General features: G+C 37.5%; 1 protein-coding gene across 1 annotated transcript; it reads right to left on the reverse strand.

Moving 5' to 3' along the window:
* Positions 7,791-167,457, reverse strand: ANGPT1 (angiopoietin 1). The gene is made up of 9 exons (XM_021388672.1): positions 166,727-167,457; positions 90,632-90,787; positions 87,478-87,599; positions 76,766-76,998; positions 60,314-60,441; positions 54,836-54,937; positions 42,503-42,669; positions 20,436-20,566; positions 7,791-9,516 (listed from the first exon to the last, which is right to left on the reverse strand). Exons 1-9 carry the CDS (start codon positions 167,021-167,023, stop codon positions 9,356-9,358), a joined length of 1,497 nt encoding a protein of 498 aa, XP_021244347.1. The 5' UTR covers positions 167,024-167,457; the 3' UTR covers positions 7,791-9,355.

Consider the following 288,358-nt stretch of genomic DNA (forward strand, 5'->3'; position numbering starts at 1 on the left):
AAGCATGTACTGCATGTACTTAAACAGAAACTTAGTTTTGATCATCCATACTGGACATCCTAACCATTTTTATTAGTCCCTCTAGTTTCCCCTTTTTTTCAGATCTTTCCCTGCATGATCACTTGATTCTGACAATGAGCTGAACATTGGAAAAGTTTCCATTTGAACCATAGGTGGCAGCAGACAGCAAAAACTTTGGAATTAGGGCTCCTCAGCATCTCTGAGTGAACCGTGCTTGCTTCGTCATAGGATGGGTTCTCTATCACTCTCCCCCTATGCTCTGCGGCTATTTTAACTATACATTTTACATGTCTGGATTATAATTAATTGTAATGAAAATAGAAGCTTTTTTTTCTTTTTTTTTCCTTGTGTGCTTACTTGTGCAAAATATTATCCTGAATATGTTAGTATTGCCATATAACTCTTCTTCAATTTCCTGCCCTATCCGTTGACTTGCAGCAGTATCATTTAATCTACTTTAGATTATATCTAACTGAGGCAGTTTTGCTGATCTGGTTTTGGGCTGTGGGGAGTCCCACAGTTTCCTGATCCACTAGTTTTGCTATGGAAAAGAAGCAGTGACAGGCTCCTGCCTAAGACTCTGTTAATAAAACCATAAATCCATGTTACAAAGATAAATTCTCAATCTTTTTATTTTACCCTGTCGGGAACTTAAAAATGCTTTTGCTTACAAGGCTATTTTTACAGCTCTAAGTCCAGTGTATTTATTATTGTCTTTTCCTATAGCCTTGAGAGATTCAAACAAACTCCAGAGCTTTAGTAACCCACTTAAAGTGAATGAATATATTGGTCTTCTCTAAGTGAAACTAAACATATTGCCACCTACATGTTATATGTTTCCTCCTGTGAAAAACCCAGCATTTAGTGGAATAGCCTTTGGCTAGTGAGGTTATACTTCTTAAAAATAATAACATGTATTTTGTATCGTCTTTGGCTTGTGATCAGGAAATCTGAATGTCAGCGCTGCTGCTCCACATGGGTTGCTTTACTGTGTGCACACTTAGGGCTGTATAGAGGCATCACCTTCTGAAAAAGTGCCATCACAGTAGCTCCCAAACCATGCTTCTCTCCAGTCTTGAGACAGGAACCTTTTCTAGAATTGAGTAGGTGAAAAATAGGTGGTGTTGGAGGACTCCCTCATTGCCTGGGTGAAGGTGGAGATAGCACTCATGTGGCCTTCAGCCAGAAAATGTTGTAAGGCTGCTTGTCAATGTGCAGTGATGGGAAAGGATTTAGAAATCCAGGACTAGCAATGACCTTGCTCCAAGGAGTTCTTTTGTTTTATTATTTATTTTTTTTCACTGGGGAGAGATTCCCTGGATTCCCTGGAAGGACTGCAATGATAAACCCTTCAGAAAGGACAGCAACGATGACTCGCAGTGTGACACTCACTCTGCATGAAGTCAGAGCAGAAGATTGGAGACAAGAACCACTGTATGAGTCCAGGAGAAGAATTTTGCCTGGGGCTTTTACAGAACAAACAGTACTGAGCAAAACTTTTGAAAGCGTTTAGATAATCATCTGTGGTAGATGAAAGATGAACTCCAAAGCAGAAGCCTTTACATGAAAAATAATTTAATTAAATTAAATGTTTGCTTCAAAAGAACAAGAGTAAAACATACTTCCAGGAGTTCTGCTCCATTACTCAAAAGAAAATAAACAAGTGGTTCAACAATGCAGCTGAATGAGATCAGGTCTGAGACTTGTAGTTTCCTTGAGAGCAGACAATGGTTCTAAATATAAGCATGAAAGGACTGCAAAAAGATGGAGTTCCACATCTTTTAGTGGAAGAATAAATATTATTCAACTCTAATTTATCTTCTGGTGCATTCTTGCCTCATGGAAAAAGCATGAGTTGTTTCTCAGAGAGCATATTACCAAAAATACCTACAAGAATGGACTGCTTTCTAAACCTTGCTTTAGATTTTACCATATGTAAATTTATCTTCACTGCATTGTAAATATTAAAAAAAAAGCAATAAATAAAATGGCCACACAGTTCCTTTTAGGCTTTGGAAAATTAGTTGGATATTAATTTTCCTCTGATAAATACAGAAAAGTAATCTAAATCTAAAAGAAAGTTTTTTCTAACTACCAGACACAAAGACACAGTTTCTTCAGGTGTCATACACATTGTCATTATTATTCATACTTTTTCAAACAAATAACACTACATCTGGCAATGTATCCTAGAAAAAGCTGACAGCAATCTTATCTGCTTGAACTCAGAGATAATTTTTTTGCATGAAAATATATATTTCCCTGCCTAATTCTTTGTCATTTTCCATGTTTTCCTGTACATTCTTTCTTGGTATTTCTTCACATTCTTTTTGTCAGAATTACTTACTTTGTTTCCTTGGACTTACTCTCAACTTCCTAATCATATTCCTTCACATTCTTTGCTGTATTAACCTATAATAGCCATTTTCTCACTCTTCAGTTCTTTCTTATATGTCTGTGTATCAAGAGTCTCCAATTTTGTTTTCCTTGCTTCAGAATGACTTCCCTCCTTTTCCTAAAGGACTGAAGCATGTGCCTGTAAGTCACTTTCTCTTCTGGGCTCCTATTAAGGCTGCTGGAGATTTGACCTGGCAAAACATCCACTTTCCATTCAAAGAGAAAAAGATTATAATGGGGCCCACTGTGTGCATATGTATCTATTTTCCCTTCACAGCCTTAAAGAGCAAATAACTATCAAGGACTTCCATCCCCATCGTTCATGTTCTGGTTGTGAACAAGAGTGCCCACAGGTCCTTTGTCTTCTGATAAATGTGTGGCTACTTCCAGTTTAAAATGAGATTTAGCAACACCATTAAAGTGAAAGAGAGGTCAGGAACAAGAGAGAAAGGAACTGGGCAGTAACATTTTGGGTCTCAGGATTCTCTCTACCAAAGCAGAGGACTAGGTCTTCATGTATTTTAATATATCAGTGTGAATTTGAACGTATTTACAGTATGTATCTGTTCTTTAACTGAACACACTGATGCAGAAAACTGCACAGGCTATATATATGAAAACAAGATCTGTTCCCAACTGAAATTTAGCCAGTAGAAGAATGAATCGTCTCATTTCACAAAAATTTGGACAGACACAGGTGTTATTTCCTAATACGTCCTTAAAATTTACAAAACAGAAAACAATGTTTTTCTAAAGGAACTTTTCCACTTTTAAGGGATTTGCTATGGAGCTATCTTGACACAAATATAAGCAGCTTGTCTTCCCAAAGATGGATACTAATGTGCTCCCCGTGCAAAATACGAAGTGCACATAGGGGTTTTGGATGCTCTAAAGAAGGGAGTTCCTTCATTGTTTCACAGATGTGGCAGGAGCCACATGAAATATAGAGCTGCTACGTCTTATGATTAATCCTTTCCCCTCCAACTCTTCCCTGACAGTCTGTATTTTCCCTTTCTTCACTGCAGTACCTGTCTTCTCTCTTTCCCTTTCTTACTCATCTACCCTACATATGCTATCTCTTAATCTCCTCTTCCTACTGGCATATTTTTGGTGTTTCTGGATAATTGTGTTTTTGGGGGGAGTATAGAGATTACAGTTCTAGATGTATTTTTTGGCAAAGATCATTTTGATATACAGATTGTGTCAAAATTTCTCAAGACATATGGATTTGTGTATTTGTATGAACACTACAGCTCAGAGTTGAACAACACTGACACTGTCATCTGTATTCAGGGTGTCAGGTGAAACGGGCAGAGAAGTTTCACAGAAAATAAATCCCCTTGCATTCCAGTTTGTCTTCAGATATCAGAGGGGCTGGGGGTGGCTGAGCTTAGGTTCTGAGTGATCCTCAATTCGGCATTATGTCTGGTCATGCTCAATATGTGAACTATGATGATTACAGGTTCACAAATAGTACACTGCCCCATTAGTCTAGTTGCGGTAGAATGGGCTCTCACGACTGACCTTAAGGAATCCGGCTGCACCCAATGAGAACACTTAGGGCTAGATTAGTGCATAGGGCAGTTTATTAAAGAAACAGATTACATTTTCTTTTGGACTTCTGGTGATACACGCACAGTCTGAAAAGCAAGCAAAGTTAATCAGGAACATGAATAACATTGCCAGCCACAAACATGTTAAATAACTCTACAGTGATATTCAAGTTCCCCAAGGAAAGCACCCAGTATAACTGGGTGAGTGAATCTTACCTAACTGACATCCCTTTGAGATGGGAAGAGAGGCTCACCCCATCAACTGGTCCCAGAAGTCTGTGATGTCCTCCTGACTTGTCTGCAATGTTACATTCCTCAAAAATCCTTCCCCCTTAAGCCACTTTTATACTATTTTCTTTCTTTGAGGTGGAGCTTGAGTGGCTCTAGTTAAGAATACCTTTGTTTTGAAAAGTTTACTCAGAGAACATGTTTTTGAAAGAAAGGTGGAAAACTACTGGCACAGAACTGGCTTAGAAAAACAAGATAGTTTATCAGTTGCAATAGTAAGGCATGGTCAGAGTTGTGGTTTGAGCTGCAGTTCTGCAAAGAAAAGTTGTTGTTATTGTAGCTGGAAGGGTTTTTTAAGGAACTGTATTTTCAGAACTTTTGTACCATAAATGTAAATTACTTGCTTGCTTAATAGGCCAGTACTGGATGCTAGGGCACTTAGAAAAATGTGAATTTAAATTACACATCCAGATTTAGAGGAAATTGAAAACTAAGAATCTATGTGTGATGGAAAATACATCTATTGATTTGTGAAAAATATGTATATTCCTATTTCACAAAAGAAGATCTTTAACTGTGATGGGTTGTCGTGATTTTGGCTGAAATTATTTTAATTTTGTTAGAGCTTATCCAGAGGTGGGCCACAAAAATGAACCAAGGGAGGGAGCACTTCCCCTGTAAGGACAATCTGAGAGAGCTGGGGCTGTTCAGCCTGAAGAAGAGAAGGCTCTGAGGAGACATGATAGCATCCTTTCAATATCTAAATGAGGGTTATAAGAAAGAAGGGAACAGACTCTTTAGCAGAGTCTGCTGTGATAGGACAAGGGGCAATGTTTTCAAGCTAAAACAGGGGAAAATTAGACTGGATATAAAGGAAAAATATTTTACAATAAGAGTGGTGAAGCACTGTAATGGGTTGCCCAGTGATATGGTGGGTTCCCTGTTCCTGGAGATATTCAAGGCCAGGCTGAGCCAGGCTCTGAGCACCTGTTCTAGCCTTACATGTCCCTGTTCATCGCAGGGTGATTGTGCTAGATGACACTTAAATGTCCCTTCCAACTCAAACAATTCTATGATTCTATGACAATTTAATTTGTAGTGGTTTGTATATAGTCATGTTTTGGATTTAGGAGAAAAGCAATGTTGATAACACACTGATATTTCAGTTGTTGCTGGGCAGTGCTTACACTAAATCAAGGATTTTTCAGCTTTTCAAACTGTCCTATCATCAGGGAGGCTGGGCCTGCACAAGAATATGGGAGAGGATTGGACCAGAAAGCAGGCCCAAACTGGCCAAGGGGATATTTTGTACTGTATGGCATCATGTGAAACAATAAAACTGCAGGGAGTTGGTCAAAGTGGCTGCTACTGCTTGAGGACTGGCTGGGCATTGGTCAGTGGGTGGTGAGCAGTTGTGCATTACAGGTTTTGTATATGATGATGATGATTATTATTATTATTATTATTGATTCCTTTTCTGTCCATTAAGCTCTGGTTATCTTAAAAACTGATCTGTCTTACCTTTTTTCTGATTCTCTCCCCCATTCCACCTGGGGAGGAAGTGAGTGAACTGCTGCACGGTGCTGGGCTGCCTGTTCAGCTAAACCACAAGTGTGAACAGTGACTTTATTATTACCATTGGCATTGACTGTTTTAGTCTCTTCCATGACAAATGCAATTTTAAATAAAGAAATGGACTTCAGGAGGGACAATTTTGACCACTTCAAGGATCGACTTGGAGGTGTCCCATTGGTTAAAGCACTGGAAAGTAATTGGAAGGCCCAGGAGAGGTGGTTGACATTCAAGAATCAGTTCTGGGCTCCTCATTTCAAGAAAGACAGGGAACTTCTTGAGAGCCCAGTGGAGGGACTCTAAGATTCTATGGAGTCTGGGGCACTTCTCTTATGAGGAAAGGCTGAGAGACTTGGGACTGTTCAGCCTGGAGAAGACTGAGAAGGTTCCTCATCAATGCCAAGTGATAGAACAAGGGGCAATGGGTGCAAAAAATGTGTTTTTATAAATGTATTTCCTCAAAGTTTTTAAAACTATTATAATAAGCTAGTTTGGTCCGAATGAATGAAATTCACAAGCTGATTTAATAAAAAGATATTTGAGAAAATGGGGAAAAATTCACTAAAAAGTCATCAAAATTGACCCCTGCAGTGTTAAAAGGCATACAAATGGAGCAAGAAGCATTGCTGGTGAAGAGATCAATGGAAATTTGTCAAAGGGATGACAAAAGAACATATCAAAAGGCAAAAGAAATACACATCACAGTTCTATTTGTATCTTTGCATGTGAAATTCAAAAAACATCTTATTTTAAAGATAGAGTCGTATGATCTGAACTTAAATTGAGAGAAATACAGTCCCATTATTTTAATTGAGAAAATTGAATCAAGACTGAAATATGTATTTGAATCTGATAGTGTATACTTATATCTGGATAAACTCTACTTAGACTCTCTTCCTATGCTTTTAATAAATTTTTAATGTCTGTTAGAGGGAGAGATAGTGGCTTGCAAAATGTTGTTAGCCTGTCACAGAAAGGCATGCTCAAAAAAAATGAAATCACAGTCTGCAATTTTAAGAAATGTTTTATTATAAAGGATAGGAAATCAAATCCACTTTTTTTCTTTTTTCAAACCAAGATAAATAAACAGTAAATATCATGCTTCTGATTTTGATTGAGTTTTGCTTTTTGCAATACATTCTGCAAAAACTGCATTCCAAACTTGGAGACTTGGAAAAATATATCTGTTGAGAACGCAGTGGAAGATGGACCTCAGTCTTTGCACATAAATGAAGAACATTTAATAAAACTGCTGGAAACTGAGACAAAACAGCTCTGTGAAGAAATTGCTGAGCAAGGAGTAGTTTGGTAACTTATTCATCAGAAAACAGCAAATTAACCCTTGTGCAGGTCTATTTCAAATATATATATAAATATATACAAATACACAAAAACAAAGATCTTCCCACTTTAAAAAAGTAAATATCAAGTTGTAGCAAAACCAGAGAACCCTGTGGGCCTTGTGATCTTTAAGAAGGGATGATTAAAAAATCCAAGCCCTTTTTTCTCCATTCCACAAAAATAAACTGCTAAAGGAAATAAAAGCAGTTACTCTGTTAACATATTTGATCATCATTGTGCCCAATTTCAGTAACAGTTCAATGAACAAACAGCTTAACCAACAGACAAGCAACAAATTTACCACATTCAGATTATAAGCATGATCTTGCTCTTATTTTAATCAATAAAAATGTTACTTTTGATTTCAATGGGAGCAAGGTCAAGCTTTTTTTTTTTTTCCTTTCTTTCTTTCTTTCTTTCTTTCTTTCTTTCTTTCTTTCTTTCTTCCTTTCTTTCTTTCTTTCTTTCTTTCTTTCTTTCTTTCTTTCTTTCTTTCTTTCTTTCTTTCTTTCTTTCTTTCTTTCTTTCTTTCTTTCTTTCTTTCTTNTTTCTTTCTTTCTTTCTTTCTTTCTTTCTTTCTTTCTTTCTTTCTTTCTTTCTTTCTTTCTTTCTTTCTTTCTTTCTTTCTTTCTTTCTTTCTTTTCTTTCTTTCTTTCTTTCTTTCTTTTCTTTCTTTCTTTCTTTCTTTCTTTCTTTTCTTTTCTTTTCTTTTCTTTTCTTTTCTTTTCTTTTCTTTTCTTTTGATAGCAGAATTAGAATGAGTACAAGCCCTTTCCCAGATTTACTTTATTCATACGATTAAATCATGAGGGACTGTGGGCAACCTAACATCTTTTTTGTTTGTTGTGATAGGGACATTATCCTTACCTATAGTTGAATTATGCATCTTTCCACACAACTCTGCAACATTTCAGTACAACAGAATTCTTTGTTTTGACAGTAGAAACCTATAAGAAGTCTTCTAAAGTTCTTCTAATATTTATATCCTTTTAAGGCTTTGCACTCTTTGAATAGGATCAGGGCTGCATGTACAAATTAAATGACCATCATAGGAAATATAAACACGCTATTTACAGTTCACAATTCCTTATTTTCTATACAGTTCTGATGAGTATTTTTTATAGTTGTAGCCTAAGCACTGTGTAGAACTGGCATGCTTCTGATACTCAAAAATGTAATAATATGGTGAAAAAATGAAAATTTAGTATAAAAGTAAAATAATTAATGATAAATTGTGCACATGCAAGGATACTGTACAATGAATTCATTGACTTAAGCCAAGCATTTATATCATTTTTTTATATAACCTAACAATTTGCCTTCCTGTGTACTTTCAGTGGAAATATTCCATGCAAAATCCGATATTTTCTTTAGGATAATATTTCACAGTCTTTAAACCTTCCATCAATTTTTGTATGTGACATTCAGACCTCATTTAATGAAAGAAGGGAAAAGGCCCAAAATACATCTACATTTGTTATCACACTATAAATCCTAGCTCAGAGATTATGTCAATTATCTCATTTACCTCTACAGAGCAACTGATTTATGCTTCTTACCCTTATCATTCTTCATACATTTGACTCAGTTTATTTATGAGAAACATATCCTCCAAGGATTTAGTAAAAAATAATATTAGCACAAATTATTGGACTCTGGGATTAACATAAATCATCCATCTACTCAAATTCAGTTCATTTAAAAAAAAAACAATATTTGGAGTGGTCATCTTCAGTGCTTTAAGATGAGTTTTCATAAAGGAGTCTCCATAATTCTTTTTTTTTTTTTCATAATAATGGCATTTCACTGCTGAAAAACATTCTACTTAGTGGACCATGGTTGACATATTTCATATCTTCATATTCTGATGCTGTTGTTGAGTAATCTGCTATGTTTTTTGCATGTTTTATATATATTTATTAAAGAAAACAACACTAAAAAACAACAACGTAAAAAGCCCACCATCAACTGACAAGCATTGGATTCAGTTAGAGTAACTGGATTCGGTTGTTCTTCTCTAGAAAAACACTGCAGACACTTTCTTCTAAACCAAGCCTCCCCAAGCCATCAAGACGTGGGGTGACTGGGGGGGAGTTATTGAAGGCTATTGAGTAACAATGAAGTGACTTTGCAGCATTCCTACACGTTGCTTTCATGAAGCCCTTCACGTTTCAGACTATGATAGTAGTGCTGGTAAGGGCAGTGGCATCCTGGTTTGTTCTTGGATCCACCACTGAAAGCCTTTAAAAGTCCAAGGGCCGAATCATCATGGTGGTGGAACGCAAGGAGTAGCTAGGGCCTTTGAAGTAGTGCCACTTGATACCATTGAGCTTTCCATGGTTTTGTCCAGCTGTATAGAACATCCCATTGAGATTGGAAGGGCCACAGGCATCAAACCACCAGCCTGAAACCGTTAAGGACAAACAATTAACTGCAAGACTACTAAGCATTTCCATTTTCTTTTCTAAGTTTAGCTGATTAGCAACTTCTGGCACGAACAAGCTCATAAAACTCAGAAACAATCCTGGAATAGAGATGGTGAGTGTAATTTTCTGTAGCCAGTTGTGCTGGAGAATACGCCGATTATTTACAGATCTAGAAAAGTATTTAACACCTTCTGTTTGTACACCCTGAATGTAAAGCAAGAACAAGCACAATAAAGACAAACAAACTGCTTTGCATGTTGAAACAGTAATACAGTTTAACCAATTAATGTAAACAAACTATAGTAAGACTATAATTCAGAAACAGTTTGCATAATTTTACTTGTTTGGTTATTTGAGCATAGGCATGATGATTAATTTTATTTACTGGTATTTTCCTGTTGCTTTGACTGTGATTTTCCAGCTGCTCAGAAAGTTTACATTTGGTTACAAGTAAGAAGTTCTTGGCAAGTATAATTTCTGAATATGGTGGTGCTGTATTGTTATCACAATATTACTATGAAATATAATTTGTATTCAGAATGGTGTACGTTGAAATAGACAGAATACCTATGCATGGACAGATGGTTTGGTAGGTTACCTAAGTATTCATGTGGTCAGGTATCAGAATGGCCAACTTCAATCAAGGTGTGTTTGCTGCCCATACAGTTTGAGCACGAACAGTTATATTAGTCCCAGATTTTCCTACTACTTTGAATGTAAAAAATATATTCAGTCCAAAGCTTCCCAAACCATACTTTGAAATTTGCCAAACACAAACACTTTGGAGTCAATAGCGTCAGGAAGGTCCTACCTCAGATCCATTTGAGATTAGTTCACTTCTCTATATATCCTCTGTCCATGTTCTCACCTGGACTTAGAGAACTGACAAATGTCCATTCAAATTTAAAGAACCAATGGGGTTTTTTAGGCACTGTATTTATCTGTCTGCAGGTAGCAGAATATTGATAGTTAAGTGACTATTGTTGACTAAGAAAAGCTATTACAAATACAATTGATTGGTATCATAGGTAGGATTAAAAAGTGCTGTCTTTTCTGCCCCTTTACCCTGCCTATTTTTTTCCTGTTTCCTTCATTGAGCCTTTGAACTCTGAGTGCAGTCCCATATATTTTATTCTTTTATAAACACAGGGCAAGAAATGTCTTCCACAGGTGCTTGTGCTTCTAGAATGTTGTTCCTGAAGCTGCATTGTGAGACTGTTCTGAAAAGTGAGGTGATGCAGATTTTGGAAAAAAATAAAAATAGATCTTTGCTTTTTGACAGCAAAACACCAATCTGGTTTGCAGAATGATTCCACAAACTGTTGAGCTGGCATAACTGAAGGAGCAGTAAACTGAGAAGTTAGGTCTAAAAAGAAATGTAACAGCTCAGCAACTTTTCAGCCTGAGATTTCTGGCAAAGAAAATGCACGTAGAGCAATACCTGCACCTTTGTGAGGGCTTTGTTAACAGAGCACTGAAAATAAACCAGAAATACTTATCAAGTACTTGTGGATATTACTAACAGTGATGGAGTTTTTGCTGTCATTTTTTATGGCTGAATGCAGAAAATTCAAACTTGCTACAAGCACAGCTTTTGTTGCACACTGTATGCAAAAATATCATCTTGCCTTTAGACTTCTGCAGTAAAGATATGCATATATGTCTTTAACCAGGGGAGAAAATGTGGCCAGTGGTGAAAAAGTGTGATTCTTCAGATCTGTTTTAAGTAGATGCTTTAAGATAAGATTAATCTCTTGATTACATTCCCAAGATTTCCAATAATATAAGAACCCTAAACTAGTTAACTGTGATGAAGACATCAAATGCAATGAGGGTATCCTATTCAAACTACTCTTATGTGTTAGAATGGAAGAGCCCTGAGCAACATCTCCAGCATCCCTGCAGTATGAATTTGATGATTTGCCCATCAGCTTCCACGAGCCCTGAAGACATCAAAAAACAGAAGAAAACAAAGTAACCAAAAAGCCTACATAAAATATTTGTTTTTCAACAGCATGAAAAGTTGAAACGTTTTCATGTTAAGGTGAATTTTAGATTGTAATGGGAATTTGAGTTTTAAGGAAAACTCCAAACAACATGAAACTTGGCAAAAATGTGATTACAGTACACAAATTGACAAAGATAAACTAGGTGACATGCTGACTCCACTGAAGTAAGTGGGAGTTTTGCAGTATATCTTGATGGAAATAGATTTTTTTTCTGCAATACCTTACAGAGTATCTATGTAATATAGTACAGAGATGCCTGCTTCAGACTGAGAAAGGCAGAATGAATTCCCTGGCTGCAAAGAGCTAATACTCCCAATGCCAAGAACATATTAACCTTGGTGGTTAGAAGCTCTATTTGTCATAAAGATTTCTGTAGCTTTTCTACATAGTAAGCCCTATAGTCTTCATGAATCTTCAGCACAGGTTTTTATGCATCTTTCCGTACAACATTGCTGTACTGAATATTTGCTTTTGTTGCCTTTTTTTTCTTCAGGCAAATAAAGTCATAAAATTTAGGTGATGGCTGTTACTCTTGATGGTTAGATGCTCCTTGCTTTAAAAAAGTCATCCCAGCATTGTTATTTGTCCAGGACCCATTGCAAACCTATTTCAGGCACCAGTAAAGGCAAACAATGATCATCTGATGAGTGGCTACTGAACTCTGCAGGTGCCACTGTGGACTGAAATGCAGAATTTCAATTTTCAGTGTGGGTTTGTCTACAAATTCTGAAAATAGAATTAAACTGTGAGAAGCTCCTTTTAGACAATGAGTGCTGCCCTAGTGAATCTTCCAGTATCCTCATACTGACAGTGAGCCTTTTATGCATCTGTAATGAACACACTGTACAAGGGTATCCTAAATTAGACCCTACTACCACTGATAAAACATTGTCAGTGATTAGCCTACAGATCCAGTGTTTACTCTTTCCTTTGTATTCAAATTCATATAATTTATGTTTCTAGACTTGTAAAGTAATTTCTTAGAATTTGGATAATACTTAGTGGTTTTTTTTTTCAGAAGTAACACTTCATAGCGAAATCTTAAGGGAAGAATTTATGCCAGATAAATTCTGGCAGACCTTTGTTTGAATACAATTGACCTCCCTTTGATTACAATGATATACCTAAGGGGGTAATAAGCAAAGAAAGAGAAAGCTGTACAGATGATGTTTTACTGTAACGAGAGTATAATCTTGTAGAAACTTAAGACAAAGTTAAACAGAAAAAATCTAATCCTTATTTTTCAAAGCTGGAACACAGATGCAGTTGAGTTCTGTTTACAGTGCTGGGATGAAGACTTGTCAAGCTGTGCTAGATACCATTTCACTCATCTTAAAGGAACAGCAACTGATGCACAAACTGACTTTTTCGGGAGGTTTTCAGCATTGCTATTCAAAATCTGTGTTAAACAATGGAATGATTCAAAGATACACAAGATTTTACAAATATTTTGTGAGGACCTACTCAATTCTCACTTCATAAACTTTTAAATAATTACTTCTTTCAAAATATGCTTTAGTGAGCATTTGTTTTTGCCTACTGTATTGGACTTGTTTGTGAGACTGTACAATTTTTTAATTTAAGATTCTGGCTTTCCTTTCTTGTATCTTTCTTTAAAAAATAAAGAACAAATTTATTTTCCCCTTTATTTATTTGCTTCTTTTATATTTTTTTTCATAGGATCATTTCTCTTCTTCTTCCCATGTAGTCCTCTAAAAACTCTTCACTCCCCATAGGGTCTCAGATTATCACAAAACTTCCAAGTGCATGTCTCAACATGTCTCAAAGTTAACATCTTTGGATAAATGCAATAGAAATGTTTTTTTCCACAACCACAACTCTGTAGACTGGGGAAAGAGGAATAGAAGCAGTGCCTTTCTTGGTAGCTACGATGAAATGGGGGAACATAAAACTGAAGTACCTAAAAGAGATACCTGCACTGGCCAGTGCAAGAAACACCAAGAAAAGCAGTTCCAGGGCTGTGAGACAGTCTGAAACAAGGAAAGAATCCCAACAGTTAGATGTTGGCTTATTTCCTGAGGTTCACAGGATTTTCCTCCACTGAAGAAACTTGTTTATTTTTCACTACAAGGTAATGGATTTCCCAAATAAGCATCAAGAAGATTTGGAATAGCAGTAAGATTTTAACCTCAGATATAACTTTCGGCAGGAATGTCCATGGGACATTTGGATCATGCACGTGAATCATGAAGGGCAGACGTTATGAGAAATAATAGTAGAAGAAAGTGACTAATGAAGTGATAAAGGAGAGGCTTTCACAAGAATGTTAAGAAAGTTTTTACTTAGAAACGCAGGTAATTTCTTCAAGCTGCTGTCAACATCAAGTGCTTAGTTATTTATTTGAACTGAGGATAGCCTTACAGTCTTTTGTGGCTAACCCACTTTTAATAATTTTCTATTATAAGGAATACTATCATCTCTGTTCACAACAACGATCCTTAAGTCATAAAGTATATTGTCCAAACAAAAAGTAATTTAGCTGATACACTGCTAAATTGTTTGAAAGTAAGCTATAGAAATAAACATGGATCACTCTTGTAGACAGTTGCTCCCCTGGAGTAAAGTAAACTTATGCTTTGTGAAATCCTATTCACTGCTCTTTAATTACTGTTGTTGTTACCTCTGAGAAGTTGTTAAATGCCGCAATCTCTTTTCATTAAATAAATGAATTTTGAACAGTTCAGTCATTTTAAACCACCTATCATCACATTAGCTTCACAGATCTGCTGTTACTATATCTTTACTTGAATATGAATGTGCATTGAGATAATTTCTGCAAATTCTTGTGAACAAAACCCTACCTAATAAAGTAGTATTGCTCACATGAGTAATGATATTACTATAAAAATATAGAGGAAATCTTTTATAATGGTTATCTGCTGTTATGAATATAATTTTCATATAGTAGAAACTGTTGTCAAAACCAAAATCATAAAAAAGGGTTTTAAAAAACAAATGTTAACAGCTTTTGTTTTTTTCTTTTTTTGGCTTGTATAAATTGTAATTAAACAATTATCCAGAATACAGAAGACAGAAGGGAATTTCTAAAAATCTCAAATTCACAAGAAAGTTTCTCAAGAAAAGCATCTTTTTCAAAGGAATGCAAGGAAGAATCCATTCTTTCCAGTAATGAAGGATAGAACAAAATTGGACTAACTTAAACTGTCATAGACTTAGTTTAAACATCAAGAAAAGCTTTCTTACACTTAGTGTAGCCAAAATCAGTAACAGACTGTATTGCAAGACTGAATCTTTAACATTAGAAATCTTGATGATGATCAGAAAGACAAAAAATAAATGGTTAGAGAAGAACAAAAGAATCTGTCTTGGAGAGGAAGGTTGTTTCTGGGCCTATTTTCTATTGTTTGTTAGACTATTGGGTTGGTCAGACTATGACTTCCTTAGCAGCTGGTACTTGATACTCAGAAGATAAAATTAGAATTTAGCTGTCAGTAATGACGGAGAAGTCATTATCTTTTCATATCACCTGAAAGATACACTCCTTTTATAATACTAATAAATTGTGAGGTAAAAATAATTTGAAACTTGTAGACTGATGGATATGTTCTCATCTAAATACATAAATAGACTAATTTATAAGTCAATCACTGCTTGGTGTTCTCCTAATGCTTTGTTACTATTGTCCATATTTAGCATTTATAAACATGGTAATATAATGATGATGTTCTTAGTAGTCATACGTCTAATGAAGTACATCTAACAAAAATGTTCTAAGTGATGGAACATCTCTCCTGCAAGGACAAACTGAAAGAGCTGGGGCTGTTCAGCCTGGAGAAGAGGTGACCTGACAGCAGCCTTTCAATATCTGAAGGGGAGCGACACGAAAAAAGAGGACAGGCTCGTTAGCAGGATCGGTGGTGACAGAACAAGGGGAAATGGCTTCAAGCTTGAAGAGGGGAGATTTAGGTCCTCCCTGGAGACTTTCAAGGAGAGGCTGGATAAGGCCCTGGGCAACCTGATCTAGCTGTGGATGTCCCAGCTCATTGCAGGGACTAGATGACCTTTAAAAGTCCCTCACATCTCTAAGTATTCTATGATTCTATTATTCTATCATTTCTAGCATAAATCAATGCAATTCCAATAACTTCATATCTACATGGTGGTTATATTCCTCCATCTACAAAATGTTAGATAATATAAATGATCCTTCGTGGATGGTCCTTTATATGTAACATCTTTATGAAAGTAACGATAAGTGAAACATAAAAATTGGTGTTTTCCTACATAAATGGACATATACCCTTGGGATTCAGGCCAGATAATTTCAAGTGCACTGAGGTTACTACTTTCAAAGCTTTCATTTCAAACAAAATATAACAGAAGCTGTATTTTTTATTCTGACCAGATCACATATGGACAGAGTTCTACATTTAAACAAGAACTTCCCTCCAGGAAATGATAAGAGTTCTCTATATTGCTCTTGCCAGAGATTTGTAAAATTTGCCATATGGAGAAACAAGTAAAACAACAAATGCACCACTGTTTGGGATTGCCGTTGAGCAGCATCTCACCAAATAGACAAGAAATACATGAAGGACTGTTAAATGTATTCATGGGAAATGTTTCAGGCTCAGGAAACCCTTGAGATGCAGAAGATTGAGACTGGGAAAATACAAAGGGGAAGTACTATTTGTTTGCATTGTTCTGACACCCATGTTGAGGTATCTACTGCTTACTGCTGTTGGAGACAGAAGACTGCAAACAAATGGACCTCTTCTTCGTGTCAATTAAAATAAACTATTTAAATAATTCTATGCTTTTTCAGTCTTAGCTTGACATACAGAATGTCTCCATATCACTTTGGCAAGCTTAATACAAGATTAATTTTATTCTCACATGTCACCTAAATTTAAATGTCTGTGTAAACTTCTCAGCTTGTAGCAAAGGCAAGACAAACAAAGTATATTAAGACTTTCACTACCATCCAAGTTACTGAAAGTTGTTTTGAAGTGCCTGTAGGTGATTGCACAAACAATTTGTGCTCAGCTGATAGGTAGAACCTGGCAGGATGCTCTAACATGGCCTGATGCCAACAGATCTGATCCAGAGATATTAAGTGCTCTTTCACTGCAAATCAATCTGAAGGGCCTTGAACATCTATCCACTTCTTTTTGACAAGAGTTTGTTACATTTTAAGTGCTGCATCTTACAAAAAGCTCTGCATGTAGATCACTGGGGTACTCGTCTAGAATACTGTTTGAAATAATATGGGAACGCAATCTTTTGTTCAGCTTACTGTCCAGAGATGTTGCACCAGTCCCTTGTGATTATTTTCAGAAACAAAAATGATGATGCTATTTTGACAAATGTCAAATTTAAATGAAGAAATGATATGAAAAAATATACCTATTCTACACTTAGAGTAAACTGAGGGTGCTTAGTTGAAATTTTCCAAGTTTTCCAGAAAAAAACAGCTAAAACATTTAACTTCTGTATGAAGTTCGCAGGAGTTGAGAATCCAGCTCATATGTGAACATTATAAAACTATTTCTTAAAATCAATATTAAGATAGAGTGAACTAGCAGAACGTGGTTCTCAAAAGGACAAGGAGCACAAAAACACAATATTTTGTTGATGCTATATTGTAATTCTCTTTCACTATTTTTTTTTATTCTGGGGGAGAGAAAGGATAGAAAGGAGGAGAGAAAATATTTTTTATACAGACCAAATAAAACTGACAACGAGTAAGATCACAGAGAGAAATGTGTGTTTTCCTTACATTTTTATTTTCAGCCTTGACTGTAACCATATCACAGTCTTGAGCGTCAGCTTATCTCAGGCTTTATTCCTGACATAAATATATTCAGTTCACCTCATAGAGATAACAGGATCACCCAAACTGTCAAGATAGCAAGGAACCTGCTTTTAGATTTCATATCATTCATCATTAATGTGCTGTCTGTGATGCTGCCAAAACTAACAGAGAGTCTGATAACTTTAAAAAAAAGAAGAGCTTTTCCAAAACCTCTCTTGGATTGCTACTTTAATCAGTCTTTTTCTGTGGCATAAAACTGAAATCTACTCACTAAACTAATGTTTTGGTATTTAATTCAATTTTGGATAGTTCTACAGGACTGAGAAAGTCTTTTCCAAGGAGTAAATCATAGCAGTATTTGAGGAATAATTTAGCAGGGAGGTTGATCCAGGGTTTTAAAGAAATTTGCATGACTGAGGTCTTTCTCTTCCCAAAGAACTACACCTTACTAAGTGCTGCACAGCTGCTTCAGTCACCTTTTTTTCAAGGCCTAGTTGCATCTCCTTCTACACTGCAGTGATTTGTTCTATTTGTGATTTCCTCACTTTCTGGTAATTCGCCCCCCTCCTCCTTACTCCTTTCATATGCTACCAGCATATTCCAATCTGTGGTTTTCCTGTTGATTTACGGGACTGCTGCAGCAAAATATATGTGAATCTTTGTGGAATGGTTGTTCAACAGCAGGCTGACCTTAGCAGGGCATTGACCTGCCATAGAAGTCAGGGTAGGAAAATAAACAAAACCCACAGCTCCCAGATTTAGCTGTCTAGGAGCAGAGGTGGTTTTCCAGGCAGCTCAGATACATGAATGAATATGCACTTCAGCACAGACACGACTCCCATTTAGGAGATTCTCACTGGGCTCTGACCTGTCCTGGAAGAATTTACCCATTAGTTTAGCATGGTATCTAAGGGGAAAGATCACAGTTTTAATTAAAATCAACTATTGACTTCTTACCCTTTATTTTCCCCAGAGGTAACTTTTGTTACACAAATAGGAAAACACTCTGATCACTTGTCTGCTGGAAGAAGTTTCCTGAACTGACATTTAATAAAAAACCAACTCCTTCAAAGACTCTCCCACCTGGGTAATATCCAGTTAGGAAAGAGAATATGGAGGTAGGCTGTGCATTTGCTAAGAATTTCCACTGACAAAAATCCATCTTCTGTTATGAGATGATAGGCTCATATATGCCTGAATGTGGCCTGAGTTGGATATAGTCAGAGTGCCAGTAACCACAAATAATATCAGGTTTAAAGTCTGATCCAAAATACTGAATAATTTTTATGCTCCAGGGTTTTTTTCCAAGAAAGTTAGAAATCACTAAGGGAGATTCTCAGAAGATCGGATGTGAAGATAAGAGCCTTTCCTGGTTATTCAGTCTATGAATCAAAGAATCACAGTGCAAGCTTTCTCCTTTAGTGTGATGTCCAAGAGGTAAAAATGAACTTGCCCATTCAGTGACTCAAATAAGAACCAATTTACAGAGAAATTTCTCACTCTTTTGCAGGTCTTTAGGCATCTATATGAGGAGATAACCTTGGATATTCCTCCTCCATATGGGAGGGAACAGATATCAGTCAAATATGCTTCACTTACTGGCAGTCAGATTAATTTTGTTCTTTCAGCTGTCCAAATGTTACTTTTCTGTGATGTCCCCCACCCCAATTCCTCTCTCTCGCCTTCTGCATTTTGACTGTTCACTAAGGATGTTATTTTAAAAGTTACAGAACAGTTAAGTGCCACAATTTGAGTCTACAAGTCTTGCCTTTCACAAGTATGTGTACATAAGATAGCTGAATAACAGTAGTTATTTCAATAATAGTATCACACCCCTAATTGAAGTATATAATATATTTCACTTTCAGGTTCTGATAATTTTTAAACTTTACCTTCTATTATGAAGGCTACTCTGAAAGTAATGCCTCCTGTTTTATTATGCTGGTCCATGACACCAGAGGTGGATGTTGGTGGTGTGGCAGAGGTGGAACCTTCCCACCAATATTCTGTTACATTTTGTTGCCATGTGACCGATGGCAGTAGAGGGGCAGTCTGACAAAATGTCTGACATGGAAGTGCATATGAAATAAAGGTGTATCACTGAATTTTTCCATTTGGAAAAAATTACACCCATTGACAGTCAACATTCATCTTGGGTAGTGCATTTCAGCAGAGATGAGAGCGACATAAAAGACAAGTCACATTCCAGATGGCCATGCACAGCTGTCACACCATGCAGTGAAGAATATCTCAATCAGCTCATCCACATGAATTGGTGGATTACAATCAGGGAACTGTACAGAGCTCAGTATTGCCTTCAGTGCTTGGAAACAATAGCAGGAATGCTAGAATACTTCTGTTTGCCCCAGGTAGGTCCAACAAATGCTCACAGAGGAGCAGAAATAACACCGTATGTAAGTTTATCATGACTTAATGAACCAATACGAGGTTAAAAGGAACAGTTTCCTGGATTGCGTCATTGCAGGTGTCACCACTACAAGCCATAATCAAAAGAGCAGTCCATGGAGTGGTGACATGTGAATTCCCCGTTGAAGAAAAAGTTCAAGACACAGCCCTCAGAGGTTAGAATGATGGGCACTGTCTTTTGGGATAGGAAGGGTGTGATTCTTTTGGATTTTCTGGATCCCAGACAAACCCTCAACTCATTACTTTCAGAGTGACCTACGTTTCTATTTCCCTGCCCTTTCTCTCTTCTTTTTCTGAAGGATTCCTTTCCAGCATCTTATAAAGATCTTTCCCCCTTCTTCATTTCTTAATTTCTTCTCTCTTACTTTGCCTTTCTTGCCTCAACAAGAATGCTATCTTGTACTTCCCCTACTGAACTTGTTGCAACAGCTTCAGTACAGAAATGTACTCACTGCACCTCTGAATAAATACTTCCCTTGGGGAAGAAAACTTGGGTACTGGCACTACCACAACATACATAAAGAAAAGAGTAGGAGTAATAATAATAAAAGGAATTTTCACATAGTACTTACACATCCATGAATGCAACTTCATCCATACTTCTTGACAAAAACAGAGTGGACTCTTAACAAAATGTACTACATATTTTCAGCGTTGTACTCACCTCCAGTTAACATGAGAGCACATTTACACATGCAGTTGTCATTGTCAGCATCTTTTGTACTGAATTCAGCACCATGCAGGATCAGGCTACTCTGTTTTCCAGCTGTTCCACTGTGACCTTTTAAATAAAGCCTGAAACAGCAAGAGAAAACAATCAGTGTCACCAAAAGGAACCATAAAATATCCAGATCTCTTTGCATATGAAGTTTGCCTTGTACAAAGTACATTCAGAAACTTCAGAAATGTCTTGTGTTTTTGCTCAGTCTCTTTTTTTGTTTTTTTTTCAATGTATTTGTAGTCCCTGCAGGACATAGTCCCTGCACCGGGGCAGAACTGAGCACAGGAAATCCACACTGGAAAATGCAAGAAAGCAGAAGGTTTCAAAGACAGGAAAGGGAATGAGGAGGGGTGCCCAGAGATCTGCAATACATTAATACAATGATTAAGTATTTATACAGCTCGTCTCTTTACTGTGATACAAAAACAGCACTCCCTGCTAATGGCAATCACGTTATTAATCCCTATGCTTGAAAGTGTGTTTCATCAGTTTCGGAATTTTTAATTCCACCAGTTACATGACAAGCCAGCAACCAACTTCTGCCAAAGCTGTCTCTGAGTGATGAATGGAAAATAACTTATAGTTCAAGCCACAGAAGTCTTAATGATTTGCAATGCTAAATATCTCCTTCCTTAAGGAGCCTTGTCAACTAGTTGAAAACACAACCGTGAGCTAGGAATCTAAGCCCAGCTCCAGCAAGTAACAACAGCATTTGTGCTGCTCAGTGATGCAGTGCCCAAAATCAAACACACCAACTGCAGGGATGTTGAACGGAGCACTTCTGTCCTACCAGAGGAACAAGAGGGGATGTGGCCATGTCTGTCCTGAGTTCACAGCTACAGGAGATACACACAGAAATGCTGAAGAGAAAAAATAAGGTTGCATACAGTGTTTTCCCTTGCCTCTGTGTAAACATCTCTAGGAGACAGACATCATGAGGAGACTGACAATTGCAGCAAAAAACTACTTCCTGCACAGAGCTGCCTAAATCAGATATCTGACCCATATTTTTTTTGTAAAATGTTGCTGCAAGATGAGGGTATATTTTGCTAATAATATTTTCATATACATGAAGGAGGATCTCAGAGCCTTCTGGAGAAATATGAAGCCATAATGTCCCCATCCCAGGAGCAAGCCTTAGTCACTGGGGCAAAAGAAGGGGGAAGAAGCATCCTGTACCTATCTCACTGAAGCTTTGAAGGAATACAGGAGGAACAGGGATAACCAACAACATGATTTGGGACAGACTGCTCCACTGAAGAGAAGGTGAGAAACAAGCTTTTTCTAGGGTTACTGAAAAGGGGTATGTATATCTCTGAAATATTGAATGAGTCATGGGATCAGAAGTAGGAGAGATGTGACTTTCTCTCTTTGATTTACAGATGGGAGTGCTATCCTAGAAAAATGCCTTCCCTAACTTCAACAAACACAGTGAACAAGGGCAGCAGTTATGATTCACTGATTGTGGTTACTGCCTCTAAGATTTTGTTCAATTTATTCCAGAGATTTTGGATGAATAAAAAAGTAAATGCCTTAAACAGAATGTCATTCCTACATTTGTTTATATGAAGATAGATAATTTGCTTTAAATTGATCATAGTGCCTACAGCAGGGGTAGGGAACACTCCTAAGCCAGTCTGCTAAACAAATTAGTAGTTAAGACATTGACATCTTTCAGAGATTGGAAGAAGAATCTGTTTCCTAGACATAAAATTAATAAAATACAGTTCTCCCACAGAACTTTGGGTTTGAAGCTCTCCTTCTGAGAGGGAGGAGAAGGGACATATCAAGTACATGGATACTAGTTTAGTTGTCTTGCACGCATCTGTGGATGTTAGATCCAAACAAACCCAATCTTGTTAAACTTGTCATGGAACCTTGTTACAGAAAAACATCTTCTCTGTATCCCAGTGAAGCCATGTAAAAGTTGGATGCTGAGTTACTGAGACATCCCAAGATGTGAAGTTATATAACTACTACTTGGGGCTCTAGAGAGTCTAAAATTCATACTTTCAGACTGACTTAAACTTCACCTAATTTTCACTTAAATTCTTCCTATGCACTTCTTTTCTATCTTTAAAAATGGAAACAATAGATGCTACTAATTATACTAATAATGCTAATATATTAAAATAAAAACATATTAAGAAAGACAGCTGTCAGAACTATCCTTCCAACAGCTACCTTCATTTGAATTTGATGCTACTTGTTACCTGATCTGAATCTGATGATTGAATAACTTTAGGTTCAATCCTTGGAGTAAATTTTATCTATAGATAAGTATATACCTATATACATGTAAAAATTCTTGGATTAGAGATGAATACTTTGCATAGTCTAATACTTTTGGATTGCAAAGAAATAGATAAGGCAAACTGTAAGCCGCAAGAGAAGATCACGAACACACTCAGAAGCTTAACAAGGAACAACCAAGGAACAGACATACAGCAAAATCATTACATTATGCCATTGTCCAATCACAGTGGCAATTAACCCATAATTGTAATGTTACTCTATCACAGCATGCTTTCTTTCGATAAAATTACATTAAGATCTGGATTTGTTCATTGTTTCTTTGTTCCACATAAAGAAAAGGCTGGAATTAATCTCAACTTCATTCACTGGAATTTTGCCTTGTTTTACAAGCTGTGCCTAATTTTTTGCAGAACAAAATAAACTTCTCTGAGGTTGTGTTGATAGAAAAATTACTTTTCACATGATACCTGCAATCTGATTTCAAAATGCCACTATATCAGCAACACCAAAACTCACAGAAGTCTCATAAAGTCAGTATAAAAAGCAAATACTATTTACCTAAGTCAGGAAGACAATGCTAGCCAGATTTTTTTACTAACAATCAACACTATAAAACTCACTTAGTCCAATTAAAAATATTCTTATACTGAACAAAACACTAAAAAAAAGATCAGTGTGTGTGTGGTGGTGTGCAATGTTTTCCCCAAAGGGGTAGGCATTAGGATTACTTGCAAGCTCATACTATTGCACTGATATTTTATAAACATTCCACTCGGAGCAGACTTAATCTTGCCAGTTATGTTTGACTTTCCCTGAACACCACTTGTCTGGGTAGGTCTGCAATGACTTAGCTTAGCTCTAAACCTCAAGTAAGGAATTGTAGCAGGTCTACCATACAACAGCAGTGAACAGATGAGCCATACTCTGAGGCTACTTGATGAAACAGATAGGTTAAAAAGTGTCACAGGGGCCAAAAAAGAGAAAAACTTCAGTAAGGCCTTTGGTATGGTCCCCCATAACATCCTTCTCTCCAAATTGGAAAGATATGGAGTTGATGGTTGGACTGTTCATTGGGCAAGGAACTGGTTGCAAGATTGTAGTCAGAGAGTTGTGTCCAATGGCTCAGTGTCTGGATGGTGATCAGTGATTAGTGGTGTCCCTCAGGTGTCAGTACTGGAACCAGTGTTCTTTAATATCTTCATCAGCGACATCAACAGTAGGATCGAGTGCATCTTTAACATGTTTGTGGATGACACCAAGCTATGTGGTGCAGCTGATACATCCAAGGGATGAGATGCCACCCAGAGAGACCTAGACAGGCTCAAGCAGTGGGCCCAGGTGAACCACACGAGATTCAACAAATCTAAGTGTAAGGTCTTGCACCTGGGTCATGGCATCCCCCACTATCAATACAAGCTGGGGAACAAAAGGATTGAGTATAGCCCTGCCGAAAAGGACCTGGGGGTACTGGTGTGTGGCAAGCTGGTCATGAGCCCTTGCAGCCCAGAAAGCCAACCATATCAAGGGCTGCATCAAAAGAAGCATGGCCAGCAGGTTGAGAGATGTGATCCTGCCCCTCTGCTCTGCGCTGGTGAGGCCTCACCTGGAGTACTGCATCCAGATGTGGAATCCTCAGTACCAGAGAGACATGGACTTGTTAGAGTGCATCCAGAGGAGGGCCACAAAAATGATCCAAGGGATGGAACACAGGCTGAGAGAGCTGGGACTGTTCAGCCTGGAGAAGAGAAGGCAGTGAGGTGGCCTGATAGTGGGGAATGGTTTAAAACTAAAATGGGAAATTTAGACTGGATATAAGGAAACAGTGTTTTATGATAAGGGCAGTGAAGCACAGGAATGGGTTTCCCAGAGAGGGTGGATGTCCTGCCCTTGGAAACTTTTGAAGTCAGGCTGGATGAGGCTCTGAGCAGCCTGATCTACCTGTAGATGTCCCTGCTCATTGCTGGGGAGTTGAACTAGATGACCTTTATAGATACCTTCCAACTCAAACAATTCTATGATTCAGTGATTCTATAAAGCAGTAATATTTTGCTAAGGAACTTTCTACCTGAATGGGTGCTGCAAAAAGAGTTTGGAATAAATGATATGGTAAAGTTGGCACTACGCTGGGTCAAAATTTAGGCTGAAGCAAAAAGAAAACTGATACTGAAGCAGCTGGTTCTTCTGTTTCTGAACTTCCATTCAAGCCATATGTGCCAGAACCAACATGGTCTGAAACAGAACAACACTGTCTTGTACTAGTGAGTGATGATTCTGCTAGCCCTCAGTCACCAGTAGGTATCTTATAACTTAGGATTAGTTAAATTTTTACTGATAACAGAATCAAATTGGTTGGATTGAATCTTTAACAGAAGCTCTGAAGAACTATCAGGACAGGATTGCCCTGTTTTAGAAAAGACAGTGATTAAGGGTAGAGCTCTTGTTTGTACTTAAGACTAAGGAAAGGAAGTCAAAAATAAAAAAAGAAACTCATTCCAACCAAAATCCAGGAGCAGCTTCAGGACTCCCGCTTTCCCACTTACTCATTGCAGGCAAGTTCTGCAGATCAAGGACAGTGCTTGAAACACTGCTTAGATTTACAGTTTTGGCGAGAAAAGAAAAGTTATGGTGAAATAAACAAGAAGTCTTCATCTATATACACTGAAATTAAAATAGCAACAAATATGTATTAGCAAATAAAGTATGAGTAAACAGGAGTAAAAGAAATGCTGCGTGTGTATATTAAGTTATAAGGAAATCTGATGAAGTTTTAAGATCACAGTGAGGAACACAGCAGCTGATGGTATTTAGAGAAAAACGACTTTGTTCACTGACATACTTAAGGAAAGACAGCACATTAAAGAAGCAACTGTTATGTCTTATCTAACATGAGTGTTAGAAATTTCCTCTGCATTTTTTCCATGTGATTACTGTTGCAATACCAGTGAGGGATTTATATAAACAGATGGTGAGGAAGAACTCTTAAACATACTTTGCTTTTCACCATTCCTATTGTCTGACACAGTTCCTCTAGCTGCAGTCTCTTGAAAGCAAAGCAAATTAAGACTAGAGGGAATGGCCTCAAGTTGCCCCAGGGGAAGTTCAGGTTGGACATTATGAAAAATTTATCCTCAGAAAGAGTGGTCAGGTGCTGGAACAGGCTGCCCAGGGAGGTAGTTGAGTCACCATCCTTGGAGGTGCTCAGGAAACATTTATTTGTAATGTTAACGGACATGGTTTAGTGGGAAAATGGTGGTGGTAGGTGGACAGTTGGACTGAATGATCTTGGAGGTCTTTTCCATCCTTAGTATTCTATGATTCTAAATTATAGTGTGTGGAAAGAATAATTCTAACAAAAATTACACAAACATTCTAGAGCAGCCTGAAGAAGTGATTTCAAATTTACACCAGGAACTTCTTTTGATCACCTTGATTAGATCTCCTGGAATTATTCTTTCAAGCATACACAGCTAAGCTCTGTTCACACAATGTTTGATGAGTTTAATAGAGGAGCCCAGAATAATTCCAGATGAAGTCCAAAAACGGTTGAGTATTTCTGGACCTTGTTGTATGAAGATTGCATCACACATAATGAGACATTAAAAGATCTAAAAAATAAATGCAATCATAAATCCTTGTGTAAAGATCGTATGCTAAATGCTATTAACGGAAGGAAACAATTTCTGCTTCAGTGTTTGCTTATAGAGCACTTGTCCTCATTTTTTTTTTTTTTAATGGAACTGGTGAGAGTTCAGTGTCTCCCAGAATTGAGATATCAGCTACTTCTTTCTATAATTTTTTTTCCTGAGTCTCTAGATATCATTAAGTTCTTCATTTAGAGCAGTCTATCAGTGAAATAGCTAGGATGTTTGCAAGTCTCACGCAGCTTTGTTGGTGACTAACACACATTTTGTAAATCAATAAAAAACACCTTAGCTCCCCAAATGCTTTTTTATGATCATATTGCAAAATGGCATGAAGCATTAATAGTAACAGTTACCTCTGACTAGAAAACAAACTTTTGTAATAAAGTTATATTTCAAATACTTGATAAATAATGTGATAAATAATTACTCTAAAGAAAATCTGCTGTGACTGAGGTTGAAACTGAAAAGTCTGCCAAAATTCTGTTAAACATGCAGCTAGACAAAATGTGTTAACGATCTAGGAGGCCTAGGTCAGCATTCAACTTTTTCAGTATTTAGTACAGTATTTTAGTACTTGCTCAGGGATAAGGAGAAACATTTCTATGGGTGCATTTGTGAATTCAGTGGAAACAACAGTCTCTTTGCTGAAGAGAATGAACCATCTGTGGTGATCAGGTAGTCTCCTGTGAGCTTGAACTGTTCTGAGTTGCAGAGTGCAAGACGTTGTAGTTGGTGCTTTTGTCTTTCAGATTAGAGTTAGATTACCTGGGCACCCATTTACATTCTTTTTCTGTTAGAAAAATTCTTCTTAAGCATAACCAACATTTTCAGGGAAAAATGTTTAATTTATGTTTTATTACAGCAGTGGGTACTCTCCTTATGAAAAGATAAGTAAGCACTGAAAGTAAATTAAAAGCTGCTCTTAAAGAACGGAAAATACACTAGAGAAATTAAAGAAACTATACAGAGTTCAGTCATCACTGCTATTACAAAACTCTGAGCTGCTGCTAACCCATTTACCTAAACTGCAAGAACAGTTCACCACCTTTATTGCTGCCCTTCCTACAATGATGTAAAAGCAGTGACAGCATGAAGAACAAGACTTTCAAAACAGATGTCTGACTGGAGAAAAACAGCAATGTAAATGTAAAAAGATAGCAATACTGAATTCTTCCAAATCTTAAATTTAGTGCAAATTCAGCAACAGTATAAGTAGTAAATTCGTGGACTCTCTATTTAACTTTACTGGACTCCTAGTAGAAGTTGTAACTCTGCAAACAGTAGACATGATGGTTCTGCAGACTGTCAAAAACCTACATAATGTCATAAGTAGCTCTGACAACATGAACAGATTTTTAATTTGGCTCTGAATATTCTTGTGGCCAGCACACGACAACAAATTCCTCCCACCATTCCTTAAGAAAAGTGTAAGACAAGATGACCTCTGTATTTTTTCCTCTGCATCTCTGTAGCAATTACTCAATGTTGTAATGATTAAACTTGACATTACTGCAACTCCTTGCCCATTCTCCTGTTGAGACAAGTGAAATGTGCCAGCTGTTTATAACATAGAAAATATTAATTCAATATATCCAGACCAAGAATATATATCTTTCAGTTTTAAGGACAAGAAGGTAATATAAAATACAGCAATAAATGAATATGAACACTTTTCCTTTAGAATTCAGTACAGCCTATGGGACATCAAACACTACATGGTAGGTAGACCTTGCCTGGAACTGCATACTATTAAGAGAAAACCTTGTTTTCTCTTTGAAGAGCTAGTGCTATTTTTAGATTGTGTTTGAGCCATGCACACCTGACAGATCAAAGGAGAGGAATCGATAAAGGGGAGGCATGCGGTGGTGCAGGCTGAGGTGTGAGTGTCAGCTAATAACTGAGCCATGAAAAAGCAATAGAGCTACACATTACAGCAAACTGCACAGGCACCTAATGGGCTTTCTTGAGGTACTGGATGTCTACAAAGGAATGATAAAACAAATTTGCCTTCTCCTATCTTAAATTTCTTTAGTAATCGACTCAAGTGCTGTATAACTTGGGACAAGGTACAGTGAGCAGGGATATAATTAAAATATATCCAGATTTACTGCCAAACAAACTTTTCCTACCATAAAGTGGACGGCCTGCCATACTGCTGTATGCAGACAAATTGTGCTTTGTCACAACTTACGGAAAATGTTTAAAATTCACTTTTTTTATGGACAGTGAACAAGCAAACATATGCTTCTAGTGCTTGAAATACATGCTACAGAAGCCACAGAAACAGTCACTGAGGCAACATAAGCTGCTAAGTTCGCAGCTGATGTCAGTAACATGGTGGTGATGGAGAGGAAACATACGGCAACACTCAGTTTTGCTGCTAGCAGGGACAGAAGCATAAAGGCTACTGTGACAATGATGTGTTGAACAGAACTAATTCCCTCTACTCTAATCTCTCACCAAACACAGCACAAAAGAGATACATTAATCTAATGCTACAATTTTCTGTTAAAAATGTTTTTCAACACAATACTTACTAAAACAAAATCATTCACCATATACTTCCACGGAAATCCGAAATGTATTATTAGATTCACTATTTTCTTCACGAAAAGTTAAAATCTTGCTACTGTCCCATCACCTAATAAAATGCTAAGATTTTCTACTGCTGCAGAAACTACCACTTCTGTGATAATTAATCTCTGTACAATAAATACCATGTTCATTTAGAAAGTATAAAGATTATTTTTATTTTCAAACTTGAAATAACATGTAAACACTGAACATATAGTATGATGATAATACGGATTGTTTTGATAGCACTAAAAATGGGTGAACTTCTTAAAAAATAAAATACAAAGTTAGAACTTATCTGAACATCTGCTCAAGGCACAAGGAAAGCCCAGTTTTCAGAAATTTGGTTAACTTAAAATTCAGAAATGTTTTTCTCCCAGCTAAAGTACAGTTCCTGAGTTTGACTGAAGGCAACAGCAGAAATGACAAAACTGATTCTAAAGGGATTTTTCAGCACAGAAGAAACACATTTGAGAAGTTTGAAAAGGTTTCTAAGGTTCATGTAAATACATTTTGCTGCTCATATTTATTGATTGTGTATTTTTATTTTAATTTGTTTTCCATTCACTGAAAATTTGGGTTCATTGAATATTGGTTTGAAATTTTATTTAACTGTGAATTGATTAATCCTACTTGAAAATCTTGTCAAAAAGAACAGCACAATTCCAGTAAAATTTATATTTAATAATTATCCCAAAATATGCTTTGAGTTCTAAAAACCTCATAGATATAGTTAATTGAAATTCAAATGGATATTTAATAATAGTGAATTTCATAAATCTATGCTTTAGTTATACTGAGGGTGACATTAATTACCCATTGTCATCCACATGGGTTGTACATTATCCTAATTAACTGTTTTTGATAAAATTCAAATGCAAAACTTAATATATCAGCACATTGTTAGTGCTAACTTTTACTCTGATGACTACTGTAGAGATACTAGATTCTTGTTACCCTGAAGTGCCATTGAAAAATATCATTTGTGGGCCACAGTAAAATATTTATCACAGAGTTTACTTAATTGAAACTAATTAATCATAAGTAACTGCAGAAGTTATAAATTTCCTAGATAGACCTATCTCAAAAAATATATAAATCTTATTGAGGTATGTTGGTGTTTGATACTTAAGTTGTATAAGTGCATTAACTTAACGTGTTTAAGAGTACATTAACAATTAATGTAGTTTTGTTTCTCTTGGCTTTGTTTTTTTTCTCTGTAAAAAGCGTGCTGAAAATTATGGCTGAAGCTACAGTTTTGCTCTAAGAAGGTTATGTACCACAGGTCCAGCTCTACAACTGAATTATTCCCATTAAAACTTTGCTGTACTCAATGCTATTTTTTGCAGTCAGAAAACTGTGAAGATGACATTCAAATGTTCCTTTTTTTTTCTCTGTTTACAGAGATGCAAAAGAAAATATAACTAAGTGCATTTTCCTTTTTTACCCCAGTATTTACCTGAAGCTTAACACAAGTAAAAGCTATTTGAGAATGTTTGTTATTAATTCCTAAATATTCTTCAACAAAATACAGTTTATAAGGCCTAACTCTCTAACATTTTCAGGAAAACAGCAGTATCTGTGCACTCAGTGATTTCACATTCTCAATATTTTCAAACTCCCTTCAATAACAACTTATTACTAATACTTACTATTAGAAAACTTAGGTTATAAGCCTTTTGAAATTAGAAAGTAAATCTCAATGAGCTGAATAAGTTTTCTACAACGTGTAATTTTTCATGTTCCACAAATCATATATGTATTTATATACATATAAGCATACACACATACACATAAAATTAACAAGGAAATACAACTAACTTCCTAAATGGAGATAGTACATATATTTTTAAAATTTACCATCACTGTTTGTTCAGTTGTGGAGATTCAGTCAAAAGTTTGTAGAGCTTAGCCTGCCTTAGTCTGCCTGGAACAAGTCTCTATCCTAAGGGTCTGGACTACGTTCCAGAGCAGAAAATGTGATATTTTAATTGATATTGGCCCCTTCCTTAAATATTGAACTGTTTATCTGAAGCGGCATGGTCATGATAACATCTCAAGTCTCAAATCAGGCAGAGAGATAACTAAACCTTAAAGAGGCCTGCCCTGCAGGAGAAATGGAGATCAAGAGAAGTATATAGTACAAACTATTCAGCATGCAATGAGAGCAAGTGGTAAGAATAAGATGAAAGAAGAGCAGGAAAAAAAAAAGTAAAACCGAAGACTAGTACTATGACAATGTCTTCAGATTCCAAAGATTTTGCATAAAACAAAATGGGACAATGGCCTTGTCCAAAAAAGTCTCTGACAGTGAAGTATCTCCTATAAGGAGACCAGATCCTGTGATTCACATTATGGAACTATTTACACTTTTACACAATGAAAGTAAAACTTTGTCACTCTGATCATGAACCATGCCTGATATTCCTTCAGGCTGTCTACTATGGCTAAAGCTGTTGGCTAAAAATATAAGAGGAACACTAACTAGATCACAGAGTTACAGAGTTGAAACATGAATACTGAACTTCCTTTGGTTTTCCAAAATTGTATGTTAAATAAAGTATAATCTGTAATCACCATAAGAAATGATTTAAATACTGAATTGGACATATCATCTAGACTGAATAAACTTTTTCCCCATGCCTCCACTGGCACAATAGCTAATTGAAACTGTATGAGGCATCTTTAAAAGACTTTCTTTTTCTTTGTGAAGAGCTTTACTGTATGAAGAAGAATCATTATTGACAGAAGTGGAAATAGCCTACAATTAATATTTCATCAATTTTATTTGGATTGTTTGTACTTCAAAATTATTATGCTCTGGCAGTGAAATCCTGTTTTACAATTTTACTCCTTTGGGCATTCGGAGATTTTGGTTTTGAACTTTTTCCAGTGTTAATGACCTAATGACCCCCTCAAATCATGCTATAGCATTGCTATAATATAGCTGGAATGGAATTAGTTTGTAGCTGCCAACAGACTACAATTTAAAGAAATAACTAAATGAATAACACATTAAAATAAATATTTTGGGTTCTGCATGAGATTTTCGAGATTTATGATGGGATTCGTGTCAAGAGATGTATGCTTTGCACTGGGTGAATCCCAGAGGAAAATACACAGCTGGGGACATTATTTTCAAAGAAAATGTTTGCCAGGATTTCCATTCACTTACGTATGTTTATTCAGTCTTGATGAAGAAGCCAGTTCAATGTTTATGAATTTCTACTAATTGGATTAATAGGCTTAATTTGGTGGCTGTGTAAAATGACATCAGTAAACAATAAGGGATGTTGAAAAACCACTTTCTGGAGATGACAGGAAATGCAATCATTTTCAAGTAGGGAAACAATGTAAGCTTTTATTAAGGGAACTTAATTGTTATGATCTCATTCTTACCATCATATAAACATATTTTATTTTGATGTCATCTTAAAGACTCTACAACAATAAAGATGCAAGAATTACTTGATCTGCAACAGCTCTTCTGGTTCTGGCTCAGCAAAGTACTTAGTATGTGCTTAAAATTTATTTTAAAATACACCTAAGTGTATGGGTTAATCAGAGCCTAATTATACTTCAAATAAAAAATAAAGAAATTAGAGGAGGGGAAAGAGAAGAAGAAAAAGAAGGTGAAGAGGATGAGAGGCTTCCCTTACTCACATAGGATCACGCACACTGCAAGTATGATAATATGTCCTGTTTTTTTTTTCTTTTGCCTAACGGCTTATGGCATTAAAAATGGGATGTAGAATGAAAACATACAACCAAGCATGTCCCACTCCTTGCCTGAATAATTTGCAACAGCTTCAGCTTGATCCTTTTACTCTTCAGTGACTCTACCCTACAAAATACTACATTCTTTCTCTGACCTTTTTCTCTGTTATCATACAAAGGTTATGATTTAATTCTGATGGAAAGTACTCAGAAAAAAAGTAACAAATTTTAAACATTATAAACAGAGTTTCTGTGAAACGCTTATGCTTACTTGAAAAATAAATATTGGCTTCACCATTTGCTTGGTTTTCTGAATGCAAAATTTAGTTTAAAAAATGCCAAAATGAGTTATGTGGCACTAAGACCTCCGTAGAAAAATATAAACAGACTGTTAAAACATATTTCAACTCCCTTGGTGTTATTTGTGGCTGATAAACAGTCATATATGAGTGAAAGTTTCACTGACTGTCACCCATTTATGATCCAAGTTCTTCGCTGGTGCCACACTGACCAGGCTAACAGGGATTGGCATGTCTTGCATGTTAGTCTTTTTTTTTCACTAATAACCAAGGTCATGACCTTGTAAGAGCTGTGATTCAGAATAACAACTTCTCTGCTTGAAATGGAATTAAGATAGGTACAAAGAGGTTTTACTCCAGTGCAACCAAATTACAACATTAAATAAAAGAACAAATACAAGAAAATGGAACAGAAGTGGTTCATGTTCATGTGAGTCAAGTGTTGTGAGCTGTTCTTGCACTGATTGAAAACTCAGCACCCTTTCATATCTGATGAAACAAGACTGCAGACTGATTTCTCTACAGCACTAGACATTAATTTATCTTTCTTTGTAGTTAGGCTTCTAATGTTATTGAGTACCTCCTTCTTTCATGATAATAACGAAAGTTTATTTTAACTTTGCAAATAAATCAAAACAAAAAGTCAGATATCACAATACTTCTGTGCTCTGATGCTCAAATGTGATCTATTTGTAGGTTTATGTGAATAAGGAGCTCGATAGATATGGTGCATGCCTCCACTTTGTGCTCTAACTCACCAACAACATTGCTGCTGTGGAACAAATAATGTATAATACCACTTTTTGTTACCATCACTTCAGAGGAAGATACAGGAAATTCAGGTATGCTTCCATTCAGTGGGGACAACCGCTCTCTTCACTCCCATCTCCCCCCAGAAGAAAAAAAGCAACCAAAGCTCAACAACAGCAACAATAAAACACATTACAAATAACAACAAACTCTTCAAGGCTAATGCAGCTATTGACTCTGGGAAAAATGGGATGATCTCTTTACCAAATTCTCTCCAAGCCTCACAGGTACACTCAGCTTTTTGTCCTATGAAAGATGTGAATTCGTACACTGCTTTGCTAGTATTATCTCAAACATATAACAAATCAGGTTGTAGATACATTTGCCAGTAGAAGTGTTAATGATAAAAGGAAAAAAAAAAAGACAAAAACCCCAACAAACAAAAAACAACAACTTAGATCTGGTTGGCTGGGCAGTTGGTAACATACTTCAGAGACTTTAACCACAAACAGACTAGATTAAATAAGGGTCACTCTATGAATTCCAGAATGTTTTTTTGCAGGCAGATGAAAGCTTACTCTGTTGGGTCCAAGAGCAGACATGAGCTCATTCTGCCCACACACCATCCTGGTTGGAAGCTTTACTGTCGCAATAAGTGTGACACTGAGACCATTAAAGGGCAGGATATATTAGCTTGGGCTTGGTGCCACACTGACAGGTCTATCAAACTTCTGTTGAGCAGAGAGAGTGGGCAGAGAGAACCAACAACCATGCAGACACAGGCAGTGCACATCTCTGTTAGAAATGCCGGCTTCCAGTCTCTACCTTTCTTTGTTTCTGCACTGTGGAGAATTAAAGTTTAAACTTTTTTTATTCTGGAGATACTTTCACTAATGCTAAACAAATTCTTCATAATATTGTCAACAATTCGAGGTCACTTAGTTCACTTAGGTCAACACTTAGTTCATTCTTACAGAAAGCCTGGTCATTCATAGGAAGAACACAATTTGTCTAACCAAGATCCTTTAAAGACACATCTCATTCATTGTATCCGCATTTTAGCCTTACCTAGCCCAACATTTGGAAGTGTCGATTTCTTCAGATTTGATTAAAGTTACATCAAGAACAATGTCCAGGCTAAATACTTATGAGTTGAACTTGTATTCTGGCTCTTGAAAATGCGCTCCATTTCCTAACGTTTAGACACAATACTAGGGAGTATCATGGAATCTGCACTAAAGAGAGAGAGATTTTGTAATCCTAAATTTTACTGATATATTTTTTTCCTCTTGCATTTTACTTCTGAATATGTCTCTCACAGGCGCTCTGTGAGAACACAGTGTTTGTGCCCTTGAACTCAATTCATTATATTGCAATGCTAAGTCATCAGTGTACCAGTTATTAGCAGTCAGTAATGGAAGTGCTCACACTGTGGTATCATATACGTCTATAACTTTTGACATGTACTTACACATCTCTCTTAGACACTGGGCACAAATTTTCTCTGTGCTAATTGATATTCAGGTGGTCATTATAAATTGCATATAGTTTAAAGTTTATGGCATTACACAGCACCACGTAAATTTAAAGAATGAAAAAATGACAGTGAGCATTCTCAAGTGCCAAATAAGAAAATTACCATACCATTTAAAATTAGTTATTGTGCTATTTATTTTTATATTAGAAATAGAACCTAACAGAAGACATTGCATATGACCCTGCGACAGACAGCCTGAATTCAAATGCCATATAGTTCTGAAGATGTCCGGATATCCTATGAAGTATAGTTTTGACATGAAAAACTCCTTGTGGGTGGCATATATGCTGAAGTATCTCACCTTCACAAGGTCCTTTTATTCAGGGACTGTTTCATCTCAAAGCCCAGCTGAGACATGAGGTTACTAGTTTCTACAATACACTAATTTCTACATTAATACAAAGGTTGATAGGTTTAAACACTATGTAAATATTTAACAGAAGTGAATTAAAGAAACACATAGATCTTTTTGGTGTTGTTATTAGGTATGTGAGAATTCTTATCATGAAGATAGTGAAGTCCGTTGACATAAAGACTTAATAAACTTTGCTAAAATACTTGTTTGATATTCTTAATAGAAATATATTAGGATACCATAGAGCAAAAAAAGGCTAAAAAGAGAGCAACACTGTGTATCAGTAAGAAAATAGATTAGTCATAAAGATGAGATGTAATCTTTGGAGCAGGGAGCACAATCTCAGACTGCATCTCTCACCTCACTGACATGTGATGTCTATCTATGTATGAGGACTGCTCTGAAAGTAATGCCTCGTATTTTATTATGTTGGCCCTTGACATCAGAAATAGATGTTGGTGCGACATGGCAGTAGAGATGGAACCTACCCACCCATATTCCATTACATTTTGTTGCCATGTGACAGATGGCAGCAGAGAGGCACTCTGACAAAATGGCGTCTGACATGGAAGCGCGGATGAAGCAAAGGCGTGGAACTGAATTCCTCCGTGCAGACTGAAATGCACCTACTGACATTCATCGATGCTTTCTGAATGTTTCTGGAGACCAAACAGTGGATGTGAGCACAGTGAGGAAGTGGGTGGTGCATTTCAGCAGAGGAGGATCACCTCCACTGGTGCAGACTGTTATGAGTGCAGCCTGCAGGGTCTTGTTCATCTCTGGCGAAAATGCACTGCTAATAGTAGTGACTGTGTTGCAAAATAGTGTTTTGTAGCTGAGAATTTGCTCTACCAAAGTGTGCTTTTCATATCCGTTGTATTTTCCATGGCAATAAACAGGAGGCATCACTTTTGGAGTGACCTGCACTACCTACCCATCCTCTGAACAATGAATTATTTCCTGCACAATATTAGAGCCTCAGTGAAGAGTCTGTTCCTCTGCAGCACAGATTGCCATTCTCTTTTGGGAAACTATAATTGTTCCCTGAATTTCTTCTGGAAAATGAAGGCTTTAATCCAGGCTCTTTCATTTCATTTCTGAGTATGATAGGACATTGTCTCCTACTTACTTTCAGGGCATGAGCTGTGAATCATCAGTGGATATAAATGGATGCCTTGCTATTTTCAGATTTTCCTAATGGCTAACTCTAGGCAGCTCTCTGCTCTACATGTTGCCTGATTTGGCTTCCAGTCTAAAGAGCTTATCTCTCCCCAGGCATGTACAGATATTCGAGTGTCCCAGTTAGGGTCCTGCAATCTGTTCCTAGATTCCAAGAGCTTTAATGCTAGCACTGGAAATCTTAATCTCACCCACCTGTAAGAAACCACATTTGATTTGTGTGTAAATACTTAAGTTCACTAAATCCAGGATGATGTTTAAGTCCAGTAAATTGTTACAAAGCAGTTTTTTTTCTTGCCTTAAGGAAGTTTGAATTGATGTGTTTATTTTATTGTAGATAAGCTTTAAGGGAAAATATGATACTTTTGTTCTTACTCATGTATTTTCCTTTTTAAAAAAAAAATGAATGTAGAAGCATGGAGAAGGAGATAATGATATGCCAACTGTGTTCCACAGTGATAACTCTGGTGGAACATGTCAGAAAACAAGCTTCTGTGCTTGAATACCCTGAAAAATCAAAGGAAAGTTTCTAAAAATATAAAAGCTCAATCAAAGTTAATTATTTAAAGCTTCTTATCAAGAGCCTACCAAAAACCCCCTGAAGGTGGATTCTGCAGGTATATGAAAATGAATAGATGGAGGAGTTATTCAGTTTTGGTGAAGAAAATATACCAGTTTGGAGAAGGCAACTGGAAATTAACCAGCTAAAAAAAAGGGGGATACAGAAAAGCAAGACTGAGGATAGCAACAACTTGGCTTGAAAGGTCTAATAGAGCAAATAGACTACAGATGGATAAGTGGATACACAGAAGTGGTTAGATCTTTGTTATATTAGATATTCTTTGAATAACTCATACTGATGTATTTGCTTTTGTCCTGGAAGAAGGCTTACTGTACAACCTACAGTGCATACCTTGCAAAGCAAGTCCAATTTATTTCCTAAAGTCTCAAGGAAATAATTTCTTAGAGTTTTTGGGATACCTTTTCTGGCTTTCCCACATATTCTAGATATTACTGCATTATAGAGTTCTAGAACTAACTGTGACAAAAACAAGAAATGAAATGAAATATTAGGCTCTTTTGATTGTGGTTTTTTTTTTCTTAACAAATACTACTATTAAAAATACAGATTTGTACACAGAATTCTATAAAATTGCATACATAATTGAATTTCTGAGTGGAAATTGTATTATTTCTAGGCTGACACACATGAATTTTCATTTGGCTTTCCTTAAAAAAAAAGAGATTTTCTACTATTGGCTGAAATGCAAACAAAATTGATTGATTAATTTTGAAACATGAGGAGTACAAAAGTATATTATTGTAACCAAGTGTATAAGACCTACATCAAAAGGGCTTGAAGGTTAATACCAGAGCTCATTTTAAATGGGATTGCTTAAGACTAAAAAGAGTTCATGAAGAAAATGGCAAATAACTAAATCTTTCAGTGGAGATAATAAATATTCTGTGAATGACATTATTTTTCCCATGACACCTATAATGCACCGCATTACTCAATGCAAATCCAAATTATTATAATTATTTTTTTAGTTTCTCAATTCAAGTTGTAATCTAGAGAAAAGTAGCCACCACTGCCTTTCTGTCATGTGAAAATTAACTATATTAGTGCAAGTCCTCATCGGTAGTTCTACAACAAGTTGCAGCTCTTGGGAAATCAGGTGTTATACTTCTTATGGACAGATGTAGTTTGGCATCACAGAATCACAGAATCACAGAATCGTGGGGGTTGGAAGGGACCTCTGTAGATTGCCTAGCCCAAGCTCCTGCTGCAGCAGATTTCCTACAGTAGGGCACACAGGCAGGCGTCCAGATGGGTCTTGAATACCTCCAGAGAAGAAGACTTCACAACCTTTCTGGGCAGCCTGTTCCAGTGCTCTGTCACTCTGACAGTGAAGAAATTCTTCCTTCCACTAGTATGGAACTTCCTGTGTTCCAGTTTCTGCCCTTTGCCCCTTGTTCTATTCTGCATCTCACTGAAAAGAATCCGCCCCCATCAACTTTACTCCCACACTTTAGATATTTATAAACAGTTATGAGAAGCCCTCTCAGCCTTCTCTTCTCCAATGTGAACAGTCCCAGGTCTCTCAGCCCTTCCTCATACAGGAGATGCTCCAGGCCTGTAATCTTTGTGGCCCTGCACTGGACTCTTTCTAGGATATCTCTTGTCTTTTGAACTGGGGAGCCCAGAACTGGACACAGTATTCTGGATGTGGTCTCACCAGGGCAGAATAGAAGGGGAGGATCGCCTCTCTCCACCTGCTGGCTGTTGAATGACTGCTATGGCAAGATTTGATACAGTCATGTCTGTGCAGCTGCAGTCCATGCTTTTTCTCTTCATCCAAACACTGCAAAAAGTCACTAAATTGTGCTACTAGTTATGTAGTTTTAGGGTGGTAATAAAGAACAGAATTGTTTCATGAAAAAAATATTAAACATATGTTCAAATCATGTAACAGATGCATACCACAGATATCATTCTGTCTGTTAATATGATTTTGCATGAGAATTCCCTCTGAAGCAGACTTTCAAAGTGAATTGTAAGCTTCTAAAGAAATGTAAATTACTATGGGTTCAAAATTTTGCACCATGACTATTTCTTGAGTTATTCTGTAGAATTCATATTTGGCAAAACAGTGTTGGGGTCTGAGCACTAAATCTATGTTTATTTTCTTGCTTAGCTACAGGTTTCATCTGTGTCCTCCAGTGTCTTCCCCATCTGGGATGTTGAAGGTTCACTACGATTCTAATAACAAGGAAACTAAGCAGACAGATCAGAAAAAAACTTTCAGATAAGGCTGATTACCTGTGTTATCTAAACTACTGGAGTGCAACAAAAAGTTACTCATGACAAATGCATCACTGAAAACCCCCATTCTGTTTGCAGCAAATTCCATCAACTTCTTTCCTCTGAGGAATGGTACATCTAAATTTTCCTAATCTCTTTCTAATGCTAGTTCCAAGACAAAGATTGTTCTCTTTAATTTCAAGTAATCACCTTAAGTCAATGATCCACTCACAAAAGTTGGGATGTTCTCTATCCATCCTCAGTTCTCATCTATGCTTTCAGCAATCCCAAAGTCATGCCTGCCTAAGTAGTACTTACTCATCATCCAATCATTTTTCTTCATGAATAAGAACAGAGGTAGTGAATCATTGCAGGAATTGGAAGATTTTCTAAATAACAGATTGACAAAATACTGCAATACATTGTCATAGGGAGGTGAGAGTATATTCAACCTTTCTAAGGATTCTGAGGTACAAACAGTTTGGCTAATTTTAAATGTTATTTCTCCCATTCTTCATCCCATGCCTCACTTAGAAGTGCTGTTCCTGCATTGTGAGTAGGAAAAGCAGATGTGCATGCAGCCTGAAATTTTTGCTGTTCATAATCCAGCATCTGTATATCTACTTTCATTAACTAATACGTAGGATTATGAAGTGTGGTGCCTGAAATCCCAGGACATGATGACTTTCCCTGGTTGATTCCGGAGGGTCTGAGGACACAGCTCAGAACATAACTGTATGGCTCCAAAAAGCAGCAAACAGTCTTGACAGACTATCAAGAGTGCACAAGTTAGAGTCTATATAGGAGAACAGTGGAGGCTATATGTTCTCTGGGCGTCTCTTCTAATTTAAATTTTTATAGTTCTATGAATACTTCTTTTGACTTTTTAAGAGACACTGCACTTAATGTGGGCTTGTAAGATCAGACTCTTTTTACTGTGTGGTGATTTTAAGTGACACAGTGCAAGTCTTGCAAAGAGATGGCCAGAGAGTATTTTCATTGTATTTAGAGACCGCCTTGTGTTTAATCATTTCATGTAAATAAGAAATCTAAAGGTGTTAGAAAGGAAATTAATCACTTAGATACTTCCAGGCTATTGAAACTTTCAAGTGAGGTAGAACACTGGTTTTCCTGTTTCTGTTATTTATCATTATACATTTATTGTTTCACTACACAAATTCTCATCTCTACTTTCTTCTTTGCAGTCATCATCTGGGATAAATACATTTTATTGTACATTCCCAGAAACCTTTTTGGAGCTGTCTCATTTTGAAAGAGAAACAAGAATATTTTTAACATACATGTGTTCAGCATTACTCTTTTTAATCATAGATTCTTTAAGCTAATAAAAAGTAGTAAAGAGAATACAAACAACCTGGAGAAAAAACAGAACCCTTCTGAAATCACCAACTGGGAGTAATCCAGAGTGAATCAAACTTTGCATAATATTGGGGTTGGATTTTGGAAAAACAGCATGAGAATGAGTTTCCGTATTTTCTTAGAAACATTTTATCACTTTGTGGTATTTGCAATCATTTTTTAACTTAATATACGCAAATGCTAGACCTGGATCTTTTATAATTTTTTCAAATCTTCCAACTGTACATTATACCACCATAGCATAACTGCTCAATTTTCTTGAGCTTTCACTTTCATTTCATTATCCTTCCTCTATTTCGGATTTCCTTGATCTACTGTCCAGATCACCTCAGAAGTTTTTCTCTTTATTGGCTAATGCTTCTTAGTTAACTTGTGTTTCCTGAAACCAATGTAAAGTACTGAAAACCTACAATCACTTATTTTTCCAAACAGTGCTGAAGAAACAGAATTTACTGCTGGCCACAAGCAGAAAATTCTAATGGCTTCCAAAATAAAAGAATATCTAATTTGTATGGGAAGATGACTTCAAATTAACAGTACGTGAAGTCATGAAAAAGGTATGCTGCTCTATGCTTGAGGTACTGAAAGAAAACAAGGCAAATGCCTGACAGCTGACAACTGTGAAGAAAAGGAAAAGCAAGCAGAAGGTTGAGAACTGCGCTTTTCAACTTCAGAAGGCTCATTTAAATAGCAGCTCCTTGGATAAAGGACAAACAGCATTCTCTGAGGAGTGGCCAGCTGCCTAGGGCTCAATAATCAGGCTTTTATTTTGTCTACCTTCTGCTTCTATCACAGATAGTGATGCTGGCAAGTAAAATAAAGAGTTGCTATGGCACGGGATGCATTTTTAAAATAATTTCTAGAAGAGTCGAACACACACTTTGTTTGCAAAATATTTGCTAGATATATATGTGTCTGGACTAGGCGCTAGTATATTTGTCAAGTGTTAAAAAGCAATTTAGATTTGCATGTGGCTTACAACTCGTTATTTCCAGAACTTGTTTATTGTCTTTAAGTATTCAGATATGTTTGAGTAAAAGTGATTGAAGAATTAATCTGAAACGTCAGCAGAGATGGACAAAACTTTTTTACCTCTTCGTGATTCCCCCTTTGTTTATTTCGGAATAATGTTAATGAAACTATCCTATCTCCATTACTTCAGTCTTAATATTTCCAAGAAAAAAAAATTTCAATTTCTAATGAAGAATCCGTATTTTTTTTCCTGTTCAATCAGTTTTGAGTTCTGATACTCTTAGATATGTTAAAATTTATGCAAATTTTTAGCAGTTCTCACAAACAATGCAATTGTTCGTTTACACCTTGTTCTCAAATGTGTTCATTTTTGTCTAACCTTTAATCACTGAGAAATTAGATTTTTATGTCATTTTTTAGCATCCTTTTGACTTTACATGAAAATCAAAATCATATTATTATCCTTTCTCATATTTAACAAGGAAACAACGAACAATATTTATCACTCAGTGGAGAAAAAAGAATTTCAATAGATTCTTACCTGTAATTCTGCTTTTCATTTCCTATGTGAAATCTGTCATACTGTGAATATGCCCGGTTTCCTTCCCAGTCCATTAATTCAATTCTTAGAGAATATTGTTTCTGACTTGTTATTGCAAAGATGAATTCATTCCCCAGCCAATGTTCACCTGATGGGCTACCAAAACCCTAGAAAAACATTAGCAGAACAACTAGATTTAATTACCATAATTCATAGAATATTTATACAATAATAAAATCACCATCACCTGTTACCTACACATTTTAATTACTGGTCATGGAGCTTCTGTGCCCTAGTCTGATAGTCTCTTAAATGAGCCTGTCAATACCCACCATGAAGGAAAGTTGTGCAATTCAGCTGAAATTTTTGAAAGCAGTGGATGTTATCAATTGACAATCGCTTCCCAATTACAAGATATTAATAGCAGGATGCTAAATTTGTATAAGGGTTGCTCCAAAAGTAATGCCTCCTATTTTATTATGCTGGCCCATAACATCAGAGGCAGATGCTGGTGGTATGGCAGTAGAATTTGAACCTTCCCACCAACAGTCCATTATTTTTTGTTGCTGTGTGACAGATGGCAGCAGAGGGGCAGTCTGACAAAATAGCATCTGACACAGAAATGCAAATGAAGTAAAAGTGTGAAAATGAATTCCTCCATGCGGAAAAAAATTGCACCCATTGACATTCATTGATACTTGCTGAACGTTTCTGGAGTCCAAAGAGTGACTGTGAGCACAGTGAGGCGGTGGATGGTGCATTTCAGTAGCGGAACAGTAACAGTGGGTCACCTCCACTGGTGCAGATTTTTACAAGCATGGCATGTAGGCTCTTGTTCATTACTGGCAAAAATGCGCAGCTAATGGCGGTGACTACGTTGAAAAAGAGTGTATTGCAGCTGAGAATGTGCTCTATCAGTGTTATTGTGCTCTTTGTATCTGTTGTAGTTTCCATGGTAATAAATAGAAGGCATTACTTTCAGAGAGACCTATGTATATTCTTCAACGGCAATACTAGACCTAGAGAATGATTGTGATACATTTCATATGTGCTATACCTAATTATCATTAAGACAATTAATCCAAAAGAAAATTCTATTGCACACTATGAAAGATTTTTTTTTTAAGTTACATTAATTTAATTATACACTGAATTGAAATTAGCTGTGGAGAACAGCTCTGACAATTATTCTGCTGAGAATGTGTGCCATAACTGAAGGTGGCAGACCTTTGGTTTAAAATCCTCTTCTGCATTTAGTACATGTGGGACAAGACCCAGCCTACGAGTAATCCCCAGTTAAACTACTTGTTTCCCTCATTCTTGATCTGCTCAGGGTTATATTGCCTAAGACTTTGTCTACTATACATTTCATTTTATCACACTCTGCTGAGGTGGCATAAGATATCTATATGCGTTATGTTGCTTCGAAACCTTCAATTTAAGGAGAGAGAATATTTGTATAGATTAGCTAGAGCACAGCAGAGGATAATGTAATTAAAGGTACCTAACTCTCCTTACATTTCATACATTCAGATCATCTCATTTTCAAGCTATACAAATTTCAAACATGGAAAAATAAAAAAGAAAATATTACCAGTGTTCAAATTGCACTCTTAATCATATATATTTTTTGTGTATCCTCCAGGTCTTAAACTTGTTTACGTTCTTTTTAATATTTTACCATACTAACTTAAAAGCTTTATTTAGCATAAAAAAAAATTACTATATATTAAAGTTATTTTTCTTTAGAAACTGTTATTTCATACCTGAGAACTACTGGCTTCATTTTTGTCCTCTTTAAACAGTAGATATTATTTAAAATTGTAATCTACTTTTGTGAAGAACTATTTCAAGGTTACTAGTTCATGCTTATTCATATTTCCAGAGTTAGGAAAAATGGAATCTGGAAAAGTGCTGATTTGCTTATACTGATATGCCAGGAATGTTTTTAGAAGTCCCTTGTGAAAATTTCCTGATTAAATTAAATGAATGACTGGATAATATTCTTGCTTTGATACAAATTCACCTTCTGGTACTAAACTGAGTCTGCCAGACATATGAAAGAAATGACAGAAGTTAACAATAAAGTATTTCTGCTTTCAGAGTAGACCAGACTGCAATGAATGTCAAATATTTTCCCTTATCATTCACTATGGGAAGTTACCTTCACTCTGCATTGCTCATCATGGTATTAACAGACAACGTTCCCTCTCAGTTTCAAACCATAAATTAAACCACGTGACCTGCCATTGGTTGATTCATCGCAGTTTTCAAGAATAAGTGTGAACATTTCTAGAGAGCACTTGTTTTTTAAAGAATGGTAATATGGAGAGATGTCCTCTGGACTAGAAGTTAGGGAGATGTGCCAGTGAGGCACACTGGCAAGAAGTTAATTTCATGTGTGATCTGAAAGTACAGCCTTCTCTCTGTTACATTTGACTGCCCAGATTCCCATCTTGACTAGTTGGGGCACGTGGAGATGAAATCCTGCCTCTCCAGTAGATGGTACTGCGCCTAAGAGAAGCTACAGGGCAGGGAAGATTTTGCTCAAGCAACACCTAAGCATCCTAGCTGCAAACTACTTAATTGTAAGACTGTAGAAGCTTAAAAGTTTATGACTGGATTGGAAAAATATTTCAAGTAGGGATTTTTTTTGTTGTTCTCAGAGGAATTTACATTAAAAAGCGTTCTATCAGGAGTCATTTTTAACTAGCCTATCTGAGCAGATACTTAGTGCTTACTAAAACAAGAGACTGAGAATACGTGTCACATTTGGCTACACTGAGCTGAGTTCAGCCTTTGAGTAAGTATGCGTGCCCTTTAGCTCAGAGGGCATCAAGTGAAACCCATGTACAAAGTGTTTAGCCTGCAAGAACTGAGATTCAGTTTGTGACGAGCCTCAGAGAGGACTCAAATTTAAGTACAGAAGGATACTGTTATTTCATACTTCCTTTTCTGCATGTTATTTCACTATATCCTCCTTTTCAAACAGATGATTTCCCATTTTAGTCCCTGTAAACACTGTTTGTAGTTAACCCTGTTGATATCTTGCTTTGAACACAGCAATCTGTCAGTTCGAGCCCTGCTCCTCAAGCTTTCCCAGGACTGTCTCTCTCACCTACTGCTTTGATTCCATTTGCATGCATATTTGAATTCATACATACTTTCTAAAATGTAATGGCCTGTTCCACATCTGCATAAACCCTGCCTGCAGCTGAGTAGTTTTCAACACTTTATATTTGTTCTTTTGACGCTTTCCATCACCTCATCTGATCTCTCTGCCCTATGGCTCCTACACATGGTCAGTCCTGTTGCAGCAACCTTGGCAGTGGCCTACTGGAGCAGCCTCAGCCAGGCTCTGACATCCTCTTTTGCCCATGGTTATTGCCACTTGTCTGAGAGGAAGGGAAAACATACTCTGCAGGGGCTACTCAGCAGGCAGTTTTTCTCCCTAAAATCCAGAAGTCAGAAGTTATTTTATCACTGGAGCTCAGATGTCTATATACCAGTCAAAATATGCAACATTGATGCATGAGTAGTTTCTTATTCTATAAAATATATATTATTATTTTTAACAGCTCTCTCCCTTTAAAAGAAGATTTCTGTCAAATTCTTTCTCCCATTTTCCCACTGCTGGCAAGCAGTAAGGGCTCTCCTTTGAACTGTGGTTCTACTGAATTATATTTGACTTATCTTATTTAAATTACAGCTTATTCAGGATGTAATACATGTGGCTTTTTAACATTGTGTTCCCATATGTGTTCTATATAAACTACAGACACTATATATAATTATTCTGAAAATAACAATTTTTCTTCTTCGCATTTACACTTGCTTCTCTTTTTTCACATGTTATTACGCTAAGATGAAAATCTATCAGTAAGTGGTTTGCTCTCCTGACCAAAGGAAATGAAGTTGCAGCAAAAGAGAACAGAAGGAATATAAAAATGAAAAAAAAATAAAATATATTATGGGGAAAGTCTCTGCATTAGCTACATTAGAAAGAGCTACATTATTGAAACTCAGATTAGAAATGACTAGACTAAAAATGATTTATGTTTCCTAAGTACTGCTGAGTCTCTCAGGTAATATTTTTTTAATTGAAGAACAGCATTCTTGAAACCAATTTCCATTTACAATTAAAGGCTTGTTTGTTACTATATACTCAAATAAATCTCTTTACATGCCCTAATTAGAAAAAAATACATATGTATTTTTTATTATTGTCTCTTTATCGTGAGACGCTCCTTTTAAATTTAATTTTAAACTGCTGCTATGAAATAAAACCAAAGAAGTAAGCAGAATACGAGAAATACCTATGAAGAAAGGAATATTCCTAAGGATGGGTATTGTATTTTATTAAGCATTTATTATGGTTGGAAAACAAACAAATAAACAAGCAGGTAATCAGAGCTTTCTTAGGGCTAAATCAGACGAGAGTCTGATTTAGCATGAATTAACTTTTAGTTTGCATTCCTACTCTGAGGCTGGCAGAGAAAATGATAGTAAAAAAAGATCATACCAGGCTCTTTTGATTACACCTCTGTGTCTTTAGCCCTCAAGAACAGCTCTGAATTTTATCTTCAAATGTAAAATCTTTTTTTCTTCAGCCAGAAGACTTATGGAAACAAGCTTGTGCACTTGTGATGTACACCTGTATGCTATTTTCATGAAATACCTTCTGAACAGTTTTGAGAGTGGGATATACATCTCACAAACATGACATTCAACATAGTTTCAGGAGAACTGCTGCCTGGCATGGGCAGTCAGCAGCTCAGCAGTTGCCCCTTCCAGCTGCCTGCCAGCAAGAGTGGACCAGCCAGCCAAGTGCAGATATCCAACACATACTGCCTCCGAGGGATTCTTAGACATCTGGGAGAGATTTGATAGAGATTACAAGGGAACTCAAGCTATCGCCACAGCAAATCTTAGAAAATACTTTATGGAAATTCAGGGAGATTTTTAGTAATGAGAAGGGACTTCTATATGAGACAAAAATCCACAAAAACAGACCTAATTAAGATTGCTGTTCATGAGTCAAATCAGTAATTGTTCAGTAATGAAAATCAAGTAATGAAAGTCAAATGTTTTAGTTAACAGAAAAGTTATGAACATACTGCTGTTTAACTCTGTGGGGGGCAAGTGATAAGATGCTTTCAGCCTTGCCTATAGAATACGTTTATCAATTTATATGGACAAAAGTTGTTTATTTCAGCCCCAAATCTGTTATTAAATGTGTTTGTTTACCTATTGACTCCATCACCAGTCTTGTTTTTTGTATTGATACGACTATAACAAATACCTCATGTTAAAAGTTTGCACTTAAAAACAAGGAAGTACTAGAGGTGTTCCAAGTCATTCTCAGCTATTAATCTAGTAGGAGAAGGAACATCTATTTCATGAATCTGTTTGTATTTAATTATGTTATAATTCCCTTTGAAACCCAATGGGGTTTCAGTACTGTTCCAAAATTGCGTTTTATGTGACTAGGAGATACAATTTTGTCATTAACTTTTTGTATTACATCCGTTACATATTTCCAAGTGCAGGGGTTAATTCCTTAAACTTTACATTTTACTCCAAAAAACTCTCACTTTCCTTTTCCCTTGAAATTTGCATAAGGTTTTGGGATGACTGGTAAACTAGAAACTTTAAGTTCCCAAAAGAGTGGTTATCGTAACAAGAAAAGGTCAGAAATTTCCAAAAGTTTTCAGAACTCTCCTACATTTTCCTCATTAGCACTCTATAGATATTGGGAAAATGCTTGCATTCTCTAATATGTTTTCTTAACTGATCAACACTAGCTGCAGGCAGAATATAAAAATCTTTGCACTGACCTAGTGTAGATTTTTTTCATGTTTCATTTTCTTTTTCACAAACTGGAAATATTTATATTTTTGCTGCTGTTGAAAACTGCATGATGATCTGGTGGTGTTTTGTACTATGTTTATAACTGTTCCTACAGACATGATAGCACAACTTATTTTCAGAGCAATATGTATATGTATTAGGATGAAACATATATATACCAGAATGAAGCAAAGGAGTTTTCTGGTTCTTTATGGCTACAGCTATATCATAGAATTGTGTATGTTCTGACATAGTGCCCAACTGTTATATACATATAAAAAAATGAAATAGGAATGTGTTGTCCTTTTATATGCATTAACTCATAGAATCAAAGACAGCAATGGCATACTTTATAATTATTCTTGATGACATCCAAGTTCTACATCACCTCATTTTCAATTGCATAATGATTAACAGAGACAAAAAGCAGTCATGAGTATAAAGAAATTGAATTCAATACTGATTTAAAAAATGACACAAAGAATTTAAGAAGTTGATACTTATTCAAAAATAATAAGTAGGGTGCAAAAGAGTTTTATTAGGTTTGGCAAATGCTGTGGGGGGATTCTGCTTGAATCATGTTACTCCATGTTTATTAAAAAATTATCTCTCTTACTTTATTTATTTTGTCTGATAATGTTCATAGGAAGCTTTGACTTTTTACAGACAAAATAAAATTGAAACCAGACACAGTCAATATATTCTATGGGTTCACCTCCTGACAGACAATTCACTGAATAAAGCAGATAATAATTCAGTGTTTTACAATGGCAGCATCTTCCCAGAAGCCATAAAGAATATTCAGCTCCTTTTGCCTTAGCTGAGGCTGTGGCATGGATTTTGTTTAAGGAGATAATTTCTTAAAAGCTCGGTATAATTCTTCATTTCCATCACGTCAGATTATTCATTGTATATTTATTTAAAAATATACATATGGCCTACAGAAATGGCTTAAACTTTCCTGATATAACCAATGTGTTAAATAATGTTAACTTTAAAAATACAGTCAAATAGTAATAAATATTCATAATTATTTTTATGACATACCAACAAACATTTTGTGCAAAGTTTTAAAAATGTGTTTGGATGGAACCCAAAGGTATCTTCCCCAAAGATTAAATGAACACTTGAGTTACTTTCAAATACGGAACTAAATGTATGTACAAGTATTCCACATTTGAAGTGTTTCCTGCAACCTTGTTCAAGTCCTGCAGCCATTCTTGTTCCTTCTAATCCAAATGTATCAGTAGACACAGAAGTTAGTGTCTTTGTCCTTCCTTAACACACAAAGCATCAGTAGAAGCAGACTTCCTCAGGAGGAAGAACCCCAACATCAGAACCCAGGTTTGAAGTGCAAATTTCGCACAGATGGTACCTCTGGCTGGGCAACAAGTCCCATACAACTCACTTTCCTCCAGTTATCCATATACAACAGTAGTGACTCTTCCTCTGACCTGGATTTCAATCTAACATTTTGACTCCTTAACTAAAATTAGGTGAGTATTTCCTACCAAGTTAGGCTAGGTGGAGAACTCCTCTCACAAAGTGCCCTCAGTTTAGCAAAAATGGATCCTGAGAATGTACAGACACTTAGTGTGGCTCTTAAAAAAGTGCATCCAAAGGAGATCAGTTTGTTTTAAAGAAAAGAAAGCTTCATTTTGTATTATAAGAAAGATAAATTGGGAGTGTAAGAGAAGTTTGTATTTTGTTCTTTGCAAATAAACAAATTGTATAGATTAGTGGTAAATACTCAAGTCCTTAAAAAGAAAAAAATGTAATTTTGTTTCACTTTAGGCAAAAAGAAAGAACCTTGAAGGTAGGATTTAATTTTCTTTCACTCTTTCTCTCTCTTTCTCCCCCATAAGCATCAGGCTTACAGGTTGCTCTTTTCTCTCTTGCCTGGGCTTCACTAGGATACTAATTATTGAGTGAGAGTAGAAGAAGATTAACACCAGAGTCAGATAATTATAACACTAATTTGACATGAATTCCAAGGTGAAGTGCTACTTCAGCGAGTCACGAAGGGAACAGATCACGCAGGACATGTATCTCCCTCAAAAGAAAATTGTTCTGTGATGAGAGCATACAACTTTCATTTGGAGGACAGCTGAGCGGGCACCTAAGGATCTCTCCACCTAATTAAAAAACAAACAAGCAAAACCTCTCAAAATATCTGCTGGATCTTGCATGCCCACCTTTTGGTTAGAAAATTTCTTCAATAAACGTTAAAGAGTGTGTTCAGTATAGCATAGTTAAAACACAACTGCACAACACTATGTTTAATTTTTAATCTGGAAACATTCCAAAAAGTAAAGAAGATGCTTTCTTGTGTGGTAACATCTCTGTTGCCTAGTCTAGAGGCAATAAACAATTGCCTCTACAATTAACTGAGTATCAGTTTCAGTCAAAAGTGACTTTTTAATAAATTAGGGTGACATGCAATTCTTTATCAAAGATGAGTGAGTCTCTGTGAAAGGCGTTACTCACAGGATATCTTAATACACATTCCTGTCACTAAAAATCATTTCCTTATATCCAGATTACTTGGTAAATGTTTGAAAGAAACAAATTACTTCCATGTCATATATTCCACTCTCTCGAAGTAATGATTTTTTTCAGATGCAGACAATTTATAACTCCTGACTTCAAAATATACTATTCGTAAGAAATGTATTTGTACCTATATGTTATGAAATTATTTTTCCAAAGTGTGTATTTTTTATCCCCTTGCATTCCTCTCTCATGAGCTCATCCATTTAACAAATATACCTCCCAACTCATCTTGTTCTTTTTCTTTTTCCAGTAAGGAAGCAGCATGCCTTCTGTCTTTTCTGAGGATGTGTATTCCCTAGTTTTTTTCTTTCATCCAGGTTCATTCTTGTTCCGAAGAAAAGAAGCCTCAGGGGAGACCCTATAGCTCTCTACAACTACCTGAAAGGAAGTTGTGACGAGGTGGGGGTTGGTCTTTTCTCCCAGGTAACTAGCAATAGAATAAGAGGTAGTGGACTCAAGCTGTGCAAGGGGAGGTTCGGGTTGCATATTAGGAAAAAATTCTGCTCTGAATGGATGGTCAAGCATTGGAACAGACTGCCAGGGAAGTGGTGGAGTCACTGTCTCTGGATGCATTCATGAAACATGGAGATGTGGCACTGAGGGACATAGTTTAGTGGGCACGGAGGTGGTGGGTTGACAGTTGGACTTGATTATATTAGTGGTTCATTTTTTTCAACTTTAGTGATTCTATGATTCTATGACGCTGTGATTCTCAAATCCTTCATTTTTCAGGAAGGATCTTGCTTGTACTGCAGTGTAATTTGTATAGTTCTTCACGTTACTGTCGGAAAAAATTGAGTCTGTTCCTGCAGAAGTTATAAGATATGCCTCCAACTAGACAGATAGATAGATACAAGATAGATAGAAAGATATATAGATTAGACAGACAGTCTAATCAGAACCAGCAATTCTTCTTTTCAGATCTGTTCTACTAAGCCACAGAAGGAAGGAGAAGCTGATCTGAAGACTGTTCAGAACAGCAGTCAGACAAAAACTCTGCTCAGATGAAAAATTGCTCAGGTAAGCATTTTTTTTTTAAAGACATTCTCTTTCTAGAAGTTAAAACTCTAATTATCTCTTCAAACAAAGAAATGTGAAAAATGGCAGAAACTTGCTTTAGGATGATCCTACCTGCTGTTAAAGGAATTATCTGATACTTATCTTTAAATATTTCTAAGATACAAATAGTAATGTGAAAAATCCATTGCAAAACATGAAAGAGCAGGTATAGTAAATACTAATAAGGACAGGAGATTGAATTTAAAGGACTCCCCCTAAATTTCTTCAAATTTATATACCTGAATGTTTAAAACCGAAATGGTCTATGAGAGTTTGTATTCAAAAATGTGTTCTTAAAAGCAAAGGCACAAATTACACTGTATATGTGTATATGTTTTTGACATATGACTGATGTCAAAAATGAACTAGTAAGCATTTATGCCAATAAAAAAGAAGACAACAGAATAAATCTGAATAAGTCTTCTATTCTTCAGCTACTGTTTTAGATACCAAAGGAAGTTTAACTTTGTTTTCCAGAGTAGGGATTGGACACAAGTAGAAATGGAGCTAAAAGAACAAGGAGAAAAAGGTTGTAGCACTGTTATCACTAACTTTGTGGTAATTAAAGTATGGATTGAGTTGTGTATTTCCTACTTTTGAAATATTTATGGCTGCTTTATCTCTCTATTGATCTGTTTCATGTGTTGATGTCTGTGGAATACACTGAACAGGAACTGAATTCCATAAACCTTGGAGGCACCAGCAAGAAACTGAGTCAAAGGCAGTGATTACCTCAAGGATTTTCAGCTGGGTGAATCAGTGCTGGGTAACTCCTGTAACCATCACTGTTGTCAGTCACCTTTGCAGAGAATATCCCATGTACAGCCTTTCAGAGCTACTCACCATAAGGATCTCAAGTTAGGGTTAGAGAAAATACGCAAAGGTCTCATAAAACAAGAAGAGACAGAAACTTGTGAAGGTTCTAGCCGTACTACAGGCTGGTGGCCTGAGTCTTAGCCCAGCTTCAAAGCTGGCATTCAATACTTGTTTGTAACAAAACTTTCCACTGTTTTTGAGATTCTTTTCCCATAGGAACCAAATGCACTGAAGGTAAAAGAATCCCCAGAGATTTATCACTGCTGTTACATCACCATGAAAAAAAATGAGGCAATTAAGTCAGTAGTGCTCTTGATTGAAGCTCAGACTCCTTCACTTTACAGTAATCTCTAGTCTGTTCTACTGACTTTGTCCAACATTTGATGGGATAAGATGACCACAGCTAGAGGCTTTGGGTAGTTACATTGGTGAAAGAAGAAAAAAACTATATCATAACTTTTTTCATGATTTATAGGATAGTTATCAGTAAAGTCCGAAATAGATACTACAAAAGCGAACTATCTACGAGAAGACTATAGTACCCATAAAGAAAATGAAAATGGATTCAGACTGCTTGAACTAGACAAAACCCCCATAATCCAATCCTGAACAGGTTCATACTGTTGTAATGGAAATTTTAAAAAAAGAAGTGGTCTAAGAAAAAGCAAATGAGAAAATACCGGATTAAATTTCTATAATTCATGTGGTGTGTATAAATTAAAACAAAACATATGTAGAGAACAAGTTAGACTGCATACACAAATTCTAATTTCTTCATAAGTAAGACTGGTATAATTTTAAAATCTCTGGTTCACCTCCCAAAGAATGATGTTTTGTATTTTATTTGACCCCAAATCAAAACAGAGTAGAACAGTTTTCAAATTTTCTGCTAAATTAAAACTCCAAACAGCCTGATTTTCTATTTTTATGTGTGTCCAATTTTGAAAATCATTCAAAAATATTTGTCATTTCAATATTATTTTTATTTCACATGCATTATGAAACAGATTATATAATCTGATAGTCCATTGTTGGCAAGGTCCGATCTCAAGAACCTAAATGGTTAATTTTTCCCTAAAATTTATATTTTCTAGTTATATAAAAATACTGAAAACAAAGTGTCCTTGGAATCCCAAATGATATTTTGTTTAAATAATCTGACATTCCTTTTATTTCTCTCTTTTTTTTTTTTTTTTGAAATGATAATTCCTGCAACAGAACTTTTCCCCACTTAAATTATTACTGACTGGACCTTGTTATTTTTTAAGCATTTTAAATACTCCTTCCGTATGGTACCTTTTGAAAACTGTTGGAAAAAAGATTTTCCTCTTCCAAGCTGATAACACAGTTCTGAAAACTTCACTGGGAATGTCTTGGAAATGAAATCCAGTTCTAAGGGACTCAAAGAAAGAAACTCCATGAAGAAGTTTGATGAGGGAATGAGTGAGAAGCTCAGAAATTCTTTAGACTGGAGTATTTTTTTTTTAAGTTTGCAATGGGAAAATAATCAGCTAATGTAATGTCATCCGTAATTTGGTAAGTTATTTATTGTCCTTTAATTCTATTTGAAGTATCAACATTTCCAGTACATTGTCTTAACTGGCAGAGCTGTTGTGTGGATTGGGATAAACCCCAGTAAAACTCTTCATTCCTAACTGAGAAGCTCCAAATTCTGAAGGAGTTCCCCTTAGTTGAAGGCATTCATGCATTAGGAATATCAGCACATCATTACCCATCAATGTCACAGCAATTCCAGACTTCAGAGGGGCAGACAAGACAGTAACATTCTTTGCTATATATGCCTGGATATCATCTCATTTTAATCTCAGTAACTGAACTGACAGAAACCCTAATTCATTCAAAATAATATTCAGCTGAGTAAAAAAAGGGTATTACGACTGTAAATAGTAACAGGCATGAAAAAGGCCGTTCATAAAAGACTGCAGGACAACATCACACCATATAGACAGAACCGCCTGCTTAAGACAATGGGAAGTACTATTTGAAATCTAACGTTCCTACGAACGTACAGCTATTCCACATTTTTTACCTTACCATTTTGTATTCTTTCCAGCCTTTCTGGAAATCCAGACTCCCATCTTCTCGGTGCTGTATAACTGTCCATCCCCCACCAGTGATTTCCATATTGCAAAAGACCTGTGCAGTAACAAAAAAGAAGAGATACTTGCATTGGAATCCTGTCATTTTAGAGGTAGAAAATGTGAATAATGGAATTATGGAAGCCTGTTTCCATATGGATTCATACTTTATGCCTTTGATGGCGTGCTCAGACCCCATATATGTTCAGTGTAATTCTCTCAGTAAAGTCTCGTGTTCATTCAGAAAATTACGCAAGAATATCTCCCCATCACCTCCTCAGCACCTTCAGCTTTCCTCTTCACACTGCCTCTGCATTCCTTGTCTACTTTCTCTTTAGTTTCTCTAAAACTAGTACCTTCCTCTAAAGAACACCTCTAAACAAAGAGGTGTATTTTTCAGTGATAATAATGTTTTCTATGGCTTTTAGCAGAATTGTCCAATCGACAAAGAATCTTCAGGAATTCTTACAGAAAATATCAGTTCAAGGAGTCCTAAATGTAGCAAAGCTTAGATTAATCTGTTTTGCTTTGTGGTGTAATGTATCAGTGTGTCAGACAGCATCTGTAAACACGGACAATTGATCTCAGTCTAAGCCTCCTTAGAGATGATGGAGAACATAGGAAGAGGCTCAAGTACAGATATCTTACCACAGTAAGACATGTACTGAATGTCTAAGGCCATATCCTTCCATTATAACACTGAAAAAATCTGCTAGATATTGATATTCTGTGTATTAAGGATAATTTAACAATATAACAATTTTGCTGAAGCTCGATGTAAGTATGTTTTCAGTTGAAAGCCATTAACAATCCTAAATAATCCACGTAATAATTAAAATGGATATTTAATTTTTATTCATTTGTCACTCTTCTTACTCTACCTTTTTTAAAAATATAGAAGATACATTATGAAAAATTACAAATACTACTTACACATTCACTTTTCTTGGTATGTAGTGATAGCATTCATTACTGTATGATACAATTTTAAGATCCAGCTAAGCTTCTCAGTGCTACTAATTGAAGCAAATGTTCCTGATTTTCATTCCCAAGTACTCATCCACCCCAGAGTGGCACTGCAAGTATCCGAATTTTCACTTGACTGTGTGCTTTTATAGATATATTTCCTTTTTTAAGAAAGTTGATACTATGTGAGAAGGTGGAAGAGGTGCCACCTATCAGTTTAGCATTTGGCATTCACATCAGCAAGACAGCACGGGACAGTAACTTGGAGCTTTAAGTTTCTTTGCCAAATCAAAGGTTAATATCCAATTCATAATATATCTCATTTGACTAGAGAACCATATTCCACCCTCAGGCAAAACAATTTAAATCTCTCCTTCTCATAACCATTGCCATAGTAATCCTGTGCAAGTACTTTTGTTTTAATTTGCTCCAGGCATGACAAGCGAAGACGCTGTGTAGGTACAGGAAGGAGACAGAATACTGAACAGTGCAAATATGTGAGCTTCATTTAGGTTAACCACAAGAAAAACCACAATTATTTTACAAATATTTTGGCCCTATTCTGTGTTCACAGAAGACAGTGAGAGTCAAAACATTTATCTACAAGATTTAATTTCTTAATCTGATTTACAGTGAGAATTTCTAAATGATGGATTCACTTTCCATACAAGTCATGTAAAGCTCCCATGAATCCGTGCCAATTTCTGAAGCATTAAATCCTCATCTGTACTAAGACTACTCATTTTAAAGACACACACGTGCACACACACACACACAAAATAATGCAAGCCTTTTCATTCTAAAATATAACAAAACACCTATTAAAATACTTGAATATTTTCTAAATAATATAGCAGATTAAAAGAGAAAACTGCAGAGTGAAAGAAAGATTTATAGCAGCTGTCATTGTGTGGTCTGGCATTTTCTATGGTGGTAGACACAAACACCTGCCATACTAACAGGGGTGCCAAGCTCTTTATAGATGTTTGCTGTGCACAGTTCTAGCCAACGAATGTCCTGGACTGGCTGCTGTCCCAGACAAGGTCAGAGCACTCAACCATTAAACAACTTTTAGCATGTTCTGATGTTTAATCCTCTACCACATAAAGAAAAGGATGAAGAAAAGAGACTTTGAATTTTTATGCATCTCTACATTCTGAGTTTATCATCAACAAAAAGAACCTGGTTTAAATTAAAAGGGTATCCAAAGCATTTCACTAATGCCTTCCTTAAATGCATGAGTAAGAATACCCAAGCTATTAAAAGGCATATATGGAATTATTTGTACATAATTCACATTTATGGATTAAATTACTAAAAATGTATAATAATAATGTAGAGATCAGTGCAATTCTACTGTAAACAAAACTAGTGGGATTACCTCATACTGTACTTTAAGCTCTTCTACACTAAGACTTCACAAGTCTACACTGTAGATTTGTAGCAACAAGCTCAAGATCAGCCATTTGAAATTCAGGGAATGTCTGTCTGATACGGAAACCAAGGCTGGCGGTAATCAAGCAAGAGCCACAGACTCCACAGTGCATGCAGCCTGCATATAGTTAAAGAGTTAAAGTTCTGACAGATACACACCAGGAGGTCATCAATGTGAAGCTGGCATACAGTTCACAGGCAGAAAGCAGAGCAGTGGGGTGAACACAGAATTCATGGCAGTCCAGATTTTTTGCAGAGTTGTAAACACACAGATACACAGACCCTGCTAGCAATTTAACATGACATTTTCAGTGCAGTGCACACAGAAATTTATAGAAGTCATCTTTGTGATGACTTTGGAGGATGGTAGAACAGAGCCATACACTGAAGCATGATAGGATATGGAGACGCTGCAGGCACCCAGAGCTGTCCCCTTGGCTTCCTCCAGTTCCTGTAACAGTGATGACCTCACTCTCACTGCACCTTTGTCCTCATCAGCCCCACTTCCCGCAGTAGCTGACCCCACCTGTGCAGGGCCCTGAGAGAACTATTGCCTTTGCTGTCACTATGACAGAGGGACAATTGTTTATCAACACCATCAAGCACCGCACACACACACACACACACCTCAATGTAAGCTAATTAATTAGCTTAATATTTTAAGGCAATCCTTTTCCCAACTCATAAATATGGAGTATTATTTAGGTCCTTTTCATCAGAAACGAATCACTTGTTTTTCATGTAGGGTTAGAAATTTTAAGCCAAAGAACTGTTGAAGCTAGAGGCGTGAAAGAAAAATTGCAAGCTGTTTTTTTTTAAGCACATAAAAGTGAGGCATATAAATGATATGGAGCTGTAAGGTATGAAGAGCAAAATTATTATAACTGACAGTAACATTTGTATAGATGATGAAGGGGCATTTGTCATTCGATGTTAGGATGCAAAAAAGTATCCCTTAGGAAATACATAATGTATGAATGAATGTCTATTTGAATGAAGGTCTATTTTTGTATCCCAAAGTATAAAATTGCCAGAAATGAGGCTGTTGCCAGTGGCTGCAGGTATTACAGAAGGCAACAATTTATTAGGTCACCTCAGAAACACAGGAATTGTGCATTACTGTTGTGGTAATCCAGATAACTAAGGCTGCTTTAAACAAATGGGTATGTCTCCGTGGAATTCCTATCAGGACATTAGCTTGGGTCCCAGAGCAATCTAACCGTGTCAGTGTGGTGCTACCTCTGGGCTAATTAGTTCTGCCACAGTGATGCAGAGATCTGATTTTGAAGCCATCTCAGCTGGAGTTGGTTCAGCTATCTCTGCACAGCACTACCTTGCAGACTGTTAATACAATCTTAATGTCTGTAAAAAACATCTGTTAAAGCAATTAGACTCCTCACTTGACTAACATGAACATGCCCAGGATCAGCTCTTACTGTGTTATCACTAGTGCAAGACAGAAACACGTGCTAGCAGAAACTCTCTCAACACACACACATGTTCTTACTAAAAAGGAAGCCTCCAGGAAAAAAGTAATACAGTGATAACAGCTGAACTGTGCTACCTGTACTGATTGACAACAGTGTCTGCAAACAGTGATATAGTACAAACACAGAGTAGCTTCCATAGTGTCGCTGCACTTGTATTATCAGTGAAGTGTGTTTAGGGTAAAGATACCAGGAACATTAGTGCTACAGTGCTTTCAGGCAGCTACTGTTTTTCACTGCAATTCAGATTCTGGAACTTTAATAAGGCTAAGTAAATCCAATTTGTACAATTCTGAATTTGATGTAACATCTCTGTTCCGAGCTGAGCAGCTTCTATAGAACTGCTTTTGTTCTTGTCCTGTTCAGTAATGCTTAAAGGTGTCTCTACATTTCATATCATGTTCATTCATATTCATCAGAGCTATATTGGCCTTTGCCCAAAGCACTCTCCCACTCCAATTGTAATCATGGTTTAATGAACTCTAATTCCTCAGTAAACTATAATGTGTTGACATTCAGAGGCTTCCAAAGGCTGTGCAAAGCCAAATTCACTTTAGAAATAAATTTTACATATCTTAGTATCATTGTAAAGTGCCTATAGAGAGTTACACTGGTAATACTTTTAATTGCATTCTTCTGTTTTGCAGGGTCACCTGCAAACAGGTCTCACTGCAGCAAGAATAAAATCACCAGAAAGACAGAGTTCCGTTCCTTCTGTCCAACCCACTTGCTGGATGACACTCTATTTTTCCCTGGCAAGTAACCAGCCCATAGCCATAGTGGGGCTGGTCCCAGTAGTGCCCTGCCAGAGGGACAAGCCAGCCTTTATTCCTGCATAAATTAGCCTTAGCCTGTTCGTTCACATTCCTAACTACAGCTGGCTCAGTTTAGCCCCAAAAGGATTCTAGAAAAAGCTTCCTATATAGACAATGTTTCATTTTCATCCAAAAAAGCTCCCAAAGATATTTTCAGAGGAAAAGAAAATACAAGATTCATCATTTCAAACAGTGCTAATATTTAAGATGTGTTCTCTGCAGTCAAATATATTCTTCCTTGCTTTGTACAAAAAAGTACGATTTTTGTAAATCTTCATACTAAAATCCATTAATTCTTCTATTTCTTTCACTGATACTACATCATCTCCTCATCAGCTTCCTCATTACAACATTTTATGAAAGAAGATAATATTATAGAAGAAAAGAATAAATTTATAATAGAAAATAATAATCTTCTATGCCTTATTGCAGACTTATTTGGGGTCATAGACAGATTCAACTGAACTTGCTGAGTGGGAGGAAGTGAGTCAACTCTTGAGTGCATGTTGGAATTTAGGAAGGATTCTCTGTCAGTGAGAAAGAAGAATGTCTGCAATACTACACTTAATCATTTTCTTCATTCTACTGTATTTTTTTCAAGATTGAATATAACGAGGTTTATTTGTTTCAGTTTGAAGAATGAGAACTTCCATAAAGGCTTCAGATGCTCCTTTTAAGGTCAGGGTAACATCTCATTAACAAAAATGAAAATAAATCATATATTTGCCTCACCTTTTTAGGATCTGACACATTGTTAATATAAATAGTGTAGACACCACTTTTGTTAAAACCAGATTGGTATACATCTGCACAGTCTCTGAAAGGCTTTTCTTCCTCCTTCTTTGCATTCTTAAGTAAAACTGCAACACAGAGAAAAATACGGTACTGTAAGTTACAACAGTGATCTTAAACATTTTTGTATGAAAGAAACTCACTTTTGCACATTGTATTCACTTTAAACATTCACAGTAATAACTATGCTGTGGTCCTTAGTAATTTAGTAAATTCTATTAAATAACTATTATGAAACTTTCAGACAGATGGCAGAGGAGGCACCAGCAGAAATAAGTCTTGATGCAAACAGAGCATCCTGTCTACAGAGAGATGAGCACAGCAGATTCCTTCTTGAGAGCAAAGGACTGTGCAGCTGCAGGTGTTGCGCCTGAATAAAGCTGTGTATGGGAGGTTGTCAAAGAACACTCCAGCAACAGCATGTGGAGGTGGACAAGCTTGTTCAGTGCTGTGATCCAAGACAGACTTCACCTGAGAGAGCAATACAAAATCTGGAAGGAGAGAGCCTATGCCTTTTCTCGATGATGCACTGCCTTTTGAGCAGCCTGGGGGCTTGCAGCAAGGGAGTTGTTTGCTTAAGTTTGTTTTTTGGGAGGAAGAGAATGATTTCATGAGTTTCACATGTACATAGACGCAGCCTAGGGGAAAAAAAGAAAAAATGGTTCTTCTGAAGTCCGTTGTTTAGAGACGTATTTAGTCTTTCCATGACTCAGAACAGGAAAACAATTAATATTGTAACATCGGTGCAGATCTTGACCCTGCAGGTCACAGACCACCCATGAAGGCTGCTCCAAAAGTAATGCCTCCTATTTTATTATGTTGACCCACAACATCAGAGGTGAATGTTGGTGGTACGGCAGTAGAGGTTGGACCTTTCCACCAATATTTCATTACATTTTCTTGCCATGTGTCAGATGGCAGCAGAGGGGCACTCTGACATGGAAGTGTGTTTGGAGAAAAGGTGTGGAATTGAATTCCTCCATGTGGAAAAGATTGCATCCACTGACATTCATTGATACTCGCTGAACACTTATGGAGACCGAACAGTGGATGTGAGCTCAGTGAGGCGGTAGGTGGTGCATTTCAGCAGTGGCGACAGCGCGTCACCTCCGTTGGTGCACGTGTTTACAAGTGCAGAATGCAGGCTGGCAAAAATTAATCACTCTGCCAAAATAGATAGCTAATGGGGGTGACTATGTTGAAAAAGAGTGTACTGTAGCTGAGAATTTGCTCTATCAAGCAGTGTTACTGTGCTCCTTGTATCTGTTGTAGTTTCCACAGTAATAAATAGGAGGCATTACTTTCAGAGTGAATTATGTACACAGTCTAGGCTGAGAAATCAGGAGGGAATATTTGAGGATCCCAGTTTTGAAGAGCCAGGAGATTCCATGTAGGAGGAGTGTCATCTGAGAGTGTTCCCTTCACTTTCACAAACAAAAGTAGTCTGACCCCACACGATAACAAAGAGTATGATTTCATTCCAATATCACATACTTTAAGCACATCAGTATTCCCATAGAAATCGATCAGTCTACTCAGATTCTTAAAGTTAAACATGTCTGTAAGTGCTGTGCGTGGCTCAGGCTAGCACTTCATTAATCCCTTCAATAAGGAAACAACATTTAAGTCCTCCAGACACAGTCATTGTCTGGTGACACACACATCTTTTTTCAATTTTTTGGCTTGAAAATCTGAGTTGTATGTAGAAAAAGGACCACATCTTATTCACTCTCAATGAAGTGGTCCATACTGTAAATCTGATGCTTAATGATAACGGTGTGCAAAAGAGCAACAGTCTTGCACAGCATGTGGCATCCTGGCCATAAGAGAGTTTGCTTTGCAGCATGATATACTAACTCACCTCTGAACACTTCAAAACAATATCTTAGCATGGTAAATTTCTGCAAGGTTTATTGGCATTTATATCATTAAACAGATGCAGAGAATGAGGAAGAAAATTGTTAAGTACTTTGCTCCAGTGGTTTTGTGAAAAGACAAAAATGGAAAAACAGTGAGAAGTCCAGACTTGAACTGTAAGATTATCCTACTCTCTAGGTACAGACACAAACAAAATCCTCTTATTTTTCCTTTTCCATGCATATGATATGCTTATTGTTTTTATCCTACAACATCAATAAAAATAAAACTAGGTTCAGATACTTGCATGTGAACTTAATTTGGAAAATCAACTCCTTTGGAACTTAGAAAAGAAAGGCAGTGCTGGTGGTGCAGTAGGTGACACTTCCCTGTGAGATGGCAGAAGATGAGGCCCTCAGCAAGGCACACAAAACAGTGCACGAAGGTGTCAGTTTTTAAAGAAATCACAGAAGTGAGGCCTTCATGACTCGTGTTAATTAAAGATTTCACAGTACTTTTCTGTAAGCAGATGGTGTTAGCATCAGTGGCCAAAGCCCAGCTTGAATAATTACTTGGGGCTGGAGCCAAATCCCAGAGGAGTTAAAGCAAAGCCTCCCATTGATTTCAAGGGGCTTTAGATTAAATCCATTCTTCCTGGCCTGAATTTCTCTAAGACTGGTGTTTCAACTGTGGACATTAATTACTCTTGTCTAAAAATGTATTTGGTGTACAGAGGCAGAGTCTTCATTTCCTTCAGTTTTAACTACTTATATTTAATATGTATAATACAAATAGAAAGATCATCTTACCTCTATTTTACCATAATATACACATTGCAAAACACTTAAGAGTCACTCAGGGATACTAAGATTTGAATTTGGTTCCTTTTTAACTGAAAGTTAGACGAAAATTTAAGGATTGTCTCCAAAAGTTAATATTATCCGATTTTCAAATGAAGTAAGATTTTAATTTCAAATGAATTAGAATTAGATTTGAAAAGAATTTTCTCAGGAAATGAATATCTAGAAAGCATACTTAGAAAACTATTTTTAGCTTTTGCTTTGAGACTAGAGAAAATGCAACAAAACTCCTGTTGACATCAGAGAGGAAGGTGATAGACAAATGCCCTGCATGTGCTCAGTTTCTTCCTTCCCTTCAGTATCAGCCAGTTGAAATACCCAAGTACACAGAAAGCAGATGTGGTAATTTCCTATAGACTAAGCAACCCAATTATTTTACAGCAGTGTGTTCAGTACATGCACTGAACCACTGTAGCCAGGAGAAGACGGCTTTCTTAGGTGCCTGTCATCCCTCTCTCAGAAGCCGAGAATGAAAGCTCAACCACTTGTGAAGCTGCTGCTGAGCTGTTACATGTTGCAGCACAATACATTTAGTAAGACCAGAACAAAGTTAAGCTTTCCTGAACAGATCAGGCTGTAATTTGCAAGAGCCCAAGGATATCAGAAAATTAATACTCAGGAATGTTACTGGTAATGCACTTTCAGGGTAAAATATGTTTTCTTCTAAGGTTTAATTTTGTTTTTCTAACTCAGTATTCCATATAGCTTCCAAATCACTTCTATCACTCAAAGGTTTTTTTTTTTCCTACGTAGGATGCTCCAAAAGTAATGCCTCCTATTTATTACCATGGAAACTACAACAGATACATGGACTACTATTAGATAGATCAAATTCTCAGCTACAATACCCTGTTTTTCAACATAGTCACCACCATCAACTGTGCATTTTGGCCAGCAATGAACAAGAGCCTGCATACCACACAATCTGCAGAGGTTACCTGCTGTCACTGTCATCACCGCTGAAATGCACCACCCACTGCCTCACTGTGCTCACATCCACTGTTTGGTCTCCATACATGTTCAGCAAGCATCAATGAATGTCAGTGGATGCAATTTTTTCCACACGGAGAAATTCAGTTCCACACCTTTGCTCCATCCACACTTCCATGTCACATGCCATTTTGTCAGAGTGCCCCTCTGCTGCCGTCTGTCACATGGCAACAAAATGTAATGGAATGTTGGCAGGAAGGCTCCACCTCTGCTGTCATATCACTAAGACCGTCTCTGAAATCATGGGCCAACATAATAAAATATGAGGCATTACTTTCAGAGCAGCCTTTGTACAACATTACATAGACCTTAAATCCTTTACACATCCAATGAATGATACACCAGCTGACATATGGTAAATGTGTGAATAAATATTTTAAAAGGAATAAGGTTCAGAGAAGGAGTTTTAAAACAAATAGTGTAGCCATTAAATTTCTTTGTTCAGCTTAAACATCTTAACTTTCTTTGGAATTTTCAAATGTTAGTTTAGCTGTTTTCTGATATACTGGTTTATGTATCTGAAGAAAAAGATATGTCTATGTCAAGTAAAATAATATTACAATTTTAAAACCTGAATAGTTAGACAAAATTTGGAGCCCTGGAAGAGTTTTTTGTGTTTCCTTTTTTGGATGAATAAACTGGTGATGAAGTCATGCCCCTACAAAGCCATAATGCCTATGTGTAAAAACCTACTTTCCTAATGAGAAGATGAATTAACAAGTAAAATCAATTTATTTCACTGTATACCCAAAAGACTTCTGCTTAATTTTCAGCCCAGTAACTTTCTCCTTGGTCGATACTATCTACGTTTCCCTACCCGGGGAATTACTTCTTTCAGCTGTCAGTTCTTTTGCTCTTTTTTTTCTCCAAAGCCTTGGATGATGGGTTGAGCCCAGGTAAAATAGTAGATATCTTCTCTATGTGCCCAGGGCTCTGCCAGATGGCTGCTCCCATGTAAGTGTAACAGCCCTGGCAGGGTGGTTACTCTACAGCTTCACAGGAGAGGAATCCAAACAAACGTGGTTTCTGCTGACCCAGGAGCTGTGAGATGCCAGAGCTGAGCGGCTCTACTGCTAGTAAGTGCTTAGTTAATTAGTTCCTAAAAGTTATCTCAAATGAAAGAAGTCTACTTCTCTTCTGAAATATAAAGCAATAGCAACAAACTCTAAAGAGGAAACAGCTCCTGAAATACGTAGTAATCTAAAGTCATCCTCTAGGAACACAAAATATAAAATATGTAATACATATCCTTTTTCTTATATATATGAAAATTATCTAATTCGATCTCTACTAGAAAAATATTTCAAAATTAACACACTGATTTTTTTAAGAATTCTGTTTAGGAAAATGAAGTACTTAATTCACTATTTTTCAAGTCTCTCAGATATTTGGTGAACGAACAATGCAGTTTGTCTATAAATAATAAAGAATATCAAACTGCAGTTCATTATGTTGACTGAATCAATAAAATCACATTCATATTTACTAAATGTTTAAGCTCTGAACTGACATATTTTTGAAATCAGTTGAGACTGAGTTAATCACTAGAGTCCTGTGTCCTCTGATACTGATACTGCCAGTAAATGAAAGGCAGCTGTTGTTTTTGTGTATGATGGTGACCTAGTTGGACAGATATTCGGACTTCTGCAGCGTCTTATTTAATTATTTTATTTTCATGGCTTCAGTGTTTTATTTACACAAATCTAATTTTCTTATAAGATGCAGTAGTCACCATATATACCAAAAGGTGCTTTTGAATCTTAGAAGGAAAGGTCTCTCTCCAACATCTTATTGGCAAATATATTTTATCTAAATTCTAGCTGCTTTGTCAAAAGCATCTCATGTGAAAAATTCTGGCTCAGATGAGAAGCTTCTAAAAAATTGAAAAGGAGAAGCTTGTAAACTGGTGTCTTTCTACCTACAGCAGCAGCATTCCAGGACAGGGTCATTCAAGGACTACAGTGTGGTAGTTGCTGTCTGTATCCAGGCTGCAAGCAAAGTTTGCCTTAATCTTGTCATGGTTCCAGACACACAGTTGGGGAATCCTACACTTCCATAAGATATCATGTATCTCTAACCTCTTTTCTAGCCATTTGGGTGCAGCTGCTGTGCTCCACTGCCTTTCTAGTTAAAATCGCAAATAGCACCCGGCTTGCGAAGAACTGAACTGGGAACAGTTTGATAATGTTATCAGAAGGATGTCAGTCAAATATCCCCAGTGTGGAGGCCTGGAATATGGCCCACACCATGCATATATGTTCCCTGAGTTAGCACCAGGAGTCACAAACATTTGACAAAGGGTGATGGTTATTTCTGTTTTGAGGAGGAAAAATACTCAAAGTTACAGCCACTCAGTTTTTTGCTGACTTACAGCCAGAGGTACAGTGTGTCATTTCAGTGGCCTAGTCTTGCAGATACCAACCTCCACTTGAGAACAAATATTGAATTGTGATCTAATAGATGTCTGTGCTACGCCAGTGTTCCCTTCAGTAAAACAGTTGTGCTGCAAATGCTTTGTGCACCACAGAAACAGGCACAAAACTGGAAGCATGCTTCAACTTAGATTTGTTCTCCAGATAACCATGGTTTTGCCTATAAACTGAAATGATAGCCATGTAAGAGCATGTTTCAGCACCTGGCAAAGAGGATTAGAATAGTGCATTTCCTAGATTCCAGTCTGTTCAGATACATAAGAAGCCAATCATTTCTACTGCATACTACAATTTTTTCACTGCCTGAAGTAGATCTAATATATTTGGTGGACTCTGTGTCACACTATTCATTGTCTTTTTTTTTTAGTCTTTTTTGTTTAGTTTTTGAGGCTTAGGTTCAAATATTTTGTACTGTATTTGAGCACATCATGAATTACACTGTGGTACATATTTTTCTGATTTCTTTCTGTCAATTTGTAGTAATTTATAAGATTGTATAATTTATAAATTTTTTCATTTCAATCATTAATAGGCCAGAAACAACTCCCATGCTTTCCTTTCAAGATTTACTTGGGAATTTACCTTGAACTCACATGGCTATTTAAGCTAGAAGGAAACAGAACTCTAGAACTCCTTCCTTAGGCACACTCAACTGTTGAATAATGAGAATGGAAAATGCTGACCTTACTTTGAACTTTCAGAGTTTATGGCAGTATAAGTTAACATTTTTATTTTATATTTAAGGGAGCATTTCATTATTACCCCCAAATAAATCTGCAGTGTCATTTAAATGAGTGGTGCTGCTCTTCCCAGTGCACTACATGATGCTATGATGTGGAATACCGATAACCAAAAATCATAAAACCATGACACTGTTGTTCACAATCTCCATAGCCAGAGTGAGTCGACTAACATGAGATCCAGCAGAAGGCTTGGTTTTTGTTTTTGAGGTAAGGGTTTAGCAGAACTCCCTCTTGTTTTAACAAGCATGTAATTCCATTGGAACAGCTCCCTTAATTTGACTTATCATGTGGTTCTACAATCATTAGAATGTATGGAGAAGTGAAAGGATTTTGTTCCCAAGGAGCAATGACAAAAGCAAAAATGGTCCATTTGCCAGCAGCCCCTAGCCCTTCATATTTCCGTGCATACTACTTACTCCATGTGGGAGGTCCAAATGAATGTGCAAACCTCTCTTAATATAACTCAACACAACTAACAAGCTATGCTGAAATGCAGTTAACAGAGCTAAGTTGATTCTGCCCGAACTAGCACAGTCTCAGGTTGGTTAGAAACACAAAGGGTCATTACATACAAAAATTTCAGATCCACATTTTTAAGGTAGGGAGTGAAGAGAAAAGGCTCAGCAAATTAGTTGCCTCATATTAATATTTACAGAAAAGTTTTAGCAGGTAATAGAATGTTGCATTTCTCTTTTTTTTCCTCCCTGCTAAGAGTATAAAGTAAGAAAAGCAAACAATGGCATAGCAAGAGTACTCAAGCTATCCACCTACTTATTAAATAAATCATTTAAAGCAGAATTCCCCTCCTGTAGTGCTGCAGGAATTGACTAGGTCTTGGAAAATGATGTTAACTTAGTGAGCTTTCACCCTCTCCAGGGCATAATTATTTACTGCCTGATAAATTATCAACAGTTATCAAGTTTGTTTCCCAATAAATCTGGCCTTAGTGACTGGTAACAACAATAATACTTCGATTCACTGCGCATTTGAAAGACATCATTTAGGAATACCATAAAGTGGTCCTCATTAGTGAGTTGAAATACAATGCCTTATGGCCCGTTTACAAAGAGATAAAGGCACTTAATTATCCAGCTGCAATATAGTTCCTTAATAGTTTCTGCTTGAGACAGCAGTTTTGTGAGCAACCAGCTATTCATGGAGAGATGAGAACTAAAGAAGTCTTTCACAAACTGCTAAAAGAGAGATTAAGCCACTGGCTTTGTTTAATATCTCCAGTGTCCATATTTCTTTAATTGATTTATATTTTTCCACACAGGAACCCTAATGTGCATTTAGTATTTCCAGATGAACCATGGTATGCATACAAAAAAAATTCCATTAACAAAGCATTTGGGTGACACTAGCAGTGCTGTTGGCTGGTTTATACATGCTGATATTCCCTCTAATATCTTTGGTGTGACTAAATAATACCATTTTCACAAAGCAGAGTGAAGAGGGATTTGGCACTGAGATATACAGTAGCAATGAGAGAGGGTAATTGATTTCAATATTAATGACCAAGAAATGAAATATAAAAATATATACTCAAAATGTTCATTCTTCAGCAGTAACGAATATTGACTCCTTGCTGTCACTTCAGTAACTCAATAAGGATAAAATACAGGAATCCTCAATTCTGTTTTGAAGAGCTCAAATGTTTTTTCTCACTGACAGATAGATTAAATAACGTACCTTTAAATTATTTAAGTATGGTATCTCTATTAAACCACAGTCTGACTTGATCGTAATTAACACATTTAGTTGCATTTTATTATACCGTGTAACTTGCAAATCAAATTATCCTTGCCTGAATAAGGTAAACTATTTATTTTTAAATATTATTATTTGGTATTAATATCATCATTTCTTTACTTTCAGAAAACAGCAGTTATAAAATTAATCTTTACCAATGCAGATACTGGTCATATAAATAGCAGCACTATTCTTTTCACCTCTTATCGATAATTGAGAGAAAAAGGCACTTTCAGGTGCAATTCTCCTCATTCTAACATAACTCATTTAATAAAAGCTTCTTTGATGATTCTAAAGGAAGTGTGGACAGGTCTCTACATCTACCCCCTAAATGTTAGGTGAGTCAGGCAAAACTGACTTCTGGAAACATCTCTGAAAAATGTGCATGAATATGCAAATTCTCCAAAGGAAACAGAGAGTGTATAGCACATGAACAAATGAACCTGTGAAGTACAAAATGATGCTGGTGTTGATGTGCAGGTGTTTCCTACACAACTGCACAAAGACAACTGCAGCACTGCAGTGCCTTTCGCTTTGGTGGTTCTGTACATAAAAGACAAGGAAGACTGAGTGAAAAGGCTCAGGAAGGCTCAGTGAAAAATTAAAATTCCATTTTTTCCCCCTATATTTCAAAATACTGATGAAAGCAGTTCAAAAAGTGGAATAGACCTATAGTAGTGAGGTTTGTGAATTGTGGGTGGAAAAATATGATTTTTTTTCACAGCAATCTTCTGCACTTTTTAGGATAGTGTAGAATAGTTCATTTGGAAGGGACCTTCAAAGATCATCAAGTCCAACTGCCTGATCACTTCAGGGCTAACCACAATGAGGACTAATGTCCAAATGTTTCCTGAACACTGACAGGAGTGGGGCATCAACTGCCGCACTGGAAAGTCTGTTCCAGTGTTTGACCACCCTCACACCGCAGATTTTTTTTTCCATATCTTTGTACAAATGTGTTGTCATCCTTAGCTTTGACACCTTTGAGTATCAATGTAGTGCTTAATGACAGTATAAGAAGTGTGGAACATAAATGGTTTCAGTGCATTAAAGGAGGTTTTGTTCAAAGATCAGGTATGGCTGCTCCAGTTTTGTCAAGTCAATTTAAGTGTGTTTTTACTTCATTCTTAATCAGTAGTAAGAAAAAAATAATAAAAAGATTCAGGATTTATAGATAAAAAGTGCCACATTCAGTTATTTGTGTTAGGGTTATCCAATTTCAGCTACCAAAGAAAAAGAAAAAATCTGTCACTTTATTCATGCATATTTTTCCTTTAACTGTACTTTGGCACACTCTTGACCCACATCATATCTACAGCTTGCAGCTAAAGTTGGTCATAAACTTCATAAATTTAGCAAAAAATCTTGTTCTGATTGCTTCCATGCTTCAGAAGAAAAATGAAGTGACTGATATGCAATACAAGGTTCCTGCCTTGCAAATTACACTATATTATGTTGAACAGAAACCTTAACAAAGTCAGAGATGAGGTACAAAAAGGAGACAAGTGCTAAGGAGTTAAGAGATTTCTGGTGAAATGGTTACCTCAGAGTATATCTCAGATGAATACCAATATTATTTTTGCTATGCACATAAAACCAGTAACTATCATACATTCTTATTCTTCTACTCTGCAGTCTAAAATGTGTTAGATTTAAATGGTCTAATTAATTTGCTTCAATATATAGCTGAATCAATACAATACAGAAAATTCATTTGGCTGAACACAATTCAAATAGTAGGACTTAAAATTATCTTCAGGAACACCTGAATCTTTTAATCTATGCTGGCATTCTGATGAATCTTTTCTAATTCTCTTTTTCTTTTTAAATACTGCCTTGTATTATATAAGTTGTCTTTGAAGTCTTGCTAATGAAATAGGCCAGCTTCTCTGCTGGGGTAATTTTGTTAGCGTCAATGGAGTTTCCCCTGCGTCTGCAACCTTCAGGTCATCTCTTTGAAGTTCTCATTCCATTCTCAATCTGTATATTTCAGTATAAATTTTAACATCATAACAGCTGCGTTCTAAGAAATGGAATAGAATACTTACCATTTAATGTTTTGAGTAAGTGAACTTCTATGCCTTTTAGAAGTATGTATTCCAATAGAATAAAATGTTGGACCTATTTACTTTCCATGCAGCATTTTCTAAAATATGAAAACTACTCAGAAGTCTAGAGATTTGAACCTTTGCAGAAATGTCAGACCCACTAACCAAATTATTTACTTCACAAACTCTACAGGCACTTCTGGGGAGGTAAATTCCTGGCATATGTGTGTATTATTTTGAGAATTAAGCTTAGCTTCCCTTCAGCATTCAAGAGGAAGCTAATGCTTCATTTCTCCCTTACTAGGAGGTCACAAAAACAGACATTCATGACAGAAGTTTCTTTACTTTTCCATTTATCTTAAGTACATGAATTTAGACCAAACATTTTAATAAGGTATGCTAATATGCAGTCTGAGGGACAATATATATATATAAAGGAAATTAGAAAAGGACAATAAATGTTAAATATAATGTTAAATTTATTTCACATTGAAATTTTAAATTCCCTTATGCTATGGGTAGGAATACTTACGAAGTTATGCAAATTAATATTAATGTTAATTAACACGATAGGCACACTAGATCAATTTTCTACCGGAGAAAAAAAAGAACAAAGTATTTGAAAATAGATGGGACTTCAGACTGAGTACATTTTGTGACCTTTGGCTTTAAACACAATTTCCCACTGGACTAATGGAATTTCTGAATTACTCAGTTTGAACTTGGGTATACTTCTTTGACAAAGATTTTATCTATTAACACAATTTGCTGTGCATTCCTTGCAGTTTTTTCAGTCAACACTAAAAACCTTTTTGAAAGTATTTTTTATGATATGGAAGCTTAGTAAGTCTCTCACATACTGTTTACTGTCTTAGATGTTTACTGATTGATGTTAACAGTAATGTGCCGAAATCAACAGAACTTTCATGTTTTTCATATTCCGAAATACTCATAATGCCAATTGATAGTGAGAGAAACAGAACTTTAGTTGGATTTATTAAAATTTTAGAACACACAATCTCAAACATAATTTTTTCATCCACAGAGTTGTGAATAGGATAGGAACAGAAGAAGATTGATAAGCCAAGGCTACCTGTTTTTCCTTTCATACACTCAAGACTAAAACACTTTATTCATCCTCAGACTAATCCTCAAAGTAGTGTGAGGAATGAGTTATTTTAAGAAAATGACAGTCACAAAATCTTTGACAACCTTTGCAAACAACACAATGATCTGTATCCAATTCTTTGTTATCTTCTGTAAGTGAAGGACTTCTACAGCTTTGCAGATAGATGTGCAGTACCTCTATGATGTTTAATTAAGCCTTCAGCTTAACATTTCTATGTCTCTACTCTCCTGCTGTAGAAAAGTAAAAGTTACAGGCATTTGTCTTTCTTTAGATTTGAGTATGGAGATTACTTTATTTCTAGAAAGTTTTATTTAAATTTCTAACACACTGAACAGTCATTTCAATGAGGCTAGTGTTTTAAAGCACTGCTTTTTTAGAAATTCTAATTTAGAAATTTATTGACAGCTCCTGCCAAGATTGTTTAGCCTAGAACAATATATAAACAATGTGACAAGTCTGTTTAACCATAGACACAGGCCAAAATGGAGACTTGTGTGTCCCCACGGTATCCTTCATTTATTTGACCCTCTGTACTCTTTGGGATATTTCAGAGTATCTATTTTTATGGATTACATGCATCTGAAATCCTAGAATCACTCACAATAGGAGAGAGGTGGGTGGTATTTTGGAAACCAAACTCACAATTCATGCTTGACAGGTGGCCCCCATCTCAAAACTAGTCTGCTACAAAACCAGCACTGAAAGTGGAATCTGGATTTTATCTTTTAGTCCATCTGTGTTTTAAAAAATTATCCTCTTTTTTACTTTTTTCCCCCTCTCTTCCTCATTCCCCTTTATGCTGTTCAGAAATCCTCACAACATTTATGTACTTTGGTTGAAGTATCAAAGCAGATTACACTGTAGAGTTGTCATCCAGTATTAGGGACTATGTTAGTTCAGCTCCTCAGAGTGTAAAACTAAACAAAAGCAGTTTCTGCTCAGTGCTATATCTCCACACTAGCCTCTAATTTCATCACAGACTACTAATACGCAGACTTCTGAAAGTCTTCTAACTTACTTAAACTAATCTAAAAATAAATATTCTGATACAAATTTGTCGTTACTGGAAGAAATTTATCTCATGATTTACAGTCAGAAAACAATGGTTGGTTTCAAATGAAGTCATTTAGCTGTAACTGTAACTGTTATTTTACTTAAGATATCTTTTCTAATTCCTAATGTTATTTCACAGATTGGAAAGTCTGAGTATTATGATGTAAGCAAAGGAGATCATTTTGCTGCCTGTGACATTTTTGTTTTTATCTCGTGAGAATTTTTAGATTTCTTGAGAGTGATAACAGTTTGTAAAATACATAAACACGCATAATGTAAAATACACAGTTCTACACTTTTAATTTATGGCGGGAAATCCAAAAAAGGTACTCAAAGACATTCTCAAAATACTGAAGTTTTAGCCATGTTTTTCAATTCCTCTCATCTCCTGTTTTCATTCCTGGGAAGTTACTCATCTGTAACAATCTTGCCTCTTAGACTTGATGTCTTGCTTAGGTCACACTTCCTTTTAAAGATGAGTACCAACACTTAAAAACCTGAAGTTTTTAAGGGAGCACATCTTTTGCTAGCTCTTCATCTTTATAATAATTCAAAAATCTTAATTAAACTCAATGATGTCTAGCAATCAAAAATTCACATAACCAAATATTTTTTGTCAGTGACAGATATCTGTTACTGGGTCTCCACCTTCTCCAGCATTGGTTATTTTGTAGGTTTACATAACAGTATGTACAATACTGTATTGTACATACCTTTTTTCTCATTCAGTAATTCTGTGTGTTACAGCTCTCTCTCCTCATATGGAAATCGTTCCAGGTCTGCAATTATTTCCCTCACACAATTCTGTTCTGGATCATTTCCATTTCTGCTATATGCCTTATGAAATTAGATGACCAATATTTAACAGTATAAGACAGAAGGGGTGTCACTGATTTATGTTTCACATTTTGCTATTCTCTACCTCCCAGTAAACACTTCTTATGACATTTTTATGCATTAAACATTAGTGCACATATAAAGACTTCTGCAAGACTAAATTTCATATTTTTGGTGAGAATTGTGAGTAGCTTTAGTTGTATTTCCCAGAACACATACTCTTCCATTTTCAGCATATATTTGCATAGACTGAAGCTGGTACCAATTTTTATTACAATGATTTAGTTTTCTGCCTTCATTGGAATAGTCTTATACTCCAGGATATTATTTTAACTTAAGATGTCTGGCTTCTTTTCAGCTGTGGATATGCTTTCCAAAAATATTAGTCAGCTCAACTTAGATAGATAGTGGAATTTTTTCTGCAATTATTTCTTTTTATATTTTCTCAAAAAAAGCTTCCAAGGAATATTTTTACCATGGTAATACACAAAAAAGTAACAGTGTCCAAAACTGAGGATCAGAGTTAACCAATTGAGATTATATTTAGGCATTTAACCATGCTGAGTATCTTTCACTTCTACAGTTCCTCAGCTGTAAAAAGACTGCTGAAAATTCAGGTTTTCAGACACTTGAATTTGGATCCAGGAGCCCTGTTTTAAATGTCCACTTCTGAAATCCTCATTCAAAGTCTTTACAAGAAGCAGCTGAGGAAACAAAATTTAGAAAAAATGTGTTTTGGTTTGTATTTTTTTCTTTGAACCAAATTTGGAATATTTTGAAAATCTTTTTCTAACCTTAAAAAGAACTTGCAGTAAAGATCTGTATGAAAATAATACATATTTCATATTGATATTAATTTTAAAATACTCCTGAGCTCTATTAGAAAACCCTGAACACAACTTTGCCAGATTTCTTTGCCAAAAGATCGCAAAACATGATAAATGAATTGCATTGCATCACAATTTTTCTCTACTGATATGAGAACAGCCTACTATGAAGGATGTTATTTACTTCAAAATGCTGGGGAAATGTCTAACAGAATAAGCAAAAGGGAACATTTAGAATAAATATGAGCAGGAAAAAAAAAAAGTAGTCTATCAACACGGGTCCAAGCATGAAACACTTCCAAAGGATGAGATGTAATCCTCGCCACTGGAACTATTCAGATTTAAGCCACACAAGTTGCATGGGAATATACAGCAGAGAAAAAACCCACACTGCCTTGAGCTGAATAGCATGAATGATATAATATGTTTTTTTGCCTCTTAAACCAAATACTGAGTAACAATGCAGGTGAATTATTATTTTTTTTAATTTTAAATAATCATTTATAGCAATTAGGGGACCTTGGAGTGCTGGTGCTTAACCTCACACAGACCTTTCTTCTACGCTTCCACGCTCACTGAACGACTAGTAGAATTTGTGCATCTACAGTTACTCTGTATTTACCCTGAATCTTTTCTCAGAAGAGTTTTGATAACATCTTTGTCATCAGAGAGGTTGCTTTGATGTTTCTTTTCTCAACTTCCTTTCCCTAGGAGTAGTTTTAACCCACTACGTGGCATATCAGACACAATTGTTCATCCTCTTTTAGTTGTTAATCTTAGCATATGACCTTTGCTGTTACATTCTCTCTTGCATCTCTTATACCCACTATTCTATATAACTCTGCCCTATTTTTGTAATTACTAATGTGTTCTTTCCAGTGTCTCCTTTTCATCCCTCACAGTGATCTCCAACCAACATTTGTCTCTTTCTGTCACCTGCCTTGGACAGTCCTGATGAAAGGAATGTCTGAAATGTTTTTAGCATTAGAAAACTAAAATCCAACCTCAATTTCTTTCTCAATGTCTAGAAGAAATATGTTTACTAACATAGCCAAACTTGAGGAGAATTGTCCTAGATGTTTAGTCATTCCTTTCTTTAGAAAGATGTAATTTTTTCTTACATGTTCATAATGTGTCTTATGTACTCAGAAATAAATAAACAAGATCTAGAAAGGCAGAAAGAAAAATTACAATCCCTTATTATAAACAAAAACTCATTCAGTGGAAGAGCTTCTTCTTGTGGATGGCTACTGCACCTTAAGTGCCTGCAACTGAATTCATCAGCTTTAAAACTCATTTATGTGTAAATAATTCTGGTTTACTTTACTTCATTTTCTCTCCAGTTACTGTAAGGGAACTCGAGAGTTGGCACCCATAAAGTTACCATCAGTAAACACAGTTGGTCACAGCATGAGACAGATGCTCAAAAGAACAAAACAGTATTGTTTATGTGAAGTCAATGAAATTGTGTCTTACAGCAGCTATGGTTATGGAATAGCAACTCAGAGATGTTAAATTTAAATAATAAGATATGACTGTTAGCAAAAGGGTTGGCCTCAGCACTGTCTAAACATTATTTGATTGGTGGGTTCTTACCTGGTCTTTTGTCCTCGATTATAATCATAGAATCGTAAGAGTCATTTTGGTTGGAAAAGACCCATAAAATCATCAAGTCCAACCATTACATAACTCTGCTAACTCCACCACTAAACTCTGTCCTTAAGTGCCACATCCACACATCTCTTAAACACCTCCATGTTCTTCTCTTTCTTGGAAAAAGTTCATTGAGTTATATAGAAAAAATACAGCACTTCAGAAATAAATTTCGTAGTATTTGTAATTTTTTATAATTCTGCTTTCTTACCTCCTTCCTTAGAACAGAGGGCAATTAGACTATGAACTGTATCCATCAATTCAAGCTGCTGCTTCTGCAGAACACTGTTATTAGTTGTTGCCTTGTTTAACTGCTTCTCTAATTCCTGGATTATGTAGCTTTGCCGAGTGACCAAACTCTGTAGATTCTCTTTTTCTTCTTTCAAAGTGTCCAGCTCTTCTTTATGTCTTTCTTCCATTTCTAAAATTTTGTGCTCAAGTAAACTAAAATAAAATAAAACATCAGCAGATATTATTTCATGATAACATATTTCACAATACAGAAAGTAAAGCTACTTTATCTTCACTGTAGAATTCAATACATAAATTATTTATTCTAAAATGTCACAACTGTTAATTCAGCACAACATTCTCCATCAAGCAGGTAAATATGATTGATCTCTAATGTTCCATATTGCAATTGTTTGCATAAAATGGTGCTTAAAAGTAAAGAGCATGGAACTACGTGTCTAGTTATTATAATTATCTAAGTGCATAAGCATATAGTCAGTAACAAATTTTTTATTATAGAGGTTCAAGCAGAAAAGTCAAAGGTAGGCAAAGAAGGGAGGCAGAAATGCAGGGCATTGAAGAAAATGTCATTAGTAGTATGGGTAGTTTAATTTGATGAGAGGTAAAAAATAAGAGTAAACTAAGGAATCTTTGTGAAGGGCTTTATGACTAAGTGGAAGTAGATAAGTACTAGGAGCTATCAAAGGATGTGGAACTTATAATAAAAATACCATTTGATGTGCTCTGTGAAGCTGGGAATAGAAATGTGTATCAGTTGAGTGCTATCTGCTTCCACATTTCACAGCTAATACCGATCAACAGTGAACAAGATGTTTTTTCGAGCCATTGTTTTGATGCTGTGGTGATGCAGTGGGTTTATGTAACAGAGTTTTGATAGCTAGGGATGGGAGGGGCAGCCTCTTGGAGGAGTCCAGGGGCTGTCCCAGCCAACTCCAAAAGGGACAACTGCTGGGCAGAGCTGAGCCAGTGAGTAATGTTGGTTGTGCCTCTCGGAGAGCAGACTGAAGAAAGGCACAAATACTGCACAACAGTATCTGAGAGAACTGAAAACGTGGGAGAAACAGAAGCCCCCAGAGTCAGTGCAGGAGGGCAGGAGGTGCTTCAGGCACAGTGCAGAAGCTCCTCAGAGCCCAGGAGAGGCTTGTGGTAGAGCATGTTGTTCCCCTGCAGCATCTGGGCATCACATAGAGCAGATCTCCACCTACAGCCATGGAGGAGGCTGCAGTGCAGCAGTGGATGTGGTCTGAAGGAGCCACAGCCCATAGAGAGCCCCCACAGGAGCAGCCCTGGGCCAGAGCTGCAGCTTGTGGAGAGGAGCCGGCAATGAGTCAGAAAGGCTTGGGGAGCTGCCACTTGTGGGGACCTGTGTCAGAGCAGGGCAGTCCCAACAGATGAACCATGTGGTATGGACTCATGCTGGAGCATTTCTTGAAGACTGCAGCCTGTGGGAAGCTGTAGGATCAGTTCAGAAAGAAAGGCATCTCGTGTGAGGAATGTCACAATGGAGCAAGGCAGAGTGACCATGTAGGAGGGGTATATGACAAAGCATAATTAGATTGACCTCAGCTCCCATTCCATTTCCATCCACTGCTCAAAGGGAGGAAGCAGAACATGGTGACTGTGGATGGCAGGTGTTTTTAGTTTGCTTGTAGTTTCTCAACGCTCTAATCTGTTATCAATGTGTAATAAATTACATTAATCTCCTATGTATTGAGTGTTTTGCCTGTGATGATAACTGGTGAGTGATCCCCCTGCTCGTATCTCAGGCAAAACTTTTTTCATCCTTTTTTCTCCCCCTGTCCCATGGAGGGGAAATGAGAAAGCGTGGTGGTTCTTTGTTGCCCATCAATGTTAAAATACCACAGCTAGGAGTTTAACAGAAAGATTTTATTAATATTAGATAAATAAATAAATTCATGCCCTCTACTACTTTCTTCTGCTTGGTAATTCCACTGTACATGCCAAAAGAGGTGTTTCTCCTACCCATAAACCAACTGGTTGTTACAAACTTCCCAACAAACTGCTTCCTGTCCAAGACAGTCTTAGATTTTATTTATTTGCACTCTTCCTCCACCTTTGTTTTTACTTCTGGGTAATAGATCAGTGGCAAAATGCCTGCATAATTTCAGGTCATTTAACCTAAGTGAAGAATGTAATAAAATCCATATGGAGTTGTTTCTACTAGATATCACAGAGCCTTAATATGAGCTGCTACAAATGATAACAATGCAAAGATTAAATTCAGGCCCTGGATTTGCTGTACAAGCTAGAGTAATATAAAACTTTTTTTTCTCTCTAAATAAAGGAAACCAAACAGCAAATCTCTTTATGAAATGTATAAATGCAGGACTTGCAGAGATATTGAAGAAATATACTTTGCAAGATCAACATATCTAGTTCTGTGAAAATCACAAGGATCTGAGCAAGAAGGAAGAAGAAATTAAAGGAGGGGAAGGGAAAACACTTTTTCTTGGAGCCAGCTTCATTCTCAAACACAAGGGTGAACATGATATTTCATTCTTAAAGTCTCATTAGTTGGTAACAAAAGCATAACAAGAATTTCTGTACTGGAATTTGATGATAGAAAGTTCCAATATGAAAAATGTGTAGATTTTAAAACCAAAGATGTTCAATTATTTTCACACCTTATCAGACACATGGATTATTTTTTTTAATCACGTGAACTCTAATGTTAAATATAATACCTATATACTCCAGATCTACTTGGATTTTTTGAAGACATTTCTGTGAAAGTCTTTGAGCTTCATTATCCTCAGATTAATTAATGAAGTTCGACATAAATGGTTGAAAATTTTCTGATGACAAAGTTATTTTTAGTCATAAATCACTATTTGATAAAATTTAAAAAGTTATATGTGAAATTTATTAGTTTTGTCCATTTTTTCATAAAATTATTAAAATTTTATGACTCTAGATTTTAATTTTTCTGATAGACTGGGAGTTCCATTGGTGTGCTATGGATCAGATCCCAGAGTAGACCCTCAGCACAGTCTGTGTTTGATTAGGTGCTAGATATGGCTACCTCCCGGTTTGACATTCTACTTAATATCCTTTTATGACAAGGTTACCCACTTAAAGGAAAAAGAGAAAGTAGTGGATGAGGGATTTTAACAAAGATTTTGATACTGTCTCTCACAGCATCCTTCTGGACAAAATGTCCAGTATATAGCTAGATATAAACACAACATAATTAGTGAACAACTGACTGAATGGTAGGACTCAAAGCATTGTAGTAAATGGGGTAACATGAAGCTGGTGGCATTGCTCCCCAGGGCTCAATTCTAGGGACATTTCTATTGAAATTTTTCATCAATGATGCGGACAAAGAAGCTGAGCGCACACTAGGTAAGTTTGCATATGGCACTAAATTAGATGATTCCCTTGAGAGTAGGGAGATCTTGATAGAACACTAGACAATAAACAGTCATATAAAATGTAATAAGAACAAATAGTGGATTATGCATTTGGGATGGTGTAATCTGAGATATATGTTTAGGTTGGGGGACAAGTGGCTGCACTGCTGCAGATGCATTTGGAAGTTTGGGCTAATGGTAACCTTCTTATAAGTCAACAGTGAGCCCTCGCAGCCAAAAGGGCCAACTGTATTAAGTGCATTAAGTACTGTATAGCTAACCAGTCAAAATAAGCGATTGTCCCACCACATTTAGTGTTGGTTTAGCTTCATCTCAAATACTGTGTGCTGCGCATGTTGGGGCTCCAGAATGTAAGGGGTAAAACTATTAGAATGCATCCAATTGTGGGCAACAACAATGGCAAGAGGTCTAGAGGGTACAACTTAGAAGTGTCTGAGGATACTTGGTTAGTTGAGCTTAGAGGAGGCTGGGAGCTGACTTCATTGCTTCTTCATGAAGGATGGGAGATCAAGGTGCTGATTTCTCTCTGGTGAAAGATGACAAAACAGTAGGCCTTAAAGCTGCATCAGGGGAAGTTCAGATTGTATATTAAGAAAAGAAAATCTCTAAATAGAGAGTGGTCAGGCACTGGCTCAGGCTCTCCAGAGAAGCTGCCATGTTTAAGTCTGTTCAAGAACTGTGTAGATCATGCTCTTAGATATATGGTTAAATTCTTAGGATGCCTTTTGTGGAGTCAGAAGATGGATTTATGATTACCATAGGACCCTTAAAACTCAGGATATTCTATGATTCTTACAATTCACAAAAAACATTCAGCCTTGACAATGTGGAAGAAAAAAAAAAGATGCCATATTCATATTACCTTATAGTTAAACAGTAGGTAAAAATAAAAATAGTTCCCTTTGTTTTTGCCCATGTCTCAGTACAAGGCATTTCCTTAACTCTACAGAACCTACTTGCATGTCCAAATTTAAATGATTTCCATACCTGAATGATTTTCAATTAAAAGATAGACTTCACAATACGTACATTGCATTGTTTCCCACCGTAGCCCTAAGAGCACAGTAAATGAACCTATGGAGATGACAGTCTTATTTGTAGCAACACTGGAAACGTCAAGCAAGGACGAAAATGAAAATGTTTAGAGCTTCCCTGTTTGGCATCTACAGAGACAGCAAACAGATGTTTTACAGCTTTAGGAATAATATATCCTAATATTTATGAGTGGTGTTTTGAGAACATGTGGTGGAAAGATGGGATTGTCAAGACACTTGGTTTCTTTACAGTTTTCTATGTAGATTAAAATTCTTGTTATTATAAATTGCAAAACTAAGCTATTTTAAGGAATGCGTATGCATTTGTGCAATGATCTTTCCATAGCCACAAGTATACCACGGATAAGAATAAGTCCTGAGGATAGGACCACTCTCTATATTCCTAGGAGGGATCTATAACAACTGCATTTAATTTTGTTTTACTAAGAATCAATGAGAAACTGTTACTCAAAGCTCTGATGAACAAAAGCAAAAATTTAAATAAACTGGAGACTTTTGTACTGGTATGTTCCAAAAGGAATTAATTCTTAAACAGCATGAGAAGAGCTGCTCTTACGGACTTTGACTCCAACAGGGACAGATTTTTTCACATATATTATTAAATTAATATATATTATAGACCATTTAAATACCAGAAAGTTCTAGAAACCTCATCAAGAAATCTTTAAACAGGTTGAAACCACTTACATAATACATCTAGATTTTTTTAAATGGTTGTCAGAGCACTCTAATGTGGAAAGAAGAAAGAATAAAAAAATTCTAAAAGGCAAATAGCATGAAGAAAGAACTTTGTTGACTTCTTGGTAAACAAATTCTAGCCATTTTTCAAAATTCATTATGAAAACTGAGTTGAAAATATTTCTACTAGTTTTCATTAATGACCATTTTTGACATAAAAATAAAAAAAAGCTTGTCTTTATACCAGTTAAACAATCAGTAAACACTGAACATAATTGTACAACATTCTTTGATATGGAATGCCACTGATATGATGAAATAACTGTTTCCTTTCTACTTCAAGTTTACTGTACAATTTTCTTATAGGTCTGAAAACATTACTGACCTAAACAAATGAAACAGTCATGGGAACTATAAAAAAAAAGTCACTATTCACTAGAAACATCATATCTATATACGCATACACACACAGACATATACAAACATGTATGTGTGTTTTAAAAATTGTAGCTTTCCATTTGGGGGAAAATATCAAGCATATTGGGAACACAATGAAGTTATGAAGAACAAAAAAATGTTATTCATATGGGTAAGTATCAATATAATCCATTTGAAAATGGCTTTTTGGAGTTATTTTCTAGAAGACATTTAAATAAAAAACAAAATCCTTAATTTTCCTCCAAAGTAACCATGTTTTATTGTACAATGTACTGAGATTCATCAGGCTGGGAATCTATTTTCAACAAATGATGTGTTAGCTTTGTCAAGATATAAGCCAGTGATATGCCTTGATGCAACTGTGCTGTGTTCAGGTGATTCAGAAAAAGCCCTCTGAGGATGCTGAGCAAGGTGGAAGGCCAATACAGAAGTCAGAGAATGATTTCCAGCGAAAACTACTGTCGGTTTGAAAGGTGATGAAGGAGAACATGTAGAAAGCACTCTTGTAGGTCTCAAGGGAGGAAGGAAGTCTGGTTTAGACAATCTGCCTTATAAGCTACATAGTTTATTCACTAATCCATTCCAGACCATGGCAGTTTAAGAGAGCTCTTTTTTTTTTTTAAAAAAAAAGTCTTTGTTTTCAGAGGCCTCAGTTTAGACATGTGGGAACAGGATATAGACCAGATCTTAGAGATGGACATCTTTTGCATTTAAACAGTCTTTAAAAAAGAAAACCTAGACTTATTAGAAATACAGATAAAATCATTTACTTTGTTAAGCTGTTCAATAAATAAAGACAAGTAACATCACACTACGAAAAATTCTTTGGCTGTATATATGTGTTTTTCTTGTATTAAGTGTGTATGGGAAGATAAACAGGTAGAGAACATACATGCCTATATTTGAGTGCAATAATAGTATTTTCTCATTAAGATACTGCTTTGTAGCTGCTTGTACATGAATGAATTTTTCCATGAATTTTCAGGTGCTGACTACCTGTACTTAAGTAGGTGGACTAATTGGTTTAATCAGATATTAAAAAGTATCCCTATAGTTCTTCAGGCTGAGTTATTTAGCCTCAGCCTTTTTTTCATTTCAGTTATAAGACAATTCCATTGAAATCACAGAAACAAAGTGAATAAAATGGAGCTAGATTTACCTTTTTACATATGCAGAGCTTGCAAAAAAAAATCAAATATACTGTGTATCTTCATCTTTTCCACAGTCAAATGGTAATTCATCATTTTTAAGTAGATCTTTCATATGATGACAGTTCTTATACTGAATGTTACTGTAGTTTGATTTTCTGCAAATTCAAGTTGGAATCTATGTTTAAATGTCATGCCTGCTATTTACTACAGAAAGATCCAGAATGCATTATGATTTTCCTCTTCTGTTTCAGAAGTGAACAGAAAGTTGTTTTCATATTTGCATAATGAAACAAATGGCACATAAGTTAAATGCAGCTAGTACACTATGGAAAAAAAGAAAAAGGCTCCAAAGAGCACTTAAGCAGGGAAATCTTTCAAGAATAAATTAAAATAGCATTTAAAAAGCCCTTGTGGGATTAAAAATGGCAATGCAAGAAACCACCATTAACATTACAGTGGGTGGGAACCCGCAAGAGTAAATTATTTATGGCATGAGAGCATTCAATAGAAACAAGATACTGGGGCAAATGTGACTCTACTTATGCTATGGAATATCTTTCACTTCAGTGGGATAAAATGAAAAAGTTGGCCACTCTTCCCAGCAGAGGCAGGAAGTAAAGAGTCTAAGGCCAAGAAAAGATATATTTCTGGTCTAAAAAACATGAAACGGTCCCCTGTTGATATGCAGTACTCATTGTATATAAGGATAATATACAAAGTACTGTAGTGTATCAACAATCACTTACTATTACTATAATATTTTGTATTTATTTTGTCCAAAATCCAGTTCTTTGAAAGTGATTAAGATATGTATTTTTATTTTATATGGAGGAAAATTTAGCACAGAAATGATCTCCACACAGTGCACCATCTGTTTAGATTACATTTTGGATTGTAATAGTTCCTGCACTCATTCCCACTGTAGCGTACACCTACTGCAGAAGAAAGGCCCTTTGCAACAAGTTTCAGTCCATGTAGGCAACAAAAATATAATGACTTCTCCAGTTTATTGATTTGAAAATGATGTCATATAGATGAACAAAGTCATTTTAACTGCAAAGAACGACTCAACATCATCTGATGAGTAATCTATAAACACTGTTTAAGCAAGCTAAAAATCATTGGTATGATCAGTAACCTATTACCTCCTGAAATCACCGAGATTCATCCCATAGTGAACTTGACACACATATAACTGATTTCAAGATCAAGACCTTACAAGACTAAGATTATGCAGTTCTTTGTTATGAATAGATGATACAGAAGATGATGATTCATATTTTAATGTAACCATAATGCTACCCTCTCCCTAATTTATCAGTCCCAAGGACACAGCAGCAAGACATGGGAAGTGCTTGCCAAGTTCCTGCTTTACAATAAGATGAAAACCAATGTAGTTTTACCTCTAATACACAAACACCTTTAAGAGAAATACTGGGCTCTTAAATGTTTCTTTTTAACATACCACCACACCTCCTTTTCCTAAATACCTAGCCAGACCATTTTGCCATGACACAGACTGTTTCATCATAATGTCAGTCAAGTCAAAGGTCAACTTAAGTCAAATTTATTTGTTTACTGACATGAAGGCTTTACACCCTGACACATGGCTAAGATAAATAAATTCAGATTATTGAGTACACGAGACATCACATGAATGACTCAATCTCTGGATCAGGATCAGTCAGTAAATTTTTGTTGCTAAACAGAATACAACAGATAAAAAAACAAGTATTTACATACTTAAAAGCCAATATTTGGGTTAATCTCAAATTGAAATAGGTTTGTAAAACATGTAAGTTTGCCTCCCACACAACAGCGAGATAACACTTTCCACCAACTACAACATCCGATATACACAATTTAGATGAATTACTTAACTTCTGAGGAACTGGAGTCCAAGGTAATTCCATACTCAACTATACATACCTCCAAAGGAAATACACAGAGTTCAAGAGTTTCGAATATAATTCAATTTCTCCAGGAAAAAAAACAAACACATTTGGTGGAATTAATCTAATCCCCCTGTTTATAACAAGTGAATTGCCAGTTTTCATAACTAGTAGCACTCATAGCATATTATTTTCAGCTAAATATATTCTTTGCAATGACATTCTTGCCTTCATTATCTGGTTCCATGTTCTTTGCCTTTTTCCTGTTGCTTCATGCTATTGATAATCTCTGTTCTCTCTGCTTACACCTGGTTGTTACAGAGATAGGTATATGAAACAGTTTTCCAGACAGGCAACCAAGAAAGAAAATGGCTCTAACCCACTGTACTGGGTGCCTATGTACTGGACATATTTAGGGCTTGGGACTGTAGAACAGGAGGCTGACAGGCTCCTCTGGGCAGAGGCCAGGGCAGCCCCTTCTCAAACATGGCCAGTCCCACTGCAGGACATCGAAAGCCCAGCAGCAATAGTGGTGGCAACTTTGTGAGAATATGTTTAGAAAGGGAAAAAAACCCACCACATCAGTGAAGACCAAGGAAAAAATGTGAAGCAAACAACCGTGTGAACATCATGGCTTGAGAATATGAGGGCAGGAGGTGCTCCAGGCACTGGAGCAGAAGTTCCTAGGCAGCCTGTGGAGAGGTCCATGGTGAAGCTGGCCATCCCTCTGCCCATGGGGTACTCCCACAGTCAAGCAGTCCTGTCCTGAAGGACTGCAGCCCATGGAAAGGAACTCAGTGGGAGCCAGGGGAAATGGTAAGGAGAAGAAAAGAACAGCAGAGACAAACTGTGATGTCCTGACCCCAGCCCCTGTTGACCATCCTGCTGTGCTGCTCAGGGTAAAGGATTTGGAAATGAAGGAGTGAAACTGAGCCTGGGAACAAGGGGGGAAAATGGGGGAAAAGTGTTTTTGCTTTTATCTTTGTTTCTCACCATTCAAACCAACTTTAACTGGCAATAAATTAATTCTTCCCTAAGTCGAGCCTGTTTTGCCCATGACAATAATTGGTCTCCCTATCTATCTGGATTCACAAAGTTTTTTTATCTTATTTTTTCTCCCAGTTGAGTTACGTAGAATGAGAGAGCAACTAGGTGGGTATCTGGTGGCCAACCAAGGTCATCCCAGCACCCCTGGTCTGAGATCCTGGATCGCTAAATGCCACAATTTTAGGTACTCACAGAAAGCCACCAAACTCAAGCTTTAGACATATTTAGCCATCAGTTCCCTCTTGCACTGCTGTTTAGCTGACTTGCACTGTCAGTGCCTCAGTTACCATGTACCTCAGTGCAGAAGCTAAAGAGTAAGAGTATGCTGGTGTATGAAGTCTACCTCACAAATGCTGAATTTAGGGCATTTGCAGAATTCAGGAAGATAACTGTAGCACAAAAAGGAACAACACTGGAACTTCTTCTGAACACTGGATTTATTCCTTCATAAGTTAAGCGCTGCTGAACAGTTGTTTTTTTTTTCCCTTTTTATCATGAAACCCAAATGTTTTTAATTATTTTTTTAAAAAAGCATGGCTCCAAGATGCAATATAGAATGAAATGTTATACTTAGTGCAAAGAGAGAGGAAGGTTCTTCTACATGCTAGATATTCATAACCATTAAATTTAGAAAATCTTCAGCAGTTCAACTATTTTTATTGCATGTAAAAATAGCTAATGACCTCACAATTTCTTCGTCTGCTTGAAAATACTCATCCAAATTATCCTTATGTTTTTCAGTTGTGGACTTATGACTGAGTTGTCGTGAAACAAATTGAGATATGAACTTACAGTGCAAATGAAAAGCAGCAGAATTCATCTAAACTATACAGGAGCTAGTACAATGTAAGTTAAGTTCACACTAGCTCTTTCAACCATTACAAAAAATATTATCTATGCTTTCTACTCACTGTATTTATTTTTTTTATTTCATCAGTTACTTAGAATATAGTATGGAGAAACCACTTTATAATCAACAGAGAAAGAGTTTAAGAGATCAATGAATTATTCTCACCTGTTTTTCTCATGAATTTTCAGGATTTCATTTGTCTGCTGTAGCAGCTGTTTTTCTAGCTTGTATGTCGACAGTGAATTTTCCAGTAGCTGAATTTCAAGTCTGGATGTTTGATTTAGCACCTTAAAGATAAATTAAAAACATTAACACTTATAATATCCCAATTGTGTTGCCATAGCAATGTAAACATATTGCAATCCTTCTCTTCTGATTTGATGATTTATTAGAAATAACCCTCATTTCTAAATCTTTTTCTTTAAACTCAGCTGCTCAACTAGCGCAAATGAACTCAATCAGTCTACACTGATACGTAACAGCTGATACTCTGGAACCCTGTGTGCTGTAGAATAGTAGTAGTCTCAGAGAAGGAGGAAAGGTGACTGCCAAATAAGCTTTATTTCAATGGAAAGAGCAAGGGATATACTTCAAACATACATTTTTATAAAGCATGCGTAAACTAGAAGAGTGCAAATATACTTGAATTTAAGCCAAAGTGTTGCATCTGCTGTTTTGTAAATGGAGCTCTAACTATAGTTTTCCCCTGAGATCTCTCTTTTGTAGTGTTGGCAGAAATCTGGTGTCTGCTTATGGTATCACCACTTGCCCCATTACGTTTTTTTTTTTTTTTTTTAAAGCTGAAGGCTGTAATCTTAAACACTGCTTTATACAATTGTCTTTAACCTTAGTGTGGTCTGAATCAACAAAACAAATTTTGTTAGGTGCATCAGACTGAAAGAAGATATTCAACCAGATGGAAAAGAATAGATGCTGAATAATAGTTCAGAAGTGAAAATAAAACCAAGAATGAAAGCAATAAAACTAATTACGATGGCTGATTTTGCTTATATATCATCTTTCATTGCAAAGATTCTGGAGAAGCATGTACCAATATTTTTGTAGGTAAATGTGAACACAACAGCTGTGAGATGTAATCACTTCGGGAACTGGACTCCTCCCTAATGGAACCTATCAGACCTTTCTTGGAAGGCCAAATTTCAGTCTCATCACAGGATTAAATAGTAACATTTTTTTTAATGTATGGTTAACAGAAATTTATGTTACAGAGCATAAAGGAAAAAAATGGCTCTCAAACTCAATCTACACAGTGCTTTATTTTTGTTTGAAGTTCTTGATACTCACAGAGTGACTTGAGTTGGCCTTTTAATAGGGTACAGTGGTTCAAAAGAAAATGGAATTCACCTGTGTGCAGCTATTTCATTGTTTGAGATGTATAGATTTGTAAGTGCCAGGAGGCATCACTACAGTTTGAAAGGGACCCGGTAGGAACTTACGTACTGCAAAAGGTTGGCAAGGATCAAGGAGACAGAAAGGCACCAATAGATTTTCAAAGAGGATATATCTGTGGAGTGGCCTACATAGTTCTCACTATCCTACTGTTATTAAATGGCATTACATTAATCTTCCTCAAGTTGAGTATTTTTGCTCATGATGATAACTAGTGAGCAATCTCCTGTCCTGATCTTCATCAAAGAAGTTTTACTTTCTCCATTGCCCTGCTGAGTCAGTAGAGTGAGGGAGTGGCTTGTGGCACACTTGGCAACCAGCCAAGGACAATCCCCTACAGCCATGGAAGTGTCTGTCTGTCTCATCATTGCCAACAGCAGCCTCAGTTTTCTAGCCTTCTGCACCATGTTTTTCTGATTGCTAGTAGAGGCAGGCTCTACAAGGACACTCCCATACTGCTGAGAGTCAAAGTAGGAAATGTGTCGCTGGGCTGGAAGTCAGAGCAAGGACTGCATGTAGATACCAGTTGGTATCCTGAGCATCCTTTAAATTTTTCAGCTAAATGTATAGAATAAGAAGGAAGTCACTGGTGGTGCTTCTACCTTGAACTGATTCCTCAATGGAAAACTGAGACAGGGGCAATGTATATATTTTCCCTTACATACCTGGATGAGGGAACAACAAATGAGTTTGCAATGCCTATGCCTAAGGAGGTCTTTTATACCTCCTCCTACACCTTTTTCCCTGCTAAGCAAGTGATATTACAGTCCTTGGCAGATCTTCACAGCTTCTGTTTCCATTTAGATATTCTGTTGAATTTAGATATATTTATTGTATTGATTTATATATTCTATTGACATACTGTCCCCAATATTTTCATAAGTTACTATGGTATCTTTTTGAAGTTGTGGTCATTTCAGATCTCCACATTCTTTAGTGGATGTTGGTCTGCTGATCGAGATGTAGAAGAAAAGGTACCTCTGTAAGGCAGTGCAGCAACAGCTTGTACCTATCATTCCTAGCCAGAATTATTTAGAGCATCTGTCTTTCATAATTGCTGCAGCTTCTCAGTGTATTGTAATGCAGTTTCATAACAACATGGTAATGATATTTTAAATGTGAATAAGAACATTATGATCTCAAGAAGTACATATGCTACTAGAACAAACCAAATAAATGCAACACATAAATTCCTCTGTAACATACCACATGCTAGGAAGATCAGAAATAAATAAGCATCTTAAACTGACAGAAATCAAAAAGCAAAAAGCTGTATGTTGCAATAAGCCCATGAGGAAACTGTACTCTGTATTATAACAATGATATACTTGTCACTTGAATCAAATGTGTGATTTTAGTGCTAGGAATTATATGGAGATGTCTCTTCAAATTCATGCAATATTATGCAATTTTGCAATAGTGTTTTATAAAAAAGCTGATGCTTGTCCCTCTATCATCACGCTGTAAAAGCAGCTGATGTACAACACCTTTCAGCTAGAAACATCTTGCAAAAAATAAACCTTACAAAAATAATAGAGGCAAACAATAATGAAGATCAAAGGCTCTGTTTTAGCCTGAAACTCATTATCTAGCTTGACACTTGTATCATTCACAGTTGGTAACCGAGCTATTAATTTGAAGTCAGTACTGATTTAGTTTCCCAGCCATTCCAGCCTGCCTTACACACCTAGAGCTATACAAACTATACAAAAACTATATACAAACTATACAAAAAATGAAATCTAAAGAAAAACACATAAAAATGTTAATTGCTGCTGTTCATACCAACATGTAAGTTTCTTGGAAACCTGTGTTGAAATGTTCTGCATGATGATGTACTGGATAAGAGGAAGGATGGGGAAAATTCCCAGCAATTAGCAGCTTTTAGGAAACTGCTCTGGGAACATACCTGTGTTTCAACATCCGTGAGTTTTCTTGTCTGCTCTGCTGTCTGGCTGAGGAGGCTGGTCCCTATCTCGAGCATGGTGGCAGTGTGATTCTGCACAGCATTCTGCTGCAGCTGCACCATCTCTGATTTCATGTTTTCCACAATGTAGTTCTCAAGCTGTAAAAGAAAAAAGGTTGTAGTTGTGGTTTTTTTTTTTACCTGCTTCTGGTGACATAAAGATGCATATCTGGCATTCTTGCCAAAAGGGGAAATTTCAACATTTTTGAGGGTTTTCAGCTGACCTACTGGGGCAAGGACCTGACTTTCTGGTAGTCCCTTCCAGTCTCTGAGTCCCCCTGCTTACCCAAGTAGCACAGCCTGCTGGCATGCAGCCCTGCTTGTCTCCATCTGTGTCAAAGTTGCAGCAAATATTTCTGGTAAAGATCTTATGGCCATTCCAAAATGACCACCCAAAAGAACAAAGCTCACCACAGGGAAACTCCAGGTCCTGTTTGAACATTATAACATGTGAGCGGAAGAGATCCTACCTTTCCTGGATTGTTGCTATCTCACAGTCATTCAACAACATGACATTTTACTGGGCTAGATCTCCACACAGCGATCCACAAACTCAGCAACAGAAGCCCAAAAATTTGTGAAGGAACAGAGACAGTGTCATGGGAATAAGAGAAGGAAGTTGTTGACCAAAAACTATTGAAAGCTGTTTTGCTCCTTTGCTTTTATAGCCTCAAAATAATTTGGTTTTCTTTTACATTCAGTTAAAAAGAATGTGAGTTAGGACTCTCAAAATAAACTGGGCACCCCAAAGGGAGACACTTTTTGTTTTTGTTTTAGTTAACATAGGCAGGGTCATTCCCTTCTATCCACCTAGACCTCTGCCCTGTCACAGAAGACTATGAAGCAGGACTAGCCTACAACATGAAGAGATTGTTCCATGTATAAGCCTTGTTCTGCCATCTTGCTCCACAAAGTATTAACACAAATTAAAATGGTTTGGGGCACTGGCTGCAATACATTCCACTGAAATAAGCTGGAATATAGCCAGTTTACACTCCTTGAAGATTTGGGCCCCAGTTTCATTTGTGACTGATCATGTTTTTATGGCTAGCTGATTCCAGACTTAAGCAACCACTCTTTACCTAATAATTTTAACTACACTGGACCTCCTTCTGCAGCAGTAAGGATGTTTCATTGTGAAAGATAAGCTGCACAACTAAATAGTGAGAGCCAGATGGAGTTGATTTAATGGCTGAAGAAAAGAACAGGAGACAGAAATACAGTGCATGATTAATAGGAAGGGTTGCTTTCATCTTATCTACGAGCATTCCTGTGCTGATGGGTAACTACTGTAAATGTTCTAATGAGACACATCAGCTGAACTTACTGAAGATTTCTCACAAATTTGATCACTTATGTTTGCCTCTTATTAGTTTCAAAAACATTTTTACAGAAAAGAATATTGCCACACTGTAAGGTGTTTTCTGAATGAGACAGCTGTGGGGTTTTTTTTGTTGATTTTTTTTGTTTATTTGTTTAAACCTCAGTTTGGAAAAACAATTAATGCACGCGATGGTCAAAAGTGGACTTCCTGTAACTTCAGAACACAAAAACTTCTGCTTGAATTGTCAGGTGACCCCTCTGGTCTAGAAACCTGCAGTGTTTTACGTGGCAGGGAATTTTTTAATATAATATTTAAATGAGAGTTAACAGCCAAAGAAAACTGATTGCATTGCAGAACAATGCAGTGAATATCTCCATTTTCCACTGTCAATGTAAGTTCACTGCTCTTTTTTATTTTATTACTGAGATGTTACAGATATTAAGATAGTTCAAGGGAGTTTTACAAATCTATCATATTTCTACACCATGCTTTTATGTTCAGTAATATTTTGCCTTTATATCTCTTTCACATCAGATGGTTTATTTTTAGCCATCCTTTGTTTCTTGGTGGTTTTATAACAAATTTATTTCCAAGCTATCCTTTGGTTGCCAGTAATGCCTGTGAAAGAGCTCCAGAAAAGGGGATAGTTGCTCTTCTCCATACTGTAGTTCAGATACTGGAATACAAGAACAGGAAGTTCAAATTTCTCCCATAGCATTAAACTCCTGTTCTGTGCCCTCAATTCCTGGTACAGCCCAGAACTGGGTACCAACACATCACAAATTTCCATGCATCTGATGTCTTCTTTTTTCCAGATAGGCTTATAGCATGTATGCATTGTGAATGTGCCGTGCATTATTTGTTCAGCTTTCTGAAACTGCCTCACTCACTGTGTAAACTATGTCATGCATGTGTGCTATAGATGTTTCGAAAAATCCATTCAAAATTATAGTGGCTAAACTCATTACACAAAAAATTCAGAAATTAGAAATTTTCTCACACCAATAAAAAGGAACATGGATAAGGAAAAAGACATGTAAAGAGACAAAAATATTTCTATACTTCTAATGAGATGCTTTGCTTGCTATTTTGCTAATGTTACAGAAAGGATTGCATTTGAAACATACTGTGTCTGTGTGGAGTTACAGCAAGTTTTAGCTAGCAGGAGGACAGGCATAGGTTGAGTCATATTGGATAACTTGTACTTCTAGTTATTGTAGTCTAGCACATTCCCTATGGTATCCAGTCTTGGGCAATTGCTCTTGTTTATTCACCCCTAAACCACACTGTGGTTGAATCTGGGACTGTCTCATTATAACAACAAAGCTGACTATCCTGTTTCTGAATTAATCAGTAAATGCTTTTGTAAATATTTGGCGTTCGGTAGACTGCCACAATAGCTTCTCTGAGCTCATCTTTGGAGTACCAGGAGCTGTTCACTCAGGCGAAGGAAAGTAGAAGTTTGCTTAGCAGATTTATTGGTTATACTGACCCTACTAAAAGTCACATTGACTCCAGTAGGCCAAGATTTCACCTATCATTTTTATTGCAGAAAACCAGTATTTACTAGGTTCATTATTGACACATTCTGAGTTTTTTTTCTGAAGCCTTACATTTTTTTGAAGGCTTTGTATTGAGTTTATTGAACCTTAGACTGTGCTTAGTTAACAGGGATAACATCTATTTAACAGGTGATAGATAAAAGGATCCTTGCTTGGTGACCTCACCAAAAATAAGTGATACACAGAAACTCATTCACAAGAGTAAGTCTAAGAACACTTAGGTTCTTAAGTCTTTGAGAATCTGTTCATGCCATAAATAATTTCAATTTGTCCAGAGATTCTGCATTAAACAGTCAGTATGTCTTTTCAGGTGCATGTACTTTTTATATTTGGATTTTCAAATCCTTATGCTACTAGTTATTCTTATTTCAGTTACTTTTTGTTGAAAAAATGAAACAGAATTCTTTCCTACATTATTCACCCCCATTCCACCCTTCCCACTGCATGGCTTTCTATTGTTCATTGATGTCCCTGTTATTAACTTGGATGCATCTGCTTTCAGTAAGACTCATTATGTTGTACAGGAGTTTTCAGAAATGCAGAATTACAAGTGGGATGCATAATAACATTATAACATTCTCAGATATAAAACTGTCAGAAGGTTCAGTGTTATTGTTTAATAAACATTCCAGAGGATTATGCTTTAAAAGTATCTAGCTTTTTCTGGACAATGTTTATTGAATAATCTTCATAGAAACCACCCAAACACTAACAGAACTATTAAAATGGAAACTGCAACTTAGGGCCTAAGTAAATGATGATGGTTTGTGGCAGATGGCTTATAAATAAAATAAGAGGTTTTTCTTTTACTTTGATCAAGTACTGTTGGTCTCATGTAATTATATGGTACGGACTGCTATGATATCCAGATGATGCTAGGCTTTCATATGCTGCCTTTGCACGAGAATGCAAGTAACAATACGCTGCTTTCCCTCTCCTACCATTAACCGTATATTGCACAGCATTTGTAATAATAGAAAGACAACACACCAGTGATATCAGAACTTTTCTGTCTTGTCTTGCTTTCCATACGTGAAGATGTACAGTAAAAATGTATTACTGCAACCAATTAATGCTCTTTTCTCAATTTTTCTGTCAGAGTGGGTGATCACACCCTCCACACCAACATTCTGCATCAGGGAGTCATTTGAAAGTAATATTTGTAGCAACACGAAAGTTTTATTTTACAAATACATAAACCACATCAGTGGGAATTTCAAATATACAGAATTTCTTTGAATTTTGCAAAATTGAAGGAGTTAGGAAGAAGCTTATCTCTAAGACAGTCAAATGGATAGGATAGGATAGGATAGGATAGGATAGGATAGGATAGGATAGGATAGGATAGGATAGGGTAGGGTAGGGTAGGGTAGGGTAGGGTAGGGTAGGGTAGGGTAGGATAGCATACCATAGCATAGCATAGCATGGCATGGCATGGCATGGCATAGCATAGAATAGAACGGAACAGAGTGGAATGGAATAGTTCTAGCCCAACCAGCTGATCACAGATTTTCCTTTCAGATAAAGAAAAAGATGACTATGCATTTTTTCAGAAAAAAAATCAGTTATAACAGATGTAAAATATTATTTTAAAACACATAAACTTTCAGCTGCTTCCGGGTTCAGTAAAGTGTCTACAGGAATTTCGTGTCCAGCTCAGAATGTTGGACTTCAAGATGTATGTTACTTTCAAGGAGACTTAAGATGATTAAAAATAGCCACAACTCTGGAAAACCAAACAAATCAGGAATGTTTAACTTAATGAAATGGTTAACAGCAAAATAACTAATTATAAGCATGTAAGGCTGCAAAGAGAAAGAGACTCATGTTTTCCATATCCATGAAGCAGCAGTATATGAAGTTCAACATTTTCATTTAAGACAAATGTTTTAATAACAGTAGAGGTAGTAAAATACTAGTAGAAATTTTGCTGGAAAACTGAAAACTCCATCAGTGAGGGTGTTAAAAGGATGATATAGGTAAAGATCGGAATGAATAAGTAGTATTTTATGATTCTTTCTTATTTTTTCATTCTCATTTTTGTATTGTTTTACTTCAGCCCTTAAGCTTACAGACTCAATTTTTGGAATTAAACTCTATAATATAACTATTACTGGACTGAGACGAATTTGGAATGCTCATCTCCTAAGAAAACACTCTGAACAAAGTCAATAAAAAAGAGCGTTCTCATCATTGATTAAAACCAAAAAAATTTAAAAATGTATTAAAATAAATCATAATTATATAAATAAGAGAAACTGTTCTGTACAGACAGCAAAATCAAGAAAGCCACTGAGGATGTTTCTGAATGTATGTATATGTGTCAACAGGGATGTCGCCTGCAGACCCATCTGAGAAAGTCCATAAAATCATAGAACTGTTTTGTACTCAAGTTACTTAGGCTGCTTGAGAGATGGCAGTCTCTGAAAATCAGTCAATTTGTGGATATTTGAATGTGTCAGTGGTGGCTTGGCATTTCTGTGCCATGTTTATGTTACACAGTAAAGTACATTAAATGTAATAGGTAATAATAGATAATGATGGTGAAATAATGCTGTACACTGTATGATATCCCACTGGAATCTTGAGAAACTGGAAGAAAAACTATTTATATTAAACACTGTACTTAATATAAATTGAAATAGTCCTTTCTGTGTCAGTCAAGACAATACATAGGGAACACAGAGTTCTTTGTTTCAAGACATCAGAAGACCTCCCTGGTTACATTTACTCAGTAGTATAATATTCAATATATGAGTAATTTTGGGAAGCGAGAAGTATGATGAAGTATCTGGCATATCAAAGACAGAGTATTGACATAGGCAAAGTATTGATTTTACTGGCCTGATAATTCAATCTGTGCTTCCTACGAAGGCATCTTCAAGACATCTTTCCAAATTGTTTTCTGAGTTTCATATCATTCTAAAAGCTTTCCTGCTTTCAGGAAAAAGCCAAAAAATCAATATAAATGGAATTTATTTTTCATTTCAAATGTGGTTAGTTACAGTCATTGCAAAAGTATACAACACATTTTAAAGATTAATTTCAATTACTTTTACATGAATATTACATCTCTTGTTTTTTTAATCTTAAGATTTAATGAAACCAATAAGCAAAATAACTGAGAATCATATCAAATGTTATTAAATAGTCCCATAAGGAAGCTACTTAGAGCAACTAAATTAGAACAATATGTTCTTATTTTCTACTGATTAGTGATATTTCTGGTTCAAAGAATTATCTGGTTTAATGTTAATCTTTAAAAATTTTAAGCAGGGACAATTGTATTTTTCTTTCTTAATCTAAATTTTCAAATAACTTAATTCTATAAACAATACAGTTGGCTGCAAACATGACCCATCCCTGATATTCACTGAAGAGGAAGGTATGATTCTAGAAAAGGCAATGTCTAACATATTGCCCTAAACAAACAAATGAATCATGGGAGGGATTTTTTAAAATATAGTTCACTGTGTAAGTGTGGAACTAACTCATTTTCTTTGGTGAAGACACCTTCATGAGTAGTACTTTTTGGAATGACTGATTTTGTAACAACTTCTGTATAGCTGAGTGTTTAGACATATTGTGTCTTATTCCTGAGGAAAGGCATACTGTTTCTAATCAAAATAAGCTGCAATCAAGCATCTCCTTACTACATTACATAAGGTCTTTGAAAAATGTAGCTTTCAACTGCATAAATAGTACTGGTCGCTGTATTACACTGCCAGCATATAGCTAAACTTTCAGTGAACCTGGGAAACTGTAATATAGTTTGGAGTCAACACATACCTTTTTATTTGTCTTACAGAAGGTAGTATAATGTTTTAATACTGTTTCACTATTTTATTTCTAATTATGGTTGGTTTCTTACACTCATCACTATGACATCTAAGCATATTTTTGGTATTCTGTGTATGAAACACTTTACCAAGAATGGTTATGAGATTAAGACTCAGCTGCATATTGCTCTAGTCCCTGCACAAATTTCTTCTTTCTATATTGCCTGATATAAATATCATAGAAGGGGAACCTCTTTCTTCATTTCCAGGAACTGTGCCTTCAGCTTTTAGATCCTCTCTGATGAAGAAATCCTCAAACCATTTTATTACATTTGTCTGTGTTTCACGTGTAGTTGTAACTTCCTTGGAGAACACCCTTCTTCTGCCTTTTGTCAGTGCCTAATTCAAGAGCTCAGAATCAGCTGAAGACCCTAGGCATTGTATTATGACAATGACTGCCAAAAATCTACTGTCTTAATTTTGGGTCTTTACTGATTTTTAAACCATAATTGGGAAATATAGATACACTAAAACCACCCAGAAAGTACTGCAAATTCTGTTCATATTGGGCTATAGAAACACCATCAAACACCTTCCCCACTGTTCCAGGCAACTATTAAGCCAGGGATACCCATAAAATATCCACTCCCCGTGTCTCACCAGCCTTAAAACTCTTGGTAGAAGTCATGATCTCTGTCCTATGCACGCACATCTTCTGTGTCTGATTCTATCATAAATAATGGTGAATAAAAATGAAAATGATCTAGTATCATTTGCTAGATGACAGAGAGTAACTTGAGCTTCCAAGAGCTTCAGTGTTACAGGAAATGCAAAGATTACTGTGTGTACTCCCTGTCTGTCTTGAATGTAATATTTCACAGACACCTGGTAAGAACTGAACCATAGTAGGGTCTTGCTTTGTCCAAAAAGAGAGGAAGAGTAGACCCAGTGGTTCTTGCAGCCATGATTCGTGTTTGTGAGGCTGATGTTATCTCAAAACACAGAGAAAACTGGAAGCAGAACAGATCTGCAGTTTTGCATTGGTTCATGGACTGCTTGAGGATACAGCATGCTGCAACTGATCTGTGACTCTTACCAACACGTTTGACAAGTTAGAGCAGATGAGCAGCCACAATGTTGTGAACAGATGAAATCCCTCACCTCAGCATGTATTATTTAGTTAAAAATGTTTTTAAAAGTGCTGTTTACACTTCACAGAATGGGAATCTCTTAATCAAGAGCTCTGTTCTTTTATCCTAGTTTTCCTTGCCTAATGATGACAACTACTATTTTATTTTTCTTTATATCTTGTCTTCAGCATTTGGCTTCCCCTTCATATCAAAGACTGATATTCTTGTCTATTGGTACCTAACAGAAAAAAAAGAACAAAATCTATATGTGCTGTAAAATACTTTCCCCCATAGAAAACAGGGAGATAGAGGCCTGAAATCCACTGAACTACTTCAGTCTATCAGCAATTAATATCTAGACAAAGGTTTATATATTCTCACATGCAGTATTTATGTGCATAGATTTATGTGAGTGTGTACGTAATTACTGCCTTAAATTATGAGATACAAATGTAGGTGGACAGCAATATTCATTTGTGTCCTATAAAGTTTGGCTATATTTATGGTTCTTAACTTTTATTACAATAATCTGGACGCAGTGGTTTAATGATAGACGTTGTGAATATATGACAATGTTTGCCTTAGTTTTATTACAGACATTAAAAAATGCTATTGATACATCTCTGCTGGAATCACCTTATAATTTTAAGTCACAAATAAACGTTTTTTTTCAGAAATATCTATAGCAGTAAACTAAGAACTTTTCCCAGAATGCTATAAAAAACATTACTGCTAGCGCAAAATCCAACACCTTCTCTTTCCTTTCCTGAAATTCTATACATCCCTATCAATCTCTTAAGTGTCTCCAGACATACCTGTAATTCTAAGCTTTATAATGAATATGTAACTCTGTAGAGTGGGGAGGTGGCCCTGCCAAAATATGAGCAGCCCCAGAAAACCTGATTTCTTCCTGTGCTGATGGAACAGAACAAATAGCTAAATAAAATTATTGCCAAATACTCCTTTCCAATTATTAGAATGAGAAACAGGCATAAAAACCTCAGATCAAAACTGCCACATATTCAGTATATATGTACATATATTTACATATGCACATATAGGTATGCACATATAAAATGAGTGCATTCTAATAAGTAGATCATAAAATTCCTGATTTAGAAGCAGCAGTGAAAGAGCTGAAGTTCACTAAACAATATAATGAAATATCAGGTACTTAACTTGCAGAAAAGACTATGAAAACTAATAATACAAAAGTATCTTGGTTTATCTGAAATGGAGTAGCCCAAGAGAGGAATTAATAATTGTTTAATAATTGTATAGAAACATAAGACTTTTTTTACAGAAAATATTAGAGCAATCAAAGCATATATAGACAATTCTGGTCCCTCTCTTCATTAAATTCCTCTGTGTATTTTGAAAGGGAGAAATCACACATTTCACTTAAGCCATGAATGTGTGTTAATACAACCTCCTTCACCCCCAGTTGTTGGAATAAGATTAAGGATGTGATTATGGGGATCAATTCCTTGCCTTTGTTTACTTCATGAATGCTACAATCCCTGAATGAGAAATGTAAAACTACAGGTTTCTCTAGAGAGATTGAATAGTGGGAAGAAGTATTATCATTCCCCTTAGCTGCTAATGGAATGATCATGCAATGATCATGCAATGCACTGCACATGAAATGATAAGGAGTAGAATCAGGTTGTTCTGTACTTTGCACATACCACAAACTCAGTAGTAGCTAAAAGAAAAATGGATTGACAATCTCTTCTTTTACTGTAATTCTGTACCATAAAAACCATGGTCTAAACATATCTGAATTTGGGAAAATCTGCAGATCTTTTGGAGATATTCCTGCACTTACATCGCTGTAAAGAGGAACAAAAGGAAGGGGAATAACAGAGGAATATTTCCTCCAAAAGCCTGGCTCCAAGACCAGCATTTTTTCCCCCTTTTCCAGGACCTGGCAAGAATATTCCCTTCTACTTCAGTTTACCATAATCACAGCCCTTCCTGGAAGTCAATGTTATTGAAAGACATTCCTCTGTAAGTCATGAAATCATAAGCTAAAGCAGGAGAGAGCTCAGCCTTCATTTTCCTAACTGCTAAATCATTGTCAGTAGGTTCTCTGGCTGTTACACAGTTCCTATTGCTGTTGTTAACAAAGACAGGACAAATGGACTCATAGGTAAACAACCAATCACATATGTACAGAAGCACCCATGCAGAACAACAGATGTAGTAGATTACAGACAGAGGAAGAGGGGCATGTGCTAAAAATGGATAACTAGACCAAGAGACAGAAAGTTTCTATACAGTAATTTGAAAATATATCTGGTTTTACAAGGGAAAACAGAAGCCACAAGACATTATTCCTAAATGTCATGCTTAATAAAAAAATCAGAAATAATTAGACACAAATGGCTTGCAATACATGCATGTTCAATACAGATTCAGAGAACTAAACTTTTTAAAATGACAGCCTGGCTACTTTTTCCTAGTAAAAACTGTTTAGATGCCTGTGATGTATCCTTTAGACATTCTAAATATGACTATCTTGCCTGTGATCAGTTAACTAAGCTCCCAGGCGTACTGGCACCGCCACTGCTCCCGCATTCCCAGCAAGGCGTCAGGGTCGGCTGTCAGACTTCTGCTCTTGCTGATTAAGTTGCCACTTCTGTTTGTAAATTTCCACAAAATGTCCATGCGCCCAAAATGATAACAATCAGAGTCATTTCCTATTTGTAATCCAGGAACATGCACTGGCTCTTGCCCTAGTGGAGCTTCACAGTTCACAAATACAATGTGACATTCCTTGCCACATGATTAATGTAGTGAAAACATAGAGCAGTGAGTAAAGATGAGACAAGCTGGTTATTTCAAATTCTTCTTCCACTTAGATCTTGTGTGAATTTTTAGTATTTATCAGTAGTTTTGCTGTCCTGATATCTACCTTCTACACTACTTTTAATTTTACAATAAATTCGAAGTAGACCCCGTGTAACAATGAGACTAATGTTTTCTTGCCAAGTAAAACCTCATTCAGAAGGGTGGTTTTGTAATAACTCAGAAGCATTCTCAATGTAATCAAAAATACACTGAATAAACTAACACATCACAATAACAATACTACTAAATAAAACAAAAATATCTCAAGCCCATAAAAAAATGGACTTCAGAATCAGGGACAACCAAGGTTCAAAATCAAATACAGATATTCCTAAACTTTCAAATATTCAGATTCAGGATTTTAGTTCAATCTCATTTTCATAATGATAACCAGGTAGTACTGTTCTTCTCTCTCATGGGTAAAGAAGAATATCTGTTGCACTGATTTTGTAGTTGCAGTATATAAATGCAAAAATTCAGGTCATTAGTTTAACCACATGTGCAGAAGACAAAGGAATTAAGACAGCAATTCTCGTGACAACAGCTATTTGATCTAAAGAAGAATCGACATCAATAATATTCATATCTATAACGTGTACCATAATAGTAGAGAACAAAGTGCTCGTGAATCCTGAGGAAAGTTTGGCATCTGTTTTGCTGAGATGTAGGTCACAATTAAGCTAATAGTTAGACATTTTGCCCATTAGCTGGCAATCGCATTCATGCCCTATAGTCAGAGCATTATGGCATGCCAATTTCTTCAGTACTGAAAACAGATGAAAAATCTTGTCAGACCTTAAAAGAATGTTGTGATTGTAGATCTAATCATACTCATGTGTGCTGCTCCCAGAGGACCCAAGGAAACTGTTTCAGTCACTACAAAGCACATCAGTCTACGCCCCTACAAGTCCGTATGCCCAGGCCACAGGAAACCTATGTAAAAGCCACAAAAAAGATCATGCATAAATGTTCCAGGATAGAGATCCTTTTTTTGCAGAACACAGGTCTTCCATCAGAAACAGCATCAAACTAACTGTATGCCATGCTTGAGTATCTAATCACATGGGGTACCAAACTCCTGGAGCCAACAGAGCCACGCAAGAGACCTGTGGGGTGGCAGGCCAGGAAACCCCTGATTCCCCCTTATATCCCTGTCTCATTTGGATCCAATCCTTTCAGTTCAGGTAGCTCTGAGGTTTCATTTCCATGAGGTCAAGTAATGTGGGGTTAGGACACATGTGGATTTATCTCTGGAAAAAAAAGCAAATGATCCTCTACTGGCATAGGACAGGAAGGTCAGATTAAGTCTGGAATCCTGATATATTAAAGTCAATGGATGTTTTGCAGTTACCCTCAATTTGGCCAGGATTCCACCCTTCAGACTTCAGTTTTCTTTCTGACTTTCAGCTCCAGAGTGGCTCAAAGTATCTTCACAAAGCCAACAGGAATGCCATTATTTTAATATTAATTAGCTGTCTGCAACTCTAATCAGCTCTGAAACCAAACAATGGGGTTTGTCATCTTACTGTAAATCTGCTAGCATGATATCCATGATTATTTTCTCGTGAAAGGAATAATGTTAACATTAGTACAAATGTGTAAATTGGGATTATTAACCATTATTATACTTGGACTAAAATGCTAACTGCTAAATATGAAAAAAAAAGATAAAACATAAGATCTTCTGTTTTATTTGAACTAAATTACTATGCTACCACAAATTCCCAGCAGGAAAAGGGAAGGAGAGATGTAAATTTCTGCACAAGGTGTAATATGTTTAATGGATTTCTGTGTGATAATGGTAAAAGCAGTGGGACAGTTCATTTTATCAGTGTGGTGACAAAGAATGAGGAAAACAGAACTTTTCTCTTTTCTTTGCAAATGGACTGCAAGGCCCTTCACAAAGCTGTTTTCATTAAAAGGGAGAATCCAGGAAGGAGTATGTAAAATGAGCAAAAGCTGCCGAGTTCCAGTTGAGAACTGAACTTCCTGAAAGGTCGAGGTGTTTGGGCTTTGTTTGAAGCTTATCTTTTTGTCTCTATGCAGTTGGATCCAGGGCTCCTTCCCAACTGAGCAGCAGCAGTGGCTCTGCTTTCACAGCACCCCAAAGGAGGGGCCATTCCAGCAGACTGCTACAGACAGCAGGTCATGGCTCGAAGGCATCTTCTCCATCATAACCCACAAGCCTGTTGAGACCAGAGGCTCAGATAGAAATCAGCAGTAGCATCGCTGATCCGAAAGACTTCTTCCAGGTAGGACTTCTGCTTGCCAAAGAAAACTAGATAACTACAAAACTGCTCTAGATGAAGGTTCCTTCTCCAAACTGACAGCTGAGTGTTTAGGAACTGTGATTCTTCCTCCTCGCATACATTCGCTTTTCAACATCTGTGTTAGGGTTACTCTGAGGTTACTTTTTAATCTGGGATGGCTGCACAGCTTTGTACTAACAGCAGAAAAACCTGCCTGCTTTCACCAGTGAAAGCAGATTTTTGCAAGATGTAAAAAGAAATACCTCTAGCTGTACTAGCAGAAATCCCTGCAGATTTCTTTTTGGACATTACAAGAGAGTAAAAGAGAAGTAGTCAAGCCTTTTTCCTTTGTCCCAGCTTCCAGAAACTCAGCACAGATCATGGATGCACCCACCCCTACTTGAATGCAATGCATTCATAATCCTGCTTCTATTTTTGTGAGGTGGAAGGGATGTGGGCTCTGGATCGTTGGTGACTGGAGCTGATTATTCTCAAGTCAGCTCAGTACAAAGGTTTAGTCTACTCTCCACTTTCCTGGTGGTGACAGTGTACTGGTGTATGTGACAGTTCTGTAAAATGTAAGAAGTAGCTTCTGTTCTCATCCTGCCAGAAAAGATTGTGTTCAACAGCTAAGTCAATTAATTTATCAGGTAAAAAGGAAGCTGACACTGATAAACCATCTGCTGCTAAAATTAAGAGTGTGAGTCCCTGCTTTATAGCGGTCGCTATGAAACACACTGAAATAAGAGCAGCGAAAGAGCACGTAACTTTTGAACTTGTGGCTTCCTGGTTTCTGTGAACCCTCCTCAAGGCTGTTACATTATCTGACAGAGTTTCTGATACACCTGTGAAATAGGAAACTGAAACATGGGCCGTCCCAGTAGCTTTCCTTAGGTGGCAGATCTAATTTCCTTTTGTAAATACAAGGTAAGCACTGCCTGTCAGAAAGTAAGCTTTGTGTGGACTAGCAAAATCACAAAGTGCAACTACATGTCACATAAATGCTCTGAGAAAAGAAGCTTCCTACTTTTTGTTTCTTACTCTTGCTTATGCTGTTTTTTAAATGAATGTCCCCATAAGCAAGAGTGAAATTATTCAAAACGCCACATATGATTCAAACATGAGACCAGCCCTGTTTGCCCTCTACCAAGATGCTTCAGGCAAACAGTTAGTGACGGTTAAAAGAATGAACCAGAGAGAAATGTCAAGAATGCCTCAGTGCTTGTATGGACTTCCTTCATCCATGTTCATGAATGGTGGAGGGGTTGGTGCAGACTGCACTGTAGATCACCCAAACCAGAGCAAAGAATGCTCAAATCTTTTATGGCCATGGGTCTTCATAATCCCCATCCATTAACATATTTGCAAAGCCAGAAGGATTTTTAATATAAACTGGTTTTCTGAATCCTGAAGTGCTAATCAGATTGGTATTTCATTTTATTTCTTTTATACTTAAAGCCTATTCTACTCTTGCATTTACTATGAATCTTTTATTGTAAAATGAGTTAGATAAATGCTAAAAAAAGTAATATATGGTATAATTAGCTCTGGTGAAGTTTACAATCAGATTGCAATAATATAGGAAATAATCCTGAATTGTCAAGGGAGGAAATAGATGATCAAACAGTTTAACTTAATCTGTATTTTTAAATATCCTGTGGTTAACTGTCTTTTTGTATATCAGAAAAATGATGGCTTAATAATAAATAGGAAATTTGATTTAAAGGCAACTTTTAATTGATGCAATACTTCCAGAATTTACTTCCAGAATAATCTTATGTAAAATAAGATATAAGCATACAACGACAATGGTTTACTGTCTCTTGCTTAGATAGTTTAAATTGATTTAAAGTAGTTGCAAGTTATTAAAAAAAACCATCATGGTTTCTGCACAGAAAATTATGTCAGAGAGACACACTGGAATTCAAAGTGCAGTTCAGTGCTTCTGATAGAAAAAATGTCTCTCAAATAAGAGAGCATATTACAGAACATCAGAGTTGCTGAAATAAAAACAACCCAACGGCTATACTTCAGTACACTTGTTAACTTCCAAAATCAGATTAAATTAGTTATTTCTTCTCTTCTCCTAATTCTGTGTAATACTGCTCAAATTAGTGCAACTCTGATACCATTCAAGGATAAGTTTGTTAGCTCATTAAATTAAGTTTAAATTCATACACTTTTTCCAGCATAAATAAATAATCCAAATATTTTCATCCAGACAATGTGATTTTCAGTTAAGGAAACAGAACATTCTGTAAGAATTTAAATCCACAGAGTGACTTGGAATATTTTTATAACAAAATGCCAACTTAAAGTCAACCTTATATTTAGCCCTTTTTTGCTTACTCTCTTTCCAAGTAATACCAACAATAATACGTAAATGCATGATGGCAGAAAGAAGTTCTTTCTGGTCATTTTGTTCCTTTTTCATAATGAGTAGCATTTTCTTTCTGTTCACTGTTCACTGACTTAACCAAGCCCCAGAGTAATATGTAAAGTTAGGAAGACAACAGAGGACTATATGCAAACCCAACACTTACTATAGCCAGTCAACTTGCACAGAAAGACACAAATTGATATAATTTATGATGGCTGTTCACTGGCAAAAAGCTGAAACTTCTTACTCTCGATTCTGAGCATCTGCCATTACACAGTTCCTCACATGGAGATCTCAGTATAGGATAAGGATAAATGAACTGAACCAAAGCTGGCAAATTATTACATTAAAACTCCCTAGAATCTAGTAAATGGAAATGCCTTTGACCATTACTGACCTGAGCTGGATTTTACAAGTGAGCTGTTTGTGATGGAATCTCCTGATCATTATTAATTTCCTGAGTCATACAGTTAAATTGCAGGCATCTTTCTTCTTTTTCCCTTGTAATTAACTGCATAAAAGGTCTAATCATGATCTCATTAAGGACAATAGCAAAACTCCATCAATTTTATCAAGTTTTTTTTCTGTTTGTGATCTCCCCTTTTACAGGATAGTTAATAGGTCTTTTCTGACCATATGAATTTACATCACTTAGCTGTTAAAAAGATCCTCAACTTACTTAAAACCAAAAACTTCTTGAAGAATTATACTTGAAAAAGCATCTTTTTAAAAAGAAACCTATTTCGGCTATGTTTTCACTTCTGGCTTTTTACTGGATTTGTTTCTGCCCCTTCAACTTCATACTAACTGTTAACTCCAGGCAGAGAAATCTTGCATCATCGTGTGTACAAGGAATTAACCACCCAAGACATGGTATTGCAGGGGCTTAAGATTCAGCAAGGCCTGTGGCCACCACAAGCCTCATTTTAAACATAGAGTGTTTCTGTGATTGCTGGGATGATTCAGGGGCACACACGTAAATGTCCATAGTCTAGTGGATGAGGAGCAGAATGTTCAAAAGTTTGAGGGATCCAATCTCTAGACTTTGTTCTACATGTCTCTTTCATTTCAAAAGTGTATCCAATGTGTTTAATACCCCTTTCACTTCTCCCGTCTTCAGCTTTATTCCAGTTTCATTATTCACTTGGAGAACAGAAAGTTAAAGCCTGACTTTGATCTGAGATGTCATAACATAAATAGATGCAAATACTTCTTTGGTGACCACAATCTGTCTGTAAATCTCCTGTTGAATCAGAGCTAAAAATAATCATGTTCAGTGTTATTTGGCGTAATTCATCTCTTCACTTTTATACTCTGGGAAAACAGAAAAATATTGCTAGCTATTAAGAGCCTCAGGGCTAGTTCGTTATATACCTCAGTGCCATGGGATGGCAGGGGGGATTCTAAACTCTATTTTAATGTATTTATAAAGGGTAGAATTTTGTTTTCTTTGTTTACTTTTCTCAACAAGGAGAGAGTAGGAGTCAATCTGATAAAGTTTCCAGTATTAGCCTATTCAATTCATCTCTTTTACAGACATATTCCTTTAGGTTTCAGAGATGAGGGTACAGCCTAACTATTTTGTTTCATTATTTCCTTTATCATGGAAGCTGTGTCAATTCAGTATTAATACTGTCCTTTCACTAGTACATCCTAATGGGCAATGGCAGCAGCAGTTATATGATTAATGGTTTTAGAGATGATTGTTGAAATCCTAAACTACTATTAAAATAGCCAACCTAAAATCTAAAAATATTACTATTGAGCAAAATACCTCATAAAATATTTTGCCAAATGCACAGATTTAACCGTGCCAAACTAAACTGTAGACATAATGTTGACTATACAACATGGACCTTGCCTTCCAATCACTTGTATTAGTCAAGTCACAGAAGGTTCACCACTTTCTACATAAAAGATATTCTACCATATAAAAGTTATTCAGTATGCCACAAAAATATATCTTATATAAATGAGAAAGCATAGGAACATTTAAAAAAAAATTTTAGTACTAGAATCTCAAAAAATGTTGAAATTCATATCTACAAGGATATCTTTAGGCCAAAGATAAGTACCTAAATTCTTCCTACATTGAAAATGGGTCTTTTTGGTCTTAAGAATGGGATTCGTATTCACAAACACAGTGAGCAGATAGTTCACTCGAGTCAACTGGCAGGCACTCATGTACACTTCTAATCACTGGGAGCAGGTTCAAAATACACTTCAGATTTCCTGGATAAATCCTTCTGGATTAGGTGTCAGTTTCTTAGGTATGGCAAACTGATCATTTCAGGCTTTTATTTTCTTTAAAAACCATCACGAGTGTAGAAAAATTGACATCTGTTTCCTCCTAGTCTGAGGGGCTTTAGGCCTCAGAATTCCCTTCTGTTAGAGGGTCTTCCCCACCAAATATTGACTTGAATGGGTCAAATGTGTTCTCTGCCAACTCCTGCAGCAGAACCACTATGTCACGAATGTACAAGTTTCATGACACTAAAATGAAAATACTCATGGAGGATCATGATGTTTCAGTCCAGTGACACAAATGTTATATCCTAAGGGCTCCTCTCCCTCCCCAAAACTGTTTACAAATTTTGCAAGAATCACTGAATAAATATACAATTCAACTGTTTCTTTCATCAATAAAACAGTTAAATTACAGAGAAAATGCCACTGTATTTCACAGTGAGTTCAAGATTTTAGGTTCATATTAGCCAGTCTCTGGAGACAGTTTTTGAACGTACTGGTGAAAGCATAATTGCCCGAGGTTTCCTAGTTTGGGTGATCCTGTACCAAGTCCCTCACAGATTTATAAAATACTTAAATTTAAGTGTCTCCATTCCACTGAATTTCCACTGCAGACATCTGTGGCTTTGAGCTGTACTGTGTTTCTGTATTAATACCTACAGATTTCTTATTTGAGAACAGCATGTGAAGATGTTCAGACAATTGCTCCACAAATTTTCTACACAAATAAACTTTGGTCTTGAAATTTTGTGATTCCAGGATTTCTCACAACCTACACATTCAACAACAGAAAAGCATTCATCTCTGGCAAGCCTATCTTCCAAAGTAATCAAAATAGAGAGTTATATATACAAGCTGGACATTGTGGCTGTGATTTTTTTTTTTTTTTCCTTAGAGACAAGCTAGCTATCTTTACAAAAAAATAAAGACTTAACAGAATTTGAACCTAATTGGATTTAACTGAAATTGTGCATTTATTACACAAATGTCCCAGTACATAAGCCTGAGGTCTGAAATGCTCGGCAAAAACACTTAATATTAACTCAAGGACATATTCAACACTACTAGCTCCAGCACTCACTTTTATGAAAATACTTTGTCTACACAAAAGAGGCATTGAGGGGAATAGCAAGACACAGCCAATACAAGCAGGTTTCAAATGAAGTCCTTTTTATCAGTCATCACTTAAATGAAATAGAGCTTCTTGCTGTCCTTTACAAATAATGTGGTTTCTGATCTGGTGTCCACTTGAAAGTGGTATTATCAGCTGTGATTACCTACATAGGTTATGACTGTAAAATCAAAACTGACATCAGAGTCCAGATTTCATATATAAAATGTTTCATTGTTTCAGAGAATCCGTTTAGTTATTTCAAAAGTTTACTAGTCACTGTGTAACAGAGCTTTTGTTTTCTGTGATTCAGGTAAAGAACATGGGAAATAAAATTATGGTATGTTTTGGTGGTACTTGAACAAGTCTTTAAGTTATATACAGGATCACTGAGCTCTGTGAATTTTCTGTCAAGTATTAAAGACAAAAATTGATAAGATGCAGAGCTGCAGGTTTCAAAAAGGTCCACCTCCTTCTAAAAATACATTGTTTTCACAGATGAGTTTTGCTTAGCCTTTTCTATGAGGTGGCAAATACAGGTCCTAAATCTACAAAGGATCTATCAGTGCATAATAGTTATTAGAAATTCACTGCTAATTTAAGAGCTGTAGCTAGGCATGTCCAGATATGTCCCAAATGCTGTAGTTGCTCTGAATCAAGAAAAGAACAAATTTTTCTTGATTCAGATTGACTCTTTTCTTGTAGTATGCTTTCACCTTCATCAGTACATTTTGTAGCTTGCTGATGAAACATATATAATTTATACCGTCGGAGGACAGGCATTTTTTCATGAAAACACCTTTCTGATAGATTTCCTGGATAATTTACAGCTTTTTTCCCCCTCTGTTTTATTTATTTACTTTCTTACTTTTATTTGTATTTAATCACAGAATCATAGGGTTTGGAAGGGACTTCTGGAGCACATCGAGTGCAACCCTCTGCTACAGCAGGTTCCATACAGTAGGTTGCACAAGAAAGCATCTGGGTGGGTTTTGAGTACCTCCAGAGAAGGAGACTCCACAACCTCTCTGGGCAGCCTGTTCTAGTGCTCCATCACCTTGACAGTAAAGAAGTTTTTTCTCCTGTTCAGATGGAACTTCCTGTGTTGCAGTTTGCGCCCATTGCCTCTTTGTTCTGATACTGGGCACCACCAAAAAGAGCCTGGCCCCACTTGACAACCACCCATTACATATGTATAAGCACTGATAAGAACCCTTATCAGTCTTCTCTTCTCCAGGCTGAACAGTTCCAGGTCTCTCAGCCTTTCTTCACAAGAGAGATGCTCCAGGCCCCCTGCCATCTTTATAGCCCTCCTTTGGTCTGTCTCTAGAAGTTCTTCAGCTTTCCTGAACTAAGGAACCATGAACTGGACATGGTATTCCAGATGTGGCCTCATCAGGGCAGAGCAGAGGGGCAGGATCACCTCCCTCAACCTGCTGGCCATGTTCTTTTTAATGCACCCCAGGACATCATTGGCTTTCTTGACCATGCAGGCACGCGGTAATTATGGGTAATTTATGCATGCCAGATAATCACCTGTTATTAAATCAACTTTGGAAACTTCCATTTCTCCTCCTTTTTCTTTTCTCCTTTCCCATTCCTCTTCCTTTTCTCATTCCCCTTCACTTTCCCATTCCCTTCATAATATAAAACAGAGCTAGACATTTTTTCTCCTTTCTTTCCTTCCAGTTGGAGATACTTTCAGGACTACCAACCTCTTTCAGCAATCAGAGCATGACACAGATATATTGGTTGTTCTGTTTTAGTACAAACACAGTTTGAAAAACGAACAAACAAAGCTGCTTGATTTATATTTCTTAGGCTGCAGGGAAAAAAAAGAAGTTGAAAATTCAGAGCTGGCATGATGAAATCAGATCCTTTCATCAGACAAATGATTAAAGAACAAATTGGAAAATTGTCATTCATTACCCTAGTCTTTACTTTCATGTAAAACTTTTATGTATGAGCTTCTTGGCCATTTTTTTTTAATTGTGGATCCTATAGTACACATCCTTCTCATTCATACATTCGTTGTATTTCCTTTAGGAAGATGTGATCCCAAATACAGTGAATTTCTGTCTACTCTCATCAAAATGTCATGTTTCCCAGGAGTTTGAAATGATAAGAAATGCTATACAGTGTTGGTGCTTAGCCTTTTAGGGTATTTAAGAACATTCACAACCTTGTCCTCAGGCTGTGAATGCAAATAGAATTACTCATCACATAGTAGCTGTTATCTGCAGTAGATCCTGGAGCAGTTCAAGACCTTCAGTGAACATGGCTTTGGCAGAGTTTTGGTTGAAGTAGTATAATTCAACACAAGTTATTCAAGAAATCTTTGACTATTTGAAAGAGGGCAAAGACTTTGAGAAGCCGATACGGATTTGTTTTTCCTCTGCTGATGGATGCCAAAAACTTACGATGACTGAATTTGCAGGATTAATGCAAAAATACAAAAAGAGATGTCCAAACCTGTGTACTCCTATGCTAATTTGCAATCTTTCTGATGAAACAAATCCTATGTAGCTTGCATTTTATTATTTATGGCATAGAATTTCCATTACTGCCACACTGCCTTTCTTTCTTTCCCATATTCTATTAAAAGCTTTCCCCTTCTCTGTGCTTGTCTGACTAATTTTATACGCAGTGTCTTCACATCTATGCAAGAGCACTTAGCAATATCTTCCAGGACCTCTTTATGTTTTTTTTACATGGCATTCTCCTGTATGTGTCCTAATAAATACACAGTTTATTTCCTTCAAAACCAGCTTAATTTAAAGCTGTGAAAACAAGACTGAGATTGTATATATTGTATTATATAATTGTGATGTGCAAAAAAAAAAAAAAAAAAAAAGCCAATTAGTTAATTACACTGGAAGAATAAAACTATAGGCCTGATTCTGCTTCCTTTATTTCTGACAATAGTCGACAGTAGAAACTCTATTAGACCAGAGTGTGCCCAAGATCTCCAGGACAGTGTATTCTCCAAGACAGCCAAAGCTGGGGACCTGAGGTAGGCTTATATATAGACAATTGTACTTTAGAGCTACTGCTGGATCCAACCCTCATGCATTTATCTAATATCATTTAAAAGCAATTAAAATTTTTGGCCTCCACAACATCCTGTGGCAATGAGTTCCATAATTTTATTATGCGTCATGAGAAAAAGTACTTCCTTTCCTTTTTCCCTAAGGGAAATGGGGACAATTGAAAAGGCAATGTGTTTACCCATTAGTGGGTGATGCTGCTGTGGGAGGCACTTGCAGATCTGCACAAAGAAGATACTCATTTTGACCACAGCTTTACAGCAGGCAATGTGAGGGGGCGGTTACAGTGCAGTCTGAGGACCGAGCTGAATTTTTACAATGGAGGGAAAGCAGAGAAGTCCATGATTGTAACATATCGTATGGTCCCTGCTGCTGTCAATACCCTCTTTTCATTTCTGTGAGCCACAAACCAATGCCAGATGTTTATCCACATGTATTCAGTGAGAAATTTTAGTCACTGAAAAAAAAAGCTGTATCTCATGTACATTCCATTGAAGAGCTCCAGCCTGATATTTAGATACATGAACAGGAAATTATATGGATCCTAGAGGCAGACCAGAACGCAGCCTGTGGTACAGCAAGCAGCATGTTTTCATACGCTGTGGTTTGTACTTTTTGAAGTGGTCATGTTATGAGCTGAAAACATCCACATGTTTAGATAGTAAACATGCATGTAAGACTTCTGGTAATGAATTTCTACTTTGAAGACTGTGTCTTGCCAAATGGACAGTTACAGTCTGACACCCTCACACCTTCCCTTTTTAGAAGCAAAAAGTTAATAATAATGCTTCTCCTCAAACTTATTCCTACATTTCTGTTCAGCAAATACAAAACAAACATGCTGTATTTCCTTCTTCATTGCCCAAATAATTAAATCTTCACACTGTAAGACTGCTAATCACAGAATTTTTAAATTGTCATTGCTTAACTGGTTAAGTGTTTTCAGACAGAAAACAGGTATTTGTAGCAAAAGTCTAAGGAATTAAGGTGGCAGCAGCACTTTGGAATGTAAGTGCTATTCTATAAGTCTCGATTTTCAATAAAAATTTTGTCCTTCACCAAAATACTTAGTACCTCTGTGGAGCAGATGATCAAGACTTTTCCCGAGCTTGGAAAGGGAGGCTAGAGTACAATGTACCAAGTATAAAATTCTGGCTTTACAGCTTTTGGCTGCATGTAAATCTTCTGGTAAGTAATAGATAAAATATGAGCACTGCAAGTAATTAAGAGGGAGATAGAAATATTACTCTGCGTCTCCAACCAATGGCTACTGCTTAGACTCACTCTAAGAACCTGAGGGCCTGGAAAGCATAAAATAAATGGTAAATAATTGCAGCTGAAAATTACTGGTGCTTAGGAATGCACATTTGGCAGTTTCATGTTGTCATTCTTTTATTTTTTGCATTACTTTGTGCAGTTCAAATCAGTTCAAAATTTCTGTATGCCCTCTACTAAATAACTGGCAGGGGGTGAAAGAAGAGAGAGGTAACAGACATTGTTATACTGAATTTTTATTGTATCTGTGTTTGTTTTTTATTAATGTTTGATAAACAAATGTATAATAATGTCAGCAAAAATTCACATAAACTATTTGTCAAATGAGAAAAAGGTTTTCCATAGTCTTGACCAGGGAAAGGAATCCACAGATGTTTGTAAGAAACTTCAATACAGTTCAGTATACTTAAATACCAAGAAGTAAGGGATGATAAAACTTTTGTACTGAAATTACTTCTTATTCTATAACCAGGACACATCCTGGGGTAGGTTTGTGATATCACCTAAACAAATCAAAAGAAGTCCCAGAGAAAGTGAAGGAAAATTTATCTCAGTTGAGAGGAATAATGTAGCTAATTCTTCAAGATAGAAATGGAAGAAATGAGTTTGATGACATGGGATCAAAACCCACACTTCAAGAGGCAATGCTGCAAAGACTTACTTGCATCAACAGTGCACAGGCAGTATTCAAATTCCACGTTCTTAAAAGATCCCTCTAATGGAAAGCTTTCAAGGGTCTCCAGCAGAGGCCCTCCTGACTGGCATTACTCCAGGTTGTTCCTTCTAGATAAATGCTTATGTCACAGTTACCATCTTTTGGAAGCTGAGAGCAAGTCAAGCACAGGGAAAAAACCCTAGCAAATACATCCTTAAAGCACACAGACCAAGATAGTTTCTTTTTCAATGCACTTATGTATTTTACAAATTTCTATAACTATATTGTCTATTTTGAATACAGTGCCCCTATTTATCTATTACCTTAATCTGACTTAAAGTACTAAGATAATAGGATAAAGAAATCTCTTTAGGGATCATAGAATATCCTGAGTTGGAGGGGATCCATAGGAGTCATAGAGTCCAACTCCTAGCTCCACACAGGGCCACCCAATGCGGTGGTGGAGGTGTGGAAAATTTTTAAACTGAGAAAGTAGGGCATTTTCTAGCTGTCCTATATTTACAGTATTTCCTCTGCTATATTCAAAAAACAATAGAGGACTTCTCAGACAGTGGCAAGTTCCAGCTAGGAACTAAAATCATGCAAGCGTGATGTTGGGATATATGCTCTTACCTTAAAGGTCAAAAGGAACACGTGAGAAGCCCTCTGTAAAAAGCACAGATCTACATATTGTTCAAACCATCGTAAAGATAGGCTCACAGTATAGCTGAACTGCACTGCCCTTTGCAGACCCCTCCTCTCCTCACTGTTTGTATAATTCTTCTGCACTCCTTATATATCCATACAACTCAAGTGTCTGGAGCTGGACAGTACACATAGTATGTTTGTTTCCCTTGGCCATTCTGGATGTCCTATCGAATAATAACTGAGCTGGAGTAATTACTGCTTGTTTTGGCTTGCTTTGCTAACCCTTTTATCATTTTAAATAGATGTGATTTTAACTAGCTTCTAATTTAAGCTGTTCAAAAATGTGATCATGTGGTGTTAAGTTTGACATAGGCTGCCCATGTCAATAGCAGTCACTGCATGACAGTGCTTGGCACACTGATCCTTGAAAGGAAACTGCAAAATAGCTTGTGATTCTGAGATAAGCAAGAATGATGGAAATAGCTGTTTTATAGTGCCAAGCTGAATAGACAGAACAAATTAGAAACTCCTGTGGTCTAAACCTTACTGTGCCACTGTCTCCACTTGGCATCTTCACGCCTTAGTTTCCTTTAGGAAAATGGAGATTAGCTCATGTTTACATTTGAAGAAAATAAATCTTGGGCTCTAAGTGTTCCCAATAGTTCTTTTTTATTCAACTCACTTGTTTGGAACTGGGAATACTTTTGTGAAAATAAGCAACAGTGAAGTAAGTATCAAGAAGAACTAGTCTGCAAAAAAAAAAACCAAAAACTTGTTAGAAAAAAACAGCTCCAGCCACCAAGGCTCTCAGATCTCAAGAGATCAAGAAAACAAAATCAAAACAAAACACTTTTAATGCTTAATCAGTTCTTTTAAAAAGTTCAAACCACAGTCTAGAATGTTAGGCCATTTGTAAAGACATTCTGAAATCAATCATAGGATATGTTTCAAATTAAGATAATTATGTTTTTGTAACTACTGAAGGATGGCAGATAAGATCAACTTTCAGGCATGTTTTCTGAAACACTTAAATTTAGTCTGTGTTGAAAAAGCAAATCTCTAGTAAAAATCATCAAAAGAATTGCGTTTTTTACTCTATAGAACAATGGTCAGGCTGGAGAGTTGGTCAGAGAGGAACCTTATGGGGTTCTACAAGGGCAAGTGCAGAGTCTAGCAGCTGGGAAGGAATAACTGTATGCATCAGTACAGATTAGTGGCTGATCTGCAGGAAATAAGCTCTGTGAAGAAGTACCTGGGTATCCGGGTGGACAACAGATTGTCCATGAGCCAGCAGTGTGCCCTTGTACTCCAGAATGCCAGTGGTATTCTGGGGTGCATGATAAAGAGCATTGCTTACATGCTGATGATCCTCCCCCTGTACTCTGCCCTGGGGGGGGGCACATCTGGAGTATTGGAGCATTTCCCTTATGAGGAAAGGCTGAGAGACCTGGAACTGTTCAGCCTGGAGAAGACTAAGAGGAGTTCTTATCATTGCTTATAAATATCTAACGGGTGGTTGTCAAGAGCATGGGGCCAGGCTCTTTTCAACGGTGCCCACTGACAGGACAAGGGACAATGGGCTGGAACACAGGAAGTTCCATATAAACATGAGGAAAAACATCTTAACTGTCAGGGTGACAGAGCACTGGAACAGGCAGCCCAGAGCGGTTGTGGAGTCTCCCTCTCTGGAGATATCCAAAACCCACGGAGATACTTTCCTCTGTGATCGGTCATAGGGAACCTGCTGTAGCATGGGGATTGGACTCGACGATCTCCGGAGATTTCCTCCAACCCTTATGATTCTGTGATTCTGTGATTCCGTGATAATTAAAGCAGGTTTTATACAAGTTCTGTGTCTGTGCTAGTTTCTGAATGAAAGCTGGAGGATACAGATGTTATTGTTTAGCATTAATTTTCTGCTATTGAAATGCTCCAGACACACTGCTGCACTGTGTCCACAATACGTACAAGGACACTCAGTTCAATTCTCAGATAAACTTAGCTGTAAATAAAAACTGAAATGTTTTCCTTATCTGAAGTTATCTAAGCATAGGTAGTGGCACAGTCTTGAGTATCTATGTACATTTTGACCATCAGATAGTACTTTCTTGCAAGTATCTAAGTAGTCTGAGAAAGGAAAAGGACTGAAGGATTCTGCAGCGTTTGCTTGGACTTAAGCCACTTGAGTTGCACTCAAAATGTTTAAATTGGGTCAGCATGAAGTGCTTTAGAATTCCTCTGCATAGGCAGCAATATTCATATTGCTACTGAGCATTACATATAAAAAGATTTTTAAAAAGTAGATTGTTCATTATTTCTCTTGAATAAAGGTATTTCATTTCACTAATAAAATGCATAAAATATGTAAACTGCCATTTTTGTTTGCTTGCATTATTGCATTACAAATAAATATCCAAATATGCCTGAAATCTACATATCAGAATATTTCATTATCTAACTCAGCTGAGTGATGCAAGTTCTATATTCTCTAGAAAAGGATCTGTATTTGGGAAGTAATTCCTGAAAGGACTTCTTATTTTAATAATCACTGGTAACTTTAAATAAGTTTTAAATCTTTCAACTACTATACTACGATTTCTTTTACTAATGTTTGCTTGCCAGATGATAGCAAAATATTGTGCAAACTAGCTAAAGAACTCCAGGATGCTGGTTCCATTGAAAATTCACTTCCAAAATGTACCCAGTGTCTAAACCTACAGGGAGTATGTCAAGGAGGACTTCACAGGCCAACTATGTTCTGGGCTGCATTAAAAGAGGAGTGGCCAGCAGGGGGAGGGAGGTGGTGGTCCCCCTCTACTCCGCTCTTGTGAGGCCCCATCTGGAGTACTGCGTCCAGGCCTGGGGCCCACAGCACAAGAAAGATGTGGAGCTCTTGGAAGGGGTTCAAAGGAGGGTGACCAAGATGATCAGAGGGCTGGAGCACCTCTCCTATGAGGAAAGGTTGAGGGAACTGGGCTTGTTTAGTTTAGAGAAGAGAAGGCTCCAGGGAGACCTCATTGTGGCCTTCCAATACTTGAAGGGAGTGTATAAACAGGAGGGGGAACAATTGTTCACCAGGGTGGATAGCAATAGCACAAGGGGGATTGGTTTTTAACTGAGACAGGGGAGGTTTAGCTTAGATATTAGGAGGAAGTTTTTCACACAGAGGGTGGTGATGCACTGGAACAGGTTGCCCAAGGAGGTTGTGGATGCCCCATCCCTGGAGGCATTCAAGGCCAGGCTGGATGTGGCTCTGGGCAGCCTGGTCTAGTGGTTGGCAACCCTGCACTCAGCAGAGGGGTTGAGACTAGATGATCTTTGAGGTCCTTTTCAACCCAGGCCATTCTATGATTCTATGATTAATGAAATATAAAATTCATCACACAATAGAAAAACTGCAAGCTATTCTTGTTAAATTCACAGGAGCAAAATATTTAAACGTCAAACTTCTATTGATTACCTTATGGAAAACTGTTTACTACTACTTGGCCTGGGCAGACATGTGAAAGAAAATCTGATTAAATCCAGGTAATGAAGTTATTCTGCACTCCAAATCTTTGTGAATGAAATTCTGCCATCGTCAGCCATTGAAGACCCAGGTCAGAAAAGCTGTTCGAAACTGCTGAGCAGGAGCAAATCTGAGACCATGGAGAGATGGATCCCATTCTCACTTGAGATTACTTTTATTCTGTTTTACATGGTGAAATCAATTAACCTACACCTCGTGGAACTACAGTGGATGGGTGAACTTTAAAACCCATCATTAGGGTGAATGCATTGGAGCAAGTACATAAATGTCTTTGTGAATCCAACCATCCTCACATCTGTGTGGTTCTTTTTTGGGAAGTGGAAGCATATGAAGTTGTTTTAAAACCTTTCCATTCATATTACATGTACTAAACAGTTTAAATCAAACTATAACGTATTATTTAAATCAAAGTGTATTCAAACTTGTTCATGTTTGTTTAGGTCCAAGTGGAACTATTAGATCTACTCCTGTGCCAAAAACGTACCAACTTCAAACTATAGCCCCATTCTTTCAATAACATATGTATCTATGCAACACCTTTGGCAATAAGAAAATGTTATTATTCTCATTTTGCAGAGAAGACTGAATCCTCAGGTCTCTGGTTTATCCAGTATGTCAGTTAAATAAATGCAAACTAGACCTTATCTGGCTTATTGTATGCAGCTAAAACCTTCCAGACTACCAAGATGACGGCAGTAGTTTAATGGTCCTATAGTGATGAGAGTGCACTAGTAATGTGCCAATCTCAATATGATCTCTGCGTAGAAATTAGGTAATATTAAAAGCTGACCGAGAAATCTAGCTCGTGTTTTGAGTTGATGAAATGTATTCTTTCACCACTTGTCAGTTCTATAAAATCAGTGCAGTTGAAAAAAAAAATATATATATATATGGATATACTACACTATTTTACAAGTAGAATTATCACAGGCTCAAACAACTGGACTTCAAACTCCCGAATGGCACGGTCTTATCTCAATTTTTGCCATAAGATTCAAACAATCTTGACAACTAAAAAAAATGTTGTTAAAACAATACTGGCATTAAAGTAGAAGAAACAAACACAGATAGATAGAAATGATTATCTGTGGGAGTCTTATAGATTCATACTATAAATATATTGCAAAGAGCTGGAGAGTCAGAAATAAAAAATAGGTTAACTAAGAAAGACAGCCTGAGACATTCCTAATCCACACAGAAGTCCACAGTGCCTGAGTGAGTTTTGCTCCTCATCTGCACAGTGTAATGCAATTTCTGGAGTGGTGAAACACAACAACATAAACAGAAAGAGTTCATAAGCTTAACAAACTCAATCTATTGAAGAAATGTTAACTGCACTTCTGCGACATTTTAGATATTGTGACAAGCTAAACACTAAAAATATGACTTGTGCTTGCTAAACATATGTGAAAAATTACAAAAACAAATTTACAGACCTCTTTTATCTATTCCACTGAGCTAATATAGTAAATTCAATAAGACTTAATAATACCAATAAAATTTATAACTTAAAAAATAGTTAATTTGTCCATTTAAACATACACATATTAACTTCTGAGGCTTAGAAAAAACTATGATTAACTACAACAAATTATTAAAAAGGCCTTGAAAGATGTGACACAGTTTTGTTTTTAAAGTATAATTTTTCTGAAGCTTAGCAAATGCAAATGCATGTATATAATTAAAAATATAAATACACATGCATAAAAATCACCATCTACTACATCTGTTTGTTAAGTCCCTTGGACACTTTCAATATGCGCCAGCTTTACCCCTTCAGTATCTGAGGAAGGCATACTGTTATCTTCTAATTACTCTGACTGGATCAGCACTGGCAAGCAGTGATGCAGGTCAGCAGTTTTGGCACCAGAGTTCATACATGGTTTGCTGAGCCTTTTAGCATTTGCTCAAACAAAATGTTTTGCTTGTGCTGATGTAGCTTTGTCTGAAGGAGGACTGGTATGCAGAAAACCTTGAGAAACATAGAAATGTTAACGGAGAAAAAATCTGCCTGAAGATATCTGCTTTTCTTCAAACTGCCCTTTGAGGTGTGGTGAGGCACTGCTGCAAACAAAACCCCGCTGGAGGAGTAGGAGCCGTCGTCCCTCCAGGAGGACCCCATATCCCGAGGAAGTACACCTGCTGTGCCACACACCATGCAATCCTCTCCAATGACTTATACTTCAACTGAGAAAGTTGGGCCATATTACTGAGTCTCAGCCGAAAGCACAGCACCCACAGGAGCTTTGTGGACCCTAAAACCTTCGTTCGTGCTCCTGTGTTATGGTAAGAATGAGAACTGAAAGCCTTCTGATCCTCTGAACTGCATGCATATGCAAAAATTGCTAGGATAAAATCCTTACAAAAGTTCTAGTCACTCTGTAGAGTGTAAATAAAGAGTATCACACACTCTCTGCATTGCTTCCTCTCCTGAATAATATGTCTGGTGCCCTGCAAACCATGCACAAATGGCAAAACCATCATTCATTTAAAACAATGTAGTGTATATCCCAGGTACCCCAGATAAAGGGTAAGACACCTGAAGAGCACTCTACAGAGTAGGATCACTGTGCATGTACTTGCTGAAGTGATGAGCAGTCTGAGGCTGGGAATGAGATCTTTGAAGAAAAAGAATAAATTCTTCTTGCCACACCTCCCCTGAGAAAGGAGAATGTGACGTGAAAAAGCAAAGAGCACATAAGAACCCAAGTATCATGAAAGTCCTCCCTCTCTGTGGAAGGCACAAAACGCCATCCTGGTGGATCCATCCTGACTCAGGGAGCTGAGGTTTCCCACCCAAATACATTTGTCTAACAAACAGCCTTGTTACTAAGGCTGGGCACTGAGCAGATGTTGTCTCCCAGCAGTGCAACTCTTCATTGTCTGCTCCGCCAAAACACCGTTTTACTTCCACTGGCAGTACTGCTTAGGTAAATATGCAAGGTCAGTTCTGAAAGCAATAAATAGCCAGGCACTCTAGATTCTCTGAATTACTGTGGCATTCAATTTAGTGCATCCAGATGACATAGCAACCTTCTATGGAGTGGCCAAAAGGTGAGCATTTCTGGCTGAAATCCTAATTGCTATCATAAAGTGATCTTTCCTTGTTTCCATAGCAATATGCCACTGAAGAAAAGGTGGACTGACAAGTAGAAATATGCAAATTATTTAGTTTTTCAGTTCACTGATGCTGTTTTGCATATTCTTTCATTCAATCCATTCAAAATCTCCTGTTGCCTCTGTGCAGCTATCAGGCCGTGTGGAAAGGTAAACACTGAAGTCTTTATTCTGCTGGTAGCTGACAGCTTCTCTCCTTGGGGAATGAAAAAAAAAAAAAGTCTTTTTTTTCCTCTTGTCAAATAACAATAGAGGTAGCATTAGTCACAGCAAGCATGGAAATCTGCCAGGAAAAGAAAGTAAGTAGTGCCCCTGTAGAAACCTCATAAAAATGTCTATTAGGCTTTTGGAAATGACCCTTAGCTACCAGCTGAAGCTTAATGAAATTGGCAAAACAAGAAAAGCAAAGTCTCACTTTGCTTTGCAGCTTTCAAATGACCCACAAAACTTGTTAAAATGGATCAGCAGTGGCAAATATAGACTCTGCCAAATTTCTTTGGCAAAACTTCCCAAAAATCTGAAAGAGAGCAGGTTTTCATAGAGGCAACAAGCTTGCTGGTACGGTTAGATGCTGTCAACATCTCTCACACCACAATAAAAAAAAACTCCCTTTGACTTGTTTCCTTAATGAGTTATCCTATTTAATTTATTTCAACCAGAGTCCATGGGATCAGATCCTGCAGTTCTTTATTTAGATAAAATCCAGATGAAATTAATAGAGGGCAGTGATGCCTGAGTAAGGAGAACAAGATTGGACTTTCTGGAGAAATTGCCATATGTTAATGGCAAGGAATTCAACTGTTCTTTTAAGAACACTGCTGTACAGCATTTACTATTTTTTTATGAGCCTTACTGTTCATGATCTATAATTTGGGGTATATTTTATCCTGAATTAATCCAAACAAAAATATCAGCACTCAGTTCTCTGCTTCCTGCTAGCTGTTTATGTCTGTGAGACGATAGGATCAGGATTTCACCTTACATTTCCTTCTAGAAAATGCAGTCCAACTCAAATATAAGCTATGGGTTTGTAAAGAAATTATTTCTGTTACAGAGGAGTTCTGTCTGACTGTTCTCGGGTCTTAAAATCTGTTAACTTTTGAAAAGTTCAGCATTTTTCTGTCATGATATGAGCAAAACAAATCCTACCCCAATTCTTTATATGCAAAATTGTCCTCATATGCCATCTCATATTTACGTATTTACAATTCAAAAAAAAAAATAGAATAAAAATGCTCAGCTATACTGAGCCAACATGATGAAGGAAAGGTGAATTTATGTCTTTGGACTGGTGGGGGTTTTTGATGAGTCTCAGAGCTGATTCTTCTTCAGATAGTATCGAGGACTCCATCATGTAATTGAAGTCAACAGGAATACTAGTGAGAATATGAACTTTCAGGTTATAACAAAGCAACCTGATTTTGCCCGGCCCTCTGTGTTTGTACAGGCCTTTATTCATTGTGTGTCCTGCTCTGTTTATGGACCACGATTGCAGAATTTTAATGAACCCCATGCAGAGCTCTTTTCAGAGCCAACTTTGCAGAGATGCTTGTCACACTGAGAAATTCCCTGTGTGCCACTGCTTTATTGCTTTGAGCACAAGTTTAAGTCTATCTTGATTTCACTTCATATATTTCCTTGAAGCTATTATATATGGCTGATGAACTGTACATTCTTGAAGAAGTTCAGCGTGGCATTTTCACCTGCCCTCTGTTTTCCTTCCATGCTAAAATTTTAAACAGCCTTAGAAATTTGGCAAGTTACATAACTCAAAGACAGCACTGGAGTTTGAGCATTTCTGTTTGTTGAAGAGCATCCATTTGCTTAAGACTGAAGTCCTAATATACAAAAAAGATCTAGTTGTAAAATTCAATCTGAGATCAGCCAGAAGCCAATGGAAATATCTGAGCGAAGACTGAAAACCGGGACCACTAGTCGTTGACTACTCCAGAGACAAGTGAAGTATGTTATGTAATTTAATAGTTTTATGTTTTCTATTAGATATTATGTGGTAATACATGGCCAAATATTGGGCAGTATGGTACATAAAAAGAACTGTGTACAAAGTGCCTGTCTTGCCTCCGCACTTCATACACAGAGAAAACCCTACTCTCCGTCATGACTGTAAAAGCTTCATGAACTGAGGACATGAGATCAATAATGGGCACATAAGAAAAAAGAGAAAATGATAAGGCTCTGTTATGTTCTGTGGTTTGAGTGTCTAAACTAGTACATGAGGCAGTTAGTTCAGATACTGGCCATGACTCCCAAGTCCAGCATCTCAGGTGGTCCTCTCAGAGCACAATAAATCCCTATGACATTTCCATAAAGGCATAAAATACTAGGAGGCATGTTCTCATTATAGAGCAGGGCTTTGTGGCATCTGCAAGATGTGACCAAAGCACCACGATAAAATTATCTTCTGATAAGCATTACATGCCTAATTAAAAAAGAAGCATACACTCGATTTCACTCCAGATTCAGCTTTAACTTTGTACAAATATTCCGGTATTATTCTAGCTTTCTAGTTGCCCTGAACTTCCTGCTCAGCCTGGAAATGGAAGGGCCAGACAATTCTTCTCTTCCCAAGGGACTTTCAGTGCAATTCTGAAGAAAAGAACAGTCATGTTTTCAAAGTTGGTGCTGACATCTCAGTATAAATCATAGATCATCAGTGATTCTCAACAGTGAGCTGTATTGCCAAAATCCATAAGAACTATTATCAAAGGCAAAAAAATCTTTGTAATCAACAGAGGGAAATGGGATCAGAGTGCCTGCTTAAAAATTGCATGAGAAATTCCATAAACCTCTATTATTTTCTTTGAACATTTGTTAATAATGGGGTTTATTTTATCATTGCTAAGTTGCATCAAACTTTACACAGTTTGGATCAGCAAAGTGGAAAAATGAAAATGTCTCCTACAAAGCAATTTTACCGAAGTATAACTTGATTCTATTTCATTCTAATTTTCTCTTTCACAAGGCTTAAATAACATTTTATCTATACTAAATGTATTTTTAGTTCATATATATTGACAGTAATTTTAAGGTATATTCTGCTGACTCTTTGGTTCTTAATTGGTTAAATACATCAAAGAAAAGTAAGCTAGCTTCATATTGGCATGCAAAGGTCCTCATCCAGTGGAAGGCACACTGTGGTTTGCAGATCCCAGAAATTTAAAATCCCCAATTAGGTAAGCAAAAGAAGAGAATGGATTTATAAATGCATATTTGATTAAAGTAGCTCACTTCAGCTCATTGCCAGTTAATTATTAAATATACATTACAGCCATTCTTCAGCTGAGTTATTTGGGAAGTGGATGGCTCCTATCATCAGAGTTAAAAATAAATAAAGATAGTCTTCAGAAACATCTGGTAGTGGCAACGATCATAAACAGTGCCAAGCTACAAAATTCAAGTACAGCCACGAAATTTGAGTGCTTCTGTCCCCAAGTTTGTGACTGAATAGGAACCAAGGTGGGATCCAGCTACAAAATTTGATCTGCAATAGATTCCAAATTCTTTTTCCAAGTCATTTGATTGTTTTGAGAACAAAGCATATGTTTCCTCAACCTTCTCATTATTTGCCACAGTTAAATGCCATAGTAGAGATAAATCTGTCACTTCAAGTTTTTTTCTTGTGTAAATTAAATTGTGTATCTTGGGAGTCTTATTCTGCTATCCATTAGCAATTGAACTTTACAAAAGCAGGTTTTTGAGACTGATTTCACTAAGTCTTTCAGCAGTCTCTCTCATTGCAATATAATCAAACTTTCTGGATGAGAAGAGTATTGCTTAACTTGATATTTGGATTTGTCAATAATTCATTTTATCATGAAGGGTATACACACATCAAAATGCTGTTTAAGTGTTCCAATGTTCTCTTATTCTCTTATTTATATTTCCAAAAACACAGTCCAGTTCACCCTAAAATATGTCAGTCTGACCACCTCTGGATATAGTCGTATTTTTCCAAAGATTATTTCTAATTTAACCACTGAATTTCCTGCTGAATCATACTGTTCTCTTCATAAGTTTTCAAAGAAAACAGAACAGAGTTGGGGGGATGCTGACAGGAGTTTTTCTGGAAATGTTATTGCAGTGAAACGTCATCTTAGAAAAATGTTTTCCAGCATGACACTGCAATCTTCCAGTAAACTGAAGCACTAATAAGGAGCTCTAGAGCAGAGCTTTACATTACAGTTATGACTTTTCCTACAATCCAGAGTGTGAGTTATAAACTTTTCTGTCTTCAAGATGCTATGAAAGAGAATACTACCAGGGACACAGATGTTTCTATTACATTAATCACATCTTACTTTTATTAAATGTCAATTTTCTGTTTTTATTTTTAGGTTTTTCTTCTTGTTCTCCAGTAAATTCAGCTTGTATTTCCATACTTTTTTTTTTTTCCTGAAAATGTGTGTTACGAACTGGTTAATTTTGCTTTTATATGAATGAAAAAGAGTAACACATAATATTGTAATTACAAGAAATAGGTCTTTCTGGAAATAAAAAGGAAAAGTGGAAAACAACAACAAAACAAAGAAAAAATTTTTACAAGTAGACTCAAAAAAGTTACAGTTCTTTACATCAAATTCTTATCCATTAATCATAAAGAAATACTGTGAAATAAAATAAGTCTGCTTTCAATCAGTGTTAGAATTTCCTAGCATAATAAGGGGAGTGAGTTTACTATTCATTCATTGGAAGTCTTTTGTTAATTTGATTTAAACATCTTTAATTATTTTCAGCATTTATTAAAAAACCAAAACAGAACAAACACATGACCCATATGCTTATTTTAAACCTATTTGACATTCATCTTAACAGTAAAAATTAGCTGCTGTGATAATCATGAAATTGATTATCAATATAATAGATAATAATAATAGATTGATAACTGATCAACAGAATAGTTGGAAAGAATAATAAGGGCAGGAATAATAGATTGATAACTGATCAACAGAATAGTTGGAAAATAAAGAAAATTTGGACATTTCTTTACTGTTTCTCATTTGTTATCTGTTAATTTTTGTTATCTGTTAATTTGGTGCGTCTGGACAGTCTTCATCTTTTTGTCTCCCTCCTACCCAACATCACCTGCATTAACCAAGATAGCGAGCAGTTTGCCAGCCCTACCCGAGCAGATGACAAGAGGCGTGCGGCCGGCTGCTCTGTGACTACCACGCTGCTGTTAGAAACCACACAGAACACCCCATCTCTTCTGTACTACTCAGTTCACAATGGCAGGCTACACAGCCCATCCAAAAGAATCTTTTAAGACTTTCAAACTCTTTGCATTTTTTTTTGTTCCACCATGAATGCCAAGTGCAACCCTTGCTGTGTATTTCCCAGTATAGTTGTTTCCATATTCAGCTGATACCTGAGGTCCCATACAGCTCTGCTCTGGGGTGATTATTGAAAGAATTAGAAGTCCTACCAGCTTGAGTTTGAAACATTTAGTTTGATTTTTTTAAATCTCAGCAGAGCATGCCTCAGGCCTAAGCTTTGGTGGTCTTGTGGTTAACACTGCTGTCTAGAGGTTCATGATTTTTGAATTCCATTTTCTGCTTTACCACAGATTTCCTGTGTCCTTGAGAAAGTCACTTAATCTATTATCCCCTCAATACAGAGAAAAAAAAATGGATGCTGCTCTTCTTTAGAAAGGGTGTAGTGAGTGCAGTTTTCCCTTTCAGAGGAGAATTTACAGCACCATGGTACTTAGATAGGCAAAATAACAGAATTCTTTAAGACTGTTAAAAAGGTTGGAATATTCATTGTAACAAAAAGGGATCTGTAAAATAGAGGAAAGACTATTTTGTCAGTTTGCCACATTTAGCACCTAACACCATCCTAGAACAGGGGAAGATCTCAGTTTCTTGGATTCACAGTGGGACATGAAAAATCTGGTTAGATACCTGCATCATCCACTCTCCCCAGCCCCCCATAACTGCTGGCAGTGACATAGATTAAAAAAAAAAAAGTAAAAAGTGGAAAAAAGTTAAATTAAAAGTGAAAAAGACCTAATTTGTAGTCATTGCCTTGATCTTAAAGAATTAGATCTTTGGACATGCAGATAATGCAGCACTGAGTTTATACATGCATATGTGTAAAACATATATGACCCAACATTTGATCATTTACAATGGTAAAATATTTAGAAATCTTAAAATTATTGGTAGTACACTACAGATGATTACATTCTGAAGAAGAAACATGAAATGAAATAGACAGTATGTAGTTTGCAGATTGCTATAACAAGGCCTCACACAGTTCAGTTGATTCCTGCCCATCTTTCTGCTTGCCTCCCACTGGGCACAAGAGGGCTGGGCAGGTGGACTAAGGGGCAAGTAAAAAATGGGCTGGAATGCTTCAGCTAAAATCTAATTGATGATGTCTGCAAGTGTTGCTCCTCCTGGGTTAGCACTGAGGACCAATACTACCTTAATAACAACTAGTAGAAATAAATCAAGCACATCCTTAATAAATGTGCAGGTCACACCAAACTGCAGAGAACAATTGATGCATAGGGGGGTAAGGCCCTTCGGAGGGACCTCAGCAGGCTGGAGAAATGGTGTGACAGAAATCCAATTCAACACTGGGTGCATACTCATTGACCTCAGGAGTTACAGCCCAGTGCGTTACAGGAGGATGTGTGTCATCTGAGTGTGGAGCAGCTTTGCAGAGGAGGCCCTGGGGTTCCCAGTGGAGCACGGTACAGCATTCAGGGTGAGAGGCTTCCTTCCTGTTTGACATTTACCCGTAAAATATCCTGAACTATTTGGCACTTACAAAATCACACTGGGAGCCCTGCATCCCTTCTTGGCACCTCCAGTGGAGAAAAACAATGACAAACTGGTGCAGAAGCATTCAAGCAAATCCATGGCAGTAGAGAAGATACTACAGACTCTATGACTTTTTTTAAATTTATTTATTTCCACAGTTTGGCCACATCCTCTGATATTAAGAAGGGCACTGTTGTGTGATTTCTAACGCATCTTTAGGTGCCTATTCAGTGTACTGTGTATACCTACTGCACATGCTTGCCTATTCTCAGGAGAGATGAAAGGAGAAGCAAAAAGAAAACAAAGCAAACTAACAACACAAAGAAAAAGCAGAGGAAACCAGTATTTGGATCCGTATCTGTTAAATATCCAAGCTAAGAGATTACTTGCTGTCTTGGTATGGATAGGTCTATCTTTCTTCTCCAAGGTAATTACCTCTCTTAAACAAAAACCCAAATGCTTTCAATACATCCCCTTTACAGAAAGATAACATTTTCTTCAGAAATGTCTCCTTCTAGATCAGATATTCATTCTCATGTTCTTGAGCCACAAATGGTATGTAATTAAATATGCTTTTCAATGTGTTATCAAAGTAAACTGTTTAAATGAACCTTTAAGTGCCACAAACCTGTTTGTTAAAGATTCCCTTCTCTGTAATGTTTATGTTTCTTCCATTGGGTGAATAACAAGGCTATGTTATTAATTCCTCATTTTTTTGAGGCTGCATTGTTTTCAAGCAACCGAACTGTATCATTCCACAGCTATGAAATAGAAACATTTAACATGTGGTTTTTTAATTGAAGTTGTTAATTAGAAGACTTATTTTTTCTTAAAAATGCAGTACTTCCTTTTGCTAACACAGTATAAACTGTAACAGTTTTCCAGAACTACTGTCACACAATTTTAGCAAAATGCATAAAGACTCATAAAATATGAAAACTTTTCCTGACTCTGTTTTAAATTTTTTGAATGGCTATTGCTTGGTTAAGCAAATCTCAAATCAAGTATTTCATGTATGCTAAAGAACATTGCCTGATAGAGTGATCTGACTGTCTGAAAATCAAAACGGCAAAGCTGTGTTTGCCAATGGCTTGGGCAAATGTGTCACAAGCACAATCAGTAGGAATTCTTGCAGTAATCTGTATTTAAATAATAGATTTATCATTCATGCACACACAGCTATCTTGTATTTCCTATTCTAGAGCAAAGTATGGGAACTTTCCAAAAGTGAAAAAAAATCATGCTGCACCCAAAACCTCTAGTAATCATCTAATAATGTAACTATAAATTTTTACTTTTTAAAATTTATTAAGTGTATGAACATGCTCAAAATTTCAGAGGCCCAAAGAATTCCTGGAAGGAAAACAAGACAGACATAGAAAGTAGAACAAATTTTTGACAGGAAAAGTGGGATTCAGATTTAAAATGAAGCTAAATTCAGCAGGGAGTCACTACAGCTACTTTTTATTCAGAATTTCTTCTGCTTCCCTTTTTCTGACCACATTTTTCAGCAACTAGAAGAACAAAGATATACTTACCTTAGAAAATTAGATTGAAAATGAAGTTTTTGACAGAGTACTTGGAAGCAAGGAAAGAAAGAAAGTTAGGCACGGATGACATATTCCATAGGCACAAATTAATAGTTATTCCATTATGTATGTCTGCTTGAGGCACAATTCCTCAGTTTATCCCTAACCAAACCTGCAGTTTGGACTCAGTGAAACTAAACTAGATAAATTTGATGCATAACATATAATTAAGGTTGTCTTACATGATCCCTGGAAAACTGAAACTATTGAGAATATGATCAGCAGGCTACATTTCATGACTGTGGATGTAATATTCAGTACATGATCAGCAACAAATTTCCCTTTGATTCCTATAGAGACTTATACAAATCTGTTATTGCATATCTTGCCTATGTAAGGCTTTATTATCTGAAAAGGTTGAGTATCTCCATTCTGAAAATCCGTTCTCTTCAATGTGCCTTAATCATAGCAGCAGCTGATACAAGCCAAACATTAGTGGCTTTTCAAAATCTTGGTCAGAATGCTTCTTTACAGTCACGATTCATCAAAATAATAATGTAAAGAAGAATCTGAAATTCTTGACATTCTATACACTGTTTTCTTTGTTCTCTTTTGTGCACTGTATTATAACTTATCATCATTATATTCTATTTTCTCATTATGCCTCAGTGATTTTTGATTTCTCATACAGGCATTGTCTGTGGACTTGATAATCACCTATCTAAGGATTTTACACATTACTTAACAGTCTTAAATTTGGAACAAATTACATTTATATAACTTTTACTGTTTATATATTTTTCCAGTATAAATATTTTCCTTTTTTTTTAAGTGACATTGATTCTAATGAATAAATTGCCTAAATATTTTCCTTAAATATCCACATCTCTCAAATAAAAATAAGTTTAAAGCTTCTCAGTGATATAGTTTTTTGGATTTCGACACATCCAGATGTTAAGATGACTTTTCTTGGGTGAAACAGGTATCTGTCATCCAAGTATATGTCATCCAAGTCTTTCAACATAGTTGCCACCTTTAGTTATGCATTTTCAGCAGTGATGAACAAGAGCCTGTATGCTGAGCTCATAAAAATATGTACCAGCTGAGGTGATGCAGCTGCTATAATGTCATTGCTGCTAAGAAAATGTTGCCCATGCAATCCATCTTTCATCAACCCGAACAGATGGAAGTCATCTGTTCAGTGGATGTGATAGGACAGTCTATACAATGGGTAAGATAGGACAGTCCAGCCAAGATTGGCAAAGTGTTCCACAGTCTTCAAAGTGATATGGGGCCTGGTATTGTCGTGTTGCAAGAGAAAGTTTGTCTTCTTCTCTGGCCTGACTCCGGAAGTTCAAGGCTTCAGCTCAGTCAGCGTCATGATGTAGTGGTCAGAGTTGATGCTTTGTCTGGGTTCCAGAAAATCCAGAACGATCACCCCTTTCCTATTCCAAACAACAGTGCCCATCACTTTACCTGCTGAGGTCTGTCTGGAACATTTTCTTTGATGGAGAATTCATGTATTGCCACTCCATGGGCTGCTGTTTTGACTCCAGCTCATAGTGGTGATACAACATCTCTTCACTGGTTAATGATGTGATCCAGACACCTTCAGACTTCTAATTGGTTCAATAGGTCCTGATAAAGTTGCATATGCTGTTCTTTCTGTTCCTGTGTGTGCATTTGTGAGACATAACTGGCACAAACTTTGTGATATTCCAGCACTGCCACAATCATTTCCAATACATTCAAGTCAATATTCAGTTCCATACACAGTTCCTTGGTCATAATCTGGTGATTCACATAGATGAGCTGATTGAGACGCTCTTCATTTCATGGTGTGACAGCTGTGCATGCCCATCCAGAACATGGCTTGTCTTTCACATTGCTGTTGCCACTGCTGAAATACACCACCCACTGCCTCACTGTGCTCACATCCACTGTTTGATCTCCATCAATGTTCAGCAAGCACTGATGAATGTCAATGGGTGCAGTTTTTTCCACATGGCAGAATTCAGTTGCACGCCTTTGACTCATAAGCACTTCTATGTCAGACACCATTGTGTCAGACTGTCCCTCTGCTGCCATCTGTCACACGGCAACAACATGTAATGGAGTGTTTGTAGGAAGGCTCAACCTCTTCTGCCATACCACCAACATCTGCCTCTGATATCATGCATTGGCATAATAAAATAGGAGGCATTACTTTCAGAGCAACTCTCATAGAATATGTTCATCTTTAACCAAAATCACAGATGTAAGATTGACTTTCCAGTAAAGTTAGTAACACTAGGAGTGACAGATGCATTGGAACCTTTCATACAGTATCCTTGAAAATGCACTTCATTGACAGAAAGGAATTGTCACAGCACATGCATGGCTAGTTACTTGACAAAGCCTGCCCACTGCTCATATTCATGCTCTGTTTCTTGATTCTTTCAAAAAAATTCTTTATGTCATATAAACTTGAAAATCAAGTATTTCAGAAATGTAAATATCCTGCAATACTTAAACAGTTATATTTTCTTGACAACTACAGTAAGTACACAAAGCTTTTTTCATGGTTATGCTTAGGACATGCTGAAGTGCTAAATGTGCAAGCAATTATGAACTTGGCACAGTAGCAGTATTTATTTTAAGCCCTACTTGTGCTGCTTTGGTGGAGGATGTTTACTTAACCAGACTCTATTAAACATGCTGAAAACTTTGTACTCTAAAACATTTTTAATTGAAGAAACACAGAAGCAATCAATCATCACAAATGGTAAAGAAAGGCAGACAGGCCCAGGCAAACAGAGTAAGATCTGTAGGTGTCTTTTTATCTTTTAAGGAGAAAAAAAAATAAAAAGCCTATTTGCACTGCTAAAATTTGCGTTCGTGAAAAAAGACAACTTGATAGTGATGGAGACTGAAGTCCTCTATTTATTTACAAGTAGTGCACGGTGGTGGGAACTCTTGCATGGTCTCTTGCCTTTCCTATTCAACCTCTGACCTAACAGACCTGATGAGCTTATCCTCTCCTGTGACAGGAAAAATCCATGCTGAGTATACAACCTGTGGGTCTAACTTACTCAAAAAATGCTGAGCGGTGTTGCTTTTCATGCACCATTTATAAACATATGAAAGCCATTGCACTGCCTTACATTCCTGCTCCGGGAAACAAATTCAATATAACCCTGAGCGTGAGTAGATGGGAAGCATTTCTCTGGCCACCTTACTCTCAGACTCCATCTGTTCTGAGCTGCCAGATGGTAATTTCTAAATTATATGCTCATAGATTTGCTTTTTAAGTGTAAGTTTAAAAATAATAAATTAGAAGAATACAGTGCTGAAGCTGTTTCAGAGCATAGCCTTTGCTTTGAAAAATGGATTTTTGATAGTATTTCTTAACAAAAACTTAAAACATTTGTGCAGTGGGAATTTTGCTTGAAGGAGAATCATAGGACTATATCCAAAGTGTAAAAAGATTAAATGCTTCACATAAATCACACTGATCAGAAGGAGGTATTCCAAAACAGTACAGTCACTTGTGTCTTACAGTTGTGAAGCTGGAAGAAAATATTTTATTATTAAATATATATGCAGATGTATATTTCCTTCAAATTCACATGAATATATTTATACTGACTATAATAAGAGGCTAATTTATTTTTTCTGTGAAGATCACAAACCGAAACATAGAAGATATATAAATATGCAAGCACAAGCATAAATGCATACATATATTCAGACATAAATCTGAACCAGCGTTCACATGAACAAATATTTAGGTCCAAAAAGCAGGAAATATTAGTGATCTTTCCTTCATTTCAAACACATAATACAGTAAATACAGTCTGCTTAAAACTGGTATAGAACTCAACATTTTCCTCTGATATTTAGCCTCATTAATATTTTTCTTACTGTTTCTTTTTTATATATATTATTGAGAGTTTTCATTTAAATTAAAATGTCCTCGCAATACCCTCCTGGAAAATTAGAATACGCGCTGCTGTTAAACACTCTTAAATTCTTATTAAATTACTGATATTTGTTCAGCTAAAGTGGCTTAAATTTTTGTTTTCTGTTATAATGAGTGAGATTACAGATATTATTAAGGTATACTGTTAGTCTTTTTTCTGTCTTGACAATGCTGAAATTCCATTTTTTGATATCTTGATCTGGGAAATGAAGGATAATAACATAGTTTTGCTTATTTCTCTTCAGATATGAAAAAAATTAGAATCTGATCACAGTTTTCTAATATGCGACTAGTACTTAATGTATAAGATGTGTTATTGTTTTCAGAATAATATACCTTCACTGCAGATCACTAATTGAAATTATAATCTAAATAGCATTCCTGACTTGTGCGTAGGTCACAACAATGCACCAAGAAGTGATACAGTTAACTAAATGTTTGATGCTGGTCACAAATTAATTTTTGAGTAAAATGGACTTCATCCTCACTAACAAGAAGGTGTTTGTAGGAAATTCACATTCAAAGTCAAGCACAGCCTTGGCTGTAGTGACCGTGAAATGGCAGAGTTCAAGAACCTTAAAGCAGAGAGGAGGCTGCAAAGCAAGCTCACTACTCCGGACTTCAAAAGAGGACTTTAGCCTCTTCGGGGATCTTCTTGATAGAACACCACAGTACAAAGCCTTGAAGGGAAGAGGAGCTCGGGAGAGCTGTCTAATATTCAAGGATCACACATTATGCAGGTTCAGGAGAAAAACACCAAGAGGCCTGCATGGATGAGCAAGCAGCATCTAGACAAACTCAAACACTATAAAGGAAGTATATAGAGGGTAGAACCAAAAGGACAGGTAGCCTGGGAGAAAGACAGATAAATTGTTCAAGCAGCCAGGGATCAGATTAGGAAAGCTAAGGTCCAGATAGAACTAAATCTGGCAAGAGACATCAAGGGCAACAAGAACAGCTTCTATAAGTGCTTCAGTGATAAAAAGAAAAGAAGCCCACGGAAAATAAGGACCCTCTCCGAAAGGAAACAGGAGACCTCGTTACCTAGGATATGGAGAAAACTCAGGTGCTCAATGACTTTTTTTGCTTCAGTCATCACTAGCAAGTGCTCCAGCTACAGCACCCAAGTCACAAAAAGCAAAGGCAAGAACTGGGAGAATGCAGTATCACCTACTGTAGGAAAAGGTCAGGTTCAGGGCCATGTGAGGAATCTGAAGGTACACAAGTCCATGGGTCTGGGTGAGATGCAACGGAGGGTACTGAGGAAACTGGCAGATGAAGTCGCTAGGCTAGTGCCCATCATGTTTGAGAAGTTATGTCAGCCTAGTGAAGTTGGTCTGATTGTTGTTGCTGTTTTGTATAATAATCAACTGCTTAAGAAAAGAGATGATCATTTAATACCTATGTTAAGAAAGATTCACCTAGGGTCTAGTTCTTTGTGACAGCATATTTTCCAATGTACTATAAAAGAAAAGGAATTACATTTATCTATGTCATTCTAAAAACAGATTAGTTTTTCACTGCTATTTATTTATATACCACCCTACAAAGAGCTTTGCCCAAGCCCCCAAGTTTATTTTCTTTAGCAATTGTATCATGGTTACTCATGTCCTTATCTGACTTAGCTGGTTACATGTCATCTATACTAAATAATCTCAATTCCCATTAATACCAGCATGATATAAAAATAAAAATAGATAGTGAATTATTTTTTTCTAACATGGTAAAGGCAAAAATCAGATTTAATATTCAGACTTTAGTAACTTGAGAAATTTTATGAAGGAATCTCTTCAAATTAATGTTCTCCTTTTAATGTTCCTTAACATAATACTGAAAATAACTGCAGAGGAACATTTTTTTCTATGTTTATGTCAAGTGACAGAAAGCAGAACACAAACTTTGTCTATAATGCAAAGAATTCCTAGCCAGATCCTCTGAAATTGTAAACTTTTCTAAAAATCCAATTAATGATAATCAAATAGTCTGACACCTATTAACATAGATATTCAGCAGAAAGTAAACTCTCAGGAATATTTGAGATTGCTATTTTGCTTGTAAAATTTTTGTTAATTATCTGTCTTGCAACACTGTATAAAACAGGTAGAAGTGAGACCTAAAATGACTAAAATAATGTTTAAATACGGAAGAGCAAAACAACAAAGACATTTACAAAAAATTTCACAAAAATGGTGTAATTAATAATTTTGTCAAGTTTTTACTTGGTCCTTATGTTTTCTTTGCTTTATTGTTTTCCATTCTGCTTTTACTGTTTTCTTCTCTAACTGCACAGCGAGTTAGGCAAACATGAAAGCATGTTATTAATTTTATATATAATAAGACATTTAAGTGTCGGTATTCTAAATGCTGAAGGTATGAGGATAGAGCCTTTGTAGTAATGTTTGTAAAGAATATGAGCATTTTTTCCTGCATTTGAGAGTGCTTATTATGTATTAGGATGTAATCCAGTACATAAACACATTTCTCTCCTTTGTGATGTTTAGGTAGGCTGAATAGTCTTCACAGGACAAGGAGGAATGGTTTAAAGCTAAAGGAGGGGAGATTTAGATTTGATGTCAGAAGAAGTTTTTCATTGAGAGGATGGTGAGGCACTGGCACAGGCTGACCAGAGGAGCTGTGGATGCCCCATCCCTGGAGGTGTTGAAGGCCAGGTTGCGTGGGGCCCTGGGCAGCTTGATCTACAGTTGATAACCCTGCCCACAGCAGGGGGGGTAAAAACAGATGATTTTTGAGTGCCCTTCCAACCCAAGCCATTGTATGATTCTACGATTCTAAGAATCATGTGCTGAAAATTGTACCTTTAAATATTTGGCATCAGGAGTCCAAATATATTATTTTCATAAAAGATATCCAGAAATATTGTTTAAAATCTGTGATCAATCTTCATATATTTTATTATATGCCAAAGATGCATTGACAACTTTCTGATCTTTACAAATGGAACCAATGAAGACAACACTTCAACATGAAGTATGACACCTGCATTATCTTCTCAGCAGGGAAAGATTCAGACCTAGATCCCTAGGTCTATCACACCCACGAGCAAGAGACTGAACCAGGTACGATTCTTTGACAGGTCTTTTAAAACCATTGGAAAAAATAAGGCGATCATTGTTTTCATTAGTAAATTGCAAAAGTTGTTATAATTGTTTAGAAATAATTTCCGTTAATTAGAAAAAGTGTATTTTCCTAGTAAGGAGAAACACAGAACAATAACAATGTGTTTAAAAGGAGCAGGACCTTAAGTATCCTCAGTTCTTTCATTTACTACTTCCTTTATGTGATCCTGGATCCATGACAGCCATTAGCTCTAGCTGTTATTTTCACTAAGTACACCCTATATGTTAGTCTATGGTACAAGATGTCCCTCAAGGGAATTTAAAGGTAACAACTAATATTATTGGCACCTCTATTTAAGAGATTCTTCTAATGAGTCTTAAATGTATTCTCAACATTAAATGTTAGTGCTGCTGATGAAAATCTTGGCAAAAAAAAAAACAAAAAAAACAACATTGTACTTTCTGCTTTATCTGAAACACTTCATTTAGCTGTTCATAACAACCTTTATATTTTTTAAAATATTACTTTTTTGTTTTCTTTTCACATCCATCTTAGAAACCACACGTGCCATGGAATTCTGGAGGATTCTGCTGAACTATAATACTTCTCTGTTCTTGGGAATCCAAATATGGACTATATTGCTTGCTTTGACAACCAGAAAGTTTATGATAGAAACTCAAACATATCACATTTTTTCTTTTTCCTTACATTTATTTTTTAATTAATTTATTTATTTATCCATTTATTTATTCATAAATGTCAAATATGGTTTCTGAATTGGCCTGTGTGGCTCACAACAATTTTATTTGCTGTCCTCGTCACTGATTTTTAATCCTATGCTTGCCCTCTCAGTACTCTAAGAAAGATAATTTTTTTGTGGAGCCAGGTGTTGAACATGATTGTCCTTGTGGGACCTTCTAACTCAGGATATTCTGTGATTCCATAGTTCCATGATTCTACGATAAAAAAATAAATGCGGAGGTCTTAACCTTTGTTTCAAACATCACACATTGTTTTCTCAAACCCCAAGAAGCATTATTTGAGCTAAAAATGTTAACTCACATAGTTAAACAAAGAGTTTAGCAGAGCCCCAGTCCTACTGAGGTACTTAATGCCTTCTTTGCCTCACTCTTTTATAGTAAGACTAGTTGCTCTGGAGGCACACAGTCTGTTGTGCTGGTAGATAGGAATGGGGAACAGAACAGGCCCTTCATAATCCATAATTAGATGGTTTTTGACCTGCTCCAAAAGCTGGACACTCACAAGTCCATGGGGCAGAACGAACTGCACCCTAGAGTGCTAAGGGAGTAGGCGGATGTGGCTGCCAAGTCACTCTCTATCATCCTTTGACAGTCCTGGCTAACCAGGGATGTCCCAGTGGACAGGAAACTGACAAATGTGACGACCATCTTCAAGAAGGCCTGGAAAGATGATCATGGTAGCTACAGACCTATCTGTCTCACCTTAGTGCCAGGGAAGGTTATGGAACAGATAATTTCGGAAGCCATTGTGGATCAATTAAAGGTCAACCAGGGGATCAGGCCCAGTCAGCATGGGTTTATGAATGCTAGATCCTGTTTGACAAACCTGATTTCTTTCTATGACAAGGTGACCCACTTAGTGGATGAAGGCAAGGCTGTCGATGTGGTCTACCTGGACTTCAGTAAGGCCTTTGACACTGTCCCCCACAGCATCCTCATGGAGAAGCTGGCTGCCCGTGATTTGGATGGGCACATGCTCTGCTAGGTGAAACACTGGCTGGATGGCTGGGCCCAAAGAGTCATGGTCAATGGAGTTAAATCCAGTTGGCGGCCAGTCACAAGTGGTGTCCCCCAGGGCTTGGTGCTGGGGCCTCTTCTATTCAACATCTTTATTAATGATCTTGATGAGAGGATCGAGTGCACCCTCTGTATGTTTGCAGATGACACCAAGTTGGGAGGGAGTGTTGATACTGCCAGAGGGTAGAAAGGCACTATAGAGGGACCTGGATAGACTGGATCGATGGGCCAAGGTAAACCGTATGAGTTTCAACAGGGCCAAGTGACGGGTCCTGCACTTTGGTCACAACAACGCCAGGCAACCCTACAGGCTTTGGGAAGAGTGGCTGGAAAGCTGCCTGATGGAAGGGACCTTGGTGTGCTGATGGACAGTCAGCTGAATATGAGCCAGCAGTGTGCCCAGGTGGCCAAGAAGGCCAATGGCATCCTGGCTTGTACCAGCAATGGTGTGGTGAGCAGGACTAGGGAAGTCATCCTGCCCCTGTACTTGGCATTGGTGAGGCCCCACCTCGAGTACTGTGTTCAGTTTTGGGCGCCTCAGTACAGAAAGGACATGGAGGTGCTGGAGCAGGTCCAAAGAAGGGCAACAAGGCTGCTGAAGGGCTTGGAGAATATGCCCTACGAAGAGAGACTAAAGGAACTGGGGCTGTTTAGTCTGGGGAAGAGGAGGCTGAGGGGAGACCTCTTCAAATACCTGAAAGGTGATTGCAGTGAGAGTGGGGTTGGTCTCTTCTCACTGGTGACAGGTAACAGGACAAGGGCAAATGGCCTCAAGTTGCGCCAGGGGAGGTTTAGGTTGGATATCAGGAACAACTTCTTTACAGAAAGGGTTGTTAAGCACTGGAACAGGCTCCCCAGGGAGGTGGTTGAGTCACCATCACTGAATGTGTTTAGAAACCATTTGGATGTGGTGCTCAGGAACATGATTTAGTGGTGGGTTGTTAGAGTTAGGGTAGTTTGTTTAGGTTGTGGCTGGACTTGATGATCTTTAAGGTCTTTTCCAACCTGAGCAATTCTGTGATTCTGTGACTCTATGACTGCAGTGCATGCTTTGAACTCACAAATTCCCTTCAGACACACAGAGCTTCTCTCCAGAAGTTCTCCCTACTTCACAGAGGATGGATTGAGAGACTGAGGCTGTGACTTTTCTCTCAGTTTTGGATTTGGAGAGAAAGCATCAGAGTAGAATGATGACCAGTTTTCTCCTAAATAATGGGTTTCAGTGTCAGTTCATGTTAGGAGACCCCCATGTGCTAGGACAGCAACAGAAAGTCAGGACATGCAGTTTTATAAAAGCAGCCACTGCCTCACTGATTGGAAAAGCCAAGAATCTAAACAAACTGGGCTAAGCAGGACAACACATAGCCTTTTTTTTTGTTTTTTTTTTTCTTGTCAGATCATGCACTGGAAAGTTTTCAAAAATTCAGTATCTGGTAAAACAGCAGAAAATTCCAAAAGAAATACTGTTTTCAGAAGCTCCTTAGTCAAGAAATATCAGAAATCTTGAGGATTTTTTTTCACATAGTCTTAGACCAGATTTTGAACAGTAAAGAAACCGGTATAGTTCATAACCAAGAAGCACCCAAATATTAAGATATGAGAATCACTGGAATGCTTGGAAGCTCATCCAAATTTAATTTGAACTCTGATCTTGTCACTAGAATTAATTTTCATCCACATAAAAATTTGGTAATCCAATGTGCAAAAAAAAAAAAAAAGACAACATTCTGCATCTGTATCCAAAGAATAGAGAGGTATTTCATTTATTTAAACAAAATAATAATAACCAAAAGCGGTAAGTATCCACATTACCGGAACCCTAACAACCTTGTCAATTTTTGTTCTGGAATTCTTTGTCATTTTATTTTATGTCTCCAAATTACACAAAAAAACATTCCAGTTTTAAAAATCATCAAGCTTCATAACCATCATGAAAAAACACAAGCTCAACTTGCCAAAAGTGTCTGTTTATTTCCAAATGAACATCTAGTTTGTTTTAGCTGAAACCAGTTGCCAAACTCCAGCCAATTTTAGGGGAAATACAATTATGATCATTGCGGAATTCCAACATAAACACATACTGAACAGACATCTGCATATACTGTTAAGTGAAAATAACCTTGATATCATCAAAAATCAAGGATGTGTCTTACTCTCTAGCACAAATCTGGAACAAGAGTTGAAATCAAACTCCTGGAGCCACCATAAGCATTGTAAGATCATTCAAATACTCTTCTGCCACATATCAGTATTTCTAAGAGCAAGACTTCCATAAACTTACAGAGACCCCACAAGTTAACATATTAGGCACTGCTCTAAAACTGTTTCTCCTTAATTCTATGTTGTCCTAAGAGTTGTTAAAAACATGTTTCATTGAATGGGTCTAAATGCACATGCAATGCAGATCTGCTTTCCAGAGAGTACTTGTCACCTCCACTTCCAGGCTCTTGTGTAGTCCAACTCACTCAAAGACATAATTTCCAGTCTTTCTATTCTACAAAGAGCAACTGAACGGATTCACAAGGACATGTGACTGAGAAAGTCCTGGACTGCCATCTGCAAAGGTCCAGACTCCCAGGTCCTCCAAGATTAGCAAGCTCTTGGCTCAGTCAGCCTGGACAGACATGAAGCTAGGAGTTTCAAAGCTCATGGGAGCTATAGCCTCCAAACACCAAGTTTTCTGGATCAGCTTTGACTCCTAGGCATTCCAATTCCTCTGTACTCTGGGGTGCTGGGGAATCCAAGACCTGTGGCACAAAGCCTGCTCATTAGACTGGCTGTTTTTGAGCCAGGATTGCATTTCCTTTCACAGATAATTGCAAATAATATTTCCTGATCAAACTGAAACCTAATATTAAAATGGAAGAATCTTCTTGATACTACATAAGCTAAGCCATCCTCTGAAAAACAGCTCTGTGACCAACACTGGGACATGGCCTCAATGTCTTTGCAGAATGAAAAATTAATTTTTCTTGTTCAGTGGAATTCTGTAGAGTTTTATGCACAATCAGTGCTGACAGAAGAGCTACTGAGATTCAAAGCTTTCTCTTTCGAATAGAAAAAAACACTTAGTGATGGAGGTAGTCCAGAGACTAAAGCCAAGCCCAAAGAGGGCTTATAGAGGAGCAGAGCAGATCCGCAGGCCACCTCACTGCTGGGCTTGGTGGTGGTTCCCACAGGACAGTGCCTGCTTTTCAACTTGATGGAGCATAGCCCAACCTAGCTCTTCTGCATGCCATCTCTGTATCCTGTGCAAGCTGCTGGGACATTTTAAATAGCAAATATGAGCTTGTAAAAACAAGAAAGTAATCTATAATGAATGATCAAAGAAAAATAAACACATTTTAATAAGGAAATAATGGCCCAAAAATCAGAGATACTTGGATAGATCATCTGATGTCTAGTTATAGCAAATAAAAAGAGTATAAAGAAGAAACAACTCAACTAGGTGGTGAAAAAAAAAAAGAGCAGAAAATTAAAGGTAATCTCTGGTAATCTTTGGTTCTACAATCAAATAAAATTTTTGCTTCAGTTTTCCATATGGAAAGTGGGGAGGCAGATGTTTATTTCATAGAATCATAGAATCATAGAATTAGCTAGGTTGGAAAAGACCTACAAGATCACCTAGTCCAACCACCCACCTACCACCAATAACCCCACTAAACTATGTCTCCCAACGCTACATCTAAACGTTTCTTGAACACCTCCAGGGACGGTGACTCCACCACCTCCCTGGGCAGCCCGTTCCAGCGCCTGACCACTCTTTCAGAAAAGTAGTATTTCCTAATGTCCAGCCTAAATCTCCACTGGTGCAACTTGAAGCCATTCCCCCTCGTCCTGTCACTAGTTACAAGAGAGAAGAGGCCGACCCCCAGCTCACTACAACCTCCCTTCAGGTAGTTACAGAGAGCGATGAGGTCCCCCCTGAGCCTCCTCTTCTCCAGACTGAACAATCCCAGCTCCCTCTGCCGCTCCTCATAAGGCCTGTGCTCCAGACCCCTCACCAGCTTCATCGCCCTCCTCTGAACACGCTCCAAGTCCTCAATGTCTTTCTTGCAGTGAGGGGCCCAAAACTGGACACAGTACTCGAGGTGGGGCCTCACTAGGGCTGAGTACAGAGGGAGAATGACTTCCCTACTCCTACTGGCAACACTATTTCTGATACAAGCCAGGATGCCATTGGCCTTCTTGGCCACCTGGGCACACTGCTGGCTCATGCTCAGCCGAGCATTGACCAATACCCCTAGGTCTGTTTCCTCCACACAACTTTCCAGCCACTCTGCCCCAAGCCTGTAGCATTGCCTGGGGTTGTTGCGGCCAAAGTGCAGGATCCGGCACTTGGTCTTGTTGAACCTCATCCCGTTGGCTTCAGCCCAGAGATCCAGCCTGTCCAGATCTCTCCATAGAGCCTCTCTACGCTCAGGCAGATCGACACTTCCTGCCAGCCTGGTGTCGTCTGCAAACTTACTGAGGGTGCTCTCAATGCCCTCATCCAGGTCATCAATAAAGATATTGAAGAGGACAGGCCCCAGCACCGACCCCTGGGGAACACCACTTGTGACCGGTCACCAGCTGGATTTAACTCCATTCACCACCACTCTCTGGGCCCGGCCCTCCAGCCAGCTCCTTACCCAGCAAAGGGTGTACCTGTCCAAGTCACAGGCTGCCAGTTTCTCCAGTAGAATACTGTGGGAGACAGTGTCAAAGGCTTTGCTGAAGTCTAGGTAGACCACATCAACAGCCTTTCCCTCATCCACCAGACGGGTCACTCAATCATAGAAGGAGATCTGGTTGGTCAAGGAGGACCTGCCCTTCAGAAACCCATGCTGGCTGGGCCTGATCCCCCGGTTGTCCTGAAAATGCCACGTGATCTCCCTCAGGACAATCTGCTCCATAACCTTCCCTGGCACCGAGGTCAGGCTGACAGGCCAGTAGTTCCCCGGATCCTCCTTATGACCCTTCTTGTAGATGGGAGTCACATTGGCAAGTTTCCAGTCTTCCGGGACCTCTCCAGTTGACCAGGAACGCTGATAGATGATGGTAAGCGGCTTGGCTATCTCTTCTGCCAGCTCCCTCAGTACTCTCGGGTGGATCTCGTCCGGCCCCATGGACTTGTGGCAGTCCAGGTGGAGTACTAAGTCTCTGACCATTTTCTCCTGAGTCATGGGGGGTTTGTTTTGCTCCCCATCCGAGACGTCCAGGTCAGAGAGTAGAGTGCTCTGAGGACAACTGGTCTGGCTTTTAAAGACAGACGTAAAAAAGGCATTGAGAACCTCAGCCTTTTCATTGTCCTCAGTGGCCACATTCCCACCCGCGTCCAGTAAAGAATGGAGATTCTCCTTGGTCCTCCTCTTACTATTAATATATTTGTAAAAGAGTTTCTTGTTCCCTTTAATCCCAGCAGCCAAGCTTAATTCGAGCTGGGCCTTTGCCTTTCTAATTTTCTCCCTGCACATCCTGGCAACCTCTTTGTACTCTCCCTGAGTTACCTGTCCCTTCTTCCACAGGAGGTAGATTCTCTTTTTCTCCTGGAGCCTCAGGAAAAGCTCCAGATTTAGCACAAGGTTGTGGAAGTGGAATTTTCTGTCACTGACTGAAAATCTCTAAACGCATTTCTCCATAGAGAAAAGGTTCCAAAACCCCCAGTTAAAATTCTAAGCAATTTTTGCAATACATTAAATTTAAGAAATATATATAGATATTTATCAGTTTGGTAGAGTAGCCACATGATTTTTTAGTTCAAATTAGGACTGGACAAGTACATGGAAACAAAATCAAGTACATCACTAAGTATGTTGAAACCAAAATCTGGCTTAGATATCTCCTCTTGGTAAATAAAATAAAAAAATCATGTTTTTTGTATTATTCCTTATGCATTTGCTCAGTATCTCAGAATACCAAGCTAGATGTAGCTTTGATTTGACTCCTTACAGCTGCTGTTGCTAACAATGGCATGGAATGGCATGGAATGGAGTGGAGTGGAGTAGAGTGGAGTGGACTGGAGTGGAGTGGAATGGAGTGGAATGGAATGGAATGGAATGGAATGGAAACGGAATGGAATGGAACAAGTTTATTTGGAAGAGACCTATAAACTCCATCCGCCTGACCACTTCAGGGCTAAACAAAAGTTAAAGTATATTATTAACAGCATTATCCAAATGTCTCTTGAACACCGACAGGTATGGGACATCAATCACCTCACTAGGAAGCCTGTTCCAGTGTTTGACCACCTTCATAACAAATAAATTTTTCCTAATGTTCATTCTGACCCTTCCCTGGCACAGCTTTGTACCATTTATGTCCTGTCATCAGTTCCCAGGAGCAGAGACTGGCCTCTCCCTCTGCTTCCCCTTCTCAGGAAGATGCAGAGAGCAATGAAGTCACCTCTCGACCTCCACTTCTCCAAACTGGACAGCCTGTGTCCTCAGCCCCTCCTCTCAGGACATGTCTTTGTGCCTTTCTAAAATTTTTGTTGCCTCCTCTGAATGTTTTCAAGTACTTTAATTTCATTCTTCAAAGAGACCAATTTCTGTACAGAGGAGCCTGGAACTGCACACAATACTCAAGGTGAGGACACATCAAGGCTAAATGTAACAGGAAGATCACCTTTTGATTGGCTGGCTATGCTCTGTTTAATGCAACCCAAAATGTGATTTGCCTTCTTTAAATGAATTTTGCTGATGTCTAAACATTAAGATATGCTTTAGATGGACAAAATTCTATATTAAAGCACCTGACAGGAAGAAGTGTATGGTTCTGAATTTGGAGCAACAGAGGAGAGAAATAAAAATGTTGCTCCTGATAGATGTGATGAACAGAAAATTTAAGATTTAAATTAATCTCCTAATTTCTCCAAGTCTGATAGATTTAGAATAGAACTTAATCACAGGAAAAAAACTACATTAAGCTGAAATAGTGTTATTAAGAGCTGTAATTCGTTCTCAAAACAACAGCGGTCAGTATTAGTAAGTTGAATAATAATATCTGCTTTACACATGAAATTCTTAGTACTTATATTAGAACTATTATATGTCTTAAATTTCACTATAACCAGAAAAATAAAAATAGAAAAACCACAAGATTTTCTAACAGGATAGTTAAACTGCAAAGACATCCACATTATTTCTTGTGACTTTAATAGTGTGCCAACTTTCAACCAGATAAGACTGTGCTGATGAGAGATTATTTTTGAATTTTGTACCAATTAGTTAATGCTATTTCTAAAGTCAGTATGACTGTATTCCATGACAGCAAATAATAAAATATGATAAAGGATTCTTCCCAAATACATAGTCTGCCATTTGAAATTGCAGATGTTTTAAGTCTCATTCAAATTTTCCTACCACAGCACTCACGAATTCTTAGATGAGACATAATCCTTGCCTCCAACTCAACAAAATAGAATGCACAGCTAACACTGTTCAGGTATTTCTGGATCATAACTGCAAGGTCAAAAAGTTTACATATACTTGAATGATTATCTTGTAATAGGGGATGCTAAAGTATACCAGCATCTCCTTCAATCATGTGCTGAAATAAGAGGAAACTATCAGTTTTTCAGTCCCTCCCTGGTACAGTAGGTATCTGACAGAAAAATTGGCCTCACCAGAAATCAGACTGCCTTCAGACAAAGGATGACCTTAATAAGGAGTTTTCTAACAACATTAATTTAAGCCCTTCTGGACATTGCCCAAAGGAAAAGCCATACAGCTGAATATGAATCTCTTGGGCAAGAAATGCAAAATAAATGTAGGAGCAAAATGGAAAACAAGCATGTGTTGAAGTTAGTGACAATTTAATTCAAGAATATGCTTGGAACCATATGTTCAAAATTATTTGTACATTCACAAAATAAACAATGCCTGTTTTGGTTATAGTTACATTTTGTTGAACTCAGAGATGCTAGACTGATCTACAGCCAACATAAAGGGAAGCAGAAGAAAGGCTGGTGAATATTTCAGTAAATATAACAACAGAGATTATCTTATGTCACTGAGAGAAATTTATCAAAACCAAATCAACATTAACATTCTCTAAACTTTATAAACTAACAAATTATATTAAGATATAGATAATCCTAGAAGCTCACACAAAAGCTTATTTTTCTGTCAGGGTTGTTTCAGCTAATTGGTGACAGACCATTTGTCTTTAGTTAAAAAGACATTTTTTCTGCAATTTTTCAGACATAATTACATTGTTACTTCAAATTTTCTTTCTTTCTTCCTAGAAAAAAAAAAAAAAAAAGATGTGCTTTCTACTTGACATTTGAGTAGTTTCTGTCCTGCTGGTAATCCTTAAATTTTTACCTATTTTTACTTTGGGTTTATGTGTTTTTAATAGTTCATTTCCTTACATGCTTTGTGACAGAGATAACAGAAGCTTGACCTAACAAGCTGGCTCTTCTAAACTAGAAGACACTAGAAAAAATTATAAATCAAACAGAAGTATGCTATTCTAAATATTTATATGAACATAGCTTTCAAAGACTACAGTAGAAAATGCATGGAAACATATGAAGAGTCAGCTAAAATTGTATACAATATAGTAAACATGTTAAATTTGTAGAAATGCACACAGTAGCTTTATGGAAAAACACAATCCTTTCTGTGTCTGAAAACCACACCATATAAGTTTAGGCAAATAAGCAGCAACATCAGACTTACTCATAAAGTATAAATTAGATACCCATATTGTCATAGTTATTTGTTCTGCAGTGAATGTTTCGCCCAGGAACAAAAGCATAAAAATATCTATGAAGCAACACAAGAAAAGCATTGAGGAATTTGGTCCATAACTCTGCCCAAAGGAAAATTCTGTTGAAACCAATTATATTTTGCAAACATTATACAACAAGTTAATCTCTGCTATTATTCCACTAGTTCTGTTACAGCTATCCTATCACAAACTTGATGCAAAGAGGATCCATTTAATGGCCTTTACACTGAAAATAAAGCTTACTCATCAGTTCAGCTTTTGTTTCCAGGTTGTCAGTGTTAAAAGCAGAAGCAATTCTATGTGCTGGAAGGAAGGAACTGGTCTGCAGCAGACCAGTGCCTTGCCCTGTCCTTTAACTGTACTGCAGGTCTTTGGGACAGCCTGGGATATGCAGATGCATGGCCTACTGCAGGAAAAGCAAGCGTATCTCAAAAACAAAGAGACCAAGAAAATAGCTTATCACAGATGCGTTCACAACTTCCAAGCACACACAAACACATAAACCTCCCTCATTTGGAAGCTGGACAGCAATGTGGAACTCTGTTGACTTCGCTGAATTAGCAGTCACAAGACTGGTTTATATCTTACAGGTCGAATTTTTAACAAATGTTGATTCTGTAGCTCCTAAGAGATGAGCACTGAAATTTGTGTACCCTGATTGCTAGTCATCTTTGAAAATGTAATCTATGTACAGATTTCCAGCAGCACTGAGCACCCAGCTATCCTGAAGTCAGTGGTAGCGGTTGCTGCCCGAATTGAAGGTCAGATTTTATATTTTTGCCTAACTTGATAATTTTCTGAATTGACATGAGCCTCTGAAAATAGTTCTAAACCACAATCAAAATATATTAAACAGAAAATAAATTTTAAAATACTTCAAAACTGCAGTAAAACTGTGATTTTCCTATTGGTGTTTAAACAAAGAGTTTTAAAGTACAATATATATGTCAGATAATACTAGGTATATGCATTTCATCAATCATTTGGATAAGTCCTTAGTATGATTCATGTAAGGCAGCACATGCTCTATATTTTACCTGTCATCACATTTAACCCCAGTCGGGGGTGATGTTGTTGCTACTAAATTATACAGGTCATTGTGAGGAATTTTCAACAAATTTCAGATTTTACTTTTCATTTTAAAAGCTTAAGAGTTAATTCTTTTAGATACATTTCCATAACTTCTCTACACCAGTGGAAAGTGATAGACTGTAAGCTGTTTTCTGTTCAAGAAAGGTTTTCATTTGCTAACATGAGGAAATTGCTTTCTCCATTTGGCACATAGAAGTTGATGTCAAATGGTTTGGCTTTTCCATGGATGGTGCTAAGGATACACTGGGAATCAAGAACCACTTGCACATCCAACCACAGAATAATAGAATCAAACATAGAATCATAAACTGTATGATCAGGGTGTTTTTTTGAGAAAGAGAAGAAATGAGCCTTTCTGGAAATTGAGTTACAAAATGAATTGGTGTGCATGAACACTGGCTGGACTATTTTTCATTCCAATAAAGTGGGTAAATCCATCAAAGCAGGTCATAGTAAATGAGACAAGGACACCTAGGAACCCGCTGTGCAGGAACTCCTACATATAAACACAGCAGTGACTATCAACCAACACTTTAATATTGCTGTAATGGATAGGAAAATTGAGTATGTTATACCTTAAATAAGTACAAAATATAAATGTTTAAACACACAAAACGTTTTCAGTTTTCAAAAGTGGTGTCCCCTTGTGATTTCACTAAGCAGCACCGCTGGAAGAAAAGTCTGTTTTTTGTGTTTTTACAACATGGTTTAAATTTTGGTTCAATGTATTGAATGGCATACTGACACTCTGAAACATAGGATTTGAAAAAATATATATATATTTTAAATATATATATAAACATATATATATGTTTAAAGATAATCAGGTCTTAGTGCAAGTGTGAGCATCCAGATTCTTTGCTGATTTAAATCCACACCATTCCACTCACCTAGGCTGAGTATTTTAATGGCAGCTGTGAAATTAGCCTATCATTTGCTACCACAAAAAAAATTCAGAGATGCATAATTTCAGAGCCAACAGCATATTTACGTATCTACATTAGTGAGGTGGAATTTGATAATTACCATATAAGCACTGTAGCATCAGGTCTTGATATTATTGTTGGCTAGACTTAGAGTTCCCAAATATCAAAAGGTACCCATTGTGTACCTTGGATTTTCCACTGGATAATGAAAACAAAATGAATGCCATCACCAAACCTTCTGATTGGCATGAAGGTTTATCCAATGATGACTGTAAAATATATTGAATAGAAAAGGTTAAAGAAGTATGAACAATTGTTGGCGTTATTTAGGAAATGAATGCAAGACATTAAAGCAAGAATAGTCTCTGTGGTCTTTGTGAATATTAAAGAGATCTATAATAGAAGTATGCACTGAACTTATTACATGAACACTACCTCTTTCATAATGTCAGTCATTAAAACAGCAGTGAGATAAAACAGATATGAGGTCCTGACTGGACTGAAATTGCTTGAAGTTCTGTCTTTGACATACTGTAGCATAGACCCCTGGGTTTGCGCAGTCCGGAGCAGAGGAGCTGAGGGGAAGCCTCATGGTGGCTGCAGCTCCTCACAGGGAGCGGAGGGGCAGTGCTGAGCTCTGCTCTCTGTGACAGCAATAGTACCTGAGGGAACATGCAGATTCTATCCTTGTGGTTATTCTCATTTTTTCATTTTATCTGGCCACCTTTACAGTAAGGTATTACGTCAGCAAGTGACAGCATAGAAACAACAATGGTAAAATGTACTGGCATACAGTATTAACAGACATCACCATCAGAAGATGCTAGAAGGATGACACACACTCCTATCAGTTGAGAGATGCAGGTTCCACTAAGTTTATTAAAAAAAAAAAAAAAAGCCCCAGTTTTCAGATCATCTCTACAACAACCAGATAGGCATTTCTAGTATATCGCTGCACACATCAGTGGAATATTATCATGTGTTCAGCATGGATCTACTTGTTTATTTCACCTCATAATTACTATAAGAACTTTCTCTTATGCAGTTTGATGATGGTTTTGCAGCCGTTTTTTTTTTTTTTTTCCTTTAGCATGAGCTAAATTAGACAACTAAAAAACATTTTTCTCAATTAAACCTAAAACCAGAGCAGTTACAAACAGTTCTCTTTGAACTCAGATGTCTCTAGTTCAGTGGGAACAGTTTGCTTAATCTTTTCTATATCAACAACATTCCACATGCATATTCTCTCTATCTTCTTCAGGAAGGAAAAAAAAAGAACTGCAGAAGAAACTGTTCCCAGATAAACAGGATGACACCAATACAGTGAATCCCTTTTCTAATGTCTTAGCTGTGCCTGGACATAGATATTGCACTTAGGCTTCTCCTTCATATCCCAAGATAATACTGGAACTTGATTCTACTTTCTCTCGAATCTGTGTTAAAGTAGTTACTTTGTAGCAGTCAGTTGATATTCTCTTTATCAGCAAGAAAATGTTTTCCAGCTACATTTCTTTCAGTTTATGAAAAGCTCAATTTTTTGAAAATAAAAGGAAAATAGTGTTATAAATATGTATTTAAATAGACAAAACCAAGTCATCTGACTTTATTTAGTCAAGAATTCCATCTTTTGAATGAAAACCACAATATTTTGATTTGGAAGTGTTGCCCTGTCACACAGCTCCCTTTATCTGAGGTCTCAAGCTCTCCAGTTAAAAGATCTTTAGTTCGACTACATCTGCTACGGAGAAATTCTGTCACAGAAATGTCTCAAAGAAATGCCCAATTAATCTCCAGAAAACATCATCAAAAAGGATTTTTCTGTTTAAAACACTTTCATGAACAAAACCAAAACATTTCCTCTCTGACTTCACGAAAAAAAACCTGAAAAACTCCACTGGACTCTTAAAAATACAAATGAGATAGAAACCAAGACTAGGTTTAAATTAAAATAATCTACCAGAGCACTTTGAGAGCTTAATTATCAACTGATATTTCAGCTCTTTTTTGGTGTTTGGGAGGAGTGGAAAAAGGAATGCTGAAAAAAACATGACTAGCAAAGTTGCAGTGGTGTTCTTTTCAGTATGAACAAAAAAGGAAATACTGGAAATCTCTTTATAATATTATTCTCATGAGACATGCATCCTACTTTCAGGACTGGGGAATGCTGGTAGAAGCCTGTGCATACAATGAAAGCTGCACACAAAATCCTGCTCTCAAATGAACAAAAAAAAAATAGTTTTGAAGTCTGTCTGCTTGTCATAGACAGGGCAGGAGCGCCCTTTTTGCTGCAGCAGACTGGCATTGGCAGTGCTTCATTGATGCTGTTGACACAATTTCTGATCTACACTGTGGTTCCAAGACTTTCTAAAAGTGGTCTTTTTGTATTATAAAATGACATTACATGTGGCATTCGCTGGTATCTTTCTAGGCATGTGAAGGGAAGAAATGGCTGGGGATAGGGACCACGCTATCATCTCAGTACTTGATGTGGTACCCCACAAATTTATGCTGACACAATGCAGGGATTGTAGAGCATATTGTGAGGAAGCACACCATCTGTTTTCTGCCTCTGCTCTTCTATAAATAACAGACTTTAGTCTCCGTGGTTGCCAGGCTAGCATTTTGCAACATACCCCTCCAGCCCTTTAAAATTCCTCCTGACTCTCTGGGAATTTCCTGTTCTGCCAAGGAGGTTTGTCCAGACAGAACTGAAGTGAGTCCCTTACCGCTCAGAAATCCCCTTAACAATAAGGCAGAGAAGTGTTGAAGACTTGTGTCCAAAGGGTCAAGTAGTGGACCTGGCATTTCTGCCAACCCTGGAAGCACCGTGGGAAGGAAGGGGCAAAGGGTCACCTTTAGCTGTGTGTCCAAGATTGGGAAATTCCCTTTCCTGGACAGGAATCAAGCTCAGATTTTTACCACTGATTCACTCTGAGCAGCATCAGGCCAAGAAGCACAGTAACTCATTAACATCACACTCTGGGTGAGAGTCAAGAGACCATTTTTTCCAGTTTCTAGTTCTCTCAAGGCTACTTAATGATAATGGCTTGATTTTGTGGAATGTGATGAAAGCCTCCTCTGGGTTTATGTTCCCATGAGATGTTACTGTTTTTTCTAGTCATACTTTTTGGTAAAGGGCTAATGGTGGCAACACCTGGAAAACATGTGATAGCAATACCAGACAAAGTCTGATAGAAACAAAAACAAATTTAATATCCACTCTGTTAGAAAAATCATGAAGCAATTCTGACTTAGGATGTGGAGCTGTCTCACAATATAAAGTTTGCATTGCATTATGAGTAATATTCTAAAAATAATAGTGCAACTTGCTTATAGCCTTTCAGAATGACCTTACTATGGAACTGAAAACATGACAGCATTCAAAACCACACTGACATAACTAACACTGAGGGCAGTCAGCTTGAAAATATAGAATACAAATGGAAAATTTACCCTGAAACACATTTCCAGTGTTTCACTGTGGTGAATTATAGTACAGAAAAAAAGGACCAATGTTAATTCTAACGTCAATGGACCAAAAAATTTTTATTGTAATTTCACAAGAGCTCTATGATCTTGGCAGTGAAATAATAAATGAAAATATTGAAGCAGTCTTTAAAAAAGCTTGACAAAGGAAAAGATGTCACATTACGGTTCATATTTTACAAATCAAGTATCCATGTCATATCTTCATGCCCATAACAGCATGACAATTTCAGCCTTGCTCAATTCTGCTTCTAGGAAATACCCCATGGGGTCAGTGGCCAAATTACTAAATGTTTCCAAGATGTGTAGGAGTGCAATGTTGTTTGTTTTCTTTTTTTTTTTTAAATCCTGGATCAAGAAGCATTTTTTTGTTGTTTTTAGGGTTCATAGCATTGGGAACACTGGGAGGCAGTATGGTAGAAGGTAAAAAATGGTGTTTGTTTGTCTTGTTGGTTTAGTATTAGAGAAATATTTAGTATTATAGAAATATAATCAAGCATCCCTGCTTTATGGACCCAAGATCCAGACAAATCTTTTTATTTCTGTGTTTAATTTTTTAACTCTTTAGCGTTGATCCATCCATTCACTGTACTTCAAAAGACAATACGTAAGAATATTTTTTAAACACTTAAATACATTATCTATTAATTCCCTATGTAACTGACAAGTTTACTCTGACAACATTTTTAAGACTTACTTGTGGCTTGTGCAGCATGTGCCATCGTGGCCACGTTTCACCAGCAAAAAAGGTACCTAAAGTCATATAATCCCCTACATGAACCTCACAAAGGATTATAATTCCCCCTTTTTTGATGCATTGGATTATTGCGTTGTTGTTTTTTATAGGAAAGCTACTCTAGAAGTTTCTGTCTTCATCTACTTACTCAAATACATCAAATACAAGTGTACAGTTTAGAGTAACAGAGCAATTCCTACTCAATTCCACGTCCTATTAAAGTCCAAAGTTAGTGAAACATATCTAAATGCTTGTAATAACGTTCTCCAAGAATGAAATTAAAACAATTTATTTAATATGGGTAAAACTTCCCATGTGCTTGTTGTTTCTTGGAAAATTTACAGTTAGCTCAAAATAGGATTCTTGATGCTTTCAGGATCAAATCCTTAGATCTTGCCAAAACATACAGTTCACAAGTTTGGGCAAATGCTTTTCTAGTATTTCTGGCCTATAGCTCATACAGACTCTCCCAGGTGCTTGCTTGATGTTAGTACATTTTTTCCTCACTTAATGGTCAAATACGCACAACAAAGGCAAACATTACATCTGAGGCTCTCATTGATAGTATTGATAGCATTCCCACAGGAGAGTAACATACTGGTGACCATACGCACTGCCAAAAATGGCATTCTGGTTCTATTCAGCTTCAGCTGGGGGTAGTCTGCATTTCACATATGTTAATAGCCAGCAAAACTTGGAGACTTCACAGTTTCCTCTTTAAAAGTTGATGCTGAACATCTCCCTTGTCTCTTATTCCTTTATTCTTCTTATGTTTAGTAAGACATATATTCTGTATTTACAAAAAAAGAAGAAAACATGTTTTATTTAAAATATTCCTCAGATACGATGACTTAGTTCTCAAGCCAACTGTATTACTCCTGAAATATATAGTATTATGATAGTTATAGAGCCAAACAGCCAGTAGATAATTTACAGCTTCATTGCTTCAGGGTACTTCATCAAACATGCCGTACACCAGAGTCATTTTTTGAGCCTTTTCTATCACAGGAAAAGTTATCTTATTCTGTGTGCTTTGGTGACATGTTGTTACCTTGAGCAGCACAAAAATTTATGGATTACAACAGCAACCTTCACCTTTTCTATCAGTCTTCTAAAGAATCCCTCTACCAACCTCAGATAGGCTGGCTTCTTGTTCTGAAGTGCCATCTCAAATTTAGCTGTCACAATCTTGCCATCTTTCTGTTAACTGATGCCTGATAATTCAGGTCCTTTACACTTTCTCTGAAATGACCCTTTCCAGGAGGTAATAGTACACAGTTATAAGTTTATATTCAGTTCTTTGGGAGTTACCTGTGCCATAAATATTCAAAGTCATAAAAAAAGCAATTGAAAAAGCTATATATATATTCATATTTCATTTATAGCTTACCTGAGCCACAAATGCATCACAAACACTGCGCATGGTTTACTCAAGCATTACATTTTGTCTTTAGAGCAGAGTACCTATGCATGAAATGAGGCGCAAGCATTTTGCCAGGGAGGTGCAGAAACTTAGCTAACGAGCTGGTTTCAGAGAATACAGCAAAGAGTGAAACAATGCCAGCTTTCTCAGTTAGACTCAGTTTGTGAGGATCTAAAATCACGTCACTCAGCAGGGTACTTCTGGAGTGCAGAGTCACATGTTACATTGTTGTACAGTGATTGGCACAGTGGCTCATCAAGAATATCAATCTACAGTTTTGTTGTTTTCTTTTTTTACCCATGATTACTGAATGTATTGTGCTGTAATCGTCCTTCACTTTAAATGCTAACTGTTATTGCTCAGCATAGCCCTCTTCTGCCAGGTGACTCTCTAAGTAAGATGACAAATGATGACCACTTCCCTGCATAGAAACCTGGCATTGTAACAGGTACAAATAATTCTTAATCAACTGACATGAAGCCAGGAGCCAACATGGTTGAGTTATACTGGAGGTATACAATGTCAGACGAATATACAGAAGGACATGTAGTGAATCAGCCGGAATTCCTGGAAAAGCCAAAAGATCAGACTGGATCATTCAAGAAAAATGCGAAGAGAAACAACCTTAATCATCGCCTCCCTAGTTAACAGGCTAAAGTGATAAAGAATTTTGCAGTCCATATCTCCTCCTTACAAAAATAGTAACACACAAAAACTTTCTTGCAGAGCATTGATGGCCTTTCCCATTAACACGATAGAAGTGACGCAGGAAAGATAGGTGGCCCTTGACCATTTATCTCTACTATGGTAAGTCACACACAGAGTGAAGTATGAAGTCTTAGCCAAGAAATAAAGGGGAATAGTTCATTCAGGAAGAGATTAAGTCATTTCTTTGAGCAGTTCTCCCTTTAAGCAGATCCTCAGAATTCCAGGCACAGCACCAAACACATCATGGTTTGGGGGCTACCCATCACTGTGTTGACTTGCTGATGTGGCCTAGAAGGCCACAGGAATTTCCTGATGAATTAAGACTGTAGAGGGTAAATATTTAACAATGACGCCCATAAATATACTTAGTACTTAATGGCAGTGATCCTAAATCCTCACTTTGGCTGCTTTTATCTACATACGAATGCCTAAATTTCAAAAATTATAGCATTCTTCATTGAGTTCTCTGGTGTTTGAGGAGACTTCAGAGAATCAGGTGTTACATAAAATGTTTCTGATATATTTCAGAACTAAAGAACATTCCCAGGTAGATTTTTCATAGAAAATATTAGTTTTGTGAAGTGAGATAGTTATCTGAAGGTCCTTGTGTACATGAACAAAGTCTTACGGCTTAGAATGGAGAAGTGAAAGGATTGTGAAGGACCATACTATTACATTCCTTGTTATTTACATATTGAGATTATGAGAAACATTTTTAAAAGAAGGATCTATTCTATCTTCTGCAAAGAATTTTGCATGAAAACTGGAACTCCTAGAAGACAGTTATCACTACAACTATTTGAATCTGAATGTAATTAGCACATGAGGTACAGCCATAGGTGGTTTAAACCAAGAAAAAAATTAATTCAATGCAGTGCTCAGAAAAAAAGAACAAAATTTAACAACATTATTTTCCCTAAATCTGCATTGTTCAAAACTGTATTTGTAGACAAGATTCAAAAAGAAAAATAAACTTTTATAAACACAGGCTGACAACTTTAAAACATTCATAAATAATATGGTATAGAGGACATACAAGTCTTTTGTTATCTTAAAGGTAAACATAAAATATTCTCGGAGATTGTATTATGACTGCTGGTTTCATTTTTATGCATATTTAAAATGTGTTCAGAGGATTTGAAATGTATCAAAAGTCAAATTATTAAACTACAAATTGAAAATCAGAATTTTTTCATCCACAATCACAAAAATTTATGGAAAATTACAATATTGAAGGCTGGAAATTCTTTGAAGGTGGCTGAAATTTTGTTGTAACATTTAAAATAGTGGGAAGGTGCATCCAAATGACAGTAGTGCTTTTGTCTATAAACTCTCCAAGAAGAGGAAAATAAAAGCCTGGCCTCCTAAATGATGTGAACCTGAAGAAAGAAGTTTTATAACAGATAGTATCTTTCAAGTAAATCCTTTTGCACACAGAAAGCCTTTGAGGGAAATTTGGTTTTGAAAGGGGGCAGAAACAGTCTATAAATGGCATTACTGACCTGTAACCGAGATAGCTTTTGGGTTCCAAATTGATTAGTACCAATCTGATCATCTGTGCTGCAGTGTGAAAGAAGCTGTGCTGTCAAAAAGAGGCAAATTGCCTTCTAAGGTCTTCTGCTTATTCTCTTTGCAGTGTTCTCCCACAGCTCTCTAGCCTTGCCTTAATTTCCTGGCAGAGATGTTCAGAGTTTATCCTATCTCTAGGGAAATCTCTCAAGCTTGTTCGCCTCTTTGGTCCAGAGAGAGAAGAAAGAATGCCAGAACACAAATCCTTGGGCAGGACAGAGTCAGAAGGCAAGTGTGCTAAGTGGAACAAGTGGCTTTTGGTTGTCCCCTTGCAGCCTGGTACATGATTTGCAACAAGACAACCAGACAAAATAAGCCATATGGCAAGAATTTACTCAGATAAATAAAAATTCCCAGAAGATGTGAGGAAAAATTAGAACTATATGGTTACACCAAGTCCTATTAAAGAAGCAGATGCCACGCACACATTCTGATCAGCTTTATTCTGTACCAAAGCACAACCAGGTTTGCCTTGCATATAAGGACAGAAACATATATGGGATGGGCAGTATAAGGATCCAATATTTTTTCCTGAGTATATAAAAATTCTTGCGATGACATGGAAAGGACAGGGGTGAACACATACATAATTTATGGGCAACACAGTATGAGGACTCGTTCATGTGGAATTATTGCACAAATAATAAGCAGGGATACATCGTGCTATCAGCTCTTCTAGGTAGGGTATTTTTGAGCCTACAGGTCAGTTTGAAGAGATATCCAAAGCAGGAATTTAGCAATTTCCTAAATTGTAAGTGATCCCTACCAAATACAATGTAACCTTTTACTCTTTAAAAAAGTGAAATTATAGCTATGGGGATAACAGCAGATAAGTAGGTATAAAATGCAGAAATGGATTTAAACCAGAACACTAGAAAAGGATTTTTGTGCACCGTAGTACCAGTCACTCCAAAATCTAAATGCATGCATATGTGTGTGTGAATGTGTGTATGTGTGCACCCATTCAGGCACTGGGGAGAGGTGTCCAAGGCAAAGGACTTTGGCGGTCTTCTTACAGAATATTCGATCAGCCACATTTTACTCCTGGAATTTCAACCCAGATTTTCCATCTACAACTAATAGCATCTGCACTTTCATCTTATTTCTTTCTCTTTTAAGAATGGAATTAGTAACAGATAATATGAATGACCACATAACAGACATTTAAAATACCTTATTAAATACATATGCAATCCACTATCAAACTAGCATTGTTCTCCAATTATTCCCACTTTTCTTACTGGCTGTGGCTTTTTTGTTTTGTTTTGTTTTTCTTACTGCTAGAGGCTCTCAAAGAAGTATAAGAAACTTAATTCAGTCATGTAGCAACAATGTATACTAGAACACTAATTTTCTACATGACTTCCTCAGAGGGCTTATAAAATTATCTCAACTTATTTTTGTCTTTATTTTTTTAAATCCCAAATGCAAGCCATTTTTAAAAATGCATGGAAATTTAACTTGGGCTTCTTTCCAGCTGACCCCATATCTGTCATGTTTTCAGTGTCTATGCCCATATGCTTGCACAATGTTTAGCACAGCCCTACTGTTAGATCTTATTTAGACAAAGATGTTGCACTAGTTTAACTTTCTTAAGTTTTCAAAAGGCTTAAACAAACTGGTGTAAAATTCTGGGTAGGCTTCTTATCCCAGTATAGGAGTGACTTACATTGTTTTAGATTAACCTGATTCCTAACTAAGGTAATGAAAAGCAAAGCTTGATCTTTGTGCATTAATGTTAATGAGAATGTAGTGCAGACGTGCAACAATTTATGGCATTTCTAAGTTACCCTTCCAACTGAATATTCAACACTCTGGTGTTTCAAAACACCATCTAAAATATGCATATGTGGTTACACAAGGATAACCTTGTGTTTAAGAACTGCTTGTTTCATAAGAAAAAGGACTCTTCCTATGAAATATGATACTATTTCAGTGTCCTTTTCCTGATCAAACTTCAACCCTTTAACAAGAGGAAATCCTCATGTTACTGGGAAGACTTCTACAGACAGTGGCTGTTTATTCAAAACACTTGAGCTGCAGGTGCTGAAAATGAAGTTAACAGCACAGCTAAAACCATGATAGTAGTTCTAGCAGGTCCTCATTTACTTGCTCTTTGTTTGCAACTCACAGCAAATGCAGAGAAGGCTGGACTGAGCTGCAAAGTAAATTGACATGAATACAAACAGGTTGCTAAATATTTTCATCTTTCAGGATATGCTTGCAATAAATCATACAAGTGAGCCCAATTTCAATAATAAGAAATTTATTCAAAATTTCTGGTAGCAAGAGGTCTGAAAAAGTGTCCATTCCTCATCGGTCTTCATGAAAATCTGTTCAAGTCTGAACTACAATCCTATTCACCTTCGATGTGCACTGGATAGAGCAACAGCTGCTGGAGAGGATTTAAGAACACTGTAAGAATGAATACCAATCCCACAATTAGCAGAATATACCTATCATACCTATAATACATTTACTCAACTGCAATCTGAAAAATACACTTAACAATACATGTATATTCACTGCATTTGTCTACTTTAAAAAAAAAAATTAGTTCCACACTTTAAAACAAATATCCTTTCAAAGGAGTTTCTGATCTCACATCACTTTCTCTAAACATTGAAAGGATTACTATCATATACAAACCGCTAATAGCACAAAATGCTTCCACGAGAAAGACTCCAAAAGCAACACAAAAATAATATATTAAGCCTCCCAGCAGCCTTGTGAAATTTAGTAGCAGTACTGTATCTGTGTTAGAAAGGGGAAACAGGAATACATAAAGTTTATGATTTCCTTGCAGCCAGTAGGGAAACCTACGCAACAGCCATGGACAGAAACTAAAGCTTAAATCCATCCCACTTAGCTGAGGCATTAAAATCAGGAAGTGAGCTGCTGAAGATTTCCCCAGTCCATGAAGAGAAGTAGGGACTTCCGTAGGATGGCTAAGATGGCTGGCTCTTCCTCTGGGTTTACTGTCTCCTGACACCGAGCTGAGAGATTCGCCATAGCAAAGAAAAACCTATCTTGTTCATCTCTGGGCTTTGGCCAGAAGTTTGAGTGGGATGATCCAGGACTAAAATACCCAGCTCTGAACTTTTCCCATATGGAGGGAAAAGTTTTTTTTCCAACGCACCCAACAATCTGTAGTAGAGACAGTTTCCAAACCACAAAAGGGAATGGGAAAGATGAGTTCTCAGCACCCTCAAACTGACAAGCCGTTTATATCAACTTCATCTAGAAAAGGTCTCAGGGCTCCAAATGAGATATCCCACTGGACATGTTGGTTGGACAGTTCTTATGACTAATGAATGTAATATTTTATTGCTACCAGAAAGTTCCAAATTACAGCAGTCATCACTGAAAATAAATATAGTCAGGTTCTACTGCACATTATGATAAAACCTTCTGTCCAAGCATGGGAATTGTATTAAATCATTTGCTACTCAATGTGGCAACATGTGCAACTGGCCTTCAGTCTAATTCTCTGATTCTTCTGATTCTGCCTCTTAAAAAAAATGTTGTCTAATATATTACTCCTCAATAATGTAAGGCTTTCAGGCATTGCCATGTTTGAAGCCTTGCCTTTTTCTCAGAATGTCCCAAGGTCCTCAACAGTTTGATAAATAAAGCTTTTGAAATGCAGGCATATCACTGATCAAGATGCTTTTTTGGAGGTAAATAAGTAATTTTTTTTTAGATGCAATGAACATATTCTTACTTCATAAGGTTAGTTTTTACATATACTTATTCACAGAGTAGTACATGTTACTTAGGTAATTTCACTAATTTGTTTCATAGAATCATAGAATAGAATCATAGAATTAGCTAGGTTGGAAAAGACCACAAGATCATCTAGTCCAACCATTCACCTACCACCAATAACCCCGCTAAACTATGTCTCTCAATGCTACATCTAAACGTTTCTTGAACACCTCCAGGGACGGTGACTCCACCACCTCCCTGGGCAGCCCGTTCCAGCGCCTGACCACTCTTTCAGAAAAGTAGTATTTCCTAATGTCCAGCCTAAATCTCCACTGGTGCAACTTGAAGCAATTCCCCCTCGTCCTGTCACTAGTTACAAGAGAGAAAAGGCTGACCCCCAGCTCACTACAACCTCCCTTCAGGTAGTTATAGAGAGCGATGAGGTCCCCCCTGAGCCTCCTCTTCTCCAGACTGAACAATCCCAGCTCCCTCAGCCGCTCCTCATAAGGCCTGTGCTCCAGACCCCTCACCAGCTTCGTCGCCCTCCTCTGAACACGCTCCAAGTCCTCAATGTCTTTCTTGCAGTGAGGGGCCCAAAACTGGACACAGTACTCGAGGTGGGGCCTCACTAGGGCTGAGTACAGAGGGAGAATGACTTCCCTACTCCTACTGGCAACACTATTTCTGATACAAGCCAGGATGCCATTGGCCTTCTTGGCCACCTGGGCACACTGCTGGCTCATGCTCAGCCGAGCATTGACCAATACCCCTAGGTCTGTTTCCTCCACACAACTTTCCAGCCACTCTGCCCCAAGCCTGTAGCATTGCCTGGGGTTGTTGCGGCCAAAGTGCAGGATCCGGCACTTGGTCTTGTTGAACCTCATCCCGTTGGCTTCAGCCCAGAGATCCAGCCTGTCCAGATCTCTCCGTAGGGCCTCTCTACACTCAGGCAGATCGACACTTCCTGCCAGCCTGGTGTCGTCTGCAAACTTACTGAGGGTGCTCTCAATGCCCTCATCCAGGTCATCAATAAAGATATTGAAGAGGACAGGCCCCAGCACCGACCCCTGGGGAACACCACTTGTGACCGGTCACCAGCTGGATTTAACTCCATTCACCACCACTCTCTGGGCCCGGCCCTCCAGCCAGCTCCTTACCCAGCAAAGGGTGTACCTGTCCAAGTCACAGGCTGCCAGTTTCTCCAGTAGAATACTGTGGGAGACAGTGTCAAAGGCTTTGCTGAAGTCTAGGTAGACCACATCAACAGCCTTTCCCTCATCCACCAGACAGGTCACTCAATCATAGAAGGAGATCTGGTTGGTCAAGGAGGACCTGCCCTTCAGAAACCCATGCTGGCTGGGCCTGATCCCCCGGTTGTCCTGAAAATGCCACGTGATCTCCCTCAGGACAATCTGCTCCATAACCTTCCCTGGCACCGAAGTCAGGCTGACAGGCCAGTAGTTCCCCGGATCCTCCTTACGACCCTTCTTGTAGATGGGAGTCACACTGGCAAGTTTCCAGTCTTCCGGGACCTCTCCAGTTGACCAGGAAATGTAATAGTTCAACTGTGCTATTTTGGTTCGTTAATGTGAAAGTATTTTATACTGCTTCTTATGGCCACTTCTGTATCTATATATTTATTTTTATACATTATGGCAGTCTTTTAGACCTTGGCCACTTTCGGGCAGGCTCTGCTTCAATTTTTTCTAGCTTCACAGAGAAAGTGAAATGCGAGCAATCTTCCCAACTCCTGAAAACCAAATAAAATCCAAGGCAAAATCCAACCTCTCCACACACATGAACTCACTGTTATTATTTCACTGCATTGCAAGGCCCTACTGGCAGAGAGATGGATTTTTGATGGAGCTACAGCACACAGTGAGTGTACATCAGTCTTTCCAGAAGTTTTTTCTGTACAGTGACCGTTACTCCTCAAAATCTAATTGACTTGCAGATATTTGAAACCCAAGTAAGCACTTGCATTGCTATCTACAGAGGTCAACAAAGAGCACAGACAATGCTGCAAGACAAAAAATTTCTAAAAAATATATTAAGAATAAACAAGTAGACAATGAAAGAGATCCAGACACTCCAGAAAAACTGCTCATAATTTCTTTCTTTAATGACAGAATACAACTCATCATTTTATACTTCTTCCCTTACATCTGATGACAACACAAACACCTTGAAAGGTAAGGGAAGCAAACTGAAGCTTCTCTATTTGGACTGTGTTGCAGTGCCAGCAACATTTGCAGAGAAAATAATTTTAAAGATCTAAATTTGTATACTAGTGAACCAGATTGATTGTGGCCTATGTTTAATTCAAGCTCATGTGTCTGTGTTATCTCCATGTTGTATAAGATTATGAAGCATTCATTTTAAAAAATTTATGGTATTTGTTTAGATAGGATGAGAAAAAAGAATGAGTGGATCACGTAAAGCTCACTTACTATGGTAACAGAAATTATTACCGTTATGTTGACTGAGTATATGAAACACTCATCTGTATATCTAGCCTGTATGCATACTGGATCCATTGATATCATAAGTTCACCAAGCTAAGAGAAAGTTGCCAAGCAAGACATGATGATAATAATTCATATAACTCCTCTTTGGCAATGCTTGGACCCTGCAGTTAAATACCAAACAGTATCAAGTGTGCCAGTCAGTTACTGCAAGAAAGAAAATGTGATGAACTGTTTGTTTTGAACTATTAGTATAAACATATTGCAGAAATGAAACTCAAGCTTAAACAATGGGGAAAGTTATCCGGTAGTAAAATAAACAGTTCTAGGAAGACCTCTAAAAATATTTACCAAATCATCTTCTTCTAAGTAGTTTCCGTACAGAGCATTTTGCTGCATCCCTGGTTTGCCAGCCAATCCTACTTACACTGATTGCAGATATGCAAACGGTAATGGACAAAGCTGGGGCTTAGCTGTCTGTAATCAGTTTCCCAAGAAAGCACATTTTTATCTAGAATCAAGCTAGGAGGTCATCAAAGAAGTACTTTTGGTTTCAAGGGTGCAAGAATCTATTTAAAACAACAACAAAACTTTCCTAGTTTCTAGAAATCTGCTAGTGTACATATTATGGAAGATTTTTTAAAAATAAAATACTAGTCTAAATATTAAGCAAATCTTGCATTCACAAACTATCTTAACAAATCTTTTTTCAATATTGCAGGCTAGCATTTGTGCTAAGAAAATAATACATTCTGCAAAACATAGCTTATGTACAATTTTAAAGAATGTTCCGTATATTATACAGTGTAATGAATGTATTTCCTTTATGTATGCCAGAATATATCTCAAATGCTGAAATACAAGCATTGTTTCTTGCAGTAACTATTCAATTCCAGTCACGGACCAATCTATAACTATTAACTAATATTTATTTTATTCACAGCAGGTGCATTGTAAAATGCTCCTACTATAGTGCTAGTTATCTCCGATATTAAAAGTCAAGAAAGGGAAACAAATGCAGAGAATAAAAATGAGATACGAGATATCTACATAATGTATTAATTTACACTTAAACATTATGCTTCTTTTGAAAGGAAGAGAGTTTTGGCTGAGATGCTTTGTAATAGTAACAGCAACAAAGCAAATGCAGTATTCAGAGATGCTATAATGGAGCTGCATCAGACTCATTTGTTCAGAGTGAGCCACACTCCATCACACAGAGAAACAGGTCCTTTCATTGCAGGGCAAGCTGACACATGGGGTACGTGCACAAGGCTGGCTTCACGTAACGCCCTGGGAGCAAAGGGTGGGGGCTGGGAGGAATGGGGGGCTGGTTCTGCCCACTGCCAGTTTTTCAATCACTGCAGAAGAAAAGAGTACTCAGTACAAAAACCTTTCACTGGGCTTCCTACCTGCTCAATGGCTTCCTTCCAAAGTGTAAGAGCACTAACCCTAACTCAGACTTTCACACACCAGAGACTCATTTTTCTTCCTGTTCAGTTCACAGTGAAACAGTGATCTTAGTTCAGTCTCTAGTGGACAAACACAGAATAAGTGAAGTCTCATAAGCATGATTCAGCAGGCAATTTGCTCAAGTAAAATCATGTGTGCATAAACACAGATACAAATTTTCCTCTCAGTGCTTGCCTCAGCCTCCCAAGGTACAGCAAAATAATTTCTTAAGAAATGCTTTCCTCTACAAAAGACGCCCCCTCATTTCTAGCCCTGTACTCCCCAAAGCAGACCAAGATATTAAAAACTGAGGAAAGTAGTTCTAAAAAGAAATGCTTGGTTATATTTTGTTTTATAGTCACATGTTCACTGGATAGAGTCGTTTCTCTCCTTCTAGAGCCAGATACGGAAAGAGCACAATTTATCAAGAGATCAGAAAATTCTTTCTAAAGATGTTAGTAGACTTAGGGAGATGGGAGGATTGTTTACATTTTTTAATATATTCCTGTCTTGTATGCTGTTTGGACAAACCAAAGCTTGTAATTGAGATAATTATCAATAAATATGCTAATAGGAAGCTTTAGCCTACCTAGCAGAGTCCTCGCTAGATTTTCACTGTTGGTCATTCTTAGTATGAATTTGTGTTACAGTTAAATCCTGTATCCATCAAATGAGTGCATACAGAAGTATGTTTGTGCTGTTTTACATCACTATTTGCATCACCAATTGCTCAATATTCTCAGTTTTGTCAGGTCAAAATGTCAAAGTAAGAATGGGAACCTCACAAGTAAATAGATACAAAGGCTGTTTCATTATTTATTTATTTTTACTTGTCAGCTTTCCCAAGGCATTTTCATTACCAAGGCATGGACAAGACACTCTAGTGTATGTAATTATGCTGCAGTGAGTAATCCTGTTAAGCTGAAAGAGGGCTGCTCACATGGGTAGTTATTTACATATTTAAGTATTTTCTGGACCAAACTTCAGCTTATACACTGAATACTGAAAAGTTTAGTGGAAAGTCCGATCTCTGGCACAAATTCTTTAAAAGCATTACTTCTGCTAAGTTACTACAACACCTTTCACCTCATTTTTCCCTTTCCATGAAAGAACACACACAAATTAAAACAGGCTGTTTCAAGCCCAGTGTAATCTATGCAACTGAAAAGTTTTACTGTGATGATTTAGAAATGTGAATGCCTAAATGCTTTTTTCTTTCTTTACAGTAACTGGGTGGAATAGTATTACAGGATCTATTTCTGGAGAAGCAGCGATATTCTTAACACAGTGCCTATAAGTGTTGATTATTTCAAACGTTCCCTTTTGCTGTCAGAGTAGCAGGTATCCTGCGTGACATCTACTCTGACTCTGTGAACCGTAAGTGGAGATTATAGGGCTACTTAGTAAGCTCTGTCCTTAGAATCTCTGGTGGATTTCTGTATACACTGGTTCACAAAACATCCATGGTCTCTCGAGATAAAGCTTTAAGAAACCACGTCTTTCAGCAATGTGAAGAAAATTCTGTTCACAAAAACAATGCCCTTAGTAGGGTGCACTCTGGCTGTAAGATTTACCCCCTACCCACAAATGAGATAAAAACTCAGTTCTCAAAAAAACTCTTGAAAACTATGGACTACACAAGCATCATCAAAAAAAAAAAAAAAAAAAATCCAACAACAAACATCCACTGAGTGAGAAGTGAAAAAGGAAACACTTACTTTTTGCAGCCACTGTGTGTAGTTTTCCATCACATGTTCCAGATGCTGCAGTTTCTGGAAAGAGAAATCCTGTTCCACGTGAGGAGCATCCCTCTGAAGAGCGTTAGTGTTGTACTGGTCTGTCGTGCTTTCACGACAGTTCCCGTCCTGTTCTGGCAGAATGAAAGTATAGGTGCACTGCCCATGCTGAATCCGGTTAAATCTTCTCCCACTGGCTTCCGGACCCCGGCGCTGAGTGGTACAGCCTATATGAGCAAGGAGTGCTGCCAGAAAAGCAAAGGAAAGGAAAACTGACATGTTGCTATTACTTTCCTTTCCCACTCTTAGAAAAACTTTTTCTTCCTCTTTCTTTCACTTTTTTTTTTCTTAATTTCTCTTAAAGTCTCTAGAAAAACAGGACTGGACAAGCAAACTTTAGTAATCAAGCTTGGCTAAATTGTTATTTTCTTTTAAATTTAACTATGAGAATAGCTTCCTTAGTTAAAATTGGGAATATTTATTGCATAGTAGTTAAGATTTATTGTTTCCTCTCTGTTACAGTCCAGCATGTAGCCTGCTTTACTCAGCTGCATATGCATATCCCAGTCTCTTTCCCCTACACTATCTGCAGCAGAACTGCTATTTTCTCTCAGACTTCAGTGAGTTTTATTAAGGTTGCACATTCAAGCCAAGCTGGAAGCAAGCAGCCTTTCACAAGATGACTTGACAGGAATGCGTGTATGAGTGCGCCCCTATGCTAAGGATGGCTGATGGCTCGTACAGAGGGATCATCTTACAAACTGGCTGGATGCATGACCTCAATCGTGCATGGCTTTCCAGCCCCTGTTGCACACAATTGCTGAGGGCTTTTGACGAATTTACGTAAGTTTAATAAGTGAGGCGGTCCACCTTAATACACTTCATATGTTCACACTGACCTATTAAAATGTAGATAAAGTGTAGAAGTTTGTTGTAATCCCTCTGTAAATATACAAAGCACTGAAATTAAAAATACTTTCTGTTCTGCACTGCTCAGTATCTATTAAAGAATTCTCAGCCAGGAGAATGACACTTACGGGAAAAAGTTACATTTAACTCTCACATATTTTTGCTACTTTTTTAAGGCAATTGTATTTCCTTAGCAGAGTTTGCAGAGAGTGCTTTGTAGGACAGAATGAAATTAAGGCTGCCAAATAGCAACAGAAAATGAAACTTCAGAAAGAAAATAATTTTCTCTGTTTGGCTTCTAAAGTAATTATAAAAAATTGAGGTATAGGGGCTGAACTATTCCAGACTGTCTGCTGTATCCCTGTGTAATTATCACATGCAAAACACTTCTGCCCATGCAAAGGTCTGTGTGGGTTCTGCAGGGATCTCTCACAGTAAGTAGAAACATTTTCAGGACAACATCCTCAAAAAAAGGTTGTGGGAACTATTCAAGAAACTAACTTGTACATAAATAATGTCTCTGATATTTGCTAGAGACAAATCCAGAATGCACAGATTCGAAACAAAATCAGAATATTCCTAAATTTTGGAGAAATTTGGACCTGAGTTCCTGCTCTAGTATTTGCTACTGCTATGTAACTGTCAGCCAGCTTCTGTGCAGGCCACTTTGCACAGTTTTTCTCATGAAAGTTGGCAATCTTCTAAATAGGAATAGCACAACGCTTAAAAAAAGAAAAATAACAACCAGCAAGATTTTTACCTGCAAGGAAATCTATCTGCAAGAATACAGGGTAGAAGCATCCTCGGTGCTCATACAGCTGCCACCTCTATCACAATTTCATTCTGTACGAACTGCCTGGGTTATTCAGCCAAGCATCTGTCCTGCTCCTGAAGAAGCTCTTTCTATTCAAAACTGGGGGGTGGAGGCTTTTTGTCTTGCATTTGGAAAGGAAGCACAGCATTTACATCAATGAAAAAATATCTCCTGTAACAGAGAAAGGAGATTGTCTTAGTTTGCCGTAAAATGTCTTTAAGTCCAATACAGAGAGAAAGAGAAAACAGGAGAGACAAAGGAAAGGGCAAAACACCAATGCTAGTGCTGCTGTTAGCAAAATCTGAATATCTTTTCATCTCTGAACCGCTCAGTCCACCTTTGCACTCTCATTTTCTGCCTCTGACAACCATGTATACCTTACTTTGTTGCTTTCATGCAGCAATTCTCACATTTCTCCAGAGCTAGTTCTGCTGTGGTTTATTACACTCTCCTTGAAATTATTATGAAATGTAATTGTGAGATACTTGCTGACATAAGATCAGAGAACTTCAATTGGGGAAAAAAAAAAAAAAACCTGTAGGATCAGACGCGTAGCTGAAGATTCAGAATAAAAACAGCTATTCTCTGTGAGGAACACTGTAACGATGCATGAGTTTTTAAAAGTGAAAAGAGAACTTTATGAAAGGGCCTCAAAGCAGATAAAAAGGGAACGGCAAAGGTGGGTGTACAAAAGGCTTCCTGGATTCTTAGTTCATGTTTTAAAATGCTGCTACTCACACAAATGCTGCATTCACTTTCTGTGGGATATCTGAGCAACCAACTTACTCTCATGAAGACATGGGAAAGTCAAATCACAAACATACAACTGCTATTTTTCAGATGAGAAATAGCAGAGGAGCGGATTCACTTTGGAGCTACTGCGTGGCTCCCTTCCACTGGCCTGGGGTAACTTCGCCTTCCCTGCCATCTCCTCTTCTGAAAGGCAGCAGCCAAAAGGACCCTCACGACATGCACAGAGTTATCAAGCACGTCTGGCATTTGCACATTTGTCTCCCGCTTAGTTCCCTGCCCTGGCACCTGTCTCTCATTGCCAGGTTCATCCCCAGCCCCAGGCTTCATGTGGATGGGAAGCAGAAAGATTTGGCAGAACCATATGCATCACTGGAAGCATCTCTGATCAACACACTGCACTAGAATATTCCTTACTAGAGAGAGGTGAGCCCTCTCCCTCAGTGAGGAGCCACATCTTCATTGTGGAGTAGTGCATCTGAGACATCTGACCAAAGGGAAGGCAGAGCACAGGGCCAGTGAACTGTGCAGAGTTGCACCCGAATCTCTGCAAGAACTCAGTGACGGCTGAAATGATGGCACTTCTGTTGGCTGCAGTGGAACTCCACAAGCTCTAGGGCTGCTGCTTCGGTACCAGGTTTGGTTTACACTCCTTCCTGGCTCATTCATGGTCCCATGCAAGAACAATAAAAGTGCAACAATAAATATAGAAAAAAACTTGTTTCTAGGTCTGCAGCCACATAAGTCCATAGTACAATTTTCTAAGGAATTCTATTTTACTTAAGGAAAAGAAGGTTCAGAAATAACAAGAATTATTATTTTCTAAAATTCCTTATTCCTACAGAGTTATTTACCATTTTCTGTCCAAAACCAAAACAAAATAATAAAAAGAACAGTAAACAAACAATAAACTGTCTTGCCACAACAGTTTCAATGTTCTCTTGTACCTCATTTGATAAATAATTTATTACCATAGTACCACTTGATCTACGTACATCTTTTTAACATATACAAAAATCAGCAGAGTGAGGAAAACAGAAGTTCTAAAAATTCAAGGTCATTGTAGGTATTTCTTCAGGATGCTACATTAAAGAGTATTGATATAATCTGAATGTTTTGTCCAGGATCGCACAGAAAATCAGTGGCTCAGCCAGAAACAGCATAGGAACATGGATATATTTAAAAGACTTTATTTTCCTAAGACCACTTCCTCCAGCGCAATGACTAGCTTTGTATTCCCTGAACTCTTCCTTCTGTGTAACAGTGAAGGGACAGATGCAGAGGCTTACTTCCCAGACCATGTAGTCACATATGCATTGTTTATTTAGCAGCTATACGAAGTTCTGTAGCTGACCACGCAACCAGTCCTATAAGGCACAAGAAATGGGAATTCAATATCCAGATAAAGGTTACATTCACATGATATCAGTTCCCATTTGTCTAATGTTAAAATAATTTAATGTTGTTTGTCACAGAATCATGTGTGCTCAAAGTTCAGATGTAAATTCTAGAAAACCAAAATCTATTTCTGTTTCTTTATATTTCTGCTGCAATATGTGTTATTGCAGTAGATGTGTTGCGTTAAAGTTGCATCATGTCACACACTTTAACCGGAGTTACTCCAACTTGACTTCCTCAGTGAATAAGGGAAGTCACTCCAGAGCAGCAGCTAACCGGTATAAGAGGCAGGCTTTTTCTCTAAGTAAACAACTGTTATATAGCAGGACACTTCTTTTTTCCTTAATATTTTGCATTCAAAATATATAAATTCAACTGCATAAAATGTAATCTTAAGTCTCATATGTCTGATTGGTTACTTACTAAGTATCGCCAGTGACTTTAGCGGAGTTGGTCCCAATTCACCATAGTGCTGAGACCAGAACACGACATGTAAGATTAGCTTCTCTCATGCCTGTTTGTACAGAACCCACATGGCATTGAGAGCAGCTTGCGGGGAACACTGACTTACCATGCAATACCACTTTCCCCTGCTACCTGCATGCTTTCTTTTCGTGCTCTCCTGGGAACAAACTAGTAGTCATCTCAGACAAATTGCTTCTCAGGACTGAAGTTTGTATATTTACACGTGCATACCTAAGCCATGATCCCACGTAGCGCAGCTTGCCAGACTCTTCCTTCAAAGGAGCATGGTGCTGGGCCCTGAGTCACGCTGCAGCCCAGAATGTGATTTCTCCCAACATTTGATTTCATACCTCGGCACAAGTAAACAGCTGGGAAGATTAACATCAGGGCAAAAAAGCAGCAGCTCTTGAAAGAACATGGTGGTTTACCACAGAAATGTCTGGGCTACTGGTTATGCTTCATGACCTGCCTGAATTTTGTCTCACACAAAGGCTGTGAGGCTTCTTGGGGGCAAAATATTTCTTGGACTCTTTCCAAAACCAATGGCAATGAAGACAGCTACGTGTTTTCTGAAAACTTGTTTTCGTGCTGTTGGAAACATGGGAAAAACAAGTTGTTCCTATATTTGCAGTAAATCTTTGAGCTTATACATGTAGAGTAAAAGCATCTAGACTAATTGAGTTAAATTTGCTGTTGTTGGGATGGAGGAGCACTCCTAGCATCCTCTTCATTGTTGGTCTTGGATAAGTTTAGTCATTAACTTTTACATTTTCAAGATACTCAAAGCCATACTCAAAGACCAGCTTCCAGCCTTATCAAACAGGAGTGATTCTCACTAACAAAGACACTGGACATGACATTTCTGTTTGAAGATAATAAAAATAGATGATCCAATATAAAATGGCTGTGGAGAAAATCAACACAAATGACATTTTACTACAAATTCTTGGAGAAAAAAAAATGATTACCAGATTTAGAATAAATATTTCATAGGACTATACACTTTCTAGCCACACCATGTGAATGTGTTTTCACGTACACACACACACTTCTGCCCACATAACAAGAGAGTAAATAAAGTGCTTGCCTCATAGACAGGATAGCTAGAGGTTCAGGCTTTAATTTTCATATGAACTTAAAAACTGAATCCAAACAAAATCACTTCTGTTGCAAATTAAATTGAAAATGCAATTATGTGGAAATGAATTATAAATAGCATTGTTTGGCTGAATAGTTTACTTAGTCTCTGAACTATCCTTGAGTCTTATTCCTCACCAGCGAAAAGTCCAGGAGAGAAACAATAAGCCACTGGTGTGTTACCTTCAGCTTCTGAATTAATTTAGCATGCAGCCCCAAGTGCTGTGCAGTATGTACATCTATTCTCGAGGCCACAAAGGCAGGAACCATGATAGCTCTGCCTAGGAAAGGAAAAATTACAGTCCCCCAGGCAAATGTAAATGCAGAAGGTCACCCTGAAAACTGGTAAAAACTGAATGTCTAGCAACAAAATGAAGTTTCTTCAGACTCTATGCGCTAGCAACTTAAGATGTGTCCTTACAGCTTAAGTGCTACAAGCCTACAGCCCTACTACCTAATGGAATCCAAATTTGGAATCAGGTGCTTCAACTCCCTGTTCATAAGGAACACTGGACAGATAACTGTTAGATTCATAAAAGGCAACGTTTGTAACAAAATCCTATTCACAGGACTAACATGAGACAGATCATTTCTAAGCATCATGCACTGGAGAGTTCTGTCTCTCAAATCTCCATTAGAAAGTCTTTTCTCCATAGGCCTCTCTGTTGCTCAGATCTTTTCCACTTATATGCAACAAAAAGAGAGGGAAATGATGTCACTGCCTAGGAAGCTCAGAGCATAAGAGTTAGGTCTCATTTACCAGAGGTGGGTTTAAATCCTTGTGTCATCTGTGTATGTCAATAAAGACATACAAATCAGACTCATCTTTTTGAGTATACATTCAAAGCCAGGTATGAATGAGGTTTCTGATTTCTTCTGTTGGTTCAGACATGTTTCCTGAATGAACTCACTCAACTCCATGAATACTCTCAGCATTCATTGAAACAAGCTTAAAGCTCCAGACAGAGTTTGATTCTAGGAGGAGCAGGAGCAGACAGCATTAATTATATTGCACCAGTCCAGTCTTCCAGCATTTGGGATCCCTTTCTGGAGAGGGCAAGTAGAAAGGAAGGAATCGGAGACTAAAAGAAGGAATGCTACAGTTACTACTGATATTGACTAAGACCAATAACATCTGTTATAGATAGGCAATCTAGCCTGGAAGATAAAGAATCCTCAGCTGAAGGGAAACACTCTAACAACATGCAGTAAGTGGAACAAAACGTATATTTGGCTCAATGTCTCGATGGAGATCAGTGAAAAGAGGTGTCCCCCAGGGGTCAGTGCTGGGACCAATACTCTGTAATATCTTCATCAGTGACACTGACTGGGGGATCGAGTGCACCCTCAGCAAGTTTGCTGATGACACCAAGCTGCGGGGTGCAGCTGACACACCAGAGGAACAGGATGCCACCCAGACAGACTTAGACAGGCTTGAGCAGTGGGCCCAGGAGAACCACATGAGGTTCAACAAATCCAACTGAAAGGTCTTGCACACAGTTCAAGGCAACATCCACTGCCAATACGAGCTGGGAAATGAAAGGACTGAGTGCAGCCCTGCTGAAAAAGACCTGGGTGTACTGGTGGACAGCAAGCTGTCCAGAGGAGGGCCACAAAAATGATCTAAGGGATGGAACACCTCTCCTACGAGGACAGGCTGAAAGAGCTGGGGCTGTTCAGCCTGGAGAAGAGAAGGCTGCGAGGTGGCCTGATAGCTGCCTTTCAGTATCAAAAGGGGAACTACAGGAAAGAAAGGAACAGACTCTTTAGCAGGGTCTATTGTCACAGAACAAGTCTTTTGCAGTGAGGGTGGTGAGGCACTGGAACAGGTTGCCCAGAGATGTGGTGTATTCCCCATCCCTGGAGACTTTCAAGGTGAGGCTGGACCAGGCTCTGAACAACCTGATCTAGCTGTGGATGTCCCTGTTCATTGCAGAGGACTTGGATTAGATAACCTTTAAAGGTCCCTTCCAACTCTAAGGATTCTATGATTCTATGATTTTCAAAAATGAAGTCAAACACTAACAGTATATTTCAGTAGTAAGACTAGCATATTAAACTTCAGTGTACCTAAAATCTCACAGTATTTGGAACTGTGACAGCTTCTAAACACACAGTCTATGTATTAACTCATGCCCAGCAGCTCACAGTTAGGTTCTGGATCACAGATACAGTAGAGAAAAAGACAGGAATTTGTCATGAAAAACTGAGGGTATCAGAGGTAAGTAAACAGCAAGAGTAGACATTGGAAGGGAGAGGCATATAGAGACAGTCTGGAATTAAGAATTACAACTATTTCTTATTTAAGAAGGTTGTTTATAAATAAAATATCTATTATATTTTTACAGTGTATTTTGTACCAAGCACCTATTATTTATTTTTGTAAACAGCTTCTGGTTTCACATTCCAGGGTTACGAAGCAGAGGTTTGGCTTTCTGTGTTTCATTTTGGCAATGTCCTCTAATACCAAAATTTGTGGTTAACTAATTAGAAACCTCAATCAAACAGTCAAAACTATTTTAAGAGGTCAATGAGATTCTTCCCATCTGTACATGCCACTTTTAATTTGGAAATAAAAAGTCAGACAACACAAATATCAGTGAGGCAAAAGGCTAGCTATGGTTCATGAGCAGAGTCCCTTGGAATTGCAGCAGCAAGGCACGCCAGCTGAGCTGCACGAAATAGCCTCAATACACCACAGGTCACCCTTCTCAGCCCAAGTATAGGATTCACTCACCCTATACTTAGTATGTTCTCATAATTTATATAGGGAGACAAATTTATCACCAGTTTTCCCTTATTAATTAGTCTGCTGGAACGAAGTCATTAATAGTAGTCAGAGATAGTATTTTCCAACAGAGTTGAAAATAGATTTAGCAGTACTCATGTTGGGGATGGCAGTGTGCATGCCAGCTGTAGCACTAGGATTTACATTCCCTTCAGAAATTCCCTCCAGACTATTTGTACAACCTACTCAGGCACCTTGAGACAGGTCCCAAACAGGAGTGGAAACATCACCGGAGGGGGGGCTGTGGTCACTGCCAGCTTGGGGTTCCCTGCAGAGAGTGGGCACAGCCACACTGTTTGAGATAGACAACCATAGCAGGTGGTCAGAACATGGATCTCAGGCTTTGAGTCACGCTCAAAATGCATAATCATCAAACAGTAAAAATGTAGATAATTAATGGGATTACGTGCACCTTTGGTTTCCTCTACTGACAGTGGTACTGAAAATACTGTACTGATCGAATACAAACATTATAAATGTAATGCATTTTGCAGATGAATCTTCAGCCATTCTTATGCACACAGTGCAATGTCAGACTCATAGCACTGTGGCAATTGTTCCTCCTAGAACAGTGCTGTATCCTATGGAACATGAGTACTGCAATATGAATAGCAGGATCTGGGCTGTGTCCTCAGGAGCACGTGTGCACTGGGTCACTGGTGCACCAGTAGCCTGAGAGCTTCATTTCCCAATGTAAATAAAATAGAAAATGGTCTGAAGTACAAACAAACGTTTAAACACAAATGTTTTCTTCTGTGTGAACTCCAGTTACTGCACATCTCACATACGTTAACCCAGGGTACTCAAATGACTTAGTGCCTCTAGTAGTGTGTAACTCAAAGACAGACTCCTAATTCACTTTAATCACCATAAACCCATCAGCACACTAGCAGACATTTAACTACTGTATGCCAATAAAAATGTTGTTTAAACTGTTAACTGCCAGTTTAAAGCAGCAATTAATCCCCGGGATCAACACCTTTGAAACTACTGCCATGGGGCATAGATAAATATTAACCTTGGCTCCTGGGGCAAGTGGAGGTCTTATGACATGGTAAAGGATCACAACTAGTTGTTCAGGGTTTTATCTCCTGTTCTGCCATTGTATAATTCATTGGAAAATAATGTTGAAGGATATTCTGGGTCTGGCATTTTGAAAGTTAAAGACCAAATGTAAGAAAGTTTGGGCCTACATCTGATAAAGGTTTAACAACCAGTCTTGCAGGACTCCAGATGTCTTTGTATGTTCTCAGTGCTCTCGGAAAAAAAAAAAAAAAAACCTCATATACTGGGTGGCAAATTTGCATATCAAAAAAAAATCAATACTTTCTAGAAAAACAACTTAATCTGTCCTTCATTTCTTGCCCCTCAGCTTTAACACTAAGAAATGAGCTGGGAACATACAGCTGAGAGCTGATCACTGCTTTGGTTTTGGCATCCTCAATACAATCTTCTATGTCAGAAAGCAGAGAGGCAAGTATTTTCTAACATAATTAAACCTCATTCTTTGCATCAGACAATGATAATCTTATTGTAATGATGCAGTCTGTGAAGGACACAACTTGTGGGAATTCAAATTCTTCCTTCTAAAAGTATCAGAGTCCCTGTCCTGCCTGGAGACTGCATTCAACAGACATTCAGTGAACATTTTCAGCTGTGCTTGCCCAGGTAAGACTCACAGCAAGAGCCAAGCTTGAGGCACTGACTCTACGTGAGCTGTAGGTGTCAGAACACGAGAGCAAGAGACAGTTTTAAATAGAAAGCAGGAACTAGACAGATCTGCATCCAAGTATTACCATTAGTAAAGTACTTCACATCTCTTGTACAAGGTTCAGTATGAAATTCATGTGTTCGCTCAGTATCATTTATTCAGTGAGTGATTTGTAGTCATTTATAAAACACTGTTATTGTAATTTATAAAAAGTACCATCTGGCCAATAATATTTTTTTTAATAGAAAAACAGTATTTTAAAACAAGTGGCACAATGAGCACAACCTTAACTATCAAAATCCTATGTACAGTTTTGAAGATGAAATCCAGATCCAAGCAGGCAAAGCTCTGGGGAGTTTCGTTGCATTATATAATCTTGGTCTTTAGATTCTGCAGTGTATTAAACAAATATCCTGGACTTGGCATGTTCACGTCCTGTAGCTGCACACACATTGCCATTCAAAGTGCCATGAATTCAGGTTCTGTTCATTCCCCACCCCATTACAACATTACATAAGTTGGTGAGACCACACCATACGACTGGAAATATAGATATATTTTTTACAGTGGCCCATGTTATCTCATCAATGTAGTGTGTTAGGAATGGGAACCCAAAAATTCACCAGTAATATGACAAGATCAAACAAAGATGAGCATTAAGGAAAGAAGTGCAGAGAGCAGGGACATTTTATGAGGTCCTGCTTTCTCCACCCTTATCAGCTTCTGTGAGTTCTCTATTGGTCTGTTGTTAATTTTAAAAAAAGGTTTTAATAAGTATGGAACCATCACTCTAACAAGGCAATAGGTAATAAGCAGGCATAAACTTGCAGTTTCTAAATTACATGAAGGTAGTTAGGAATGCTAAGCAAGACTGTGCTTTGAAGGCAGTGTTGTAGGCATCAGAGAGGGCATCAGGGTTTCTAGAGTACTGTAGAAGCAGGTAGAAAGATGTGCAGGACAGAGAAGTGCTGGAGAAATTGTAGCATAATTAATATTTTGACTTCACATTGTTGTTCCTGCTTTTTGAACCATATTACACATTGTTTATGTTTTATCAGGGCCCGTTAATATGTGAGTTATTAGGAAATAGAACATCAGTATAGTTACTACTTTCCATTAAATTCTTTCTTAAGATTATCCCATTCTCTCTGCCTTCTCTCCACTTTCTCTGTTTAAATTTCTTTTCCTCAGTCTTTCTCAATGCATTCTTTTACCACATCCTTCACTCTTCATTCCACCAAAACCAGGTCCCACAAAATACATAGAATCATAGAATTGTTTGAGTTGGAAGGGATGTCTAGTCCAACTTCCCTGCAATGAACAGGAACATCTGTAGCTAGATGAGGTTGCCCAGAGCCTGGTCCAGCCTGACCTTGAATGTCTCCAGGCACAGAGCATCCACCAAATCTCTGGGAAACATGTTACAGGGTCTCACAACCCTTGCTGTAAAAAAACTTCTTCCTTATATCCAGTCTAAGTCTCCCCTCTTGTTTGAAAACATTTTCCCTTGTCCTACCACAACAGACACTGCTAAAGTGTCTGTCCCCTTCTTTCTTATAGCCATCCTTTAGATACTGAAAAGTCACTATCAGGTCTCCCCAGTGCCTTCTCCTTCCCCGGCTGAAGAACCCCAGTGTCTCAGCTTGCCATCATAGGAGAGGTGCTCCATTCCTTGGATCATTATTGTTGCCTTCCTCTGGATGTGCTCTAACATGTCCACATCTCTCCTGCACTGAGGACATCTGGACACAGTACTCCAGGTGAGGTCACCAGTGCAGAGTAGAGGGGCAAGATCACCTCCCTCACCCTAGTGGACACATTTCTTTTGATGCAGCCCAGGATACGGTTGGCTTTCTGGGCTGCAAGGGCACATTCTTGGCTCATGTTCAGCTTGCCATCCACCAGTACTCCCAAGTTGTTTTTTGAGGGCTGTGCTCAATTCTTTCATCCTTCAGCTTGTACTGAGAGCAGGGGCTGCCATGATCCAGGTGCAAGACCGTGCAGTTGGATTTGTTGAAGCTCATGAGGTTCTCCTGGACTCACTGCTCAAGCCTGTCTAGGTCTCTCTGAATGGCATCCTTTCCCTCATTCATGTTGACTGCACTGCACAGCTTGGTCTTATCAACATCACTGTTCAAAAGCTCAGTAGCTCATAACACAGATGAAACTGAAATCTGAGGCAGCAGAATATGTTCTTGACTGCGACGTAATCATGGATAAGGTACTGAGTTTGAGAGGTACTGATGGAAAACAAATCTTTAATTTGAGAAGTCCCTTCTCTCGAGGCTTTGTATGCTAAAACTACTGGAAGATTTGTTTGGGGAATTTGAAAATGTTATGTATTAGGAGAGATAGAAACAATAATGAAGATGAGAAAGGGTATTTAATTTCTCTTTCTGAGCAAAAGAGAAGAGACTTAATGGAAATCATGGACTGAACATTGTCATCTGTCCACCAGTACTCTCCATTGTCAGCACATTCACTCAAGTTCTCAACAGTCTAACAATGTCCTTTTAGACCATCCTGATTCTTGCTGCTTCAAGAAAGAGTGACAAACTGTCTATCATGGTATTACCAAAATTCACAGAGAGCATTTTCTCTCCCTACCTTCCTTCAAGTAAATCATTGATTGACATGTTAAAGATCAAACATGACAACATCATTCCTCAATACCCAGTGTGTCATAGCTTTTATCCCCAGTAGGCCCATATAAAACCCACAGAATGGGAAAGCGACTCACCTAGCAAAGGGAGGTGACCTATTGAGTCAAGACTGAGTCTAGCTGGTAAGATTATACTAATGAAGAAAGTAATTATCAGTGTCACCGATGGCTGGAAAGAATACAAGTGTTTCTTCTTATCCTCTTGGATTTCTCTTTTGCACTACATACTGTTGACCATCCACTACTCACGTCTCACTTGAGAAGCAGCCTAAGTCCCTAACATCAGAACAAGCAGATAACATAATGGAAGCTGTTTTGGAGGAAAATGTATCCCACCAGAAAAGACAGGAAATTACATCTTCAACGCTAGGTCTGCTCCCTTGTAAGCTCTTAAAAAGAAGTAATTCTTCCTCTAATGTTTTTTTATAATCTGTTTTCAATTACATCATGATTGGTCCAGTCAGCTGGCAATATCATGAAAAGATGTCAAGCAGGATCACTGTTGCATCAGAGATTAGACAAAAAAAGATTAGCTGAACCCAGTAGGAAGACAGGTCGGTACTGATGATGAGAGTTCACTTGCATAGTGCATTCTCCTTTCTGCCATGTAAAAGACTTGATTTCAAATGTAATCCCCATAATTTACAGAAAGACAACCATATGGCTTCCAGACAGCTAGTCATCTGCTCTTAGTCATTTCTCAGCCAAATCACAGTGATACAAGTATTTGAGTATTGAGTATAAAGTCTGAATCTTAGCCCATACAAAATGCCGCAGCATGCCTCGGTAACACAGGTTGTTGCAAGCAATATGATGTTTCTCTTCTCACTGCTAAAACTTCATGTCAGCTTCAAGGTCTTGGTCTGCTTGACAAGTGTGTTTCATAAGCTTTGACAAAATACCTAACTGATCGTCTAAATCTCATGGCAGATACCCTCTTCCACTGAGAGGTAGCTCAACAGAATAAACACCATCTTTTCAGGGAAAGATCCTGCCTGTTCATTTGTTTTATACTTCGGTCACAGACTTTGGGATCTAAAGGACCTTCACAAGTCTGTCATGCCAGATAGAAGGCATATTTCTTTGCCAAGTATTTAAGTAAGGTAAACGCATGCAGGTGTTTTCGATGTTTTGTTTTTAAATCTACCTTTTTGTCTAAAGCCCTCTAGAAATGCTGCTTCTACATGCCAAAAACAGGAGATAGGATTATTATGATTCCTCTGTCTAGACAGCACTCTAATAACACTGGGATGAGCACTCTGTTAAGGCGAAAGAAACTATTAAGAAAAAGCAAGCAAAATTATGCTATAGTTCTACAGAAGAACTCGTAAATTATCGATTATAACCACCTAATCCACCTCACTGAGCTAACACGCAGCTGGGGACAGCTCTCCCTTCTGCTCCGCCGGGAACCGACTCCCGCGGCAGGGCCCTGTGCCGGGCCTGGGCGAGCCGCGGCCTCCCCCTGCTGGCCCCGCGGCACCGAGCCGCTGCCGGCTCCGCAGCGAGGGAAAATGGTACACGCAGCTGGTGCTGTCCTGAAAGGAGCGAGCGCACACCTGGCAGAAAAGCGGAGAGCTACTTCACTTGCGTGGGAATAAAACTACGTTTTAAAACAAAAGAGATCGATGAAAATTAAGGTTTTAATGTTACCTATAATCCATAGTTCTTGCGGTTTGGGTAACCATTTCTCTCTCTGTGTTCCAGGAGCAGCTGCTTTTGGGAAAGGGAGAAGGAAAAGCATGGGGCAACACGGGTATGGGGAAATATCCCAGGTGACAGAGATGCTGCCTTGATGATCCCCGTCATATAGGTGCTATACCGTATTTGGAGTATCACAGAATCATAGAATTGTATCATAGAATGGCTTGAGTTGGAAGGAACCTCAAAGATCATCTAGTTCCTACCCCACTACTATGGACTGGTTGCCCCCCATTGGATCAGGCTGTTAGGGCCCTATCCAACCCAGCCTTGAATGCCTCCAGGGATGGGACATCCACAGCTTCTCTGGGCAGCCTGTGCCAGTGCCTTACCACGCTCTGAATGAAAAATTTCGTCCTAATATCTAGTCTAAATCTCCCCTTTTAGTTTAAAACCATTCCACTTTGACTTATCATTGTCTACCCATGTAAAAAGTTCATTTCTCTCCCGTTTATAAGTTTCCTTTAAGTACTGGAGGGCTACATGAGGCCTCCCCAGAACTTTTTCCAGGCTAAATAAGCTCAGCTCCCTCACACAGTCTTCATAGGGGAGGTTCTCCAGCCCTCTGGGCATCTTTGTGGCCTTCCCTGGAGCTATTCCAGAAGTTCTACATCTTCCTGTACTGGGGAACCCAGAGCTGAACACAGTACTCCAGATGAGAGCTTACAAGGGCAGAGCAGAGGGGGACAATGCTTTCCCTCACCCTGCTGGCCACCCCTCTTTTCATGCAGCCCCGGGTGCCATTGGCCTTCTGGGCTGCAAGTGCACACTGCTGGCTCACCTCAGGTTTTTCATCTACCAGGACCCCCAGGTACTTCTCTTCTTTGCTGCAGGACTTCTCTCAAGGGATTACCCCAGCACGGGTGCAGCACCCTAAACTTGGCCTTGCTGAACCTCTTTTGGTTCACATAGCCCCCCCTTTTGAGCTTGTTCAGGCCCCTTTGGATGGTATCAGCAGGTATCGTATTTCTGCCAGGCTATATGTATTTGCTATCTAAAAAATATCACTGCTAGTGCTTTTAATTATTAAAAAAAAAAAAACACACAGTAACTGGATCCCACATTGAGATCAGTTATTTTTTATACTACTGCATGTTTCATTATCAGAAGTATTTTAGTTACTGTTCTGTCCACAATGTCCATAACATAAAATTGTCCGGAAAATCAACATGGTCATAATAAGAGAATTGAATTTAACCATGAGGGCCTGTTCTAACAGACATAATCTTCACAAATGAAAATATAATTAAGCCTTTCACGAAGTCCTTTCAATGTCACATTTCTGGCATTAATACAGACTTTTATTTTAACAGTGCCCTGTACAGATGTTATTATAAACCTCACAGTAGGGAGATCTTGGAATCATTAATGCTAGTGAAATTTTTGCCATGGAAGCAAGCTTTTACCTATGAATACTTGCACTAATTTTTTTAGTAACTCCCTGGCTACACAAACTGCAACAAGCAGAACTGCAGTCCCGGTAAGAAGATCTGGCTTGGACCCAAGCCTCAAGCCCTTATCAGACCAACTCAACTTCTTGTTTCAGTCAGCTGTAAACAGTTGATACTATCACTGAAAACTGCAGGAACTCTGTTATAAATAATATTATCTGTCCTTGGAGAAATGTCATTCTCCCCTTTACACATAGCCCTGACCTATTTGTAATGTTAACCTATATGTAAGGGCATTAGCATTTCAATGTGCTCAAACCTCAGAGCCTACATTACTGCCTTGTGTAACATGTGCGTGCAGTTTTCTCCTTCCTACAGAAGGTTTTCAGTCTCTGGCTCTGCATTGCTCTGTGCCCCTACATGCCATGAGGAAAAAGAAATGGGGTATGAGACGTTTGAAATCAAGAACAAATGTCCTAAATGAATCCTTCAGATCGGCATAAAGAGGTGTAACTACAAGAAGAATGCTGGTAAGAATTCCTGTCCTTCTGTCAATTTGTACAGGATTCTGCTGTGACTTCTTCAGTCTTACAGTTTGCATGAATATGGAAAAATTCTTTAATAGCAATGATATATTTTATATCATAAGAGAAATTCAATAAAAGACCTTGAGTACAAAAGAAGAAATGGGCTGTGATTTTAAATAGTTACAATTATATTTTCTAAGCCCCTAGTAGGCTGAAATGCCCAAGTAAACAACAGTGCTAGTGCCGCTGTAGATTTATACCAACAAAAAACTTCACAAACACAAGTAGAACTAATGAGAAAGTGTTTGGCTGAAGGCTATGATTATGCATCAATCTATGGCCATATGCTCATTTTGCAAACCATTTCAAATACCAAAATAGATAAACTGCTATTAGTTTATGGGATCAGGACCTACGACCCATGCAAGATCCATTTGTCATTAATTCTGCTGAAGAAGGGACCTCTAGAGATCATCAAGTCCAAGACGCTTTTATCCATATTTTTTTCAATTAAAGATGAAGCAATCCAGCCTGCCTCTCGAGACCAGGAAGGATTACTTTGTTGATTTCTGCAAAAAGAGAATTTCTACTTTTGCTTATTTTTGCCATTTGCCGCTATGTTCTGTACATTTTCCATTTTAATTATAAGCAATATTGCTAAAGAGTAATTATAAATACTTTCCCTTCCCATTTATTCTTCTGAAACTATTTTAGAACTTTCTTTATACTTCCTCCCCATTCATTCACCCTCCCAGTACCACCCAGAGTTCTTTCCTTTCCTAGTAAGAAAAAAGACAAAAATTATCATCTTATCTACAAAATCAGACATAAGAGATTTCAAGGTTCTAGCAGTAATTTAGAAGAGCAAATTGATGACATTTTGATAGTGGAAAGGAAAGGTGGTGCTAAGGAGGATTAAACCCCTCCTCATCTCTCTTTAATACTGATTATTTTCATGTATAATTTGGCAGATCAGAATGCTAACAACTCTTGCAGTACACAAATATTAGAAAAGTAAATGTTTTGAAATATTTCAAATCGGGCTAAGACACCAGTTTGCCACAATGAAAACAGTGTGATGAGGTGGGAAACTTTAAAAATTCTACTATCACAACAAATGCAGAAGGAACACCAAGGACCACTGAAGTGCTGCTCAGAGGATACACTGTTGGTGACTGCTTTTTGGCACTGAGCCCTTCTAGCACTTAGTGACCAAGTGACATTTGGTGAAAAAAAAATCAAAACTGAGAACAAGTCAAATAATTATTTATAAAATGTTTTCTCATTTGTATAATTTTGATAATGTTTCTTGAATTTTCAACATTACCACGCTTGTGTTGTGTCATACAGCTCCTATTACACACACTAATAATAATAAGAATGGGTTCACCTGTGTGCAGAACGCAGCTGTCCCAACAATAGCAGTTATGGAGGGGTTTTAAAAGCATACCTCCTTCTCATTAACAGTTATCCTTTCAAAGTACCAATACATACATGGACAACTTGCGTTTCATGTTAAATCTTCATATTTATATATTTATGGCCAGGCAACGTTAAATATTGGCAACATGTTTAACATACTCAAGAATTTGAAGATAAAGATACTCATATGCTACATTAATAATATTTATAGGAAAAAGATACGAGTCCTTATAATTTCATTTTTTAAAAAGAAAAAGATACCGGATGCCTGGAATTTTTAAGTTTTCATATGCTTTTCTCACAGTTAGAACGTTTATATGCAACATTCTGACAGCAATGATGACCCTTGTGTTTTCTGCCACTGCCTGAGGAAAGCAAACCAGCAGGCCTTTTCCTCACTTATAAATGTTTCGTACTCGATGAAAGCAATCAAGTATCCAGTAAACCAAGTAACAATATGTAGAATAGATAGTATTTCTTTTTTTTTTTTTTTCAGAAACATTGTGACAGTGTAGATAATGTTAGGCATAAATCACAGTAGCAACTTCAACTGGAGATAACAGCTGCACGTAATTTCTCTCCACATCAGCCAGCAGCTATACTTTGCTTAAAGACTTTTGTCTCGAAAGATTGATCAAGATAACTTTGAAGAAAATGAACCATTTCTTTTTTTGTTTGTTTTGTTTAAATTGTGCATAGAATAGCACAGCCAGTTCCAGCTCCTACCTTTCTGCAGGCAGGTGCTCCTCTAGGGCTCTAGATGGAGGGACTGAGGGAGTTTGCAGCGCTGAGTACAGCAATTTGCCTGTGAAACAGTTCCAGGTGGGAAAGATAGAGTTCCAGAGAAAGCGATAATATTAAGGAACAAACGTACTGCACCAGCTTGCATAGAGAGAAAGTATATCACATTCTTAGTACCACAAGCAATTAAAAATCCAGTGTGGATTTACTGGGATGAGAAGGCTTTCACTATTTAAGGGCTCCAGATACTGGTAAGCTAGGAATGGTAACCACAGACAGTATCTGCTCTTTACATTTTTACTCATTTTAGATGACATGGCAACAAAGAGACACAAAAAAAACCTACAGGGTGACATCTACCCAAGTGCACATTACTCCTCTTTATATGCATGCTTTTATGCTCTTATTCCTTACCTCCTCTAGGAAGGTAGCTTATGCTGAGAGATACCTCACTGAGTCAGATCTCACACTGGCCAACCAGCAGACATTTGGTAAGATGCTGTTCCCATGCTCTGTAACTCCCCATATGCACACAAACTCTATTTCTTTATTTAGCCTCAACCACAGGAAAAAAAGACAGTATTCGAGCAGAAAGAACCATTGTCCTTCCCATCCTGTAGCTTTCCCCAGCCTCGGAAGATGTCCTAAGAGATCAGATGGACCCAGGACAGAAGAGGGAGAGAACCAAGTCAGCAACACCATACCAGGACCCCCTTCTAAGACTATAATGAATACTTCTTCCTCTGGTCCAATTACAAATTGAATCCTTTCCAGTAGGTTTTTTCCCTATAAATTTAGTTCACAAACTCCCTTAGTGGGGATAACTTCACCACCATAAGGCTGAAGTTTACCACCTTACCCTCTGCTGCCTGTGGCTCTCCTTTCACTGCTAATATTACAATTTTTTGGCATAAGGCTGTCTAGCACAACAGCGTCCAACTTTAAATTTAGTTTCCCCTTTGTTTTTAGACTGACAGCACATTCATCTTACCCTTTAAAATTCTTTTTTTTTTTCATTTTAAAACCTACATGGAGTGCAGTATCTTCAGAATGTTTGTAATGCATTGTTACAGCTAGCTTCCTCTGCCTACAGCAGCCAAAAACCATCATGATCAAGTGCTTCAGATCGAAGCATTCTTTAGCATTTGTTAGAAACAGAGTGAGTCCTTACTTTGCCTGAAACATTGCTTTCATCCCTAGAACTAAGCAGAATTTTCTCCAGCAACCATCTGCATTTGTTTGGTTTTGGATTCTTCATCTGGGAGAAGCTTTAGTATAAGCTGAAGAGATCATTCTTAGAATACTGACAAGCAAGGGACCTAATAAATATTTGCTTCAATTAGTACCAGAATTTTAACAGATCGCTGTCACAAAGCAATTTCATATATACAACCTAGAAGCTTGTCGTAACTGCCTCATACCAGAGACTCTTTAATATTCCTTTCTTCAGCCTTCCTCCTCTTTCATGCAGGTCTTTGCTGGCAAAGTCATTCTCATACTTCTTCCTGCAGTCCTTCGAAAAAAAGTGAAAGAAAACAGAAAATCCAGTGGAGCCTGGCTTGACATTACTTCAGAAATCTTACTTTTCTTCACTGGTCCCTGTAAGGAACCCTAGATAAGAATTTGTGTCAATACTTAGGTGCCTACACTTACGTTTTAGAGCAAATCAATTGTTCCACGTGCTTCACGTGCATGTAGCTAACTCTAGCTTCTGCCATTTCTATAAGTATCATCAATCTTGGTGCTTCCCTGACTGCAGAATGGCTGTAACTGTAGAGAGCCCTGGATAAGGATTCAAACGCATTATAACAATTTCTCCTATTCCATCTTCTGGTATTTGAGGAGGAGAGATGAGGGATCACTCTTTATCCTGCATGGTATGCTCTCAGAGATTGCTGGAGTGGGTGCACCAAGATCACAGCCTAACCACAACCACTTTTCCCTCCTCAAATAAAGGAGAGGTCTGATTCCTGATATTCCCAACTGCAGCTATCAAATATGAGAATGGAAGCGTGATTGTATGAGTTTAGATGTCCCGTAAACTCAGAAAATCATAGAGGCACATTTGAAAATAAAACTTTTATTATATTTGTACTGAGATGATGCAGAAAGATCTTAACCATGTTTCAAACCCTGTTCCAATATACAGTGTGGAAAATATACGTATACAGCATAGACCTATCTTAATGGAAAACATTATTTAATGCTTTCTTTCTTCAACAGATGTATAGGTAGCATTCCTTTCAACACAATCCCAGGAAATCTGTCAAGTACTTAACACAAGTATTTGCTTAACACTGATACTAAGTGTCATTTATTAGTCTGTCTCTGTAGCATTATTTACTAACAGCGTTCCCCAATCCTCTGCATTACCTGTCAGAAGTGACGGGTCTAGGCAATGGCATCCAAAAGAAGCTAGTTACAACTCTGTCATAGAGCCACATGTAAATGTAAATCTCTCTAATTATAAGTGGAGCTAGAAATGCAGATGGATCAAATGGCTTTATGGTAATTTAGAGCTCAGAAACTGAAACTGACTAGAAATCTAGGTATTAAGTACAGCTTTGTGTCTTCACTTCTTTTAAGAAAGTCAAAGAAACAAATTTCCTGGTGGAAAAGTGGGTATTACGAAGTATTTGGGAAGAACTCATGTTCCATTGTTTTGAATAACATTGGGAAAACATTCTAGCTAACAATATCCAAGGAAAAAAATATATGAGATTTTAAGTATATAGATATAATGCTTTCTGCTGAAGGGATTTTATGATCCTTGACGTTGTATTTATGATTTCAGACAAATACAAATACAGTGGGAGATTATGTACAATGAACCATGACTTCATGTACATATTGTAATTATATATGCGTGCATATATCTATCATTACTCTAGCAGATATACTGCCTGAATTTTGAAAACAAAAGTCCTGACCTTTCCCTGTCTGGCCTTAGTTTACGGTAATGTAACTCAAGTGAAGTGATTGTATGCCTAAAATTAATGTTTGGCAAATCATGATACAAAACAAAAAATTCTTCATTATCCTGTGCTAATGCACACTTTTTAGACAATAAATACGTTTTTTTCCTCTCAAGAGTGTAGTCATGGTTAACATTAATAAATACCAAATCAGTGGGCCATTAGAAGATGGGTACTTCTCACTACTCAGTAAGGATGACCGTTTTAAAAATAATATTATAGGTAGGTGGATTTTCAGCTCACCCATCTCAGTAAGAACTTGGCACAGGAATATTACAAAGCCTATGCCTGGGTGTCTTCATAATGAACATTTCCCCAGATCTTCCTTGTGGAATGTTGACAAAAAGAATATGCAATCAGAGGTGAGGGCACTTGCTAAATGGCAGAAAAGTGCAATGGCAATCATTTAGCCCTGAGCATTTCTGGGGTTTTGTTTTCCACTTTTTCTCACACCAAACGTGATTCAGAGGCTGCCATTGGCTTCATCTAGAAGCATTCCAGAGTGTTTCACTGCAAATTTACAGGTGTTTCAAGCTGCAAACAATAAATAGTTCACATATCATAAGGTTTCTAGATGAGTTTGTTGGACTGGAAGAGCTGTAATGGACTGGAGGCAGAGCACAGCTTATAGTCAGAGTAGAGTTCAGGAGTACTTCACACATCTTATCCTGCAATCTTCCCAGTAAATCCAATTGAGATTCTAAACTGTTTGGTGGCAAGAAACAGATACTGTCATTTTCCTGGGTGTTAAAACTATCATCTACAGTCAATGCAGCATGGCAAGCACGATGCATGGCAAGCATGATGCATGGCAAGCACGATGCATGGCAAGCACGATGCATGGCAAGCACGATGCATGGCAAGCACGATGCATGGCAAGCACTGTCTTGCTAAAACACCTGGAGATCTGTCACTAGCTTCCATCTCTCCATCTCGATAACTGGGTATTTAAAATGGACTAAAATACTGAAACCATACAGCCACCATGTATGTACTGTTGTGTCATAGTGCTTGTCTGTTTTAGTTGACACTATAAAGGTTAGACACAAGATAGATTTGGTCTGGTTTTACACTCAGGGAAGCAGACAAGTTAGGAATGCTAGACCAGCCAATTTATGTAGACAAAGTCATTTGATACTTGTGTCAATAAACATGCTGATAACTCAATTAAATTTTGTACTGTTTGTGAGGCAAATTCATCAGGAAAGCGTCAGTGTACTCTTGAGGACTGACATCACAATTGAAAATAATTGTGAAAAGTTTCATCTATTAGCTCATGGAGTCCTGTAACAGCAGGTGATTTTCATAGCTGTTTCTATGACAGGAAAAAGTAAATATTATTTTTCAAGTGCCTAGTTTCCTCCTTTTACTATTTTATTTTCATGTAATGAAATCTGAATCAAACTTTTCTAATGAAGTGAATAACTCTTGATTCTCTTTCCTAAACTGAAATTCTTCTATAATTTATTAAAATATTTTTATTAATTGTTTGTATTATACAACAATAAAGCGTAGTGTGGATATTTTCTCATGTAACAACAAGAAATTAAACCACAAAAACTGATTGTTAGCAGGTTTATATTTAGTACATATAACCTCACTAAGAAAATATAGAAAAAACACTTTCTAACAGTTGTTTTTAATCATTAATTTGATTGTGTCTTCTACCTTACCATATCATCTAAGTAATATTTTCCAAATAATCCAACTAATCTATCTGGTACAGTACACTTAGTCCTCTATAGTATCTTATTTATCTGTCATTCACATGTCTGTTCTTAAGCAAACTTCTATAGCAGTAAGAATGCACAGGTTTTCAGGCACACAAGCTTTCTGACATCCAAGGAAATGCAGTAAATCTGAAGACTCGCTTTTATCAAATCTGCCAGTTAGCCTGGCAGTAGACACTATGTCTCTCTCCAAACTTTGCCCTACTTATTTTTTAAATCATAGTAACTATAACACTAATACCTAACGTATCCATTATAATATTCAAAATACTGTCATTTAAGACAACATTATATCCCACATTAAAAAAGCTGTAAAACAATCTAAAATAGTTTTCATCTATTAACTAGATAGATGAATCAGTGATACCAATGATGTTAAAATATGACCAAGTTTTCAAGTTAAATCCAGAAACTGCCACTTCACTGAAACTTTCAGTTCTCAACATTTTCCCCATTGCTGTTGATCCTTGCACACCGTGTTATACAGGTTTACCAATTTCATTCCTCCAGTCCTTGAGGTTACGTTACTCTTCCAACATATATTTATGCTAACTGGATTTTTATACCATGTATTCTTTCTAAAACACAGAAATTGATATAGGAGATCCATAGTAAGACATGTTTCAGATTGGAAGATGCCAGTAAGTCACAACCAGGGAAGGGTGTTCTACCCTGAAGACAGAAGGGATCAATTTATCTTCCAGATGACCTGCAGCCTATGAAAGAATATGAAAGAATCCTCTATTTAACAGAACCAAACTATCTCATAAGTAGGAAAGGAACGGGATGGAAAATTTTATTCCCTTTAAGAATTCAAAATTGAGTTTGGCTGCAAGGGTTAATGTACTCTACCCAGCAAAAATGCCTGTGCAAGCCAAGATCTGAGTTTCTCTGGAGATAAATCTTCAAGTATGCATGCATTAGGGAGTTGACTGAATTTCCAATAGAGAGAAATCTCATACAAATAAGTTCTCATCTGGGAGCTCCTGAAGAGACCACTCCAAGTGACAAGTAACAGGTATGCAAGGCCTGCAAATAGAACCTTCTCAGAACAGGGAGTCACATGAATAAGACCCTCCTGTTATAGTGTGAATAAACTAAGTCAGTTTTCCTTTCACTTCCTTTTATAACCTCTACTAACTTCACTGTCTCTCCAGGATGATATGGATACTGTGAATTTCTTTTTCTATTTGACTTTAGCTGGTTTTATTTAAGCATGGACTAAGATATCCTAATCACAATAAGACATTACTTATCTAAAAACAAGTGAATCTGTAAACTGAGGAGCTGGGCATTGTTTCACATACATTTGTTCTCCTGAATATCCTCCAGAGGATTTAGAGGTCATCAGAGTGGTCTGCTGTTTAGACACATGGGCCAGGTAGTAAGGAAGTGACAGTGAAGGAAGGCAGGAGACTCTTCCAGTAAAATTAGCAACACTGAAGTTTCTCTGGCCTGCAGGAAATTACTGGTGCGAAACACGAACATTAAGAATCACAGGGAGCATGTCACAAGCTCATTTTTTGTCTTTCCTACTGTGAGGGCTGTATATTTCAACTTCCACTGAGCCATTTGAAAAACATTTGTCACAGCATGCTCTGTACTTGAAATCCATAGGAATTGCATGTGCTGTGTATAACATCATGACTCTATAACCACTTGGTATTTTGGATCATTTTCATTTCTCTGCTTAGCACTTACATTTGCCAGTTTGCTCCTCCATGCTGTAATGTCTTCTTTTATTCCTGAATTTTAACATTAGCGCGCTTACCCATTTTTTTGCTCAGTTAAAGCTCTCACTGGCTACGTCTATGGTTTGACTAGATTAAATCCAGACTCCGCTTGAATACGAACACTTCCACTGCATGATACAGAGTGCTGATAAACTTACACTTGAGCCAAGGAATTAAGTTTATAGTAGTCAAAAAAATGTTGATGAGCTAGCATTGTGCCAACTAACTTTATGCTAAGTCAGGACTGTCTGACCATGCCAGATCTCCCACAGCTAGTGAACTTCCTATAGATAGGTTGAAAGCCTTCTCTCAGTCCTGTAGAGTCATTGTCCTTGGAAGCAGTCTTGCATCCTTTATATGCAGGCACAAGGCCTTGTATTTCCCTTTACCTTTGGTTTTCATCTGTTATCACAGACCTCGCTGTGGACCTGCCATGTTTCTACATTGCCACTGCCACATAATTTAACATTAGCTACAACACCATGGTTATGGTTACTAGACAGGAACAGGATTTGAGCCAGATCAAGGCCATGTGGTCCTCATTTGCATTGCTCCAGATTCCATTGTGTTTAACTCAAGCCAGAATGAAGGTGGGTAGATCTAAAACATCTGCTAAGGCTCCATTGGGAGACTCTTGTACAAGTCTCCTATTGCCAGCATGGGCAGAGGTTCTGCATGCTGCATTATCAGGCCTAATTTTGTCTTTGCAGGACCATGGCATATGAGCCCTGTCTTCCTATTTCACTGTTAGTCCTCTCCTTTGCACAGTTTTGGCTTGAACCAGCTGAACCTCTCCTACAGGTTTGGAAAGTACCTTCATCCAGGTGCAGTCGCACAGGAAGACCAGATGAAGCAATCTTGTTTTTCCTGTGGAGGAGGGAAAACTTTAACCATGCAAACCTTCTGTGCCCAGAGCTGTGGGAGAGGTCCTGGTTTTGTTTTGTTTGTTGGTATATAAAGGGACCAGCTGTACTTGACTAAGGTGAAGGCTCCGAAGAAATGTTAACATAGACTGGAAATAATAATTGCTAAATATATGGTAGGAAGGTGTCCTACAAGTACTCTGAAGAGTTTAGTTGCTGCTTCTCTGAGATCTAGACAGATGCAGATGTTTGTGAGCTTGATTATCTTGTTTGTTGCCCTCTGAGGAGAAGAGGGAGCGTCTAAGGACAGAGCGGATTGTTTTTGAAAGCCTTTGAGACCTATTTCTATTTTCTTATCATTTTCTAAGCATACAGCTCTAGGCATTTTGCCAATAACACAATCTAGTATTGCTTGCAATTCTGTCCCTGCTGTTCTACCACAGACAGGGAACTGGCCACATGCTACCTCTCAAAATAAGCTTCCTTGGTGCAGAACCCAGCATCTCCTACATCTGGAGGCTTTGACCTCTTATTACACTTGTTTTACCCCAGTAAGTTGTGAATCACAATCCCATACCTGTTTATTTCCATCAAAAAAAAGAGCCCTCAGTAGTTTATATTGCTGAATTTGCACAGTAGTCCACATTAAAGATAAAATGTAGATAAACACATACATAAAGAACAAGAACAATGATTTCTACTGCTCAGAAAGTGTGCTTGGCAAAGTGAAAATAGATCTTATATATGCTCCCCCAGCTCGGTTATCATCACTCATTATTCTCATTTCAGCTGAAATGAGAGAGGTTATTCAGCTGTACTTCTACTTGAGATAGAGTATACCCAGGCTTTTCCTGGGATGATAGGATCCTCCATGGAGGCCATTTTTTTTCTCCCCATACATTAGGCATTTCGGGGCATTTTGTACTGTACAGGAAGGACATATGACGTTGGAAAAATATTTCTCTACCCTTGTAATTATGTGGGTGACTGCCATCATGAAGGATAAAGAGTTACCTCCTAGAAGTAGCTGTAAAGCCATCTGTATCTAGTGGTCCCTGTGATTTGTTACATATCTTTCAAAGTTCTTGTCCTCTATGCACTTGACCCAGCCATGGAAGAGCCTGGAGGGAGCTTGTTGGATCCAGCAGTTACAGGTTTTTCATCCTCTGTGATCAGTGGGGCACCTAAATAAAATATTTTTTATTTAGCTGGGAATCTACAATGACTATTTTTATTTTTCTATTGAATCGGTTTCTGTATCAGTTGACAAAGCCAGCCAGCTGGGCACATGACACTGGTCTTCAGCCAAATGGATGGGTAATATATGAAATTAAACGTACGGGAAGAGGACTCAAACAAGCAAATATGGTCTGGCCCGAAGTCAGTATAGTGTTCTGTTGTTGTCCTGGGACAGAGCCAAATGACAACTACAGCTGTACACAATTACTTGCACACAAGCTCTAAAAGGGACAAGAGCCAGAAGATAGTGTAGGTAGGTTATGAGAGACCTAACACAATGTGTAAAAAAGGTCTTTACTGTCTAAGTCTTACTCTAACACCTCCACATCTCCTCAGTGTTTAAGACATCTACCTCATGAGCACAGTTTCCACAGTCCATGTCTCATACACCATCCTAGGCAAAAAGCCCATTTCCTCTCCATTTCTAGAGAACAAAAAAAATGGCTGCAACCAGTCCGGTTCTGCAACCTTGGGAGCTAAATGCATGCTAAAGTTTGCAGTTTGTTTTGCACTCTCTGCAAGATCATTTTTCAAAATCCTTTGTTTTGAAGTATTTTTACTTTCTTTCCTTGCAGACTTCAGTCTCATTTTGTAGTTAGAATCCCAGAGCCTTCAGGGTTGAGAAAGGGAAGTGAATTCATCAACATGTTAAAAAATGGTAAGAACCACACTAATAGAATCTACAGAACAAAAGAAACCACAGAGAAAAGCAAAAGAGATAAAAAAAAATACATAGGAAAAAATGAAGTATCATTCTAGCTCATTATTGCAACTTACAGCTGAGGTATTATTTCTGTGGCTTGAAACTGGGCTGCTACATGAAAGCTTATGGGTATGTGAAGAACAAATCTTGTATGGATAAGGCTGAAGTAATGTGTAAGGAAGTAAACCTGATGCTTTATCATTCATACTGCTGTTGGGATGGGTTTCTGAAGTGATTTTTCTCCAGAGGCAAAACACAGATTGCCTAGCTATTTTATCCTAAAACTCCACTCAAGAAAGAAGTTGAGTTTACACAGAATGGATAATCATCACACATTCAATGGGATGTGCACTTGGAGGATCTGAGTGACCAGGACTGAGGCATGAGTTCATGAGCTAGAATTTTTACAGTTGTCAACAGATTGTCCAGTAGGGACACCCAGAGCAGGGGGCCCAGGCCCATGGCCAGGCGCCTTCTGAACATCTCCCATGAGGAGACCCCACAGCCTCTGGGCAACCTGTGTCAGTGCTCTGGCACCTGCAAAGCACAGAAATGCTGCCTGATTTTCAGGGGAAAACTCCAGTGTTCCATTTTGTGCCCGCTGCCTCTTTTCCTGGCACTGGGCATCAATGAAAAGATCCTGTTTCCATCCTCTTTGCAATCTCCCTTAAAGTATTTATAGACATTGATGAAATCCACCTCATCCTTCCTCTTCTCTAGGAAGAACAGTCACAGTTCTTTCAGCCTTTCCTCACAGAACAGCAGCTCTAGTACCCTGATCGTCTTTATGGCCCTTCATTGGATTCTTTCCAGTATATCCATGTTTTTTCAAAAAGAAATCCAGAAGCAGATGCAGCACCCCAGGTGAAAGCCTCAGCAGTTCTGAGTAGAGGGAAAGAAACACGCCCCTCAGCCTGCTGGCAATATTCTCCTAATCCATCCCAGGATACCACTAGCAAGGGTACACTGCTGGCTACTGTTCAACTTCATGTTCACCAGGATCCTAAGGTCCTTTTCTGCAAAGCTTCTTTCCAGTTGATTTCCCCCTAGCATGTACTTATGCCTGGAGCTTTTCCTCAACATGTGTAGGACACTGCATTTCTCCTAGTTCAACTTCATGAATTTCCTATTGGCCAATTTATCCAGTCTGTCAAAGTCTCTCTGTATGGCAGCACGACTCTCTAGTATATCAGCCACTCCCCCCAGTTTTGTGCCATCTACAAAGTGCCTGAGATTACAGTCTGCCACATCATCTACATCATCAAGAAAAAGACTGGGCCCAGTACTAAACCTTGAATTACACTACTACATCCAGCTAGATTTTGTTCTACCAGTCACCACCCCCTGGACCTGACTGTTCAGCGAGTTTTCAGTCCGCCTCACTGTCTTTAAATCCACTCCATAAATCATGGAGTTGCACGGGTGATAGTGTCAAAGACTCTACAGAATTCTTTCTAACTAAATGGTCCAGCGTAAATGCCTGCCTAAATATGTTCCAAATTATTCTGCTGTACATGCAAACCACATGCTTTCAACAGCAATAACCTCTCTTAGTGAAATTTTCAACTCTCATGTGACCTCACACATATCTTGACAATTTTTTTTTACCAATGTATTAAAAATTTACTGGCTTTTTTTTCCCTCTATTTATCTGCAAGATTTTAGGCTCCGTTCAAATTCTGGATTTCTATGCTGTCTTTTCAGTCTTGCCTCCTTTGTCTTTTGTCTCATCTTGAAGACAATTAGGGCAACACTCTTCCACTGGAAGTTATCCTTCACCTGCTTCTAGTTGTTTCCTTCTTGGGCTTCTGAAACTTCCACCTACATCAATCCTATCCTGTCACAGAGGTTTCGCAGCTAACAAACTGTTAACACTGATCAAAAACAGAACGGCTTTTTCGCCCCTCAGCTGCAAGCCATTTTTCCTTCTCACAACAGACAGCCCCAAACAGACTCTGCAAACACAAAACTGCAGCCAAACCACAGATCTAACAAAATGCAATCAAACAAACCATTACTCAACAGATAAGCAAACAAATTAATTTACTCCCGGGGAACAAGGACTTACCCCTTCCATACCAACAGTCACAGAGACACATGGTGTTTCATACACTCTGTACTCTGCTGAGAAAAAGGAAATATGCATTTTAAAAGCCCTTCCTCAAACTGTGAGAGTTTAATTACAGAGAAATAGCTTCATATTCTTTTTCTGCTCAAGAATTTCTTGAGCAATATGAAGTTGAAGATTGGGAGAGTATTTGGTGAAATATTCTTGTAATTCCTACCTGAGTATTTATTTTCAACTTCTATCAGCTCCTGGCCCAGGTGTTAAGTCCTACCATGACAGGAACAGCTCTCCCCACTTAATGGGAGCACTGGGGCAAAGGATCTCTCCCAAGAAGATGAGATCTGTTTTCGAGTAATTTTAGGGAGCAGATGAACCTGTAGCCAAGTCTCCTCATGGCAGGTGAATGTTGTAACACAGGGCTATACAGAAAAAGTCAGTTACAAACTCAATCCTCCCTCCCTGACAGAAGTTGCTTTGACCCCTACACATTCCTAAACACAGGGTTTATCAGTTTAATTGGCTGTCAATCATATATAAAACAAAATCTCTCCTGGGGCAAAGGTAAATTGCCTAAATGTTGGCAAGGCTTTACTTGCAACATTTCCTGTTGGCATGCCTAGGTTACTATCTGGTTAGACTGCTGGCACTTACCTCTTTCCATACACTGTACGGACAGCCTGTATATCTAATTCATACATTGTGAACTCCCAGGAGAGTTCACATGCAGGAGTCTAAAAAGCTGTGCACTGCCATGGCAGGGAACATAAACAATGCATGACACACTGCAGTATGTTACAGATTATCAGAAACACGATAGCTGCGTCAGTGGGGTGCTCCACACAGGCTAATTTACCCAGCTCCACAGCAGTTGGATTGCTTGTAGTAGTCAAGCTGCAATGTGCAGCACAGATGTATCCTGATCTCAAGGCTGCAGCATTCTGTGCATTTAGCCCAAACACTTGCAATTTTCATTGAACTGAAGTATGTTTTGGCAACATTTCTGATAATCAAGTCACTTTTAAAATGTTTAACTATGTATGTAGACAGGTGTGATATTTTAGCTTATCTTAATAATAATTATTTCTTCTGATAAAATCAAATTAAATCAAAATTGAATAATCCAGATCACTCACGAAACCAAGGTTTTTCAACATTGCCCTCTGCTTTATCACTTTTGCTTGACTGATATCAGCAATTAGTACACAAGCATAGTCATGATCCAAACTAACTGGTAATAATTTGATCACAAAAGTGATCTCTTTAACAGACAGCAAAGGAAAAAAATGAGACTTCGGCACAATTTTTGTGTCACAAGCATCAGAAAGGCTTTGGATAAAATTTTGTGGAACAGAAAGGAAGAACATAAAAAGTATACATTTCATAGAGTCACAGAGTAGCTTGGGTTGGAAGGCCTCAAAGACCATCTAGTTCCAACATTCTGCTGCAGTCAGGGTTGCCAGCCTCTAAATCAGGCAACTAGATCAGGCTACTCAGGGTCCCATCCAGCCTGGCCTTGAACACCTCTAGGGACGGATCACCTACAACCTTTCTGGACAGCCTGCGCCAGAACCTTCTCTTCTCCAAGCTGATCAAACCTGGCTCCTTCAGCCTGTTTTCACAGGATCCTCAAGTAAAGTGCCAAAAGTTTGGAGAGACAGGTGAGAAACCCCATGTAGAGAAGACTTCTGAATTAAAGTAGTAATTTCAGATGATTGACTGCATACACTTTTATGTTAAAATGTTGGGATGAGGTGTGAAGGAGTTAAATGAAGCAAGAACAAGCATAAATCTTGACTCTAACAGTCTTTATCATATTTTGTAAATGAGGACATGTTGAGAGGTATGTCAGTTTAGTGTTGACAGATGCAACATAATGCATGCTGAAGAAAAATACCTGAAATAAGTAAAGGTTACTGACTTATTTTTGTCAACTCGAGAGATGAACACAGATATTCAGGAGATACCTCTGGCACTGTGGAGAGAGAATTAAATGTAGAGCTAAGATGATAAAATGTTAAAAATGCAACACTGGAAGATGATAAAAAAATATTCTATCTTTCAGAAATTAGCTGTTTTACCTTGCCAATTAGGTGTACTGAGATAGGTCACACCAAACAGATGCTGCAGAAGTGCACAGTTCTGAGAAAGACTGTGGCCATGAAAATCTTGTGTGAAGAGAGACTGCAGAGTTTGGAGTTGTTTACTTCAGAAAGAGGCATAGAAGATGAGATGATAAAAATAGGAAATTGAATTAATGTAATATAATCACAGTCTCATAACAAAAACAAATATATCTCTGGAAAACGACAGCATTTTGTCAGAATTTAAAACACAAAGTTACTGGCTGAAAAAGAAGTAACAGGATAGGCAGAAAAGACTTTGGTTTGGGGGTTTTGGCCAAGAAGTAACAGGTTTTCCATGGAAAGCAAACACTATTGGTAGGAAAATATTTCTGAGAAAATTCTGTTTTCTGCAAAAAATAATTTTAATGGAAAACATTTGATCATCCCTAATTTAGTTATAGAAGATCAGAAGCAGGTATGAAGCAGGTATTTGACACATCTTCTAATCAAAGCTAGCAGTTTCACACAAGGTATGAGATATTTTGCCAGTACATCGGAAAAATTCTTGTCAGCCATTTCTCTGCAAAGGTGCTGCCTGTATTTTGACAGATTTTTCTCTGAATCGTATCTAACTTGATTCTGCTAATCCGCAAGGAACACTGCAAAATCACATCATCAATAACTCAATGTTCTTTTAACAAATTTTGAGTGACGATTTTCAATCAACTCTGATTTTACAAATGAATAAGTGGTCTAACCAGATGGATAGTTGTCTGTTCTGGCTTTTGTCAAGCACTGCAGAAAGTCTCCTGTTTTGTCTTAAACAAAAGAAAAAGTTTGTGATTGCTGAATTTAAGCATTGCGAATGAAGTTATGCAGCTACATTTCTTCTAGTTTAGAAGATGTCAAAACCATGTACAGTAAAGTATGGAAGCTGTTGTATTTCTGTACACAAAGTAAGTGATAATGAGTTTTCTTTTAATTTAATTTGTAATGCTATGTTTGCAGTCAGCCAAGACAGCAATCTGTTCCTCTGCAAGATAAAGCATGCCACTTCTCACATGCTTTTTTTTTTTTTAAACATATGAAAATACACATTTAGATAGCAAAATATGTCTTCTGCAGTGTAGCCACTGCATAATCTTTTCCACCAAGAAACAAATACTCCATCATGTTTTGCAGAATCTTGGCAGGGAGGAGGGTGTCTGCTACTAGTGCTTCCTTGTTTTCCTGGGCATTGTGAAGATCATCTAGTACAACTTTGAAGCCAGATGTTTCCTTTCCCTGGTGAGCTGATGTACCAAGCCAGATTCTCAACTTCCTTCTGCTGAGTGTAAATCCAAGATGTTTCTACAGTCAAAGAAGGAACTGAGTACAGTTTTTGTGTAGAAACATGCCAAGAGTCCTATCAAAATTTTAAGCGCTTACTAAGAATTAAAATATTTACCTACATGATCTGATTACACGTGTCTGTAAAAAACAGAGCACTATAGTTGATCAAACTTTTAGAGCAGTTTCAGTACCTAACAGGACAACGCTTCAATGGAGAACAGGGTACTCCTGTGAGTGGAAGATGGAACCAAAGGAAGAAGAAGGAGTGAAGACCTGGTCAGTGTTATGAATGCTTCTCTTCTTCTATTTTACTGCAACATTCACTGCAATTATGCACTTCGATGTTAGGCACTCTTTTGCTGTCTTAATAACTCTAGTAAAATGTGTACCTCCCCTTTCTTTCATCTTCCTGAAGAGTTTTGGTAGCAAAAAGATGGACACATAGGTAGCAACACTAATGTATTTATGGATATTTAGAGGTGCTGGGCCAGAGTATTTGTTAATAGATGTTAGCAGACCCATACTATGTATAATTTTCCCATTGTTAAAGTTTTCCTGTCAGTGTTTTCTTTCTTCTTTTTTTGAATGATTTTTCTCTGAGTTATGTCTGACTGTATTTAGCTTCACTTGAAGTTAACGTACTAGTAAAGATGAAAATCAACAAATCTAAAATTTTGTATTAATCTCATGTCTACCTGCTGTCTATACTCAAATGAATCTGTTTCCTGACACTTTCTCCGGTGCAGTCTCATGAGAAACACTTTTTGAAATTTGATTTTTAAACCTAAGGTATCCTAAGATTCAGCAAATGGCCTTATTCTAGAATCTAGTTTTGCTTTACCATCTTATGAATCTCTTGTGAAAATTAGAATTCAGAGTAATACTATCTGAACAAGAGACCACAAGTGCTTAGGTTGCTGCGGCAATATGAATTTAAAAGCACCCCTATTTGTAATTGATGTCTAACTAGCTTGATAAAACTGATCATTTCTGTCCAGGGCTTGTACTGTTTTGCTATTTCTTATCTCTCTTATATCTACTCAGGAATCAGTGTTCATCTGCATAGGGTATCAGCTGCAGTTCACAGGGCAAATCCAGCTCACAGGGGCTAGCTAGGGGGCCACACTTCTACACAGGTGATAATTGGTATCAGTCCCTGGAAGCAGGGAAACTTCTTCTGGTAAGTTTTTGTGATACCAGGCAAAGTATTGTTAGGAATACCAATGATAATATACAGGAAAAAGCTGACTCACACAGCTGACGATGAGGGTCTCCAGCTCCTTCCCAGGAAGCAGCCTTTATTTAGGAGACATTCTCCTTTTGAAGGCTAGCCCTTAAATGAGCCCAGGGAGGGGTACACCCTGAGTCTACTCCTTGTGGACAAGTGGGAAGCACAGGTGAATTGCTTGCATCTGTGCTCCCTGGGTCAGCCACTCCCTTCTCCAGGTGCTCAATCATCAATTCAGGCCATGGCATAACAGTTCCCCTACAACTAGGAATAGCAATTTTTAACTATGGAGTTTGAGAATCTAGTTCTCAGGCATCCAACTTACACCTGTGCAATGTAGTTCAAAGAGAGTCAGAAAAGTGAAGGTGAGGAGTGACGATGAGGGCTCACCCTGCCTTCAGGTCCCCATTCTTCATGCTTCTCCCCAAAAGCTTCCCTCTTACTTCTTGCTCCATCAAAGGCTTTGTGCTCCAGAGAGGACTGTGGAATCTAGATTCTCATTGTAAGGAGATTCCAGGCTTTAACAATAGTTAGGAGCTGTTTAGTATTTCTTATTGCTTAGCCTTAAGATTTGCTGATCTTTGCAAGCTGAGAGCCCTAAACAGATGCTATGAATCTGGTGTGTAAATTCCCTTTAGACATAGAATGACTTGGGTTGGAAGAGGCATTAAAGATCATCTAGTTCCAAACCTGCTGCCATGGGCAAGGTTGCCAATCAAACACTCGATCAGGTTGCTGCAGAGTGCCGCAGTATTTCAGCTCTCAAAAAACACTTGGGGAGAAACAAGATAGGTGTGCTAATGTAGGAATTTAAGATGATACAAATTAAGTCACCTAACCTTTTATCTCAGCAACGTGTTAATTATTCCATTTTATCTCTCATGTTCTAAAGCATGCATGTCCAAGCCATTTAATTGCCCTCTTTTTTAATGTTTTAATAAAACATAAAAAATATAAAAAATATAAAAAAAGTTTTGTGACTTACATACATTAACCATATTATATCTTCTATATACAGCCCAAGCCCATTCTTCAATCAACGAGACTCAGGCAAACCAAAAGGTTGGACAACTCAGTTCTAAAGGACGACTATCAGCATATTTACATATACATATATAATATATCTCACAAATCATAGTAACAGATTGTGTAAATTTTTAATATCTCAGAGTGTAATGTGTCTTATCCTGTTTGTGAAAGGCATACTTTCTTAACCACACTCCTTATACACAAATACTATAGTATTGCCTTCATCACTGTTGCACATAATCTCATCCATTTCCATTCTGAAGGAACAATTTGAGTCTCAAGTTTGACTTTTTTCTGCAACATACCACTAAGGGATACCAACAAGTCTGCTGTATCTGATGCTACAAGGAACATAACAGGCATGACAGGCAGATATTTGAGAAACTCATGTAAATGTTTCTTAAGCAGAAGTATCAAATAGATGTGTACTTTTGGAAATATGCTTACCTGATAATTTACTAGGCTTGATCTCTGTAATTTCCACTGGTCAGCAACACTGAATATTTTCACTATTTTCAACATTTGACTGACAGATGTAGTTTCTCTCCTCTATCTGGGTCTCATGACAAGTACCAGAACAGAAATTTCAGTACATTGTAGAGTTCTTATATCTGCTTTTTAAAAGCTTCCTAAAATGGCCCATGCCATTTTCCTGAGAGATGTACAAGGTCAGAAACCTTACGTCTTCTCTGACCATTTCCATCTGATGAAATGAAATATGCAAATCAAATACGAAAATCAAGTTTGGATTGGCTTGGTAGATACTGTTTGTTCAGTAATATTCATCTCCTTTCTTTCTATGAAAACAAAAGAAACATTTAAATGAAGATTTCTGTTAGAACACAGAGGGGAAGCTCTTCCACAGAATATTTTTAAGAAAGTCTATATGTATGTATATACGTATAGAGAGTAGTTTTAAAATGCACCTTTCCTCTAACAGTATCAAAATACGGAATGTAAAGAACACGCAAAAAATAAATGCTACGGGCCTGAAGTATTCCTCTTACTGTTACCTAGTGAAGTAAAACAGTCCATGTAGATAGAAACTGAAAAGGCAAACCAAGAATGTCACTGAACTGGAAGTAGAAAGAGGCTAGGAGAATTCTAAAAGGAAATATTGATACTTAACGTTTCTTTTTCCCTGATGTCCACTGATGGGCACTGTTGGAGGCAGGATATCGGGCTAGATACAGTTTTAATCAAAACTAGTAGGACCATTCTGGTGTTCATATTTAATGATATGAAAGTGCAATTCTATCCTCAGCAGACAATAGATTATTCTTTTCAAAAAGAGAGATTCTTTATAGGTTTATAGACCACAGTAATGACATGCTTTATCTTTCCATGATAAAACCCATCATCCTTTTATCTTACACAGAGTTTATAAAATAAAATAAAAGCCACACTTTTTTGTTTTGTTTTAAAATGTGGTCTTTATAAACAATAAAAACAAGCTTTTACGGTAGTCTTGTAACACTATTATATATTTTATGCATTATAACCTTATAACTCACATAAGAAATGTGAGTTTCCACAATATTTTTGTGTACAGTTCTGCAAAAAATCTATTACAGACTTTTCTTTCTTGATTTTTTTTTAGTCACAGCTCTACTACTCTGTTTTTAATTAGGGAAGTTGTATGTTTTACATTACTTCGCTTGTAAGAATAACAGTTACTTTCATATTCTCATTAAACTCTAAAAGATTATCTAACTAATTTATTTACAGGGATATTTCACTCAATGTCCCTATAAAGAACAAGAACTGTTTATCTACTTCTTTTATACAGGCACTCTTTTTCCCATAGAAGGAAAACATGAAGTCATTTCAAACTGGATATTTAAGATAGTTCTAATTATCTCTGCTTGTCACAGTGAAAAACATTACTGTTAAAATTTAGCAATGTCCTAAACTATAAATGATCCCTACCAAATACGAAGTAATGTTTTTCTCTTTAAAACAAACAAATTATAGCCATGGAGATTGTTCTAAAATTATTCTGCATGTCCTGCAGGCTTATTCTTTGCAAGCATAATTTAGCATACGTTCACTTCAACCGAGGATTTGATCCTCCCTGTAAAGAAAATAAAATCACTTTTGTCAAAGAGAAGGAGAGGAAAGGAGAGGGAAGGGGAAGGGGAAGGGGAAGGGGAAGGGGAAGGAGAAGGGGAAAGTAACCCTGAGAGTATGAACTACTCTTTAGCATCAGAAAGTTAGCAGCATATGTGGAGGATAATGTGATCTCAGCAACATTTGTGGTATGTGCCAACACAGAGCAGGTCCAGAGGGCCACGAAGATAATCAGAGGGCTGGAGCACCTCCCCTATGAGGACAGGCTGAGAGAGCTGGGGCTCTTCAGCCTAGAGAAGAGAAGGCCCCAGGGAGACCTTATAGCAGTCTTCCAGTATCTGAAGGGGGGCCTGCAGGAAAGCTGGGGAGGGACTTTTTAGAAGGACATGTAGCAACAGGAGGAGGGGAAAAGGCTTTAAACGTGAAGAGCGTAGATTTAGATTAGATATTAGGAAGAAATTCTTTATTGTGAGTGTGGTGAGACACTGGCACAGGTTGCCCAGAGAGGCAGTGGATGTCCCCTCCCTGGAAATATTCAAGGCCAGGCTGGATGGGGCTGTGAGCAACCTGGTCTAGTGGGAGGTGTCCCTGCCTATAGCAGGGGGTTGGAACTAGATGATCTTAAATGTCCCTTCCAATCCAAACCACTCTAGGATTCCAGGACTCTATGATTCTATTGCAGTCTTCCATCAAGTTGGCAATAACACGAAACGATTCAACCTAGAAAGTTCAGACCATCCATTACTGTCAAACATGCCATAATATCACAGCCCGCTGGTACAGATGGCACATAAACATGGCTGGTTGGGTTAAGATGCAGCTAAAACCTGCCTAGGAAGAAGATATGTGAGATAAGCGAAGTGTCTAAGTGTGTTCTCAATGGTGGAGACTGGCAATCTTGAGAAATGCTGTAATGTACTTGTGCCCTTCAGTACTGGCATCAGTGAGAACTCTAGGTAAGAAAATCTTTGTGGTGGTTACTTTGGATAAAATGATTATGACTAATGATATATTAGTAAAGAAAGTTAGCAAAGACTCTAAGGGCATCTCGTGTGGCATAGCTTGTATTCCTACAGCTAAACTCTTTTACTTTTCAAAACTGGCTGGTTGCATCTAGATTTCCCTCTGGAATGGTCCCTGACCCATGCTGGGGTCAATGTCAAGACTCTTTTGGTAGGGTGATACTGGGCCCAGGGCCAGGCCAGAAGTATGAGAGTTGCTAACTGCCAGCAGTTACACAGTATAGACAATCACATGCCTGTGCTTAGGTTGACACATCAACCATCTCAAGCTTACTAATAGAGGGTATTCTAGTGCAGCATAAACAAAATATGTCTTTGGAGGGAAAATTTCAACCTTTGGTAGCGCTTATATTACTACTGACTTGGCTGCTAGGATAGGGAGTGCTGCCATCAAAGAGGGGATGCTGCGCTGTGCCCTTGCAACCCCAGCTGTTCCAAGGTTTGCGAGGTTATAGCTCATATTGATTAGCACTCAGTGCCAGGTGGCCCCACAGTCAATGAAACCAACTTTATTTATTCTCTCTCCAAAACCTTTCCAGGGCCGCTATCTGCATCCAATATCTCAAGTGTTACAATGTCTCTTGGAAGCATTTCACACAGTATAATACAGATTCCTGCAGAACTGAAACCCTCAGCACATGATTTGCTAATGGATGCAGATTAATGAGGAATATTGTGTTAAAGGAATGTAAATAGAAAAGGGCATGGATTTCAGAGTCTAAAAGAAAAAAATGCACAAGACATACAAATCAGCTATTTCATTGTCAATAGGACATTTCGTAGGTATTTCAGTTAAAGCATTCTGCAAGGGCTGATTTAGATTTATTCATGGAATGAGAAAGAAGGATAACCTTTGATCTTTTTTAGTTTTCTTGCTTAACAATCACTATTTGAACATTCCTTTTTTTGCCTTATGCAACTATTGTAGCAAAGAAGCTGTAGCTATCTCTTTGCAGAACCAGCAGAATAATATTTGGGAATACCCTTGACAGACTGGAATATTAGGAAAAAAAGTGAATTTAAATAAAAGTGGCTTGAAAACAGCAGTGCCTCTGCTACCACTGTGCCTCCTGCCTATGCTAATAATGCTCCTTCTGGCTTTACATATCAAATGTGGGTGATGAGCCTGGAGTGTGACACTCAGTGCATTTGTTAAAGAAAGATGTCAGGAAAGTTAGCCAGAAAGATAACTTGGAAACTCAAGTCCTATTCACTCCTTTGTCTGTTTGGGTTTACCCACAGCCACACCCATTTGTCTTTTTCTTTCATCTGTCACATTTTGTCATAATTTGATCCTCGTGGTATCTTGTGACCTTCACACACTTTTTTCCTAATGATGAGGTCCCAAAGCCTAACACTGTTTTTAGGACAGGAGATACAAGCCTGGCAGACTGCATCTGAATCTGTTACTTTATTGGAGTCTCTGTCAGGTTATACACAAGGGCTGAAATTCACAACTCTTTTAGTGTTCAGCTATACTTATAAATGAATATATATCTAAGAAACTGTTTGAATCACCACGATGATCTGTGAAATGAGGCTATCTTCTACCCCAGCACACCTGTGTGTCATACAGCCATGCACATACTCAGAAAACATAGCAGGCAGAACTTCCTACTTAGTGCTAATAATAAAGAGCACCATTTTTGGCACACAGCACAGCACAGTGTTGACTGTGGAGGATAACTCACAGCACAGCACCCGATGCAGCAGAAGAATCCTGGTGCTGCCGGCAGAGCAGCCTGAGTGCAGATCAGGGCCGGGACACAGCGTGCAGCATGCCCGTGGTGCTGCTGAAGGTCATCCGTGCTGTCAGGACAAGGCACCTTGCACCCCAGTGCTGGGAGCTCTGAGATCAGGCTGCAGTAGTGATCGGGCAGGGCCAGATCAACATTCTCCTTTTATTACTTTAACTTGAAAGTGTCTGCCTACCTGCGAGAGGTGAAAGGCACTTGCATTCTACTCCCTATGGTATTATGGGCTATTAGGGGTTTAATTTCATGATTTATGATTAGCAGGTGTTATTAAATGGAAACACTACAAGAAAAGCTAGAGAATTCTTAAAATATTTCTTTTCTCATTTCATTTTCCTTTCAGTCACTCGTTCTTAAAAGCTAACCACAGCATACTCAGAGGCTTTGCTTCTCCAGGCCATGATGAAAATAGTGATGTTCAAAGGAACATTTAAAGCATTATGAAAATCATTGACTTTCACAAAATTATGGAAGGATTTTCACTTTTTGGCAAATGAGACAAAGAATTCTCATAGCAATAACAGGGGGAGAGAAGCAAGCTTGCCTTGGGTTGTGAAGTAAATACTTCACAGCATTTGGGGAAGGGATTGCTAGAGTCTGGACACTTGAAACTTCAATCGTTCTGCATACTGAAGATTGCAGACTGGTCAGAATATTAATTACCAGGTGCTACTCATCTCCAGTCTTGGTTCTGCTGTTATCAAAGCTAGAAAGCAGGAGACACTTGCAGCTTGCAAACTTAAAATAACTCAAAAGTGTTGGTAAAGATATACTTGCTCTGAAGGTACATAAAGTGCTCTTTGTCAGATTTACTTCACGGTGTTAACTGACATATTGCACACAGCGGTTGACAGTTTGGTTAAAACTTACTTTACATGTAATTAAAAGACTTCTTTTATGGCTTCTTTTTATGTGGACCACTTCAGATTTCATAACAACAGAAAAATAAAACAGGGATTCCTGAGGTGCCAGATTAGACCTTTTCATTAAAAGAGGCATAACTGATAAATGCATAGCTTGCATTTTAATATTCATTTACTCCCTTTACTGGTGAAAAGTATGGAATGCTGAGGGCTGGAAGAACAAATAAGTGTGGACCTGAGCTGTGGAAATACAGATGTTCAGAAAGTAATCTCTCACTTGCCAATCCAACAGGAGCAAAAGCATTATAGAAAAGTCTGAATAATTTTATGTTGCAGAAACTGAGAAATTGTTTCCTTTTTCAACTGCTCCTGAGGGAATTGTTTGAGGCTGTTTCTTTAAAATGCATTTAAGTTTTGCCACTGTCTTTAAAGAAAATAAGTTTAAGCTCAATGGATGCATTTTGATCTATCACAATATTGGCTAAGCTCAGTTACTTTCAGTTTTTACACTGAAATTTTGAAATATTGATGTTGTTATCAGGGAATAAATATCACTGATCACAAGAGGGAGAAGATTTCACCTAGTTCATTCTTTTTGAAAATTTCTCTCCCTTGCCATCATCTTCAGCAATATGGCTAATGAGAAGTTAGCCTGAGGGGTTTCATTGCTTTTATTTTCCTCTAAGATTTCAATCAGTGAGACTAAATGAATCTGCAGGACTATCAAAATATCATAACACAAAGTACTATATAACAAAATGGATCATTTATTCAGATTCACTGATTTTACGGAATAAACATCATTGGATGAATTACTGCGCATTTCTGATCTTCATCAGCTGCTGATTAAAACCTAAAAAAAAAAAAGAATGGTAGCTAAGCAGAATAAAACTTCAGCTCTACCAAAGGTCTTGTTCCAGCATCTCAATTAATAAATAAAGCAGCCAAAAAGTCCCCTTAGAGTACATCTGGATTGCATATTTTGCATCCAGATTACACCATACTGTATCACCATTTTTTGCCAGTCTCATTTACTCTTAGAAATACTGTGGAATGTGGCACAACCTGTGAAGGGATGAACTGTTTGTACATCATGGGTATATGATCTATGGTTAAAAGCAACAACACTGTGCTGTCCTGGGCAACAAACATACTGAAAACCGTACATTTCTGGTAAGTCATTTTATCTCATAGTCAGTTGTACTTTCTTACACTGAAGATGAAAGCCAGCCCAAGTTCCTGATTTATACTTTTTTAGCTGTGTTATTTCAGGTAACTTGATGATGTAACCTGACATGATATAATGTAGCATTCCTGAAGGCAGGGAAAACTGAATGTTATTTCAGCTGCCATGCATATTTTTGGATAGTAAATTTTACAGGCAGCCGTTGAACAAGAAGAAATAGATAGAAAGCTACATATAGACTATGAAATCTTATCAATTTAAAGAGTGGATGTGGATATTTCTATTGTGCTGTGATCTATAACAAACACAGAAAGTACTTATACAATCTATGGCTGCCAAAAATACAATTAAAATAACATATTTTCATGGTCAAAATAGAATTAAGACAACAGTGTAAGGCAACATTAAAAGATTTCTGCATGTATAGCCTGGTAATGAACGGAAGGAGGTGGAAAGAAGCAGATATTACCACCTGATCACAGAGTTCTATGGTGCCATTCAAAATAATCTCAGCAGGCTGGAGAGATGGGCAGAGAGGAACCTCTTGAAATTCAACAAAGGTAATTACAGGATCCTGCATCTGTGGAGGAATAACCTCAGGTATCAGTACAGGCTGCAGGCTGACCTGCTGGAAAGTAGCTCTGCAAAGAAGGGCCTGGGAGTCCTGGTGGACAGTATTATCCTGGCCTGCATTAGGAAGAACATTGCCAGCAGGTCGATGGACCCTCTACTCAGCCCTGGTGAGGCCTCACCTGAGATTCTGTGTGTCCAGTTCTGGGCTCCTCAGTATAAGAGAGATGTGGAGATCCTGGCAAGAGTCCAGTGAAAAGCTGTTAAAATGATTAATGGACTGGAGCACCTCTCATGTGAGGAAAGGCTGAGGTTCCTGGGCCTGTTCCACCTGAAGAGAAGGCCCAGGGGAAATCTGATCAAAGGGTGTAAGTATCTGAAGAGTGGGTGTCTTCTCAGTAGAACCCATTGGTAGGATGAGAGGCAATGGGCACAAACCGAAACACAGGAAATCCCATCTGAACATGAGGAAAAACATTTACTATGGAGATGACTGAGGTACTGGAACACTCTGGAGTCTCCTTCCCTGGAGATATTCAAAAGCTTCCTGGACACAGCCCTTGGTAATGTGCTCTAGAGGACCTCATTCATCACAGAGGTTGGATGAGTAGACCTCCAGAGGATTGTTCTAATCTCAATCATTCTCTGATTCTGTGATTTGCAAGAACTGAAACAGGGTAGCAGCTAAAGACAAAGCGTTTCTTTTGTTGCTTTTTTTCTTGTGGGGAAAGATGTTACCCTTCAGCTGAGTTCAGGGAGTATCTAGTGGCTATCTGGATATATTTCCAATAGCAAATTCTGTTAAACAGTTATATACTCCTTAGGTAAAAGAAGGATGCCCCTTAACACTCGAGATATTTAAAACTAGATTGTAAACTGCAGGGAACAATTCCAGACTTCCAGGGGAGAGCAACATGCGACACCGTACTCGGTTTTCCATCTCTAGTTACACTGGCTCTGTGGCTGAATGTTTCAGGGGACTCAAAACAAGATACCAATCTCTCACATCAAGGGCAATGGAGGTTTATCTGTGGCTTGTTTGTCATTGCTCTGGCAAAAGTGTTATTTCAGTAGAGGTGTACTGACACTGTAACCAGAGGTGAGCTGAGGTCAAAACACAGCAAAAATCCTGTTAAAAAGTTGGCAGAAGGAAAAGGCACATGAATGTACACACCTCAGAATTAGCTTTTAAATATTAGCTAAAGATTGAAGCATGAGATGAGGCTGGGGAATTCTGAAACTGATTACAAGTTATGGCCTGCTTCCTGTTTCCATTGAAGTCAAAGGCAAAACTCCCATTGATCTCATGGGAACAAGTTATACTTTCCCATTCCATTGCTCTGATATTTTAATGGACTTAAACATTTTTTCTTTAAAATATCACACTCATGCTGACAGTTTAAACACCAAATTTCTTGACGTTTGGGTAATTTGAAATAACCCAGATGTGAAAACTCCTACAAACAAGATTTATAAAGGAAACAAAATCTTACCCTTAATGTTGACAACTCTTGCAATACCACTAATATCAATAAAGGCAAGAAAAGTTATTTTTTGCAGCTCCACAGGGACAAAACCATTCAGCTACTCCCGCCTGAAAAATAACTCCCACCAGGACTTCAAAAGATACTGGTCACAACCTTGCATATATGAGGATTCATTAGTACTTCTCAGTAGTTCTCTCTAAGCTATTTTTATGCAAAGCTGTGAGTTCAGAGGTCACACTGTACATCACACATAGCAATGCTGGGGAGCTTTCATAAGCATAGGTATAGTTGAAGTGTTAAATTACATAGTATTACATGACTCTGTAATGACAAGTAAGGAAAGTTTCAAATCTCGGTGTAAAGGAACTTTACAAAGACCTGAGCCCTTTGAGTTGTTAAGCTTCTCTCACCCAAACTTCAGTTTTTCTTTGGATTTTCATTTCATGAAATTCCTGGGCCAAAATAAACCTCTTTCTGGACAAGAAGAGCTGAATACAGCTCTTTCTTGCACTGAATTAACAAAATGCCAGTCAGTCCTGAGCTGGCACCCTTGTGATGAATCTACTCCCATTACTCTTTTTGATGGGCTAAGCTAAAGTCCATATCACTGTTTTTCCTATAATATTCTTTGTTCTCCCTCAAGAATTCAAAATTTCCAATTTGAAATACCTAATTGTTTTCACTTAGAGTTTTGATAATAGTGAATTAGTAACTAAATTCAGGAGTGACTTATCCTTCTGTACTTCTTCCCATGCAAACAAAATGGACCTATCTGGACAGAGAGTCATCTGCATGCCTCCACACTGCCATTATGTTTTTTTTTTTTTTTTTTTCCCATTTAAAGGCTATTAGAAGGGACTTCTGAAAAGACACTAAGCCAGTCCCAGTAATGCCTCAGCCTGGCCCCTCCAGAGCCTTTGAGCGCATGGGGAGATGAAGAGAGGCCTTTTGGTTTTTGTTCCCACCTCTCAGAAATGGCCTTTCTTTCCATGTGTCTTTCACTGGTGCAGAAGGTCACTGGGTGAAGGTAAGGAACAGGGAAGACAAAAGCTGATCTTGGGACAAGAATGCTCTTTTGATCATTCTTTTCTATTTTGCTTCCCTTTTCCTCTTGGGATATCAATGGCCCTAAACTCAGGAAATCCATCTTTCTCTAATCTTTGTGGTAAAGAAAATCTTCCTTTGTGACAGTATCCCAAATATGGTGGTTATGGTTATAATTATTGTACATTAAAAAAAAACAACAACAAAGAATTCTGATCATAAGGTGAAAATATAAGGCAGAGTTTGGAAATAAGCCTTTATTCAGACAGGCATTCCTGGAGCTTTGCCTCCAGGAATCAGGATCTATCAGTTAATCTTTTATGTGCATATTAACACAAGAATTAGAACATTATATACATCAGATAAACGTGTAGACAAATGGCAGGAAATAATCAGCTGGAGGCTTCTCTAAAATGTCTGTTCATAAATTTAAAAAGTCAAATTTTTTAGAACTCTGTAGGAATTAGATAATTAGCTCCCATTGCATTGTAGTGACATTTGGACAAGTAGTTCCCTTAGATCTTTTTAAAAATTGCAGATAGTCATATTAATAGAAAAGAAGGAGACAACAATTAAAGCTGAGTAAATATTTTGGACTAAATGAAATTTTGTTGAAGCAGATGGCTTCCAGAACTGTATCTGTTTCAAGAACATTTCCAGAGACTTGAGGCTTTCAGAGTGATCCAGCAAGCAAACAGGAGAAAGATCAAGATCAGTCCTCACATTTCATTGGTTCAGATGTTTAGATGTCAAAAATGCATGTTCAAACTCTTAATCTGACTCATGCAATAACATAGCCATCTCAGATTGCAAGAGAGAGAAACGAACACGAACACACATAGTGAAGTCAAAAACCTATCTCAAATAAAACTATTTCTGGTTTTGATGAACATTCTTCATCCTTTTGTTTTGTAAACATTTTCAGTAGGTTTGGGATTTTTTCCAAAATAGAATGAAAATTTCAATCCCTGAAAATTCTACAAAACAGGGTTTGTTCCTCCAGGATGTTTTGTATACAATACACATCTACTATTTGTATTACTATGATACTATTCATGTCATACCCTCTTTACTGTGCATAAAATTGTGTTGTTTAGATTTTAGTATATAAACATTCTTCCAGTCTGTAAAAGAAAGGGAAGCATGAAACAGTAGTCACTGCAACTTACTTTAAAATAATTCTGATAGGGGTAGAGTAGGCAGAACTCCACGCATTTAAAGGTATGCAGAGAGTTGCGAGGGCTAAAAAGACATTGTTTCCCATCATTATCTTCTCTCATGAAAGCACATGTTCTTCACACTGGCTGTCTCGGAAGTGTTCAACCGATTTTAGTTGTCTGTGTTGACACCATTTGCTTATAAGCATTCATTCACTGTCCCTTCTGTTAGTGTAATTCAGTTTGATGTGGCAGCTCTAAGTGGCAGAAACCAGGTAACACGCTCAGTCAGTTCCTACCCCACACTTGATTTAGATGTATGTGTTAAAGTAGCAGTTTTTCCAATGTTTCATTCTCTTTCCTTTCCTATCCTTCAGAATAAATTTTGTTTCTTGTTTTGCTTTTGTTTGCTTGTTTTGTTTTTGCCTTTTTGTGTGTGTGTTTTTGATCATTTTTTGCTTATGTATTTATTTATTAATTATTAAGCATTTCCAGTAGCGAAGATAATGAGGTCTTGTGTTTTCCAAATGGGTAGTTCTGCAAAGTATGGGCAATATGTTAAAAGCGATATTATTTTCTATACTCCTGGTTAAACCAGAAGTTGATTCAGATAACTGCAAAGATAAATATGTCTGAACAAATATACTCTTGTGTCATACTATACTTTTTGAGTGCTCCTCCTTCTTTCCTCACATTTTTTTGTCTTTGGATTGTCCTAAAACTCTGGAAACACCCAGGCATGCTGAAATCTTGCTATCCACCATGTTGCAAAGACCTTGAAAGTAATAGAGGCAATAGCTGTTCTGAAAACAGAAGCAGTATAGCTGCCTCAGCCTGTCACTACGATGTGTCTCAGAGATTTTCCTCTATAGAGCTCTGGAGATACACATAGCATCTCTGCGCAGGTTGGATGCAGAAAATTGGATAACTTGTCTCCACTGTACTACTAAGCATAGCCACTACCTTCTTCTCTTCCAACTAATTCCTCTAGTTTATCTCCTTTTAATAACATGAGACAGCAGTGTGTGCACATGAGCCAGCTTGCAGGCTGGAAGTCCAACTGTATGTTGTGCTGCGTCAAAAGAGGGGCTACAAATAGTCAGATCTGAACAAGAAAAGCCTCACAGAATGATAGGGATTTTTTATGTTAAAAATATATTTTAATATCATTTGACATTCCAAAGGCTTTAAATCACGACTGAATATAACACTGAAACCAAGGCTTCAGAAGATGACTGCTCAAGGTTGGGTTTCTACGTTCATAATTGTCTGACATACCACATTTACATGTTTGTGCTTGCTTTCAACAGTCCAAGACTTGGGACCTCACTGGGTCTTTTCTTATGGCTCTTTCTTCCCTAATATCTCCCCATTAAAAAGACATCTGTGAGAAAAGCATAGTATTTATAGTCCTCCAGTCTTAACTCTTGAATAGTTGCAGCTTGCACAGCAGAATGGGAGTTTGGATGCAATCCTTCAAATAAACCGTATTCCAAACTGTCAAGGCCACTGTGACTTATGCACACACAACGTCAGTCTAAAGGATTCTGATCATCCCTAGATTATTTTTAATGTTAAATTTTTTACTATTTTCATGACAGTATTTTTTCCTGCACTTTATGTAGGTCATTTTACTCATCTGTGTGTTTATCATACAGTAAGATCAACCAAATTGTTTTGTGAATTTTGAGCAAGTTCATCACTTTGGCAAAGGTTGTCCTAAGTGCTTTTTTGGCTTGACGTTAGAAGAAGGGCTTAAAATCTGAGCAACTACTGGTGTCCATTCTCTCGGGTAACTGATTTTAGCATCACATTCTTCATATGATTTTATATCACTTGATATTGTTGCTGATGTTTCCTCTCACTTAAACAATGAAGAACAGCCAATACTTTGTTACCCAAAAGAAGCTATAAAAAAACTTTTGAGTTGACATTTTATCATCTTGCAGAAAAATGTTTTTTTATTTATTTTTAAAATATTCAAATGAATAATTCTAATAAGGCATATATATGCATTTTTTCAATGAATACTTCTCAGGTACTTGTTATTTAACTTTTGTCGATTTTTGACTTATTATAGACAAGTATAATCAATCACTCGAACCATACACATTCAAAGATGACTGTGGTTTGCAGAGAGATCTTGGAAATCTTTTCAATTTCTAAAATAATATTTATTTTTAATATCCTGAACAACATTTAGTTTAAGTGGCAGAAATAAAGTGCCTGGGATATACATATTAAAAGAATTAAATTTCAGGCAAAGGTGGTTGGAACAGATGAATGAAAATAGCACAGTGGAATTAAGTGCTGAGAGTTGCAGTAATATGATGCTTGAGACTTTTCCTTCTGTAGACATATCTTGTAAAGTCTACCAAGACCCTGCTTTGAGGTATACAGCTTTGCTTTCAAGACTATGCTCTCAGGACCTTCTAGCCCTAGGTAAAGTCGCTGTCAGACCTAGACTTCTTGCTACGGTTGGCATATGCAAATGGAGGCATAGACAGTACTAAGATGAGAACAAAAGGAAATTGAAATGACTGATGGACCAGTGGACAAAGAATTAAAACAAATTCATCTTTGTTTCACCAATAACAAAAAAAGTACATCCAAGGATCTAAAAAGGAAATAATTAATAAACAGGTTTTTTTAGTCTTCAGAAGAGTCATTTTTAGACAACTGTCTCAAGAAATGTGTAGATATGGCAGTTAGGGGACTGATTTGGTGGGCATGGTGGTGATGGTTTAAAGGTTGGACTAGATGAGCTTAGAGGTATTTTCCAAACTTAATGATTCTATGATGCCATGGTTTTTGTGAGGGGAAAAGGTTCCTGCAGTCATGCTTAATCTGCTGCTTATTCTTCTCTCTGCTGAGCATGTCTCATTTGAGTAGCCTCTGCTTTTTTGCTACACCTTCCAAGGTCCCTTTTACTGCTCACTGGACAAGCCCTAAGCCACCTTGAATACAGATTGTATTCTCAAAGTGACTCCTGTTATTTCAGATTTCTTTTGAAACAAGAACACAGCTGGAAACCACATAAAACTTTGAAAGTCCTGAATACATTAAATATCATAAATATGAGTATATAAATATCATAAATATATCATCACCAGAAGGGCATACTTGTTTGCCTAATAAAAAGCCTGTATGTGTCTGCAATCCAGTGAGGAGAATACTTCCAAGGTTTTGGCAGGTACCTCTGCACTGCTGGCAAGAACCGTGACCAAGATGTTTCACTGGACACATAGAGAATAGCTGAGCCCACCTAGCACTACACCCCAGGAGGTTAGTTGTCATTTCAAGAATCCATACACCTCATAGACCTGCAGTCCCGGAGACACCTCTCTGCAATTCATCGTAAGTACGCCTGTTCTTCGGCAAATCTGATATGAAGAATTTACTCGTAGAAACATCCCGTTCCAACTTCAGAAATTAAGATTTGGCATCTCTGTTCCTCCTCCTCCCACAATCCTACAGAGTTGTGCTCTCCTTTGAGTCACAGGTCTCAATGAAACAGTCCTTCGTAGATGCATTTTTTGAACAAATGTCTGGACAGCATTTTCAATAGCAAAAGGAAATGGGTCAAATATAATAATAAAAGTAGCTAAAATATGAACAGCTGACCATACCAAGAGAAGAAACAGCGGAGAATGACACCTTAACTCTCTGAAAATAAATGCTCATTTTTTGTTATGCTTGGTTTGCTGAAAACAATATATTGGAACTCTAAAATTCTAGCTAAAACAGGAACAAATCCCACATAATTTTTTTCCTACAAGTAGAATAAAAAACTATTTAGTGTCACCTATACTATAACAGAATTAGTGCCCACTTTAATAAACATCCATAATAAAAAGCACATTTTCACATACTTTCCCAGTATCTGTGGTTTTGACGTAGCTGATATAGGTTCATATTTCTACAAAAGTGATAAAATACATGTTATTTTTTCTTCACTATAAGAAATAAGTCACAAAGCTGTCAGTCCTAGGTTATAGAATCATAGAATGGTTTAGGTTGGAAGGGATCTTTAAAGGTCATTTAGCTCCAACTCTTCCGGCCATGGGCTGGGATACCTTCCAATAAACTAGGTTGCCCAAAGCTCCCTCCAACCCAGCCTGGACTACTTCCAGGGATGGAATATTCACAGCTCCTCTGGGCAAAATGTTGCAGTACCTCACCACCATCATAGCGAAGAATTTTTTCCTTATATCTAATCTAAATCTACCCTCTTTTAGTATAAAGCCATTACTCCTCATCCTATCACTACATTCCCTGACAAAGAGCCCCTCTCCTGCTTTCTTGTTGTCCCCCCTTCTCCACGCAGCTATTCTCTATCCACTTGCTACCCAGTCCATACACATATCTTGGACTGCCCTGATCCAGATGCAGGACTTTGCACTTGGCCTTGTTGAACTGCATGTTGTTCACACAAGCCTTCCTCTCAAGACTGTCAAGGTCCCTCTAGATGGTATCTTTTCCCTCCAACATGTAGACCACACCACACCTCTTGGTGTCATCCACAAACTTGCTGAGGGTGCACTTAATTCCACCGTCCATGTTTCTGACAAATATACTGGTGCCAGTACAGAATCCTGAGAGTCAGCACTTGTCATTTGTCTCTAATCTGGATATTGAACTGCTGATTGTAACTCCTTGAGTGCAAACATCCAGCCAATCCCTTATCCGCTGTGTAGGCCATCCATCAACTCCATGTCTCTCCAGTTTAGAGACAAGGGCATCATGTATGACAGTGTCAAATGCTTTGCTCATGTCCAGGTAGATGATCTCAATTGCTTTTTCCTTATCCACCAGCTCTGTAATCCCATTGTAGAAGGCCACCAAATTTGTCAGGCACAATTTTCCCTTTGTAAAGTCCCATTTGCTGTCACCAACTAACTCCCTATTCTGTGTGCCTTAGCATAGTTTCCAGGAAGATCTCCTCCACGATCTTCCTCAACACAGAGGTGAGATTCTCTGGTCTCTGAGTCCTTCTTTCTGACTTTTTTAAAGATGAGGGATATGTTTCCCTTTTACCAGTTGGTGGGAACTTCACTAGACTGACATATCTTCTCAGATACAATGGATAGTGGCTGAGAAACATATGCATATGTGGCCATGCCATAAAAATACTGAACTTCATCTTAGGGATGAAACTTACGTTTTATTGCACAATCAGCATGCTAGGATGCCATGTGGCAGCCTGAGGTTAACAATCCATTTCCATATTCTTTGTGTCTCTAGAGGAGATTAGAGACAAGTCTTCAGGATTTTCTTTGGAAAGTAAAGTGAACATACACACACAAAAGAGCAGTACCTAAGGAGAAACATGTTGTGCATGGATTAAAGGGGTGTGCAATTACATTACGTGCAGAAATATCACCCACTGGTGGGCCTGAGGGATTTCAGATGGGAGTTGGTGTAAGGGGAAAAAGCGTTATATGCAAGCACCTGAGCACACAGGTTTTGAGAAAATGGTAAACAGTAGGTTATTGCCAGACTGCCTTTCATATAAACAAAATTAAGTCAGCATCTGAATTATAAACACTTTTTTAATTCCTCCAGCAGTCATGGACTGGGAGGTTTGGGCCCGAAATTCTCAGTGTAAATTCCCATACGATATAAACTGAACCATGATATTCATGTTGAAAGAGAACTAGATTATTTCTGCCCTGTCAGCAGAGGATGTCATAAGGCGCTTTTTTGACATGGGGGAAGGCTTTGAGTTTTGCCCATGTAGCAGAGCATTCATCTCACATCATACGGGAAATAAATTGAAGCAAGTCTGTCTTAAAGTACCTTCTGCTTACTTTTTTATACTGAAATATTTTTAAAGTTATTATTTAAAAATTTTGTTACTGTGATTCGTTGTCATACACTTTACAATGTCCAAATAACTTGAATGCGAGCTCAGGTGCAAGTTCTGTAACAATATATGCATGACTTCAAACCCAGCCCTCCAATCCTTCCTGAAGACAAGTTTTGGAAGCCCTATGAAGTTTTTCAGCCTGCTGTATGGGAGGAACTGGCTCCAAACCATGACAGCTCAGTGCGGGGAGCCAGACCAAGCCAGGTCAGCCCCTTGTGCAGCCACGCAGAGAATAATTCCAGCCTCATCCCCAGAACCCTTTTTTCAGAGCTGATGCTCTCATTCCCACAAAGTTCTCTGGTATCTGTAAATCAGTGTCTTGCAGGAAAAAGGGTTTGACTCCAAATTCAGCTATACTCCCACTCTCTCTTTGGAAAGTGATACATATTGAGCACTTGAATCACAGGCTGCTCAGAGCATTAGTCCAGGGACTGAGGGGAAGGGTCAGCAAGACAGTTCAGATGTAGCTCAGACTTCCAAGAGACTTGGTGGATGCATGAGAAAGAGGGAGTGCAGGAGTTTATATGCATCTTTGGGCCCTTCAAAGCAAAAATAAAGCCCAGCTGCCTATTCTGGCTTATATCCATGGCTGCCAGCATTTCAAAAATGTTTTGCAAGGGTTATTTCAGTTTTCCCACACTAAGAGAAAAACAAAAAATTTTCACTCTGGATTACTCATTTCATTAAAAAGGACAACTAACAAACAGGTAAATAAAGTATGTGTGTGCATGTGTGCAAGCCTGTGGGAGTGTATGTACAGGAGAAACAAAATGGATATTTGGTCAGTTTGGGTTGGAGCCAGCAGGTGGATTCCCTGCAACTGGGTGGGCTGTTAGGATCATTTGTGTTTTGTCTGCATCCAAAGCAAGCACATAGAGAAAGGAAAATAGATTTTTTCTTTTTTAACTTTTTGCCTTGTAACACAGTTGAAGGGACAACAATGTATCTAAAAAAATGTAACTCGATACCTCTGGGTAACTGAAGTTTTGGGTAGGAGATACTCCCTGAAAATACAGTATTTATAATCGCTGTTTTACCACAATTTTACCAGGCAGTGGAGTTTGAACATCAATGCTGTGTTACACTTGTGACATAAAAATAAACATTCTCTGTTGGAATTATTTCTGGTAAAACCACAGTTACTGTTGAGGTTTGAGAGCTTTTTGATATATTTAAAGTTTTAAATACCAACATTATTCCAGTCCAAAATGTATTTTTTTTTTTTAATTTGGCAAATTTACTGCCGCTAGTAAATGAAGAACTGAGTTTGAGTTCTGCACCTGTCCTGATATATTTTCATGCATACTTTTTGGCTTGGGCAGAAGAAACATACTACAGTGTCTCAGGTTCACTAGCCACATGTAAAATGTGACCAAAACATTAAGCAATGCTCATCTATTCAAGATATACTCTCATCTCTTTAAGGTGATTTAAATATTAGCATATTTTCTCAAATATCAGGTAAGAAAGATATACACCAAATAAGATTAGACAAAGCAACAGTTCTTCCAAACTTTCTGTTTCTGTTGCAATTCTATCCCATACTTTTAATTTTAATAATATTTCCTTTTTGAGTTTATATTACGTACATATTTATACGAGGGGTGCTCCAAAAGTAATGCCTCTTATTTTATAATGGTGATCCACATCATCCAGGGCAGATGGTGGTGGTTGAACCTTCCTGCCAACATTCCATTACATGTTGTTACTGTGTGACACATGGCAGCAGAGGGGCAGTCTGATGGAACAGCCTCTGACATGGAAGTGCATGTGAAGCAAAAGTGTGGAACTGAACATCTTTATGTGGAAAAAATTGCACCCACTGACATTCATCAATGCTTGCTGAACTTTTCTGGAGACCAAGCAGTGGATGTGAGCACAGTGAGGCAGTGGGCAGTGTGTTTCAGCAGTGGCAACAGCAACGTGAATGACAAGCCACGTTCTGGACAGCCATGTGCAGCTGTCACAGCACGAAATGAAGAGTGTCCCGATCAGCTCATCCCCACAGACAGATGGATTACAATGAGGGAACTGAGCACAGAGCTGTATATTGGCTTAAATGTGTTGGAAATGATGGTGTCAGTGTTGGAATATTGCAAAGTTTGTGCCAGGTGGGTCCCACAAATGTGCACACAGGAACAAAAACAACACCATATACATTTGTCAGGAAATACTGAACTAATACAATGCTGAAAGTGACAGTTTCTTGGATTGCATCATCACCAGTGACAAGACGTGGTGTCACCACTAGGAGCCAGAGTCAAAACAGCAGTCCATGGAGTGGCAACATGTGAATTCCACATCAAATAAAAGGTTAAAGATGCTGTCCTCAGCAGGCAAAGTGATGTTCACTGCTTCTTGGGATAGAAAAGGGATTTCTGGATTTCCTGAAACCTGGACAAATCAACTCTGACCATTACATCACAATGCTGACTAAGCTGAAGGCTTGAACTTCCAGAGTCAGGCCAGAAGAGAAGACAACCTTTCTCTTGCAACACGATAACACCAGGCTCCATACAAGTTTGAAGACTGCAGAGCACATTGCCAATCTTGGCTGGACAGTCCTACCACACCCACTGTATAGTCCAGATTTGGCACCTTCTGACTTTCATCTGTTCAGGCTGATGAAAGATGTAGTGCATGGGCAACATTTTCCTAGCAGTGACACCATCATAACATTGGTTCTATTCTGTAAATTTTACAAGCATGACATGCAGGCTCTTGTTCATCACTGGGGAAAATGCACAGCTAATAGTGGTGACTGTGTTGAAAAATAGTGTTTTGTCGCTGAGAAGTTGCTCTACCAAATAGTGTTATTGTGCTTTTCGTACCTGTTGTAGCTTCTATGGACCTAAATAGGAGGCATTACTTTCAGAGCACTCTAGTTTTAAAATAGTATAATATGACAATGACATTCCTATAAAACTTTTAATGCTTTATGAACCTCAGGCTTCCTATAGTACAGACCCTTGTTATAATATATTTAAAAAAAAAAAAAAAAAAAAACTAGATTAATGAAAGAGTATAGTGCACAAAATTAGAAAATACCCTCTTGAAGTAAAGCTGTTTAAAGCTAAGTGAGTGTTATTCATACAATTGCATTTACAGGATAGCAATTAAAATGTTTTCAGAGTTTGGATTCAAGTAACAGAAGCAGCTCAATGCTAATTTCAAAACTTACAGAAACTCAAGAGTAAATATCTGGAAATGCAGATGATATAGTTAGAATTCTAGCTAAAAAATCTATTTCCAGGCACTTCTGCACATGCGCCTTCCAAAGGCATTTTATTCTCAACAGTGCAGAAATAAAGATAGACACTATCTGAAATCTGAGATTATATTTTATCTATATTGCCAGAAGTCTATCTAGTTTTAGCTGTTTTGTGCAGATTTGTTTGTAGATTTCTGACTGCTGCTTGAGCAGGACCTACTTGGAAGGATGCTAGACCTTGAGTTCAGTATGTTTACAATCTCAGGGAGGGCATAAGCGTTGCTGCAGTGCTTTTTCTAGTGAGATCTTCTTTTCTGCAGGACTTTGCATCTTCTTCTTGATCACATTTATATGAAAAATACATCACGTAAATTCCCAGTGTGATCAGGGACACTCATCTTTGCTTGTAGAAATAGCATCTCTGTGTTTGAGGGAATTATCTCTTCCAATCAGAGATTCTGATCAAAGCAAAGACGCAATTTGAATATTTTATACTGATCACATCCAAGGACACCTAAAAATTGTTGCAGAAAATTCCCTAATGTCTTAAAGATGAGACATTATCAGCCAAATGCACAACAGCTCCCTAACTTGGATAGTAGAGTTCAGAGCAATGGAGAATTGCTGGTATGTGATTGGTCTTTCCTGACCAGAAAGTCTGACCTGACACAGGTGGACTCTGATCAGTGTTAAATGGGCCAATTCACCTTGCAGAGACCATTCAGGCTTAAGATAAAGCAAAATGTATTTTTCAGATGACATTATGAAGTCTTTATGGTTTCAACCAATACCAGTAACATGCTTCTTGCTTTTTTTTTAAGCAAAGACAAATATCCTGTGGACAGATAACAATTTCATTAGCTGGTAGTAAACAAAACTGAATATTTTCCAAAAAAATCTTGCCCTTCCATTTGTGTGTACATGCACTAGTTTATTTGTTCAATATGGGATTGTTTTTTACTTTTAATTAATTAGCAAACATATTTTTTAAACACTTGCCATCTGCTCTTAATTAACGAAAACAAACAGTGATTGATAGATAGATACTGTGTCTAGGAACAGTCACAAACTGTCAGCTTACAGGTGTGGTGAAAACTAAGAAAAAAGAAAACAGATTCCCTGATTGGTTGAAAGTTCTTTATACCTATTTGTGTGACTTTAGACTGGACTTGTGACTTGTGACTCCACTGGACTTGTAGGTTTCTTTTAATTTCAAAAGCTGAAAACAGAATTCTTACTTCTCCCCTTATGTAAGTAGACAAACAGCTTCAAAAGCAAAAGTAAACTGAAACCCCTAAAATAAGATTAACACTGTTAAAGAAGAACAATGATTAAAGACAGAGAACTAGGGAAAAGAGTGCAGATGAAACACAGAGCAGTGACAATGGAACAAATGAAGGAAATTTGCTGAAAAGTGGCTGGAGCAACAAAGCACGATAAGTTTGAACGTTTTCTCAAAGATGTTGAAAGCCATCCAGCTTCCATTAACTGGAAAACACCTGTGAGCTCAGAAGAATATATGGAGCCTGAAAAATTGTGCTGCTGCAGTTTACAGAGGAAAAACGAAACCTAACTGGTTAACTGGCTTAGAAAGTCAAAAAAGTATAAAAACCAAACATCAAAGAAATAACCACTTCATACGTTACACAGAAGAGAGAATTTTCATGGCAGTATAATTATAGTGCATACCACATTATATATGAGCCTTATAGCTATACGAAAAGCTATATTGGCTGTGCACCTTCAAAAGAGGCAGAAGAAACTTGCTAGAGAAGAAATTTCAGTGCTCTTCAGCAAAGGAGTGGCTGCAAGTTCTGACCTGGACTCTTGCTCTTCTTGTCACTTGTCATCCATTGAATCAATCAATTCTGCACAGATAAGTGTAAGTCTTCAATTTGTTTCTTCAGTGGTAATAAAACAATTAATGAAAAGTTAAGTAATACCAGTATTTTCAGGAAAGAGAAAAGGAATGTTGTGACAGTCCGCACCCATTAAGTAAGCATCTATTTAGAGTGTACAAAAAATACCACTTTTTTTTAATCAGTTTCAAGGCTTTGAAATATGTTTTTGCTTTGCGCTTCTTTAAAAACAAAACCTTGCAGACACTATTACAGAAACAATTTGTGAAGAACCATTTTAAAACTTTTATCCTTCCAGAAAAGGAAGGCAGACCTAAAGAATTACCCCTGCTAAAAAGTTTTTAAACAAATACATTCCTTTTGTGCATTTTGGATTAAATAGTGTAGTTTTTTTAATTAAAAAAATACTTTTCCTACAGATTTTCTAACCGACTCCTCCTTCCCAAGACCGTCCCACCAACACTTGAGCTAAAATAAAGAGGCACAGCCTCATCTCTGTACTGTGGATTTGGGGAGGATTTTTGTTCATTGGAACCAGACACGGTATTTTATTTAAACTATTTCTGCTTTGCTGAACCCTCTTTGTCATGACATACCAGCAAAGGAAAAAGAGCTATTCTGAGAGGGGCAAGATAAGAAATTTTATTATGTAATTTATAAAAAAAGTATATCTTTAAGTAATTTGACTAGCTTCATCTGTAAGAAATAAATTTTATTCTCTTCCATTGGTACAAAGTTAGTATAAATACAGACTGAATAAATTTAAAGTAAAGGCATAAGTGTAACCGAGAACTTGTTAAAAAGGTATCTTGTACTGACAATTTTAAAAAAATACTTTCAACCTTTTAAAATATTTTAAATTTAAAATCTAATTCCTTATTCCGTGGTTATTCAACACGCTATTGTGGTTGGTTTTAGGTGTTAAAATCTCAAAAGCATTTTCAAAAATCTGAAAATCATCCAAACAATATCACCTTTGAGTTCTTCGAAACGTCCATGAATCCTACCTCACTTCTGCAGAGATTCAAAGTATGTGTTTAACTTCAGAGACAGAGGGACAAAACAGGGCTGAAACTCCATCTGTTTTCCAGCTGGTACACTCCCTCCACAATTTTCTTTTTGCTTATGCCATTAGACCACCTGGATTCTGATGCTTCCAACTGCACACTAGGCTCCTGAAAACAGGACTAAGTCAGAGGGACCAGATATGCCAGTAAAACTCAGTGCTTACACAGTCTGTAAAAAATCAGTGTCCCGGGGAGTAATGTGAAAAACTGAAACAAAAAAAAATTCTGAACATATGCAATAGATGTAGGTGGTAAAACACAGTGCTCCTGAACTATGCAGAAATGTCTGGAGAGTTGTGGGGGATATTCATAATAATTCAAGGCAGCTGTCTGATTAATTTCCCTTTTTTGCAGCTCCCATCATAATTTGAATCTGTTTTCTGCAGGTAGGACAACTCCTTTATGGCAGCTGTGCCCTCCACTTTGGACAGGGAGCTTGTTCCAAATTCAGGTTATGTCACCCAAGGGGATGATATCAGACTATGGCTGGAGTTTGATGGGTTCTGGACAATCAAAGCACACCGATGATACACATTATTCATGCTGGCCCCCACCTAATGTGACTTTTGAGTATCCTATGCATTTTATACCTCAATAGTTCTTCCAGGATGGAGGCCTGTGAAGGCTTAGAACTAAATTGACTGGTGAAACTAGAAGGGAAACAGTTTTACCCGTACACAACTTTGTACAACTGGCTGTCTTTCCACTCCCCTCAAAAGCACCAGGCGCTGATAACAGAAGGCTTCCTGTATCCTGGAGAAACAAGCTGAAGCACTGCAACAATTCCCATTATAAATCCCTTCAGTATACAACTGTCCTGGTTTCAGCCAAGATAGGGTTAATTTCCTTCACTGTGGCTGGTATGATTATGTGTTTTGGATACAGGATGAGAATGATGTTGATAACACACCAACATTTTAGTTGTTGCAAAGCATTGCTCACACTCAGCCAAGGACTTATTTGCTTCCCACACTGCCTTGCCAGTGAGGAACTGAGGGTGCACAAGAAACTGGGGTGGACAGCACCAGGTACTGCTGACCCAGACTGGACAAAGGGATATCCCATGCAAGACAGCACCATGCTGAATGATAAACCTGGGAGAGTTGGCCAGTGGAGCTGCTGGGCTCAGGGACTGGCTGGACATCTGTTGGCAGCTGCTGAGCAATTGCATTTTGCATCCATTGCTTTGTAAATTATCATTATTATTATTGTTTGCCTTCCTTTTCTGTCCTATTAAACTCTCTTTATCTCAACCTATTAGTTTTACCATTTCTGATTCTCTCCCCTATCCCACTGTGAAGGAGAGAATGAATGGCTGTGTGGTGTGAAGCTGCTGGGTTGAACCACAACATCCCTACAAGAAAGCACAGAATATGAACATACATAAACTAATCCAGTTATTGTGTTTCCCGCACATCTCCATTAAGCAGCAGTAAGAGCAGCAAAAAAACAAAAGTTCTAAACAGAAATCCCCTAATGCAATGAAACCAAATCATCATGATAAAATGACAAAGTAGACAAGTAAGGTTAAAAAATAAGCTGATTCTTAATAAGTTTGAGTTCATTCAAAACCATATTCACTACATTTAATAGAAGTCTATTCTGTCAACATTTCTTTCAATGTATTTCAACAATAGCATATTTCCTAAATCTGTCAATTACAAAGGAGAACAATGCAGTTTCATTTAAATCCTAAGACACTTTAATACAATTAATATGATACCTATGAAACATCATTACAACTTGCCAGTTCAGAGCAAATCCCTCTCTTTGAACACCCTGTTGTGATGAGAGCTGCCTGCCAAGAAAGCTCTCAACAGATGGATTGAAGCTCTGAAGAATGTCTATCCTGAGTCAGGTCTTAGAGCTGTCTTTGACACCACTTTCACAGTAAGACTTGTAAATCCTTCAGTAATTTTGGGGAGGGATAAGCAATGTGTCTGCAAATGCACCTGATCAAAATATAAACCATTCCAGCGGTATTTCCTAATCTCCTCTCCTCGTTTCTCAGTAGATAATGAAAGTGTATTTCACTAATGCCTACTTTCTGCTTTAAAGGGTCAGATACATTGCCTTCAAACAATGCAGTGTAGCAATGAAATATCTGCATAAACAAGAGGTTATATCAGGCGTTGCACAGATACATATGAAAGCAAATTAACAGTATGCCGTTTGTAGGGACTGATTTTGTTTGTCTATCTTACAGCAATGGCTCTCAGCCCTTTCATGCCTTTTAAGCTCACAGGCTTTTGGCTTTGTTTTGGGGTCTTTTTTTTTTGGGGGGGAGGGAGTTGTTGTTTTGGTTTGGTTTTCAAATTGGGTAATTTCACTGTAAGGAAAAGGCTTTTAGAGTCATGGAACAAATTTTATCATTAGAAATTGTATTGATTGATACCTTTGAGCATTAAAACCAAACCTCTGTACAGAAGATAAGATTGCAGGAATACAGCAATAATTGCTAATGCAACATAAGTTTTTTCCCGAACTCTTAACTGACCCAAGTGTGGTTCTGGACAAGCATTAAAGGCTTATCTAAGCAATGAGATCCCCTCTGGGCCTGCAAAATTGAGCTGGCAATCTTGGGAATCCTCTATCTCGTAACATTTGCAGTACTTCCAGCTCCAAGACTGATAAACCACAACAAGGGCTTTCTTTGTAATGTAAGCTATTTATTTCTTCATATGATTCTAATGGCAAAAGGAAGGACAATGCACATAGAACAGAAAAATGTTTGGAAGGGTGAGATACTTCAAGATAACACTTTTAAACTGTTATTTTTCACTAGCAAAGCTGGTGGTAGAACACAACAAAATATATTTGCCTTAAGTTATTTTGTAAAAAAGTGAGGAGTTTTGTTAAAATGCATAACTTTTGATGGTATTTGATAAAGCTTTCTGAAAGCCAAAGTACTCAATTTTTTTTCTAATCATATTAGAGAGAAAATAAAGAAAACATATATTTGATGAAAGAGTGCTTATTCTGACTAAACTCCCTTATTTTCCCTACAAACCATTGAAAGAGTTTTGTCTAAATTCAGGTAAACAAAATCAAATTATGAACATTTAGTGGAAAATGGAGCTAATTTTATTTTTTAAGTTGATACATTTTGATATGTAGAACTACTAAAACTCTACAAAATATTTAGGACTATAGTGTTATAAAGATTTAGAGCAAGAGATAACTTGGCACCCAACAAGTTATTATTCAATGTGACTATGCAAAAATACATTAACTTAGTTGTGTGTTTGAACTTTTCCAGACTGTTGTCCGAGACAGAAAGCTTTAACACAAAAGAATGAATCTTCCTGTGCAAAAACATATAAACATCAATTTAATATAAATATTGTTTGTCTGGAAAAAAGAGCAATAAAATTTTGCCAAGAGATTCTATTTTCTCATCTTCCAGAATGTAAACCTCATATGGATAAGGCAAATTTCTGACAGCCTTGAATATGAATTCAAATTCACTTGGGTTCTGTCATCTACCAAAAAGTATATTCCATGATTTCTTGTACAGGTTATTCACAAGTGAAATGCAAAACGAATCCCAGGGGTTCATTCATACAGGCAAAGATTTTGCATTTATAAGGCTCATCGGAATGCTGGTGATCCAGAAATGTGCTTAAAAATCTGATGAGAGTGGATGGATTTTTCTTTTGAGTATCCCAATATTCGCTTGGTTCTCATGTAACCTCAGAATGTTTCATGTAAGATTTTTTGGAAAATCGTACTCTTTGATACGGAAGAATAAAGACAATTATAATTTTTGGTTAATATTCAAACCTATAAGTTGGTCTGTCCACTCCTAACTCAGCTGAAAAATAATGGTATTTCTTCCATAGGTGCTTAACATAGAGAACAATAGCAGTTATATTTTCTAAAAGATAATTGCTAAAAAAAAAAGATTCTGGAACTCAAGTATTTATCTAAATAGTATTTTTGTCCTAATTCATCTAGCATGTCACTGGCACTCTTAGTTAAATTACTTATTCTTGCTCTCAGTCACAATAAGTTGTAGACCTTAATTAATTTTGAATGTTTTATATTTATCATTCATTTGGAATGAAACGGCATTTTCTATCAGATATTATGCTTTGGAAGTCATATATTATTTTGACTCTTATAAAGCTTATTACCATTTTCAAATATTCATTTGTTCTTGAATCAGTTAAAACCTTGAGTAAACATCAACCTAAAATTTTTCCTCAAAACAAATTTTGTTAGGGTTTTGGATGCTATTTCAAAGATAACTCTATGTATACTTCCTGTGTAGGGGAACAGGATGCAGTCAAAAACTAGGTAATGTTACATGTCAGCAAAAGAAATTGTGCAATACTAATCTATACTTTAACGTCAAACTTGTTAAAACAAGTGTCATAAAAATGTAATCTTCAAGTGATAGGAAAAATATTCCATTTTGCCTTTTGTAATTTCAAATTTTTAATTCTTTAAAACTTTTTGTCTGTCCATCTTATTTTCCGATCTGAACTCACTGAAAATGAATTATGGCTCCCTGAAAATGAATTATGGGAAACACAGTATATATATATATATGTATATATATATATAAAGCAACATTATTTTATTAAAGTGATTTCCCTTGGCTCAGAATTTAACTTACTAGCTCTCAAAGATACTAACATTCTTTCTGTCAAAAGTGTCTCTATAGGCAATATAGGCACGGTCAAAATCTAATGAGACCTTGAGATCTGAGACCACTTAATACTTTTAGAAGCAATGCACAAAAGCACTAAAGAAGTGAGAGAAAGCCTGTGCTCCTGCCCTGCTACTTTAAAGAACCGGCCGATGAAGATATTCTATAGATATCTAACAAGTACCAGCAGAAGACACTCTCTTTCAATTGCAATAACTCAAAGCCTCAAAAGGGTGCTGAATTCCTAACACAAACAGCACAAATATAGATCTGATTTTAAAATTAAAGTGCTGTTTCATACCAAGAATTTGTAACATTAACAGACACTACATATGGTTGTTGCCTTTCAAGTAGCTTTAGTATATCAAAGTCAGATAGTGCTGTGACAGTGATAGTCCATTTTTATCCCATAGAACAACCAAGATATGTGGGAAAGCAGAGAATCTTACACATCTTTTTACCTCATCAGTGTATGCTCTGTGGATGTGGCTGATTCGAAGCACCAAAAACTGAAAATTTTTAGTCTGTTTTACTTGTATATCTTCTCCTTATGGCATAGGAAAGACAGAATTGTAATACTTTCTGAAACTTCTGCTTCTGCATATTTTTTCTACATTCAGGCAACTTTACTATAGATAAATGTTTGATTATTTTTCTTTTTAAATATCTCAATTATGTAGAAAGGAGAGAAAATTTATCTTGACATAATAGGTGCAAAAATCAGTGAAAGGACAATTATCACACTTGTAACTGTGTTTGACAACACGTTAATATGAGTGTCATGCAAGTCCTTAGATCCTATGGTGAGATGTAAATGTATAAAACATAACTATCTGGAAAGAAAAAAAATACAACACAAAAAAAAACATAAACAAAAAAAATTCAGTGTTCTTTTGCCTCATATCAAATAAAATTGTAACCCCAATTAACATATAAGCCTAAGCACCAAGTCTTCATTACATCAGATTCAGTGTGATTTTGGGGGATTAAATCATGTTTTGAAAATTGAGTATAAATTCTGTCCTAGATTAGGCTTGTTTTACTCTGCATTTCAGAGAGTTGAGCCTCTGAAGATGAAAATTTACAGGACATCTGAAAGATCTTAACAATTGTCAAATAAGAAAATAAGGACAAAGCATATTTAATAAATAATGATCTTTCAGTACAATAACTAACGTTATGGAAAATACCAGTAAGAGTGTATTTCCTTGTTTTGCTGAACAACAGGGTGAAAACATCAGTGCATTTAAGTTCTTTGTTTGATTCTCCACTACTACCTGTCCACTATATATGAGCTCTAGCAATGATTTTCAAATTTTAAAACATACGTCTACGTTCTACAAGTTCACAGGAATATTTTTAAAAGTTGGAAGAAATTCTATTTTCTGGGTCATTGACTCCTGTTCTCTCTAACCACAGGCAATTACAATTTGTAATCTCCTAAAATATTTCTTCTAGCTCTGTCTTGAAAGTAGCTATTTTTCTTCTGTCCATTGTTGCTGTGAGAGTTGTTACAAGACCTCACTGCTCTAATGTTTAAGGACAGTTTTCTAATTTTCATTCCAAATTTATACTAATTTTTATTTAATGCCAGAATTCTTCTTTTATTTAAATAGCACATTGGGTTTCTAGACACAAATTATATTCCCTCTCAACCCGTCACTTCAACCGTAGGGACATTCTTCCTGAAAGATGCCTCATTCTTGTACCTACTGAGAATGACAGTTTTGTGACATGAGTAAGTAGGAAACTTCTACCTCCCTGTATCAGATCAATAACAGATATTCAACATAGTTAATCCCAAGTCAGTCCATGAAGAGCTCAACCAAAACTCCCATTTAAGCATGATACTTTGCAGTCTCCTTTGCCCCTTGCCAAGTCAGAAGATGCAGTATTCATTTTGTACTATTGCTCATTTTCCTTTATTTAAATGATTTTAAATTACTTATGTTATCCCATTTTCTGAAGTTTGACATGAGAAATTACCGATTAAATTGCAAAAGATGAAAATTATTGTAAAATATCACCCTTCAAATCACTTTTCCAGAAACAAATTAGAGAAATACACCAAGAAACAGAGACTATTTAGGGGTTATATTCAGCAACGACCAGAAGCAGAAGTGTGAGAAATCTTAAAATAATCAGCCTCCTTCAAGACTCTCAGTCCAACGCCATAGGCTCCAGTGGATCAGATAAACATCTGAACTTTTAGACATTTGTCCGTAGCTTAACCAAATTCCAATTCTTCTGGGGTCACCCATCACTACGTATTTCCTTATTTTATGTTTGCCAGACCCTTATAACCTCAAATTTTCAGAGGTCCATAGAATTTAATTGTTTAAATCCCCAAAAATCCAAAGGTTGGGTGATTAAATTCCACTTAATTCTGAAAAGTTAGAGTTCGCTAATACTTAATGTATAACTCTGTCTGAAATATGTCATTAACATACAGAATTCATACAACCGTGGAAACTTTAGTATCCCCTTAAGGTGAAACTGCTCCAGTGTATGCATGTGTCATTTATTTCTGTTCATGAGTGTATATTTAAAAACAAAACAAAAACACATTTCCATTTGTCAACATTCATGACCATTAGAAAGTATCGTTTTTTTTAATGTCAAAAACTATACTATGTCATTTTCCTTAATATAATATCTTCTTTAATAATATAAAATTAAAAATTGCCTGTATTTATTTTTGTTGTATTGCTTTGCTGTCTTTAGAGATTAATAATTGCATTACTGCAAATCTATGTCATACTCTCATGTTTGAAACAATTGTTTGTTCATTTTTCAAATTCAAAGACAACTGTGCCTATACGCATTCAAACAACTAGTAAAGAAAGCATTCATAAAAAATATTTTTGCATCTGAACACTTGAAGTTAGGAATAGAAAATCCTAATAAAGGGTCTTACTTCTTTTTCAGAACCCTGACAATTTGCTTAACATTAATTAACATTAGCATGCCTTCCTACAGCTTAGGGGCTGACCTGATGGAGAAGAACCAGGGTGTCCCTGTGGACAATATGTTGGCTATGAGCCTTCAGTGTGTTCTTGTGGCTGAGAAGGTGTCCTGGGGCGTCTTAAAAAAAGGGTGGCCAGCAGAGTAGGGGAGGTGATCCTCCCCCTCTACCCAGCCTTGTGAGGTCACATCTGGAGTACCATGTCCAGTTCTGGGATCCACAGTTCAAAATAGGGAACTTCAAGGGAGAGTCCAGGGGAGGGCCACAAAGATGATGAGGGGCCTGGAGCAACTCTGGTATGAGAAAATGCTGAGAGATCTGGGGCTGTTCAGCCTGGAGAAGACTGAGAGGGCAGTCTTTTTTAAAGACTAATTAAAAACCAAATAATTTCAGAAATGCCTATAAAGTCTGGCTTATGGACATGTACAGAAATTCGAATATTGAATGACAGATTAAATTGTGTTATCTAAACATAATGTGGTAAGAATATCAGGATTCCTCAAAGTTCCCTAACAGTGTTTTTGGTCTTTTTTGTTTTTAGTCCTTAATGGTTTGAGAGCTGCCCTGAGAAAAATTTGGGGGTATCAGTTGATGAAAGATTCAACATGAGCTGGCAATGTGTGCTTGCAGCCTAAAAGGCCAACAGTATTCTGGGCTGCATCAAGAGAATTGAGGCCAGTAGGTCGAGGGAGGTGATTCTGCCTCTCTACTCTGCCCTCATAAGACCCTACTTGGAGTACTGCATCTGCCTGAAAAACAATACAGCAAGCTGCAAGTAGTCTAGGAAACTCCTGGTGTCCACTAAAAACAACTTTTTGGGTCATGTATTGGACAAAGCCATTAGAGGTGCAGTGCTGCTGAACATGTTCACCAGAGCAGAAGAGATCGTAGAAGAAGACTGGAGGCAGCCTGGGCTGCAGTGACCATGCCGTGGCTGAGTTTGTGATCTCAAGAAATGTGGGCCTGACGAAGAGTGGAGTCAGGAGCCTGAACTTCAGGAGAGAGAACTTCAGGCTGCTTACGGAATTGTTGGATGAGATCCTGAGAAAGTGTCCATAGGGAGAAAGGAACAGAACAGAGCTGGCAGCACTTTCAGAATGCCTTTCTGAGAGCACATGCGCTCTCCATGCCCCAGAACAAGAAATCAAGCAGATGAGGAAAGAAAGCAGCATGTCTGAGCTAGGATCTACTGATCAGGCTGAGAGAAAAAAAAAGGAAAAGTATAAGCAGAGGAAGTGGGGATGAGTGGGCTGGGAAGAATATAAGGATGATGTCCTGATGCACAGGGATGGAGTCTGGAAAGTCAAGGTGCAGACAGAACTGAACGTGTTGAGGGATGTGTAAAACAACCAGAAGGGATTCTTTAGATACATTGGGCAGAAGAGACAGGCAAAGGAGAGTGTACCCCCTCTGATAAATGAAAAGGGAGAACCATCCTTCTCAGACATGGAGAAGGCTGTGGTACTTAACAAGTTCTTTGCCTTGGTCTTTATGGCCAGTCAGGCTTCTCATGCTTCTTGTGTCCCTGAACTTCGAAGCAGGGGTGAGGGGAGCAAAATCCCTCCTATTGTAAGAGCGGAGAAAGACTGAGACCACCTCATGAGGTTGAGTGTGTAAAAGTCTATGGGGCCAGATGACATGCTGATGTAGCTGGACACATTCAAAAAGTTGGCACATGAGAATCTAATGAGCTTTAACAAGGCTTAGTGCAAGGTGTTGCATTTGGGTCGAGGCAATTCCAGATATGAGCACAGACTGGGAGAAGAATTCATTGAGAGCAGCCCTTCGGAGAAGGACTTGGGTGTCCTGATGGGCAAAAGGTTGGACATGAGCTTGCAGTGTGCTCTTGCAGCCCAGAAGGCAAACAGCATCCTGGGCTGCATCTAAAGAGAAGCAGCCAGCAGGGAGAGGGAGGTAATTGTCCCCCTCTACTCTCCCCTTGTGAGGCCCCATCTGGAGTACTGTGACCAGTCCTGGGGCCCCCTGTAGAGGAAAGATGCAGAGCTGCTGGAGCAGGTACAGAGAAGGGTCACAAAGATCATCAAAGGGCTGGAGCACCTCTCCTATGAAGAAAGGTTGAGGGAACTGGGCTTGTTTAGCTTGGAGAAGAGAAGGCTCCAGGGAGACCTCATTGCGGCCTTCTACTATTTGAAGGGAGCTTAAAAGCAGGAGGGGGACTGACTTTTTACACAGTCTGATAGTCATATGACAAGGGGGAATGTCTTTAAACTTTAAGAGGGGAGATATTGGTGAGATGTTAGGAAGATATTTTTTACTCAGAGGGTGGTGAGGTGCTGGAACAAGTTGCCCAGAGATGTTGTGGATGCCCGATCTCTGGTGGCATTCAAGGCCAGGCTGGATGGGATCCTGGGCAGACTGACCTTGTGGTTGGCATCCCTGTCTATGGCAGGGGGCTTGGAACTAGCTGATCTTTAAGATCCCCTCCAAGCTACGCCATTTTATGATTCTATGAATCTAATATATGATTGAGTATGTAAAATGGAAAGAACTTAACCCCTTAGGATCAAAAATAACATCTCCAGAGTATTTGGCATAAAGTTATTCCAGAATAAAGCACATTCTTTCAAGAGAGCATTTTATCTTTGAAGGCAGCAACAGATTTAGTAAATATTCTAGCTCTATTCGCTCAACAATTGCAGTGTGACAATGACAATGTTTAAATTTTCCTTGATTAGAATGATGTGTTACTTTTACCACAAAGTTTAGTTGCCTTTTATGCTTATGGTGAAAGACAAAATGTTAGTTTGACATTCAGCGTTTATCTCAATTTGATGGCAAAGCAGCACCGGTCTGACACTGCAATGTGGTATTTGTCCTAATATGACTATTTTTCATTTTACAGTACATCTGTTTGCCAAATCATTATTCCGATTGGCAAATTAAAAACATTAAATAGCCCTGAGCCTTTCTTTTCATTTGAATTCCCCAAACTCCATTAAAAGGCAGTACTGACATCCTTAACACATTATAACAAAACTGTGTCATGGCAACAAGAAGCAGTACATTTGTTTTGTGTTTGAAATTTGCCATGGTCATTCCTACAATGGTATCCAGTTAAGTTTTTGGCTCTCTTCTGTTGAATACCCCTTCTAGGCTTCAGTTTTCTTACTGGAGTTAACCACAAGTTCTGTACTGAGGTTACCAAGACATAAAAAATTAGATTCATTCTAAATGGATGTTTAAATTGGATAACAGGCAAAATCTCAGTCTGCGTGAGACAACAGAATGATAAATGATTGTGCTCTAAAGTGGGAAGCTCTCCAGCTTATATACCTCCTAAAATCCCACTAAAGACTGTGAGCACATTAAAGACATTACTGAAGTTGTAGTTGTAGATATTATTTATCAATTTTTGTCAAAAATGTTAATGAAACAAGTATAGAGAAAGAAGATAGAACATCAGGTAGTGCTGATATATTTATAAACCTTAAATAATCTCTTCAGAATTGAATTTGAGCACAAGATAAATAATTTTACAAGGTATTGATATGAAAGGAAATTGAAATGATGCAATTTACTGATCAGTTTTCTTATTATTTGGAAATATTTGGCCAAAGTATGACATATGTGACTGTGAATGTAGTTAAGATTTTGATCCCCCAAAGCTTCATCTATTTATGTTGAAATGATGGACATTTTTCCACTGAAATTCTGTGCGGGTGGATTCAGCGGGTAGGGGGCAGTGTAAAATCCCTATATGAACAATAGAAATTGTTGCCAGAAAGAAGATGACAGTTACTATATTTGTGCATTATCCTGCAGTTGTGTTTCTACTAAGCCCACTATTACTTCCAAAAACTGAACAAAAGAATCTCTAAAGATAATGTTTAGCTCCAGTGTAGAAATTACAAGACCAGTTCCCAATGCCTCTCCTTATGTTGAGTCATATTTAACTACTCCAAGAGGAGCTCCACTGATTTTTGTGGGATTGTTTCTACTGAATAACTGCTGGGGTAGAAAAATTGGAATCTGCTTGTAATGTGTGAATGGTCTATATCACAGAGCTTCCATAATCTCTATATAAACACACTGTAAATAGTTTACACACACTAAGGTGAAAGAACCATCATGCTATATGCAGGTCCAACTTGCAGTACTTGTTACCTTAGTAAAGAGTGGTGGAATTGTCCTGCAGCAAACACTGGGAGTTGAAAAAAAGGTCAACAACAGTTATAAAATAAAGCTCTACCATATGGTGTGTTATCGTTTTCATATGCTATGAAGTATGGACAGACAATAGAGTGAGTTTCAGAACAAACCTGAACCTTCTAAAACTAAGCTGAGCCCAAATCATGTCAATCATTAAAAGCAGAGTCAGCTATTATAAATATATTTTATTATCTTTTCAGGTATTAGCTCATATTCTTCATCCAGAAACAGTAACAAACTGTGTGAACAGAAGGTTCTTATCATATTATTCGTTCAAATAAAATTTTACAACGTATCTAGTCCTACATACAAAAACAACTTAGATTTGCAATACTTAAAACACTCAACACAGAAACTTATCCTCCTCTAAATCAAGTTTAAAGTATGCATCATGACATGCATAATCCCACACTACCCCATTCCAGGTGACATTTCTCAGGTGCATGCCAGAATCACAGAATATTCCAATGCTATCACCTGCACAGCACAGAAGTGCTACTTGTATTCAGACAGGCTCTCTTTTGTTCCAGTTTGTGCCCATTGCAACTTGTCCTGGCACTGGGCACTACTGAAAAGAGCCTGGCTCCATCCTCTTAGCACCTTCCTTTCAGGTATTTATGGACATTGATCTCCTCTGAGCCTCCTCTTCTTCAGGCTGAAGAGTTCCAGCTCTCTCAGCCTTTCCTCATAGGAAAGATGCTCCAGGCCCTTCATCACCTTTGAAGCCCTTTTTTAGATTCTCTCCCATTGCCCCATGTTTCTCATCTGAAGAGTCCAGCACTGGACACAGCACTCCAGATGTGGCCTCACCATTGCTGAGTACCTCCCCGAACCTGCTGACAATACTTTGCCTAATGCGTCCCACTAGCCTTCTTTATAGCAAATGCACTCTGCTGGCTCATGCTCAACTTGGTGTCAACCAGGAGGACCTCCCTTCTGCCAAGCTACTTTCCAGCCAGTTGGTCCCTAAAGATGTAGTTGCTAAAATCTTGTTTTTCCTTCCAATTTGAAGAACCCAGAAATGCAAAGAAGATTGTCAGCTGTAAAAAAAAAAAACAAAACAAAAAAAAAAAAACAAAAAAAACCTAGTAAACTGTTTGTGAACTGTTGGTGGAAAATCTGAAAGGAACAAGTGTCTGGGACTCCAGTTGTACACCATGATAGATTGAAGCTCAATGGGCAAGTGACAGCCATTGGAAGAAGATGCCTAAATAAACACCAGCTCAACTGTATAACTCTGCAAAATTTCACATGTATGTTTGAAGCATATCTAAAGGAGTTATTTTAGTAAGCCACCTTAAAATCCTTTGGGCAGTCTAATAATCCTGGGCAAAAATGACGAATTTCTATATTTAGATAGAAAAATAAACATATGTTTTCATAAATCTGCAAAGATTGTGCAGAACAGCTATGAGGGACAGCCATATTTAGCTAGGGATGACCCAGCCCTATGGAAGTGAAATCTGCAATGGCAAGTCATCTAGGTGGACCACAGGGAAATAGCATGGAATTAAAGAATATGGAAAATCTTATTCCTGACAAGAGCTCTTTTGTGCACTTCAGCTTAGTTCGCTTTGGGAAGGAGTTTGTTTAGGCTTGTCCACATGGAGAATTCACATTATTTTGCAACAGCTTTCCTTGGCAACAGTTCAGATCAATTCAAACAGCCGGTACTGATGTGACAGACAATGCAAGCTCTGTCAAAAGAGAGAGAGAAAGGGATCCTTATAGGGACCTCTCAGAAATAGCAATGGTCCATTGGTTTCTAAAGAATTATCTCATACTCACTTCACTGGCCATGAGCTTACCACAAGAGAGATTCCTTTTTTGTTTCTCAGAAAATTCAGAACAGACAAGCAGATCTACGAAGATAAAGTTAAGGACAGATCTGACTCAAGTGTCCTCATCCAGCTGAGATGAAAAAAAGTCTACTGTGTTTTTCAGGCTATCTCTGCTGTATGATTCCAGTTTGTATTAGAAGCCAAAGAGCCAGAGAAGCAAAGGCAAACTGCTTCTGGCCTAATCAAAAGCCCCAGAAGATTAACTGTTGTTGCAAGGCTATTAGCATGATTTCTCCAAATGGAACAGGCCAATCAAGCTTCCAACACTCAAAAAAATTGGAATTTTATCTAAATCACTTTCCGTAAAAGTTTAAAGTCCTCTCTGTCTGCTTTAATGATGAATTTAAGAAATTTAGCAGAAAAAATTAACTACTACTATCTTTTCCAGTCTGAATTTATTCAGAGGTCACTGCTAGATAATAACTTACTTACACTCTGTGCTAATATTAATGTTTTTTTACTTTTACTAAAATATCCATTGTTCAGTATCCAATTTTCCTCTTAAAGATCTGAATTTAGTGCTGAAATTGACTCAGACAAGTTGTGCTAACTTACAAATTGTAAGGTGAAAAGAAACTGAATATAAAATTGCAAATAAAGACAAAATAATAAAAATTGCTAGCTTTCATTGTCACAAATGCAAACAGATATTGAGTTCTGGCACTTTACAAAGAACTTTGTTGCTACTCTGGTGCAGACATACAGGGGATATATAGGGAGAGAAAGAGAGTTTTTGTACAGTGGAGGCAAAACTTCAATGGAATTAAATACCTAGAGTGAAACCATAACATTGCAACGAGATGAGATTTAGCCTTTATCTTTATTACTGTTTCCGCTCTTCCTGATCACTGATAGACATGAAAACATTTTCATAATGAAAATATATCTCATTGGCCCCTTCTGCATGAACCAGTTTGGTTTTACTTTGGGAGCTCATTACACAGCCTCATTCCTTTGTTCAAATGTACTGCAGGCTTCACATACAGTCCATTGCATTTTGTAGCTATACTAGCAGAATACAAACGTGTTACAGAGTTGTACACGAATGTTCAATCCCTGTCTTAATAGGGTCTTAGTCTGCTCCTAGTTTTGAAAAATTAAAGCCACCAAAAACTGAAGAAGAAACAATTCAGTTTTGCATAGCCAAGTCTCTGCACTCCTTCCTCACTCACCACTTGAGTGCAGTGATTTATGACACCTTATTCTCTTCCCATATTCAGGGAAGTCACAGGAGGACCTTTCAGCTGCAAAGCTGTCTCCTCTGACAATACTCTTATGTATTGTTCCTATGACATAGCTCATCTCTCCTTTACCAGAGATGCACTAGCAATTATCAAATGCAAAAATATACTAAGGTGAAAATTCAGCTACACAGTTATGTACAGATCCACTACTTTGAAGTACAAGTAATTTAATTTTATCACAATGTTAAAAAATTATCTTTGATCTAAAATTGAAAATGTATTTCATTAATATTATCAAACAACCTCAAACAAAAATCTCTGTACATACAGAATTCTATCATAAACTTAATCTCACTAAGTTACCTGTATATGCTTATTCTCAAGGAGCAGAAATTGAGAATAATATGCTCAAATCATTATTCTGAACTGAAAAACACTTAAAATGGTTTCTCTTTGTAAAATTATTTTGTAAAAGAAAATGTTGTGACATTGAAATTAAGATAAGAAGTTTTATACACAGATTGGAACTTTTTTCAAAAGTAATAGATCAGTTTGCATTTCCCATTGTTCTAAGTCTTCCTATGTAGACAGCAAACATCCATTTCTATCAGAACTTTAATATCTCCCTTAAGCGTCCATTCAGGGAAAAAAAAATAATTATGAAAAGTCAAAAAGATTAACATAGAATTTCATCAGATTTCCACAACTGGACAATATTTTGGACATTTGGTGTCACAACAACCTACATGAATTGTGTATGATGATAAATATTTAGAAAATACTCGCAGTAAGTGAACTTAACAAGCATGAATTCAGCAACCATTTAAGTGAGATGACAAATGGCTTCATCTTATAGTGATATCTGCAGGATTGTGGACTGATCTGGCTTTAGAACTAAACGGAATTGATTAGTGCTTGGAAGACATGACCAAAAAAATCTTAAATCCACATACTATCCATGAGGTTCCATAAACTGTATTTTGTCATGAAATGCACACAAGACTATCAGGGGTTGGAATCATATATGATGAGACAGAACAGATGGAGGTGTGCAGAAGAGCAAACTGTAAAGCCTCTTTATAAAATTCTTCCTCACTACTGCTCCTTCTTATATATGGTTAGTTACACAGACATGAGATTCATATCATCCTTAAGATTCCATGAGGTTTTTTTAAAGTGATTAGTGTTTTGAGAGTGATATATCTGTTAAGTATGTCATTAGTGAAGAATCTGAAGGATTTTTAAAATTTCAGTGTCATGGCTTTCTGCATGCTTTTGCATATGAAACAGTACCAATAGTCCTTTTTATCAAATAGTCATATTGTAAATCACCATTAGAACAGGGAGACATTAAAAATTATCTATCACCTGACTTGGAGAAACTCACCGATATTTATATCATTCCTAGTAGGTGTTTGCATGAACTGACCTTGCACATGTCCAGTAGAAGACTCCAGGTGCTGAACCCTAAAAGTCCTCTGCCGGAATTGAATCTTTCTATTAGTCCAGCTCTTGTGACTAAGGAATACAAAGTTGATCACCATTCTTTTTGCAGCCTTTTCTGTACTGGGAGACTCATGTGCCTCTTCCTCAATAGTCTGCTTCTTAGATGAAACAAACCCAACTCTTTCAACGTTTCCTAGAAGTTCATGTTTTCAAACCTTCGTTTCATTCTCTTTTCTATTCATTCCAGCAGATCTATACTTCCAAAAATATGACATGCAGTTGGATATAGATCTAGGTAAAACCTCACAAATACTGAAAAAAACTTACTAGTTACTCCACACACAAATGTAAGACTCAGTCTTCATCCAGGAATGAGACTTGCTCAGTTCTTTTTTCCACCTCACAAATGTATATTATGTTTAGTTTGCCATACATTTGAATAAGCAACCAAATTTCTGCCATTAAAAAATGAGAAATAACTTGATAGAGATCATGTTTTTCTTTACAGATACATCACATTTTTTTTCTCAATTACTATGTTGATTTCAGACTGTATCTTCAACAATTAACAGTCATTTTGAATGGTCATAAGGAATGGCTTTATGTTTAAGTCTTGTTTGACTTTAGTGTTATCCTTCCATAAAAAAGATTAATTGGCCCATGAAAAGCCATTAGTGTCTCCTACAATAAATAATGGCTTTTATTTCTACTCCTGGGAGTTTGCAAAAGCTATGTTCCCTCTCTTCTTCAAAGTAATAATTGACAGCAAGGCTGAGGTAATAAAGTCACCAAACCCAAGCCACCTCACCTACACTGTTAGCTCAAATGACTTCAAAAAAGTTATTGGCCCAATATGCTTGAATGGAATTTTTCCCCTGTGGCATACAGGCCATTTTTATAACCACTCAATTGATATATGTTTTTCTGTTAAGATTAAACTTCATTTCTCAATTCAATTACAGTCAAAATATAAAAACTCAGGAAACCATATTCTGTATACTACCATCATCTGTCCTGTGCTTGGCAAAAGACAGAGATAAAAGGAATTAAGCACTGAACTGAGAAACAAGCTAAAGTATTTTCATAGACTAGATTCAGGATGTTTTATTTTGGTAATGATGAAAACTGAAATGATTTCTTGCATATAAACACTAACTGATTCCTCCTAGGTTTCTCCGTGGCTATATGTTCTGCAGAATACATCCTAAAAACATACAAACCTCTGAAACAGTTTTCTCTTTTTGCTCAAGAAAGTTTTTAAACTTCTCACCACTACATTCCTGGGATAGCTGTACTAGGATACCCACTTATTTATCTGGCTCCTTTAAAGGAAAGAGTAGGGGGAGTAGGACTAGAATTTTGCATGACTTGGAGGAAGGAGAGCATTGTCAAGCAATTAACACTGAATATTTTGTTTGTCTGGTTTCTTGATCAAATTCCCTTAATTGCATTACACAATCCCATTGTGCCTTAAATGTTACACATCTGGAATATAGCATAATGGTTTATTGGATTGATATCCCTTATTACTTTAAAATAAAGTACTGTAGGAAACCCCATTTTTTTGTTTGAACTGGTCTGCAAAGAATTCATAGTGGGTGGGAATGAGGGGATTTGTTCTTACAATGATATTATATGTAGTAATTAAAATACCCCATTTGTTTCACAGAGAGTGACTGACAGGAATACAGCATCACTTTGATTATTTACAGAACCATCATTTCAGAACAATTTACTTAAGTAAGAAGATTTGGCAGACTTGTATCCCCTGGAAACATACAAAAGTAGACTTGGCTCACAGTTTTATTAAACAATGAGAAATAATTTAGAGGTATTTTTCATCTTGCCCTCTCAATGGGATCTGCAGATATGGCTAAGGGACTTGGGGAAATTCCTTATCTGATCATGGTATTAGTAATAGATAAAGTTCAACTTTGCTTTTAACGTACAATAATATGAGACAAAGTCAATATTATTATTCAGATATGCTTCAGTTCTCCAAATACTTCTAAAGTAATTCACTAAGCTTGTTTATATTTTGGCAATCAGGATCAATTATTGTGCTAGGTGATATATGAAGACATCCCAGTGCAGTCTCGTTTAAGTAAAGATAAAACTGCTGTGTAAAATACATAAGAGGTAAAATTATGAATAGTGCACTAAATATTCCAATTAACCTACTGTGATGGTTTTTCCTGCTTTCTTTTGGCTATCGACTACATGTCCGTCATTAAGATGGGCCTAACAGATGGATCTGTATTCAAAAACATTTAATTCAGCAAAAAGCAAGCTCTTACATTTGTTTCTAATCACCAACTGTAACAACAATTGTTTACTGAGTTTTTACCAGTGGTAACGTAGACACTACAACATGACATCAGATGTATTTCCAACAGGGCCAGTGTTAGATGCTTCACATTAATATAAAAAATAGATGTATGAGTAAGTGGAAGTGAGACTAGTATTAGGAATAGATATAATTATTTAGGCATAATGCTTCTTAGGCATTTTAAAATTGTTTAAAATCCATTAAATCTTCCTAATAAAAATGTCCTATTTTCTTTTCCTGACCTTTCCCTTTTCATTTTTCTGGGTGATTGTAAGGAGCATTCCGTGTCAAAAAGCTTTGTAATTAATTCTGTAGAAAAGTATTATTTTTCATGCATTTAAAATTTATTACAATGAACTTTCTTTAAATATTTCACTTAACTAAGTGCCAGTAGAACAGAAGCTACAAACATGAAATTTCTCTACCATGACAGACTATCTTCTATGATAAGCAAAATCATCTTTGAATTCTTTCTTGATAAAAACATTTCCATAGCCATATTTTTAGTGATTTCATCACGCATGGTCCATTCTCTGTTATGCATCATTCTTTGTTTCTTCCACAGTGGCCAATTCAATACAAATTTAACAGAACACTGGTTGGAAGGTGTCCTGGTGGGCCAAGATGAATGTGACTTAGAAGTGTGCCCTTGCTGCAGTGAAGGCTAATAATATACTGGCCAGCAAGTTGAGGGAGGTGATCCATCCCCTTTCATTGGCAGCAATAAACCCACATCTGGATTGCTGTGTCTAGTGCTGGACTCCTCAGTACAGGAGAGACAAAGCACCACAAAAGTGATGAAGGGACAGGATAAGAGGAACTTGGACTGTTCAGCCTAAAGAGGAGACAGAGGGTTGATCTCAACAATGTATATAAATAGCTGAAGGGAGGGTGCAAAGAGGACAGAGCCAGGCTTATTTCAGTAGTGCCCACTGCCAGGATGAGAAGCGATGGGCACAAACTGGAGCACAGAGGCTTCCTCTGAGCACCAGGCAGCACTGCTGTGCTGTGCGGTGCCGGAGCACTGGCACAGGTTGCCCAGAGGCTGTGGGGTCTCCTCCTTGGGGATGTTCAGAAGCCGCCTGGCCATGGGCCTGGGCCCCGTGCTCTAGGTGTCCCTGCTGGAGCAAGGATTGAGTCAGAGAGATCCAGAGGGCCCTGCCAGCCTCAGCTGTTCTGGGATTCTAGACCGAATCCCCATTTTAAAGTCCAGGGCTGCCACTTTAACATCAGTCTTGAAAACAAGAGAAACTAACAAAGATTATTGAGTAATGGTTTGGTTCACTCAGAGAAAAAAAAATCTTACTTTAACGATTAAGTTAACGTGCAGATTGAGTATTAAGTGGAAGTACAGCACAGAATAATAGTTCAACCTTGGCATGAAATGTTGAGGATGACAAAATCTGAAATAAACACAGGGTCTGCTAGCTGTCTTCTGCTGAAAATAAGCAAATCTTCAAACACAGGATTAAAGTATTATTTAGATAGGACATGAGATAGCTCAGTGTATTCTCCCAGTATCTTGTATAAGGAAGTTCCCAAACCAGCTGCACTTCGAAGTACTACATTATACATAATATGTACAGTATTTATCCTAGTCCTACATAAATGGCATTTTAAAGAGCATATTTATTTATATAGAAGTGACCTGTTCTATTCACTAATTTTTAATCAAATCATACAACTTTTCTCTTGTCATAGCCAAGCTGTGCTTCATCATCTGTGACTGCTTGGAGAACTCCCTGACGGTTGGGAATTATGTATGTATTTCCCCACAGTGTCACAACACTTAGTGTTTTAAAGCAGTTTTTAGTTGTTCGTTTTTTTGTTGTTGTTGTTTTTTGTTTTTTGTTTTTTTTTTTTGTGAGATATGAGGGCTGATCTCAGTAATGCCTCCTGTTTTATGATGTTGGCCCACAACATCACAGGCAAATGGTGGTGGTATGGCAGCAGAGGTTGAGCCTTCCCACCAATATCGCATTGCATTCTGTTGCTGTGTGACAGATGACAGCAGAGGGGGAATCTGACAAATGATGTCTGACATGGAAGTGCATATAAAGAAAAGGTGTGGAATTGAAATCCTCCACGCAGAAGTAAATTGTACCCATTGACATTCATTGAAGCTTACTGAATGTTTATGGAGCCCAGTGGAAACAGTGGATGTGAGCATAGCAAGGCAGTGGGCAGTGCATTTCAGCAGTGGTGACCATGGGTCACCTCTGCCAGTAGAAATTTTTACAAGCATGGCATGCAGGCTATTGTTCATCACAGGCAAAAATGCACAGCTAATGGTGGTGTCTATGCTGAAAAATAGCCTTTAGCAGCTGAGAATTTGCTCTATCAAACAGTGTTATTGTGCTCTTTGCATCTGTTGTATTTTCCATGTAAGAAAATAGGAAGCATTACTTTTGGAACAACTAATGTAATTTAGGAGCAAAACTTTTCACAGGCAAGCATCCTCTTCAGTTACTCTATCTATTTCATTCAATTTTTTTCAGAATGACATTCAACATTAGTCAACAGTGTGCCCAGGCCTCGCCACAGTACAAAAGCTACATAAAACTATTAGAGAATGTCCAAAGGAGGGCTACGAAGATGGTAAATGGTCTAGAGGGGACGACTTGCAAGGAGCAGCTGAGGTCCCTTGGTTTGTTCAGCCCAGAGAAGAGGAGGCTGAGGGGAGGCCTCATGGTGGCCTGCAGCAGATCATGAGAGGAGTAGAGTGGCAGGTATTAATCTACTCTCTCTGGTGACACTAATAGATCCTGAGGGAGTAGCAAGGAGCTGTCTTAGGGGAAAGTCAGGTTGGATAGAGGGAAAAGGTTCTTCGCCAGAGCGCAGTGGGCATGGAATGGGCTCCCCAGGGCAGTGGTCATGGCACCAGGCTGCTGCAGCTCAAGAAGCATTCAGACAATGTTCTCAGACATAGGGTTTGATTTTGGGGGTGGTCCTGTGTGGAGCCAAGAGCTCAGCTTGATGATCCTTGTGGGTCCCTTCCAACCTGGGATATTTTATGATTCTATGATTCTGTGGTTATTTTGGATGAGAAAAGGAAAATTGTCTTGTTTTTAAGAGTGAGCGCACCAATAAATCAGTAAAATGAAGCTTATGGTATTATTTATTTAGTTATTTATTTAGTAGTTTTTTTTTTCTACACAGATTTGCTAATATAGTGATATAACCAGCAGTGTATTTTGCATACACTTCTGGCGATGTATCCATACTGTCTCATGCAAAAACATAAACCTTTCTAGGAGCTGGAAGACACCACAGCTATATTTATGCTAAATTCTACCAGTATGTTAATGCTAAATTCTACCAGTAAGGGAACTGAAATGGGAGGGTTTTTTTAATATTTATGTGACAACTGTCATATCAGTTGACACCAAGAACTCAAAATGATCTCCAGATTTATTACAGTCTAATCTTAACCTAAAGAGGTGAACTCTGAAAGTCAGAGCTATAACTGATCTGCATCTGAAAGGAAATAGCACAGCAAAATTCCCTTGAACTCTCTATAACTTAAGAGTGATGTATTGAAGCTTGTCATTAGCATTCGGTTAGGAAAGTATGTGTTTTACATTGCATATCAGAAATCTTTTTTGAGTGCAATCTTAAAATTTAAACCAAGCCTCACAAGGGATCTTCTCATTTATTATTACAAAGCCATGACATTGTAGATTCACTCTGAGGAAAATAAGCTGTAAACCAGAATTAAATAGGATGCGTTTTTTTTTTCTTTTTAATCAGACTTGCTGTGTTGTGGGCTAGCCAGTGGTGTTTGTTTCAGTTTTAGTGGTGATCCACAGTAATAAGGTATAAACAGAGAAGCCCATTAAACCACAGCACGAGCATACAGATGTTATGAGTGACCTTTATACTGAACTGCATGGAGAAGAAAGTTTCTTGTACACTACAGACAGACGAGACAGCTACCTCCCCAGGAGAGCTCATTAGGGAACACACTTTTCCCATGAAATAAATACTGAAATGTTAGAAGAATGACATAGACTGAATATATTTCAGTGTCTTCCCATTGGAAATGAGAGAATCCCTTGCCATCTCCTTGGGAAAGTGGGTGCCACGTGAATCCCAGCTCCCAGCACAGCTGGGCCCTTGCAGTTCTCAGCCCTCAAATGCTCCAAACTGTTCCAGGAACGAGCTCCTCTGGGTTTTGGCAGTTTCTAAATCATAGCTCCCACACATTTTATTTATTAAATTTTTAAATGTTTTTCAAGCATTCTAAATAAAAGCTTTGATCAACATTTTAAGGGTTTCCTTCTAATTTCTCCTTCAGAGCATCTCCTCTGCCATCTTAAAGCAATTTGACACCTTGAATCAATGTGTAAAACAGCTCAATTGTAAGAACAAACAAGGGAAGAAATACTTGGAACAAGAAAGCAAGGTGTCTCATTCAATACCATTTAGAGTAGCAGCTGTTTTATTATTGCAGCAAAATGCAACCAAGATGCTATTTGGATATGAGAAACAGACTTCAACTTGAACTGTGCTGAGAGCTCATCCTGTTTTCTACTTCTAAGTTTCTATGAAAATACTAAACAAGAGGCACTGAAGAGAAAAATAAAATAAGCCATATGTCAGAACGAGTTTATCTTCACAAAAAGAATGAAAAAATAATATCTTTGTAGATACAAATTTCGATGTCTACTACTTCACTCTAAAAGGTATTTCAAACATATGTCTGCTGCAGAGTTGTCAGTTCAATATATAGAATTCTTTGAGGATTTCCTACTTTTAATTGCAACATACCTTTAGAAGAAGCACACAAGAATCAGAATGAATGACAGTGAAATGAACAGACTGTGAAAAAATTGGATGCATTAAGTGAAGCTTGAAGAACTAACTGTAAAATAAAGTGCCTAATGGAACTAAAGGCCTCTGCAGGAGTATCAAGCATGCATAATTAAAACTTTTGAAAACTTTTCATGTAGTTAATTGTGAAGATTTTTTTCTGTATAAGTATTAAACATTTTTCATGAAATTTTCCTAGCAAGCAACAGGTGCAGCTGTACCCAAAAAGTGCAAATTGGCAAGGTCTGACGTTCCATCTGTTCTCAGGAATGTATCCTATCCTGAAAGGTTAATTCTAATAAAGAAATACAAGCTTAATTCCTCAGCATATGAGGAAATATATGCTTTTGACTCTTTAAAACATAGATAGCTAGAGATGCAGTTGTGGGTTTCAAGGCTACAATGAGTGTTTTAATGCAATATTTTTATTCTTTTACTAGTTTCCTTGAATGCAGAGCTGTCTTGTTAAAAACATGTAAGTAAATGGGGAAAAAAACAGATTGGTATTGTTTATATTTTAAGAATTAAGAAGATCCATAATTAATTCTAAAATTTAAACTATTGAGAAATTGAATTTATAGAAGTTAGGAAATTTGGTAACTTGAAATTTGATTTGGTTTTTTAGGGTTTTTTAATTTTAAATGTAAAATAATGCAAAAGCATTGACAGAAACAAGTATGAAAGTAGCTATTTTTTCATTCAATTCTTCTTCATTTGAAACTTTTAGCTATGTTGTTTTTTTCAACTCATACTTAGGAAAATACTGTATCTAGCATCTGCTTTCAGTCTTCATGACTAAAGTTAAAACACAAGTGCTATGTTTTAAAAACAGTTTTGGCTTAAAGTGGTCTGCTGCATATTTATCGAAATGCTTCGATGTATAATCTGACTTAGAGTGTCAGAATTTACAGGAGACATATTCTCAGACCTCATTTTGAGAAGATTCTCCATGCAACAGCAGAAAGTCTGAATCCTGGTGGTTCTATGATCATAGCCACTACAAACATAGGTGTTGATCCTTTCATCTCGGCTGGGCCACAGTGAAAAGGCATTTTCTTGGGCCACATATCTGTAGATTGCTTTGAAAGTAATGCCTGCTATTTATTTTCATGGAAACTACAACAAATAAAATGAGCATGGTAACTCTGATAGTGCAAATTCTCAGCTACTGAACACTATTTTTCAACAGTTACCACCATGAGCTAATCATTTTTGCCAGTGATGAACAAGAGTCCAGACGCTGCGCTTGTCAAAACCTGCACCAGCAGAGGTGACCCACTGTCACTGTCATCACTGCTGAAGCACATCGCCCACTGCCTCATTGTGCTCATATCCACCGTTTGGCCCCCATAAATATTCAGAAAGCATCGATGAATGCCAGTGGGTGTCATTTGTTCTGCATGGAGAAATTCAATTCCAAACCTTTTCTTTCTATGCACTTCCATGTCAGATGTTAGTTTGCCAGAGTGCCCATCTGCTGCCATCTGTCACATGGCAACAACATGTAACAGAATATTAGCATGAAGGTTCCACCTATACTGCCATACCACCAACATCTGCTTCTGATGTCATGGGCCAACATCTCAAAACAGGAGGCATTACTTTCAGAACACCCTTCGTAAAATATATATAAAACATAGTTAACATATATAAGTAAAAAAACTTATTGTAACTATTAATATTTTTTATTAAAACATTTTTTAAAAAGAGCAAAAATATCCAGAAAACTTGTGGTATATTTGACCTTGTTTTTGTGAAACTGATGGTTTGATGGCAGTGGTTGCATTTCATAGTGAGCTCTCAAGGTGTTCACCAGAGATTTTTGAAGAAATGTTACTCTTCCTGTACTTCATATCACAGAAACATAGAATGATAGAATCACTAAGGTTAGAAAAGACCACTAAGATCATCTAATACAACCATCAACCCATCACCACCATGCCCATTAAACCATGTCACTCAGTGCCACATCTACACTCTTCCTGAACACCTCCAGGGACGGTGACTCCACCACCTCCCTGGGCAGCCTGTGCCAGTATCTCACCACTCGTTCTGAGAAGAAAGGTTTCCTAACATCCAACCTGAACCCCTCCGGTACAACTTGAGATTATTCCCTCTCATCCTATCACTGCTACCTAGGAAAAGAGGCCAACCCCCACCTTTCCACAATCTCCTTTCAGGTAGTTGTAGAGTGATAAGGTCTCCCCTGAGACTCCTCTTCTTCTCTCTATCTCCTTTTTGGTAATGGATCGCCATGAGCTTTGATTCACAACTAAAATGACTATTGGTTTCTCAGAGTTTCACAATAATTATTCACAAATGAGCATACTTCCAAAAAGTGATTACATTAATAAGGCATGGCTGTGAAGTGAGGGATATCTTTCTCTGGTAAGAGAGGTCTTATAAAAGTCTGGTAAAAGTCTCTGGTAAAAAGACATGATGACATTTTTGTTTGAATATCTGATTGCAACTCTATACATTCTATATGAAAATTTGCAGGTAAAGTATTTACGGCGACTGAAAATGGAGTCAGAAATGCAAATTGATGCTTTTTTCAACAATCTGGAAACCTATTCTCAAATTCCTTTATCACAATGGAAAGCACGGCTGTGTATTTTTCTCTGTTCTCTGGACTGTATTCAACCAATGTACTGAAATCTATAAAACTATTAGCCATAACTTGAGTTACCACTTAGCAGCACCCTCAGCTTGCTCTGGTTTCAGCCCAGGCAGTGTTAATGGTACAGTGACGGTTTGGTCACTGTGAGTGGTGGGTGTGCGCCTGGGGCTGGGCTGCTTCGTGGGCAGAGCTGCCACCATTACAGCATGGGGCAGGGGGTGGCCACAGTGCAACCTGGGGCCATGGGCCACAGGTTGGACATGCCTATACTACAGTGAGGATCAAATCTTTACAGGCAAGACTGTAGAGCTGCACCAGCTCCTCACCCTTTTCTTCCCTTCCTGACAATAAAGTTGGAGTGCTGCAAGACAGTCCTTTCTTTCCAACATTCATAAAGATGTTCACTTACAATTTCTTTCCCCAATCTCTACCTGAAAACAGTCCTTTCAACCTGGTGTCCCAAGGTCCTCTTTGACTGACACCTCCTATGCCACATCTGCTTCTCGGCCTCCACAAACTCATCTGCAAACTGTGCTGAGTATGAGCGAAGCAGTCTAGCAACAGTATCCTGCTTTTCACGTGCCCTCAGAAAGTCTGGGAAAGAGTGATGATTTCTTTACAGAGAAGTGACACTCTTTTCCTCCTGGAGTGCTTATTTCCACCTCAGAGGACATTTTTCATGCTCTGAGCAATGCCTTGCTATAACTTACTGGAAGTCAGCCACATCTAACAGGTTAGAACCTTTAAAGATTATCCAGGCTGCAGGAATTTTCTAAAAGCTCAAGCATGATGGGGGTCCAAACAGAGTTATAACACCAGCAATATCTAAAAATAGTGATTAACAGCAGTGGGGAAACATTCTTATGCCTCCTTAATCTCCAGATTCAACATGAGATAGAAGCTGCCTACATAGATACAAGACACGGATGATTTGTGTGCATGCAACAACTGAATAGATGTCACAGCAGATCTTCGTGGGAAGAAACTACGGACTGTGGAATAGTTTGAATGAGACAGTAAAGGAATAGCTATTGGACAGCAGTAGATCTTGATTTGCATGGAAAAAGACCAGCGCAGAGCTGATCACAGTACAGGGAGTACAGAATTATGAAAATATTCTTACTGTTTCTTTTTGTATGTTTGTAGAAGGTTTTCATACCAGCTTGCGGTTATTGCCTACAGCAACACAGAAACCACTGCTCTGATGGGAATGGGACTTGTGGAAATGGTAACCTATGCCATGCCATCTTCTTTGCCTATAGTTTATTCTTCTACTCAGTATAAGGCAAAAAGAAGTCCTTGTTGTTGGCTACTGCTGTTGGTGCTCTTTTTTCCTCTTTAAATCTCTGCTCCACTGACCTTGCCCATAGATTTGAGTCTCTCTCCTGTAGCAAGGTTCAATACTGTTTCTACATTACATCATTCTTAAGAGATTTTTAGTCACAGTTTTGCTCCGATAGTTTCCAAACCACAAAAATATGGTAGTACAAATCCCTCTGAATCCAATGCAGGTGAAAAAGCTTCCACTGCACCAGCCAGGGAGCAAGGGAGAGAAGTGAGCTCCTGACTTCAGTGCAGTGGTTGTGTGGCCCCACGTCAAAACAGTAATAAGTTTACCTAAACCTCAATCTGATTTTAAAAAGCACTCCTTAGGCCTCTCAAGACATAATTTTCATTAGCTCTTGCTTGTAACTGGATTTAATAGAAAGTAAAGAGCTAGATTTGCACTAAACCATCTGTTAGATAGTAATGATGGGATATCATGACATATGGCCATTTGGTGAATATATTTCCAATATTCAGAGCTATGTAATGAGACAGAATCCCTTGGCATAAAAGAAATTTTCTTTCAAGGAGGTCCTGGGAAAAACTCCAGACACAGACAGATTCACAGATGGAGTGTCACAGTGTATCATATATTTATTTCAGTAAGACAGTTAAGCATTAAGAAATAAAACGCAACAACCATTTGAAGTAACATTTGCAAAATTCCAGTGGTCGGATTGTTCACTGTCTGAAACAGGTTAACTTTGTCCATGCATTTCATCCAAGCATTACCTATCTCTATTACAGGAGAGAGGCAGTGGACAGAAACAATAAACACTGCTAACTGCTGTGTTAGGTTGTGCTGTATATCTTCCTCACTTCATGCTAGCTTCCAAATTCTCATTCATACCACTGAAAGTATGTATACTAACACAGAATGAAAATAAATAATACACACATCACACAAAGAAGAAAGCCATATTTTCTTGCTCAGATATCACCAACACAGTAGCAGTAAAAAATGTAGATCATTATATTCAAACAGATACAAAACACCTCAGCATTTAGCACTTAAATCTTCATCTCCAGCTCTAAACATATAAAAAAATATATAGTTTATGCACCTCACATGTTCTTCAGATACACCTAAATATCTATAAGATGTTCCATTAAATCTTTCAGAAGCTGTGCAGTAATAAATAATTCATCTCTGTAAAACACGGTATAAGGAATCGGCCTCCTATTTCAGAGGAGACTCCCCCATATATTTTCATGTGATCTTTAATAGCAACTAAGATCTATTTCTTATTCTACTGAGTACTGCCAAGGCAGCTGCAGAGAGACAGTGAGAGGCTGTTTGTAGAAACAGCAGATTATTTTTCTTTCTCTGGGTAAGTTAGTATTTTAATTCTTTTAACCCTCAAAGTTATTTTTGGCAGAACCAACAGAACCAGCCATTGTGACAGTCTGATCCCACAGCCCTCTATTATTGTAAAGGATAGCCCCAGTTTTCGTTTTCTGTAAGACGAAGACTAAAAAAATTCCCCCATAAAAAAACTCATCTCACTCACCACTACCCAGATGATGATTTTTCTACACACCTCAAAGCCATTCTTTGCAGGAAGAACATGGGAATTTTAATCACCACAAAATAATGAAAAACAGGTATGATTTCTCATCATCCAGTGATTAACCACATGTACATGTCTCTCCATCTCACAGCTGCAATCCCAGAGTCCAGGGAGAAGCATACCTGTAAGCTGCTTGAAAATGAGAAAAAAAAAGAAAAAAAAAACACATTGGAGAAGACTTAACATAGCTATGAGCAAAGCAAAATAGAGAATGTGGTCATCAGAAGAAAATGGACGCATTTTGGATGACAGCCAGAGTCAGTAATATTTTTTGAGTAATAACTGTGAAGTTCAAGGCAACATTCATTGTATTTGGCAAAACCTGCTCAGGCCAGTCCTCCTGAGATAATCATGGAGAGGCAGGCAGCCATGTCCACCTCCATCCATCCAGAGCACTAATCAGATTATAAAGTACAACTCTGGGACTCCACGTGTGAATCTGTGTATGGAGACTCATGTGCACTGATGAAGTCGAATGTTTAAATCAAGACTTCTAAATCAGGCTGATCAGCACCTTATTTCAAGACAAGCATAGTTCATAATGATTGATATCGTGTTTAAGATCCAGCTGGGACGGGGTCTGAGAAAGTACAGAGGAAAAACAGATTGTTTTCTTCTACTGAAAATGAGTCCTTACCTATATTGTTGCAAATCTCAGATCTCTGTTACATTTTGAAATGTAAAAAAATGGCTGATTTAAAGATGGAACATATTTTAAAATTCTTAAGAGAACTGAAGAGCAATATTCAAGCCCCTCTTAGCAGTTACCTCAACAGTGTTATGGACCAAAGACATGAATAAAATGTTACTGAAGTTACATCAAATCTTTAATATGTCGTTTTGTTTGCTAAGCACGTGTGAAGAATGTTTTTTACTTTGAGAAAGTGTTTCTTTTAATAACAAGGTACTTATACTACTACCAGAAATAAAGTCATAAACACAGTATCCTTCTTTCCAATGAAGTAATGCCAATATATTGCTGTATGTAAAGCTGGTTGCATGTGTTACACAAGAGGAAAGAAGCTTGCTCAGGGTAAGTGTTGCCTGCAGTTTGCAGGAATACTACTGACATCAGGATGCACTAGATCACATGTTTGAGTCAACAGTATAATCTCTGAGGTGAGTTTTACTCTCTTCTGTTACTAATATAAAGACGTTTTAACATCTAAACTTAATAAACAGTTGAGTCTAATGCTTTTTTTACCTTTCCTCTTTAAGAATAAAGCAATTTTGTGCTGCGTACAACAAGAATGGAGTATAATGCCATCGCTGATATCTGATAGAACAGTTTAAGCTAGACCTGCAACTGTAAAAGCATGGGATAGCAAACGGCAGTAAAGGAAAAGCACACCATAATAAAAGATGTAATTCTGTATGTCTGAAATATCCCAAGAGCTCACCTCTTGGAATTGAGAGATGGATATTCTTGTGTTTATCATATGAAGTAGGTAAAACATGCCTCTCTTGAGGAATATCAAATTATGCACTCAGTTTGATGCCTTTATTTAACTCATCTCCATAACCTCAGTTTGAGTGGTATAGTTATTCAGCTAAAAGACCAATAGGAGCAAAAGACATTAGATTCAGCTTTAAGGAATAGAATCCTGAATAAATCAGTGAACTACTAATTTTAAATTAGGACAATCCAGAAAGGATTCTACATTATTTCAAGTCCAAACACTTGAAATCTCAGGATTAGACAAAGTGCAGAGACCTAAATGACAGAAAAAAAAAAAGAAAGAAGTCTTACTATTAAATACTCTTCCTGTAATTAATCACACACGAATCCTAATCTACCTAGGAAAAATATTTGTACTTCAGTGACTACTTGAAATAAATAAAACAATTTCATACTGTTACACGACATACATGTAGATGCAAATGAAGTGTATACTTAGTGGATGTATATTTTGTGTTACACTTCTGCAAAGTGCTTAAACTGAAATACCATTAATATGGTAGGGATGGCATAACAGTCACAAAACACCAAGAAAAACATCTACGGCATTAGGCTTCCCCACCACAGCATGAAACACTTTGGTTTTCAAATACAGGAATCACCTAGTTGGATCAAACTGCTTCCATCGGCTTTTGACAAAAAACAGCATCAGATATTTTCAGTTAACTAGATATGAACCACAGCAACAAGCATACTCTATGTGTCATATGATATCTACTAGTTCAGCTAAAAATATTTAGGACTGTGCTGTAGGGCTTTTTATTGTTGAAACAAATGGGTAAAATTACATAAATACTGTAATAACCTCATAACTTTACACTTACATTGTTGATTTATTCTCCTGAGAGTTGCAAAACACTTTATAGGCCCTGAAAGAGAGATAATAATACCACAGTGTAACTTGGTAATGAAAGGCACGGGAAAAGTATAGGAGAGTTAGAGATTGGACAAACATCCCATATCAGTACTGCGACAGTGCCAAAAGCAGAACACCAGGCTTCAAGCTTTAAATCAATATCGTGTTGAATCTGTTAAAAATATACATTAGAGTGTAAATTCTCTACTCTTGTTCATATGAGATCACAAGTTTAGCTGGATTGTACAAGTGGTTTTTCTTGGTTGGGTCATACATACCAGTCTATTCCCCCACTTCACTCCCCCACTCCTCACTTCTTCTAACACAAGTAAGCTGATCAAGTACGAAACTGGTGATCAGCATGAAACACTTGGATGGACAGCTGCGTCAGCAAGTGGTTGAATCAGACATAGATGACTACGTGCACCCTGGTAGTGCACAATTTTTATAAAGCTATAGGCAGCAAGTTATTACACAGTTTTTTTTTTTGTTTAAGAGTCTCACTGGTTTTTAGCAGTGATATTCCCGAAGACACATTTCTGTAGACTCAAGTGCTTTACTGAACTTGGACCTTAAATACAAAATAACTACAATTTATACTAGTGTTGAAAAAGCAGTACTTTTCATTTAAGTTTAGGAATTATTTTACCTGCGTAATTGACTACAAGTTGGTGGGTTTTATTGAAAAATGATTTGTGAATTTATTGAAAGACAGCTAGGGAGAGAGCCAAATTCTTTATTGAATCTTAGTCTTCCCAGAGGCAATATCTCTTAAATGGTCCAAAATGATCTATAAGTATCAGTAAGTGGTTTTATTTAGATTTTCTTGGCATGCCTAACAATCCAGAACAGCAATACCTTGAGTGTAAAACACAGTGTAAAACACCAAATGAAACTGTTACTCATCAGTCCAAAATCACGATACTGTCTCAGAAGTGCCTACTTTGCTGTTATTAACTCCAACAGGGAAAGAGAGTTTCAGACTTCTTTTTTCACTGTTTACCTAGTCACAGTAGGTTTAGAGATGAGTTGCCAGTCTGCCCAACCATTCCGAGCTGCAGAAAGCAAGTTGTTCTATGGTTACTTGCTATTGCTTTCCACATTCCTTTTGCCAGGTGTCCTTTTTTCGGCTTTTTCCTTCTGTTTCTCTAAATGGCCCTGTGCCATCCCTTTGTATTTGGGCATAAAACACACCGTTGCTTTCAGAGTGCATCAGTGACATTCAGAGATCCCTCAAGAGTGTTATTCAAAAAGCCACAGAAATTACTTCTTTATGTCTTAAAAAACAAGCTCATTTCTTCAGCTGTTTAGTTTTCTGTCAGCCCAAAGGCAAATGAAAGAAGGAAAGTCCTCATTTTTCTGCACTATGAGTTATCATCAAACAATCAGCTAGTTTGATTTCTTTAGAAACATAAACCTTGTCACAGAATTATCTGACCTTTTAAAATTAGTTTTAAATTTGTAATATGAGAATTTATGCTCTTTTTACAGAGAATTATTATTTGGCTGTTTTTTTTTTCAAAATTAGTCATGCAATTTTTCTTTTGCATTGGGTTTCTTTTGGTTGCATATGCATTAATAGTAAAAGATAATGCTTTGAAGCAAAGTAACAGAAACATTCTAGTAACTTTTTATGTATTAGTTCTCTCTATTAACGTTTCCAGAATAGCATGTATTTTGCCATCAATCAGCACCTAGGGAGAAACTCTGCTTTCAATTCAGTGTGAGGCAGGATTCTAAGAATAATTACTGGCTTCTGTGGCATTTAAATATTTTTTCTAAATAATCAACAATTAAAAAATACTTAGAAAAATCTTAAGCCATTTTATGAGTCAAAATTTTTCATATATGCACCAGAGATTTCTTCCCAGTACTGCTGGAGTAAACTATCCTCACTTCCAGCATTCACAGAACAGCACACCACAGTCAGTAACTGCATTCTGATAGCTCACAGTGACAAAGTTTTCAAAAAGGCTGGCGCTTGAAGGGCTGCAAGAGCTTCTGGCCTCGAAAAACAAAGTTTCAGGAAGCTGATATGAAGTTGTTGCAACTCAACACTATTTTCCCTCTGCCCAAAAAACCTATTCACGAACTCAGAGAAACAGCTTGCATTTTGAGCATATTTAGATGCCTCGCAAAATAGACTTAAAAAAGGATTTGAAAGGAGCTCCAAATGTGAGCTCAGCAGCAATGCACAATTCATCCTTAAGCTGACTTTACTGAACCTGTCTTACATCTGTAAAGAGAAAATTGTGCCTTTCACAATTTTTACCTTGTACAGTGAAAAAAAAAAAATGGTTTAGATGATAAGTTAAAAAAAAAAATGGGAGTAGAGAAGAAGCTGGACCAGAATTAGTTATCTCTCAGGGAAACAATTTCTTTATATGTATTACTTTATATATAATTATTTGATAGGTAATGACAAACTGCCTAATGATTAGAGAAGTTGTCAACACCATAGATTTGCCAGGAATAGAAAGCATCTGGAGACCTATGTGGAAGTAAGTGCCATAGAACAAGGTTTAAAATGAAATGTGCCAATAATGCTTACCTCGCTGCATAAATTCTTGTTGCACTTCTGAAATAATCTCACATTTATGTTTTAAAAGATAGGGGAGCGATACAACTCAAGAGCTACCATCCTAAAAAAGTGACTTTACAACAGAGTGTGAGAACTTTAACAAGCAATGATAAGTCACTTATAGAAGGTTCTCTAAATAATATCACCCACAAGTGTACTGAAAAAAAAGTGGTAATAATACATGAAAGACAGGAATGTACTTTGTAATTTCAGAACAACTTTATATGTCAGGCTGCCAGATAAATATTTACAACACACTCCAACTTAGCTGAACTTGTATGACTTCAATCGGGGGAACTGCTTCCAGACATGAAGGTCATGAAATATGTTATCAACTTTCCAGAGCCTGCCTTCAAAATCACATTAAAAGTGGAGAGCCACACGGCTGTCTAGTGTTATGTAGACTTAGAATCACTGATAGGAGGTTTATGAAAGCCTCCCCAGGGGAGAATAAAAAAAGAAAACTAAAGAAGAAGATTGTGCTACTATTACATGATTTAATAAAATGATGGAAGATTGTTTTTTATATATGATTCTGTTCACTATGCTTGGGAATACTGACCTGTGTCACAGCAGGCCATGTAGATGGCTGAGAGTTTGAACACAGATGGTAAGAATCACTCTGACAAGTGAGAACAAATGCGTAGAAAGTCTGTGCTGCAGGCCTCTCACCAGATCTGCAGTGTCAAGTTGTCTTCTTTTAAAAGAAATGTAACTAGTGCTACATCAGAGTGAAAAGGGAAAGCGTACCAATTAGAAAAGACTGTGAATAGTGCCTAGAGACCAGCCAAAGACATCACTTGCAGACACTGTCACTACTGGCAACAAATAATTACTCAAGAGGTGGAAATCTTTAAGGAAGGAAATGTGCAATATGATTTCTAAGCCAAGGAATGTCACATTCCTGGGGAGATTATTATCAATATTATTATTATTCTCTTATGCACAAATTCAGTTAATCCACTGTAAGAAATTATTACGCAGAATTTCCTCTATTCTGTTAAACAGAAGAGAGAAGCAAACTATTTCAGATGTGACAATGCATTTTAATTTAGGCATTAAGTCATATACACTAAATTCTTCAAACTGCAGTTAAAAGGAATGCTTTGGTGTCCATTTCATCACTGGAAATTTTGAGAATTCAAAACATCCCCAGTCATGCCTTCCTACAATTAAAATGTTGGTCTTCCTTTTATTTTCTTTCTGTTTTCTAAAGCATAAGCATATTAAAATTATTGTTTTCCATTTTTTCTGTACATTAAAATAGGCTCAAAATGTTTTTTGCTTCGTTTGGACTTTTTTAGAAAGAAAAGCTAAATTAGAATGTGTAATACTATTTTTTTGTTTAGTTTTCGTCATAGGTTTATGTTGATCTGAAAGATGCAGAGAGGACAGGATTACGGCATCAACTGTTTTTCTTGTAACGCTAGTGAATTTATTACTTCTTAGATACTGCTACTCCTGTTGTACAACATGGATTACTCTTGGACAATTCTGTTACTACTGGATTGTAATGTTGTTACTGAAAGTAAGACAGCAAAACAGTATCTTAGTAGAATTCTCACTATTTTTATTTACTTTTAATGATTCTCACAGGAAATAAGATATTATATTACTATATATATAAAGGCATACACATATTGATGAGTCTAGATACGTTTCTGATTACATAATCTGAAGCTTGCTCATTATGTCCTAGAACAATGTGGACTGTTACTATCTACACAGTGAATTTGTCCATTCTCAGCACATGCATACAATATACATGATGGGAATAAAAAAAAAAAAAAAGGCATAACAAAAGAGCATTCCCTCACTTTGGTGTACTTTGTATCCCTAAATGCTATTGTTTGTTTACTACAACCTAATGAAACCCTTGTCAATATCCAGTTACATGACCTGAGAAACACTCGTTGAGATTATTTACTGGTACACTGAGCGCTGGCATATTGGTCTTGAAGCACAGCGAGGGAAGAGCTGATAGAAGGCAGGGCCAAGGCTAAATGGCTTCTTTATCAGAAGTGACACAGGATTGGTCTTACAGGTGAGTAAAGGAATCATTAAAAGCATCTTTGGCCTAATGAAAGGATGGGCAAGGTGTGCTACTTAATACGTTGAAAGCTTTTACCCAAAATTCCTGCTTGGGTCTCAAATAAGTTTAACTGATTTAGCTTAAAGCATTCCAAAGAATTGAATTAGGGGAAAGGCTTGAGGTTTGTTTTTTTTTTGTTTTGCTTTTATCTAAAAGCAATGCTGTGAACATAAAACATTAAATGGCGTTTCAGTGATTTCATCCACTATTGAAGTAGTAGCCTATTACCAAAGCCAAATGTATTTGTCATGCCATGAACCAGTCATAAAACCAGTTCAGTTTAAGTTTGCTGTAGTCACATCTACACTGCTTTTCATGCACAACTGCCACATGGATTTGAGTATTTTTAACTTTTTCTTTTCTTTTTTTTTTTTTTTTTTTTGGTCCTATAACCTGTTTTATTTTAACACTAACTGTCAAAAGAACAAGATACTGTGAAATTTCATTGCTGTCTATTTCTGGTGAGATAATCGATGGCACAGGCCTGTTTCTCTTATCTTTGGGGAGTGTTTAACAGCATAATGGGAGTTCCATTTTGATTTGTGACCATTTCTTCTGGGTGGCCCAAACCAACCATGGAGGGTGTGAACAAACAGACAGCTACTGCTTCTAAAAAGTAGAGAGTTTGTTCTGGATCTTAGATTTTATTTAGGTGGCAAGCAAAAAAGAACAATTCAGATCTTGGGATCAAGCTGTTGCCTGCAGATCTGATGCTATCTGTTTTGAATGGGATTCAGACATCCAAAACCAAGACTGTCTGGGACAGGGTCATCCAAGTAATAATATCAAAGAGGATGCACTAGAGGATGCACTTCCTCTTGTAGCCTAAACAACAGAACATTTGCAGTGATAATGGAAATAGTCTGATGACACCTCACAAGTTAAAAAATAAAAAAAGATGTTTTCTGATGTTTGGCCTCTCTCAGACTCTAGGAAAAAAAGAAAAGAAAGGGATTGTCTTTCAAGCATGGCATCAGTCACTGTTTCTTGTAATGGGATGGTGTAAACAGTGCAATTAAAAGAATAGCAGTTTACACGAGGCCTCAATTTTCTGAAATGTTTCAGGAACAGTGTTATAACTAAATCCTTTCAAACATAGTGAAGAAGGAGGCAAGAAAACTGTTGTTTGAAATCTTCTCTGGACCTAGTAAAGTACCATCTTGCATCAAAAATATATGCAATTCTGATATCATTCACTGTTTTCTATAGAAAGAAAAACATGATAACAGATTGAGCCTGATTTTGCATGTTAATGCCACTGTTCAAATAAATGCATTTCAGCTGAAGGTTTTAAGCTCCCAGATAATTAGGAAAGTTGATGACCTACAAGAATATGTAGAATATGCATGGTGCTGAAAAGCGAGAGAGTGAAGTTTGACTCTATTAAGATGGATATGGAGTGACTGATAACATGTGTGAGAATGTAGATAGGCGTTTTGAACACGGAAGCAGAGGAGACAGGGAATGTATTTTTACTCATTTCTAAAACTTATTTCTAGAGACAGAAAAGAGAGCCCGCTTATTCATCCTTGCCTCTGTTTTACTGTCATAAATATGATTCTTAAAAATTTCTGGATCTGAAACCAAACCTAGAACCCAAGACTCTGACTTGAAGAAATGTTGACTGAATCCATCATAAGGCTCTCATTTTGTACATGAATCATTTTTATATTGCACAACACCACTAAAAGGTCAACATCCATTAAGGATATTACCTTAAAATATAGAAATATACCGATGCTCTTCTGTCTTTTTACAGAACCATGCATCCATTTTCTCTGCACAAAGATCTACTCAGAAAACTGAGGAAGCTCAGAGACTTTGACATAAACATATATATGAAAAGACATTGTCCACCTTCTAAACCTAGAAGTGTTGCTTAGAAATAATACTACAACTACTGCTTAGGTAGGAGTTAAGCCATTTTAAAATTCTGGGTCTTAGTCTTCTGACTATAAATAGGGCACAGCATACATGTTTATCCTAAAACCAGTGTTTTTGATTTATTGCAATCAGTAGACTCGCAATCATCAAACAGTAATCAGAATTCCACAATTTAACCCACATTTTAGCTTAAAATAAACATTAAAAGTCATATAGACAAAATATAATTTACTCAATCCAAATCATTCAAACTTTCACAAGCTTCTTTTTCATACCTGTTTTTCAGACTCAATCTTTCAGTGTGGTTTTGAAAGCTTTTATGTGAGTTGCTACCCATTTTCTTCATTGTCATTACTTGTCAATAAGATGTCTTCCTCTACAAACATTTCTAAAATTCTCCATTATGTTTTGAAACAGGAGTGCTGTAGCTAGAATGGTCTAATGCAATAGTGACTCTAACATATTTCAGCACACAGTATTAATATACTCCACATTCTGGCTATTTTTCATGTCGTTGCAATATGACAGCAGGTTTGGTGCAAACACATAGGCAGTGTGCATTTATTGCAAGAGGGAAATTACATGCAGAAAGGTTTTTTTTGCATCTTACTGAGAGTTACTGTCTGGATCTTTATATTCAGGAGGCAGAAGAGGGCACAGATATAAAGACAAATCTTTCCTCTTTACCTAGCATTATCTCTCACTAGTCCCTAATCAAACTTGCTAGTTTTTATTGCTCTTAACATTGTCCTCTAAGTAATAACTATCAGAAAAATAATAAATAAATAAATAGATTTTAGCAACTTTTTGCCTTTCAAGCCATGAAGGAGAATCTTTGGAAAAGATTCTTTGCAACCATTTGCCCTTCTTTTGTTCAGATCATTCCTCCACATTTCAAACTCTCACCCAGTCTCTTCTGTTTTATAATCACTGCTACACACTCTCTATATAAAGGTAATATATATCTTAATTTTCATATCCAATTTCAGACAAGTTAGTGTGCAGAGCACAAGGTGAATCGGACTGAAAAATCACACCGTTTCAACCGGACATGGAATAACCTGAGCTTTGGGGTCACTTTGAGCATAGGGTCAACATTTCTGGGTACCTTCCAGATTATTTTTGAGGACTTTAAATGTAAATCTAGCAGGAAGAAGCTCCAGATTCAACCACCTGATTCATTGGCAGACTTGAGGAAATCACTCCAGCTCTTTAAACTTCAGTTTCTCCATTGAACCTTTAAAGTGCTTATCTAACATTTTCCTGTTTTGAGGCAAATGTTTTTCGTATTGCAGAGAGGGTGGCTTGTTATGCTCATGCTTGGCACCTCACTGCTGCTGCTCTTTGTCTCTCTCTCCTTATTACAGAGCCTTCACTAACCCTTTCAGCAGGCTGAAGTAAGCCGTATACATTTCATGATAGTGGCCAGCATACATGCGTTGTCCCGTGATTGTTTCTTGTTCTCTGTGGTTACATTCATCATATCTGGGATGTGTTTATTTTTTTGTATTGTTTACTTTTTCCCCTTAATATCATCATCTTACAATGAAGCTAAGCCATGTTTACATGTGCAAAATATTCTTGTTACACATGAACAGACCCTTAATTTGTTGCCTTCAATCTAACACATGCAAGTAGATTTATGACAGCACTTCTTGTTTGGTCCTTACGAATTTTCCCCCAGCTAAACATTCTTTTTATGCTTTTCCATCTTTGGCTTAAGTCACGTCATATTATGTTAAAAAACTTTTGGCTCCATTTCATAACACTGAAGCAGAAAGGCTTCATAAATTGATTTATGATCTGTAAAAAGATCCCATAGAACATCTGAGCCCTACTCCTCATTTCAATGTGCATACATATGAAATAATATGCATGTATGTGCATGCGTGTGTACATGCATTTAATACATACATGTTTTTAATGGTGTTACTACATTGTGGCAAGTGCCCAGGATCTGAAGGTTTCCAGCTGCATTACTCTTTAGGTCTTCAGCCAAAATACACTACTAATATATACATCAATAGCCCAATGGGTAGAAACACACACTGCAGTAACTGCCTCTTACCTCTGCTAATATATAGATATTTCCTAGTGAAGCTTATGTGTAGGACTACACTGAGAAAGAGAGAGAGGGGGATGAGAGAGAAGAAAGTAAAAGGAAAACTGCACAGTATTTCATTTAAGCAGACCACTACAGATCTCTCTACTGAGTCCAACTTATGGTTCTCACTAATACTTTTTGAGAAGAAAACAGTTGACACATTTTTGTCAGAGTGAAATAAACAGTGTTATTTTAAGCAAAGAGTATATACATATATTTAAAACCTCTTGGCATGATGAAGAATGGGACATCAGGGAAATAAAAGTATCTGTTTTTTGTAAATTCTTCTTGTTCCTACACAGATCCTTCTCTGATCTTGAAGGTTTACATGGAAAAAAGAAAGTATAAAGAATTTTCTTATAACTGCTCCTGTCTCACAGAGTTCAATTTTTTGTAAATGTAATGTGTCCCAATTCTTTGTATAAGGTATGTTCTTTTTTTTTCTTTTCATTTTTGTTTCTGTTTGTCTTCTAACAATTCTGCAGTAAGAGAAAGAAGTAGGAATATTTAGGACTTGGATATTCTACCTTTCCTCCAGAAGCAGTGTCCATGTTAAAGAGTATCTAAATGTAACTGTTTTTTCTGACATTTCTGTCACTCCGTTTTGAAAAACTAAAGGAAACTTTTCTTGTTGCATTTTCTGGAGATTTTAGAGCAGTGATGCTGCTTTTCTAAATAGAAATTTCTTTCTATCTTCTACCTAAGCAGATTCCTTTATACACTTTTCCTTCTTCAGTTTTACCAGTCTCTCAAATCTTACAGCACGTGAATTCTCTACTTTCTGCTGTATAAGGTTATAGTAGTCACTTGCTGAAAGAGAGTCTTACAGAAAGCAGAAGATGATAAATGCTTTCCCAAATCTCATTTTTAATTGTTTAGAGGAAAATAAAAAAATCTGGTAGACTCCAGCTATTGCTACAAGCATGCCTCAGTGATGGCTTTGGTATCAAGATCTCAATGTTATGTTATAATGCTCGGAACAGAACACAGAAAGATAAGTCATCCTTAGGATAGCCAAAACACCTTAAGGGTCTAAGATTATAAATCCCAGTTTTGGAATAAACTGTTCATTTACAAATGCCATTGAAATTTGGACTTCATGGTGAAATAGTATATACTTGTTTATTAAAACATTCTCTTTTCTGAATTAGGTGTTTCCATCTGCTTTTTTTTTTTTTTTTTTTTTTTTTTTAAACAGAGATGAATCTGTCTGCCCTAAAGGTAGAGGTAACTAAAGTGCCAGAACCCTGTGCAGATCTTAAGGATTTAATACCTCCTCGAGTAAGTACTGGCAATCTGAACTGTGGAACCTGTTAAGGTGAGCTAGGCAGATCTCCATTGTCAAAGCTTGGTCCAATTTTCATGCCTGGCAGTCAGCTAACTTAGTGGGAAACATTAAGCATGGCATTTAAAGTACCATTTTTCATAAAGATGCACATAAACACCCACATGCACCTTATACACCTGCCTGCGAGGTGTTTGACTAATAGACAAGTGTATATTCACTAGATAACTTAAAAATATCTAGTTCTACAAAAAAAAAAAAAACATTTCAAAATGTCATTGTATTTTAAAGAACGGTTGTTCCAATGTTCTGGCTCTTCACCTCATAGATAAAGAGATTTTTTTCAAAAAAAACTTTGTGTACATTTGTCTCAAGGAACTATGACTAGAACTGATGATGAGGAGAATTATACAAACCAATCTAAACACTAGTGAAATTAGGTCTGTCACAAATAGGTCTGCTGGGTATTGAGTTTGAACATGATTATATTCTGGCTACACAGTATTGCAAGTGTTCTTATAACAGCTTTGGCACAGTCACACACTCTCATCCTAATTCAACTTGTCAGGCTCATCATGAAGTGAACCATGTTCATTTTATTTTAATTCAGTGTATATCATACAAAAAATAAGACCAATTCCATGTGAGAAACTAACAAAAGGGTAGGGTAAAGCCACTGCTCAGTCTCATCATTACTTGGATTGAGACCACAAGGACAGGTAATAAAAAAGAACTGAAGATGACAGAAAAAGCTATGTATGATTCTGAAAAAACAATTCCCTTTGCTCAGGATTAATGTCCAAATGACAAAAGGGGGGATTAAATCCTACAGAAATACGGGTGTCCTAGAGGCTTCTTTGTGACTTCTGTTAAGCTACATGGAATGATCTCTATAGATATCATTACAGTGGATGTGTACAACTCTAGATATTATTCACCGTTCTTCTTTCCTACAATAACATCATAAAGACTTCATACCAACTTCTAGGAATGATTTAACTACATATAACAGTATTTAGGTGCCTTAGCTTCAGCATATGTCATTTAAGAATCAACATGTGACACCTACGGTTTCCCATTATAGTTCATGGAGAAAAATAAGCACCTCTAACAAATCATTTCATCTTAAAATAGGCATATATTAAAAACATTTTTCTCCATCAGCAGGTTAAAGTTCTTACAGTCTTTATAACTGCAACGTCTCAGGGGTACAGAAAAGCATTTAGTAGTAGTGCACAGAAACATTGGAGGCAATTTTAATAAAAGCATTTAGGCAACTGCTCCTAACTGGGTACATAATTTCTCCTAATTAGATACATAATTTGATAGATAAATTGTGTTTGCCTAAGTTTAAGCTGTGAATTGAAATCACCTTCCAATATCTGGCTTTGGCCCTCTGATCACAGGAAAATTTTGGCAGAGCAGGAAAATGTCCTGAGTTTTTTGTTTAGACCAACACTAACGGTACCAGGTCATCCATACTCTGTTTTCTATTTTTTTTCTGGCTAGTGTTCCTTAATGTTTATTTGGCTAGTTCTTATGTGTCATTGGACTCACTGCTTATGAGAAACTGCCTTATACATTATATCTTAACAAAAACACTCCTATTGCAAACAAGTTATTCAAAAATCGGTATAGATATTCCCAAAGAGGATTAGCACAGCCTCCTTCCAGCAGGCTGACAGGTTCTCCTTTGTTTCTTTGTCTTTCCTTCCCTGCCACCATAGACTTCTTTGCTAAATTAGGGTACTCTATAAGTCTCAACACTCACCAACATGGTGGGATGTCAGCTCCTCAGCTAAAAATCCTGAGACAGGAAGCATTCAGGTATATTTTGAAGTGGGGCAAACGAAGTTGTGTGACATTTTTTAATAAATAAATGAATGAATAAAAAAATAGCTGGATCAGTTTTAGAAGACACGATGTTGTAAATGGACTGCTTCCAAATTTCACACTCATATCATTAACAGTTTGTTACATGACTGGAAGAAAGATCAGAGAATTTAGGACTAACTCATGTTGTAGCCCTCAGCCCCCTCCTTGTTCCAGGCTTTATACAAATGGTCCATCAGATAGGAGATAGCTCTGTTTAGAAGCTTCATGTCTGTGACAGTGCAATGAATATGTCGATCTTCTGATTAGAGCATATTAGCTGCAATGTATGGTTCAATGCCACCACATGAACTGGCTGGTTTATATCTCACTCTCTTATAGCGTGGGTGCCCACACCCACCAGTAAACACCTGCTTATGGGCTGGTCACCTCTTAGTGCCAGTCCAACTCACTAGTGCCCTGCAGAATTGCAGGTTCCACACATTTGCTGGACTTGCCAAAAACTGAGGGAAAGTGAAGGTTCAGACATTCTTCTTGCATGGATTCATGAAGCCAGGAGGCCATACAGGAGACAAAGGATAACTCAAACTGGCCCTCATTCCTCTACGCGGTCACATGAAGATTACCTTCCAGAAATAAATAATTACCAAGATGCAGGGACTCTATCAACATTAATGTGTACACAGATCAGGCATGTGTACACAGCAAAGGTGAGAAATCCTTAGAACTCAAAACATTTTGAAACAGGTATTTGGATTCCCAGTGATGGTTGTTTGTTCATTTTTCTAAAAGGATTACCTATTCTGACACAAAATAAGCCAAACAGATGATTACCCTTTAAAATCAATGGGTGCTTTCCTTGGTCTACAAGGATACCTCCTTGAAATTGCTTATAGTGACATTACAGGAGCACATAGAGTTTTATAATTAATTGTTAATAGATGGATAAGTTAAATGAAAAGGTTTAATCCTCGTATATAATTGAACTACTTAAACGTACACATTGCTTGAACTGAGTGTTAAAAGAGCATAATGTCTACATCTGGTTTTATAATTAATTCTAAAAAAAACTTGTAATGAATATAAATAGGTTTTCAGTTGAAATTTCTGTGTTCAGTACTAAGTGTAAAAGGGGAAAGCTTGCATGTCTTATTCCTCAGCAAATTAGCATGGTTTTCTTAGCAGATGTTTACAATAAATCAAAAAGTTTCTGCCTGGAAAGAGTTTTACACAATCTCCTAGTGACAGAGTTAATCTCCCAGATTTCTATCTTCTTTAACCTGCTGCTTGTTTGTTAAAGATGAAAGGTTGAGGCACTGACGTTTATTTTCCTCCTTTCTGGCAAGTGACTGCTTTACTACACACAAGCAAGTAATTTTCTAATCACAGCAAGTGGCAAATAGGCATTCACACTACTACAGGTTTGGGTTAAAAGTCATGGAATATCATGAATAAAAGAGCTGCTTCTCATCTGCATTTTGTTTCTCCTTGGGAGAAGACACTGTGGTGCCACATGAAAGTAGACAGCTGAAAAAATAGGTTACTTCTCAGCAAGGAAATCTCACGGCTCAATGCAGGTGAGGGATGAGTGAGTTTAGAAGTACCATTTGGGTGTTAATTAAGGCAAGTAGTACCTAGTGAGCATGGGAGCAAAACATATCAGACGCTAAGATAGTGGTATCACAATCTTGAGAAAACCTAGCAGGGACTGATTTCGGGCCTGCTTTCTGACTGAGGTTAGCCAAAAAAATGTCCCTTGTTCTTTGAATCACATAGAATCATGCAGATTCTCTGAATCCTACTGTGTCCAAAATGGAAACAACAGCAAAGTTACCAAAATCCCTTTGTATCTTCTTGTCTAAAGTGGCCTATAGCCAATGGTATGATGCTGTGGGTTATGACTTCAGGCAAAATCTGAGATAGGTCTTTAAGTGGGCATTAACGTGGCCATCTCCATGCAACGTCTAGATCCAGAAGACTCCAGAAGCCAAATGCCTGAACATATTTACCCTATACCATACCCTCTATTTCTTATCCTAAGTATCCATTACAAGGTAGTTATGACAAATAAGAGGCAGCGGGAGGTGGACTTTAGATTCAGTCAAGTATGGTGGTTGTCACTTCATATTCTTATGATCTCTAAGTTCCTCAGTTTCATCTAGTCATTCAGTTTTAAAAATAGTAAATGAACCACAAGAATCTCTGTGCAGTTGAAGAGTCACTGTGTGGAGTGGGGGTTAATGCCTTAATTTCACATCACAAGGTGAAGTATTCCACATTTTAAATCCATTACAATTATTACAAAGCTAACACTGACATACAGACTTCCTTTTATGAGAGGAAAATCATACAGATTAACCACAGTTTGGAGCAAATATCAGTTTGGGCTTATTTAACAATAAATAAGGGGATATGGGACTTTGTTGCTGCTTCTTAACTTCCATTTATTTAAATTCCTTCAAATCACAGCAAATTTCAGACCAAATTGTGAAATAAACACACATAAAACTCCTCCCTATTTTTAAGTCTGTAATGCAGAGGGTAAACTCCACAATGAGAGTTTAAAAGTATTCTAGCTATTAATTCTGGTGAATTGCAGTTATATACTTCACGTGTCAGTATTTCTTTTTCTATCATACATTGCAACAGCAACTAAGAAGAGAGTCAGATTATATGAGGTTCTGTCATACAAATGCACCATAAATCAGAGTGTCTGCTCCTAAACTTCGGGAGCTGATGCTTGGCCATGTACTACATACCATTCAGTGAGCAACTGAAGAATGGTTAGTTTCAGAAGCTGGGCTATGATTAAGTAGTACTTGAGAAGAATTGAGTGAAAAAATGAGGTAAATAGAAAACTAAAAAGTGACTGAACATTCAGAATCAATCATGATTCACTGTATTTGCCTTTAGGTAGAAATATGCAGTATGTGTGGTCCTAGCAGTCTTTGGTGGGTTTATCACAGAGTTACTGTTAGATGGAGTATATGACAGAGAGATTTCAAACATGCATCTTAAAAACTGCATGTCAAGTGAAGAAAAAATAAAATCATTAAAATTATCTAATATTTTAAAACATGCTGTGTGGATGAACATGTCTGTTGGATACTATGGAACTATACTGTTCTATATTAATTAAAATATTAAAGATATTTCGGACTGCAGGGCTAAATATAAAGCAGGCACCACACAAGCTGTTTTGCAAGCAGTCCCATTCAGCTTTGCCAGCAAATGTCAGCGCTGATCCTTCCTATGCCCTGTGCCTAGGGCCTCTCTTACACAGAGAAGGCCAATTGTACTGAACTATGGGAACACTTATAGCGTGGAGAACAGAAGCTAAAACAAGACCCACCAAACTTATTTTCACTTGAGATCAAAGTCAGAATGTGAGTTCAACTCTCCAGACATCAAAGACCAGCACACAAACCCACTGTGCCACTTCGACCTGAAATTATGTCCTTATTATGTACAATGAGGTGTAAGGCTTTTATCTCCAAATGCAGTGTAAAAAATTCCATTAGCTAAAAGTATCAAATCAATGTAAATAACAGCAATAATACTACTAATAATAATCATCATCTGGACTTGATCAGTAAGAACTCTGTTACTTAAAATTATTGTTTTTATTCTGCCAAGATTTCATATTAAGTAGACTACAAAAATGATTGAGGAGAAAAACCTTACTCACAGACAGTGAAGTCACTGTAATTTTCTTTTTAACAGAATTTGATGACAAATTCTTATGTCTTTATTGTGTTTTATATATAGAGACATCAGAGCTGGCTTCTACTTGAACCTATTTTACTAAACCTAGGAATATAATCCAGTCCTATTTCCATAGTCACTGAAATCAACAGAAAGTCTACTCGCTGCTTCAAACAAATATGGAAGCAGAAGATGGTTCCATATGTGGCTGGGATTTGTTCTTGCTCAACATTCACACTTTCTTGAAAATTACTACATTGAAATCAGAGTGAAGACCTCACTAGTACAGCAAAGAAAGGCGAGTGTAGCATTCGAATTTCCAAAAATAAAGGAGAAGAGATTATTTAGACAGTCTGTTTCTTAAACTGGAGTTATAACATACATGGAAGCAGATAATGCACATGCACAAATCAGACAGTTGCCCAACTTCACGCAGGAATTTGACAGTAAACAGCAAAGTGCTGACGTGACTCTGCTATCTGACAGTAAGAGGAAAGAGTGCAGAGCACACACTTTTAACTAGTCTAGTGGTACTTAATGTTTTTATTATTATTTTATTTGAGACACTACATGAAAAAATTTCAGTAGAGGCATAGATATTTAACTAGAGAACTGGCAGTATACTAGTTCTTCCTAGTTCTCTACAACAGACTCCACGGAGGAAGCCAGTAAAGCCCCAAAGGGTTTAAGGAGAAAAAATAAGCAATGTTCTGATCTAATCAATTTTCTCAGTTCCCAGCATAAACCATGAAATATAACCAAAGACTCCTGGAGGGAATAGTAGATATAATAAGTACTCATATAGGCAGAATAAGTATACCACACTTCTATCTTGATGCACTACCGTACAATGAATGAGAGTTCTTGGTGAAAGACTGTCCAAAATTTTATGAATATCATAGCCCACCTCAGGGGGCTATGTAGGTAGTAAAGATAGTCTGTTATGTACATGTGGACAGAGGCCATTTAGGAAAGTTATAAAAAATAAGCCTAGTCTAGGTGGTAGACCTATATAGGTTGTGTACCCTTAAACATCTGTACCAAGGACCTGGTCAGAAGAAACTGCAGCTTCTTTCTGATGAACAATCTGAGCTTCCCACTGTGGAAGCAAAGCTATATGGGGAAGCTAATGTGTACAACACACACCTTAGTCCAACAACGGTGTGGTACACAGAAGTGCTCTGAGGCTTAGATTTAGTGATACCTGATTGCCTCTCCCATTTGCAAAGGCCTTTCACTAGTTAATTGTAAAATAAAGTTTTGTGAAACATCAGGCAAAATAAAAAGTAGCCTACTTGTAGACCTTCAGTAACCCGTAGTCCAAATCCTATAAACAAACTGAATTTTTTAATTCTGGAAAAGCTGCAAAACAGAGGACACAGTGAAGACAAACAAGTGTGTTTACACTCTTCCTTTCAATCCCCATGAACCTCTTTGCTACAACAAGTCAACATCTTTTCTGACACTGCAGGCTGATGGTACCAAAGGTTTACTTCATAGTTCACTTTCATTCTTACTGCCTTGTGTTTAACTGGTTGCTTGGTATTGATCAAGCACTGACTACTCATCCCTCTCTCTGCAGCTGGGATTGAACTAGAACCATAAATTCAGTGCTCTTAGCTCAGCTTCAATAGGACAAGTGGATGCATAATACAACATAAACAACGGTTGTAGTTAATAAAAGCTGCAGGACTAAATAAGCATAAAAACTGAAATGCCCTTTAAGCCCACAGAAGGCTAATGTCTGAGGCTGTGAGGCCCATTTGAAAGTAGAAAGCAATGTCAGTGATTATATTGTGCCCACCCACATTGTACACACATTGTACGTGGGCCCTGAACATATACAGACATTATGACAAAAAATACTTGAGTATTTTACTATATGGATTTATAAATATAGAAGGAATTAGTATATTGGAGTAAGTTCTAAACTACTAGAATTTCAGAACAAAATTCTTCAGTCTCATTTTTGGCATCAGTCTACTTCTGTGTTATTAAATTTTTGTATTGTAATATTCCTATAAAACTAAATATTTATAAAAAGGTGCCAGTAACTCCATACAGAATTTCATTAAAAATCTTTGTGTTTCTCCTGTCCTTTGAAAATAAATAATCATTTCTTCAAGAGGCCAACATATTTTTCTTTAACAATATCCTTTGTCTCTCTGGCATAAAGCTACATTTGCTGTTTTTTGAAAATTCCCGCTTTTTAATGCCTGTAAAGCTAAAAGCATGTACTAAAAATACTTCAGTTTTTTTATTCCAGAGCACATCCTAAAGAAGAGTGAGACTTAACTTTGAAGTAGAGATTTTATACCAGATTTAAAAAAGTAAGCCTGAAAAAAAGGGCATAGCTCAAATGCAAACAGAGATGGGCGGTTTGAGCTACGCAGCCCTAGGTGACAAGTTAGATCACACATTAGTGGCACCGCCACCTTTAGCCATGGTTCCCAGGACCACGGTCAGTGCAGCCTGTCCTGGATGATCATGGCAAGACAGAGTGACTATGCTTCCTGAGGGAAGGGACAGCCTGATTCCTGTTGCCACTGACAGCGTTAAGGTGTAGAAACTGACACTGCAAACAGCGATTGCATGGTGCAGTGCTTCTACTAATTTCAGCGGAGGGCATTTAAAAGCTGTCACCACCAAGACAGAAGGCTCAGAAATCGTACACAAACAGATTTACATCTGTAAAATCAAGTTTTCTACCTGTAGCTGATGGCAGGTAAGACAGAATGAAATTAGGTAAATCATATCAACACCAACTGGACATACCAGATACTAACTTCCCATCAGAAGATTGTTTGGTTACACCACATAAGCAAGAGTGCCAGAACTTCAGCCATAGCAAATATGTTGTTGGCACGACGAATTAGCCATGGACAGACTAGCTTCGCTGGTTTAAAGAAACTGAAAATCCAGGACGCTGTAGTCTTATACCTAAAAAGGCCCGAAACAGCTCTTTCTTAGCACAATTTCAAAGTGGGTGGAAAAATTCTTGGTGGTCATAATTACTGCACCCTCAACAAATGAAAAACTGAAAGTTATTTTAATCTCTCATGTTAATCCTTCACTCAGTTTTGCTTTCTAAGTAATATTGTTTTAACAGTTGTGCCAATGGCTGCCTAGCCAATATTTTCACAAAATGTTCATGGGCTTTGCCAATATTATATTAAGAAGGACATCTAAGAAATGCAAACATTTAGTAGACTTTTATGAAAAGTGATGTCTGTCCAGTATCTCATACCACTGGACAAAAAAAGAAAACAAATCAAGAACTAGACCTCTGGAATACATTCATATTTCATATGACAAAGATACTCACTCTTTGTCCTGAGAAATAATAGATATATATGATCATTGTTTGCAGTCACACAATACGCTCACATAATCTCTTGCTGTCCTTCTCACAAAGAGCTAACAGTCTAGATCCTACAAGACAAGAATGAAGATACACAAAGAAATAGAAAAGAAGGGGGAAAACAATGGGGGATGATACTGTGGTCATAAGTCTAGCCAGATCAATAAAAATATCCAGTGATTTCATTTCTTTTTTCATTCTCTTTCACGTCTTGCAGGCTACATAACCGTAAAATGATTTAGAACTGGTTGAAAATTATATATTCTTAACCTGTGGGAATGTAACTTAATGGTTGAATTTAAACTGTTTTAGTGTTCTCAGAAATATTCAGAGAGAAGCAATGCAACTCAGTAAAGAAACAAAATGTGGCTCAATTCTGATACAGAGCAAATTCCATTTAAAAAAAATGCACTTGGGCTGTATGGGAGGCTGAATGGCAACACTTGGGAGATACAGATCCCTTGAAAATCTAAAGGCTCAGCCTCTGCAGCCCTCTACAATTCAAGGCAAAGGACTGGAAGGGCTCCATCCAATTCTTCCTAGTGTTTTACCAACACCTCACGCAGAACACATTACCTGGGTTTAATGCTTTGATTTTTATGAAGAAACCTATTCTGATCAAAACTAATTTTCTCATCATGTTCTCATATTGAAAAAAACAAGCCAAGATCAGATTGAAACACAAAGTTTAAGGTTTAATAATTCCTCCTAAAATTCTATTATCACTAACCTCAACGAACAATTGTAAATGAGTAGGTTGTTTCTGATTTGTAAGGCCAATGGCACAAAAATACTTGACTAAAATATGTTACAAGTTAATGTGGAGAGAGAGTGGTGGAAAAGACATGAGTTTAACAGCTCAGAACTGCAGATTAAACAGTAAAGACTGCAAGAAATAATCTTACAATAGAAGACAGAAAATTTGTGTTTTGTTACCAGATGGGGAAGCTCTGCAATCTGAGGGTGTAAAATATATTAGGGAACAATGTCTGTATAACAGCACCAACTAATATTTAATTGTTGTTGGTTTTTGTTTTAAGATTTAACTTAACATTCAGTTTAAGATTTGTTTCCAGTTTGAGGTAAAGGCAAGATTCTTCCCAGAGATGAAGACCAAAGCTGAGTTTAATGCAGTTCCCAATTTACAGGCATCAGAGCCAGGAATGGCAGTGGGGATATAGTACAAAGATAGCAAAGGAAACAGAAAAGGAATGATTTAAGTGTTGTGTTTCAGGCATTCTGAGCTTACCATAAGATTGAGGAGTTCTGAGAAGACTGTGCAAGAATCTGAATTCAAGTTGAGTCTTTGTAGTAACGATGATAGCCGAAGTTCTGTTTGCAAAGAAAATCCATGGGAGAGGAAAACAGAAGTAGGATAAAGGGATAAGTCTGCAACCTCAGAGAAATTTGGGAGGAAGACATGAAAGCTCCCTAGAGAAACAGTAGCAGCAAGTGTTCTTTGCATGTATTGTTATAACCTGTGTTTAAAATCCAAACTTCTGTTTAAAGAAATGCAATGGAACACAGCCGAATATAAATAAGTTCTATTGTGCAGTGGCAGGAAAACATTTCTGAGATCTGAAGGATGGCTCAAATAAATTTGCGTTTGTAGTATTTGCGTTAGACTGTGAGCAACTAGGCAATCACTGCTGCCAAGCAATCATGACAATATTATACAAGTTTTTTTCTCTCGGGCTCCAGTTTCACATCTTCTGGTGTCCCATAGTATCTTAAGCAGATTCTTCTTCTTCCACTAAGTCTAATATAACATAACAACACTTAAAGCTAAGCTTAGAAAAAGACTGTACAACACCATTAATTTTTTTCTGTTCCTTCAAGAACTTTGCAATGAAAAGTAATAGAGAATTTTCACTTAAGCCTGTAGAGGTAAACAGATGTGCCAAGATCAATTATGTCTGCAGGAATCTATAACAGCTCTATAAATTAATTTTTACCATGCCTGATTCTACGATATTTTCACAAGTGCATTCTTTTATGGTGCCATTTCACCACCTGCATTTACAAATTTCTTCCATATATTACCAATTTTATTTTGCAAATGATAGAATATGCTGAGTATGAGAACACTGAGTATAGTGTGATCCATTTACTGAGGTCACATAGTCAATTGACCTTGAATGAAAAGCTTGCCTTGTACTGAGTAATATCACATCCACAGTCAATATTGAATACCGAAATAATTTAGCGTGCATTTAAAATACCAATAACTGGTAATAACTTCTAAAGCACAAAATGTACGGCATATCATGTTGAAGAACTGCTAGGAGCCTCTTATTCATTCTTAGGTTGCCCTCTACTGCTTAAGGTAAGAAAAACAAGGCATGTTTTACAGGGCAATTAAAAGCAGGATTTGAGGGAAGATGATAGCTCTGGAACTAGAATAGGAAAAAGAAAAACTTCTACAGACAGTTTATATCTTTTTAAAATTCTATTCATTTTAAAAGGTAACATCAGAGAAGGAAAAAAATCTGTAAAGAAGAATTCACAATGGAGCAAATGTACAAAGTTTCACAAAGTGACTAGACCTCTAACAGATTGCAAACATCTTTTGTCCTGATGAGTCATCAGCTATAGGAGCAAATCCTTCAGTTTTAACACAATTCCTCTTTTAAGAATTAAATTTGTGGCACTGCCTTGAAAGACCAAACACTCAAATTCTTGGCTTGGAGAATTTAAGCTAGGAACATGGCAAGAAACAATGTCTTCTTTTGCTTGTATTTTAGATATGTACTGATTGCTGGTATTGCATGTATCAGCTTGAGAATCCAGGGGCTGTGATACCCAAATAACTAAATCCAAGTTCTCTTAGCACTTAAACAAAGTGCAAAGAGTTGAAGTTATTGATGTGTGACCCTGGAAAAATAAGTGTTTTGAGAAGTCAAGGGAATGATGTCTGGCCCTGAAAAGAGATTGTCCCTTCTCAACAATGAAAATCACCTCTTTCCTATGAAAATGATCACATTTATTCATTACATAGGGTTTTATTTTTGAAACAGGTTGGTGAATAAGTTGTGCAAAAGCCAGATGTAGCATTACAGTAAGTATCCAGCCCTCAGTATGACTTTGAAAAAGAAAATGGGTAATGGCAGCCCCAGAGTTTTACAGAGATTTTCTGCCTGTCCCATCAGTCAGCTAATCCTTAATTTTTCTAACAAGGGGAATCAAATTTATTTGGACAAGAATCAAGAAGAGAAACTGGATGTGCTTGATTTAACTGCAGCAGACAAGGGGAAGGACTTGTTGGTTTGCAGTGGCTGTTAGGTATGAGAGAGCCCAAGTTTTTGGCTCAGTGTAGTGACCAGGGACTTTCAGAACATGTAATGTTGTCTTCAGAGCAGGTGAAGCAGATCCCAGATAAAGGAGATTTTCCTCATTTAGCAGAGCTCATGGGAAAATACAGTAATGTTTCCTTAGATTTCTTTCTATTGGGATGCTCATCAGCTAATTGTATTGCTGATCTCTTTCAAGCAAATATAAAAGTCAGGATACTTTCTTACAGAGAAGATAAGAATGATCTAGTGATCGTGGGTAATGAAGGACTAATGAGTAAAATCCTATTTTTGGGCAATTTTAGAAACAGAAATCTACTGACAGGAACTACTATTAGAAACAGGTTTCTTTGGGCAGCTGTGAAAAAATCAAATAATTGCCATATGACTTCACTATGAAGCATGACAGGGGTGAGGGAAGCTTGGATGTCTCTTGTGTATTTTCTTCATCAGACTCATTTAGATTTCTTACATAGCTTTATGTTCCTTGTATTTGTTCTGCATTCCCCTTGGATGTATTTATTGCTCCAAATTATAGTTACATCTTGTGACCTTAACTCGAGCTCAGAGTAGTTTTTGTCTACAATTGTGTATATTTAGGGTCACTGACAATTAACTTCATTTTAACATTAAATTCACATAGTAAATTTGATAGAATGTAGTGTGTAGAGGGCTCTCATTGCCTTTAGGGACAAGATTTGCTGTCTCTGAAGACACATTCTGAACTGACCCAGATGTACAAGAACAATACTCACTGACTCCACAGAACAGGTTATGGAGTCCTTTGATCCTAGCCTCCCCTTTCTTTTCTAAACATCTTCAAAGGGCTGCCTCTGGGAAAAGTTCACCCATCTATTTGCTGACAAATCCAACAGGAAGGGCATGTGGAAGCTTCTTTCTATTTTATTGTTTGATTTATGTAAAAGGCAAACGTAAAAGGTCTGACATACAAGACACTGGGATCCAGGACTCCTCATCACACAGCTCAGTTCTTTAAACCCAGAAGGGTAAATAGCTATAGCTATACCCTTGTCACTAAAACAATCATTGTGTAAGTGACTATTTTTTAATTTACACATTAGTCTAATATAAGAGAATTCTAACAGGTTTAAATCCTGTTTTAAGCATCCCTGTCACCTGCAGGAAGATGAAATACAGAGAGATCATTTTCTGAGAACCTGGGCATATTCCTTTGGATTTGAATCTTAACAGGCTGGAAAAGGGTATTCATTGCAAGTCTCCCATAAGAAAACAGGAGTTCCAACTACTATATTATCACACAGAAATCAGGAAAAACAACCTCTACTGTCTGCTCTGTGAAATTAGTTAGTAAAAAATATAATAAACTCTATTCTCTTCTATCAAAGGAGTATGTATTATATACTTCTCTGCATATGTATCTAGAAGGTATGTATTCTCAGAGAAATTCACGTTCTGGCTCCTGAATTGACAAAGATGCCTGTTTGTAACCCTTATAAAGGTCTATGCAAGTTCTACAAAACAACGATTCCTCAAAACTCAAGATTTCTCAATCATGCTTTAGAAGTTCTAATCACTCCAGCACCCATCATGAGGAGTTTGAACTCTAAAATGTTCATTCACCATTTACCAACTTGGTTTAAGAGCTGGTATTATTGACAGAACTCAAGGGACAACAGGCAGAAACTGGAACACAGGAAGTATCTGTGCTTCACAAGGAAAAACTTCACTATCAGAGTGACAAAGCACTGGTACAAGCTGCCCAGAGAAGCTGTGGAGTCTCCTTCTCTGAAGATGCTCAAGACCTGTCTGGACACCTACCAACGTGATCAGCTGTAAGGAGCTTCCAAGCCCAACAATTTTGTGATTCTGTGATAGCTCACATTTTTTTAGTTGCTAATCAGTCTTGCAGCATATTTCTTTTACATGCCCAAAAAGCACTCAGACAACATCTGAGAACAGTTCAGAGACAGTAAAGTGTACAGGAGAAAGAAGATATAGCTAAAAAGACGTAAGTTGCACCAGGCCACATCCCCTAACGGCCCATTTTTAATTGCGTGCACAGATGTAAACTAGGATTCTAATTGTTAGGCTCTTAGTTCATTTCTTGGATATAGCATGTAATCATCCAAATTACTTAATACAAAAGAATTTTAAATCATGATTGAATAAGTGTCAAACTTCACCTGTGAGATAATCCATCCATCTCCTTAAATTCTGGAAAGAAGGAACTAGCTTTGCTCTGACAATACTATGCCAATGCAAAATGAAATGGCAGATTAGCAAAACCATGCAAAGACCAAGAAGGTTCCAGTGCAGTGCCCACTGCAAACAATGAAAAGACTCCAACTAGCATTGCTAGACATTGGATCAAGTCAAATAAAAGTGAGAGGAGAAACAAACTAACTTCATATATACACATAAGCAAAGAAATACAATTCAGGGATAACCACTGATAAAACCAGAAGCATGCAGCTAGCTAGGAAGTTTGTCAAAGGCACAGGAGAAGAAATTCGTCAAGCAAATTGTAGTCAAGAGCCAAGGAATGTGAATTTATTTCACTAATGATGACAAGTTCAAGGCATCTACACAAAAATAAGATGAGCACTGAAAGATGAGCTGACACATGCTGTGAACTTCATCTGAGGACTGCAGATACTCTTTTAACAGGAGGGTAGAATAATTTTGAGCACAAAGTTACTACACACAGAACAATGACTGCTATAATAAAGTGATATACACTGGGTCAGAGGCATACAAAAGCTGCTTCTTTCAGGGGGATACTTAAAGGCTATTTCTGTTTCATGGATGGTAATGAAATTGTCTGTATCATGAAACAGCTCAGAATCCCTAGGCACAATATTGCTACAGAATTTATCAATTCCTTCACTGTGGAAGAGGAGATAGAAGAAGTTCCCTCTGCACAGGCTTATTCTCAACATCATTTAACATCTCCCTGCCTATATATAGGTGGCGATCATCTTTCTGTATTTACAAACTGCGTTAGTTAAATTCACTTTAGTGTTTTGCATAAGAAACTCCACAAATACAAAAATAACAGTAAGCACTAAGTGTCTATTTAGAAGCATTTCATCAGATGGTACAGACCAGAGCCTGTTGAAGGACACTTGGAATGGAGATATGAAAAACAAATGTTACGAGGGAAGTAGGAAAGTTATACTTGCCAGCAAGAGCTTCAGCTTTCATTTTGCAGATGAAAATGCGGCTATATCTACAAAAATTTTTAAGATTTAAGTAGTTATGCTGAATTATAATTGTTGTGGAACTCACAGAATCATCACAGAATGTTTGGGATGGAAGGGATCTTTAAGATCATCTAGTTCCAACCCCCCGCTATAGGTAGGGACACCTCCCTGTAGACCAGGTTGCTCAAAGCCCCATCCAGCCTGGCCTTCAATGATTCCAGGGAGGGGGCATCCACTGCCTCTCTGGGCAACCTGTGCCAGTGTCTCACCACCAAAGTAAAGAATTTCTTCCTAGTATCTACTCTAAATCTACCCTCTTCCAGTTGAAAGCCTTTTCCCCTCATTCTGTTGCTACATGCCCTTATAAAAACTCTCTCCAGCTTTCCTGTAGGGTCCCTTCAGGTACCGGAAGACTGCTATAAGGTCTCCCCAAAGCCTTCTCTTCTCCAGGCTGAAGAGCCCCAGCTCCCTCAGCCTGTCCTGATAAGGGAGGCGCTCAAGCCCTCTGATCTGAAGCACAGGAAGTCCTGCACAAATGTGTAAGAACTTCTTCACAGAAAGGGCAACAGAGCACTGGAGTGGAGTCTTCTTCTCTAGAGATATTCAAGACTTGGACACCTACCTGTGCAACCTACTGTAGGGAGCCTGCTTTGGCAGAGGCAGTTGGACTAGATGATCTCTAGAGGTCCCTTCCAGCCCCTACAATTCATCATCTTTGTGGCCCTCCTCTGGACCCACTCCAACAGCTTCATGTCCTTCTTGTCTGCTCCAGAACTGGACGCAGTACTCCACGTGGAGTCTCAGGAGGACAGAATCACCTCTGTCGACCTGCTGGTCACACTTCTCTTGAAGTTGGCCTTCTGGGCTGCAAGCACACATTGCTGGCTCATGCTGAATCTTTCATCAACTGACATGCCCAAATCCTTCTCCTCAGGGCTGCTCTCAAGCCATTCTCCACCCAATTTGTATCTGTGCTTGAGAATGCCCCAACCCAGGTGCAGGACTTTGCACTTGGCCTTGTTGAACTTCACGAGGTTGTCATGGGCCCACCTCTCAAGCCTGTCCAGGTCCCTCTGGATAGCATATTTTCCCTCTAGTGTGTCAACTACACTACTCCGCTTGGTATCATCTACAAACTTGCTGAGGGTGTACTCAATCCCACTGTCCATGTCACCTACGAAGATGTTAAATAACACCAGTCCCAGCACCGATCCCCGAGAATGCCACTCATCATCGGTCCCCACTTGGATGTTGAGCCACTGACAGCAACTCTGAGTGTGACCATCCAGCCAATTCCTTATGCAGCAAGTGGCCCATCCATCAAATCCATTTTTCTCCAATTTGGTGACCAGGATGTCATGTGGGACACTGTCAAACACTCCACACAGGTCCAGGTAGATTATGTTAGTTCCTCTTCATTCATCCACTGACACTGATCTTCACTTACAGTGAGCAGAAATTCTTTCTCCCAGTTCTTACCTTTCCTTTCTGCAGCTTCGGCAATGCAGGTACAGCCCCTGCCAGTGAAGACTAAGCCAAAGAAGTCACTGAGCACCTCAGCTTTCTCTATATCCCACACAACCAGGTCTCCAGTTTCCTTTTGGAGAGGGACAACATCTTCCCTGATCTTCCTTTTATCACTGATATATACACCTGTACAATTTCTTCTTTCCTATTATGTCCCTGGCTAGGTTTAATTCTGAGTTTTAGCTTTCCTAACTTGATCCCTGGCTCCTCAGACAACTTCTTTGTAGGTCTCCAAGGTAACTCATTTCTGCTTCCACTCCCCATAGACTTTCTTTTTACTCCTAAGTCCAGGAGCTCCTTTTTGATCCATGGAGGCCTCCTGTCATTCTTACCTGCCTTTCTCTTTCTCAAGATGTTCTACTTCTGGGCTTGGAGGAGATGGTCCTTAAATACTGACCAGATTTCTTTGGCCCCTCTTCCCTCCAGGGCTCTATCCCATGTCACCTATTAGGGTGACTCTATAAACCAAACACAGCAGAGTTATTGTCTTACTGCAGACCTAGTTCTTATAGGCAGATTACACTGTATTAATGACATGTCGTCTTAAAAGGTGAGTTTTGCAATACCATTTCTGTTTTAAGAAGTTCCTACTAAAAAAAAAAAAACCCCACACCTTTCAGCATCTTCCAGTTTTCTATGTCTTTGATTTTACACAGGACTTCCCCAGAGCATGGCCTCTCCTGCCATTTCCACTCAGCTATGTGTCCCAGTGAAGCCCATGTACACCAGTGTCTGAAATTAAAAATCACATTAAAACTACATACGTCCAGGTTAAAAAATAAATACACATCTAAATATAAGCAGTATTCAGCTAGTACCTTTTTTTGCCATATTTTAATATTGATATACTAAAAAACATGCTGAGGAGGAATATAAGAAATATTTTGTCTATATACACGGAGGAAAAAAAACAACCACCAGTGTTTCACAGACAGCAATCTCAATGAATTAGGTATGCCTACCCATCTTACAGACCATGTGGGAGCTTGTCTAAATGACCTCTCTAACTACTAAACCTAACCACAGACAGACAAACTCAGCAAGTCAAAGGAATATTTTGTATAGAATATACACACAGAAGATGCTTTATAGACAATAAATAAATCCAAGTCTGAGTTACAAAAACCTTCCCTCCTCCCCCTCAACCCCGCCCCCGCAAAATAAATCCACTTCAGCTGAAAAGAGCTATACCAACAACACACATAATGGAACTAACTGTAGTTAACAGCAAACAAATAGGATATTTAAGGGCAACTGGCAAGGAAAAAAGACTCAGGTGATAGTAATTATCTGAGAAGGCATAGAAAAAAAATCCTTAGTCAGAAGGGACAGTCTTACTGAGACTGAATTATCTACTAATCTGGGGATTCTTTTGTTTTGTAGGGTGTTTTTTTCATTGCTATTAGTTGAAGAGAGTTGCCTGCTATTGCCTGAGTGACAGTAGAAGTTACTTTGGAATTTTAAACTAGTTTTCCATGCAATTGTCATTATAAAAGTCACAGAAATGCGTGATTTCCTTATCAAAAGGAAGTTTTGAGACAGAATAGAACAAAACAGAGTGCTTTGGTTTTAAGTGACCTCCAGAGATCATCAAGTACAAATGCTGGAGTACTTCAGGGCTAACCAAAAGTTAATGCCCTTAATGATATGGTTTATCCAAATGCTTCTTCAGCACTGACAGGCATGAAGAATCAGCTCCTCTCTGAGAAGCCTGTTCCAGCATCTGACCACCCTCACAGAAAATAAATTTTTCCTTACTTTTATTATGAACTTCCCCTGGCACAGCTTTGTTCCATTATTGCACATTGTGTCATCAGTGTGCTTCTCCACCTCAGGGATTTGCAGAGAGCAGTGAGGTCACCTTTTGGCCTCCTCTTCTCCAGACTGGGCAACCCAAGTGTCCTCAGCCTGAGGACAGGAACTGAGGTGATATTAACAAGCCTGTAGTTTCCTGGGTCTTCCTCTTACACTGTTTCTGCAGATGGGTACACCACCACCTAACTTCCAGTCAACAGAGACCTTCCTAGACTCCCAAGAGCTTTAGTAAATTGTTGAGAAGGGTCCAGCCATAACATTTGCTAACTCCCTTAAGTATTCTTGTGCAAATCTTGTCAGAGGCCCCATAGACTTAGGAACTTGGGACTAATGTAACTGTTAACATACAATTTTGGTGACAACTGAAGTCACTGCTCCTCAAGTCATCTCATGCACACCATCTTCGAAAAAAAATTTTTTAACAGATGAAAGCTGGGGCTCAAGTAATTCCACGTTGAGCAGACAGAAGTTGAATATTAAGAAAAAATCATCAAAAATCACACAGAAAAGAAACAAAATCTAGGCACCCAAACAAATCATGTAGATGTAGACATGCATCTTTATGATTTTTTCAGAAATATATCAATAAAATACAACATTAGTGTTTTTGTTTGAATGAGCAAACACTTAGTGGAATTAGATTGTTTGGAAGAGTGCACATATAGATTTACTTAAAGTCTTCAATAATATGCTACAGAGCAAGGTTTTCAAACATTATTTGCTCATGTGAAATGAAGCCAGAAACAAACATCAACTATTAACAGCAAAATTCAAGGCCCAGGTACAAGGCTTGTAAGATAGAATTACTCTGCACTCGTTACATGCTAGATATCAGATGGACCATCTCTTCTCAAATCACTTTATGCACATACTACTTAGAGCATCGAAAAAACAGAAAACTACAAGACAATAAGTCTTCTGAAGAATCAGCACTATGAAATATTTTCTCAAAGAAAAATAAGCAGCTCATAAGCAAATTGCTTCCAGGAGTGATACTAAATTCACTGGTCATTTCTTCATTCATAAGAATAATCATGGAACAATGCATCTGTCTTTCATATTTCTATGAAAGTAATAAATGGAAAAAATTACACTGAAGAAAGCAAGCTAATGGTGATCTTATTAGCAGATAATCCTCAGATATTACAGTGGTAGTCGCTAACATTTTAGTATGTGAGCGACTACCACTGTATCTCTGAGATTTTTTCTTATGCTTTGTGCTTCTTTAATTGAATTCTCACCTGTGTTCCCATTCTGAATAAGTAACTCCAGGTAGTTATAGAAACATCAACAATATACACTGACCATTCATTGGATTAACTTCTTAATGCATTTATTTTTGTAAAGCATGTCTAAGTCTCTGGAAGAACTACTAGAGTAGTCAGAGTGTTATACTAGAAGGCATTACAACAGATGTCCCCGACAATTTGTGAGAAAAACAAAACTTAAAAGTATTCTACAGTGTACCTTCACTGTCTCAATTGCCTTTGAAGTACAAAATAGCATTTTTTAAGAGCCATAATTTATAGACATACATCTGGAATTTTCAGTAAATTGTGTTTTCTTTTTTCCTCTAGCAATGTGGCAGCTTAACTCCTCTCTTATAAGAGAGGAAACTGAAAAAAAACAAAGGGAACTCTCTTAGGACTTGTAATTCACAGAGTATAAGTTGACATAAGGAATATCAGAAAAAAACGTAGGCAATTTCACACTTGCGTTCTGCTGCAAAGCCTGTTGATGGGAGTTTTATGACTTCATTAAGTCTCTTACACTTAAATTACACCAAGCTTACACTAGATAAGGCAATGTGATTAGATATCTCTGAGTAATCTTATATTTCTACATTACACAAAGATTAGCCCTAGAAGTCATCAGCTTGGCCCTTCACTATCCATGAAATATGCCTGGTTAACTTACTGGCACTTTCATCAGGTTAGTAAGCGCAGGGTGCCAGAATGACTGGATTCTCTGAATCCAAAAGCAGGATAAATGTTCCAGAACTAATATGCATATCCCTGTAACATGCTGTATTATCTGCTCCAGATAGGGACACAGATCCTTCCACAGCTGATCTGCTTCAGCATTTCCTCCACTGGTGAACCCTAACATGCAGTTGTTGGTAGAACTAGACAAGTTTAAAAGGTCTAAATTGAAGAGATGCAGTATATTATCTTATTAAAAAAAATAAGAAATCATTTACAGGAATTCATAAAATTTGTGTTAAAACCAGTGACTTTGCCATTACTAGTTCACTTAATTTATAAAGCAGTATAATACAGTCAACAAAAATTTCATCAGTATAAACAGCCATATCTTTACAGCATTACCTCAGCATTCTTATCCTTTTAGAGAGCATCTTTTTTTATACTTGCAGCATTTTTCCCAATATGTCTAAAGACTGTACTATTTATGGTACAGAACAAGTCCCCACATTGCTTCTGGTAGAGTGGGACAGCATTTTCACACTGCAAAATTACTTGAGTCTTTCTGTAACCAGAAAACCTGGAACTTGTAAAGCAAGAATAATTAAAAAAAAAATCTTTGGTTCGCTGTTCCATAAAACCAGAGAAGAGCACAAAATATTTAATGACTTAATGGTTATATTAATACCTGCCCATGGATAATTAAATGAATAGAAATACAGAAAAGCCAGGAGACTTGTCTTTTAAGAAAGAAATACATACTGTACAAACCTAATCTTACTTAGGAAGGCAACTACTAAAGCAGCTATTTACTCAAGAGTTGTGAGTTTGTGAGAAGGAAAATCTCTAAGTGCATTTCATCTCCGTGCACTGTCCTGAATTGACAATACACTAATATGGAAAAAATGTCTAAAAACCAGCAGTGGCTGGCTGCAGTTATCTGTTTATCCATCTATCTGTAAAATGTTGCTAATATTACAGAGATGTATAAGAACAGAATGCGCCTGGATGCTCTTTGTTCAGTGCAAACTTTAGTTATGCACCAGCACAGACTCAGGAAGGATTAACTTAACACCAAAGGGATCAGCAAAGTATGTTGAACAGAACTCCCGTATACCAGGTGATCCCAAGCTGACAGCTAAAAGTCTTCATCCTGGAAACTGAAGTTGCTACACTTAAATGATTCTGGGGATTTTGTGAGTTACCATAAAACTGGTGCTGTACTGCATATCTTTAGTTCTACATTCTTACAGATATTT

This window comes from Numida meleagris, chromosome 2 (genome assembly GCF_002078875.1).
Source record: "Numida meleagris isolate 19003 breed g44 Domestic line chromosome 2, NumMel1.0, whole genome shotgun sequence".
Lineage (NCBI taxonomy): Eukaryota > Metazoa > Chordata > Aves > Galliformes > Numididae > Numida > Numida meleagris.

Excerpts from the sequence above, each read along its gene's own strand:
- ANGPT1 (XM_021388672.1), bottom strand. The coding sequence starts at position 167,023 with ATGTCAGTTTTCCTTTCCTTTGCTTTTCTGGCAGCACTCCTTGCTCAT. Across the intron at positions 87,600-90,631 it reads TCACGGATGTTGAAACACAG|GTGCTAAATCAAACATCCAG; the intron begins GTATGTTCCCAG and ends TTTATCTTTAAG. Across the intron at positions 76,999-87,477 it reads AAAATTCATGAGAAAAACAG|TTTACTTGAGCACAAAATTT; the intron begins GTGAGAATAATT and ends ATTTTATTTTAG.